General features: G+C 50.7%; 23 protein-coding genes across 41 annotated transcripts; 9 read left to right on the forward strand and 14 right to left on the reverse strand.

The window, feature by feature from the left end:
* Nucleotides 1–17,795: 17,795 nt before the first annotated feature.
* On the reverse strand, nt 17,796–19,538 carry Pold4 (DNA polymerase delta 4, accessory subunit). Its single transcript, XM_032891242.1, has 4 exons — nt 19,260–19,538; nt 18,882–18,990; nt 18,577–18,688; nt 17,796–18,216 (listed from the first exon to the last, which is right to left on the reverse strand). Exons 1-4 carry the CDS (start codon nt 19,335–19,337, stop codon nt 18,192–18,194), a joined length of 324 nt encoding a protein of 107 aa, XP_032747133.1. The 5' UTR covers nt 19,338–19,538; the 3' UTR covers nt 17,796–18,191.
* Nucleotides 19,539–28,195: 8,657 nt separating this feature from the next.
* Clcf1 (cardiotrophin like cytokine factor 1) lies at nt 28,196–37,701 on the reverse strand. The gene is made up of 3 exons (XM_032891243.1): nt 37,592–37,701; nt 31,343–31,509; nt 28,196–29,630 (listed from the first exon to the last, which is right to left on the reverse strand). The coding sequence occupies exons 1-3, from the start codon at nt 37,605–37,607 to the stop codon at nt 29,136–29,138; spliced, it is 678 nt and encodes a 225-aa protein (XP_032747134.1). The 5' UTR covers nt 37,608–37,701; the 3' UTR covers nt 28,196–29,135.
* A 12,610-nt stretch (nt 37,702–50,311) lies between these two features.
* Nucleotides 50,312–57,476, forward strand: Rad9a (RAD9 checkpoint clamp component A). 2 transcript variants are annotated; one of them, XM_032891244.1, is made up of 11 exons: nt 50,312–50,505; nt 50,588–50,658; nt 51,092–51,220; nt 51,478–51,684; nt 51,798–51,865; nt 54,932–55,041; nt 55,125–55,234; nt 55,309–55,373; nt 55,460–55,597; nt 56,323–56,539; nt 56,626–57,476. In XM_032891244.1, exons 1-11 carry the CDS (start codon nt 50,472–50,474, stop codon nt 56,719–56,721), a joined length of 1,245 nt encoding a protein of 414 aa, XP_032747135.1. In that variant the 5' UTR covers nt 50,312–50,471; the 3' UTR covers nt 56,722–57,476. The 2 variants fall into 2 exon arrangements, with proteins under 2 accessions (XP_032747135.1, XP_032747136.1); XM_032891245.1 differs by having other exon boundaries at nt 50,315–50,505; nt 51,570–51,684; nt 51,766–51,865.
* On the reverse strand, nt 57,253–60,722 carry Ppp1ca (protein phosphatase 1 catalytic subunit alpha). Its single transcript, XM_032891246.1, has 7 exons — nt 60,536–60,722; nt 59,946–60,077; nt 59,583–59,813; nt 58,982–59,086; nt 58,010–58,233; nt 57,794–57,928; nt 57,253–57,694 (listed from the first exon to the last, which is right to left on the reverse strand). The coding sequence occupies exons 1-7, from the start codon at nt 60,588–60,590 to the stop codon at nt 57,584–57,586; spliced, it is 993 nt and encodes a 330-aa protein (XP_032747137.1). The 5' UTR covers nt 60,591–60,722; the 3' UTR covers nt 57,253–57,583.
* A 1,063-nt stretch (nt 60,723–61,785) lies between these two features.
* On the forward strand, nt 61,786–68,715 carry Tbc1d10c (TBC1 domain family member 10C). Of its 2 annotated transcripts, none has more exons than XM_032891248.1 (10): nt 61,786–61,852; nt 62,013–62,190; nt 62,890–62,989; nt 63,345–63,452; nt 63,539–63,645; nt 63,807–63,921; nt 64,576–64,641; nt 64,756–64,945; nt 67,607–67,761; nt 68,036–68,715. In XM_032891248.1, the coding sequence occupies exons 2-10, from the start codon at nt 62,039–62,041 to the stop codon at nt 68,381–68,383; spliced, it is 1,341 nt and encodes a 446-aa protein (XP_032747139.1). In that variant the 5' UTR covers nt 61,786–61,852; nt 62,013–62,038; the 3' UTR covers nt 68,384–68,715. The 2 variants fall into 2 exon arrangements, with proteins under 2 accessions (XP_032747139.1, XP_032747140.1); XM_032891249.1 differs by having other exon boundaries at nt 61,811–61,834; nt 68,036–68,709.
* Nucleotides 68,716–76,730: 8,015 nt separating this feature from the next.
* On the forward strand, nt 76,731–86,415 carry Carns1 (carnosine synthase 1). 2 transcript variants are annotated; one of them, XM_032891251.1, is made up of 9 exons: nt 76,731–76,910; nt 78,505–78,778; nt 79,500–79,589; nt 79,844–80,331; nt 80,576–80,750; nt 80,835–80,920; nt 81,612–81,843; nt 81,938–82,218; nt 84,172–86,415. In XM_032891251.1, exons 4-9 carry the CDS (start codon nt 79,849–79,851, stop codon nt 85,396–85,398), a joined length of 2,484 nt encoding a protein of 827 aa, XP_032747142.1. In that variant the 5' UTR covers nt 76,731–76,910; nt 78,505–78,778; nt 79,500–79,589; nt 79,844–79,848; the 3' UTR covers nt 85,399–86,415. The 2 variants fall into 2 exon arrangements, with proteins under 2 accessions (XP_032747142.1, XP_032747141.1); XM_032891250.1 differs by having other exon boundaries at nt 76,854–76,910; nt 78,505–79,111.
* Nucleotides 86,416–87,397: 982 nt separating this feature from the next.
* Nucleotides 87,398–94,328, forward strand: Rps6kb2 (ribosomal protein S6 kinase B2). Its single transcript, XM_032891252.1, has 15 exons — nt 87,398–87,571; nt 87,900–87,940; nt 88,031–88,151; nt 88,435–88,503; nt 90,070–90,217; nt 91,554–91,611; nt 91,688–91,788; nt 91,920–92,010; nt 92,096–92,186; nt 92,298–92,405; nt 92,876–92,938; nt 93,049–93,126; nt 93,218–93,325; nt 93,414–93,526; nt 93,814–94,328. The coding sequence occupies exons 1-15, from the start codon at nt 87,494–87,496 to the stop codon at nt 94,001–94,003; spliced, it is 1,458 nt and encodes a 485-aa protein (XP_032747143.1). The 5' UTR covers nt 87,398–87,493; the 3' UTR covers nt 94,004–94,328.
* On the reverse strand, nt 94,299–96,482 carry Ptprcap (protein tyrosine phosphatase receptor type C associated protein). The gene is made up of 2 exons (XM_032891253.1): nt 96,353–96,482; nt 94,299–95,092 (listed from the first exon to the last, which is right to left on the reverse strand). The coding sequence occupies exons 1-2, from the start codon at nt 96,353–96,355 to the stop codon at nt 94,502–94,504; spliced, it is 594 nt and encodes a 197-aa protein (XP_032747144.1). The 5' UTR covers nt 96,356–96,482; the 3' UTR covers nt 94,299–94,501.
* A 634-nt stretch (nt 96,483–97,116) lies between these two features.
* On the reverse strand, nt 97,117–102,649 carry Coro1b (coronin 1B). 3 transcript variants are annotated; one of them, XM_032891254.1, is made up of 11 exons: nt 102,525–102,649; nt 101,668–101,870; nt 101,227–101,349; nt 100,993–101,122; nt 100,596–100,777; nt 100,391–100,510; nt 99,741–99,845; nt 99,515–99,660; nt 98,571–98,628; nt 97,668–97,931; nt 97,117–97,561 (listed from the first exon to the last, which is right to left on the reverse strand). In XM_032891254.1, exons 2-11 carry the CDS (start codon nt 101,866–101,868, stop codon nt 97,436–97,438), a joined length of 1,455 nt encoding a protein of 484 aa, XP_032747145.1. In that variant the 5' UTR covers nt 101,869–101,870; nt 102,525–102,649; the 3' UTR covers nt 97,117–97,435. The 3 variants fall into 3 exon arrangements, with proteins under 3 accessions (XP_032747145.1, XP_032747146.1, XP_032747147.1); XM_032891255.1 differs by having other exon boundaries at nt 102,532–102,641; XM_032891256.1 differs by having other exon boundaries at nt 102,539–102,636.
* A 4,856-nt stretch (nt 102,650–107,505) lies between these two features.
* Gpr152 (G protein-coupled receptor 152) lies at nt 107,506–109,065 on the reverse strand. The gene has a single exon (XM_032895301.1). The coding sequence runs from the start codon at nt 109,063–109,065 to the stop codon at nt 107,506–107,508; it is 1,560 nt and encodes a 519-aa protein (XP_032751192.1).
* Nucleotides 109,066–111,306: 2,241 nt separating this feature from the next.
* On the forward strand, nt 111,307–115,923 carry Cabp4 (calcium binding protein 4). Its single transcript, XM_032891257.1, has 6 exons — nt 111,307–112,286; nt 112,690–112,720; nt 112,802–112,945; nt 114,301–114,410; nt 115,068–115,215; nt 115,320–115,923. Exons 1-6 carry the CDS (start codon nt 111,933–111,935, stop codon nt 115,346–115,348), a joined length of 816 nt encoding a protein of 271 aa, XP_032747148.1. The 5' UTR covers nt 111,307–111,932; the 3' UTR covers nt 115,349–115,923.
* A 3,717-nt stretch (nt 115,924–119,640) lies between these two features.
* On the reverse strand, nt 119,641–125,112 carry Tmem134 (transmembrane protein 134). The gene is made up of 7 exons (XM_032891264.1): nt 124,840–125,112; nt 123,910–123,974; nt 123,416–123,505; nt 123,237–123,313; nt 120,281–120,325; nt 120,079–120,132; nt 119,641–120,004 (listed from the first exon to the last, which is right to left on the reverse strand). The coding sequence occupies exons 1-7, from the start codon at nt 125,011–125,013 to the stop codon at nt 119,922–119,924; spliced, it is 588 nt and encodes a 195-aa protein (XP_032747155.1). The 5' UTR covers nt 125,014–125,112; the 3' UTR covers nt 119,641–119,921.
* A 61-nt stretch (nt 125,113–125,173) lies between these two features.
* On the forward strand, nt 125,174–136,232 carry Aip (aryl hydrocarbon receptor interacting protein). Of its 2 annotated transcripts, none has more exons than XM_032891263.1 (7): nt 125,174–125,264; nt 129,551–129,760; nt 132,679–132,858; nt 134,522–134,710; nt 135,196–135,372; nt 135,474–135,615; nt 135,918–136,232. In XM_032891263.1, exons 2-7 carry the CDS (start codon nt 129,662–129,664, stop codon nt 136,121–136,123), a joined length of 993 nt encoding a protein of 330 aa, XP_032747154.1. In that variant the 5' UTR covers nt 125,174–125,264; nt 129,551–129,661; the 3' UTR covers nt 136,124–136,232. The 2 variants fall into 2 exon arrangements, with proteins under 2 accessions (XP_032747154.1, XP_032747153.1); XM_032891262.1 differs by having other exon boundaries at nt 125,190–125,312.
* Nucleotides 136,233–136,714: 482 nt separating this feature from the next.
* On the reverse strand, nt 136,715–150,348 carry Pitpnm1 (phosphatidylinositol transfer protein membrane associated 1). Of its 3 annotated transcripts, none has more exons than XM_032891260.1 (25): nt 150,153–150,348; nt 149,111–149,229; nt 147,486–147,700; nt 147,276–147,397; nt 146,892–147,116; nt 146,100–146,162; nt 145,232–145,558; nt 145,050–145,145; nt 144,853–144,957; nt 144,018–144,079; nt 143,677–143,927; nt 142,449–142,638; nt 142,237–142,344; nt 141,850–142,007; nt 141,566–141,765; nt 140,680–140,850; nt 140,010–140,174; nt 139,697–139,845; nt 139,502–139,608; nt 138,999–139,116; nt 138,683–138,831; nt 138,440–138,589; nt 138,183–138,366; nt 137,810–137,938; nt 136,715–137,221 (listed from the first exon to the last, which is right to left on the reverse strand). In XM_032891260.1, exons 2-25 carry the CDS (start codon nt 149,186–149,188, stop codon nt 136,958–136,960), a joined length of 3,786 nt encoding a protein of 1,261 aa, XP_032747151.1. In that variant the 5' UTR covers nt 149,189–149,229; nt 150,153–150,348; the 3' UTR covers nt 136,715–136,957. The 3 variants fall into 3 exon arrangements, with proteins under 3 accessions (XP_032747151.1, XP_032747150.1, XP_032747152.1); XM_032891259.1 differs by having other exon boundaries at nt 144,853–144,960; XM_032891261.1 differs by lacking the exon at nt 146,100–146,162 and having other exon boundaries at nt 144,853–144,960.
* A 929-nt stretch (nt 150,349–151,277) lies between these two features.
* On the reverse strand, nt 151,278–153,328 carry Cdk2ap2 (cyclin dependent kinase 2 associated protein 2). 3 transcript variants are annotated; one of them, XM_032891266.1, is made up of 4 exons: nt 152,790–153,328; nt 152,381–152,481; nt 152,161–152,293; nt 151,278–151,530 (listed from the first exon to the last, which is right to left on the reverse strand). In XM_032891266.1, the coding sequence occupies exons 1-4, from the start codon at nt 152,869–152,871 to the stop codon at nt 151,496–151,498; spliced, it is 351 nt and encodes a 116-aa protein (XP_032747157.1). In that variant the 5' UTR covers nt 152,872–153,328; the 3' UTR covers nt 151,278–151,495. The 3 variants fall into 3 exon arrangements, with proteins under 3 accessions (XP_032747157.1, XP_032747156.1, XP_032747158.1); XM_032891265.1 differs by having other exon boundaries at nt 151,278–151,791; XM_032891267.1 differs by lacking the exon at nt 152,790–153,328 and adding an exon at nt 152,564–152,623 and having other exon boundaries at nt 151,278–151,791.
* A 10,633-nt stretch (nt 153,329–163,961) lies between these two features.
* On the reverse strand, nt 163,962–169,713 carry Cabp2 (calcium binding protein 2). 4 transcript variants are annotated; one of them, XM_032895305.1, is made up of 7 exons: nt 169,608–169,713; nt 168,362–168,569; nt 166,280–166,310; nt 165,496–165,630; nt 164,806–164,915; nt 164,542–164,689; nt 163,962–164,008 (listed from the first exon to the last, which is right to left on the reverse strand). In XM_032895305.1, exons 2-7 carry the CDS (start codon nt 168,521–168,523, stop codon nt 163,983–163,985), a joined length of 612 nt encoding a protein of 203 aa, XP_032751196.1. In that variant the 5' UTR covers nt 168,524–168,569; nt 169,608–169,713; the 3' UTR covers nt 163,962–163,982. The 4 variants fall into 4 exon arrangements, with proteins under 4 accessions (XP_032751196.1, XP_032751195.1, XP_032751194.1 ...); XM_032895304.1 differs by having other exon boundaries at nt 169,593–169,713; XM_032895303.1 differs by lacking the exon at nt 169,608–169,713 and adding an exon at nt 169,470–169,511.
* Nucleotides 169,714–185,666: 15,953 nt separating this feature from the next.
* On the forward strand, nt 185,667–188,222 carry LOC116893601 (glutathione S-transferase P 2-like). Of its 3 annotated transcripts, XM_032895306.1 has the most exons (7): nt 185,779–185,813; nt 185,959–185,994; nt 186,403–186,509; nt 186,627–186,714; nt 187,491–187,594; nt 187,698–187,805; nt 187,977–188,222. In XM_032895306.1, coding segments are annotated over exons 1-7 (633 nt in total). In that variant the 5' UTR covers nt 185,779–185,812; the 3' UTR covers nt 188,166–188,222. The 3 variants fall into 3 exon arrangements, with proteins under 3 accessions (XP_032751198.1, XP_032751197.1, XP_032751200.1); XM_032895307.1 differs by lacking the exon at nt 187,698–187,805 and having other exon boundaries at nt 185,667–185,813; XM_032895309.1 differs by lacking the exon at nt 185,779–185,813 and having other exon boundaries at nt 185,964–185,994; nt 187,701–187,805.
* Nucleotides 188,223–203,401: 15,179 nt separating this feature from the next.
* Nucleotides 203,402–205,895, forward strand: LOC116890793 (glutathione S-transferase P). Its single transcript, XM_032891268.1, has 7 exons — nt 203,402–203,501; nt 203,714–203,749; nt 203,941–204,047; nt 204,146–204,233; nt 204,562–204,665; nt 205,380–205,487; nt 205,644–205,895. Coding segments are annotated over exons 1-7 (633 nt in total). The 5' UTR covers nt 203,402–203,500; the 3' UTR covers nt 205,833–205,895.
* Nucleotides 205,896–233,711: 27,816 nt separating this feature from the next.
* Nucleotides 233,712–238,942, forward strand: Ndufv1 (NADH:ubiquinone oxidoreductase core subunit V1). Its single transcript, XM_032891269.1, has 10 exons — nt 233,712–234,012; nt 235,091–235,173; nt 235,283–235,453; nt 236,510–236,693; nt 236,970–237,159; nt 237,659–237,871; nt 237,958–238,124; nt 238,333–238,414; nt 238,547–238,692; nt 238,777–238,942. The coding sequence occupies exons 1-10, from the start codon at nt 233,941–233,943 to the stop codon at nt 238,861–238,863; spliced, it is 1,395 nt and encodes a 464-aa protein (XP_032747160.1). The 5' UTR covers nt 233,712–233,940; the 3' UTR covers nt 238,864–238,942.
* Nucleotides 238,943–239,443: 501 nt separating this feature from the next.
* Nucleotides 239,444–243,947, reverse strand: LOC116890795 (double C2-like domain-containing protein gamma). 2 transcript variants are annotated; one of them, XM_032891272.1, is made up of 11 exons: nt 242,867–243,947; nt 242,446–242,749; nt 242,218–242,297; nt 242,075–242,146; nt 241,808–241,917; nt 241,598–241,733; nt 241,427–241,480; nt 240,190–240,347; nt 240,020–240,101; nt 239,804–239,900; nt 239,444–239,733 (listed from the first exon to the last, which is right to left on the reverse strand). In XM_032891272.1, the coding sequence occupies exons 2-11, from the start codon at nt 242,687–242,689 to the stop codon at nt 239,603–239,605; spliced, it is 1,164 nt and encodes a 387-aa protein (XP_032747163.1). In that variant the 5' UTR covers nt 242,690–242,749; nt 242,867–243,947; the 3' UTR covers nt 239,444–239,602. The 2 variants fall into 2 exon arrangements, with proteins under 2 accessions (XP_032747163.1, XP_032747161.1); XM_032891270.1 differs by having other exon boundaries at nt 242,446–243,947.
* A 105-nt stretch (nt 243,948–244,052) lies between these two features.
* Nucleotides 244,053–245,784, reverse strand: Nudt8 (nudix hydrolase 8). Of its 2 annotated transcripts, none has more exons than XM_032891274.1 (4): nt 245,296–245,784; nt 244,821–244,953; nt 244,452–244,529; nt 244,053–244,361 (listed from the first exon to the last, which is right to left on the reverse strand). In XM_032891274.1, exons 1-4 carry the CDS (start codon nt 245,487–245,489, stop codon nt 244,134–244,136), a joined length of 633 nt encoding a protein of 210 aa, XP_032747165.1. In that variant the 5' UTR covers nt 245,490–245,784; the 3' UTR covers nt 244,053–244,133. The 2 variants fall into 2 exon arrangements, with proteins under 2 accessions (XP_032747165.1, XP_032747164.1); XM_032891273.1 differs by having other exon boundaries at nt 244,776–244,953.
* Nucleotides 245,785–246,639: 855 nt separating this feature from the next.
* Tbx10 (T-box transcription factor 10) lies at nt 246,640–250,706 on the reverse strand. The gene is made up of 7 exons (XM_032891275.1): nt 249,607–250,706; nt 249,428–249,529; nt 248,972–249,143; nt 248,198–248,353; nt 247,900–247,967; nt 247,588–247,682; nt 246,640–247,229 (listed from the first exon to the last, which is right to left on the reverse strand). The coding sequence occupies exons 1-7, from the start codon at nt 249,906–249,908 to the stop codon at nt 246,940–246,942; spliced, it is 1,185 nt and encodes a 394-aa protein (XP_032747166.1). The 5' UTR covers nt 249,909–250,706; the 3' UTR covers nt 246,640–246,939.
* A 5,299-nt stretch (nt 250,707–256,005) lies between these two features.
* On the reverse strand, nt 256,006–259,226 carry Acy3 (aminoacylase 3). 2 transcript variants are annotated; one of them, XM_032891277.1, is made up of 6 exons: nt 258,511–259,226; nt 257,862–258,057; nt 257,505–257,598; nt 257,293–257,400; nt 257,084–257,193; nt 256,006–256,370 (listed from the first exon to the last, which is right to left on the reverse strand). In XM_032891277.1, the coding sequence occupies exons 1-6, from the start codon at nt 258,744–258,746 to the stop codon at nt 256,155–256,157; spliced, it is 960 nt and encodes a 319-aa protein (XP_032747168.1). In that variant the 5' UTR covers nt 258,747–259,226; the 3' UTR covers nt 256,006–256,154. The 2 variants fall into 2 exon arrangements, with proteins under 2 accessions (XP_032747168.1, XP_032747167.1); XM_032891276.1 differs by having other exon boundaries at nt 257,535–257,598; nt 258,511–259,225.
* Nucleotides 259,227–271,702: the final 12,476 nt, after the last annotated feature.

A 271,702-nucleotide genomic window follows, 5' to 3' on the forward strand; every position in this document is an offset into this window, starting at 1 on the left:
AAAAAAAAAAAAGAATAGGAATCTGTCCCCCCACCTGCATGGGGAAGGAAGCTGTAAAGTTTGCCTGGCGAGGCTAGCCTGGGTAGGAATTCCTACCCCACCCGGCTGGTCCTCCAGACTCAGGGAGCTGGAGAGGTACAGTGACAGGTGAGAATGACAAGGAAGGGTACAAAGACAGGAAGGCCACGTCAAAGCAGAGACAGCTGTCAGGTGAGATAGGTCTGGGTAGGAGGCTCATTGACAAGAGGGAACAGACTATGTGTGTCCTACATGACTTGTTCTCATGTGTCCTGAGGAGGTTTAGAGATAGGGGGTTTACCCAGGACAGCAGTAGCCTATCTTCCCAAGCAGCCATCCTGGTTTGGCTAACTGATTCCCAGCCTAAGAAGCCCTCAGGACCATACCACCCGCTCACTGATGGTTCAACTACATACCTCCTCCTTCTCTGTCCACATTCTGAAGACTTCATTGTCCTGAATGCTCCTGTGTTGGGATGACTTCTGTGTCTTCAGAAGGTCTTGCTGCTGCCATCCCGCAGGACCAGCTGAAGCACAGGAGCACATGCCACTTGCTGGGCCTCTGCATCTTGTCCTAGGTGTGTCCCTGTTGTACTGAACTTCCAGGAAGATATCTCTGATTCCTATTCTCTGACAAAGGTGGAAGGACCCAGATAAGAGAGGAGGGCAGGGCAGCAATGCCAGGAACTTGGAGCCTAGGTGAGAAGGGACTCCATTAAAAGGAGGACATCATGGAACTGAAGGCCAGGGAACTAAGGTAGCTTGGGCGTCAAGGTTTCTGGCAGTGGGTTGTGGGGCAGGCAAAGGCTGGTTTGAGCAAGGAACTGCCCTTGGAAGGATTCTTTTTCTTGTTGGAACTATGGTGGATTGGAGTACGAGGGTTTGTGTGACAGAGCAGCTGGGACAAAGTCCATTCTCTTTCCTTGCAGCTCATCTCTGAGTCTGGGAGCTCCGACCAACCTCTTGTTGCCTCCTCCATTCTACTTCCATACCCCTCACACCCAGATGTAAGCCTCTGGGTGACAATCCACTTTCCACACGTAACGACCAGACTCTGATGGTCTTTCTTCAGACATCTCCCTTTTGCTCCCATGTCCTTGACCTTGTCCCCGTCCCTGTCACCATGCCTTCATGGTTCCTAGGCTTTCATTGCTGTTTCTAGGCTAAGGACAGGCTGTGTCATTCCATCAGCGCAAAGACTCGGGCCATCTTTTGGAGCCTCACATCACTTTCACGTTACTCCATGTCCAGTGCCTTCAGTGGTGCTTTCCTTCATGACTCAGGGCCATTCCACATGGCACCGCCCTGCCTTTCTAGCTTTATCTTCCAGGATCCAAGCCTGTGTCTCCCTCCCTCCCTCCCTCCTTTTTCTTCCTTCCTTCCTTCCTTTCTTTCTTTCTTTCTTTCTTTCTTTCTTTCTTTCTTTCTTTCTTTCTTTCCTCTTTTGTTTAGGTTTGTTTGCTTGTTTGTTTGTTTTAAAACAGGGTTTCTCTGTTGTAGAATCACTCTGTAGACCAGACTGGTCTCCAACTCAGATCTGCCTACCTCTGCTCATGAGTGCTGGGATTAGAGGTGTGGGCCATCACAATAACTGTTCCTTTGAGACACTTCAGTTCTCTGCCGAGAAGTTGCCTGCTCTGCCTAGAAGGCCCCTCTAACCTGTTTACAGGAGTGGGGAGAAGGCTGAGTGTAGAAGATGCTTGCCGTGTAACCCCAAAGACCCAGATCCCTAGAACCCGTGTAAACTCAGGCACAATAACATAGGCACCTGTAACCCCAGTGCTGCTATGGGGAGAGAAGACAAGGGAACCTATAGAAGTCTGGCGCATGCTCAGTAAAGAAGAGATATCCTGTCTGAAGAAGGTAGAAGGCAAGGACCAACACCCAAGATTGTCTTCCAGCCACTACCTGCATGCTGTGGCATGTATGGATCCACACTAGCACACAGGCATATCACACATGTCCACAAAACAAAATACTAGCACACCAGGTACATGGGCAAGACATTTCATATAAATAAAATGAAAAATAAAACAACTTTTACAAACTTAAAAATAGGGCTAGGCAAGGTAGGCACCAGATGTGCATGTAGTGCACAAACATACATGCAGGCAAAACATCCATATACATAAAAATACATAAATAAAGATTTGAAGTATAAGCCAGGTATTGGTGGTTCACGCCTTTAATTCCAGCACTCGGGAGGCAGAGGCAGGAGGATCTCTGAGTTTAAGGCCAGCCTGGTCTACAAAGTGAGGTCCAGGACAGCCAGGGCTACACAGGGAAATCCTGTCTCCACAACATACCCAAAATTTTTAATTAATATAATTTAAATTTTTACAAGTATAAATTGTAGCGTCAACTATATGTACAGGCTGCAGCTATGGCTCAGAGGCAGAGCACTTCCTGTCATGTATTAGTGAGATGCTAGATTCAGTCCCCAGCATTGCACCACAGAGTACATTTGTAATATACAGCCTCAGCACTATCCATGTCTAGAAACGTTTCCTCATCACAAACAGAAACTCGCCTGTGGTACAGTGTGCTTTCTGTGCATCTGCCTCCTTCAGTACTGCTGGGAATGGAATCTTACCTCATTTGGGCCTTTGCATGTGGTTTAATTCACTTAGCATAATGTGTTCAGGTTTTAGCCAAGTCGTTCCATAACCCAGAATGTCATTTCTTGTTAAGGTAGAGATAGTCCTTTTACGTATACATGCAGTTTACCTATCCATTTTCACGTTTTTAAGCATTTGGAGTCTAAGCCTTTGTCTGCTGTGAGAAATGCTGCAGCGGGCATTGTCTTGTGTCTGCCTGAGTCCCAGCTTTCACTTAGTCTGGGTACACACCTGAGAGTGGGGTTGCTGGATCATTCTGGGCAACTTTATGAGAAACTGCCAAAGTGTTTTCCATCCATACCAACCAAGAAATAATGAGGAAAATCTAGACTCTAGACCATAATCACAACAAACAAACCTAGCAAACACACACTCTCGTACTATCTGAACTGTCTCTTTTTTTTTTTTTTTTTCTGGAGCTGAGTACCGAACCCAGGGCCTTGCACTTGCTAGGCAAGCGCTCTACCACTGAGCTAAATCCCCAACCCCCTGAACTTTCTCTTCTATCAAAGACTCATCCCTTCCATTGTTTTTTTACAAAGTGATAAGTTGAAACTATGTGGTTATTATGTTCCCCAATAATCTACCAACCATTGGTTTTATTTTTATTTACTTTTTGTGTGTCTAGGGGATCATTAAAGGCCTTGTGTAGGAGTTGGGGATTTAGCTCAGTGGTAGAGCGCTTGCCTAGCAAGCACAAGGCCCTGGGTTCAGTCCCCAGCTCCAAAAAAAAGAAAAAAGAAAAAGAAAAAAAAAAAAAGGCTAGGCAAGTTCTCTGTTATTAAGTTGCACCCCTAAACCCTCAAATACTAGTTTTAACATCAGGTAATAGTCTTGCCTAAATTATTTATTTCATTGTATTTTAAAAATTGTGTAATTTCTCTATATTATACATTTGATTGATTTAGTAAGCTATTATTTTTCAGTAAAAAGATTTTTTTCTTGTCACATTTACCCCTGCAGATTCAATGTATTACATCATTGCGATTAGTATTGTTTTTGAGGACTTATTTAATGTGTATGTGTATGTCCCTGAGTGTGTTTATATGCAGTGGGTACTCACTGAGCCAAAAGAGGGTGTTGGATCCCCTGGAGCTGGAGTTGCAGGAAGTTATGAGCTTTGGGGAATGTAGGTGCTGGGAACTAAACTTGGATCTTCTGTGAGAGCAGTATCAGTGGAGCCACTCTCCAGCCCCACAGTGATCTTTCTGGTACTCAAGTTTGGGCAGTAGGAGCCCCTACAGCTGACCCTAGGTCTCTGAGCACCTTGTTGCTCCTGTCACAGGACACTGTTGCAGGTTCACCTTGATCTACCCTGATGAAAATTACCATTCATCCAGAGATCTCAGGTTCTTTAAGTGGGAAAACTGTTTTCAGAAACTAAAAGCAACTCCAGATATGCTCTTTGCTGCACGCATTGCTTCTAGGCTTTTAGGATGGATGGTAAATGGGAGGTTTAGGACTTGAGTTTTAGGACTGCTGACTCAGACCAGGGCAGAGCCTGCCACTGTAAATGGCTCTAAAATTTGGACATGGCCTGTTATTGGCTTTTAGAGATAATTAGAAATGATCCTGAGAGAAGGAAAGATTTGAGGTAAACCCCAGACAACTGGCTCCTCCCCTTGCCTGACACAGCACAGAGCTGGCACTCAAGCAGAACACAGGAGTTCTGCTGCACTGGAAGGCAGAGTGCATGGTTGAGGGCCACTAAAGCAGGTGGAAATTCAAAGGCAAGCTGCAGGGAAGATAGTGGAGACTGCCAGTCTGCGTGTGGCTTCTCTGTGAACCCTTAGCTGAGGCTAGGTACACATGTGCAGGGTGACTGTGAGAGCTGACAGAGATTTACTGTTGCTGTGAGGCTGAGAGGGAAGGCGAGATTCTAAAGATCCCACGGTCCTATGAGAATTTGGATTATGGGTTAATCAGAATGAAAATACTTCATTAATATTCTGGCTGACATGAGACCTCAGTGAACTTATGCTGTAGGAATAGGGACCATGACCTAGAAGCTGGAAAGACAAACTAGAGACCCCCAAATCTGGCCCACCACAGGTCCACTACAACCTGTGTGTTTGCTTGCCTTCTCTACCTGGCTAATCTATACTACAGTGGCAGAGATGGTATGGGCTGGAACAGCTGAACTCAATGTCTTGCTCTTTTTAGAGGTCATTTCTAAACCCTTCTGTAGAACAAAGCTATGCCAAGCCTGTCTAATACATCCTAAATTCAAGTTGCAAAACGATCAAGGAGAGGAAGCTGGAGAGATAGCTCTGCTGTTTAAGAGCACTAATTGCTCTCTCAGAGGACCAGAGTTTGGATCAGTACCATGCTGGGTGGCTCACAACCAGCTCCAGGGCATCCAGCACCCTCTGTTGGTTTCTGTAGGCACTTACACAGGCACACACACACACAGACACACAGGTGCATGCATACACACACATGTTCAGGTAAAACATTCAAGCACAAAAAATTAAAATACAGTGTTTCTTAAAAATTTTAAAACTATGGGCTGGAGAGACAGCTCAGCGGTTAAGAGCACTATCCTGAGTTCAATTCCTAGCAACCACATGGCAGCTTACAACTGTTTCACACTCCAAGATCTGACACCCTTACACTGACACACATGTAGGCAAAAAGCCAATACACATAAAATAAAAATAAATTAATTTTTTAAAAACTGTTTTATGGGGTTGGGGATTTAGCTCAGTGGTAGAGTGCTTGCTTAGCAAGCGCAAGGCCCTGGGTTCGGTCCCCAGCTCTGAAAAAAAGAAAAGAAGAAAAAAACTGTTTTATGTTTGTGGATGTTTTGCCTGCATGTATATTTGTACCACATGCATGCTGTGTCCTCAGAGACAGAAGAGAGTGCCTGGTCCTTTGGGACTACACTTAGAGAAGGTTGCGAGCTACCATGTATGGGCTGCAACTTGAACCCTGTCCTCTGGAAGAGCAGTCAATGCTCCCAACCACTGAGCCAACCACTTAGCACTCCATAAATAATTAAGTGATTTTGTTTGTTTCATTTTCGAGACAGGGTCTTTTTTATTATTTATTTTATTTTATTTTATTTATATGAGTACACTGTAGCTGTCTTTAGACACACCAGAAGAGGGCATTGGATCTCATTACAGATGGTTGTGAGCCACCATGTGGTTGCTGGGAATTGAACTCAGGATCTCTGGAAGAGCAGGTGGTGTTCTTAACCTCTGAGTCATCTCTCCAGCCCATTTGTTTCATTTTAAAGACAGGGTTTCTCTGTGTAGCTCTCACTGTCCTGGAACTCATTCTGTAGACTAGGCTGGCCTCGAACTCACAGAGATACACTCAGGAGGAAGAGGCAGTCAAATCTCTGAGTTCAAGGTCAGCCTGGTCCACAGAGTAAGCTCCAGGACAGCAAGGGCTACACAGAGAAACCTGTCTCGAAAAAACCAAAAACAAAAACATGTCCCCCACAACCCCCACAAAAGCACACGAACAGGCCCAGCTCGGGTGCCCGTGCCTTTAAAAAGAAAGGACACATTCCATAATTTATTTATTTATCTTCACATCACGTTTATTCAATGTCTGTGAGTATTTGGCCGCAGGTATCTGTGCAGTACCTGCCTGCAGTGCACACAAAAGCCATAAGAGGACCACACCCCTGGAACTGGAGTTACAGATGGTTTGAGCTGCCACATGGGTGCTGGAACTGAACCCTATCCTCTGCAAGAGCAGCATGGACTCTTAACTACTGAGCCATCTCTCCCGTCCTGCATGATTCTATCCGTGTGAAGTGTTCAGAATAGGGAACTCCATAGAGACTGAAAATATGTTGGCTGTTGCCAAGGGGACTTGGAACTGTCGGTAGCTGCAGAGTTTCTCTATGGAGTGATTGGAATGTTGTTGAACCAAGTAATCATGTTAGAGATATGGTCCCCTGATTAAGAGCATGTACTGCTTTTCCATAGGCCCAAGTTGAATTCCCAACACTCACGTCAGATGGCTTACGACCACCTGTAACTCCGACACCAGAGGAATTTGTCTTTGCAGACACACATACAATACACACAGTGCAACAACCCTTGGCACACACAAATAATGAAAATATTTAAAAAAAAAAGATTTATTGGGGTTGGGGATTTAGCTCAGTGGTAGAGCGCTTGCCTAGCAAGCACAAGGCCCTGGGTTCGGTCCCCAGCTCCGAAAAAAAAGAAAAAAGAAAAAAAAAAGATTTATTTATTTATTATGTATACATATTCTGCCTGCATGTTTGCCTGCAGGCCAGAAGAGGGCACCAGATCCCATTACAGATGGTTGTGAGCCACCATGCGGTTGCTGGGATTTGAACTCAGGACCTCTGGAAGAGCAGGTGGTGCTCTTAACCTCTGAGCCACCTCTCCAGCCCCATCATACTTAAAATCTTTTAAAAATTCCTTTACATGCATTGGTGTTTTGCCTGCATGTATATCTGTGTGAAGTTAGTGCTCCAAACCACTGAACCATTTCTCCACATGGACTGCTGAGATGGCTCAGAGGGAACAAACCCTTGCTGCCAAGTCTGGCAACCTTAGTTCAATCCCCAGAACCCATGTAAAGGCAGAAGGAGAATCAGTTTCACAAAGTTGTCCTCTGACTGCATATCTGCACACACGCACATCACCCTGCCTGCTAACAGGACAGTAAGCTTTCTTAACTGCTGAGCTATCTGCCCAGCACAGACATTTTACAGAATGATTGAAACTCCAAAGGCTGGCACCACTAGTTGTTGGTGTGGATATAAGGCTCTTAAACCATCTCCACTCTTCAATTCTGGGGATGGAGCTCAGGACTTCACACACTCGAGGTACCAATGCTAGCAGCATTTGGGGCACATCCCCTAAAACTGTTCTACATATTGATGGAAATGTAAAATGGTAGACTCATTTTGGGAGATGAATTTATTATTTATTCTAAAATTTAATATCCATGGGATGGAGAGATGGCTCAGTGGTTAGGAACACTGGCTGCTCTTCTAGACCTGGGTTGGGTTCCCAGCACCCACATGATAGCTCATAGTCCTCCATAACTCCAGTTCCAGAGATCTGATGCCCTCTCTGCTTCCATGGGCACCAGGCATGCACATAGTGCACAGACATACATGTAGGCAAAACATTTGTACACATGAAATAAAATAACTCGGGGGCTGGAGAGATGGCTCAGAGGTTAAGAGCACTGACTGCTCTTCCAGAGGTCCTGAGTTCAATTCCTAGCAACCACATGGTGCCTCACAACCATCTGTAATGGGATCTGATGCCCTCTTCTGGTGTGTCTGAGGACAACTACAGTGTACTCATATAAAGAAAAGAAAAGAAAAAAAATAAGTCTTTAAAAATAAATAAATTGAATACACATATCACATACAATCCAGTAATCTGAATTTTTGGCATTTACCCAAGAGAAAGTAGAAAACATTATACAGAGACTTGTACATGCCTGTTTATAACAGCTTTATTCAGCAGGATTCAAAACTAGAAGTAATTGAAATATCCACCAGCTGACACCTGGCTAATGCATCTGGGCTTATTCACACGATGGAATATTACTTACTCAGTCATAAAGATGAATAAGTTCAGTTGACTCATCTGTGACCTGCTTCTGCCCCAGGCCTGTGCCTGTGGCCATGGAGACAAAGTCTTCAGGTACTCCTTCATCCCTGGCCTGGCCTGGGCAACAGAGACCTCAGTCTTCTCGAGCTAACTGGCCATTTATCTCCAGATCTCACTCCTGAGCCCACCGCCCTGTTACTCACACTGCTCCCTGGCTGTTATCAGGGAAGGGCAGTGTGGTCCGAACCTCCCTCCCCATCTCCTTCACCGTAACCCTGCTCTGCTCTCACTGGTCCTCACCTCACACAGTGAACAAAGTGCCTGATGAACAGCAGTGTGGCTGGACCTTGTGGGGATTACTAATTTTAATCTTTAAAAAAGTTTTATTTGGAGGTGGGGTAGAGTGACAATTCTGGAGTTTTGGTTTCTTTGAAATCATAGACTATTATATGTTGTCATTTTAATCCCAGGTGTGGACGTGAGGCTGCTTCAGATTGTCTGCCACACCCGAGTATGGCCTGCCCCGAGCTCTAGCAGCTGCCCTGACAGCTGCAGACAGTTTCTGTGATAGTGTGACTGGGATTCCGGAGACGTCAGAGGGTGCATAGATGCTCGGCCCCACGAGGGCGACTGTTGGTTGTTGTTGTTGTTGTGTTGTTCGTTAAGTGGTTGTGTGCAGAGAAGAAACAAGAAGAAATTACCTATCCTGACTGTGAAGATCAAAACTTGCCCCAAAGAACAAAGAACCGACACCCCCAATCAGCAGGAAGTAGCCTAACAATAACTTTGCCTCCTTTCCTTTCTACCCTTTTTTCTCTCCTACCTTGTGGTATGGGGTTGAAAGGGGGAGGGCAGGTGGAGAAGGGTAGAAAAAGGCCCACAAAATAGCAAAAGTCAGGCTAAAGGGGTGGGATAGCCTTGTGTAGGTCAGAGCACAGCCTGGTGGAGTCAGTCCTCACCGACATCTGTGTGGGTCGCAGGAATCGATTCACCTTACCTGGCCTGCACCTTGGTCTGCTCAGCCATCTCATGAGCTCTCTCTTTTTTTTTTTTTTTTTTTTGGTTCTTTTTTTGGAGCTGGGGACCCGAACCCAGGGCCTTGCGCTTCCAAGGTGGCGCTCTACCACTGAGCTAAATCCCCAGCCCCTCATGAGCTCTCTTACACATACGATAAAGTGGACGGAAGCTGGCAGGCCCATGCTGGTGTTTGTGAGAGATTTTTAGGAAAGACAAGATATGTCTCTGGTTACAGAAACCAAATTGTATGTGATGAGGGAATACATACAAAGAAGAGTAAGAAGCCTCCTGGGCTGATGGAATGTTGTAGATTATCGTGGCATAGGTGGTTAAGGTAGTTTGCACATTTTCAGAGATGTGCACTTAAAATCCAATTTTGGAGGCTGGGTGTGTATCTGATCCCAGTTGCCCAGCTTGCACAAGACCCTGGGCTTGATCACAATACTGCCAAAAACAAGACAAAACAAACAAAACCCTGTAATGTTGTTGCAGGTAAATTATAGCTCAGTAAAGATGGTTTTTTAAAAATGCACATTACTAATATATCTAATTCCAAATCCCACTCCGGAAAGTTTTGTCTCATAATTTTTCTCCATTTTTTCCCCACAGTATGTGGCCTTTTTGGGGGAGGCTTGCTCTGTGTAATCCTGGCAGTCCTGGAATTCAGGGTTCCTAAGTTAAATATAAATATGAAGATGTCCTAGAACGTCTTTAACATAGTTCTATAGTTCAAGAACCAAACTGTACGACACATCCTCAGAGAGGCTTGGCTTGGCGCCCTCCCTCCACTCTTAGCTAGCCCGACACTTCTTTTTCAAAAATTTTTATTAATTTTTATTTGTATGAGTACACTGCTGCTGTCCTCAGACACACCAGAAGATGGCACCAGATCCCATTACAGATGGTTGTGAGCCACCATGTGGTTGCTGGGAATTGAACTCAGGACCTCTGGAAGAGCAGTCAATGCTTAACCACTGAGCCATCTCTCCACCCCCCCCACTTCTTTCTTTCTTTTTTTTCTTTCTTTTTCTTTTTTAAGATTTATTTATTTATTGTTTGTATGTGAGTACATTGTCGCTATCTTCAGACACACCAGAGATCTCATTACAGATGGTTGAGAGCCACCCTGTGGTTGCTGGGAATTGAACTCAGGACCTCTGGAAGAGCAGTCGGTGCTCTTAACCACTGAGCCATCTCTCCAGCCCTTCTCCTTTTTTGACAGGGTCTCATGTTTTAGCCCTAGCTGGCCTGAGTTCACTGAGTAGATCAGGCTGGTTTTAAACTCACAGAGCCACATGCCTCTACCTCCTGACTGCTGGGATTAAAAGTGTGTGCACACTGTACCCAGATTTACTCCCATCTTCTAAGGCACAAATTAACTTCCTGTCAAAGGCAACAAATATTATCAACTTCTTATTTCAGTTACATTTATTTATTTTTAGTGGTAGTGGGGGCACATGCGATGGTGCATGTGTGGAGGTCAGAAGACAGTTCGCGAGAGTTGGTTTTCTCCTTTGGTTGTAGATGAGGATCCAACTCATGAGGCCCAAACTCAGGCTTGGTGGCGACTGTCTTGTCTTCCAGCCCTAATGGCATAAAATTCTTGGGTGCCTTTTTAGAAGTACTATATGCATAAAGCGTGTGTGTGTGTGTGTGTGTGTGTGTGTTGCTGTAATCAAACCCAGGGTCTTACGCATTCAGCATTATATGTATGTACTTTTTGCTCAAATAGATGCTTCTCTGCAAATCTTCTCCTCACTGCTCTATATGCCTTAGAGTTAGGTCAAAGAAGCCAATTCATGAACCAGTCTGTGGAACTTCTGCAGCTCTCTACCCATTAGGTCCCTAAACTTCACTCTTGGCGCTTTTACACACTTATATTCTGCTCTTACAGAAAGGGTTAGTCAGGTGTTTTCCACAAATAGGGAACCTGCCAGATAGGTTTCTCGATAGATGCTGAAAGGGCTATATCTACACTCATGATTTCCATGAATGATGCCAAACTAATATCCTTGGAATTGGATAGTCTGCACTTCAGCAGTGAGGGGCTGTAACGGTAGCAGTGACCTAGGAGATGATTGTCTCTACTGTGTCCCTCAGTGCATCTGAATAGGCTGGCCACTGGAGGCCTAGGCTTGCAAACAGGAAAGGGTCTGCTTCTGAACTTGACAGAAGAGTGATTTAGGTCGAGCCTTAGTTTCACTAAAGCTTAGGAGCAGCCTTCACACTGTAAATTATTTCACAGGCTGGAGAAATAAACCAAAAACAGATGTGAACATGACTTGGGAAGGTTGTCAGCCATAGAACTGACCCTGCTGGGGGAGGGGAGCAAAGATCAAATCCTCTCTAGCAGTGAGGTCAATGGTGTGGATTGTTGTCCTAACATGATATGCCATAACAAATACAAACAGGCCACCACAGGGAGCAGGGAGAGAGAAAACCAGGGTGCAGGAAAAGCTAGAGCCAGCAAGAGTAGAACCATTAGCACCTTACAGTGTGGCGTCAGAGATAACCTCAAAGTTAGAGCAGGATGCCTTATCCTTCAAGTTACAAAGAGCCAAACATGGGCCCAAGAAAGACTTGGACCTACATTACCTATAATCACTTGAGCCCTGCTGTGGGCTCATCTGCCTCGTCCTTAGGCAGCTTCTGTGGGCCCTCCCATCTGGCTGGCCCTGCCTGGGAACATGGTCTAAGGGAGGATGAATGCCGCCACCCCTGAATCAGTGCAAATGAGTCAGTGTGCTTCCCCAGGGTTACTGGGGTCTCCATCATTACCAAGGCATGGAGAAAGACCAAATAGATGTGCAAAGCAAGAACAGAGGTGGGGGGAATGTGGGTTCGTCTCCTCTGTTCTTCCTAACAGTGCTGTCCAGAGAGCTCTGCAGCCAACCTCCTTGTCAGCCTCGTGATGCTGCCCCTCAGTCTTCCTGCCACGCTAAGACCTTCCTCTTTGGTTGGCTGGATCTTCTTTCAACGTCTAAACAGAATTTTCCTAAGTGCTGTCTTTGGGGTTGGTGGTCACTTCTGTGCATGAGTCTCTTCTGTCTCTGGATGTCATCCCTCCCCTGTCTTCACTTCTGGACTTAACTCTGTTTACATTGCCAACCAAGTTTTCCCTCTGGATATCTGTCATCACCTCAAAGCAACCATGTGTAAAACTGAGCTGTTTCCCTCCCATCTCTACTTCTCTGCTCGAAAATCAGTGTTCCTTCAATCACACAAACTCATTGTCAGATCTGATGCCTCCTCCTGTTCCCACCTTCCTTCATAACAGTCTTTGTCCTTCCCTTTGTCCCTGTTAATCCAAGGTCTTAGCACTCCACATCTTTAATATTCATTAGCTTCCTATTTGGTTTTTCTCCCTGTAGTACTGCTCCCCTGCTCTAAGACACACTCTTTCTCTCTCTCTCTCTCTCTCTCTCTCTCTCTCTCTCTCTCTCTCTCTCTCTCTCCCTTTTATATTTTTATTTCAGATTTATTTACTTACTATATATGAGTACACTGTAGTTGTCTTCAGACACACCAGAAGAGGCATCAGATCCCATTACTGATGGTTGTGAGCCACCACGTGGTTGCTGGGATTTGAACTCAGAACCTCTGGAAGAGGAGTTAGTGCTCCTAACCGCTGAGCCATCTCTCTAGCCCTCTGTCTCTCTCTCTTGAGACAGGGTCTCTCTATGTAGCCATGGCTATCCTGTAGCTTGCTGTGTAGACCAAGCCAGCCGTGAACTCAGAGATCTGTCTGCCTTTGCCTCTAGAATGCTAAAGGTGTATGCCACCATTCTGGATTATAATCTTTCTGTCGTTCTTCCATACCTGGCCTGACAGACTGTTTAGGATGGCTCTTTTGGTTTTGTCTCTTCTACCCAGAAACCTTCAGGCACTCCCACTACCATAGCTCAAAACCCCTTTCTCAGCCCAGCCTGCCTAACTGGCTTTATCACACAAGATAAAGAGTACAGGCTTGGAGCTGGACTCTAGGAGCAAAGCTCACATGCCAATCGCCCAGAGCAAACATTTCACTTTCTCTGCTGGACAACGTTTTCAAAATTGCTGTGTAAGAAGTATTATAGTCTCCTCTAGAGTAGCTGTGAGGATAAAAAGCACACAGTGCTGGACACATAAGTATGTCTTTTGGTGTTTTTCCAATGTTATGTCTCTGTGTGTGCATGTGTAGCACTGGTGTTCCTGGTGCCAGCAGAGGCAAGAAAAGGGTGTTAGAGCCCCTGGCACTAGGATTACAAGTGCTTGTGAGATGCCATGTGGTTGCTGGGGACCAAAGCCAGCTCCTCTGCAAGAGCAACAACTACTCTTAACCTGTGCAGCCACCTCTCCAACCCCCTAGATAGCTTTTAGTTGTACTATCACAACATGTATGGCATACCCTGCATACATCATGCGTGCCTGACCATACATGACCCCTGTCTTAGTTTGATTTATACTGCTATGATAAAAACCATGACCAAAAGGAACTACAGGAGGAAAGGGTTTATTTCATCTTATACTTTCAGTCTACCACGAGGGAAGTCAGGACAAGGACTCAAGTAAGGTAGGAGTCTGGAGGCAGGAGCTCAGGCAGATGCTATAGAGGAATGCTCCTTACTGGCTTGGTCCTCCTGGCTTGCTCTCATACACCTTAGGACCACTTATCCATGGATGGCATCACCCACCATGGGCTGAGCTCATCCACATCAATCATTAGCCAAGAAAAGCCTCTACAGGCCAATCTGATGGGAATGTTTCCCCAGCTGAGGTTCCTTCTCAGATGATTCCATCCTGGGTCAAGTTGACAAAAACCACCAAACACCCCCGTCCCCGGCACACACACGCACACTTCTATTTGCTCAGGCCAGAGTTCCAGTCTCTGCCTGCAGGCTCTAGCTTACCCTTCAAGGACTGGAGACCTTCCATTTCCTCTGGCCTAGTCCCTATTTACTGCTGCACAGTGCTGCTTAGACTGAGCTGAGCTGCGATGGGTGTCAGGGGCTTATGAGGCCGGCCTTAGGATGCACAAACACATCTCCCTGACGGGGTTTATTTTTATTTTTTGAAACAGCTACTTCCGACACATCGCTAGAGTCTAGACTCAAATGTAAAATTGGCAGATTTTTAAAAGACCAAACACAAAACTACCGAGAATACTTAGAGACTGCATTAATTCCATAGTGGAAGGTCTAAGAAGAAGGAACACTGTGAACCCAAAGGCTTGGTGCAATGAGGGTGAGCAGGGTGACTTCAGTGCAGCAGGGGGAGCCATGTGCACTGGAGGCGTCTGCAGAATGGTTGCTGCACACCCCTACCCCAGATGCTCTCTGCTTCCTGAGAACCAGGCACCTCTGTGTCTCTAGATTTCTAGGTTGCCTGGGGGCAGCATTTGTATTACATGAGGGTTTTTTTTTTTTTTTAACTTTCCCCATATGTAGACCTTATCTCATCAAGTCCATCCTAACATCTGGAGTGCAGGTGTTTGGCTAGCCTGGTGGGGCAGCTGTGAAGGCTGGCTTTGCTGTTTTCTAGCTGTGCAGAGCATTTTCCCTCTCGGCCTCAGTTTCTTTATCTGTAAAGCAGAGACAATAATTATTACTCTCAGGCTTTAACTAATAATATGCAGTATTCAGCACAGCAGGTGGCAGGATAAGCATTTAGCAAACATGCCACGCTACCCAGCATTGTCAGGCTCTCAGCGAGCATCTGCTCCTCCAATATCCCCAGTGCTCAAGACATCCCTTCCCTGTACCTCTCTTGCACGCTCTCAGTCATTTACCTAGGTTCCCAGGCCTCCCGACTGCCCTTAGCAGTGACCCCCTGGCAGTGCATCACATCCTGTCCTAGGCACCACTCTTGATTGTGCACACTGTGTAATTAAGCTGCTCTGCCGCTCCATCTAAGACAAAAGACCAAACAAACCCTTCCTTTGATCTCATTCCCTTTCCATCTACAGTCTCCGCGCCCTTACAGTAAAACGTTCCTCAAGGAACCGGCATGTGCTCAGCCCGGCAGCACATACGCTGAAGTTGGAAAGATGGAATGGCATAGAATTCGTGAAGCACTCCAGATCTTTCTTCCTCACAGTCCAGTGTTAGAGTCAGAGACACTCCGGCCATTATCCCTTCCCTAGCGTGATAATACTGCCTTTACCCAGGAGCCAAAATAATCAAACCAAAACAGACAAGCTCCCTGTTCCCAGTTCTCCAGGCAGGCTCTTACCTCACACCACAAAGCTGTTTTTACCTCTGTGGCTGAACCCTCCTGTATTTTACCAGTTTCTTGGGAACACCTAAGGGTTGAAACTCTCCGCATGATTCCCCAGGCTCTCCGTTACCCCACTCTTCTGCTCTTCCTTTGGCTCTGCAGGCTACCCTTACCTGTCTCTTTTGCTCCATTCTTCCACTTCCCTGGCCTAGGAGTAGGGCTGGGTTGTCATTGGATCCCTCTTCTGTCAGTACTCTTAATATACTGATTGATGGATTTGGATTTTTAAGGCAGGGTCTCTATATAGCTCTAATAGTCCTGTGACTCTCTACATATATCAGGCTAGACTTGAACTCAGAGATCTTCCTGTCTCTGTCTTCTGAGTGCTGAGAACATTTTGGAGACAAGATGTTGCTATGTTGCCAGACTGTCTTTGAAACTTCAGTCCTGAATTGGGTTCCAGAGCGTTGGGATTACAAGTGATCAAGCACCACTGTGCTCAGCTCATTCTTGTGACCTTAAATGCCATTTAAAAGTTCCCCAAAGTTTTACCTCAAATCTAGACCTCTCCAGAATTCCGGATTTACCATATCTTCTGCCTACATCCCATCTTTACTGGGATACAGTGCAAACACTTCAAAAGTAACATATTGACTGGGGGTGTAGCTCAGTAATAGAGCACTTGCTTGTTATAGGCAAGACCTCAGGCTCCACCCACAGCCCCTCCCCAAAGCCAAGCACCTAAAGCTCTTTGCTCCCTTCCTCCTCTCAGCACAGTGCTCCCTATCTACTAGGGATCTGACCTTCCAGTCACTCAAGCCCAAATCCTTGGGGTTATCCTTGCCCCCTGCCCCTTAAATCCCTTAAATCCCAGTCAACAGCAGCAGCCCCTGATGGTCAGTTGTCCCCTCAAAAAGATGTGGCCACTTCTCACCAGTCCCATCTCCCCACCTGCCTCAAATCACATCTCTGTCACCTCTCCTCAGACAGGTTTCGTTACCCTTGCTGAGCAGAGCAGTTTCACCACCTTCCTGCTTTCCCAACTCCTCAGACCGTTTCCACCCACAGCTGCATTTGTATTTTCAAAACATAAGTTCAATGATGTCATTCCGTAAAGCCGTCCATATCTCTTTTCACTCACTGTAAAATCCAGATTTCTTACCACGGTCTGCAATGCCCAATGGGACTGGTCTGCTACCTGTTTGGCCTCATTCCCTTCTGTCTCCCCCTTGTCCCCTGTGTTCTGACCTTCACATTCTTGTGTGAACAGTCTGGAAATGTTCCTGCCATTGAGCCTTTTTCGTCATTCTTTCTGTCTGAGACATTTACTCAGGTAGAAGCCTTCTCTTCATTACTTCCTCTGTGTCTCTTCTCAAATGCTCCCTTACTATGGAGCCTTCCTGTCCAACTTCTCCAAAATATCTCGTTGACATTCTCTAACCCCCCACAAACCTCTCACCCTAATTTTACTTAATGCTGACCACCACACGACATAACTAATTTCCATGATTGTTTTGCTTTTATTTTCAGTAATAGTAACACCCCATGGGGACCTATGGTAGCAGGAACTTAATAGCTAGCTGCTCATAAGCTGGGCATATTAAACAGGTTTTTTGCTGGCTTGTCAGGGAAGGGGACTTAGAGTAGGTTTCTTTCTTTTTTTTTTTTTTAAGATTTGTTTATTTATTTTATGTATACGAGTACACTGTCACTGTGTTCAGACACACCAGAAGAGGGCATCAGATCCCATTACAGATGGTTGTGAGCCACCATGTGGTTGCTGGGAGTTGAACTCAGGACCTCTGGAAGAGCATTCGGTGCTCTTAACCACTGAGCCATCTCTTCAGCCCCTAGAGTGGGTTTCTAAATATTACCAGAGGACACCAGAGGTCACTCAGCTTTTGAAAAGACTGCCTTAGAAAAATAGATACAGAAGCCTGGTGGGGTAGAAAGAAACATGAGCCTTTAATCCCAGCACTTGGGTGACAAAGATAGGTAGATTTCTGTGAGTTAAGAGACCAACCTGGTCTATAGAGTGAGTTCTAGGACAGACAGGACCATATTATGAGACCTTTTTCCCCATTAATTAATTTATTCACTTTACATTCTGATCATAGTGCCTCCCCCCCATATTGAAACCCTTTAATCTCAAAATTCAGGAAGCAAGGCAGGAAGATCTCTGAGTTTGTGGCCAACCTAGTCTACAGAGTAAGTTCCAGAACCAGAATAACACAGAGAAACTGTTTCAAAACAACCAACCAACCAAAAAATAAAATAAAATAAAAATAAAATAAAATAAAATAAAAAGCTGTTGCTGGCTCTCCAGACTACTTACATTTTGGGAACTGCCAGCTAGAGTAGGGCATATTAAGAGACTAAAGTCAGGATTTCAGGCTTAATATACTTTATTGTAAGCATTAGTGAGCTCTTTGATTTAAGAACTCAGCCAGTTGTGTTCTCAGCAAGATGCCCTAGGTGGGCCCTGCCTACATCTGGCTTTATGCCAGACTGTGCTGGATTTGCCACACCATAGGTCAGAGAGGGTGTGGCAGACATCTGGTGCTCATGATTAGAGCTTGGAGGTGCTCTGCTCGGCTTCTCAGGTCCCCAGGAGCTTCAGCAGCCTGTTGTGTAGACAGATAAGAAGCTGGACCAGGAAGACCTCCAAAGTCAGCCTGCTAACTTGTTATCCAAAAATGGAATGGTGATCAGAGAAAGCCATGATGTCTGTCCTGAAGTTCTTGGTGGCTAGGAGATGCCAAGGGGACAACCTAGGTGGTACCTCAGAGTGGGTAGAGGTGCCAGAGGCTGTGGAAGACAGGGTGGGAGAAGGAATGCATAACCAAGTTGGCTCTGTTCCCTGATGGACTATCTCTAGTTCGTAACTATTGCCTATGGTTCTGTGGCTCTGGTGAACACCCCAGTATGCATGGATAGCCCCATGGGCCCTAGATATACTCTTCCCCCACCATTAGCTCATAGAGGTAAGGTCATTGTAGAGAACTGTCTCAAGCCAGGCACCTAGAAGACCCTTCTTGCTTGTCAGGAAGGACCCTCTAAATCTGTACCCATTTCTCCAAGTCAAGGCAGCCCCTACATAGACCAAGAGGGTGGCAACCCTTGGAGAAGTGCCTGGTTTCCCTGAAGGCTGTCCCAGCCTGTCCTGACCTGCATTGGAAGCGAGAGTCTTCAGGATGTGTCTTCAACACTTGGTACACCTCTACGGGGGGCTTCAAGCCCATCTGCTCTGCCCGATGCCAGCGCTGCAGCCTTGTGATACCTGCCACCGGGGAAAGAAGTCAGGCTGGGCAGGGGAGTCTGGGCTAGAGAATACAGAGGGCAGTTTCTTGAGCCTCCATACGTCAGTCTCAGGAAACAGGTGTCCAAGAGTTAGGCAGGCACTTGGACTACTTCTGAGACACATTGATGACAGAACTGTGCCTAATGGGAGGGGCCGGAAATGGGGTTCTCACCTGTGCAAGGCCCATACTGCCAGGCCAGGTCAAACTGCCTCAGCAACTCCAGCTCTGTTTCCTCCTGGCTGAGGGACTGGGTGTCTTCCCCTGCAATAACATGTGGCTCCTCAGGCTCATCCAGGCCTTTGCCCTGGATCAAAGCTGTGCCTCTATTTCTTGGCTATCTCCCCACTCGTTTGCCTTTGCCATCGGGCAGACAGACAGCTCATCGGAAGTACGAGACATGCTAGCTTCTCCTTTTAGCCAACACACACACACACACACACACACACACACACACACACACACACACACACACACAGCCCTTTCTGGTCACTTCATGTCCATTTCTCCCTGCCACCCCCACATTTCAGAGACCCTAGCTCGGGTGCCAGCTCCCCTTGCTGTGCCCAGGGGCCCCTCCCTCTTCTTCACAACAGGGTAGGAGTCTGTGATGAACCGCTTCCGACCCATGGCGGCCACCCAGGCAGGCGGAGCAGGAGGCAAAGAAAAGGCAGGGCAGCAGGCCTGTGAGAGACAGCTGCTGAGAGTGAGAGAGGGGGCCAGAGAAAGATAGGCCAGCAATGGACAGACAAGTTGACCCAGACAAGCATAGAGAGGAAGTCCTTAAGTTCCAGGGAATGACGCCTGTCTTCCGCCCCCACAAGCATGCAAACATCAGAGACCTAAGCAAATGGCAAACGGCCTTTGTGGGGCGGGGCCTTAATTCTAGCCAATGGCAATCGGCAGAAGCAGGGGGCGGGGTAGCTGCTGCTGCGTTCCGATTGAGGAGGGGTTAGGCGGAACCAAGAACCTGTCAAGATGCCCCAGACTTCACCACCTCCTCGGGTTTCTCATTGGTCTACTTGGGTCCCCAGGGACGTATAGAGAGTTATCCTCGGCCTCTCACTTCCCGTTTTTCCTTCCTAGGCAAATGTTCTTTTCAGCCTCACTAATCCCCGTGGCCAGTTTGTAAGTCCCCTGAGAACCTTTTACTCTTGCCGGTTGGCCCTAGAGCGCTGTGGGATCAGATCTGTAGGTCCAAAGAGAGTTTGGACTTGACCAGGTCCTTCCCTGCTCCTACTGGCCCCAGGAGACCTTGCTGAAGAAACCCATGCGCTCAGAAGGCTCCTTTCTCACAGTCTGCTGGCAGAGACACTGTTCACCCAACCCAGGCATGCGGTTGCTGTGTCTGCTGTCAAGTCCCACAGCCTGCCTCTGTCCCCTTTGCTAGTCAGGAAGATTCCATTCCAAGGAAGACGCCAGAAATATAGTCCCCACTCTCCATGGGTTCATATTCCCAGTTCTTAATGGACAGATCTGCTCTGTTTTTTCTTGTTTTTGTTTTTGTTTTCTGAATGTGTATCACGAACAGAAAATAATTTCAATAAACCTAACCTTCATATTGGATTTACCATGTGCCAAGTTCTAAGCATCTCCCACATGCTAATTCAAAATAGATATCAAAAGAGGTTTTTGCAAGTGGGAAGTGTAGGCAAATTGTGATCAGTACTCTTAGTAACAGATACTGTGTAACTAACTAGCCTTCCTTGTGCTCTAGAAGCTCCCAAGCTTACAAGGTATAGGGTCAAACACAGTTGTCAGGCCTGGACAGAAGAGCAGGAGTAAGAACTCCTCAGAGCTAGAGGAGGATGGTAGGCACTGGGAGAAGACCTCCAGAAGGTAATTGCTGTAAACAGTGTCTCTCAATTTTCTACCCATGACCTTTGTTTTGGGGCTCCTGTCATCGCTGACTCACCCGTACTACCACCTCCCCCTCACCAACTTCCTGGCAGCGGGTGAAAGTGCTGGCCTGTGGGAGTCTGGGAACCAGCACTGGGACTGACCCAGCACTAATCACCCTCTGGAGCGCCCATCCGGTTCTTCCTTCCAGGGGTGCAAGGTCTATGGATTAGAGGCCTTTGCCCTCCTTTTCAGAAGTTCTGAGATCTAGCTTAGGAAGCACTCAACTGGCCTCCCGTGAGTGTGGAGGCAGAGAGGAGGGTCACTCCAGAGAGGAGCCTAGCAGTGGTGGGCAGATGGTTGTGGCTCCAGGGCCTCCTCTTGCCTAGCCTTCCCCCATTAGCTTTTGGAAGAAGAGGGAGATGTGGGCACAACTGCAAAGACCTGGAATACCTTTCTCTGACCCACTGTCTGGGGTGTCCCAAGTCTGATCCCTCCATCTGTCTCCTGGACAATGGAGCCCACATCTAGGAGAAGAGACCCCACAGAGTTGAGAAGGGGGACAGAGAGGATTCTCTATTCAAAAGGGAAAGGTATTAAGTCTACTCAGGCCGAGTGCTCTATAGTGGGGTAGCTCCTAGGCTTTATGGGACCTACCACTCCTCCTAAAAGGCCTCAGATACTCTAAGGCTGTTCCCAAAGGTATGTGGCACCCACTTCCTGAGTCCACAAAGCTCTGAGGGAGCAGGGAAGCCTGGGTGGGGCAGACCCCTCCTCATTCCTGGTCCCTCCCACCTCTGAAAGCTGATAGCCGTGGGGCCTGCCACCGCCCAGGGAGCATGAAATGGGGTGTGCCGCTGGGCGGCCACAGCAGCTCCCACCACTGCCTGGGCCTATTCCCCTCTCTCCTTTGGCAGCTCCTGATACCCTGACCTGCTCTGGGGATCTTGGCTGGGCCATCCCTACCTGCTCCCCCTCACACCCCCACCCCAGATCTCCTGGCTCAGGTCCAGGTGGCTTCTCCTACACTGTCTGGAAAGATACCTCCCAGGGGCTTTAGGTTCCCTCAGCCCCTAAGGGATCTGGAATGTTCTGCCTCAGTGCAGGAACCCTAGCACTGGCCTTCTGGTGTGGGGAAGGAGGGGATCGGAGGTGGAGTTCTCCCTAGGGAAGCGTGCTGTCTTCTCCAGGTGAGAACTGGGGTCATCCTGGCCTGCTCAGCATCCAGTGGTTCTCTAAGGTATTTAAGGCACGGACTTGGTCTCCTATCTTTGGGCATTTTCCTTCCTGCCTAGAACACTTTGCTTGATGCAGGCAGCTTCTTGGGCCCTACCAAACTGCTCTTCAGTTCTTAGAGTGGAGACCAAACTGCTGGTCTAAGTTAGGGGCTCAATTCTGTCTTGTATGGGAAGTGTCTTTGGTCAGCACTGATTCCAGAAGTTGGTGATAGAAGTAGCCAGAGTTAACTTACACCTTGGAAATATCCAAAGGTTCAAGGTCAAAGTCCTGGAGACCACGAGAACAAACAACCTGAACAGAAGCCCAGAACTGGGAGTCCCTGGGGCCGAGCCTCACTGTGCATGGCTCAAGTGGAAAGCAGATTGAGCTTGGCTTTACTCAGTGTGACCGTTCAGGGTGGGGTCAGCACTACACACAAATACTCATCCTGAAATCCTTCTCCTTCAGTTTGAGAGGGGTCATATGGACGGGGCTAGAGAGAACTGAGGAGATGGGGCAGGAGAGGAGAGGGATGTGAGGTCTTTCCCATTTCTTTCTCTCTCCTTAGCAACTCCCCCATCAGGCCCAGCTATTCATTCTGATTAGGGGATTTTGTGCATCCAGGTGAACACCCCAAACATCTTACCCATCCAAGCCTTCATTCCTTTCCTCAGGTGCTGTATTCCTTCAGGAGCTCCTCCTAGTTCCTCTCTACCCTCTCAGCCCCAACACCTTAGCCTGGTAGGCTCTGAGTTTCCTGTATTTGAAGGGTGAGAAAATAGGACAGTTTCTCTGGGCCCCTAGTGTCTACCCTGCCCTGCTCAGGAGCCTTCCACACCAGCCCCACTGGTCAGCTCACCTTTCACCAGGACCAACAGTTGAGAAGAAATTCTGGGGATTTGAAAAGCTCCCTTCAGAGCTGGAGAGGTGGCTCAGCAGTTAAGAGCACTGGCTGCTCTTCCAGAGGTCCTGAGTTCAATTCCCAGCAACCACATAGTGGCTCACAACCATCTGTAATGGAATCTGATGCCCTCTTCTGGTGTGCATGAAGACAGCTACAGTGCACACATAAATAAATAAACCTTTAAAAAAAAAGAAAAGAAAAGCTCCCTTCTGGTCATTCCTCACTGTGGCCACCAGGTGGCAGACTTTGTCCAGCAGGAAAGAGGTCCTAGTCCTAAGAGCCATATCCTGGAGGTCTGACAAGTTGGGGAGGTATCTCAAGTTATCTGTGAACTAGCCAGGTTAGGGACCAGACCTGAAGGGTAAAACAGAAGGGACTGGGGCTCAGAGCCACAGCTCTCTCACAGTCACTTCCTCTGGGTCGTTGGTACTAGTCTGCTGGCAAGGGTTTTATCCCTTCTAGGAAATTTGGATACCAGACTGAGTGAGCGAGCTCAAGAATTGAGAGGACAAAGGCAGGGACAATTATGGCTCCCTAGAATTGCTAACCTTTGTGCTCTAGGCTAAGGAAAGCAAAGGCCTGCCCTCTGCCTTCCCATTTTGAGTGACTGTGGCTGTGGTAACTGGTCAATGTATTGTGTAAGATGAGTGTTTGGATGAGTTCTCTTGCTGCCAAGGGGGTCCCTGAGTCCTGGCCGTTGCATCATTCTCTGGTGAGGGAGGCATGGTGACTTGCCTCTACCTAGGCCTCCTCAGTATTGGCTCTCAGCCTCCAGAAAGCCACCTTATCTCCTAGGTGCCGGTTTCCAATACACATGGGCTCCCTGGGGAGGTCAGGGAGACTTCAACTCTGCTCATTTTCACTCTCTTCCCCACGACACAGGACTTCTGGGGACCTAGGCAAGAAAGAGATCGAGGCCAAGTGAAGAGAGGGCATTTCCAATGCTGAGTAATGATTAGCAAGACAAACATGGTAACCCTAGGCACTAGAGTGGCATTGTTGAGCAGTTGTGAGCCATTGTGCCACACTACAAACAGAATAGACACTAGAAAGAACAAAGGCAGGAGTGGACGGAAGAGAAGCTTCATGTGTGGAGCACTGAATTCACACAGAAGGTGAGGGTGGGACCTTCCAGGGCAGCCACAGCCACAGGTGAGAACAAGCTCAGAGAGCACACTTCAGAGCTCTAGGGTTTTTCTTTTTCTTTTTCTTTCTTTTTTTCTGGTTTGTTTTTTGGAACAGTTTCTTGACTATCTCAAGACTTTGAATTTACTACGTAAGCCAAGACTGGCCTTGAACTCCTAATCTTCTTGCCTTCGTCTCCCAAGTATTGGGATTACAGATGTGCACACCACTTGAGTTTTTGACATACCCATTAGTAATTCCCAATCACAGTGACAGGGTTTTTGGCACTGTATCCTACTGAGCATCTTGTGGGAGTGTCTGTTACTGGGCTGGTAGCTCTGGTAAAAGAGAAGGTTGGTTAATGTACATTTTTGTTATGAGTTGTCTTTGGCCATCTAGGTTACAACTTTTCTTGTTTTTATTTTTTCAGACAAGATTTCTGTGTGTAGCGCTGGCTATTCTGGAATTCTGGAACTCGATACATAGACCAGGCTGGCCTTGAACTCACAGAGATCTGCTTATCTCTGTCTCCTGAGTGGTGGGATTAAAGGCATACACCTGTAGTATGGCAAAAGGCCTAGCAAAAGTCAGATTGTTTTTTGAGATGTTATTTGTTTGGGTTTTTTTGGGAGGGGGCATCGTTGAGGTACCTGGAGATGTTATTTGGTTTTTGGGGTTTTGGGGAAGGTGTACTTGGATTTGAACTCGGAGCCTTATGCTTGCTAGGCATGTGCTCTACCACTAGTTATATACTCAGTCAAGGGGCACTGGCATATGGGTGCAGATTCTCACAGATCACAGAGTCCAAAGGAGTCAGATTCCCCCTGGAGCTGGAGTTACAGGCCATTGTGAACCACTGTGTGTGGGTGCTGGGAACCAAACTTGCGTCTTCTGCAAGAGCTGCACTCTTTTTCTTTTAAGATTTATTTAATCTTATTTATATACTGTAAATATACAGTATACTGTAGCTGTCTTCAGACACATCTGAAGAGGGTATTAGATCCCATTACAGATGGTCCCACCATGTGGTTGCTGTGATTTGAACTCAGAAACTTTGGAAACGTAGTCAGTGCTCTTAACCACTAAGCCATCTCTCCAGCCCAAGTTACAACTCTTAAGTAAGGTCTTTGAGTCAGAAGCCCAGGTATTGAGAAATTAACATACAAATCAATTTCTGCAGTGCCATAGAGGCAGAGCACTGTGCCCAGAAGTCCTGTGTCCTAGGGAGGAGAGAGCAAATGAGTGGGGTTGATGTCCCCCTGACCTCCCCAGGGAGCCCATGTGTCACACTGGAAACCGGCACCTTGGAGAGAAGGCAGCTTCCTGGAGGCTGAGAGTAGGTCCTGAGGAGGCCTAGGTAGAGGCAAGCAGATTCCGGGTTGCTGAGAAATACCACAGATGGGACCCACGAGAAAGACGTGTCTACAGTCACCTGGTTCTTCCCTGCGTCTGCCCAGCAAGCTTTTGGATTCTCTTTTTCTTATCTCTTCCATACCCCAAACCCTCCGTTCTTCAGCCACCACCCCCACACTTGGCAATAACATGTTTAGATTTCTTCTATTTAAAACAGACAAATGACAAGCCTTCCTTGATCCTGCCTTTACCACAGGATGTATTCATTTCTACTCCCCTCACACTGTATCTTTCTTGGACTCACAATTGGGTGTCTGCCTCTCACCTGCTATTTTAATGGCTCTATGGGGTGTGCATGGTGGTACATGCCTATAATGCCAGCACTTAGGACACTAAAGCAGGAGGATCACTGTGAGTTTTAAGTGAGCCTGGTCTACATAGCTCCCTATTATCCAAAAACAAACAAGTTGCCTGTGTTTCCTAACTGCTCAAACTGGTGGGTTTCGTCTATTTTCTCCTCTCAGTTCCTCTAGAGCATGAGACTGCCGATTAGCGTTCGGCTTCTAAACCCTTCAAAACTCTTGTTTTGGACACTCTTTACATCAGTTTAAATCAAATTACCAAGGATTTCACTATGTTGGGCATTATGCTAAACATTATCTGGATGCATGGCTGACCAATCCTGAGGACTACCTCCAAACTATCTGTGTTCTAACCCATCTCTGCCTATCCAAAGTCTTCCTGTCCTCTGACAGGAACTAAATTTCACCCTGTGCCTTTACACAAAAGGTGCGCCAACCACTTGCTGTGTGCCAGCACTGCACATATCAGTAGGAGACACACTGCTTCCTCCTATGTGCTCTCAGCCTAAGCCCCTCACCCGTTAGGTGCTGCCCTCTGTCCTACACTTTCATTTGATGGGTCTGCTTGCTTGATTCCCTATCTTTCCTAATATTTATTGGTTCTCTTCTTCTACCATGTAGAGATCAAACTCAGGTTAGGCTTGGCAGCAAACACCTTTACCCACTGAGCCATCTCACTGGCCCATTGCCTAGGTCTTTCTACCTTTAAATAGATCTGCTTCTCATATCCTAACATACTTTATTTATTTATTTATTTATTTATTTATTTATTTATTTATTTATTTATTTATTTATGTGAGTACACTGTTGCTGTCTGCAGATACACCAGAAGAGAGCATCTGATCCCATTACAGTTGATTGTAAGCCACCATGTGGGTGCTGGGAATTGAACTCAGGACCTCTGGAAGAGCAGTCAGTGTTCTTAACCACTGAGCCATCTCCCCAGCCCCATATTCTAACATTTATGAGCACCTTTTTCTAGATTGCTTTGTCCACACTTACAGAACACATTAATGAAACACCTTTAGGTTGGCCCTGAACTGGGCAGAGCGGAAAAGGAAAGAGCAGATGATGTGGTGTATGCTTTCTAAACCAGCACTGCAGAGGTGGGGGCAGGAGAATTGCAAGTTCAAAGGCAACCTAGGCTACAGAGTGAGAGAGAAAAAAAGTTGGGGTGGGGGAAGGAGAACAAAGAGGAGGGAAAGAGGAGAGGAAAAAAGAGGAGGAAGGAAAGGAGGAGAGGGGAGAGAAGGAAGAAGGAACAAAGGGAGAAATGGGGGAAATACTACAGAGGAAGATTGGTGTTGGCCTCTGAGAAACTCACCAGCTAATACTGCGAGGTAAAAACAGGACCCTTGCTTTCCCCTCTGCTGTCCTCATATATCCTTGCTTAATGTTTTGCATATCACAAGCCAAGATACATTTTGCCTGTGTGTAGAGAAAGCCTGACCCCCTTTCTAGTGTGTCTCATTAGGCAAAGGGGCAGAGTTGTGTTGAGTGACTGGACAGGTTATCTCAGCCCACAGAATCAGGACATGTTCCACTTGGGACAGGAGACCTAGGGCATGCTGCTGAGGTTGGCTAGCCCATACATTGGCAATCAGAAACTCCTCACCCTGCACCTTCATCTCAGCGTTTTCTAGGGCTCATGCACTGGTCTTGTCCACTGAATCATGTGATGGGATCCTGTGCTTTATTATCTCAGGGAAGTCAAGCTTCCTTCCCACGTAGATTTAAGTTCCACAAGAGTAGGAGTCAAGTTAGGCTTGAGTCTTCTCTTGGTTTCAATATACCCAGAGAGCGTAGTGAAGGGAAGGTAATTAAGTCTTTAAAGAAGCTGTCCACTGAGTGACACTACCACCATTTGTTACTTCCTTAATGCGTAAGGCCTTGTGTTTTGGAAACTCTCATAAAACATCCATGTGTTTCCTGGGAGCAATTAACCCATTAATTTGCCCAGTAGCTCATAACTAGAGTGTCATGACACAGTGGTGTGTCCCAACTAATCTGTAATTATTCCAATGGTTGTTGCTATAGCCAGATACCTTTAATATTTCTATCACCCTCTCCAAATTGCATAAAGATATTTAATTATCCCCACTTTACAGATAGGGAAAACAAAGACCAGAAAACTTTGAAAAGGCTATCCAAGTAACAGGCTATAAAATAAGATTGGAGCTTAGATTATCCCTCCCATCTATCCCAGTCTTTTCCTCCAAATAGGCTGTTAGACTGGAGGGAAAGGCGCAGATCCATAGGAAGGAACTTGGATGTGGCCACTGTCCATCAGCCTTCCTAGGAGAAGAGTAAGGTGAGGGCCCCTTATGGAACTAATGGAAGCCCGGGGAAGTTTGGAACTGAATGTCAGGGGTTAGCGATCAGCCAGTCAGAGAGGAGCATGACAGTTTTTTCCACCAGGTGCAGCTGAGCTAGAGTGGGGAGATTCAAGGCCAGACAGACCTGGGAGGCCAGACAAACAGTCCAGAGGCGAGGAAGATCGGCAGACAACATGAAACACACACAACTATCTGGGAGGACCAAGTCATTGTGGGTGTGGTCAAGTGGACAGGTTGCTCCAAGGCCTGGTGTACCTCTATGTTATAAAGAAACAGTGAGAATCATGCAGGCAGGGCTAGGGTCACCAGCAATGGCCCCCAGGAAGATTACCAAGCTAGACAGAGTCCAAGTTCTGGGGCAAGCATTTTATTTGTTAATACAAGAATAGAAATTCTGCAATAAATATCATCTAATAAATAACATCTCCAAATAAATAAATATTAATACAACAAACTTAGAGTCATGAGTGGGTGGGGCTGGGGATAGAGCCTGGGGAGCCATCCCCCTTACCCCACAATGCTACTGCAATGTAAACTTTCAGGAAACCCTGTGGCTATGGCTATGGCTGCCCTCCCCAGCCCAGGCAACCACAGATACCTTGGGAAAGGGGGCAGAGAGGAGGTACCAAGATGCTGGCAAGAAAATTCAAGGCAAGGTCTTAATGCTCAACATGGCTTTTGTTTTCCGCCCTGTGCCACCACTGTCTTGGTGACTGCTGGGTCTGGTCTGTCCCTGCCCTTCTCTTTTAGAATTACATCTTCTGGTTTCTAGGCCACCTCCAGCACAGACCCTACCCCTCCACTTACTATCACACTCTTCTTTAGACTGGTCACTTTGTTTCCTGAACTGGATATGTAGTTTTTGGGGTAGGGAAGCAACACCCATCCAAGGAGAGGGAGGGAAGCCAAGGGGCCTTATCCCAGAAAGGCACATGCTACAGTGGCCCCCACCCATGCCCTCCAGGTATGTTTCTGCAAGTGCCACATGAGGAACTGAGTGGATACTGGCAAGTGGCAAGCAGAAAGCAGGAGGCAGAGAGAGCCTTTCTACCCACTGAGCCATTCAACTCCCTCAGGCATTCCCTCTTGGTGCCCACTGTACCTTTTCCCCAGACCCTAGGACTCTAGGAGCTAGAGGGCTTATTGAGTTACACCCCCATCCAAGGCTGAGGAGGGTAGAGCTACCATGGTCTGGCTCCTGGCTCAACAAATGTTGGTATAGAGGATTTTTCACCCCACAATGGAAGCACAGTTGACTGGGGCTGAAGGTGTGGGGGTGAAGGGTCGGAGATCAGAAACCATGGGCCTCCAAGTGCAGGGTGACTGAAGCTGCTGGAGGTTGCATCTTCTTCTTAAGCCGGTTGAAGTCTTTGGCTGAACGCCATAGCCAGGTCTGCAGCTCCTTCAGCAGCCAGAAGTCATCCATCTTCTGGAGGAAGTCGCTGTGGGCAGGGCCAGGGGCCCAGGCTGGCTCAGTCCCTGGCAGAGGCTGGGGTAATGGGTAGCCAAGAGTTGCCATGACACCTGCAATGCTTCCCAGCAGGCCCTGGAGACTGGTACAGAAATGGGCCAGACTACGTCGTAGTTCAGCTGTGGCAGCTTGACGGTTGAGGCCACGCAAGTAACACAGGAGGTGACTGTAGGCCTCATAGTTCTGGGTCAGCCGTAGCCTGTCATTGAGGCTTCGCCACACTTCCAAGTTGACCGTGGCCCTAGGCAGAGTTTCTGCCCCCAGCCGAGGAGGATTGAAGTCAGGCTCGTTGAAAGGGGGCCCCAGGTAGTTCAGCTGTGAAAAGGAGAGGGCAATGGGGAAGGAGCAGAGCAGAGCTGCCAGCTTGTCACCAAAGAGATACCTCCTCCCAAAGCTTCTATTGCTCTTGACCCCTGACATGGGAGGCCTCTGGTCACAGACCTCCCGAGTTTTTCCAGCAAGTGTCATTTGCATGGAGAAGACAGGTGAAGCAGTGGGGTGATGAGTTCTCCTATGGAGAGGTGTAGAAAGAGAAAACCACGAAGGAGCCACTCAGGAGGGACGTGCTGATTGTCTGGGTGAAGAATGCCCACCATAGGGCAGGGCAGAGAAGAAGAGGAGCCGGAGGAGCCAGGAGACCAGACTGGAGAGGTAGAAGGTGGCCTCTGAGAGTGCAGGCCAGGGGAGAGCTCAGGGAGGCAGCAGAGCTCCGCAGGGCAGTTGCAGAACATGAGAGTGAGCCGCAGAAAATGCTGTCGGGTTTGGTGAGGAGGAGGTGCCTGATGACCTGGGAGACATGGTTGCCGTGGCCTGGAAGCCAGATTGCAGGGGGTTAACGAGTGAGGGGGTGGAGAGGAAGTGGAGGCAGAGGGTGTAGACGACTCCTTTAAGAAATTTGGCAGAGGAAGTTAGGAGAGAGAGGGTTCGGAATTAGAGAGGGTAGCAGACTTAAGCAGAGGTTTTCTGCGCAGGGAAACGGGTCAGAGGAGAATCCTTATCAAAGGCAAAGGACCTGGAGGCACCAAAACTTCAGCAGGCCCAGTACTTTAAGCCAAAGGGACAAGAGGTTGCAGTGTACTCACCAGCACCCCAAAGGAGAGGACTCAGTTGCTAGCAGCAGAGCTGTAAAAGGAAGAAACTGAGGACATCTGAAGAGAGGACAGGAGGAAGGGCATGGGAGACAGACTAGCATAGGAAGAGGGCAAAGGCCTTGCCAATGTCTCAGGGGAACGGCCTGAGGCCCAGGGAAGGGGATGTGGGAGATGTGCAACTGGGAGGGAAAGAGAAGAGGGGCGAGGCCTGGGATAGGCAGGGCCCAGGGGGAGGTTCACACGCTGACAAGCACAGAGACAAACTAATTTCCTCGGTGTATCCTGGGGCCGGAGCCAGCTCCCCCGCCACCTCCTCCCTCTTCTTCCCTGGCTCAGGAGTAGGGTCTGGGATGTGGAAGAGGAACACGGGAAGAGGGCCTGCTCCCCATGGTCCTCAGTGCCTCCGAGCCTCTCTCCTCCACCCTCCATACCCTGAACCCCTTGCCATGACTGCTTTAGATTCTTTATAGACCTCTCCTTCGACCTCCTAAGAGGTCTGTGAAGGGTGGGAGAGGCAGACAGAGGGAGGACCATGGGTCCAGAACAACAGGGCCCCAGGTCTGGGGGTAGAGGCGAGCTGGAACACAAGCATAGAAGGTGGGGCCCCTCCATCCCCACCCAGCCCCACCCTTGCAAGAGACACCACAACACGGTGTAAACAGAGGAGACTTCCCCAGCCCCCAGGGGGAGGCAGGCAGCTGGGCTGGCAGCCAATGGGGCAATGGGCCAAGGCGGGTTCGAGGCCTGCCCACATGCCTACTCCTGAGGCCAGGATTGGGGGGGGGCACCTGAGAGGGAAGGGCAGAAGATAGGCCAGATGGAGAAACTGTGTGGACCCAAAAGACCTCTCATCACCCCATCATTTACTAGGACCCCTGCCCCATGCTCTCTTTTCCCAAAAACCTCTGCTTTTTTTTTGCCAAAGGGGATACTCACGTAGGTCCCAGCTAAGCTGCGGAGTTGATGCTCCAGGTAGCGGGTGAGGTCATAGGTTTTCTGGATGGAGGGGCCAGGGCCTGGATCTCCTGTTCGATTAAGAGCTGGCACTGCAGGGAGGTGCCACAGCACCGTGCAGAGGCAAGCTAACATCCCCCACGAGTCCCCTGTGGATAGGATGGGCAAGAAGTATGAGGGTGGGCCCAGGCCCACGTGGGGAAACAGCTGGCAGCCCCTCAGGTGTCTGTCCCCACCTTGGGCTAGGAAGGGGGGTGAGAAAGAGAGACCAGATGGAAGGTGGAGGGGATGGAGGAGGGAAAGACTTGTGGTCCAAGAGTGTATGTGGAGGTATGTTTGTGAGAACAGTCCTGGCATGTGTGTCTGTCAGTAGACTCTCGACTGCTATCAGCTGAGTCCTTGGCATGTCTTCCCTATATGTGCCAAATACGTGTGCATGTGTCTACTCAGAGGGCCAGGCCTGGCTTTAGAGACTTTTGTGTCAATATGCTGGCGTTCCAGTTGTGTCCAGCCTCTTCTCCAAGTCTTCCAGTTCCATTGCAGCAGGAACTAAAGGGTGGGAATATGACATATGTTAGCTCTGGCAAGCTGTGAGCAGTGAACCCTGTGGAAGAGTGAGAGGAGAGGCAGCGGCTCTGGGAGATAGGAGTAGTGTTCCACAGCTGAGGTCAGGCCAAGGGTCCAAGATAACCGGTTTGTGGAGTGACAAGTGGAGGGTATATACTAGGCTATAGTTCCTGGGTGTTGTGAGGGCAGGATAGGGTTAACTGAAGGAGATATAGCATTCCTCTTATAGCAGTGTAGAAGTTTGATTCCCCTCCTTTCTTTTCCTGTAGTGCTAGGATTAAACACAGGGCCTGTGCATGCAGGCATGTGCTCTACCACTGAATGCCCCAGCATTCTCTATTTTCGATGCAGGGTCTCCCTCCCTAAGTTGCCCAAGCTACTTGTAAACTTACAATCTTTCTGCCTCAGCCTCCAGAGTAGCTGGAATTACAGGCTTGTCCCTGCAGGCCCTGACTGCCAATGTCTCCCCCATCTTTATCTAGGGTGGTGTAGGGGGAGCATGAAGGGGAAAGATGTGAGTTTAAAGAGGGAGGCTGATCACAAAGGCAACAGAGGGTTTGATTATTCCAGAAGTCAGGAGTTGATGCTGGGAGAAGGGCCAGAATCAGGTGGGAAACGTGCTTTCCTAAAGAGACTTTTAGATGAGGTCCAAAATTAAAATAGGGGCTAGGATAGGGTAGGAATATAATAGGCAGTGGGCTAGGTTAGACTTGAAGACTAGGTTGGCCTGAACATTTCAGTTGAATTTAGACTGGGATTTGGTTGAGTGAGTGTGGTTGAGAGTTGAGTCCAGGAGGAGGATGTGGTTAGGTCTGGGCAGGCAGAAGGTTAGCTGGGACCAAGACCTGCGGATTTGCTGCTTTATCCATCAAAGAGAATGGTGTTTGGCACGTCACAAAACACAGGGCTAGTTTGGGCTTTAAGCTTGGATAGGTATGAGATCAAGTGGTTTCTTTCCTTTAGTTTACATTTTATACTTCAGATTTTTCTATAATGACATGTTTCTTAGAAACAAGTGGATAGGCTTAACCATTTGGCTGTATTCAGACTCCAGGTAGGGTTTGGAGTTAAGGAGGCACGGAGACTAGGGTTAGAGTCTGTTGTAATGCTGTCTTTAGGGCTTTGGGGGTTACTCTTCAAGATTGTCTGTCACATTTAGACTACAGAAGGCAGCTGAGGGCTTTTGCTATGGTGCACACACAGTACAGGTGCTTGATGAGCTAGCTTTTCAGGTGGAGCATGGCAGAGTGGGTGGCAGAGTGGGTAGCTCGTGTGTGTGTGTGTGTGTGTGTGTGTGTGTGTGTGCGCGCGCGCGCGCGCATGCGTGCAAGTTCACATCTATTTTCAGACAGCAGGGTTTGCAATAGTGCTCTGTCTTGATGTATTTTCTTATATTTTCTTTTTTTTTTTTTTTTTTTTTTTTTTCCCCCCCCCCCCCCGGAGCTGGGGACCGAACCCAGGGCCTTGCGCTTCCTAGGCAAGCACTGTACCACTGAGCTAAATCCCCAACCCCCAGACAGCAGGGTTTAACTGTTTCCTGGACAAACAGGCTTCACTTTTCTTTCTTTCTTTTTTTTTATTTTTTGGAAGATTTATTTATTTATATGAGTATACTATAGCTGTCTTCAGACACATCAGACATCAGAAGAGGACATCAGATCCCATTACAGATGGTTGTGAGCCACCGTGTGGTTGCTGGGAATTGAACTCAGGACCTCTGAAAGAGCAGTCAGTGCTCTTAACCACTGAGCCATCTCTCCAGCCCCTGGGCTCCACTTTTCTCTCTCTCATCTGCAGCCTGTGTTCCTTCCTTGGTTGTTTCCCCTAGTTCTTACCTGCCTCTGTTTTTGTTTCTATTCCTTGATCATTGTATCTCCAAATACATCCAAGTCCTCCTCCTCTGTACCGCACCCTGAGCATCTGGCTAAGTCCCTTGTAGGATCCTGTGGGTATCATGTAGGGTTACTTTTGGAGACCAGGGCCCTGATGAGTTGAACAGTGGCTCTTCCAATCGCGAGACAGCTTTTAGGATGGAGTATGACTTTGCTGGAAGTTAGTGGCATTGCCAAAGTCCTGCCAAAGCAGAAACTGGAGGCTTGGCTGGCCTCTTTACCTGACTCTCCGGAGGCAGCCCTGTCATCCAGAGTCCTGACCGAGGCTGTCTGTCTTATAACAGGAGATACAGTCAGGAGCCTAGCATGAAGCCTGTTCCTCACTCCCTTCCTGGGTCCTGTGGGACATCTCTGGGGAGAACAGCTCCTTACACTGGGACAACAGGAGAGAAAAAGCCTTTGGATAAACAAAAGCTAAGTCATCTGGGCAGAAAAACGGCTCATGAAATTAACCAGACGAGGCCGGTGTTTCCAGGAATATTTCAGTTCTGAGGTAACTATGTCACTGCAAGCTGGGGGGTGGGGGCACACGGGAGAATAGAAGGGGAGCCTACTGGCCAGTCCTAGAGAGAAGCAGAAGGAAGCATGGGAGTCAGTTGTAGGAATCAAGAGTGGAGGCCAGTAGAGGTGAAAGGGGAGTTGAACTATAGAGAACTCTGCTCTGTCCTATGATAACTCTGATCTTGGACAAGATGTGCCCATATCTCAGGCAGCCAAGCTGGAAGGCCTGAACAGAAAACACCTGACCTCAGGATGAGCACTAAGCCAGGGACTCCCAATGCCCACGGATAGGTTTGGCTCCCTGTTTTTCTCTCTAGCTCATGATGTATGCAGGTGGACCCCACCATAAGGCTGCATCCCATCCCCTCCCCCAGCCCTGGTCCCCAGCCCCAGCCCTGCCTCTGGCTGCTGCCCACTGATTGTTTACATCCCCTTCTCCTTGTGTTTATAAATCCGCTGAGCACGTGAGGAGCTAATGAGTGCAGCTCACGTTTCCTGCTGCAGCACCCTCCACTCCCTATCCTGGCCCCTGCCAGGGCCAGCCCTAATTCTATCCAGATCCCAGGGCCCTGGGAAACCAGGCCCCCCTCACGAACACACACACACACACACACACACACACACACACACACACACACACACACACACACACAGAGCCTTATCCCTGGCAAGCCCAAAGGCCACCCCCATATGCTACACAGCAGGCCTTCAGCAGCCTCCCCTCAGCTCCTGGCCTAACCCACAGGCTGACCACCCTCAGTGAGGGTGGGGGGCTCAGCAGTGCAGATGTCCAGGGTAGATGGGGAGACTGCACCTGGGACTAGGGGCTAACAGCTGTAAGTCCTAGAAGCTGGGTCCAGAAGTTCTACAGTCTAGTCTAAATATGGGAGCCAGCAGGAGAGGTCATGCCTGGTCCATATTGAGCCAGCAACTGGGTGACTTGCAGTCCACTTAGGGGAACTGGAGGGAGCAACCTAAAACATAGTGTGAGATCCAGGGGTCCTACCCAGAGAAAAGCCCACAGGAACCTGATTTTTCCATCCTCAAGAATGGCTGCCCCTTCTGTTTTTTCCTTCCTTCACTTCTGCAGTCTTAGGTTCCCTTCCCCCATGGCTGGTGAGGAATGGAGGTAGGCTTGGAAGTGAGGAGACTGAGCTCTACTATGAACCCATCTGGTGGCAGTGGCTCCCATAAAGAGACTGCAGTGTGCTAAGGTTCCTCCCAGATGGATCCTATGGAGCCCCATGTCTGTGTCCTTTCCAACAGTTCGTTTCCCTTCTCTTCCTTTCTAGTCCAAAAGATAGGCTAGTGTCAGGGGGGAGAAAAGCACAAGGCAAGGCAAGTCCTTTCCTTGTGAAGTCAATCCAGGAGTTGCGCTTAGGCTAAGGAAAAAGCTGCTCCAATATGCCACAAGAGGGCCCTTGGTTTCTCAGGGAGATGAGAGTAAAGCCACAGCTTTAGAGTTGAGCAGCCCGCTGAGGCCGCCAAAAAAGAAATGAAGGAAATAGCCCAGAGCAAGTGTGTGGGTGAACTGGAAAGGGTGTTGTGGTCAAGAGCTTACAGGAGGGTGTGGGAGGGGCTGCAGAGTGTGCAGGAGCCAGGGTGTGAACAGGCAGGTGGGATTATGGGGAGGAATGTCAAGTGTCAGGAATCAGTAGCTAGGCTTGTAGAAGTGTGAATGGGACACTTCAGTGTGCAGCCTGGGGAGCCCATTACTCCAGTCAGCAGACTCTTCTGAGGTTGCCCAGGGACAGTGGCTTCCATTTCTAGTTGTTCTTTCTCTTCCTTGATGTGTGGCTACCAGACACTAGAGCTAGAAGGGTGCATCTTGTCTTTTAGAGAACTTATGTCCGGTGCTGAGGTGGGCAAACCGGATGGCAGTGTGTAATAGACTGAGACTGATGCCTGTCAGGGACAATGAAAGCCAGAGATTTCCCTGCTCAGATTCTGAGAGGTGGGCAGGATGTTTCTCTAAGATTTGGACTGCCGCTGCCATCCATCCACTGTCTGCCCTCCTTCTTTTGGCAGGTTCTTCCTGCTCCTAGGCTCTGGAGAACACAGAACTGGGGGGTCTCCTAAAGGGAAGCCTTCTGCACCCCAATGCAGTAGAAAGGTAGGTGAGAACATGAGTTTGGGGACTTTGAAGAAGCTACGGGGACTTTGCTTGAGGGGACCAGCCCCAAGAACTGGGATGGTGGGAGTTGGCAGTTCGCTGGCCCTACCTTCTTGACCATGACCTCTCGATCCCGGACCCCTCCTGGTGGCAGTGGCGCCTTCCCCTTGTGTGGCCCCGGCGCCCCCAGCCCCGCCCCCCCGCCCGCTCCCTTCCCGACGGCGGCGGGGGCGGAGGCGGGGTCCGGGCGCCGGGCTTCGGGGCTCGAATGAGCCGCTGCCCGCTCCGTCGCGTCCACTCCCTGCCCGGCCCGCCCTCCTGCCACGGGCCGCCTAGTCAGGCAGCCGCTCGAGGGGCTGCCGGCAGTCTCGGCGCTCCCGGGCCGCTGACGGACTTTTTCCTGCTGGGTCCGGCCAGGCAGCGTCTCCCCCACAAATCCCTCCTGCAGTAATCACTCCCAGGCCACTGCGGTCCGCGGGCCCCGTCCACCCCGCCGCGCCTACCTGCCTCTGGCTCCCAGGCGGTGGGCTGCATGGAAGGGCTCCGGCCACGCCGCGCGCAGCGTAGTAGCCGGAGTCCCGCGGCCCGGCCCGGCCCAGCTAGGTTTGCTCTGCCCTCCGCCCTCCTCTCGCGCGCCCTCCTCCCCTCCCCGCGGGCCGAGGAAAGAGTTCAGCGCGGCCCGAGGTGTCGGCCTCCCCCTCGCCTCCCGCTGCTCGGCCGCGGGCTCCCCCTCTGCTTCTCTCCCTCCCTCTTCCTCTCCTGGCCCCCTCCTCCCTCGCGCCGCGTCCCCCCTTCCCCGCACCCTCGCTGCCCGCCTCGGACTCGCTCGCCCCGACTCTGGCGCGGGGCTCTGTGTCCGCGGGTTCCCTGGGACCCCGCCTCGCGGTGGCTCCAGGTGGCCGCCCGTCCAGGTCTGAGGGTTGTCCAGGCTCCCCGCCGCGTTCTCAGCCACCTCCTGGCTCCTCCAAGCGGACTCCAGGAATGCCGCGTCCCCACCCGGCCCCTCTCGAGGGCGCCCGGCCGTACCTCCCCAGCCCGAGCTCTGCTCCCCGGCCCGGCCCTGGCTTGGGGCTCCGAGGGTGGGGAGGAGGACGGGAACCGGATCTCACTGGTGCTGGGCGGGGGCGGAGGCCTCGGCCTCGGACGCCTGGCTCCTACCTGCTCGGAGGTCCATGGGGCTGGGGGCCGGGCCGGCCGGGCGCGGCTCCTCTCCCAGAGGCTGGCGGAGTGGGAGGGCGAGCCGCGGCTCCGGCGAAGCTTTAATAATCCCATCCGCCAGGCCCACTCGCAGGTTTTTTTCTCTCGGTTTCGCATTTTTTTTTTCGGTGTGGGACATTCTGCAAACTTTTTTTTTTCTGACGTGTAAAGCTGTAACCACAAATTGTAGCAGCCCTCCCCGGGTGGGGGGAAGAGGGGGGAGGAGGGAAGGGAGGGCTTCTGGGGCTCCTCTCCCTCCCACAACATTGAGGGGGGGTGGTGAGGTGAGGCAAGGCTGCGACGGTACCACCCTAGGCCTCCTGGGGGAGGGGGCAGGGAGGGCATCGTCCCTCTGCAAACTCTTGGGAGCTTGGAAAGGGAGCTGGCCTTGGTGTGGGCTTCTTCCTTGGTGTCCGCCAGGGCATGCTGGCCTCCTTCCCTCCGCTCCTTGCCGGGTTTAGGGTCCCTATACCCACCCTACCTCTGTCTCTTCATTTCTAACCTTCCCTCCCCCTCCCACTTGAGTAAATGCAATGACACATTCTCTCAAATGCCAGCAAGCTGGCCTCCGAGCAAGTGATGGTGTTTTTCCTGCTGCCCTTTGTCTGGGCTGACCGCCCCCCTTGCCTATTGTCCCGCCACTTGTCCCACTTCCAAAAGCTAGAGCTAAGTGAGGCGCCAGGGGCTGGGGCAGGTGACTAACCAGCTCACAATGCCCCCTGAGGAGGGGAGAGGGCACCAGGGCCCAGCTTCTCAGTCAAGTTCACAAGGGTTTTCATTCTTCCCAGTGACCAGGGAGAGTGCACATGGGTGGGGGATTTGTAATTCATTAATCAGCACAAGGCACCGGACCAGTTTCAACACCAGAGGCTTCACGGGTGACTCAGCGGGAACTCGAAGATTCAAGGCCATGGATAGACCTAGCATCCCGTTTGTGAAATGCTTCCCCATCGAGACATTTGGCATCCTCTTCCCTTTGGGGTTTTGGGTTGTTGGTTTTTCCGGTGGTGAGGTAGGGGTGGTTTGGCAACGAGCACTCTCCCTCCTTCCCCTCAGGCCTGGGTTGGGACTTTCTGAGTGGGAGACCTAGGGGACCCATAAGCCTAGACCCTCCCAGGAGGGTCTCCTTTCCTCCTCCTTCCTCCCTCTCCAAAGGGCTGCCAGGGAGAGCGAGTGAGCAAGAGAGCTAGTGCAGAGGAAACAGCTGTCATCTGGGGCTTGGAGACAGCCCCATTTTGTGATTTTTCTTGGGGGACAGTCATTTGGTCCCCAATCTTGGGTTCTTGTAGAAGCATACCATCAATTAGGTCATCTGATAAGTTGCTAATATAGTTGTTTGTCTGTAGTCTCAACAGGGGCAGATACGGGTGGCAGCCAGACCTGGAAGGTGATGTCTGTCTCTGGAATGGCATGAGATATCCACCCCCCCACTTCTGCTGGTACCCCTGGGGAAGGAGGGCACTCTGCCAGTCTAGCACAGCCCCTCCAGCCTGTGGGTCAGAGTAGGCATCAGTCATGGCTAGTGCTGGTTTCCCAGGGCAGCACTTCCCTTTTCTGCACTGGAGAACTGGGGTGGGGGGGTGGGGGGGTGGGGAAGAAGTTTGTTTTCAATTACCTCACTGGAGTGGGACAGACTTTGTTGTTGGTTATTTCTTTCTATTTTTTCCCTCTCTCCCTTCCTTTCTCTCTCCCTCGCCCCCCTTCCTTTCTCTCTCCCTCACCCCCCCCCTTCTGAACAAGAAGAAAAAGCTGAGAACGGAGAGCTGGTCTGGGTGGGGGCAGGGGCTCCTAGAGCATCAGTCGCTGCTCTGATGAAAAGGGCCTTGGAGGGGCCCTGTGAAAAGTGCTTAGACCTTCCTCCCCCACCTCCCCAGCCCCCACCAGCCAGGGCTCTGGAGTTTCAATGACATTCTCGGCCAATGAGCCTAACCATCTCTTGATGCGCTTGCCAAGGTCAAGAAGGCAGATGCCCACAAGTGACTGGCCCAGAGTGGACCAGGAGGTCCCTCTGGTGTCTACGACCCCTTCTGAAGGAAGCAAGAAGGGAAGGAGCAGCTTGAAAGCCCAGCTTGGGCTGTGCAGTTGCACAGCTCGCCCCTGGTGGAAAGGCTTTGCAGACAATGTGGTTTGGATTTGGCTGAGCCCCTCAGCACCTTATAAAGCACCTTGCTGAGTCAGGGGGAACAGCCTCGATGAAGAGAGAAGTAAGGAGGGCTGAGGGGGAGAGGAAAGAAAGGAGAAAGGTGAAGGATCTGGGAAGAGACACAGAGAGACAAATAGAATGAGGAAAGCTGTAGTTACTGAAGGGAAGGACTATGGGGTTACTCTACCCAGCTGTGTCTCGAAAGACATTGACTCGCAGAAACTGTGGGCACTTGTTCCCAGCAGATCCAGCCCAGGTCGGGAGGGAGCAGGACAACTGGCTTTACACATGGTTCCTGGGGCTCCCTGTTTGCCTTTTGATTCTTAATGTAGTGACCCCACATTCTAGGAAAGTCAAATTCTCCCTTAGCCCCATGTCTGGACTTGCCTCTCTGCCCTCTCCCCTCACACAGTGGGGGCCACCCCCCAACTCCTACAGTGCCAAAGGGAAAATCAACTCCATCTCCAAGCTGCCAGTGCCCCTCTGCCATGTCTGGGCAAAGGCAGCAAGCTAGAAGCTGCCAGTTGGGGTGGGGTGGGGGCCAGAGTAAAGACTGCCTCCTGCCAAATCCCCAATAGGGGTGGGCTGCTGGAATTTGGGGGAGAAGGAAGAAAGGAAAGTGAATCAGGAGAGCCCCCCAGGGTTTCTGTGGAGCAGGGTGGGGCAGGGCAGGTGCTGTCTTCTGGTTTCCAGCTGAGGAGCTGATGAAGCTCCTGTTCTCCCTTCCTTACCCTTGCTGGCTCTCAAAACCTGGTCAGGGCCCTTCCAACTCCCAAGCGTCTGGGAGTGGGGGTAGGGGAGAGGCTGCAGGAGAAACTAGATACCACCCCCAGCTCCAGATAAGCATCCTCAGGAAGAGAGAGAGAATCATCCTCTTTGTCCTGTGAGATCCTGTTAGGCTGCTTTCTCAGCTTCTGTTGGGATACTCTGTCTTGTAATAAACAGAAGAGGAAATCCCAATATTGCCTTCAAGAAGTTGGGTTTGGGGACACTTATTAAATGCCATCACTAGCCACAGTAGGAGAGTCCACTGGGCACCAGCCACACAGTTCCCAGAAGCAGCTGCAGGCAGGGTGGGAGTGAGACTGCAACTCAGGGTACCTGGGGTTTGACCTCATCTACCCTCCTTCTCCAGGAATTCAGTGAGTCAATGCTGCTACCTCCTTTGACCTTCCAGGTAGCAGGCTACCGATGGATGGCAAGTAGACCCAAGAAATGTGATGGGTTGAGGGGCAGCACTGGCAACCAAACTGCCCTCCAAGGAAGAACTAAAAGTAACTGGATATTAGCTTAGGCACTGGCTATAATCCCGCCCCTTTCTTCTTTCCCTCTGTCTCCCTTTCCTCTTTTATCTTAGAACTGTCACAGGAGGGAGCTCTCTAGGTACCCCAAAAATACTGTATTTGATACAGCTTTTGGCACTGACGAGGTCCTGGCCTAAGGAGGTCCCAATTCTTGAACTCTAATCTTGTCTCCTCTTGACAGGTGATCAGGAAGGGCTTGGACAAGCCTACAGAGGGTGTAGGGACATTTTTTAATTCATTGGTCACTAGACATTCTCTTAAGGGCCTCCTCCATGCCGGCTACCTAAGGAAAAATAGAGGAGCCTTAAGGGGCTGTGGGTGGAATGACAGAGGCTGGCCCAGGTATACATAGGGAAGGCAGGAATGACTCCTCAGCCTAGTCAAGCTTTATTTGTTGTGTTCTGTTTTTGTTTTTTGAGACAGGGTTTCTCTGTATAACCCTGGCTGTCCTGGAACTCACTCTGTAGACCAGGCTGTCTTCAAACTCAGAGATTCAGATCCACCTTCCTCTGCCTCCTGAGTGCTAAGTCTTCTCTTCTTGATGGTTATTTGGCTTAAAGATTACAATAGCCCTTTAAAACACTGAGCACCCTTTCCTCAGAGGCAGTAGTCCTCTTCAGGCCATCTCTGTCCTTTGATCTTATCTTTGCAGAAACCCTGTGATATAGATCCTGTCCTTAAATAAGAAGGAAGCAGGTGAAGTCACTCCACTATACTACACCAGACTGCATGGTAGAACAGGGATGAGGACCCAGCATTGTGTGACCTCAGGGACTATGTCCATTTAACTATACTATGCAGGTACCAACCTGGGGACTGCCTTGAGATGATTCCACAGAGAAGAGGCTGAGGGCACATTTTGTGTTGTAAAACTTTATTGAGTCCCCTGGCTATGAGGTCTGTGGCTGTGGGCACAGGGGGTCCTTCAAGATACCAAGGTGTTCCTTGAGACATGTACAGATTATTCTAGTACTTGGAGCAGTAGAATTTTGGCCCCTCTGCCACATGTAGCACTGTAAGCTGTGCCAGGTGCCTTAGCATCGCCCTCCTGTGTCCAAGAGAGGCAGATCCTAAGAACACTGAAAACCTCGGGTAGATTCTGGATTCCATTAGGAGGGAGCTTGAAGCCACACAGTGAGCATTAAAGTCATCTACTAAAGCAGCAAGACAGGGGCTTCCTTCTATACTGGTCCACAAAGAGATTCCCTGGATAGCTTCAGGGGTTCAATCCAAATATCCTTGGGAGTGTTCTGCACAGTGTACCAAAAATTCCTGCAGTGGTGTGAGGAGGGCAGGAGGAGGCTGAGGATAGGAGAGCTGTCTGGTGCTTTCCCTTTTCCTCTAACACACTCCAGCCCAGAGGGCCCTGCCTCACCCTGAGCTGGCCCTGATGTCAGCGGAAACCCCAGGGGCAGAGGGCTCCTCTCACCTCAGCAACTTCCCTGCCCTGCCCTGGCTCCCCCACCCATACCTGGCCCAGCTCAAGCTTCCCCAAAGGACACCCCACCCCACTTCCCCCTTGGAGCTGGGAGGAAGCTGAGACTCACTTGCACTGTACAGCTATGTGGTTCCTTGGCTGTCTCCCCTCTGCCTCACCATGGCTTTATCTGTCTTCCATGGGGTGTCTGGGTGATGGGTGTGGGCAGACGGGCAGAAGGGATACCCCCAGGTGCTTGACTTCCTTTGCCTGCCAAGAGCTGTCCTTGCCATTCTCCCACTTCTCCCACGATGTTCCATTGCCCTGGCCAACCCATGCTGCAGGCTCTGTGACTCTGTCTCCCCTGGCAGAGGAGTGGGGTTACCTCTCCCTGGGCTGGGAGATCCTTATCCTGCCCTGCTGAGTCACTGCTGGCTCCTCCCGCCTTCACCCTTCCCTTCTCCCCACTATCCTCTCTTCAGGTCTCTCCAGGCTGTCCAGGCCAAGAGTCAGAGATAGCCACTTTCCCTGAGACCATCAACAATGAACTGATGAAGAGGCTTAGTGACAGAGGAGAGAATATGTTCCTCTTTTACTTACGTGACCTTGGGGAAGCCACTATCCCCTTTACTCCTCCATGTCCTCAGGTCCTTGTGGTCCCTAAGAGAGTATCTGCATAAGTACAATAGGATCGGGAGCTGGTGTTGGAGCTCAGTAGCAGAGTGCTTCCCTACCATACATGAGGCCCAGAGTCTGGTCCCCAGCTCTGCAGACAGACAAATAGCATCTACACAAAATGGTAATGATGGGCATGTCGTGGGCACATCGTGTGAGCCAGGGCTACGAGGTCCTGTCCCGGAACAAAACAATGATGATGAGATAGGGGCTGAGAGGTAGGGAAGGCTGTGGAGCTTGGAAGACCTCTCTGATTGGTCAGAGAAAGTTGCATGGCCAACAGAAGAGTATAGGCCTGGGAAGGAACTAGTACCCATGTCTGTGCCATCCTGTTACCTCCCAAAGGCTTCCCAAAGCAGCTGCTGTGTATATCTCACTGCCCAATGTGGACCAGACACAGCCTGCCTTCCAGGGCCACATGGAAAGGTGACTTTAATACTGACTAGACACGTGGGCAGCTTGCTATGAGGCTACAGTGCAGACTAGGGTGCCCGGGGCCAGCCTTTCCTCAACCTCCGACTCGTGAGGACTCTGGACAGATCCGTCAGGTTTTGTTTGTTTGTTTGTTTGTTTGTTTGTTTTTAAGATTTGTTTATTTTATGTATATGAGTACACTGTAGCTGTCTTCAGACACACCAGAAGAGGGCATCGGATCCCATTACAGATGGTTGTGAGCCACCATGTGGTTGCTGGGATTTGAACTCAGAACCTCTGGAAGAGCAGTCAGTGCTCTTAACCACTGAGCCATCTCTCCAGCCCCCATCAGGTTTTTTTTGTTATCAGAAATTTCAGACTGGGATTTTCAGTGACTGAGCATGCACAAGCAGGGTTCTGAGTTCGATCCCCTGCACTGGGTAGAGTGGAGGCCCAGATCCACCAGCTTGAAGCACAAATTGTACAACTTGCTTAAGGTCATAGAGGCAGGCAACTCAGCTCTAAAGCAGCCCTGCCTTTAGTCAGAGGCCCCTTAGCCGTTCTGTCCCTATATCCCTGACAGCCTCTTTCCACCTTCATGCCCACAAGCAAACCCTAGGATGACACCGTTTTTGCTGTTTCCCCTATGGGACCTAGAATAAGGCAGGGCTCATAGACTGGTACCCACAGATGCATGCTTGACCCAGGGTCAGGCCAGCCACCCTGGATTTGCCCTGGGCTCTGGGACTGGATGTGGTGTCTGTCTCCCTCTGCTGGTCCCATAGGGGGACAGCCTGGCCGAACTGCTTTCCCTAGAGCTGGTTGAGGTCCATGTCTCCCCAGCAGCGGCTGGTAAAATGTTGGGGACATTCAGGAGACAGGGGACTCAGGCCACACCCTGGTCCACAGAAACGCCAAAGTTGCCTTCTGGAATCCCTGTGGCCATAGTACTGTCTTTAACAGGACCCCAAGGGGTGGTCTTTAGGGAGGTCAGGTTGCCTCCCTGATGCCTGCCCAGGGGGCCCCCAAACAGCCTCTTTCCCTTTCTAACTCATGAATGGAGCTGTCATCCACGGATTTATCTAAACCTTTTGTGAAGCTATTTATATTTCCAACCGGGACCACATCTTGGGGTAATGAGTTCCATCGGTGTCCTCCCCTGCTGGGTGAAGCACGCTGCCTTTGATTTGTCCTAAACTTACCTCACTTGCACTCCAAGGGGGCCCTGTAACTCCAGCATGCCAGGTTTTGGTGAACAAGCTGAGCTTCCCCCTTTCCATCCCTCTGTGGGTTTGAAAAATTCCATTCCATCTTCCCTCTACCTCCAGTCCTGCAGACTGAAAAGACCTGATCTCTCATGTGTGCATCGTGTCTGTGTGTCTGGTGTGTGGCCACATCCATCTCATGGGAACCTCCAGGAGACTTTGACAGACATAAGCACTACCATTCTCCCAACTCTGGAGGCTAAGGACCAGTGAAAGTCCAGAATGGAAGGACCACATGGTGGCTCAAAGCAGCAGCAGCCCGCCTTCTTAGCTGCCCTCAAAGTCTGATTCTTCCTTTTGTCCCAGACACAGTCATAGAAGGTTCTCCAGCCTGTGGGCTCCATGCCTTTATCTATACCTTTATACTGGGGAGACTTTCCTCCAGGATCCCTTCTTCCTGAACTAATCTGATGGTCTGCTCTGTTGCCCCCTCTGGCGCTTAGGCTACAGTAAGGATGGGCTACACAGATAAAGGAGGCAGGACACCAGCATCATTGAAGCAGCAGATTGGAAGAGCTTTGCACACATGATCTAAATACATGTGCACAGTAGCTTCTCAAAGAAGTGACCCTGAGTACTTCCAGTCTATACATTAGAAAGTTCAGACTTTAAGAACACCAGTCTATGGGGCTGGAGAGATGGTTAAGGGCACTGACTGCTCTTCCAGAGGTACTGAGTTCAATTCTCAGCAACCACACAGTGGCTCACAACCATCTGTAATGGGATCTGATGTCCTCTTCTGGTGTGTCTGAAGACAGTGACAGGGTACTCACATACAAACAATAAATAAATCTTAAAAAAAAAAAAAAAGAGCGGGTTGGGGATTTAGCTCAGTGGTAGAGCGCTTGCCTAGCAAGCGCAAGGCCCTGGGTTTGGTCCCCAGCTCCGGAAAAAAAAAAAAAGAAAAAAAAAGAAAAAAAAAGAGCATCAGCCTAATGCCCATTTTCACACAACTCATGACAGAGCCAGGATTCAGACCCAGGCAGACCTGGCACCTAGACCTCACTGTGTCTCAGCAAACAACCTCGGTTCAAATCCTGCCAAGGTTTTGAATCTGTACTCTTCAGGTATTCAGCATAGATGCATGAAACTAATGCGATGTGCCAGACATTGTTATGATTGATGGGACAGATGCCAGGGAACAAGAAACCTGGGCAGGGCTTGGCAGCGGGGGCTGGTAGCACCTGGTGTGCTAAACATGCATCACAGGCAGTCCAAATGGTGTTGTCCCTTCCCAGTGCCCCAACAGCTCAGAGCTGTCGTGTCTACATGGTTATCCCAGAATACGCACACAAATGCCATAGCTACAGCCTAAATCAAGACAAACCCAAGTGAACCCCGACTCCACAAACCCTTCTGCACTTCCGTTCTTTACCTCTGCCACCTATAAGTAAGACTGCATAGGACACACCACAAAGTGACAAAGCCCTCCTGATAAGCCTTTGTGACAGCATATTCCCAGAGTCACAGATTCCTGACTTTCTCCAAGGTGCAGCTTCACACTGACTGGTGAGCCCTTGTTCTTTGTCAGCTGTCTCCAGTCACAGTCCCTGTGGGACCCTCCCACCCCAGCCACAGAGCTTTGACCCTCACTTTGCAGGACCCTCCCTCAGGTCTTCAGGCAAATGCCTAACCTGGACATGCTGTTCTAGAGGAGGCTCTCCTCCCCCAGCATTCCTCTCCTCTCCCAGCATCCTTCTGTCCTTCTCCCTTGTAGCACCTACACACTGTACTTGGAGATTGGGGGGCTTTATCTTGTCTTTGTCCCAAACTTGGAAAATTGCACTCACTGTGCAGTTTCCTGTGATTCAGCCCTAACCAGCTGGGGAGAAGTGGCACTTGAGAGGAAGGGATCCCTGACAGAGAAAGATTCTGAGGATTTGAAGTGGCAAGCAGTCTTCATCGCCATCCCAGATACACTTGCATTTACATAGATGAACGTCTGTGGGAAGCTGCCTCCAACATGGGGTGAGGCGAACACCGTAAGTGGGGGTTGAATCCTGAGGGGTCATCTCACCATCTCTTCCAGCTGCATGTGAGCGAGAAATGAAGATGCAGAGGGGCCTGACTTGTCCCAGGCCATCTACACGGGGGGCTGGAGTCACACTTTGCTCTGCTTTTCAGGATGGACCCAAGTCCACCTCTCACCCAACATAGCATCCGTGGGTTCCAGCTCTTTCTCTCTTACTGTGCTTCTCGGGCACGACTGGGTCTGAAACTGCAAGACTGAAAAGCTCCCTACTAGACTTACAACCCAGGAATAGGATGGGGAAACAACCTAGGAGAGTTTTCCCCCCAGGATTACACCACAGAGGAGCCCCTCAGGATCTAAGTGTCAGGTTGGAGGGGGTCTGGGTGAGCATCCTGTTCCCTGTCCTTCCCCATTCCGTGTACTACAGACGGTTCTGGCATTGAGCAAGGAAGCAGGAGGGTGACCACTCCAGAGTATCTCCTTTTCCTAGTATGTACGACCTCGGACCTCAGGTGGAGCGTCTTACACTCAGCGCGTCAGGGACAGAGACAGGCTAATCCAGCAGCCTCTCTTTGATTCCAGGGAGCCTTGCCTTCTGTCTCCTGTTGAGACTGGCTGCTCAGGCAGGAGGCAGGGGAGGAAGTAGGGGGTGTTTGAATATCTCACCCAGTCCTGGGTAGGGTGGGAGGATATCTTTAGAGGAAGAAACAAGAAGCTCAAGGAATGACCCAGGGCTAGGGATTGACCCAGCACATGTGTTTGCTTGCTTGTTTTTGAGGCAGTGTTTCTCTGTGTAGCTCTGGCTGCCCAGGAACTCACTGTACAGCCCTCTGCCTCTGCTGGAATTAAATGAGTGCCCATCAGGTGTAGTTTAACTCAGGGCTTTTGAATGTCAGGCAAGTGCTGTACTTAGAGCTACATTCTAGCCCTTTATTTTTTCTTTCATCTATTGTTAGTGTGTTTGAGATTGCCAGCACTTGGGGAAGTCAGAGGACAGCTTTCAGGAGTCTTCCTCTGCCGTGGCTGATGGCTGTAGAGCTCACGTCCTCCGGACTGCAAGCATCTTATGCCCCACCCCCACCAGCCCTGGCTCACCTTGAACTTTCTCTAATCTCAACAGGCCTTGAATTGTCTTTTTTTTCTTAGAATTGTTTATTATTTTATGTCTATGAGTACACTGTAGCTGTCTTCAGACACACCAGAAGAGGGCATCCGATTCCATTATAGATGGTTGTGAGCCACCATGTGGTTGCTGGGAATTGAACTCAGGATTTCTGGAAGAGCAGTCAGTGCTCTTAATCTCTGAGCCAAATTCAAATCCCTTGAATTTTATTTTTTTTAACCCTCCTCCTCTTGAATTTTCAATCTTTCTACCTCAGCCTCCCAAGACCCTGAGATTACAAACCTATGCGACCATGCCTATAGTTACATTTTGGGAGGCTAAGTATGGGAAGAGTAGAATTATCAGGAATGGGGGCACTGTGGGCACAGGGTGGAGGGTGGCTTGAAGCAGTCTGGCTTAACTGTGCCACATATTCAACTTCGTTCTTTTCTTTTCAAGATGTACTTATTGTACGTGCTCTATCTGTACACCTGCATGCCAGAAGAGGGCATCAGATCACCATGTGGTTGCTGGGAACTGAACTCAGGTCCCCTGGAAGAGCAGCTGAGCCATCTCTTTAGGCCCTCCTTCTTTTCTCTCTCTTTCTTTCTTTCTTTCTCTCTTTCTTTCTTTCTTTCTTTTTTTTTGAGACAGGGTCTTGCTATGTGGCCCAGGCTGGCATCTCAAATTCTCAGAGTCCTTAGTGGTAGGATCATAGGCATGAGCCACCATACCTGGATAACACCTATTTATTGATCCTAGGCTGTGTGTGAAGCACACAAGACAGAGCGACAGACAAAGCAGACGCAGCCCTGCCCACGTGAGGTGGGCACAGCAGCAGGGAGCACACATATCAAACCCAGGGAAACAGCAGCAGGGAGCACACATATCAAACCCAGGGAAACAGCAGCAGGGAGCACACATATCAAACCCAGGGAAACAGCAGCAGGGAGCACACATATCAAACCCAGGGAAACAGCAGCAGGGAGCACACATATCAAACCCAGGGAAACAGCAGCAGGGAGCACACATATCAAACCCAGGGAAGCAGCAGCAGGGAGCACACATATCAAACCCAGGGAAACTGGTGGGCACCATGGAGTGTTCTGTGCCGAGGGAATCTTTGCTGTTGAGCCTAGGAAGAGAAGCCAGCATGGGAAAAGCAGGCCACAGCCTTGGAAGCAGCCAGAGTGGCAGCCAAGGGCCTGACAGGACTTTGGAGATAGGTGATCAGAGGTAGGATACAGTGGAGACATGTGGGACCTGGATCCTGAAAGTTCCAGATTAAGAGACCGGACTTTGGAGAGTCAAGCTGGTGGAGGCAGATCGCTGAGACAGTGGAGACAAGAAGGAGGGCCACTTTGCCGTCTGTTTGGGAACAAAGTAATCAGAATCCACTGAAGAACTGAGCAGATGAGGAGGAGAGGATGCTAACAGCTAACCCCAGTCTAACAGCGAACTGGACGCCTCTATGTTGCTCACACTGGTTGCCTTGGATGTGGAATGCCCGGAGGCTTTAAGAAAGGAGAAGCTAGAGAGGGAGAGGAGCCTAGAAAAAGAGGGGCTAGATAACTAATACAGACTTCCCGTTACCCACAGGACACAGCGGGGAAATGCAAGTGTTGCTCTAGGCTGTTCTTTTCACACTTGAAGTAACTAAAACCCAGAGAAAGGTGAATGCATCTCAGCTGATAGCCCTCATCCTTCACACTGTCTGGGTAATTGGTAACGTGTACACAAACTACGTGTAGTGCTTAAGCCTTTCCACGACTTCCCAGTTCATCCCTTCAGCCCTGACCCCCCTCAAGGCTCGGGACACTCCACCCAGCCATATGGTCCTACCCCATTGTGCCTCTGCTTCTGACAGACCCATCCTTCTACCCTTTTCTGTCCCAGAACCTTCTGATCTTTCCGTGTATTTATGAAGGTCAGTGAAGGATCCTGAAATCAGAATGAACAGCCTCTTCTCATGGTTCTTGAAGCAAGTTACGTTAATTTTTTTTTTTTTTTTTTTTTTTTGAGGGGAGCTGGTGGTTGCTGCCACAACAGAATCCCTGGCCCTGATTGAGCGCGAACTTTCCTTGACCCTGTAACCCCACACACTAAAGTTAGTGACTCCAGAGGGTCTACTCTTCCCAATGTTCGGACTCTGGTCCAGAACTCGATCCTTGGTGCAGGCACCTTGCTCCTCGGAACTGCATCTAATGTGCCATTCACCCAGGGGAGCCCGGTGGAGCGGCAGAGCTCTGCAGGGTGGGAAAGCCAGACTCGATGAAGGACGCAGGAGCGCTCCCTCCGTAGGCACGTGACCCAGGCCACACCCAAGGAAACGACTGAATCACGTGGCGCCGAGCTTAGGAACGTTTTTCTCACGTGACGGAGGAACCCCGGGTGGACCAATAAGGAAGCGGAGGCCAGGCTGGCGGCGGGTGGGGACGGTGCGCGGGAAGAGAACTTTAGGCATTCCTAGTAGCTGCTGGGACTCGTTGTGGGTTGTATCCCGTCCCGGTCTGGTTGTAAAACAAGCTCGGCCTCCGTGTTTATGTACCATGAAGTGCCTGATCACTGGGGGCAACGTGAAGGGTAAGTTTAGACCTGCTTTGCAGCAGACCATGTGAGCAAGCCCCTGGAGTCCCCCTAACCACTTTCTGCTCTCCTTCCGCAGTGCTGGGAAAGGCTGTCCATTCGCTATCCCGAATCGGGGACGAGCTCTATCTGGAACCCTTGAAAGACGGGGTAAGAGACTGGGACGCAGGGATGGGGGCCGATTCAATGGCGAGTGGGGAGCCTAGGCTTGGCGTTCACTCGGCCTTACAGGGTGATGGTGGACAGGTATTTCGGCTCAGTTTATTTCCTCTTGAGTTGTTGGGACATCAGCTTGGGCCCTGTCTTCTGAAGCTGCATGTGTATACAGAGGGCACTTACTCTTCCTAGAGCGTCTTGTGGCAGGCAAGGTGGGGCTAAAGTAACTTAAGGGAAAAGCAAGCATGGCAGACCCTGAGCCGCGGAAGACTGGGAGATCTACATGCAAGAAGGTCTTGCCACACCGAAAGGGAAGGGGAGTTTCAGTAGGAAGCGATGGAAGAGAACTGCCGCTGGATGAAATGCAGGGCATTTAGTGAGCCTGACGTGGCCCCTGACTATGTCTTCCCTGCTTTTTGTGCCTCAGCTCTCCTTACGGACTGTGAACTCTTCCCGTTCTGCCTATGCCTGCTTCCTCTTTGCCCCACTCTTCTTCCAGCAGTACCAGGAGGCTTCCCCTGGTCAGGACCTGCTGCGCTGTAAGATCCTGATGAAGGTAAGGACCACCTGAAGCATCCACAGCTGTGCCTGTGTCAGGTACTCAGTAAATGACGACTAGGGAGTTAGTCTCATATGGGAGCTAGTCCATGCAAAATGCAGTGAGGTAGAGATGTTTAGACTCTAGAGGGTTATAAGAGCACTGGAGAGGGTTGGTCAAGAAAAGTTTAGCAGTCTTTCCCAGCAAAGAGAACAGCATGGACAAGCCTTGTAATGTGCAGACATCCTGCATGCAGTGGGAGCCCCCTTTCACAGCTTTGTTGGGCCAGTGATGGACCAGGGCCTACATGGGATGTAGAGCTGGTCCATGGAAGCAGAGTGCCAGGCCGATGTCCTACCTTGCCCAGTCCTTCCTGTCGGTCTTCCGCTCTCTGGCAACGGTGGAGAAGACTGTGGAGAAGTGCTGCATCTCCCTCAGTGGCAGCAACAGCCACCTGGTGGTCCAGCTTCACTGCAAATATGGTGAGCAGGCAGCTGGCCAGCCAAGAGTGGGGGAGTGGAGTGAAGGCTGTCAAGCCCACTGAGACCATTTCCCCTATCCAGGGGTCAAGAAGACACACAACCTCTCCTTCCAGGACTGTGAATCCCTGCAGGCTGTCTTCGACCCAGCCTCATGCCCCCACTTACTCCGCACCCCAGCACGGTGAGCATGCCTGCTTCGGACTTCACCTGAGTCTCTCCCACCTTTGGGGCCTTAAGTGTTATTCTAGGAATACCTCATTCTCAGCAGGCCTGGTTAGCCTATGTCATTCTAGCAGTTCCTAGATGGAGATGGGAAGGTCAGAAGTTTCAAGGCCAGTGAGTTTCTAGGCTAGCCTAGGTATTATGAGACAGTCTCAAAAAAGGGTGCATATGCTGGGGAGATAACTCAGTAAATGTGTGATGTACAAGCATGGGTGCCTGTTCCGAGTCCGCGCTTAGATAAGAATGTGTAATGTCAGTTGGCTGGCGGTGCACGCCTTTAATCCAAGCACTTAGCAAGGCAGTGGTTTTCTGTGAGGCCAGCCTGGTCTACAAAGCAAGTTGCAGGCAGAGCTACAGAGAGAAACCCTGTCTTTAAAAAAAGGAACCAAACCAAACACCAAGATGGGCGGGCAGCACCTGAGAAGCAGCAGCACTGAGCATGTCTTCTGCCCTCTGCCCATGCATGTCCACACAACACAAAAGCACCTTTGCCTTTAAGGGGGAAACTCGGGGTTTCTGTATCAAGGCCACACAGCGCTTACCTTGCTCTTCAAGAACAGAAGCTGCTGTCTCTCCCCATTCCCACTGACTGTGGGTCCTGCCTTGTGTATCCAAGAGGCCTGCTCTGCTTGTCTAGAGAGAACCTATGACCTGCCTGCAGATCTCTTTTTTTTTTTTTTAAACAATTATGTATACATCACACAGCTTTCTGCCTGCATGTATGCCTGCCGGCCAGAAGAGGGCACCAGACCTGATTGTAGATGGTTGTGAGCCACCATGTGGTTGCTGGGAATTGAGCTCAGGACCTCCGGAAGAGCAGACAGTGCTATTAACCTCTGAGCCATCTCTCCAGCCCCCTGCAGATCTCTTGTATGACCTGAATAACCCTGATAGCCTGTCCTTGACCCTGTGTCACAGTTTCAAAGCCCTCTGACCTCTCACTCTTCTGGTAGTGTCCCTCTTTTTTTTTTTTTTTTTTTTTTTTTAAAGATTTATTTAATGTATGAGTACACTGTCCCTATCTTCAGACACATTAGAAGAGGGCATCAGATCCCATTACAGATGGTTGTGAGCCACCTTGTGGTTGCTGGGAAGAGCAGTTGGTGTTCTTAACCACTGAGCCATCTCTCCAGCCGGGTACTGTTATATTCCTCTTATAGTGGCTTCTTCCTAACTGCCAGGGCTCTAGACTCTGGGCCAAAGGAAGGACCTGGGCAAAGAAGCTGGAGTCTAGGAGGGCTGCTGCACAGCCCAACAGCCCACGTCAAGACAAGGCATGGCAAGGAGAGTGTTCCAGCCGACATTAAGGTCACTGAAGATAAGCCCAGAATGCAGTGGGTTCTCCCAGCATCCCCTGCCTGTGCTGGACACTGCATGCAAGTAGCCTAAGGTCCCACTCATTTCTCAGACTGAAGTCCCTTCAGGTCCCAGTGTCATCTTCCCCAGGGTCTGTTAATAGTGATAAGAGTTCCTTTTTGGAGGGGCTATTTCCCCCCTAAATACTGGCAACAGAACCCAGGACCTTGTGTTTGCTGGGTACTCTGTACCACTGAGCTAAATTAAATTCCCAGCCCTAACTGCTTCTCTTCCTCATATAGTTTCACTATAGAAGTCAGTATGGTGGCTCAGCAGTTAAGCCTGTTTCTCTTAGCCTGACTGGTTGAGTTGTCAGGTTTTAAATCCCCAGAACCTACATGGTGGAAGGATGGACTCCCATGGGTTTCTCCACATGGCACCAGAGCGTCGGAGCTGTTCTTCTCTCCACAGCACACACAGTCACAAAATAAGTTTTAAAAATTCAAATATAGGGGGTTGGGGATTTAGCTCAGTGGTAGAGCGCTTGCCTAGGAAGCGCAAGGCCCTGGGTTCGGTCCCCAGCTCCAAAAAAAAAGAACCAAAAAAAAAAAAAAAAAATTCAAATATAGATGCCAGATACCCCACCTCCATCTCATGCTAGGGACAGAACCCAAAGACTATAGTCTTGAGGCAAATCTAGGAGTTACTTTTCTATAAACGTTCAGCATTATATATCCTTAGAAGATGGGGGCCAAGGCCTGGCTTGGTGTTCAACACCTTTAATCCCTGATCTTGGGAAGAAGAGGTAGGTAGATCTCTGTGAGTTCAAGACCAGCTCAAGCTATATAGTAAGACCTATCCCTGTTCCACTTCTGTGTGTGGGTGCAAGGTGTTGTTGAGCCCCTGGGTTCAGTAGCTGGGTTGGGTATGATAGTGCACACCTGTAATCCCAGCTCTCTCTCTTTTTTTTTTTCGGAGCTGGGGACCAAACCAGGGGCCTTGCGCTTTAGGCAAGTGCTCTCACCCTGAGCTAAATCCCAATCCCATCCCAGCTCTTTTTAAGAGGTAGAGTTGGGGTTGGGGATTTAGCTCAGCTGTAGAGCACTTGCCCTGCCTAGCATGTTTAAGGCTCTGGGTTCGGTCCCCAGCTCGAATAAAAAAAAAAAAAAAAAAAAAAAAAGGAGGTAGAGTTGGGCTGGAGAGATGGCTCAGGAGTTAAGAGCACTGACTGCTCTTCCAGAGGTCCTGAGTTCAAATCTCAGCAACTGCATGGTGGCTCACAATCATCTATAATGAGATCTGATGCCCTCTTCTGGTGTGTCTGAAGACAGCTACAGTATATCCATATAAATAAAAGAAATCTTAAAAAGTGGGGGGGGGTAGGGTCAAAAGGCCAGAAGGATTGCTAAGTTTGAGGTCAGCCAGGGCTAAATGTAAAGAACCTGTTTTAAAACAACCCCCACCCATCCCCAAAAAAGTAGCTGGGACTAACAGCAACGTTGTCCTGTACCCAGCTTTGCTTTCCCCCACTTGCGCGCTCTCGTTCCTGGGTCCCTGAGCAAACAGCTCCTTGCTCCCACAGCACCCTGCCTTGCCTGCCCCTCTGCTGTGTATAGGCTTTGGTTTTACTTAGTCTGCGCTTCCACTGCCTTAAGAGCTTCTCACCAGGCGAGTAACGTAAGAGTGGGCAAAGCATCTCATGCACATCCGATGTTTGTCCTTGTCGCAGGATTCTGGCAGAGGCGGTTCTGTCCTTTCCCCTTGCGTTGACTGAGGTGACCCTGGGCATTGGCCGTGGCCGACGCGTCATCCTGCGCAGCTACCAGGAAGAGGAGGCAGGTGAGGGAGTTAGACCTGTCCCAGGAGGGCACAAGAGCTAGGAGTGACTCAAGGATGTTAACTCCTCTGTGCCTGCCACATAGATAGCACCAGCAAGGCCATGGTGACTGAGACGAGCATTGGGGAGGAGGACTTCCAGCAGCTGCATGCCCCAGAAGGGAGAGCTGTCACCTTCTGTCTCAAGGAATTTCGGGTGAGTTTACTATGGCTGTCACCTGGTCTTTTCAGCCAAACACAGGCTCTCACTACCTGCTTCTTCCTTCCCAGGGGCTCCTGAGCTTTGCAGAGTCTGCAAATTTGCCTCTTACTATCCACTTTGATGTTCCAGGCAGGTAACTCCAGGCTTTTAGGCTGGGTAGGAAGTCGGGCTCTAGGATGCCCAGAGCAGGATAACCCAGTTAGCCTTTCTGTCACTCAGGCCAGTCATCTTTACCGTTGAGGACTCTTTGCTAGATGCCCACTTTGTCTTGGCCACACTTTTAGAGCAAGACTCATGTTCCCAGGACCTGTGTTCCCCAAAGCCCCACCAGCCAGTGCCTCAGAAGCAGCCACACAGGTAAGGGTGCTAACTACCTCACTTTCCCTCCATTTCTGCACACTAAGGTTGAGCCTGCTACTTCTCACTTCTGCACCTCCCCCATGCATACTTCCTGTCAGGCCCAGCCTCTACAGGGCTTCCAGCCTTAATGGTCAGCTGTACTGAGACCCCTCCCATCCATAGAGGCATCCCCAAGGTCCTGCTGGCTTCCTTCTCTGGCTGAGGCCTCCCCTCTGAGCCTCTTTCCAGACTAGGGAAGAAAACTGCTGGGAGGCAGGGAGCCGCCTGGTGTAGAGAAGCAGGTGGCTGGAAGGGCAGGTGGGTTGGGAGGCTGGGCTCAGTAGAGTAGAAGCAGAGGAAGTTTGGTCTGGCTCTCAGCCCAGCACATCCCTGGGCTCCTGAGCTCTCCAGCTCCTATCCCTTGGGAAGGTGAGAGATTGGGCCCCACGTGGCCCTGTTCACAGGACTTGTTGCTTTCCTCCCCCAGCTGAGCTAAATTGGCCCCAGGATCCTCCCTCAGGCCCCTACCTGAACTCTGATCAAAGGGGTTCCAGTTCCACCCCCTCCAGGAAGCTCCCACTTAACCCCTGCATCCTATCCTCCCAGCCAAATCAGGAAGTAATAAAATTGAAAGCTCACCAGCAGTCTTGAGGCCTCAAGCCCTCCTCTGAGCCCTCCAAAGTGGGGCCTGCCTCTGTATCCCTTTTTTCTCTGTACCTTGTTGATATTATTTCTGCCTACAGCACACCCCACTCAGATGACTTTACCAATGATGACATCGACTGTTACATGATTGCCATGGAAACCACCGTGGGCAACGAGAGCTCCCGGGCACAGCCTTCCACTTCCCTCCCACCTGTCCCCCAGGCCTCCCATGACCTTGCCCCTCCCTCAGAGGAGGAGGAGGAAGAGGAGGAGGCTGAGCCTAGTACAGTGCCTGGGACTCCCCCACCCAAGAAGGTAAAAGCTGAAGGTTGGGATAGGAACTGAGGGAAGGAAGGAAGCAGCTTCCAGAACTAACTAGGCTTTCTCTATTCTCTTTCCAGTTTCGTTCACTTTTCTTTGGCTCCATCCTGGCCCCTATACATTCCCCCCAGGGTCCCAACCCTGTGCTGGCTGAAGACAGTGATGGTGAAGGCTGAACTTGAGAAACTGAAGTCTGTGTCCAAAGGCTCACGGACCAGAAGCAGGCCCAGCCACAGGCAGAGTTGGGCATTAGTCTCTGGACATGAGAAAAGGTCTGTGCCTTGGGTAGGCCCCACTTTGGCTGTCTGCTTCAGAGCTACCTAGGCAACCATGTTTGGTCTGTGTTCTCTATTTACTCAGCCTATACCAATCATGTCTCTTTCTGGTGCCCGGCTGTCACCTGACAGATTCTTCACCTCTTACTTTGAGGCTCTGTAGTATCTGTTCAGAGCCAGAAACTTAAGCTTCCTTAGGCTCACCTGCCTCTAAAAAAGATCAGTGTTGAACACACTCTCTGCCAATCATGAACTCCCATCAGACCCTTCTGTGGTCCTAACACTTGGGCCTTGGCTTAGAATCCCAATTGCCTCTAGACCTGACTAGCCCTGGCTGGGCCCATGTCCAGCCACTGTCTGCCCTCCCGAGTGGCTTTGTACCAAAGGGCTGCTGGCCCACTATCTGGGATGAGGGAGACAAGAGGCCATGGCGAGAATCCAGCTTTGACATTTATTCAAGAGACCAGATGGGTTGCCCCAGGATCTGGCTGCCAGCCATGCAAGGCTGGAGACCCACAGTCTGGTCTGCCATTGCCCTGAGCTGCAGCCTTGGCCCCAGGATTCCACTTGCAGCCACCACAGGTGCTGGTAGGAGGGAGACCTGGGGGATTAGATGCTGCTATTGATTCTTTAAAAAATAAAGGAAAGACACTTAACGCTGTGTTCCCCATGACGGGTGGGCCTGAGAGGCCAGTGTGACCCATGGCAGCATGATTTCTGTACAAATAATCCGTCATCTGGGGCAGAGGGCAGCACATGGAGGCTATTTCTTGGCTTTGGCAGAATTGCGGGGTGGAGTGATGGGACGGCCTCCGGGGTTCAGGCCACTGAACTGCCCATACTTCCCCTTATTCTTATCAGCGGGCTTGAGGATCTGAAAGAGAGAACCCTGATCAGGTCCTGGCACTGAGCCAGGCAGCCTCTTCCCACACCCACCTGGGAGAAGCACATAAGGGTCTCTTCCCACACCCACCTGGAAGGAACACATGAGTGTCTCGTCCACACTCATCATGGCGCCAGCGTTGTCAAACTCGCCACAGTAGTTGGGAGCTGAGAAGAGTGTCACCAGCTGCCTCTTGGCAAAGAACTCATAGCCATCTTCTACAACCTGGGCAAGGACAGGAACCATTTGGTCTCTTAAGTTAAGCAGCTAGCCATCCCCACAGCCTGCCTCAGGCCACTAGCCCACCTGATGTGCTCTGCAGATGAGGTCCAAATCATGCTTGTGCAGGAACTTGGCTACAACCTCAGCCCCAAAGGTAAAGGAGACTCCACGGTCATTCTCGCCCCAGCCTTGAACATCCTTGTCAGGGTCAGACCACAGCAGATCACACAACAGGCCCTGGTCAGGCACGTCCGTGGGCCGCATAATACGTCTAATCTGCTCCATGGATTGCAAGTCTGGAGACAGGCCTGGGGTGGTAGAGTGAGAATAGTGTTCCTTACACCGAAAAGCAGGTACTATCCCATGCCCAGAAAGCTCTCGGGGGTCAGCTCCACTTTCCCCACCAACACTGGGTTCATCTTTTGGGCTCCTTAAGTTTAGGGAGACAGAGTTCATTATATTCCTGCTGGCCCCATTTCTCTATGTGGCCTTGGCTGTCTGGGAATTCCCTTTTTCTTTCTTTTTTTTTTTTTTAGGAATATCAGTTATTTTATTTTTTTTATTGGATATTTTATGTATTAACATTTTTTTCCCCGGAGCTGGGGACCGAACCCAGGGTCTTGCGCTTGCTAGGCAAGCACTCTACCACTGAGCTAAATCCCCAACCCAGGAACTTCCTTTGTATGCCACCGCCACCTGGCCATCCCTCAGCTTTTAGAAGTACAAAGAGTAGACCTCCGTGGGGGAAGGAGATGAATGAGTTGCCTATAGGATGCTAAATACCACAACAGGAAAGCAGAGTCGAACTGGGGTGTGCAGCCAGGTGAGGTGGTGCAGGCCTTTAGTCCCATCACTTGGAAGGCAGAGATAACCAGAACTCTTGTGAGTTCCAGAACACAGAAAAACCCTGTCTCAAAAACAAACTGGGCTGTGGGTGACCTGTAATAAGTGACAGCCAAATTCAAGGAGAGCTACTCCAGGAAACAGGAGAGTTCTGTTAACTTTCCAAGGCCCCTAAGGATATAGCCCAAGCACAGACCCCACAACCGTCCTGACCTCCGTGGCAGCAGAAGATCTTCTCATCTACAATGGCTGCGATGGGCAGGCAGTTGAAGCAGTCGGTGAAAGTCTTCCACAGTTTGATGTTGTATCGTCTCTTGCCTGCACAGAAGAAAATGGCTCGTAGGGAAGACCACCCACCACACAAAACCCAGTCTATAGTTTTCTGTGCACTCCTCCAGGGTACTTTGTGGGTTACTCTGACAAAGTGCAAAGACTGGAAGGCAAAGAAAGCTTATTACAGTTTTCTTGCTCTGCCCTCATCTACCTTCCAACACCTGGGTCCACAAGAACCTGAACTCCGGTCTGGCCTAACCTCAGTGTCTGGTTTATTCATAACATGCACCCTAAATGCTTAGTAAGGGATGCAATAGAGGGAAGTGTCATCGGGCAGGGCTGTGGAGGAAGCTTTAGCAAACGGGCAGCCCTGCATGTACATCCATTCACCAGGCCCTTCCTTGGTGCCATGGATAACAGACAGCTTGGTTGGGGCTTTGCAGGACCCATCATCAGGGTTCTCAGCACTAGAACAATTTAGGGGGCCCATGAAGTGCAGGGAATGTAGTTCTGGGCAACCAGCAAAATTCAAAGCACTCACATTCATCATAGAAGCCATAGATGCGGTTGATGCTGGCACACTCATGGTTCCCACGTAGTAGAAAGAAATTCTCCGGGTATTTGATCTTATAGGCCAGCAACAAGCAGATGGTCTCCAAAGACTGCTTTCCCCGATCCACATAGTCCCCCAAGAAGAGGTAGTTGCTCTCTGGAGGGAAGCCACCATACTCGAACAGCCGTAGAAGGTCATAGTACTGGCCATGGATGTCACCTGGGAACCAGAGAAGACTAGGTAGGTCCAAGATGTAAACTTGAACCCAGGGCCAGCAACGGAAACACAGGTACTGGAGCAGGAGTAAGGGGCTATTTTGAGGAAGCTAAGGGGTTCTGAGCAAGGGCTTACCACAGATCTTGAGAGGCGCCTCAAGCTCCAGAAGAATAGGCTGGCTCAGGAAAATCTCCCGGGATTTGAGGCAAAGACCACGGATCTCGTTCTCTGTCAGCTGCACATTCTTTCCAGGCCGTGAGCCCTGCACTGGATACAGAATAGGGTCTTGGAACCCTGACCTCGCAGACCCAATGTCATGCGCCCCTCCCCAACACCAGCAACTGTTGCAAGGGAGCCCCCGCTGAAACCTTTGCATCAGGCCTTCAAAGGCAAGATACGACCCCTTAGCCACCCGGAGGCCCTCCAGAGACACGCCTGTGCTCAGCAGCCTGTCAACCGAAGCTTCCTCGCCTCAGAACCCCTTCCCAGCTAGCTTCGCAGGAGTCTCACCCTGAGTCCCGGCCACTCATGCGTCCCCGGCCTCGGAGCGCGCTCCAAAGCCTAGGCGCAGGGAGTAGGGAGGGCTGCCGTGGCCATAGAACCTCACGGCCTGTCCCCGCCCAAGCGACGCTAGCCCCCGAGAGCGGCGGGCCCGCCCGCGCGCTACTTCCGGACGGCGATGGGCCCAGACTCGGCGCGCGCGCACCTTCCCTACCCCTACCCACCTTCCAGCAGGCGCCCGATGATGGAATCCAGGTTGAGCTTCTCGCTGTCGGACATGGCGGCGCCGCCGCTCCGGCCCACCAGCTCCGGGCCCTCTCCTGCCTCCCGCCCTCTTGCAGCCTCCTTCCGGCCTGGCTCTCCTTCCGCCCTCCCCAGCCCGCCCCCGGCCCGCCGCCCCGCCTCTTCGGCCGGCCGCCCCGCCCTGCCGCGTCCGTAGTTCCCCGCTCTCTAGCGCCTCCCCTGGACCGGAAGCACTGCAGCCGGGGAGGGCCTCGGGCGGCCGGGCGAGGCCTGGCAGGGGTGGAGGGCGGGGTTTGTAGGGCGGAGTTGGGTCGGCTCCACCCAGGAGGAATCGCCCTGCTGCGTTCTGATGAGTTAGAACCGGAAGTACTGTAGAAATTGTTTTTCTCTTTCCAAGTCTCTTCCCGCCCCAGCCCTGCGTGGGATTGTGGTGTGAGCATGTTAGTCGCTGACTTCTCAAACACTGTAAAGTAATTCCTCGAAGTGCAGAAAAAGGAACTAAGGCTCAATGACACTGAGAGTGAGCTCCAAACCTCCAGAGCCTCACATTCACCTCGGTCTTTATAGCCAGACCCATGAACACCTGCTACTGAACTCGAAGCAATGTTTTGGTCCAGGTTGCCTTGGTGCCTGCTACGTCAGGTTTTTTTTTTTCGTTAAGTGATGTAATACTATTTTATCTCCTTCCTGTTGTAAGTCCTTTGTAGAATGCTTGGACTTGTCTAGCATGTGCAAGGCCTGAGGTTTTATCTCCGGCTCTGGAAGGAAAGTAAAGAAAGAAAAGGGGGGAAAGGTATTATTTTTAAACAGTAACACATTAAAGAACCCAATGTATCATAAACCTGTGCCTGAAATTCCAGCACTCAGGAGTCTGGACACAGGAGGATCAGAAGTTCAGGGTCATGCTCAACTACATAGTGAGTTCATCTCCTGCCTGGGCTACGTTGAGACCCTTGTTCCCAGACTGTACCCTTTCACTCTCAAAAAAGAAAACCCGGGACAGTGGGTTGGAGTGGTGGGACGACATTAAAGCATAATTATTACTGGAACCATGAGTTGGTTTTACACGCAAGTAACCTCAAAACTGATAGTGGCCTGTCATCTTCAACTTGGGCAAGTCAGGGACTCTTCACACCTCCCATCGTGATGGGAGGAGTCCGTGGCTCAGGCACTAAGGCAAGCAGGAAGAACCTCATAGAGGAAGGGGGGAGTCCCCCCACCAGGGAGGGGCCCCCAATAGGCTGCTGAAACTGAGACTGAGGAGGAAGTGAGAGGAGGAGGTGAGGTGCAGCAAGGAGGTGAGCTGGGCTAGGGGCCAGGCCTGGGGTGGGTCTCTAAACAGAGACTTGGTCTTTGTGGTACCTCAGGGACTACCTGACTCCCCCGTGACTGAGGACTGGTACCTGGAACCCCAGCCTCAGTCTGGCTGTTCACACTGGCTCTCTATATGTCTTGCAGCCCGTGACACTGGGGTCTAGGGCAGAATGGCCCAGGCCCTGGGAGAGGACTTGTTGCTACCGTCAGAACTACAGGATGATTCTAGCTCTCTGGGGTCCGACTCAGAGATCAGTGGGTCCAGCCCATATCGTCAGGCTGACCGATATGGCTTCATTGGGGGCAACTCAGCTGAGCTGGGGTAAGTGAGGCGTGGGTGGGGGAGATGGTAGGGGACAGAGGCTGAGGACTGAGTTCTGGAATCAGGCCTGGCCTCTAGGGTCTCGCTGTAGACAGCAGCCCAGAACTCAACTGTGTCATTCCAGTGTCACTCCTCAGGTTCCATGTGGGATTAAGGTAGGAAGGGTGGTGGAGGGAAGGTCTTTTACATCTCTTTTATCCCCCGAGGGTTCTGCACTTTCTCTTCAAACTGAACATCTTTTCCCTTTTCATCTCTGGCCCAAGAACTCCAGATGGGAATTCGGATGTCTTTCATTCTCTTCTCCAGGTTTACCTAATACAGTTAATCAGATCCAGACAGAAACTTGACACATCACACAGCAGATCAGAAACAGAAGCAGATTCAAACTCAGGGCTTCTGCCTTCCAGTGCAGGGCACTGTCCTGCCCACCCAGCTTCCCTGTGACCCATCTGTCTCTGTTTTAGACCTTCTCTAAATACACGTTTCCTCATTCCGTTGGCCTTGCCAGCTTCCATCCCTACTGAGGCCCAAATCCCTTCCTTTACCTGTACAGCCATTGGCAGCTTCTGGGCCACAGATCACTTCCCAGGACTCTTCAGAGATCCCCAGACCAGGAGCTGCGGTTTCTCTGATAGACTGGAATGGGAAGGTATATGTTCCAAGGAATACTTTGGTACTGTGTCTGCTCTATACCTCCAGGCTTGGTCAACCCCCTGCAGACCTTATCCGCCAGCGGGAGATGAAATGGGTGGAAATGACCTTACACTGGGAGAAGACCATGTCTCGACGATATAAGAAGGTAAGGAAAGAGAGGTCTATGTACACTGGTTCCCAAAGCTCTTATCCCCCTGCTTCTGCTGCCCAAGTGGACTCTTGACCAATGAAAAGCTGTCCTTAGAGCTGACCAGTAGTGGTGCGTGCCTTTAATCCCAGCACTCAGAAGACAGAGGGAGGCAGGTCTCTATGAGTTGGAGGCCAGCCTGGTCTACAGAGTGAGTTCCAGGACAACCAGTGCTACACAAAGAAACCCTGTTTCAAAACAAAAACAAAAACAAAAAACAAAAAGAAAGGAAGGAAGGAAATTGTGCTTCTGTGCTTGGGACCTGCAAGAGAGCAAGACAAGTTAACCTAACACACCTTGACCTCACCCACAGGTAAAGATACAGTGCCGAAAGGGCATCCCCTCAGCCCTACGTGCCCGGTGTTGGCCCCTACTGTGTGGGGCCCATATGTGTCAGAAGAACAACCCTGGCACCTATCAGGTGAGAAAGTTGGCAGAATCTTTATTACCCATTCTCAGAGCTCCCTGTCATCTGACCCCTCACATGTACCTTCCCACCACCCACAGGAGCTGGCAGTGGCCCCAGGGGACCCGCAGTGGATGGAGACCATTGGCAGGGACTTGCACCGGCAGTTCCCTCTGCACGAGATGTTTGTGTCACCCCAGGGACATGGGTACGAGGCAAGGGATACCCAGTGACACCAGGTCCTCGTGCTAGATCCATTAGTCATTCTTTTACATCCTTGGATGAGGGAGACCATAGCCTGGGCAGAGGCCACAGAGGGCAGGGCAGGGATGCCTGGGAGGCTAGCCTTAATGAAATCTTCTGGCACAGGCAGCAGGGGCTGCTGCAGGTTCTCAAGGCCTACACCCTGTACCGGCCAGAACAGGGATATTGCCAGGCTCAGGGACCTGTAGCTGCTGTGCTGCTCATGCATCTGCCCCCAGAGGTGAGTGACCTTGACCCTGCTCTGAGACCCTCAATCCCTAGTGATCTGTGCCCCCATGATTCTGAGACACCCCAACCCCAACCCCAGGTACTCAGACCTCAGGAATCTGTGTTCCTTTACTTCAAGCCCTTTTCTTGCGACCAAAGCCTCATGTCCACCCATCTCACTAGCCTTTAAGTTTATTATCCCTGACTTCTGAACCTGGGACCTTTGATCCTGACCTTTACTCCAGTGATCTAGGAGTCTGAAAAAATTTTCACTTTAACATTCTGAATATTGATTCTGAAATCTGTACCATGCCAAGGCTTACCAGGAACATTCCCTCACATTGACTTTCCCTGTCTTATAATTTGTGGCACTGAGGATCTGGAGCACTGTGGCCTTGGCCCTGGGTTGGGGTGGGAGGCGCCCAAATGACCTTAGGATTCTGGGATATAAGCTCTGAGAGTCTCCCAACTTTTGCTACAACCATATGGCCCTCAAATATAGAACCCCAGGCCCTGTGAATTCCGACTCCTCCCCTCCTGGACAGGGTGGGCTCTGAGCAGGGTGGAAGTGGCAGGAATCCAGGCCCCTGTGCATGTGCCCCACCCCTCCTTCCCCTCTATGGACAATTCCTTCCTGAGTACTCACAGGCCTGTGCCCCGCCCTCAGGAAGCCTTCTGGTGCTTGGTGCAGATCTGTGAGGTCTACCTCCCTGGCTACTATGGGCCCCACATGGTAAGAGGCTGGGTAGGGAGGTGGAAGATGGAAGGTGATGGATGTGAAGCTGGGGCTTTGGGAGTGGAGGTGTGCAGCACGGGCTCGCCAGACTGATAAGGAGCCCGGCTGTAGGAAGCAGTGCAGCTGGATGCCGAAGTGTTCATGGCTCTTCTGCGGCGGTTGCTCCCACGTGTGTACAAGCACCTGCAGCAGGTAGGCGTTGGCCCCCTGCTCTACCTGCCTGAGTGGTTCCTGTGCCTCTTCACTCGATCGCTGCCCTTCCCCATCGTGCTTCGCATCTGGGATGCCTTCCTCAGTGAGGGTGAGTTAGGGATGGGGGTGCGGGGGGATAGCTCACGGTTCTGAATTTGTGGTGCTTGTTGTCCCTGCTCTCAGCCCTTTTGGAGCCTTCTGTGAGGTGGACCTGAGTATGTCTGTGGAGAAAACAGGTCTCACAGACACAATCCCAGAGTGATGAATGAGGGCCTCTACTTTGTCACAAACACCACTGTGGGAGGCTGAGAACATGGATAGGAAAGTCTCTGATGGGGTTGGAGTCGGTGTACGGGAACTGGGTTGGTCAAAGCACCTGCTGTGGAACGTGAGTGGCTCAGGGCGTGCAAGGTTTAGTCATGGTCCACAGCCAGAGGAGCTTCTCTTTCTCGGGGCCTTGTAACCCATTGGCTCTTCCTAAGCAGCCCGGCGAAGCTGCCTCTGACAGCTAGCTTGTGAAACTTTCATTGGTGGGGGTAGGGCTAGGAGGTGACAGTACCTAAATTAAGAAGTTATTTATAGAATGTCATAAGTGCCACGAAGAAAATAAATCCAGGGATGTGACAGAGTGTCAGGAGAGCAGTGGGAGGTGGCTGCTGTTTTTAAAGACAGTTCTGGCTGCTCTATGGCGGAGGTAAACTAGAAGGCGAGCAGGTGGAGGTTAGAGGCCAGAAGACCAAGCAGGAAGACCAGGCCACTCAGGTGACTACTGGGAGGAAGAACGTGGAAAGGTAAAGACAGAAAAGGCGGTGCTGGGAGGGTTGGGGTGGGACTGAGAGTGGAAAGGACGTCAGAATAGAGCCCAGTTGGACTCCGGCTCTTTAGGGCTTTATGCTGCCGTAGGCCTAGGGATTGTTCCTACAGTCAGGTTCCAGTTTGGGCTGGTACTGTACTAGCTTCGTTGGCAGAGTGCTCACAGTAAGCACACAATAAGCCCTGGGTCCAGTCTCCAGCATTACATAAAATTGATCATGGAGGCACATGCCTGTAATCACAGCCCTTGGGAGACAGTAGCAAGAGAATCAGAAGTTCACGATCCTCCTTGGCCACACAGTGAATTTGAGGCCAACCTCAACTACATGAGATTCTACTCCAAACAAACGAGAAAGTCATGTCACAGGTATCCAAAGCACATGCATCACCTCCCCTCTAACCCCAGTCCTCAAGAGGCAGGGCTGATCATGGTGGTCCATCTGATCCCTGTCCCCTGTACCTGAGAACAAGCACCGCACAGGCTCCCTTTAGTAACAATGATGACATTGTCGGTGGCGATTGGTACTTTATAAGTCACAGCTGTCACTAGCTCTCCCTGAAATGCTAACTGCTCTCATCGGTTCAGAGGATGCCAGAAAGGGATTGTGAGGTCCTAGGACTGGCAAGGTGTGTGTGTGTGTGTGTGTGTGTGTGTGTGTGTGTGTGTGTCCGTGTGTCTGTACGTGAGTGCTATTTTTGCTGTAAGAAGAAAAGTTCTGCACAGAACCGTTCTAGAATCAGAGGTAGCAGATTCAAGATGAAAAGTACTTAATATGCACCGACCCGAGTACTCCTCAAAGAAACAGGATGCTGAGGTCGGAGACTGCTTAGCAGTTAGCAGCCCCTGGCTCCTGGCTGGCTGTCCTTCTCAGAAGTGTCGGCGTCCTGAGACCGGCTTGACTTTGTCAGTGTCCTGTGCCCTCAAATTGTAATATTCCTTCTGAGCATCATAATTCATACTTAAAATTCCAGTGCAAAGGCTGAGACAGGAGGATTGCTGTGAGTTTAAGGCAAGGCTGGGTCACATAGTTCTAGGCCCTTGTGGCCTGCAGAGTGAGCCACTATCTCAAAAAAACTAAAAGCCAGGTGTGTGAGGCGGTGAGGTGGGTAAGGGTGCCTGCCACCAAGCCTGATGACTCGAGTTTGATCTCCAGGTCTCACACAGTAGAGGAAAAGCATTGACTCCTACAAGAGGTTCTGTGACCTTTGCACGTGTAATGTGGCGGGCACACAGTACACGCACACTGAGTAAATAGCCAGGTGTGGTGGCACACATCTGTAATTCCAGTATTCAGGAGGCAGAGGCAGGAGAATTCTTGCAAGTTCAAGGCAAATCTTTGCTACATAATGAATTCCAAGGCAGCCTGAGCTACGCAACCTGTCTCAACCAAACGAAACACACTGGACATGGTAGCACATAGCCTTAATCTGAGCATTTGGCAAGTAGAGGCTATCCATTGTGAACTGGAAGCCCATCCTGGCTTCATAGTAAGTTCCAGCCAGCCACATCTACAAAGTAAGACTGCCTCAAAAGAAAGGAAAGGAAGGGGTTGGGGGATTTAGCTCAGTGGTGAGCGCTTGCCTAGGGAAGCGCAAGGCCCTGGGTTAGGTCCCCACTCGAAAAAAAAAAAAAGAAAAAAAAAAAAAAAAAAAGAAAGGAAGGAAGAAGCAAGCCAGCCACTTGTGGTGCCACATGCCCGCTATCCAGCTCTCTAGAGGAAGAGACCTGAGGCGCAGCAGGTCAAGTTATGCAGGCAGATGGAGGTCTGTTTACATGAGACCCAGTTTCAAAAAGTAAACAAATAAATTTTAGTTGTTGGCATTTCTCCATGCCTGAGTGGGGTGGTGAGCTGCAGTGAGGTAGAAGGAGCCTGTCCGAGGGCTGATTCAGCTGAAGAACTGAGGGGGTGGCGGGGCAGGCTAGTTTCCTGTGAGCGAGCTACTCCCCTCTCTGCAGGTGCCAAGGTACTGTTCCGTGTAGGGCTGACACTGATGCGCCTAGCACTGGGCACTGTGGAACAGCGCACAGCATGCCCAGGGCTCCTGGAGACACTTGGGGCCTTACGAACCATTCCCCCTACCCAGCTGCAGGAAGAGGTCTTCATGTCCCAGGTGGGTATCTCTGCTAGCAGTCCTCCAGGCCTTGCCATGCTGCATAGCTCGAAAAACTAAGCCTGGGTGAGAGTAAGACACAGTTCCTGTGCTCTGAGCTGCAGAAAATGTGAGAACCCCAGGCCTCAACTGTCTTCCTTTAGGTCTCAGCAGAGCTGTGTCTCAGCCCTCAGCCACTTCCTGGGGTTGTGTACCGCCTGCCCCATGGGGACCTCAGCTTCCTGCTCCCTGACACCCCACTCCAGGCAAAGTTAGCATCAACTGTTCCCCACAGGTACACAATGTAGCCCTGTCTGAGCGAGACCTGCAACGGGAAATCAGGATCCAGCTGGCCCAGCTGCCCAAGTCATCACCTGGGCCAGTCCCTCTGCCACAGGCCCGCCTTCCTGGGGCTCAAGCCATCTTTGAGTCCCAGCAGCTGGCTGGGATGCGAGGAGGCGCCAAACCTGAGATACCTCGAATTGTGGTGCAGCCTCCAGAGGAGCCCAATCCACCACGTCGCAAGCCGCAGACCCGTGGCAAGACTTTCCATGGGCTCCTGATAAGGGCCAGGGGACCCCCTATTGAGGGTCCCTCCAGGTCCCACAGAGGCTCTGCCTCTTTCCTGGACACCAGATTCTAAGTGTACCATGCACTTAGTGCCACCACATCTCAGTCATCTGAACAGTGACGCCAGCCCCAGCAATGAGGACTGCGCTTTCCTGCTGGGCTGTATGACTCAGCAGGGACCACCTTGAGGACTGTGTCGGGCGCAAAGATCAAGGAACAATACCGAGTGGAGCTTGTGGGGAGCTGTTTGGTGCCTGCCATTGCCAGCATCAAAGCCAGCACCAAAGGATTGTGGGAATAAAGCTTCTGGCTAAGGTATGGCACCTCATGGGCTTCTTGCAAGGAAATGCTCAAATAAAGCCTGACTGAGAGATACTGGATAAAGTTGGATCAAATATTCCTCCACTCTCCACCCTGGACTTATTGCTGTGTTCTCTCCTGCCTTCATGCACCCTTTCTGTCCCAGTCCCACATGGGAAACACCAAGGCTGCCATTGGCTGCTGGGTAAGGTGTTTACAGGGAAAGGGAGCTTGTAGTAAGCCAGCCTCTAGGGTACAGGTCAGACTTCTCTTCCTGCCAGAGGAAAGCTCCCCACGGACAGCTAGGCTCCAGAGGGGCATTCTAGCCTCCATTGCCTCCCCTAGGTGGCTCAGGGCTCCCTTGGGTGGGGGACTCTAAACCATGTTGTCCTCCCTAACCATGCTTCTGGTCCCATCTGTAAAGAGAGCCAGAGTAGAACAAAGGCCTAGTGTGCTCAGGACAAAGGAGAAAGGTCCTGCTGGCCCTTGTTCTTCCCTAAGCCCTGATGTGTTCCTTTGGAACCGCCACCATAGAAACCCTCTCCCACACTCACTAATTGCCCCTGTGGGTGCGCAGGGTGCCTGGGACATGAGCCGTTGTCAAGACAACAGGGCTGGGTGTGGTGCTGGCTTGTCTCCAGAGAGTTGAGTCCTAGTTGCCCTGGCTCTCTGACTCCCTCAGAGGCTTCCCAGCACCTGAAGATGGGAACAGGCAGGAGTTGGGAAGGAGAACTTGGAGGCTCTCTTCCCTGGAGAACCATGCGGTGGCTGTGATGGAGGCAACAGAAGTGAGACTGCGCAGAGGAAAGGGGAATGTTGCACTAGAGGAGAAAGGGACAGTGTTGAGTCAGAGAGAAACCAGCAATTCCACTCCTGTCCCAAACAAGGGAAGGGGCAAATGTTAGGATGTTCTGAGACAATGGGCTAAGACCTGCTGTTCTTCATGGCTCACGAGAGTGTCTTTTTATTTTTTTAAATAAGATTTTTCCCTGTGTAAGATTTGGATCAGAGGTCATTGTATCCTTGGAGGTATGATAACACTACCCTGCTCAGGACAAGTCCCTGGTATCAGTTCCTACAGTGTTGGAGAAAGAGCCAGTGTGCAAAGGGGAAGCCAGCTGCCAGCAAACACACTTAGCCATAATAGATGTCTCCTTGGTAGGAGAGTCCTATCAGTTGTGCTGGGACTTGGCATGGTCCCCTATCCAGATCCCTAATCTGGATCTGGAATGTTCTAGTCACAGGGCTACAGAAATGGATTCTGTGAGCAGAGTCAGAGGATACACATCTGTAATCCAAGCATCCAGGAAGTAGGGGTAGGAGAATTAGGAGTTTGTCAAAGCCAGCTTGGGCTACCTAGTGATACCCTCTTTCAACCCTCCTTCCCTGTCCCCTGCCAAGAAGAAAGAAAGAAAGAAAGAAAGAAAGAAAGAAAGAAAGAAAGAAAGAAAGAAAGAAAGAAAGAAAGGAAGGAAGGAAGAAAGGAAGAAAGGAAGAAAGGAAGAAAGGAAGAAAGGAAGAAAGGAAGAAAGGAAGAAAGAAAGAAAGAAAGAAAGAAAGAAAGAAAGAAGGAAAAGTACACCGTCTATGCTTTTGTGGCACCTATCAAGTCTAGGCAGACCTGTCCCCTCACATGGAGCTTGCTTTGGAGGAAAAGCTTATAGGAGACCAGACCAGTATCTGTACTTTCCCTAGGAAAACGGAGGCTGGGAAGTAGAAAGAACTTAGCCAAATCCTTACTACCATGGCAGACCAAAGGTTTACCCTGACCTCACTCTTGGTATCCTATGAACCTAGCACCAACCCAGACCCCCACATCCTTGGACCTCCACTTTGGCCTACTCTCCTGGAAGACTCCTATGTTAAATACTTTGTAAAGTCAGGCCTGGTGCTGCAGGCCTTTATTCCCAGTTACACCCAACATTGAGCCAGGAGAGTCACAAGTTCAAGATTTACAAAGCCCACTAAGTTCAAGGCCAGCCTGAGTAACTTAGGGATACTGTGTCTCAAAGCAAGAAAGGAAGCAGGGCTGGGCAATGTACTTTAGTGGAGGGGTGCTTGTCTAGCTTGTGTGAAGCCTTGGAGTCCATCCCCACTACATAAGGGAAAGAAAAAGGCACACAGGGCTCCTCATCGTCTTCACTCACTGGGGTACCTGCAGCTTATTAATCTTTTCACTTTGGGTTCGTAAGGCTGTTCCTCAGATCCCCTGCCCATGTCTCTGCTCAGGTCCTGACAGCCTTACTAGAGGAAAGTTGCCTGGGAGGCTGAGCAGGCAGCCCAGGGCCACAGTGGGAGGCAGAGGCAGATAGATCTCTGCACGTTCCAGGGAAGCTAGGCCCTCGCAGAGAAATCCTGTCTCAGACAAACAGAAAGAGTGGGGCTCTCAGGCATGCCCTAGGTAGGGGAGGCCACCCACGTGCTGCTTTCCCTCTACAGAGAGCCCATAGGGATGGGACAACCTTTGCCTGGCCACCAGCTCAGACAGCCTCTGTAGCAGTGGCTCACTAGCCCTGGGTGCTTTCCAGCAGGACCCTGGCTGGTGCACAGTCACTGCTATTCCTCCTCTGGGAAGCATTCTCTGGGTAGCGCTTGAGCAGGTCCTGTTGCCAGCCATCTCCATGGCAACGCTGAGAAGTCAGAGAAGAGAAATAGGTTCCTCCTTCTCCTTGTGCAAGCACAGTTGTTTTGTTTTGTGATAGCTTCTGTCTATATAGCCCAGGCTGGCCTAGAATTCACTATGTAAACCAGGCTACACTCAAACTGGTAGTAATCTACCTTCCAAGTACAAGGATTAAAAGTATTCCTGGTTTATGTGTATAGCTGGTTTTGTTTGTTTTTCTGTCTGTTTTTGTTTTGAGACAGGGTATCACTATGTAGACCAGGCTAGCCTCAAACTGACAGGGATCCAAATGTCTCTGCTTCTGCTGGGATTAAAGGCATGTGCCTCCTTGCCCAGCTTTAATGTGAACACTTGTACTCACTTGTACTCTGATGGGCCCTCCTCCACAAAGTGGTGTCAGTCCTTCTAACACTTTTGTACTACCCAGGACAGCTACTCCAGGCAACACGGACCCATGCATTCCTCTTGGGATATATGGTGTGACACAGTGTGACTCCTCAGTGCCTTTATGCCATAAGCAACTGAGAACCATTTCCTATGAGCCTAGCAGCTCCTTCGAAAACTGCTTAGGAAAGGGCTCAGAGTCAGGAAGCATATCGAGGGCGTTCAACCAGTGGAGACAAAAGCTGGGATGGTGCCCAGAGGTGTCTGCCAATCTGTATTGTCCCAAATGATTTGAGCTGAGACAGGAGCAGAGCTCACACTGGTAGTGAAAGTCCACATGAATCCTACCCTAGAACGAGGGAAAGGGACTTTTTTTTCTTGTCTTTTCAAAACAAGAGTTTCTCTGTGTAGCCCTGGAACTTGCTCTGTAGATCAGGCTAGCCTCAAGAGACTCACCTGCCTCTGTCTCCCACCACACCCAGCTGGAAAGAGAACTCTTGATCTCCATCTTGTACTGTCATCCACTACAAAAGTTTCCCCAAAGCCTCCCAGGTTTAGAGTCAAGATGTACCACCTCCTGCCAAGTTCTTGAATTGGAAAGACTTTCAAGATCTTTCAGACCCTCAGTTTTCCCCTACAGATAATGGGCAGATTACCACTTGGTTTTCCGGCCCATCTCACTCTCACAATGACATCTGGGCAGAATCACCTTATCTCACTCTATCCTAGCTTGATCCAGCTCAGCCTTGGGTGACATTACCTCTTTCCTGAAAAGACACTGAAACAGTTCTGCCTACCCTGTATCTCAGTGCCCTGAGCACAAACTAAGTTACCCAACTTGGATTGGTCACCCCTTTCACAACTCTTGAGACAGAAATTTTCATGAACTAATATGGCTTATTGAACCATCACTATGACAGTGGCCAGAACACTGGACCAGTTCTGGCACCGCCCAGCAGCAAGGCTGAACACCTGGAAAAATGGCTCTAGAACTACAAAGCCAGAAAACTGGGGTGAAAAGAAGTATAAATGACTTAATTGAGTATGGCTAAAAAGGACTAGGCTATACATATGGGGCAAAGTTTCGAGTATGGGAGGTCAAATGCCAAGAGATATAGGCTCATGTTTTCTGTGTTGTTTGTGTGCATGTGTCTATCTGTGTGAGTGTAGCACGTGCAGAGGTCACAGGACAACCTGCAGAGGTTGGCTCTATGGCTGCCAGGAATTGAACTCAGGTTCTCAGGTTTGATCTCAGCCTTGGTGGCAAGTGTGTTTGCCGACTGAACCATCCTATCAGCCATTTTTGTTTGTTTATAAGTAAGTGTTTTTGCTTGTTTGTAAACATGTGCGCCACGTGTTTGCCTGATGTTCAAGGCTGTTTGAAGAGGGCATCAAATATCTTGGAACTGGGATTGCAGAGAGTTAAGACCTAGTGCACAGGTGCCGAGGCTCGAACCCTGGTCCTCTGGAAGAACAGTGGACGCTCCTAATCATTAAGCCAGCTCTTCATGCATTCCACCTGTTTTGTTTTTTGAAACACATTCTCAAATAGCTCAGGCTAACCTTGAACTTACTATGCAGCCAAGGCTGGCCTAGAACTTCTAATTCCTGTCCTGCCTCCATCTTTCCTGTGGTAGGATTACACGTGTATGCACTATACTTGGCCCTTTTTTCCTCTCTCTCGCTTTTCTAGAAAGGATCCTGATAGGTAGCCTAATCTGGGCTGAAACTTGCTATGTAGAAAAACCTAGCCACAAATATGGTGATCTTATTGCCTCAGCCTCCCGAGTGCTAGGGTTACAAGTGAATGCCACCATGACTAGCTGGTTTTATTTTATTGAGACAAAGCCTTGTCTGCTTGTGTTTTCAAACAAAATCTCTCATGTTGCCCAGGCTGGCTTCAAACTCCTTACATAGCCTAAAAGGAACTCCTCCCAATCCTCCTCTCTCGGCCTCTGGAGTGTTTGGATTACAGGTGTGGGTCACCATACCTAACTCAAGCCAGTCCTCAACTCACCATCTTCCAGCCTCTGCCTACTGATTGCTGAGATTGCCTGAGTGTGTTCCATGCCCAGCTAGTGTCTTTGTCTTGTTGGGTGTTGTTGTTGTTTGCTTGTTTTCTGAGACAGGGTTTCTCTGTGTAACCCTGGCTGTCCCAGAACTCACTGTGTAGACCCAGTTGGTCTCAAACTCAGAAATCTACCTGCCTCTGCCACTCAAGTTCCACCACTGCTATGCTATATTGCTTTGTTTAAGGTACTGGAATTGAACTCAGACCCTCACTTGTGCCAGGCATGCTCTATAGCTGATTTAACCCCAAGCCTTCTCCTTCTGACTTTTCGTTTTGAGAAAAGGTCTTATGAAGCTACCCATGCTGGCTCAGGTATGACCTTGTCATCCTCCTGTTCCAAACAGTCAAGTATCTGGGATAGCAGGCTGAGCTGGAATTTGCAGCAATTTTTCCTTCTGCCCAGGGCTGGGATTTCAAGGCTGCACCACCAAGCCTGACAATATTGCTCCTTAACGAGCTAGCCAGTAAAAACAACAGCACCCTCATGGTTAAACTCCTCAGATGTGGCCCAACCTTTCAGCATAGGCTTAGAAAGCTGATGACTGGTTCCCTTCTCTATTTTCCCTCCCCTCCACCACTTGTAAATAAAACATCTCAGAGTTTTTCTTTTTTCACCTACCAGACAAACACAAGTAGCCTAACCCCCAGGCAGGCTTATCTGGGGGCGGGACAGCACTATGCTATTCCCTGAGTCCCGTGCACATGCTGGAGTACAGGAAAGATCCCGGCTAGCTGGCTTCTTACCAGGTGTGTGACCTGGGGTGGATCATACACCTCTCTGAGCCTTACTTCCCAATGCATAAAGGCAGTCATGACAGCTGTCACAGGGTTAAGAACTGAGATACTGCTTGCTCTCTTCTAGCAGTGCCTATTACAGGAAGAAACATGGACAGGCCAGGTGTGGTGGCACATGACTTTAATGCCAGCACTCAGGAGGCAGAGGCAGGCAGACCTGTGAATGCGAGTGTGGTGGCACATGACTTTAATGCCAGCACTCAGGAGGCAGAGGCAGGCAGACCTGTGAATGCGAGGTCAGCCTAATTAGTCTACGTACAGAGCAAGTTCCCAGGTCAGCCAGGGCTACAGAGAGACTCTGTCTCAAAAAAAAAAAAAAAAAAAAAAAAAAAAAAAAAAATAAGCCCTTGCTGAAAATCATAAGCCACCTAGTATCCAGAGCCCACTACTAAGTCCTACCTGTTAAGAATGCACAAGAATCCCCATTTGAACATGAGAAGCTGAGTCTTCAGAAGTTGCATAAGCTATCTGTACTCCACCTTGTCCCACAGTAGGACCCTTCTGTAGTTTAGGACACACATGTATAGCAAGGAAGTGGGGCTCCTGAGTTGGCTGCCCTTCATGGTAGGAATCAGTTAGAGTAGGGACTGTCACCTGAGGCACGTGTGCAACTGGGGAGGAGGGGTCCTCGTGGCTGTGGAAAATCCAGTGGGAGTGGGGGCACATGGGTGACTAGGGAGCCCTGGATAAGTCACCTTCCCTTTGAGTGGCAGACAGAAGTGTTCCTCCTAGACTTCTATACATGTGATTTCGGGGAAACTAGGAAAGCTGCTACCTCTGTTCCCAAGGAGTGCTGCTGGCTCCTTTTTTTTTTTTTTTTTTTTTGGGGTTCTTTTTTTTGGAGCTGGGAACCGAACCCAGGGCTTTGCGCTTCCTAGGCAAGCGCTCTACCACTGAGCTAAATCCCCAACCCGCTGCTGGCTCCTTAATACTGTCCTTCCCTAGATGTTCTTGACAACAGTGGAGGTCCTGGGGAGCGAGCAGGGGGAAGGAGGATCAGGGTGTTTCATACACATGGGGCTAGGCACTATGAGGGCAGAAGCTTCAAGACTAAAACCTTAACTCTCCAGATCCTGCAGCCCAGAGCCAAGATTGGGACCTACTAGTGTGATGTGCATTGGCAGACGGCATGAGCCTCCAGGGATGATTGTGTGGTTCTCAGGGCGATTGTGGGTGTAATTGCACTTACACAAATCAGATATGTGGGCTCCTGGAAGCCCGGCTACTGCATGTGGGCCCTGCCAGGGCAAGGAAGTATAGACTGCCGGCTTCATTCACCACCAGCCTTTTCCTTGGCTGTCCTCATGCTACCTAACTGGCAGAGATCCTGGCTCAGGAAGGACACTGAGAGACTGCTGTGCCAGGCAGCCAGTGGCTCCTGACTAGGACTGACAGCTGCCTGGCTGGGAGCATTGCTCCCTGTAAGGGCAGGGTGGAGCCAGTGCCCCAGGCAGGCAGTAACCAGCCGAGCGCGCTCCCCCGACTATACCATTCCTCCCAGTCCATAGCTTTTCCTCTATTTTCCCCCTGTGGGTCTCGCTGTAGACCTGTGTCTGGGGAGCCCTAGGCTCTGGCTCAGGGCTGTTTTCTGTTCTGTGGGTTGTCTCTGGGTCGGTCATCAGATCCAACACCCTCCCGGTCTCTTGTCCGAAGCCTGGGTTGCGCGGAGGAGGGAGCCGCTACAGAAAGGGGGAGGCGGGGCCCTCGCGTGAGTCTAAGCAGCCCCGCCCCGGGCATGGCCAGGCTCACTATATAAGGACAAGCCACTGGCCACAGTGCTGTGCCTCCACCGCTGCAGAACTCCCTTGTTCTTTGCTCACCTGCCCGCCTGCCTAGCCTGCTCCAGTTGCTGTTACCAGCAGGTACCCCGGTTCCTGCCCTACCCCATGGGAGTGGGGATGAGTGGGGATTTGGGTTGGGGACCCTGAGAGCTTGCAGAGTTTAGTATTAATCTTACACATTCATGGAAACCCTGGTCATCCCACCATTGCAGGGGCTGAGCCAACACCCCAGTTCCCAGCATAGCTGGTGTAACCAGGGATTGGAGGACTCAGAGATGCTGGGCTCTTGGGGTCCATGGAATAGAAATTCCTTTTTCCCTGAGGGTGGGGGTGAGGTGGGGATAGGACAGAGGGTGTATGGGCTCCTTGAATCTTAAGGGTCGAAAGGCCAGATAGGGACCAGAATGCCCTGATCCCTGTTTTGTCTCTCTGTCCCCTAGCCTCTCTGCTTCTCTACCTCCAAGATGGTGAGTCTCTTGTGGTCCCTTCTCACAAAAGGGTCAAGTCCCTGGATAGAGGGAGGGCAAGGACTGGCACCCAGAAACTTAGCCCTGCGGACTGTCAGCTTACACCCCATAACCAACTCCAGCACTGGATCCCTACCCAGTGTACCAGGCACTCACCTGTGCCACATTATCCCCAGGAGGTAGGTGCTGTCAGCCCAGTAACGGCTCCTCATCCCAGCAGCACCTGTGGAGTGCCACCTGCCTGCCCAGCACCTGTCTGGGTTTAGGGACACAAAGATGAGCCACGGGTCCATGACATCAGAGTGCTTTCCTAGGAAGGGACACAAAGGATTCAGCCCTGGTGTCCTAAGATGCAAGGAAAGGTCTGAGGCCCAGCCCTTGGATGTCCGAGCCATAGCTTAGTTTCTGAGCCAACAGATGATTTCCCCAGGCAAGACAGCACCCGTGGGGTGGGAATAAGACAGGCACCAGGTTGCCACCAAGCCAGAGAGAGCTAACAACCTGTTCAAAGTGGATGCTTCAGTGTATCTCCTGAAAGACAGGCCCAGTTACCAGACTTGTGTAGGCCAAGGCACTGCAAGGAGTAATGGTCCCATTTCTGTCATCCTCAGAGAGGGGACAGGGGTGTCCTCTTCCTGCAGACTTCCTGCAAAGAAAATAGTGCCAGAACTCCATACACTTGTAGACATGTTGAATCAGGTGTGGTGACACGGGCTTTTAATGCAGGCATTCAGGAGTCTGAAGGAAAAGGATTGCCAGTTCAAGGCCACTCTGAGCCACATAGCAAACCAATCAACTGACCAGCCAGACAAACTGGTCTGTTTCGAGGATGCTTGCCTAGCATGTAGTGGGCCCTGGGTTCAATTCCCGGCTCCGTATGAAATTCGATATAGTGGTGCACACCTGTCATCTCACTGCCTGGGAGGCAGAGTGCCTGGAGTTTGAGGTCAGCCTGATCTAAAAAGCAAATGCCTGTCTCAAAAGAAAAGGAAAAATGAAGGAGAAAAAGGAACAGAAGGAAGGACTGAAGTTGGGAGGCAGTTGGTAGAGTGCTGGCTCAGTCTGCACGAGGCGGAGTTCTATCCACGGCACCATGTAAACCTGCCGTGGTGGAACATGCCTATAGTCCCAGCACTCAGGAGGCAGAGATAGGTGGGTCAGAAGTTCAAGGTCATTCTTTCTCCACTACACGCAAGTTTGAGGCCAGCCTCAACTACATAAAACCCTGTCTCAAAACAAAACAAACGCCAATAATGAAAAGGATGCCAGCCCTCACCAAGCGTGTTCCATCGGGATGCTGTGGAGGAAATAAATTCTCCTGATAGGCAACAGCAAACTCCATGATGGTAGATGAGTCATTGAGTCTCAACGAGAACTATCGAGGGCTAAACAATGGTTGCAGTATTTCAGGTCGGAGACATCTGTGAACCAGTTACTGTGTGTCAGCACTGTGTAGAGCTGGGATTGCAGTGACAAGAGAACAAACCCCAGGACCCTAGCGTGGGACAGACCCTAGGTGTGATAGGGGTCAGCAGTCCAATGGGGAGTACGTCCCTTCCCATTCGCTGGCCCAAGACACTGTATCTATCAGTGTGCGGTGCCTAGCCACAGTTCCCACTCGGCAAGCCTTCCGTCCCCCCAACTCCTTCCTCTTCTGGTCCTTTGAACTTGACCCAGGTGGGTGGACTGGGAGGCTGGCTTATACCATTGAGTGACTTAAGATGCTCCTCTGCCAATCCTGCCCAAGACATACTGTTTCTGTCCCCTGCTCAGCTCTGCCTGGATCCACTGGGTACAGAGTGGGACCATCCCCTGGGCTCCAAGGATCTGGATGGAAAGGAAGAACCATGGAAAGGAGGCGCTGGTCTGCCACCCACAGGCTGCTTCCCTGGGCCCTGGCGCCAGGATGTTAGCCTGGATTGCAAGGGCTCCCCGGAAGAGGCTGAGGCTCGGGCCTGGACTGTGTACTACTACGGTCTCCTTCAGAGCTGTCTGCAGCAAGCTGGCCTTCCTGAGACCCAGGATCGCAGCCAGGCACCTCGTACAGGTGCCTCAGGGCTCCGCAAATGGGTCTCCCAGAGACAGGGAGGGACCTTCGGTTCAGCTGCTTCCCCTTGTCTGTCCGGGCTGGCTCCTCCCCCAGGCTCTGGTTCCATCTAAAGGCAAAACCAGAGGGCCTAGGGCAGGCAGGTCATGTCTCCCAGGACATCAGGTCAGGGCTCCCCACCATGTCCCACCCTACCCATCCTGCCCCCTGGAAATCCACAATATCATTTGCATATTCCGTGGAGCTGAAACTTCTAGAGCGATGTCTTAGGAGATGCTATGGATGCAGCTGAGCAGTTGCGATCCCAAGATGCCTCCTTGTTTCATAGATCAGGTGGGTCATGGATAATTTTGTGTGGACCAAATGATCTTCAGCTAGAATACATAAGAATCACAGACTCGTTCCCATCACACAGACTGGAAAACTGAGGCTTAGAGAAACAGTGGCCTTTCTGAGGTCATGTGCAAAATCCAAACTCAGGTTAGATTCATCCTCCAGTGCCTTCTGGATCAGATGCAGATAAAACAGAGCCAGTCTCAAGGCAGGATGTCGGGTTTCTCCGCTTTCATATTCAGCTCCCTCTGTCGTCTTCTTATTTGACCCCTAAGAAGGGCCTGGGAGGCCTAAGAGTGAGGGTGGGAATGTGGAGGTAGGGGAAAGTGGGCAGAAGGGCAGCAAGAGGAGGATCTTTGGTGAACGTAGCAATGTTCTCTTCCCCCAGGCTGCCCTGGGGCAGAGGTGACCTTGTGCATTCTGGGTTCCCCCAGCACCTTCCTGTCTCTGTTGCTGGAGGGCGGGGTCCAGAGCCCTGGTGAGTGTGTGCCCAAGTTCCCCACCCTCTCCTACAGAAAGGGCAGCCCTGTCCTAGCCCAGCCACATCCCAAAATACCCACCAACCTTGGCAACTGCCTGCATTCCACAAGGCCAGCTGCCATGCTCTGAGTAGGGGTGGGTTCTGGGAATCACTGACCCCCCCATGACACAGAAGCCCGGGCTGGGGTGGAGGTGTCGGCGGCACAACTAAGCATTCCCGGCCAGCAGCTGCCTTCCTCCCTCTGCCCGCAGGAAACATGCTCCTTTGCCTGTCCCCTGCCTGGCTGATGAAGGTGGCTTCTGCAGGCCAAGAGGGTGAGGCAGACCTGTTGGTCTCCAAGGCTGTGAGCTTCTATCCAGGAGGCCTGACATTCCTGGATGATTTTGCTCCCCCTCGCCATGCCACCTACTTCCTGGCAGGCCTAGGGCCAGAATCTGGCCACGGCAAGGAGGCGGCAGAACTGGCCAGGCATCTCACTTGCCCCACTGGAGGCTCGTCGGAGCTGGCACGGCTGCTGGAGGACCGGCTGCTGATGAGGTGGTTGCTGTCCCAGCAGAGTGGTGTAGCTGTGCCAGCTACCCTGGCTTTCACTTATAGGCCTCCAGGGCTGCTTCGGGGAGGGGATACCGGCCCTGGACTACGGCTGGTGGAGCTCAGTGGGAAGGAGGGCCAGGAAACACTGGTGAAAGAGGAAGTAGAGGCCTTTGTGCACTCCAAGGCCTTGGGTGATGCTTCACAGGTAACAACAGGTCCCTCTCAGCACTGAGGTCTGTGTGGGCACCTACAGGAGGGACCCCATAGTTGTGATGACCAAATCCTGCTGGGAAATAATCCCAAACTCTGCCACTATCCCATGTCTCTGTAGCAGTGCCCCGTGCCTTCCTACCTCTGTTTACTTATTGGCGCCTGTGGCATGAGCATCCTACCTTCCAGGCACATGACCTAGTGGTGGTGAGGATGGTCCTTTTCCTTTTCTGCTCTAGGTGGCTGTGAGGCTCAGTGGCTGGCGCTGGCGGGGACAGCAGGTATTGCCTCTGCACCTGCGGGAAGAGCCATCCACAGTGGTGAACACAGTGCTGGGATTGCTGGAGAAGCTGGAGGAGGAGGAGAGTGTCCTTGTGGAGGTCATGTGCCCACCTGTCCGGCTGCCCTTACCAGGTTCTCTCCTGAGCCAGCCAGAAATTGGGAGCAGAGACTGACCTCTAGACCTCTTCTGGGCTTAGACTTCTCATGTTCCTCCAGGGAGTCCTGCACCTGGCCCTGAGCTGGCTGTGCGTATCTGTGCAGTGGTGTGTCGGATTCAGGGTGATAGGCCCCTACTGAGTAAGGTGAGAATGGCTCAGGTCTAGGACATAGTCCTGTCAACCCCAGCTCTGCCTAACCCCACTGATCTGATGAGAGCCTGCCTGGTACAGAGAGGATATGATTTGGGGGAAGGGGTGGTTACTTTCAAGGGGACTCCCAGGTTGACACTTTTTTCTTCCTCTTCAACCTTCCTTAACCCTTCTATATCAGGAGCCCAAGCTCTTGTGCTTAATCTCTATTCCTTGTCCTGGGGGCCTGATTCCTTTTCCAGAATGCTTCTCCTTACAGCAGAAACTAATTCAGGGTCAGTCCCATAGGAAGGTACCAAGCTGAGGAACTCGGCAAGGCTAGGGAACCTCCTGGGTACTCAGCAGAACTCTAGAGAGATGATGAGGGTTTTCCAAGAGACCATGCTAGGGCTAGGAAAAAAACAGGGTAGCTACAGCAGGTTGGAGCAAGCATCCTTGGAATCTTCGAGCTGGGCCTAGAAGCCAGCATAACCCTGAGAGATCTAGGCACCAGATGGTCAGTAAAGCCGAGAGTGATTTGCAAAGATTAGGTCTCCATGGAAGAAGTGGGTTCTTGAAGTGCAGGGAAGGTAGGTCCTGGACCTTGGTGTAGGGAAGGTACGCAGGCATCAAAAGGGTACTTAGAACGGTGAGCTTTGGCCGGGCTTCTCCCAGTCCAGCCCCTTCTGAACTGCACTGTGGTCAGGTGGTGTGTGGCGTGGGCCGAGGGGATCAACCTGTGCGGCACCACTATACCCTGCCGAGGTCACTGGGGGTGGCGCTGGCCCAGTGTGGCCTGGAAGAAGAGGCGCAGGTGGCGCTACTGGAGCAGGGCATCAAAGAAGCAGCTGAGGCCGCGTTGGCCGCAGTGCTGGCCCTGGAGGCCGGACTGAGTGTGGAGCAGCGTGGTGGACGCCAAGTGCACACTGACTTCCTCGGTGAGCACGGGAGGAGCGGCTCGGGCTGGAAGGCTTGGGCGGCGTGGGGACCGGGTTGATGTTAGCTCAGTCCGCGCATTCTCGCCCGGCCCAGGCGTGGACTTCGTTCTCACAGTGGTCGGACGCACGCTGACTCCCGTGGTCCTTAAGCTGAATAGTGGCCTGTGCCTAGAGGCATGCGGCGCGCTCGAGGGACTGTGGGCCATGCCACGCCTGAGACGCTCAGTTGAGGAGGCAGCAGCCGCACCGCTGGTGGAGACAATGCTGCGGCGCTCAGGGCGCCACCTCATGGACGGAAAGCAGCTGCTGGTGATCGGCGCCGGCGGCGTCAGCAAGAAGTTCGTGTGGGAGGCGGCGCAGGACTACGGACTGAAGGTGGGCGGGACGCGGCCCAAATCGTGTTCTGATTGGTGAAGGCGGGCTATGAATGGGCGGGACTAGTTCTTCAGACAAGAGCGGCCGCTTTCCCGGGGCGGGCCTTCCTGGCGAGGGGCGGGCCCTGCTGCTGTGAGAGGGGCCCCTCAGAAAAAAACAAAGGAAGAGGTGGAATGAATAGGCAGGAGTGGGCAGGAGACAGGCGGTATTACAGGTCAACAGAGGAGCTCACGTCTCTATTTTATTTATTTTTGAGAGTCTCACTATACAGTCCTGATTGACTGGAATTCGTAATGTAAATCGGGCTAGCCTCAAATTCCCAGAGACCTTCCTGCCTCTTCCGTCCTAATCTAGATTTAAAGTGCAACACCACGCTTAGATTTTTTTTTTTTTTTTTTTTTGCTGTTTTAGGGATTGAATTAGGGCCTTGCATATACTATAGGAGCAAACTCTCTATCCCTGAGCTAGAGCCAGGGATTTCATTATTTTTATTTATTAATTTTTAGTTGTATGCGTATGGGTATTTTGCTTGCAAATATGTCTGTGCACCATGCATGTAGGTGCTTGGTGTTCACAGAGGCCAGAAGAGGGCATCAATCCCCTAGAACCGAAATTACTACTCCACCTCCAGATTCTGGGATTTTAGGAGTGCTACTTTATATTTATATTTTGTTTATTTTCATGGTTATTTATTTATTTTGTGGCTAAGGCTGGCATAAAACTTTCTGAGATCTTCCTATCTCTGTCTCCCACTCTCTTGAGCTCCCCCACCCCCTGGCAGATTTTTACCATGTAGCCCAGACTTGGCACACATAACACACAGTCCTCCTGCTTCAGCCTCCCAAATGTTAGAATTGCAAGAATTTGTATCACCAAATCTTGTAGCTACTAGGTCTTGAACAGCTGGGTAGGAAGAAGTTTAGCTCTGCCTGGGGAGAAAGATCTTTGAAGCTGAGTTCCTGCAGCTTGGCACATAGGATGCTCCAGGAGTAATATGAACACTTTATTGATTTCAAGTTAAGTTTATTGTTGGAAGAAGGCAGGCAGGGACTTACATTGTAGGAACTGGAGTTAGCCAGGCAACAGACATCATCATTCCTACTGAAACAGATAAGAAAGCTGAGTCTTGGGCTGGAAAGATGGCTCAGGGGTTAAGAGTACTGACTGCTCTTCCAGAGGTCCTGAGTTCAATTCCCAACAACCACATGGTGGCTCACAACCATCTGTAATGGAATCTGATGCTCTTTTCTGATGTGTCTGAAGACAGCTACAGTATACTTATAAATTAAATAAATAAATACATCTTTAAAAAAAAGAAAAGAAAGCTGATTCTTTCTCAGGCTGGCCCTAGTTCACCACAGTGGCCTCCTTGCCCATTTCCTACCATGCACAGTCCCTGAGGAATTCTCCACAGCCTTGGCATCACAATTCCTTCCTGATAGTGTATATTATATGCCAGTTGAAGGACTGACAGACTCCTGATGCCAAGTTACCTTATGCACAGCCACTCCTCCCTCATCAGTGGCTGCTTGCGCCTTGAATAGCAGCTGCCTTGTGTCACTGTTCACCAAGCAAAATACAAGCTTTGGGGACACGGGGCTCCTCAGGAATCCTGCACATCACATTACATGCGGAAGGAATGATAAACAAGCCACTGGTCTCCAGCCCCCAACCCTGACGGCTGGTCTCCAAGCCCTGCAGGGAAGCTGCCTGTGATGAGTCTCCTCAATGTACTCTTCTCGAACCCTGCTCCTCTCACTCAGCCTGCCATTTCCTCCTGAAGATTTTGTCTTCAGTCTTCTCCCCCATCCAGGCTGACATAGGTGTTTGCATGTTTATTCAAGTTGTCAGTAAACATATATTGAACACCTGGTGTCTACCCTGTAGAACACCATCCTGTATCTTCCCTGGCCCAGCATCTGCTCACACGAATGTCCCTCCGGTTTGTTTCAGCTGCACCTGGTGGAATCAGACCCCAACCACTTTGCATCCCAGCTGGTCCAGACCTTCATCCACTTTGATGTGACTGAGCACCGGAGGGATGAGGAGAATGCTCGGCTGCTGGCTGAGCTGGTACGGGCACGGAACCTGAAGCTAGATGGCTGTTTCTCCTTCTGGGATGACTGCTTGGTGCTTACTGCTCTCCTCTGTCGTGAGCTGGGTCTGCCCTGCAGCCCCCCAGCTGCCATGTGCTTGGCAAAGCAGAAGAGCCGCACCCAACTGCATCTGTTGCGATGCCAGGGCCCACCCTGGCCTTCGACTTCCCTCCATGCCGTGGCCTGCTGCCCACTGGAGAGCGAGGCTGACGTGGAGAGAGCCATTTACCAGGTACCTCTCCCTGGTGTGATGAAACTGGAATTTGGGTCAGGAGCCGTAGGCGTGCAGCTGGTGAAGGATGGGCCGCAGTGCCATGAGCACTTTTCCCGGATCCTCCATGACTTGCAGGGTGAGGCTGACCACCCAGGCATTGGACTGGGCTGGGGCAATGCTATGTTACTGATGGAGTTTGTGGAGGGCACAGAGCATGATGTGGACCTGGTGGTGTTTGGTGGACGGCTGCTGGCTGCTTTTGTCTCTGATAATGGCCCCACAAGGCTGCCTGGCTTCACAGAGACTGCAGCCTGCATGCCCACTGGGCTAGCACCAGAGCAGGAGGCCCAGATGGTGCAGGCAGCTTTTCGCTGCTGCCTGGGCTGTGGGCTGCTGGATGGGGTTTTCAATGTGGAGCTCAAGATGACTGGGGCCGGGCCGAGGCTCATTGAGATCAACCCTCGAATGGGAGGTTTCTACCTTCGAGACTGGATCCTGGAACTCTATGGTGTGGATTTGCTTTTGGCTTCTGCAATGGTGGCCTGTGGCCTGCAACCTGCCTTGCCTGCCCACCCTCGTGCCCGTGGCTACCTAGTGGGCATCATGTGCCTGGTGTCCCAGCACCTACAGCTGCTGAGTTCTCCTGGCAGTCGAGAGATTCTACAAGCTCTCCATGACCAGGGTCAATTACGACTCAACCTGCTGGAGGAGGCCCTGATACCTGGCCAGTATGAGGAGCCCTATTGCAATGTGGCTTGTGCTGGAGCCAGCCCTGCTGAGGCCCGTCACCGCCTGCTAGGCATCTGTCAGGGCTTGGGCATTGACAGGCCCAACTACCCAGTTGCCCATTTCCTGTCTCATTTCAAATAGCACTGGGGTCCAGGAGCAACAGGCATGGAGTGCTAGGAGGAAGGACTGTGGTGGTCTGTTTCCCTGTTCCTCTCTGTCACTCTGCCCCAAACCTGGTTCAGCACACTCCCATGCCTCAGGTCTATTCCAGAACAGTAGAGCCATTTTGACATCAAAGTCTTCTGGATTCAAGGACCATAAAACAAGGATTTGGAATTTGCTGGGTCCTCTTGCCTTCCAGAAAGCCTCCATCTAGTCCCAGCTATCCCCAGGACTCTAGCCTTAAAGAACTAACAAATATCAGCACCACACTGTCAGTGCCCAGCCCAGGTGGGAGTGGTAGAACCCTGGCTCCTCCTCTTTCACTCCTCCAACCTTCCAGGTCTGTCTCTTCCTGTCACCTATGCAAGGAGAGAACCTCCGCTGACCCCTAGCCTTGGACAAAGGCCATGAAATCTGAGATTAGAACCCCAGACTTTAGCAAAGTCCAGGACAGTTGTAGAGCCTGCTGAAAATGTCTGGCAGTGCTTCCCTGTGCCTGTTGGCCTGAGCAGTAAAAGCAAATGTCTGTGATCAGCAATAGGCGTAACCATTTCCCCTCACACGTTCAGGCAGACCCTAGTGCCCCCATGCTACAGATGAGGAAGCAGGCACAGAGAGGAAAAAACCGACTGCCTCCAAGGTCCTAGCTCAGTGGATGTCGACAGGATGCAGAGGCACCTTCTCTGTTTACTGTGTTACGTGCTCTGTCAGCCTCCAGGTCCTCTCCGCTTTCTATCTTCATTCATAAGCAGCTTCAGACTCCTGAACACCTCCCTTCCATAACACCTCCCTCCCATATACCCTGCATGTTCCCCTCCAGCTTGTTGCTTTGGCCTCTGGCATACATCCCTAGTCTGGCCCTGGGACTTCTGTGTACAAACCTTTCCTCATTGTGGGAAGCTAGCTACTTTGAAAACTCCTGTTTCTGCCCAGCACGGGAGCCATGGACAGCTCCCAAAACATGCCTACCCAAATAAAGACTTGTGAACTAGTGAAGTATCTGGAATCCAGTTTGTTTTAGATAGTGCCCCCATCTGGGTTCAGTAGGTGGGGAGCTGGGAAGTGGGAGGGAGAAGTGGAAAAACATCCTATTGGCTGGGCCCCAGGGTTGACCTTTGCCAGGAGCTTACCTTACACCTACCTACATGTAGGCCTAAATTTGAGGATGTCTTTTTCTTGAATTATAATCCTAGGTCACATTTAGGCAGTCATCCCTCTGCTGACCTGGATACGCCTAAATTTTGCTCATCTGAGTTCACACCCTGTATCCCAGTGGGTGTCTCCTGTGTAATGGAGAGGCTATCCAGACTCTCTCCAATCAAAATGCACAGGCTTGGTTTGGGATTGAACCCAAGCAGTCAGGTTTGTGTGGCAAGTGATTTTATCCTTTGAGCCATCTCTCCAGTTCTCATCCATCCTTTCAACCATATTCTATTAAAGTATCTATTCTGAGCTAGGCAGCAGGAATACTTGGTATGCTTAAATTAGCAAAAGGCCATATTTAGGTGTGTTGAGCCCTTCAGAACGGGAGGCTTGTAACAAAGCCCAGAAAGTGTCAGACCTGCAGGGTCTGTTAGCTTCAGCAAGGTTGTAAGGAGTATCCCTAATACAGCCTGCTGCTCCTTAATACAATCGAACAGACACAACTTTTCTTTCAGGGCAGCTCACAGCTCTAAGAAGAGCTGAGGAGTTGCCATTTAAACCCAAACCTTCATGCACCTGTAATTCCGCCCTTTAAATCTTTAACTTGCCCCAGAGTCAAAATGGGAGCCTCTGTGCGTGCGGTTCGGGTCGACAGCTGGCCCGGTAGAAACCGCCGACTAGGAAGATGGTCTAGTAAAGCCTATTCATAAGGCTGCAGGATGGGCGGTTCAGATCTCTGGAACTACGACTCCCGAGAGGCATTCCGACAGGCGCCATTTTTTCTTCCCCTTGAGAGTGGGTAGTGAGGCTAGCTTGCGTCAACAGAGCGCGCGGCAGCTATCGCGGAGAGATGACGTAGAGCACAAGCCTAGGGCTGTCAGTCAGAGCTCTGCCTGGTCCGGGCCAAGGGTCCCGCGGGACCGGCGGGACCATGGCGGCCGTGTTTGATTTAGACTTGGAGACCGAGGAAGGAAGTGAGGGCGAGGGCGAGCCGGAGTTCAACCCTGCGGTGAGTGTTTCCCTCCGGGCGGGACTGGACCCAGGAACCCAGCTGGTTAACCAAAGCCCTGGCGCTCCCTACAGAGTGGTTTGTGACACCTACAAACCCCGATCCTTCCCAGCACCAGCCTCAGCCCCAGCACTAGCCCCTACCCTGGACCGATCTTCCCTTTTTTTTTTTTTTTTTTTTTTCTATCCTTGGTCTGTCCTTCCCAACCTTTCTCCATCCCTGCTGCTGTCTTCCTATCCTTGGTCCTCTCCCCTGGTTCAAGCAGTTCGGCCCAAGTTGGGAGATGTTCTGGCACTTTTCATAGCTCTTATCACTTGGTTTCTCACAGGACGTGTGTCCCCTTGGCGAGTTAAGAGCTGCTGGCCTGGAGTGAGTGAGGGTCTTGCTTGGGGGATGGAGTAGGGGACGGGACTTGGCGTATACTAGAGCCTTGCCTTCATTAACTCATTATATCTTTAGGACAGTGGGACACTATGAGGAGGTGGAACTGACAGAGAGCAGCGTCAACCTGGGTCCTGAGCGCATCGGACCCCACTGCTTTGAGCTACTGAGTGTGCTGGGCAAGGGGGGTTATGGCAAGGTACTAGCATCCCTTCCCCTCATGGTGACCAGCTCTAGCCTGAGACAGCATACCAACTTTAACACCCAATAGGCTTGTAAATCTACTGAGTCTCTGATGGGATTCAGAACTGAAAACCTGAGGGAGGGAAGGGCAGATCCTTTCAAAATCTGATGGAGATCTTTACTGTCCCACCCTTAAGCTGACCTTAAACCTTTTGGTCCCAATCCTAGAGCTTTAGGGTGGGGCTCCTTGAAAATGGGATGTGGTCAGGGAAATTAATCCTGTCTCCCTTGCCCTACAGGTGTTCCAGGTGAGAAAAGTGCAAGGCACCAACTTGGGCAAAATATATGCCATGAAAGTCTTGAGAAAGGTGAGTCATTTGCTCAGACAGCAAAGACAGAGTAGCTGCCACCCCCAGCAACCTGTGCCAGGTCTTGGAAAGCCAGCCGGAAACATGATAAAGTCAGTCCTTATCTTGGCCCTTGCTGACTTAGTTTCTGTCGTCATATATACTATTTTGGAGTAATTCTTAAATGGAAGCAACTTGCCTGCTAGAGCACGTATGACAAGTTTTGATTCTCAGGACTCCCGAGGGCAGGCGGTACTGTTGGCATTCAGTGAATAGAAGCCCAGGATGCAGTTCAGCAGGAACCCACAACAAAGAATTGTCTGGCTCAGTGTCAGTAGTGTCCAGGTTAGCTGGACTTGGTAGGTTACACCCTTAGTCTCAGGACCTGACGGGATAAAGCTGGAGGATCTGAGTGAGCCCTAGGCCACCCTGGGCTACATAATGATACCTTGTCTCAAAACAAACAAACAGAAAAGTATCAAGGGTGAGGAAATGAGAGGATAAACCAGTTCCAGAAAAGTAAAGTTTACTGCTCACAGCAGCAGAATTACAGAAGAGATTCAAGTGACCAAAGATGGCAGAAGGGTAATGGCCGAGAAGCAAGAGAGAAAGACAGGAGTGTTTGTGTGTGTGTCTGGCGGGGAGGTGGCGGGTGTGTGTGTGTGTGTATCTAACTGTAACTGACTAATGATCACTCAGAAGTTCTAATCATTTTAATTGTGTGAGTGTGTGTGTGTGTGTGTGTGTGTGTGTGTGTGAGAGAGAGAGAGAGAGAGAGAGAGAGAGAGAGAGAGAGAGAGAGAGAGAAACAGAAACAGAGATATGCCAGGTGATTTACCCATGTATAGAGGCAGGGAGAGCATAGGATACCCTACTTATTATCACTTACGCTGATGAGACAAGGTCTCACTGAATATGGTGCTTAGCCAGCCCCAGTGATCCTTCTGTGTCCACCTCCCACAGACCCAGGTACAGGCACACAACAGCCATCCTTGGCTTTTTATATTGGTACTGGAGATTTGAACTCAGATCTTCGTGCTTTCATAGCATGCGCTTTTAACTTCCGAGTCTTGTGCCCAGTCCTCCCATTATCTCTTTTTTCACCTCCCATTGTCTTTGTCATGATCAGATCTTATGGAGGGCAGACTGGAGAAGCTTCTAGAAAAAAGGGGCTCATTGTGATACTGTTTAACCCTTGGTACCCTGACTCTATGGGTTGGTTACTACTGGTGGGATGACGATGATGTCACTGAACTGCCATGGTCTATGCAGACTTAGAGTCTAGACACTTATTTTTTTTTTTTTTTCTTTTTTTCAGGGCTGGGGATTGAACCCAGGGCCTTGCGCTTCCTAGGCAAGCGCTCTACCACTGAGCTAAATCCCCAACCCCTGAGTCTAGACACTTATATACCCAGGTTGTGTTTCAGTGTTTACTTGAATCAAGAGTCATGACTTCCTTTGTACTGGAGCACTAGCTCCTCCTTTGTATAGTTCAATACTGAGGTTGAGTATTCTGCGACAATAAATCAGCAGGGCAAAAAGGAAAGTGCTGTGGGTGCCTCACCTAACTTACTCCTGCATCTCTAGGCCAAGATTGTATGCAGTGCCAAGGACACAGCACATACCCGGGCTGAGCGGAACATTCTAGAATCGGTGAAGCACCCCTTCATTGTAGAACTGGCCTATGCTTTCCAGACAGGTGGCAAACTCTACCTCATCCTGGAGTGCCTCAGTGGTAAGTGTGTGGGTCAGGCTTAGTTAGGTGTGTGTAGCCCGGGAACAGTGGGTGGGGACTTCCCTGAGAGGTATGATTGTGGAGGATGGCTAAGAGGCTCACACAACCATGCCTGGCCATGTGTCCATCTGTGTGTCTCTCCATCTGTTCATTCATTCAGCAAACATCCATCCAGTGCCTAGTGTTTGTGGGGTGGGTGGGGCTGGTGGGAGTTTGTAATACCTGTGATGTTTAGAGAGAATTTCATCCACTTTTTGCTACCTCTCCTGCCTGTCCCCTGTGTGCCAGGCACCCAGTCAGGCCTCATCTAGCTGCATCCTTCTTGGAAGTCTCATGGGTGGTTACTGTTTCTATAAGGTTTATTTCTTGTTGTTATTAGTTTGTTTTTTTGTTTTTGTTTTGTTGAGACAGGATCTGCTTATATAGCCCTGGCCTGCCTGGAACGTAACTGTATAGACCAGACTGTCCTTGAACTCAGGAGGTCTACCCTGAATTCAGATCCTCAAACTCAGGAGATCTGCCTGTCTTTTGCATACTGAGTACTGGTGTTCAAGGCGTGTGCTACACACCTTCTTGTTTTGTCTTTTTGAGACAGGATCTCACTATATAGCATTGGCTGGCCTGGAACTCACTACATAGAATTCAAAGACATTCCGTGCCCCTGTCTGGGATTAAAAGCATGTGCCACTACACCCGGCAGGTCCGTTTCTAAACTAGCTTTGAGGGTCTAGCTTACGTGGGTTCTTGTGTCACCTCCACTAATTAGGTCATCTTCCTAGAGCATGCATCTCTAAACACCCAAACAGAGCCTTGGTCTTTTCGGTCATGCCCATTGCTCACCAAGAGTGACTGAGAGCCATTCCTTCTACCTGTCTCCCCAATACCAGCTGAGCCCTACAAGCTTCTTCCTGCATGCTTGGCCTCCCTTTCCACTCTGTCAAGACACAGAGCCACACCTCCACTACAGTCTTCCATCGTTGTATCCAGATTAGCGTCCTCTGCCTTCTATCATGAGGTTCTAGGAAGTTCCCAGAGCTATTGCCTGTGCCTGGCATCCTAGAGCAGTGTCCACATGTCTGTCTTCCCATTAGACTGAGCATCCTGAGGGCAATGGCTGGGTCTCCTCAACTCTGCCCCAGCTTCACGCAGCACAGGGCCAGGCACCGAGTGAGTAGGCGACGGTAGATGTTTGCTGATTGAATTGAGTCCCCACGGCAGCTCTGGGAGGCAGGTAGGGTGGGATCTACAAGTCCCATTTTTCTCTAGAAGAAACTGATGCTCAGACAGTAATGGGGCTGGGCCCGAGTGCACAACTGCTCATGTGCTTGTGTCACAGGTGGTGAGCTCTTCACACATCTTGAGCGAGAAGGCATCTTCCTGGAAGACACAGCCTGGTGGGTCTCTGGGGGTGCCTTGTCCTTGCCTTTGCCCCAACCTTTGCCCTGCCTTTACCTTATTCTGTCTTTGCAGCTTCTACCTGGCAGAGATCACACTAGCCCTGGGCCATCTCCATTCCCAAGGCATCATCTACCGGGATCTCAAGCCCGAGAACATCATGCTCAACAGCCAGGGTGAGCATGTTGCATGCGTGCACAGGCATTACCCCTTGTCTTGCCAGGGTCTGCAGGACAGGGCTGAGGAGCCCACAAGCAGGCCTGGCCATCTGTCATCCCATGGCATCTCTTTCAACATTCTTCCTCAGGCCACATCAAACTGACAGACTTTGGACTCTGCAAAGAGTCCATTCATGAGGGTGCTATCACTCACACCTTCTGTGGCACCATTGAGTACATGTAAGTAGTAGCACATGGCTGGCCAGGGTGTGGGAGAATAACCAGAGAGGACCTGCCCTTACTGACAATTCCACCTGCCTCCCAGGGCCCCAGAGATCCTAGTGCGCATTGGTCACAACCGGGCAGTGGACTGGTGGAGCCTGGGAGCCCTGATGTACGACATGCTCACTGGATCGGCAAGTCCCGCTTCCTTGGGAGCAGGGTGGGTGCTGGGGAGATCCCTTCCAGGTTGGGGCAGGACTGGGTGGGAGGACCCCTAGGCTGCCCTCACCTTCTGCCTTCTCCAGCCGCCCTTCACCGCAGAGAACCGGAAGAAAACTATGGATAAAATCATTAAAGGGAAGCTGGTGCTGCCCCCCTACCTCACCCCGGATGCCCGGGACCTTGCCAAAAAGGTGGGGCTCTTTCTCACCTAGGGACATGTCTCTGTCTCTTCCCCTAAGCCCTGTCAGCAACTCTGCACATATGACTGTCCCTAGGCTCTGGGGAAGGCCACCCCCAGTCCCGCCTGCCTGTGCAGTTGGTCTCTGGGAATGACAGAAACATTGACTTTGAGATTCAAAACCCTGAGTTCAGGCCTGGGCTCTGAACCCTGAGTAGTACTGGGTCTGTGTCTGTATCAGCAGGGTGTTCTGTTGAGTTAGCCCTGCTCCTTCAGGCCGGTACCAGCCTGTTAAAGGAAGGGGAATGCCAAAAAAAACTTCCTGAAGAGGGCACTGTTGACCCAACTCTGAAAATATTGAGGGGTTCAATGGGCAGAGGCCATGTTCTAGATCTTTTACCCTATTTCTGCTTGCCTCCTCCCCATACTGGAGGCTGGGCTTCCCATCAGCTTCTCTCCACCCTTACCTCTTCCTTTGTGCAGTTTCTGAAGCGGAATCCCACTCATCGAATTGGGGGTGGCCCAGGAGATGCTGCTGATGTGCAGGTGAGTCTGGTTTTGTCACACGGAATTGGTGCCAAAGGATGAAGTAGATTATAGCAGTGGGTTAGGCAGGGTGAATAATTGACATATTCCCTGGCACCCTCTACCCTCAGAGGCACCCGTTTTTCCGGCACATCAATTGGGATGACCTCTTGGCCCATCGTGTAGACCCTCCCTTCAGACCGAGTCTGGTGAGTGTATGGGGAGTCTTTTTGGCCACATGGCATGTGGAGGTCCTGCACTTTGTATTCCTTTAACCCCCCCTCATGGATCTCCCTGAAGCAATCAGAAGAGGACGTGAGCCAGTTTGATGTGCGATTCACACGGCAGACGCCAGTAGATAGTCCAGATGACACAGCCCTCAGTGAGAGTGCCAACCAAGCCTTCCTGGTAAGAGCCTGGGAGTTATGGGCACCAGAACAAGGATCGCAGCTAGGGATTAAAAGTCAGCATCACCTGGCCTGGCCTCTCCCCACAGGGCTTCACGTATGTGGCACCTTCTGTACTGGACAGCATCAAAGAGGGCTTCTCCTTCCAGCCTAAGCTGCGCTCCCCCAGACGCCTTAACAGCAGTCCCCGCACCCCTATCAGGTACTCAGGGACAGGGCAGGCATGTGGCTGGGGCAGGGTTCCCTAGCATAGACAGGTACCTGTGGGCACTCTGGTCAAGCTTTTCTTTAGTTAGAGGCTAGCCTCGGGCTCCTGCTCATTGTGGGACCCCAGTCCCTATACATCTGTAATGGAGGCTGCTAAAGTGGTAGTTTGTGGACCTACAACTTGTGTGCCTTAGTAGATAGAGTGCCTAACCTCCCTCATCTGCTGCCACTATTCCTGACTAGGCCTAGGAGGCTCTCACTCTGCCTTGGTTTCTCTTGCAGCCCCCTCAAGTTCTCTCCCTTTGAGGGGTTCCGGCCCAGTCCTGGCCCACCAGAGCCCATGGAGCCATCTCTACCTCCACTCCTGCCACCACCATCATCACCACCACCCACAAGTACTGCCCCACTTCCCATCCGTCCCCCCTCAGGAACCAAGAAGTCCAAGAAGGGACGGGGCCGCCCTGGGCGCTAGTAGAATAGAAGAAGAGACAGCTGTGAGAACCTGACTGGCTCCGACCTGTGGATGAGATGAGAGTGTGTCTTGTGTGGGGGAGGGTGAGCCTTACAATCATGTACAGGAGGGCTGCAGGCTGCAGCCACTGGAGGTGTTCCCAACCCCCATCCCATCAGAAGGGACTTGGCCTGTCTTTGGACCTGTGCCCTCATAGGATTAAAAGACTGAATCATGGCAGAATGACTTTGGCTGGACTTCAGAACACAAGAGTGGCTTGTTTAGGGAGCCAAGGGGAGTCTAAAGGACCATGGACTTCATTGCTTACAAAGTTTTATTTTCGGTATATCACCTGTCCAGTGTCTATCTGGGGCGCACACACTTCGGGGAACTGGTGGGGCTGTCAGTTTAAGGAGCTCACGTGAGGGTTGATGATGAAGGTCCAAGGCAGTTTGTGTCTCACCATGACAACATGGGAAGAGAGTCAGGCTGGGGCAGGACCGGAGAACAAGCTGACTCCTACAGTGCGGTCACACGGAGGCCCTGGCCCCCGGCTCTCCCAGCACTGTCATCCCAGGCAGCACTGCCTGAAAAGGCATGCAGGTCACTCAGAAGGGCCTCAGCACTGCTGCCTGAGCCCACAGGACCCTGAGAGCTGAGGCCCAGGCCCCCCTCACTGTCTGTGTCATGTACATCTGGGGTCTGCTGTGCTTCACATCGCTGCTCCTCTTCCTTGGCATCAGCTCCCTCGGGGCCACCATCCATCATGAAATCTTCTGCATCCTGTTCATCCTCCTGCGGCTCTGGTTCTTCTGGGGATCCCAGCTCAGTGCGAGCTCGAAGCCAGCGGCCTGCAGGGCTGGCCCAGAGCAGGCGGCAGGTGCGGCCCCACAACATGGCACCCAGGCGAGCTGGGTGGTAGTACCCCCCTGAGGCATGGCTGAGGCGACGCCAAGCCAAGGCTAGGCCAGTGACCAGCAGCAGTAGGAGCAAGAGCAGCAGGACGATGGTGACCACATTGGAGCCCGCACCATCCTCTGGGCCTGACCCGGAGGCCAGTGCTCCTGGCAGGGCCAGCAGCACCCCAAATCCGAGGGTACCAGGCAGAGCCTGTGGGAGACAGTAGGGAGGAGTTGTCACTTGATGAGACCAACAGGATTCTGACAAAGACTTCAGCTGCCTCAGGCAAAATAGGGACAGTCAAGCAGAAAACCCTCAGCCCATATTTGGTCAGGGCCTTGCTCTAGTGTGCTTACCTTAAACTCAACCCTGTAATTCACTTCTCACTGCCTGAGGCCTGTGCCTGCCTGAGGCCTGTGCCTGCCTGAGGCCTGTGCACTGTCTTCCCTCTGTTTAGACACAACTTCCAAAGCCTCATGGCTACATTCTTGTCTAGGTAGGCCTGACTGATGAGGCCCTGCCCAGACTTTTTTTTTTTTTTTTTTTTTTTTTTTTTTTTTTTTTTTTAAATTTATTCACTTTACATTCTGTCACTACTCTTCTCCTGGGTCACCCCCTCCCAGACCTTCAAGACTTCTACAGCTAACTTGTCAGGTGGATCTCAGCCCACCCATTCACCAACCGCAGGTCCCCTTGATTACTCTTTTCCCCCCCAAACCCCACACTGGAGAATACTCTGTTGATCTATTCTGTTGCCTTGCCTTTCCCACCTGGAGTGGGAGGGAGAGGAGGGTAAGCATCTAAAACCATGTGTGGCACATAGATGCTCAGTGGATATTAGCTGGAAGATAAAGTGGCCTGCCCTGCAGTAGAGGGAGTTTAAGGGCCCTGAGAGGCTAGTGGCAGGTGGCTCTCTGGCGGCTGTGATGAAGATATCTAGACCAATTCAGAGGTTGATTGGCTCTAGAATGAGGGGTCTTTGTGGCCCCTCCTCTCAACTTTGCTGCCCCAGTTGCAGGGTTTCCGTTCAGCTCCCCACTCTACCCTGAAGGGCCTCAGGCATGCAGGGCCACCCAGCTTGGGGGCAGCATGTGTAGCTATCAGAGGAAGCCTGCGGTTGGAACAAAGCAGGTGGGGGTGTGTGGTAGCAGGGGGGGAAGGGTGCAGGTCACAAGGCTTCCCTTCAGCACACCAGGCTCCGGGGAAGGAGTTATACCCAAGCTCAGCTTATCAGGGGTCCAGATGGGAGGCTATCCCAAGGGTCTTGGAATAGGGCTGTGCCTAGAGGAACTGGAGGACCTATCTTTAATTCCAGAGAGCCCAGATCTGAGGTTGAGGGCCAAGTTCCAACCCATTCTAGTCCTGGGTCTTGCTAACCAAGGCTACGGAAGGAGACCCTTAACTCCTGGAACCCAACCCTCCATCCCCAACCCACTGCACCCCAAGAACCCAAAGGGTTCCACAGCTCACCATTGATCCGATGGCCTTTGCACGGGCACCCACCTCTGAGTCTGGCTGTGTTTAGTGAGAAGTGAACCCTGGGAGCTCAGTACAGTAGCTAGTAGGAGTTACTGACTTCCGTTTCCTGCCCCAAATGCCCCACCCACTCTGGCCTATTAGAGGACCCTCATTGGGGGTCTCAGCCTCTCAGGATTACCCAGACCCATACCAGGTCTTCCATGGACCTCTAGGTGAGGTTAGGGCCACAGGATCTGTGACCAGAACTCCAAAGAGAGGAGGTATGCATCTAAGGCAATATATATATTTATTAGCTTTATATATATTTATATTTATATATGTTAGCTTTAGCTAATATAAATATTTAGCTAATAAATATATATATTAGCTTTAGCTATATTATGTAGCTTTGGCGGGCCTGGAACTCAAAGATCCTATTTCTGCTTCTGGAGTGCTGGGACTAGAAGTGGGTATCTGGTTAACCTTAACAACAAAACTGTGCACATGACTGCATATGTGGGGACATATGGAGGTCAGATGCCTCTCTCCACTGTCGATTCTAGGGATTGAATTCAGGTCATCAGGCTTGCTCAGCAAGTGAATTTGCCCACTCACCCATCTCCCAACACTTCTCTAGCCTTTTTTACTTCAGTTTCTCTTTATGGTGGATTTCTGGTATACAGGGGTGGGGTTGGGGAGGAGCTACTTTCCATTTAAGGTTTACAGTTTCCCTTCTTAGCATCCACCCATAGCCCTCCACAACAGTAGGTCAAACCTGGCTTTAGAAAGAGCATTTTATTTGGAATGAAAATATAGAACCCATCTCTGCTGCTTTTTCTGGTGAGGGGGCAGTGGGTTGGGCAAGTCGAGGAGATGGTCCCTTAGAGTACTTGGGAATTTGCCTTGGTACAAAAATCTTCCAAAAGCCAGGTGGTGCTTCCAACCTGGGCCCCAGGCTGTGGAGAGGTACAAACTGGCCATGACCTGCCACAGAGGCACTGAGCAGCAAACTGCCTGGTGTGACCTGGCCACAGAAGCTAGGTGGGAAGGGTTGGAGGAGAAGGAGGCAGTATCGGGAGCAGGTCCCTGGTTGTCCTATGTATCCCCATTCTCCATGCGGCCCAGATGCTCCTCCAGGCGGCTGATACGCTCCCCTTGTTCCTTGACCAGCACCCGAAGCGCCCGAAGCTCCTGCATCACCTCTTCCAGCTTCCCAGCTTCCTACAAAGACATAAGGAAGTCAGAGGCCATCAGCCATAGCCCACCCCTAGGGAAGAGGCCCGAGACCCAGCCAATGGGACGGCACTCTCAAATGTAGGGCACGTACACCAGACCCAGCAAGGTTGCCACTGGGAATGTCAGTAATTGCAGTAGCTGTGGAGACTCCGGAGCGGCTGTAACTGGCAGGCTTGCTGTCCGATAGCACGTTGCGCCGGCTGACCTTCAGGTCCCGTTGTTTACTGGGCACATAGGCTTCCCGTAGTGAGATGAGGATTGGATCAGCATCTTGACCACTCACCCAATCCTCTGCCTCAAGAGCAGCCTCGGGTCCGGCTGTGTCAGGGTACAGATCATCCTGGAAGAGGTCAGACTGTGCACCGGGTAGGGGAGGTCAGAATCAGTTGGAGGTCCCTGTCAGGGGTCTCACATCTGGCCTGAGTGGCTGCATCCTCATCACCCTCCTGACTTGTATCCCTGCCAACCTATCCTCTAAGTGCCTGATGCTTCCTGGCACAGCCCTTGCTGGCACCATCTCCAGCAAACCACAAGGGCCAGCTATGTGGCTCTGTGGAGTCCTGTGAGCCATATCTATGGCCCACAGACTATGAGCTTTGCTGCAGGACATGCCTGGCAGACTGTACACAGCAGCTGGAGGACAGTGGGACTGTGTTCCAGGCTCCTCCCCGTGGATTTCATGACCAGAGCCGCTGTCCTTCTTCATGGCCGTCTTCCAGCCCCGCCTCCCACAGAACACCATCACAGCCCCACAGTTAGTACGGCCTCCTAGGGGAGGCCCTCTGTCCCCTCATCTTGCTCTTAAGTGCCTGGTCTGTCACTGCAGGACTTCAGCTCATCCTGTGCCATTCCTCCAACAACTCGCTAGAATTCAGGCCACCTTGGCATCGGTACAGCCCCTAGGCCACACCCACTCACCAGCCTCACCCACTGCCTTGGTGTGGCCCTTCTGCTAGGGAAGAGAGTAGGTGGACAGGGTTACCAGCAGTCTCACCTTTCTTGGCACAGTCATTACTATGGGCTCACACTTGCGTTCATGCAGTTTGTAGAACCTGGGAAAGGGAGGGGAGCCATGGTGGAACCTCCTACAGTTTTCCAGTTTCCCCACCTGGATGTCCCCACAGGTAGAGCTGAGTACCCACATACTGGCTGCCATTGAGGTGAACTCATGGCCTCCCTGTCTCAAGGGCCGCTAGAGCATGACCTATTCATGATCAACTTTATGATAGCGATCCTACTCCCCGCCCCCCTTTCTCTCTCTCTCTCTCTCTTTTGAGACAGGGTAGACCAGCCTTGTTTCAAACTCATGGAGATCATCCTGCCTCTGCCAGAAGCTGGGATTAAAGGAATGTGCTACTTCCTTTGTGTTTTGAAACATGGTTTCATATATTCCAGGCTGGCCATGAGCTTACTAACCTCACTACAGGGCTAAGGACGGCCTTGAACTTCTGTCCCTCCCAGGTCTACCTCCTGAGTGAATGACGGGCTGTATTACAGCCTTTGCTTTACAGGGCTGGGCATAATCTATGCTGGGCAGCACTGCAGCAGCTGAGCTGCATGTCTGCTCCTTTCCTTTGAGACAGGGTCTTGCTAGAGAGCTCAAACTGACCTTGAACTTACTATGTGCACGGTCTAGCTTGTAGTCCTCCCAAATGCTGGGGTAACAGGTGGGTGGCACCACGCCCAGTTTAGCCTCCACAATCTGAAAACTCTCACCTTGGATGCTGACAACCTGGCCCCTGCTCTGCCTGACTACCCGGCCAGGCAGGGTCCTTGAATAAAGTGTGCCTACAAATAGCTGCCTCAGAGGACCTTCAAATTCTTTTTTTTTTTTTTTTTTTTTTCTGGAGCTGGGGACCGAACCCAGGGCCTTGCGCTCGCTAGGCAAGTGCTCTACCGCTGAGCTAAATCCCCAACCCCCTCAGAGGACCTTCATACCTGGCAATTTCACACTTGCTGACCTCCAAGCCCCTCTTAGGCATGCTGCCCATACCCCTCTGGGGTTCTTTACTGGTAAAGGTATTCAGGAAGTGGATGTAGGGAGGTTCATCTGTGATCTCAAAGTACCGGATGCTGGAATCACCCTGTGGGAATAAAGAACTTCAGCACTTGGCCAGGTCCTTCCCTTATGCTCAGCCCAAGTTTGACTCTCACCTAAGCTCACCTTGCCACAGACGTAGACCACACTGGTGTCCGGGTCATAGAAAGGCAGTAGAGCCCCATTGCTTGAATCCAGCTCCTGCAGGGCCATGGGCTCCTCAAAGTTTTCCTAAGCACGAGGGACAATTGGGTCAAGTCAGCGTCTTCTTGTTCTAAGGCCTGCTGGACTGGCTTCCGTCAGTAGCACTTCTCAACATGCTGGTGGGTTCTCCATTTCTAGTTCTTGCTTTCCCACCCTTCTCCAGGCCTCAGGACTACTCTCAAACTAATGGACAAGTGTGGAAGACATCTGGCCACAAGAAGGGTGGGGTCCAGGTGGTACCAGCCCAGGCCTCAAAAGGGCCCTCGAACTGATTGTGCCAGTGTTCCTACTCTGGGACTGGAGGCTCTAAGGAGAGGGTTCCTTTACGGTTTGTGCAAGTAGAAATAAGGATGTGAGAGACACTGAGGGAGTGTTAGGGAGAGTCAGGGAGCTGGAAACAGGGAAGGAAGGGTCAACAAGGTCCCGGAAGTCTCAGGGGCCAGGCTGAGAATCTAAGTAATACAGACAGACTTCTCCTCCATGCTAATCTGTCTGCCTGGCCCAGGGAGGAATATGCTGGGGTGAGGCCCAGGTCTCAATCCTGCCCGCCTTAAGCTCGTTACATCACTCACTGGGTCCCAGAGTGCCAGTTGCCGTTCACTCATGCGGCTGAAACCAGTGGTGAACACCTTCCCATCAGCCAGAAAGATGGCCCGCATGGGCCGAGCCCCCTCGTGAGCCTTCTCCCGTTCCTGTAGGATGGACAGGTGGTCAGTACAGTGCAGATCAAGACCCTGAGCCTGGACATTGTCATCTTTGCTCTTTGGGGATACCTACTGCCACCAGGGTGCCCCGCCTGGGATCGATGATTCGGACACTCTTGTCCTTGCAAGCTGTGCAAAAGAGGCTGCCGTTGTGGTTCCAGCTCACGTTGTAGATGAGGTCAGGGTGCAAGCTGTCTAGGCGGTACAGCTCCTCTGCAGTGCCCACATTCCAGATAAGCACCACATTGTCACAACCTGGTGGGCAAGTGGTCATCAGCTCAGGCAGCCAGACATGCACTCGTAGGACCATCGGCCCACTAGGCCCACTCTGCCCCCTCCTCTTGTTCTGAACTGGTCACCACCTTTGTAGGCATCACTTCCCCTGTCAGATTGGCCTGTGAGAGGTTGCTGGACACTCCAGGATCATCCTGGAGAAGGGTAGAGAGGAAGGGGTGTGGAACGGTGCGAACCTGCACTGAGAAGCACATTTCGGGCTGTGGGGTGCCAGGTGATGATGCCCACACGCTTGGTATGCCCCTCAAGCACCACTACTGGCTCTGTCAGAGGGGAGGTCAGCCCATTCTCTGGAATCTGCCACACCTGTGGTAGGAAGAGGGAGGATGGGCTCAGACCTGTGCTTGCCCCTGCTGCCAGTCTCCTTCAGCCACACCCTGAGACCCTGACTCGAACAGTCCTTTGCTCACCATGACAGTGCAGTCCTCTGATCCACTGGCAATGACTTCGTCATTGTGGGGGCACCAGTCAATGTCCAGAACAGGTCCCGTGTGCCCACACACTGTTGGGTAGGCCTTGTCAATGCGGCCTGTCTGTAGGCATGAAGGGTAGTCAGAGAAGAACCAAAAGTCCTCATCTCCATTCCTCCCAGTATCTGTGGGCCCTCCAAGGTGCAAGAATGATGTGACTACCCTGGTTCCTGGTGGCCCAGATGTGACTCTGCTCCACCCAGCATATGAGGAAATGCCAGAAGCCTCTTATCCACACTTGGTGGCAATAAATACTTTTCCTACTTGCACCAACAATCCAGCAGCAGCCACAGGTCAAGAAGTGGCACAAACTACCCTGCCCACAGGTGTGGTCAGTGTGTCCTTGGTCCTCCTCTCCACCCTGACCCCGCTGAGGCCCACCTTGTTTAGAGGGAGCACCATAAAGGCACCCCCACCACTGGCTTCCACAATCACTGCCAGGAACTTGGGGTTGACTGCGCAGAAGGTACTGTCCCAGGTAACTCGGGACACTCGAATGTCCTCATAGCACTGGTCATTCTTGACTGGCTGACCAAATACATGCCGGAATTTGCTCTGCCGCACAACTTTTCGGAAGGACATGTCTGCAGGGCAGAGACACCTGGATCAGCTCTGCCCTCCAAAGAGACACACAAGCATGTCACCAGGGACGTGACATGATAACGCTGGGAGTCTCTATTTCTCCAGTTATAGAACGGATTCATAGATGTAGACCAACAGACTCTCCCCCCAAACCCTCCCTGGCTAGGCTCTGAGGGAGAGAGAGAGAGAGAGAGAGAGAGAGAGAGAGAGAGAGAGAGTGTGTGTGTATGCGCTGCTGAAAGGGAGACAGAGCTTAGATTTTCCCTGGGTCCCAGATGGTTCCAAGGAGCTTTCCACGCCCAGAATTTGAAGGCTGGGTGATGGGGAGAAGAGGCAGCAAAAGGGGTTTTTTGGTCTTCCTACTAGGCCGCAGCTGAGTCGCAGGGAATGTGCAAAGAGCTGCACTAAGTCCGGCCCAGGGACCCTGGCAGAACAGGGGTCGAGGATCCTGCCAGGTCCTCAAAGTAGCCTCAGAGCACAGTCCAAGATGAACCAGAACCCAACTTCCAAAGATCCCTGCCCAGGAAGGGAGAGATGGACGGCTGCGGGGGGAGGAGTTGGGAATGAGGGTGGGGCGCGGCGCTCATCGGGCTCGCGCCCCCCCCCCCGCCCCAGGCCCACGTCCGCAACCCCTAGTCCGTCCCTGCCGCTCTCACCGCTCACCGCTCACCGCTCTCCGCTCCCCAGGGGCGCCGGGGACTGCGGCGGCGACCTCGGGCGGCTCCGGATCCCAGCCTCTGGGAAGCAGGAAGCGGGAATCAGGAAGTGACAGACGAGTGGGGCGGGGGCGGGGCAAGGTCACGCGCAGAAGGCGGGGCTTTGGAATGCCCCGCCCACGGGGCAAGGCCTAGTCGCAAGGCTCAGGGCGGTTTGTTGAGAGGGGCGGGCCTGATTGGAGCCACAGGTACATACTGTGGGAGTCTCTTGGGGAGGGGTGAAGCCTGCCCTCTGTTTCCCTACCCAGTTCTACCCAAAAGGATTCTCTCGCTCCGCTTCCAACGTTTTCACGTGTTTTTTGTTTTGTGTTGGAGACAGGATCTTACTCTGCACACTTGCTGGCCTGGAACTGGCAAAGAACTCACAGATATCTCTCTCCCGAGTACTGTGATTAATGGCATGGGCCACCACACCTGGCTATAGGTACTGGTTTTAAAGCTGGGGATTCATATGTCAGTTAGATATAAACATTGAAGAAGTGAAAGGCAATGTCGTACATCTCGCTGGACTCCTGTGGCTCCTGCTTCGACTTAGAGAAAAATGGAAGTAGAGGATGACAGTGGATACCATATACCTGCCTTTCCTTCCTCCATCTCATCAGAGCCTAGATTTGCCTTCTAGGATTCGCCCTATCTCCTCTCATCCTGGAGGACTTAGGTGCCCGTTAGGACCCACAGTAGTAATAGAACACTTCCTCTGTGTCCATCTCCTGAGTAACCAGTGGTGATAGGAGGCCGGCACTCGATGAGGCAGAGCAGAGGTAAAAGGTGCTTTGTTTAGCCTTCATGAAGCCCCAACTGTGTGTGGGAGGGTAAGAGGGCTCATGTCCGCCGCAGTGGTCACTACACTCTGAAGAAGCAGGCCTAGAGGGGACAGGTGCTTGATTGAGACCTCCCAGCTGGGATTTCGTCCTAGTTTGTTATTTCCAAGGTCTTTAGATTTCTCACTGTTCATACACCCTGGAGCCAGGCAGGCAGAAGTGTGGCTTGATTTGGGTAGCAGATGTTTAAGGGGAAGCCCAGATGAGGCCAGGTGGCTACAATTCTATATACCACTCCCCACCCCTCACATTCCCACATCAGCCCACTTCAAATAAAATCCATAGTCCCATGTTCCTCTGCCAGAATTCCTGTCTGATCCCAGAACATCCACCACTGTCCCCTCTCAGCATGTGTCCCAGTGGCACCAAATTCCCATGTCAGGCTAGCACATCCCACTCCCTTCCTCCTTCTGGAAGCTCTTCCTAGCCTTGAGGAGACCTCATTCGTCAAGGACTCCAGGCCTCACGTGTCACTTCCCCTGTGGACCTTTCTGTGCTCCCCTCTCACCCAGTCCCTGTCTAGCTCTTCCTTGTTCCCATTAGTTGTTCTTAGTCCCAGACGCTACGCCATGTAATAATTTGGCATCCTGCTAAGATTCATGCCAGCAAACGAAAGACAGGGACTTTATCTTGCACACCACCACCCTGTCACCCCCATACTGCCTTCCAATGCCCAGAAGGAGACCCCACCCAGCACCCAGCGTGAAACCACTTCGTGCTGGGTGAATGAATGAGCAGCAGGCCTGAATATAGAATTGCAAAATATTCATATTCACAACTCTCAGAACCAGCACCTGGTTCCTTCAAAGAAACACAGGGATCTCATGTGGAGGGAGAAGGTGTCCCCTGCAGTTGCCTAGGCTGGGGACAGTTTTGAGACTGAGGTCTCCCTTTCTGGCTCCATCTTCTCTAACACAAATCTGTGAGCCACTAGGAAAACTCCTCCTTTTCTTGTAAAACCTTCCTTTTGAGTAGCAACTCTCCCTCATGGGTAAGACTCCCTTTGAGGACCGTGGAAGTGGGACTGGTTCACTCTCTGAGAGATGGGGTGGGCAGGGAAGTTTTATTCTCTGATCTGTCCGCCATGTTGAAAGGGTTTAGGGCCCCTGTTAGGAGAAGGTAGCAGAGTGTCCCAAGGGAGACAGACATTCAGGCTCTGCCCTTAGAGTCAGTGGGGTCCAGTGAAGGGCAGGGGGAGGTGAGCATTTCCTGTGGAAGAGGAGGCACATGGCAGTATAAAGGGGCAGATAATTGGTTCCCAGGCTACCTGCCAGGAGGAGGGCTCTGGCCTAGGCCTCATTTGGCCTCAGGGTGTCCGCTAGAGTATCAGATAATGGCTGTCAGTAACCGAAGACTTATCTACCAAAAGCCAATCATTATTATACCCACTTTACAAATGGGCAAAGCAAGTCCCCAGAAGAACTTTGTTGAAGGCCACACAGTGAATGGGTGGTGGAGACAAGGTCCAATAACCCTTAGAGATGCCCTGAACCCTACACATGTCTGTAAAGTGAAAGGCTGTCCAGAAAGCTCTTTGGTAAATTCTCACTAAATATTTGTTAGAGGAATTAACTCAACAGATACTTCAGAAAGATCTCTCCCACTGGCTTTAGTGCCTCTGGCGGTTTGAATAACAGTGGCCTCCTAGGCTTGTATGTATGAATGCCTGGTCACCAGGGAGTGGAACTCTGATAAAGATTAGAAGGATTAAGAGGTGTGGCTTTGTGGGAGGAACTAAGTCACTGGGGGTGGGCTTTGAGGTTTCAAAAGCCCATGCTAGGCCCACTTCATTCTCTCTGCCTGTGAACGTAGCTCTCAACAACTTCTCTAGCACTATGCCTGCCACCATGATCCCCTGACACGACGATCATGAATTAAGCCTCTGAAACTACAAGCAAGCTCCCAGTCAAATGCTTCCTTTTATGAGACTTGTCTTGGTCATGGTGTCTCTTCACAGCAATAGACTAGTGACTAAGACAGGGCCTATCATTCCTTCATGCTACCAGTGTGCTTTGAAACTGCCTTGGCCATTTTGTGGCCTTCTCGTGTGAACCCCACACTTGTTGCCACAAGGAAGAGAACACACCCTCCATTATTTTGTAGTGCTGGTGACTGAGCCCATGGCCTTGAGTGTTTCGGGCAAGCACCCTACTATCGAGCTGTATCACCAGCCTTTGCTTTTCTTTAGATTTATTTAATTTAATTTTTATGTATATCTGTCTGTACGTGTGTAGGTGCCCATGGAGATCAGAAGGAGGTGTTGGGGGTTGGGGATTTAGCTCAGTGGTAGAGCCCTTGCCTAGGAAGCACAAGGCCCTGGGTTCGGTCCCCAGCTCCGAAAAAAAGAACCAAAAAAAAAAAGAAGGAGGTGTTGGGTCCCCTGGAGCTGGAGTTTCATGAGTGTAAGTTGCCATATGTGTGTGCTGAGAACCAACGCTGGTCCTTTACGAGAATATTGTATTCTCTTAGTTGCTAAGCCAACGCTCCTATCCCACCAGCCTTTGCTCTTTTGATCCAGGGTCTCACTATGTAGTCCAGGCTGGCCTTGCATCCTGAGTCCTAGGATTACAGGAGCGAGCCATGCCCAGCACATTCCCCCCATCATACGGATCAGGAAATTGCCCTTAAGAAGGAGTTTGCAACACTGCAGATGTGCCCGTACCCCTCTACGCTGCCTGCACAGCCTGCCGTCTTGCCTTTTTAAGATGCAAGCTTCCTGGAAAAAGCTTCCTATAAACCATCACTGTTGTGGACGTCTGGGCTGAGGGCATTTTCTCAGCCACTCACTGACTAACAGGAGAGGACAGTGGGATAAGGGAGGGAGATCTGATCTGGGAACGCTAGAGGCTAGGAAGAGAAAATTGATTTGGGTAAAGAGGGGGTGACTGGAGAGAAGCATGTGGGAAATCATTCTCAGAACTTCCTGTTTTGTTTTGTTTTTCCCTTGCAGCATCTGCAGCTGGAGAGGAAGAGCAGTCTCAGCTCTGTGACTTCCGGAGCTTATGCCCTCCCTGGGACCACGGCGCCCAGGGCCCTGTGCCTTTAGGCAGCGTCTTGTCTGTATCCCAGGGTTCAAATTGTAGTGCACTCTGCACCTGCAGTTTTCCCAGATCCTATCCAGCCCTCCCTGAGGGCTAGTGACAGGTGACATTAGAACTGCTCTTGAATGGAGTTAGACCTTGAGGATTTCTTGAGTCTCTCACCCTCAAGGCACCCTCAGGGCACCCTGAGGTCTGCCACCCAAGCAGTCAGAGGATCTCAGGTACTTCAGTGAGATGGTGGTGCTGTCCTCCTGCCGTGCAGTCCCAGGCCCTGGGGGCCATTTTTCTGTCAGTGACATCTGCCCCAGAGCCTCACCGTGTGCCAGGCTCCAGCATGCGCCACACTCACTTTCTTAAGTAATCCTCAAAGGGCCCTCAGGAGCATGGCGGTTTCCCAAGCCAGGGCGTGACAGAGCTGGATTTGAATCCAGGCCTGGCTGCTCCTGACCCTTGCCTGGATGCCTCATTCTTGGTTGTACCTTGACACAAATCCTGTCCAAGGCTTTGTGTGCTGGGGGTAGTCGAGCATCGGAGACAGCTTGGCTGTGCCAGGCCGATTGGCTCCTGCCAGAGTCTGTGGGCGCCTGGAAGTCTCCCTTCTCTACAGGAAATTTTTTGTTGGGTGCCCAAGCCAGAAAACCAGACAGGAATGGGGAAAGTTAGGGAAAGATTAGAAAGAGATCAGTTCAAGCCCAGAGAAAATGTCTCACACTATCTTCCTCCAGGCAGATAGAGGCAATAAGGGGAAGGAATCATGGACCGTGGGGGACTGGAGGATAGAACCCAGCAGGACCCTCCTCACTGGCTCAAGGATGTTGGGTGTCTGTATGCGATGGGGGTAGTAATGCAAAAAAGCCTGGTGAGAACAGGGTGGAGACATTCACAGCACCCTGCCTGGGACTTTTGGCTGACTGGTTTCACTTCCCCTCAGCCCTCCCAGCAAGCTCAAGGGACTCAGTGGGGTTTTTCACTGCTGGGTTTCTTCATGTTCCCACCTCTGCCCAGCTGCTTTCTCTCTGATTTCTTCTACTGCCCTGGTGGGCCTGGGCCTCCTGTCACTCAAGTAGGTCCTGCACTGGGGGCTTCTTTTGGGGGAACATTGTTAGGACTTTCTTCCTGGGGAACAGCTGGTCTGTCTACATTCTCAGGGACCCCAGGAGTGGGATCTGGGGATGGACTAGGGGAATTTTCCTCACCAGGGTTAGAGGCTGACTCAGCCCCACAGGCAGGAGCCTGGGCCTCTATGCTTGACTGTGACTGGGCCACAGGATCCAGTTGTGACTGGGTCAGAGAGTCCACTTGCGGTTGGATCACATAATTTGATTGTGGTTGGGCTGAAGGGTTTACTTGAGGTTGAGCTGTGGGATCCAACTGTGGCTGGGTCAAAGGGTTCACCTCAAGTTGAACCACAGTGTCCATTGGTGGCTGGATCAGGGAGTCCACCTCAGGCTGGACCACAGAATCTGACTGTGGCTGGACTGAGGAGCTCACCTCAGACTGGACCACAGAATCTGACTGTTGCTGGACAGAGGGATTCCCCTGAGGCTGGACCACAGGATCCAACCTTGACAGGCCTTCAACTGTTGGTCCTGGCAGAGTCAAGCCCTCAGAGGTCACCTGGGTCTGTGACTCTACAGGTGTGAAGTTTCCAGGTCGTTCCTCACAGACAGCAGCTGCAAAGGAGGAGAACACAGTGCGTAGCAGGGCCCGGAGGTCAGCACTGGCCGCCAGGCATAGGAAGGGGCTCAGGCAGCTGTTAAGCAGGATCAGGTAGTCAGAATAGACCAGGGCTTCCCAGAGCAGGTAGCCAGGGTAGACATCCCATAAGAAAGCCAGATAGAACAACTGTGCCAGCTGGTAGGGTAGCCTCAGGACCACATAGGCTGACAAAATGGTCTTGGCCACACGGGCAAAGCCCTGGCAGGCCATGCGCCTAGGTTGGTGCCCACAACAGGTCTTGCAAGCAGTGGCTTGGGTGAGAACATGGCAGACCAGCAGCAAGAGGAAGGGCAGAAAGCCCCCCAAGATCTCAAGCATCCGCAGAGGCAGCTCCTCAGTGTCCCAGAAGTCCAGGCAGATGACTAGGTCATACCACCAGACAGCAGCCTCAGGGAAGACCAACCAGGGCACACTGAAGAGTGTAGCCAGCACCCACACCCCAGCGCACACCCAGAGGGGCAGGCGGGCTGGACGATGCCCCGGGTACCATCGTGGGCACAGCGCCAGCAAGCAGCGGTCCAGGCTGAGGGCTGTCAATAGGAAGAGGCCGGAGGAATAGGACACACCCCACAGGAAGTAGTAGAAGCGGCAGGCGGCAGTGCCCAGCGGCCAGTGCCCTCCATGCTGGATTTCCAGGATTTGAAAAGTCGCTGCTGCCAGGAATAAGAAGTCAGAGAGGGCCAGGCTGAGCAGGAGCAAGGCCAATCTGGTGCCAGCCCCGTGCCGGGCCTGTGAGCCAGCCAGCCATGCCATCAGCCCATTGGCTGGCAGTCCCAGGAGCAGCAAGGCCACCAGAAAGACTGTGTCCCAGCTGCCCTGAGGGTAGTAGTCCTCATCACTGAGCTCTGTGCGGGGACCGTGGCCAGCAGCACCCAGGTTGGCTTCCATAGCAGTGTCCATTCTGGGTCCTCAGCGTAGTGCAGGACATGGACTGCCAGTCTGCTGAATCAACAAATGCGTGATGGCTTGGTATGAGAGAGATGATGCTGTGCACTTTCAGGACAGTCACTGGCCCTCTCTGGGCCAGCCAGTATTATTACTTTTTGAGTAATTAGCCTGTGCAGGGCACTTAAATAGATAACCTCAGATGGTCCCCCTATAATCAATTTTACCAGTGAGGAAATGGTTGTCCACTAACTCTGATTTGGTGAAGGTTACAGATATGTCAGCAATGCAGACTAAACTTAATACCATTTTGTTACATGGAAGCCACGTGCTCAAGTGCATTTCTTAGGGAGACTATTAAATGTTGTCTTCAGACAGGGTTTTGCTGTGGGACCCTGGCTGGCCTGGAACTTGCTGTATAGACCAGAATGGTCTCAAACTTGAAGTAATCCTTTTTTTTTTTTTTTCCGGAGCTGGGGACCGAACCCAGGGCCTTGCGCTCGCTAGGCAAGCGCTCTACCGCTGAGCTAAATCCCCAACCCCTGAAGTAATCCTTTTGTGTTAGTCTTTTAAATGCTGGGATTACCAGCCTGTGCTGCCAGCTTTGTTTTTTGTTTGTTTGTTTGTTTGTTTTAAGATTTATTTATCTGAGGCCAGGCATGGTGTCAAATGCCTTTAATTCTAGCACTTAGAAGGCACAGAAACAGGTGAATCTATGAGTACGAGGCCAGCCTAGCCTACATAGAAATTTCCAGGCCAGCTAAGAGTGTGTTCTGGTGTCCAGAAAGGAGGTTGGATCTCCTAGAACTAGAGTTACATGGGAGTTTAGAGCTACCACATCAGATTGAGAACTGAACTTTGCTCCTCTATGAGAGCAACAAATGTCTTTAACAGCCAAACCATCTTTTCTCTCCAATCCTGACTTAAAGTTTTTGAAACAAGATCTCATGTAGCCAAAACTGACCTCAGTCTCATTATGCGGTATTGAGGATTGAACCCAAGGCCTCTTGCGTGCCTGGCAAGCATTCTACCAACCTCACATCTCCTGATCCCTGCCCCTGGTTTCTTTCAGACAGGATGTCACTATGTAGACCAGGCAAGCCTTAACATTTAAATGATCCTCCTGCCTCTGCTTCCACAGTGCTGGGATTATGAGGAGTACACTGCCGTGCCCAGCTTCAGCTGTAAGTCCTGGAACATCTGTGTCAGTGGAGAGATGGCGCTCCGAATTAAAGCTGTGGGAGCAACCCCCTAGTGTTCCACAAGACACTTTAAAATCACTTAAAGGTAGTGAGGTTGGTAATATCAGTACTTGGGAAGCAGAAGCAGGGGAATTGCTATGAGTTCAAGGCCAGCCTACACTACAGAGGTTTAAAAGCTTCTCTCAAAATGACCACAGCTGGCACACACCTGCAATGTCACATTGGAGAAATGGGTAAGAGAGTCAGGAGTTCAAGGCTGGACTTCTTTTCTTGAGAGTTTGAAGTCAGCCTGGGATACATAAGCCATTATCCCAAAAGAGAAAGAAAAAGTACAGAATCATCCCTTCACAAAATCCTGATCCAAATGTTTAAAATCCCAGGAATGGGAGTGCCATTAGTGACACCTCGGCATGTCAGGTGAGGGCTGAGCCTCCAGGCTGGCAGGCTGTGGCTAGGAGGGTCCTGTGAGCAGCTTGTGACTCCAGTGCCTTGCAGTACCACCTGCGTTTCTTCCCTGCACCTCAGAGTTCAGCACAGGTGGCCCTGTTTGTCACTGGAGGCTCTGTATAGGGGAGACAGTGGCTCTGCAGGATGATGGCAATGAGGTGGCCAGGGGGAACCCAGTGCCTTCTGCTGTCACTCTACCTCTCACAACTGGTGGAGGGAAGAAAGCATCCCTCTGAGGGTGAGAGAGGGACTGGCTACTGGAACATATCTAGATCATGCCCGGAACCCATGGTTGCAGCCACTATGCCCATGGCTCCCCACCTCAGCCTCCTCTATGAATTCCAGCCCCTCTGGCCTCAGAGCCTGGATGCCCTTCTCTCAAGGCCTGGCTTACCTGGGAGGCACAAGCCAGGTAGAGAGAGCAGGGTGATGCCTGCTTGCCCAAGGTCCAGCCACCAACCGGTCCCACGGTGGAGCTTGCCGCATGGCACCCAGTGTCGATATGGAGGCAGACAGGCAGGAAACCCAAGCTGAGGGAGCATTAATCATTCATGGGTCTGCTCTCCTGGAAACCCTAACCGTGGCCCCACAGGGCTCAGTTGCCAGCCAGGGTCCCCCATTCCAAGAAGGTCAGACAATGGAGAGACCCTTTGATAGGAATTCCTCCAGCCCAGAGCAGGCTGTGTCACCTTCATTTTCCCATCAGCATCCAAGGCCTCTGGCCTGGCCTCTTTTTCAAAGTTTCATATGTCCTATACCCCATTCGGGATATTACTCCATAAGAGACTCAAGGTGACAATTCTCAGCCTTTTCTAGTATGCCTCCTCCTGCCTTCGGGGCCTTCACTGATCTGCTTGGCCACACGAAGTTCAGCTACGGAACACTCTGGGATAAACGTGCCAGTGTGTCTCCATTTCACAGATGGGGAAACTGAGGCTTGGAATGATGAATTGGCAAGAGTAGCTGAGCTTAAGTGTGAGTTCCCTGAAGCTGCCGCACCCTGGCCTCTTCACTCTTGAGAACAGTTTTCAAGACTCATCTGGTGCTGCCAGGCCATCCTGGGGCAGAGGGCAGGGATTAGGCTGGCTGCCTGACTCATTTACCCTAATCTCCTTCACTGTGGATCCCAGGTGATCAACTCTAGCCTGGGGGGGCCATAAGCAGCTTTCTGGGCCTGAGAAGCAAGGGCAGGCACTCTAGGGAGCTACATCGCTGAGTCTTGCCATCTTCTACATGGCAACAGAGCACAGTGCACAGCTGGCTCCTGCCCCCCAGAAGATCCCTAAAGGAGCTGTTCTTCCCAGGAGTGCTGCTGAAGACCCTGCCTCGACCAGGAGAAGAAGCAAGAAGGAGAATTGGCACCCAGGGGCCCAGAAAGCCAGTTCTGGGGAACAGTCCTCTAGCCAGAGCTCTGAGGCCTCAGGAAGCAGCAAGAACTCCTCAAGGACCAAAGTGGGGCAGGAGGAACCATCCTCAGCACCTACCCGGCAAGCCTCTCACCGACAGTCCCACCGACACCGTTCTGACCCTCAACAGGATGCTGCTCAAAGGACTTATGGGCCCCTGCTCAACCGCATGTTTGGAAAGGTCAGGGGGTCTAGGAGGGGCGGTTGAGGGTAATTCTTCTCATCTTTATCCCTTCCTGCTCCTATATGCCAAGGCCTCCTGCTTCTTGTGCCTCAGATTGAGAAATACAAGAGAGGGTAGAGTTGTGACCTTTTGTGCCCTAGATCAGGAAAGCCAGTGAGGGAAAAGGTTGGCCTCAGGCCAGCTGGTATAGTAAGCAGAGGCAACACCACACCTCATGCCTGATATCTTGGAAACACATTTGAAGTTACAAAAGCATGGGGAGAAGGATACTCTCTGCTTGTGGAATCTCTAGGATTTCAACTCTCTTCAGCTGCTGTGGTGGGGCCAGCCCTGCCCAGTGCACTTGCAGAGGCTGGGAGAGCTGTGGCAAACTGGGACATGCTGGCTTATTCCTGTACAGGATCGTGAGCTGGGCCCTGAAGAGTTGGAAGGTGAGTGTCCCTTGCTGTTGCTGGGAGGTGGAAGGTGACCTGAGTCTGGCCTCCTGGCCTGACTTCTGCTAATCCCTTCAGAGCTCCAGGCTGCCTTTGAGGAGTTTGACACTGACCAGGATGGCTACATCGGCTACCGGGAACTAGGTGACTGCATGCGGACTCTGGGCTACATGCCCACGGAGATGGAGCTGCTCGAAGTGTCCCAGCACGTGAAGATGCGCAGTGAGTGATGGGGCCCTGCTGGGTGATTGGGTTGGGAGCCAGCCTGGTTACCCAGAGGGTGGGTGGGCCATGGTTTCTTACCTTTATTTTTAGGTATTATTAGTGGGGGATGGGATGTGTGTGCCCTAGTGTGCATTTGGAGGTCAGAATTCAGCTAGCTGTTGGTGGAAGAGAATGCTTCTATCGTGTGAGTTCCAGGGATCCACTGAGACTCAGGTCATTAGGCGTGGTGGTAAGCACCTTTGTCCACGGAGCCCTCTGCTGCTATGGCTTCTTTCTTTAGTTTTACAATTTCCAAGAGGAGCATGGGATTTGCCCTTCATTTGCATGTCCTGGTTTGCTTTCTATTGCTGTGATAAATACCATGACCAAAAGCAACTTGGAGAGAAAATGATTTATTTTGTATTATATTTTACAATTCAATCATTGAGGAAGTCAGGGCAGAAACTCAAGGCAGGAACCTGGATGTAGGAACTGAATGGAAACTAGAAAAATGCTGCTTCCAAGCTTGCTCTTCCAGGAACACCTTCCCAGGAGTTGTACCACTCACAAGGGAATGGGCTTTCCTACATCAACCACTAATCAAGAAAATGCCCCACAGACTGGTCTATGGGCCAGTCTGAGGGAGGCAATGCTCAACTGAAGTTCTCTCCTCCTAGATGACCCTAGCTTATGTCAAGTTGACAAAAACGAAATAAAACAACAACAAAAACCAACAAAACAAAATGAAACAAAAAAGCCCCCAAAACAGAGCAGCGGCACACTCCTTTAATACTAGCTCTAGGGAGGCAGAGGCAGGAGGGTGTCTATGAGTTCAAGGCCAGCCTAGTCTACTTAGTGAGCTCTAGGCCAGTGAGGACTGAATAGAGAAACCCTGCCTCAAGCACAAAGAGCATCTGGGGTCATTCATCTCGGTCCCCCAGAGTTGTTAGTTGCCTATTGGTGACTTAGTTGCCTATTGGCGTCTTGGGTTTGGATGGTGTGGCAGTGCTTTGGAAAGGTGCTTAGTGCTTTCTACTTAGCTCCTATAGCCCTGTTTTTTTAGCAGCCATAGCCCTGTTCCATGGAGTAGCTTCTTCCAGGCCCATCCCAGGATGAGAGCAGGACGGTTAGTAAGCCACCCAAGGTCTCAGACGGCAACAGGATTTGAACTTGGGCTGCCTGCTCTGAAGCCAGGTCATTTTCGGGCCCACTGGTGCTTCATGGAGATCAGGAGCATCCCTGACCCCCAGTATGCAAGAAACCCCTTTTTGAGCAAGGACCTAGGTGTGCCTTTGTGGATTCAGAACCCTAGTGGGAAGACAGAGTGTGGCATCGCCGACAAGCAGATTGTGATGCTCTGCCTGGGTCCACAGTGGGGGGCTTTGTGGATTTTGAAGAGTTTGTGGAACTGATAAGCCCCAAACTGAGGGAGGAGACAGCTCACATGCTGGGTGTGCGGGAGCTGCGGATCGCCTTCCGAGAGGTAAGAAGTACAAGGGTGTGGCAAATGGGTGGCAAGCATGGACTACATCCTTACTAGGAAACCTCAGCCTTCAGGAGGCCCAGAGAGGCAAGACTAGGGTCCAGGGACAGGTAGTGATGGCCTGGCTGACTCCTAGTTCAGGTCTTCAAATCAGGGGAACTTCCCACCATAGGAGACAATGTTGGTTATTGAAGTTGGGGAGGGTTAGACAGCTGGTGAGTAGCATCATTGCCTGGCATCAGGTAGTTCAGTTGATAAATTGTATAGCTAGTATGCACAAAGCCCTGGGTTCAATTCCTAGCACCAAAGAAAATCAGGCTTGGTAGTATATACATGTATGTAATCCAGGACTTGGGCGGTAGAGAAGGCAGGAGGATAAGGAGTTCAAGGCTGTGCTGAGTTTGAGGACAGCCTGGCCTGCAGGAGACACTGTCTCAACCATACAAACCCATCAACTAAAGCCGAAGATGGGAGCATAGTGGTCCACGCTTTTAATCCCAATACTTGGGAGGCAGAGGCAAGAGACTGAGTGTGAGGCCAGTCTGGGCAGGAGGACATAGTAAGGCTCTGCTTTAAATAAAAAAGGAAACGAGGCCGGTAGAGCCAAGTATGGAGGCAACATGGCGTAGGAGCCCTGCTTGGACTCTACTTTGACAGTTTGACAAGGACAGAGATGGACGGATCACAGTGGCGGAGCTGCGGCAGGCAGCACCCGCTCTGCTGGGGGAACCACTAGAGGGCACTGAACTGGATGAGATGTTGAGAGACATGGACCTCAATGGCGATGGCACTATAGACTTTGACGGTGAGTCACCCCTACAGACAGACACCTCTCCCATGCCTCTAGCACCTTGAACCTCCTTCAGTCCCTGACCTGGATTGACCTTTCCTTTCCCTTCTCTCCTGCAGAGTTTGTACTGATGCTATCTACAGGCTGAGGCACCTTCAGGGACAACATACTGCCCCTGGGGGCCAAGACAGCAGCAGGAACCAGGCTACGCAAGAGAGAGATACCCCTCCCCCAACCCCTAGGCTACTTCACCTCTGACCACACCCGACTCCAGTGTCTGCCTGTGCTGTCTTCTCCTCCCACCCCCAAACTGTGGAGGGGGAAAAAATTGAAGCTGGTTGCAGCTCTCACTGGAGAACAAGATTTGAATTTCTTTAGATCCTGGAGAGGTAGGGGGCTCCCCTGCACCAGCTGCATTCAAACAAATGAGGCACAGTGCCCTGGGGGGGGGGGATTCCTAGGATGCAGTGAATGGAGAGGGGGACTTGATCGCTTCCCCCTACTTGTGTGTACAAAGTGTTGTTTTTGAAAAATGAACTTGGGCCTGGTAATGGCTTAGCAGGTAAAATTTTTGGTTCCCAAGCCTGAACTGGATCCCTGCAGCTTGTGAGGTGGGAGAGAGCCAACTTCACAAAGTTGCTCTCTGGTATGCTAATGTTCTATCCCCCCACCCCCACCCCACTCCTACCATGAATAAATAAATAAATGAAAATTGAATCTGAATCTGTGTGTGGTAGCTCACACTCGTAATCTCTGTATAGGAGGCCTAGGCAAAAGGGGCAGAAGTTCCAACACCGAAAGAACCTGAGAGGAAGGGCTGGCCCCGAGCTCAGTGTTGGGCCTCAGGAGTGAGCAGGCGTCCGGGAATTCAGTTCCAGACTGAGTTTTGGGCGCCTAGATTATAACACTCACCAGGGACAGAGATCCCGGGGGAAGGCATGAGTCACCTACTTACATTCCAAAGTCTGAAAAGGAACCGAGAAGAAGACTCAGGCATGAAAGAGTGGCAGGGCTGAGGGTGACCGGTCAGGGCCTTGAGTGGAAAAAGTTTCTGCAGAGACAAAGGTGATGAAGGGAATCGAGGAAGGGTCAGGCCTTTCTGCACTTGTCCCTGTGACTTCATTGAAGGTTAGCCTGGAAGAGAACAGATACACAGTATACCACTCAATTACCCAGCGGAGGGGCAAGAAGGAAGCGAAGAATTCTGAACAACCTATGTAGGCCAGGCTGTCCTGGAACTCACAGAGACCCTCCTTCTTCTGTTCCTCCCCTCAAATGCTGGGATTGAAGGCAAGTACCACCTACTATAGCCACTAAGGAAATCTTTAAGCCTATCAGTGTGTCTCAAGATAAAGAGATACTGCTTATAGTGTCCACTTAAGAGTTTTTGTTTCCACCAGTGTTTGACAAGTGTGACCAATGTCATCTGGATTTGGTCAGTTATCCAGCAAGAGGCAAGCTCTGGGTTGGAGTGTGACTTAGTGATACAGTGCCTGCCTGGTACTGGCAGGGTCCTGGGCTCAAATGCAAAAAAAAAAAAAAAAAAAAAAAAAGGAAAGAAAGAGAAAAGCCAGAAAGATGACCCTGCAGGTAAAGGTGCCAGTGCCTGGGATTCACATGTGGAAGGAGAGAACTGATTCCCACAGTTGTCCTGACATGCCACATAGGATGTTGCATGTATGACCCTCCATTCTCAAATAAATCATGTGATTTTAACAACAGAAAAAAAAAACCTCATTGGTTACAATTTTAAGTGATTTATACTGGGTCAAAGAATGGAATTTGACTCGTGTCTGCTCACTTAAAAGTTCTTTTTAGTCATGGTGGCCCACATTTTAATGCTAGCCCCATGGAGACACAGGAAGGCAGATCTGAGGTTGAGGGCAGCAACCTCAGATCTACATAGCAAGTTCCAGGCCAATCAGTCAGGGCTACGCACACAGTGAAGCTGTTTGCTTTTGCTTTTGCTTTGGCTTCTTTTGTTTTGTTTTTTGAGACAGGGTATCTGTGTGTAGCCCAGGCAATCCTGGAACTCATTACATAGACCAAGCTGGCCTTGAACCCAGAGATTTGCCTGCCTCTGCCTCCTGAGTGCTGGGATTAAAGGTGTCTGAACCTACCTCCCAGTATGAAACTCTGTCTTAAAAAAAACAAAAGCAATAATAAAAACAAAAAAACAAAACAAAAAAAACAAAAGCAAAATTATTGTGAGTGCGGGTGCCTGCTGTGGCACACATGTGGAGGGCAGAAGATGGCTTGGGGGACTTCCCATCCCCTTTACACAGTAGCACTTGGGGTTCAAATCCAAGCTGTGAGGTAAGTTTAATAACTGCTTTCATCCAGTTTTTGCCAGCTTTCTTTTTAAGCAGTTTTGTAATTTTCCTTTTTCATTCTATGTTCTCATTATTATTTATCCTGCTATAACTGTGTGAACACACCACCAATATAAACTATGGGCTCGGGTTTTGTCTTTGTCACTTTTTGGAGACGTGGCCCAATGGTTCTTACAAAGGACCACATGGAGGCTCACCACCTCCTTGGCGCGAGTTTGCCATAGCACACATGTAAGGTCAGAAGACGTCTCAGCTGCTCTAACATGTTTGCTTTGAGACAGGCAGTGGCTCCTGCTATCTTAGCACTTCTGACACTGGGCCTGTAAGTTTCTGAGGATTCTCCTGTCTCCATCTCTCATCTCTGTAGGAGTTGGAATGGCAAACATCCAGTACTGTATCTAGCTTTATGTGTGGTCAGGAAATTCTGACTCGGATCCTCAGTCACAGGGCGAGCTGCTTTGTCCACTGCTCACCTCCAGCTCCCCCAGTTGTCCATTGGACACTTTTCCTTCTTTTATTTATTTATTTATTTATTTATTTATTTATTTATTTATTAATTATATATGATGAGCACACTGTAGCTGTCTTCAGACACACCAGAAGAGGGCATTGGATCCCACTACAGATGGTTGTGAGCCACCATGTGGTTGCTGGGAATTGAACTCAGGACCTCTGGAAGAGCAGCCAGTGCTCTTAACCACCGAGCCACCTCTCCAGCCCTCACTTTTCCTTTTTCAAGGCAGGGTTTCCCCGTGTGATTCTGACTGTCCTAGAACTCCCTTGGTAGTCTAGGCTGGCCTTGAACTCAGATCGCCTGCTTTTGCCTCCCAAGTGCTGGGATTAAAGGCATGTGCCACCACTGCCTGGCTGTTTTTAAAAATCATATTTATGTATTTGTGCTCAAGTGTCCTATGGAGCATGTGTGGAGAGCCTGTGGGAGTCTTCCCTTTCCTTCGTGTGGGTTTCCGGGATTGAACTCAGGCTGTCAGTCTTCACAGCAAGAGCCTTAATGCTTGGAGCCATCTCACAAGACTCTGGTACAGCTATATAGTCCTGGCCTCGGCTACTTGCAGAGCGTCAGGTTACTCAAGGTGCTCTGACTGCAGGTCTGAGGTTGGAAGGGCTGGTGGGCCAGGAGAGGAGTGGGTCAAAGACTGAGCACAGGACTCTAAGGTGTCCAGCATCCTGCTGTTTCTCTGTGGACACACATGCTTTGGTCTGAAAGAAGGACACCCACTTAGCTGGTCTTCTGGTGGTCTGCAGAGGACATCAGCCTGGTTTCCCTCTTTTCTCCTCTCCCTGAGTTTTAGAAGGGGCTTGGGTTGTGTTTTTGTCCTTGGTGAGTTGGTCCCTACCTATAAACTGGGGCCTTGATCTTCTCATCTGTGAAATGGAGTTGAGCCCATGAGGATTCTAAGACTTGGCTTGAGGGAAGTTCTCCACACAGCGTGTTGCACATGCACTACTGTGAGCTCAGATTTCCATAGATTCTAGTTTTTGCTTGTTTAAGTTTCAGACATTATTAGAAGTCCTGGTTTTCTAAACATTTGAGATGTGTCAAATATTTGGTGATTCTAAGTATCTCTTTGTCACTGTGCTGCTCTGCTGAGAAGCTATGATCCCACACCCTCTGCTCCCTGGTTCTCCCAACCTCTGGGTCTGGAAATAGGGCAGTGGGTTGGTAGAGGGGCACTGCTGCCTGTACATGACCCACATTTAGAGACAGCTATGACAGCCTAGTGCTACAGGGCCAGGCGGGTACCAGGGTACCAGCCTCTAGGCCCCTGCGTGTATCACCTCTCAGTGCCCTTGGCTAGTGCTACCAGAGCCACTGTCATAGGTGTGTGTGTTTGGGGTGTGTGTGTGTGGTGTTGAATCTCCTCAGGGCTGAAGGCAGAGAGGCTGGGATTACTTCTTCATCCAGTTCTGTCCTAGACGTATGGTGACCTTGGGCACACTTGAGATCATCCAGGTTGTCCTTGCTGCCATGGGAGGTTGGTGGTCCTCTACAGCCCCAGGTGAGTCCTTTACTAAACCTTTGTAGAAGGAAGCTATGGTTATTAGTGTGCTGGGCCAGGCCTGGTGGGGCAGAAAAGTGCAACTGTCCTTGCTGGAAGTAATTACCCTTTTATTAGCACAAAATTAAACCAACCCAGGAGTCCAGGGCCCAGGGATAAGTTAAGGCACACATCAGGTAAGGGCAATATCCCCAGGCTGGCATGTCCCAAACTTCCTGAGCAAATCCAAAGAGGCCTGGTGGTGGTGAGGGTCTCAGAGCGCCTCTGTCTTCCAGGTGAAAGGAACAGAACCGGGTGTAGGTTGGAGGAATACCCTGTGGACACGTGGAGGTGACCTGAGGCCTTGGATCATTGGGAAGCCACTGGCAGCTCACTTCTCAAAGTAGGGCAGGTAGAAGAACTGGAAGCCCCGGCGGCCCTTGACAGCACAGTAGATGAAGATCACATGGTAGACTGTGGGGGTGGTGTCTGTCAGTGAAGGTACCTGGCCCTGTCCCACCCATGCCCCACTCTCACAGCACTCTTACCTCCTGGAACTAGCAGTAGGATGCCTGGCACAAAGAAGATGGCGCTGGAAACACCTATGGTAGAAAGAAACCGACAGCTCAGGACCAGGGGCCCCTGGGACGATGGCTGCCTGGGAAGACCTCCCTCTCTCCAGGAGGGTGGCTAATTTGTGCTGGGAGTTGGGAGGGTTTGCCAAAAGACCCAGGCAGGAACGAAACTCACCTGGTGAGGGGGCCACCTCCAGTCCCACGCCGACCAGGATAAGCACTGCACACATATGGGGTTGTGGAGGGGAAGGACAGGAGGGTGAGGGCAGGTTTCGGCCTGATAGATCTCCCACCTAAACTGATACTCCCTGGGCAGAATACCTCCCAGGATGCTCACCAAGCTGTTTTCAGGGTAGGGTAGTGGGCAGGCCCTGGGAAACAGCTATGAAATAGGAGTTTTTACAGTATACTCTCCGAATGGCTGGTACTAAGAATTCCGCCACAAAAAGCAGGTAGGGCTGGTGCAAAAAGCATCTGGCATGGTGGCAAGCACCTTTAGTCCCAGCACTCAGGAGGCAGAGGCAGGCAGATTTCTGTGAGATTGAGGCCAGCCTGGTCTACATAGCGAGTTCCAGGACAACCAGGGCTATATAAAGAGACCCTGTATCCCTCCCACCCCCTGCAAAAGGCAGATGGGGGGGCAGCAAGATGGCTCAGTGGGTAAAGAAGTTTGCCACAAAGCCCAACTACTTGAGTTCAATTCCTTAGACCCAAATGGTGGAAGCAGAGAACTGACTCTTGCAAGTTTCCCTCTGCTGAGCTGTGACACACATTTGCCCTCCTCCTATGCCCACATACACACAAATCAAAGAATGTGACAGAAGGGTGGATAAGTCCTTGTTCCATGGCCTTTTTAGTGGACGGATCCACAAGATCCTGAAAGCTATGATCTATGTGAGGAAAGAGGTCTGTGTGGGAGCTTGAAACAACTGCCTCAACTCAGCCCAGGGAGACAGTGACCTCTAAGCATGGCGGGAGGGCAGGAATGATTGGACCGCCAGGCCCTGTGCGAAGCATTACGTGCAATGACTTGATAAACTAAACCATGGCCTGGTGGGACACAGGAGAAGCCACAGATGAGAATCCAGGCAGAGAGAATTCAGCAGAGGGAACAGCACAGCCAAGTCTCAGAGTCTGGAGGGGACCTGAAGCTTTCTAAGAGCTTCCAGCACTTGATGACTGAACAAGAAAAACCTGGGAGAGGATTCTGGGACAGCACGTTATCTGAGGCATGGCTATGGCCTTTGCTGGAGAGGTCATAGCTGGACTCACTGCTGGGGGTGGGTACAGCCAGGGGGCCACCATGAACTTTTGTATATTTCATGTTCTACAAAAAGCACCCCAAAAACAGGGTTCACACTCATTCCCTGACCCTGGTTTCCGGCTGCAGGTTAGAGTAAACATCCTTTCTTAGAGCAACATTCCTAGAGCCCTTGGTGGCTTTCTGGTGATCCCAAAGCTTGGCAGTCATGGGGCAGGTCTCAACCCCGGGCCATCTGCCTTCCAGCTGCAACCCAAGGAAGCCCACTCTCCTGCCTGAGCTCGGGTCCTTACTTCCCACACCAGGATGTTATCAACACTTGCTTTCCTGGGTTGAGGAGAAGCCAGCAGTAGGTGTCACCAATGCCCAGCCTGAAGTGGTGCTAGCAAGTCACAGCTCTGCCTCCTACACTCAAAAACCAAGAGGTGGAGACTAGATTCTGGCTGGGAGACCTAGATGGCTGGGAGCTTTGACCTTCCTGGAGAAGAAAGGGAAGGGGACCTAGGGAGGCAGCCACAGTTGGTCCTTCTTTATGGCCCTGTGTTGATCCCAACCCTGGATGCCTTGGAACTTTGCATCTCAGTTCCATAAAGAAGACAGAAATATGTGGATGTGAAATCTGCCTATGCTGGACCCCAGTTTCCCTCACTGAACAATGTGGGATGGAGAAAGGTCCTGGTCAGATCACAGACCACAGGAGAAGCAGGCCTGATGCCTGGCCTCAGGGACACTAGTATCCCGAGCACTTGGACTGGATTCTGGACCCTGCTTCTCACTTGCCACTTCTGTAAGGTGAAAAAATGGACCTGCCAACAGGCAACACAGAATAAATGGGAACTGGTACCTCTCTGCCCTCTGGCAGACTAAACAGGTTGAATTAAAACAAACAAACAAACAAACAAACAAACACCCAAACAATGGGGGGGGCACAGGCATCATATGTCTTTAACCCTAGCTTTTTTAAGGCAGAAGCAGGACCTCTGAGTTTGAGGTGATCGTAATATACATAGCAAGCTCTAGGAAAGCCAGGGCTACACAGAGAAACCCTGCCTTGAAAAATCAACCAACCAACCAACCAATCAACAGGAAAGTGAGTTGGGCATAGTGCATATAACTGTAATCCCAGAATACAGAAGGCAGGGGCACAATGATCAAGTGTTCGAGATCATACCTCACTGTCTGGGCTATATGAAATGCTGTCTTTCAAAAAGCGGGTAAGGAACTGAAGAGACAGCTCGGGGGTTAGGAGCATATATTACTCTTGCAGAGGACCCAGGGTTGGATCCCAGCACCCACACAGTGGTTCCTAACCCTCCATAACTCCAGCTCCTGGGGATCCAATCCCTTTTTCTGACTTCCCTGGAGATTGCTCACACATGGTAACATCTGCATACACATAAAACAAAAATATAAAAAATAATTAAAAAAAAAACTTAAAAAAAAAAAAAAGGCTGGGTGGTGGTGGTGGTGGTGGTGGTGGTGTGGTGGTGGTGGTGGTGGTGGTGGTGTGGTGGTGGTGGTGGTGGTGTGGTGGTGGTGGAGGACACCTTTAATCCTAGTATTAGGGAAGCAGGGGCAGGTAGAATTCCAGACCAGGTCTATAGAGTGAGTTCCAGGATAGCCAGGGCTACACAGAGAAACTCCTGTCTCAAACAAGAACAAGAACAACAAAACAAGACAAAAATACTGAACGGGTACTTAGGTTCCATTTTTTCCCCTCCCTTTGTGCCTCTCTGGCCAGATGAGCAGGGCTGTGGGGGTAATCCTCTCATAGCCCCACTTGCTCAGTTCTAACAGGGAGGCCTAGAGTGCTAAGGGGCTTCAGAACCTGCTCACAGGAGGGAGGAAGTTAGACCCGTAGGACACTCACCTAGGCCCAGCAGCAGAAGCAGGAAGGAGGCCAGCACCACCCGGCGGTTTTTCTGGATCAAAGGATGTTGGGTCCAGCTGGGTGGCAGGAGAGCAAGACAGAGGTCAAGGAGGTGGAGCAGGCGGGGAGCCAGGGCTGAAGGTGCTTGGAAGCTGAACCCTAAGTGAGGAGGCTCTTACCTGCAGCAAGCATTGTAGGAGCGCTGGGTGCTACTGCTGATGGTGCTGAAGGACCACTGGGAGCTACGGATAGACATGTGCCCAGAACCCCTGAAGGACAGAAGGATGGTGTGGGGAGGGGAAGATAAAGTCCAGAGATAAACTCAGGGTATATATAGGGACTGAGGTTAACCCCTGCAGGACAGAGAGGTCAAGGGTAGGGGGTGAGAGTGAACTATAGAATGGGGTGTGTGTTAAGAGGAATGAAAAGGGAAGGGTGGGGACCGGGTTAAACAGAGGACTCCTCAAATATAGAAAGCCCGGCAGTGATGAGGGGGTGGCACGGGGCACTGGGGTAAGGTGACCCAGCTGGACAGGAGATCCCACGAGGGAAATAGGGCTGGGGTCCCTACACGACAGATACGTGCATCTGGCTGGGGACTGGGCAGGTTCTTGCAAACAGGAGCCTGAGACACGGGCCTAGGATGCAGAGTGGGTCCCCACCTGGCTCTGACCTGGTGCTGACTCCCCCATCAGGCTCCGGAGAGGCCTGGGCTCCATCCTCATCATTTTCCAGATTCTGTTCCAGAACATAAGGTCCAGAGAGGTTTCAGGGTCTGGGCCTTTTCACTCCCCTCTGGGGTGAGGAGAAAAGCAACCAGACAGCGTCTGCCTGGCAGGTCTGGCAGCTAGCTGCTCCCCTGGCTCTCCCTGCCCTCCCAGCAAAACTGGTTTGATGATTCAGAAACCAAAACCTGGGTAGGAAGTAGGTGGTTGTTGGGGCCTTCAGCACAGAAGCCAGCAGGAGTGGGTGGAGGGCTGCCAGCGTGGTTCCCAGGGGCAGGTGACCACTCAAATAGGGCCCTTAGGATTTTTCAGGGACCCAACATAGAGACTCTGATTTGGTGTAGCGTAGCACAGGCTTCTGGTTCCTATGTCCCAAAGAACGATAGGGTTGGGGGAAGCTACCTGAGACAATGATTTATGGTGTGGTTGAAATTAAGAGATGAGCAAACACATCATGTGTGGGGACCTCCACTTTTAGGATGATTTTCAAAACAGAGGGGATGCAGATTCTCCAGAGGTCATGTGGCCTGGGGCCCAAGGGATGCTGTAAGAACCGACAAGGTCTGGTTCAGATTGGAAGTACTCCCCAAACTCCAAGGAGTGATATTGGGGTGTCACTCTACAGGACAGGTGGGTTCTCCACTGTTACTTAGGCCTGAGTTCCTAGTCTGGGTTTGCAGCTCTCCAAAGCTGCATTGGGACCGAACTAGGAGCTCAGAGGGCAAGGACATAACTCTGGACGAGCAGACACATCTAGGGGATAGTTTTCCACTCCGCTGGCATCTCTAGGAAGAGGCTCCGGAGTTAGACTTCTCCGGGGCCGGACCTGGGGCCCCGCCCTATCCCGGACAAGAAGGTGAGACAGCAGGGCCATTCACCTGGTAGCGTAGCCGGGACTGCTTTTCTTCATCAGTCACCTCGAATCGGGCCCGGCGATCGAAGTGCAGCGGCCCGAAGCGGGCGACCCCGCTCGACTCAGGCCCAGGCCCCGCGTCCTCCAGGGTCAGCTCGAAGGCGTCATCGATGCTGAACTGGGGCCGGGCGGCGCTCATGGCCCCCGCCGGCCTAGGCGCCTAGCGCCGCCGCCGCCATTTGGGCCCGCCACGGCCCCGCCCACCAAACAGGTCCCGCCCCTGCAGGGCCCGCCCTGTAGCCCTAGGAGCGAAGATTTGCCCTCTACAACGGCCCCGCCCTGCCCGCTCCTCCTCCACAGGCCTGAGCTGCAGAATGCCGAGTTGATTCGGGAATCACGTCAGAGTCTCGCGGGTAGCGGGACTCGCGGCGCCACCCAGAGGCTACCTTGGTGAGCGACAGCCCGGGCTGTGACCAGGAACTATCTAGGCTTGCTCTTGTAAGAGTGGAGTGGGTGTGGGGAAGGTTGGGGAGGTAGGGGAGGTGGAGTGTTGGGTTGGTGGGTGTGGGTGGATGTGGGGCAGCTTTCTATGCCCAGCTGCTCAAACCTCATGAGGTGGCCTGGGTTCTAGCTCGCACTCTTGTGCTATCGAAACTCTTGGACCTGTTCCTCCATCCTACTCACCACAGCTTCCAGTGAAGCTTTCTCTTTGTTCACTGCTTTCTCTTCCGTGCTCGAGTGTTTGGAACTGAATAGATACTCAATAAATATTTGTGACAGGACCGAGTAGGCAGTTTGCCAAAGTGGTACATCTGGGATTTGAACCTACATCTTCCTAGCTCACAAAGTGTTTGTTCTCCTCCATGTCCAACCACCCTCTCATTTTATGATCTCCCATAAAGGACTGAGTCAACCCAATTTCTCAGTTTATGGTGAAAGAGGCTCCTTTCTGCTTGTTGTAATTCATTTTTCCTTCCCCTTTTCCCATCTTCCCTCCCTCCCTTTTCCCTCCCCTTCCTTCCCATCTTTCCCTTTTTCTCCCAAGACCTAGCCTCACTGTGCTTCAACAGACCCTGCCTGTCCCGTCCCACACATGGCATTGTCTTCTGTGTGGGTGTGTTTGCAATTTACAAACATGGTGTCCCGGATCAAGTGCATTCTGTTGTTTGCATTTTTCCATTTTTCCACATGCATCTTGTTTGCTGTTTCTATTGACTATAGTTGAGGTACCAGTTGGGCTTCCAGCACTCATCCCCACAGCAATCAGGCTGAGGTCGCTTCATGCACAGATCACTGCTGTCTCCTATGGATGGTAGGAGGCCTCCTTTTCCAGCAGGTGGTTGTCTAGGTCATAGGGGGTTTACCTTAACACCTACCCCAAGGCCTTTCTCTCAGGCCATGGTGGCATCCAGTTTCCTAAGAGCTGGTAGTTCTGATGGACCCAAAGAGATGCTTCTCTCCTTCCCTGGCCTTTTTGGTTGATTGGTGAGGTATTTTCAACACTGGCATCTTCCTATGTGGCTCTCACCAGGCTGAAAATTGCTATGTAGACAATGCATAGGTCTCCTGGCTCAGCCTAATGATGGCATTACAGGCTGACCATTACACATGGTTTCTTTCTTCCTTCTTGCCTCCCCTTTCCCTTCCTTCCTTCCTCTGTCACTCTTCCTTCCTCTTCCTTTTTTCTCCTCCCTCCTGCCTTAACATATTTATTTATTGTCTTTGCACACAAATCTGTGTGTGCATGCCTATGTTACGGCACACATGTAGGTCAGAGAACTTACTGGGAGTAGGCATGTTTTTGTCCACTATGTGGGTTCAGGGGCATCTAACTCAGATTGTCAGCCTGTGGCAGATGCCTTTACCAGACTCTCTCTTCTCTGTACCTTCTTTATTTTTTAGATTTATTTATTTATTTCATGTATGTGAATACACTGTCACTGTCTTCAGACACACCAGAAGAGGGAATCGGATCCCATTACAGATGGTTGTGAGCCACCATGTGGTTGCTGGGAATTGAACTCAGGACCTCTGGAAGAGCAGTCAATGCTCTTAACCACTGAGCCATCTCTCCAGCCCTGACATTCTTTTTAAAATTTATATTTATGTGTATGAGTGTTTTGCCTGCATGCATGCCAGTGTATCACATGGTGTGCCTGGGACCTGTAGAGGTCAGAAGATCCCCTCAAACTGGAGTTACAGATAGTTGTGAGTGGCCATGTGGGTGCTAGGAACCAAACCCTGGTTGTCTGGAAGAGCAACAAGCACTCTACACCACAGAGCCATCCTACCACTCTGTCTCAAGTACTTTTCCCATTAAGTTGTCTGTGTAATAAATCTATCTCACATTATGCCAGTCTTACATCATTGGGAGAAATACTACTTGCTCTTTAGTCTGTCTCATCTTGCATTTTTGTGTGTGTGTGTGTGTGTGTGTGTGTGTGTGTGTGTGTGTGTGTGTGTTTGAGACAAAATTTGTTCTCGGGGTACAATACACATAACATTAACTTGCCACCCTTGCAGTTTCAAACTGCCCAGTTCAGTTATGTATTCACAGTATTGTATGGCCAGTCAGTCTGTAGAGCTTTGTAAAACAGAAACTCGGTCCTTATTTACTTAAAAAACAACTTCCCCATTCCCACTGCACCATTCTACTTTCTGTCTCTATGAGCTGCCTGTGCAGACACTTCAGTAAGTGGGATCATACAGCATTTTTAAATGCGTATGTACATTATACCTGTGCCTGGTGCCCACAGAGGCCACAAAAGCACGTTTAGTGTGCTGGAACAGGAGGTTATGAAGGCCTATGTGGGTGTGGAGAATGGAACTCACATCCCCTGAAGTAGCCAGTGCCCTTAACCGCTGGCCATCACTCCAGCCCATACAGTATTTTTTTCATGACCGATAGTTCACTGAGAATATTGGTAGGATTATGTAGTGTATTCAATTAGCTTAATTTGTGGGTGTGTATGCTAGAGAAAGAACCCCAGGCCTCTCGAATGCCAGGCAAATGCTCCAACAGTGAGCTACACCCTCAGTCCCTAGATTAACATTATTATTATTATTGTTGTTGTTGTTGTTGTTATTGTTATTTTTTTTTCCTGGTTCTTTTTTTTTTTTTTTTCGGAGCTGGGGACCGAACCCAGGGCCTTGCCCTTCCTAGGTAAGCGCTCTACCCCTGAGCTAAATCCCCAGCCCCTGTTATTGTTATTATTGGTTTTTCAAAACAGGGTTTCTCTGTATAGCTATTGCTCTCCTGGAACTCTCTCTATAGACCAGTCTGACCTTGAACTCAGAGATCTGCCTGCTTTTGCCCCCCAAGTGCTGGGATTAAAGGTGTGCACCATAGCCACCTGGATAATATATTATTTTTTTTAAATTGCTTTTTTTTTAAAGATTTTATTTATTCATTTTATATATGATGAGTACACTGTCACTGTCTTCAGACACACCAGAAGAGGGCATCAGATCTTGTTACAGATGGTTGTGAGCCACCATGTGGTGGCTGGGATTTGAACTCATGACCTCTGGAAGAGCAGTCAGTGCTCTTAACTGCTGAGCCATCTCTCCAGCCCAATATATTATTTTTATCTGTTCATATCTTCCATGCAGTGGTGTATACTTATCAGCCATATCAGTCAGCCTTCCTTCTGTTGTACTTTCTGGAACACGAGCAGAGCAGACTATGTTTTACTAACATTCGGTATAGCTTGCCTGTAAGCTCTCTGTTGATGGAAAACAAAACCAAGTGTGTTTCCTCTTCCCTTCAGAAGCCCTGCCCTTCTCGGAGGACTTCTTGCTGGAAAGTGAAGCAGTCAAGTGTGTGAAGCACTTAGCACCTGGGGCTCAGGGGAAACACACTAATCCTCCTGGTTATGATGAGGGATGAAGACACTGCAGAGGTCCCAAGACTCCCCTACCTTGTGAGAGCAGGAACGTCTCACAGCTGCTGTTTACAGCTAGATTCCAGGAGGAGAGACAGACCATTTCTCCCCTAAAGTAGCTCTTTCCTACCATCCATTTTTTTCTCTAATATGTAGGGGCACTTATTATGCACTACCCAGATTCATCCAAACCCAACGCGTTGGGGTTCCCATGGGGATACTGACCCTAAACTCTTAAGGGGTAGGCGTGGGGAGGGGATAGTTAAACAATTCCAAGTAGTAATCTACCACTGAGCTACATCCCAACCCAGTCCCTTTATTATTATTTTTAAGACAAACCATTTAACCAACTGAGGGGTTAACGTACCCCATGTTGGCCTATGTATAACCAAGGATGACCTTGAACTCCTGATCCTTCTGCTTACCACCTTCTGAGTACTGGTATTTTAAGTGTGTGTCACCACACCAGGCTTCCTTCCCTTTTTTTCTGAAGACATGTGAATCTAGACTCCAGAATCTAGATGTCATAATTTATGCTAAGCATGCAAAATAAAAAGGGCCAAAGGGAATACACAGGTGGAGCTGTTTTTTTCGTTTTTTATTTTCTAACTGGAATGCCGTTAAATAGGGCATCTATAACTTAAATGGAGTGGCACACAGCTACTAGAGCTGCAGTCCCAATAAAGCCAACTGAGCACAACTGGCAGGGGAGGCCACAGTCGCGTCCCATTGGTTAGGCTCCGCCCCTAAGCAGGTTCAGGGCCCGCCCCCAGCTCCGCGGTAAAGCCGCAGCATTAAGAGCCAATCACGGCTCTTTCCTTCATTCCCTCCCTTTTTGGCTTCTGCCCTCAGTCAAAATGGCGCTTGCTCAGAAGCTGCCCAGGCTCTAGGAGTTGCCGAAACAGGTCCGGAAGCTACCGAGCGAGTCCGGAAGTTGCCGAAAGGGAGCAGCGGGGAAGGAGGATGGCGGATCTCATCGCAAGACTTCGAGAGGACGGGATCCAAAAGCGTGTGATACAGGAGGGCCGAGGAGAGTTGCCGGAATTTCAGGATGGCACTAAGGTTTGTGTCCATCCTCTCCCCCCTTTCCCAGCCTCTCTTCTGAAGCGCGGTGCGCATGCGAGGCGGGAGGAGGCCGTAGGTGAGAGGTTGCGCATGCCCAAAGCGCAGCTGCCAGTCACCCTACCTCTTGCATGCGGAGCTCGACGCTGATTGGTTTGGATTTAAGTGGGAGTAAATTCAGATATGTCTACTCCGCCCCTTGGCTTTGCTTTAGGACTACATTGGACGGGTGTGTGTGTGTGTGTGTGTGTGTGTGTGTGTGTGTGTGTGTGTGTGTGTGTGTGTGTGTGTGTGTGTGATCCCAAAATGGGTTTTGGTGTGGGTGTGACCTCAGTGCTGATACCTGTACTTGAAGGCTCAAAGCTCATGCAGTTAGGGCAACTCTCATTGTTTGCATAGGGAAACTGAGGTCCTGGAACTAAAAAGCACAGAGTCCCAGAGATCTAGTTTTCCAGACCAAACTCCTACATCAGCTTTCTGATAGCTGGTAGCACTGCTTTCATATCTGGGCACCGAGCTCAGGTACCCCTTCACTGAGACACTCCGTATCTCTAGGTTTCCCTGCTCTGTTGCTGTAGATCTCTAATAACCGTGTGAGCTGATACCAGTGAAGTCGAAAGGAAGAATTCTGTGAATGAAAGTGTGCCTGCTGGCCCGTGGTGTTAAGCCAGCAGGCAGAGAGCCTGATGTGAGGGTAAATGCTGAGAGAGACAGAGAGCAGGCCTGTGGTGGCAGTGATCAGCCGTGCTTGAAAAAGGTATCTCCAAGCTGGGCCTAGTGGCATAGGCTTACAATCTCAGCCACTGGTGAAGCTGAGGCAGCAGAATTGAAAGTTAAAGAGCAGCCTGGGCTACATCATGAGTTCAAGGCCAACCAGGGACACTTAATGAGACACAGCTTTAAAAATTAGAGTGATGGAGGTAGAGAGCAGGTTTTGGAGGAAGCCCGGTAAGAGGGATTCCAGATGGAACAGACTAGGATATAATACAAGGACAGAGGAGTTGTGGGCAGGGGCACCCAGCAAATAGGAGCAGGCAGGATTAAACAATCACCGGTGGGTTAGCAGCACAGACAGTCTTCCAGTGGTGAGGTGGCTCAGTGAATAGAGGTGCTTGCTGCCAAGACTGATGACCTGAGTCAGATCCACAGGACCTCGATGGCAGAAGGAGAAAGTGACTTCTGCAAGTTGTTCTCTGATCTCATACAAGTACTGTGTCACATGTGAGCCCCCAAATAGATATAAATGTAATATAAAAATATCACCAGGGTTAGGGATGGGGCTTAGTGGTAGAGTCTAGGATGTAGAGGCCTTGGATTTTATCCCAAGAAGAAAAGTAAAAGAGAAGGCCCAGCCCAGTGAACCCGGAGGTTCATGTTCATGGTTCATCTCCCACAGTGCTAGACAGGTATGGGTGATTCTGTTTTACTGATGTGGAAACTGACTTCAGAGAGTCAGCACAGCCACATACCAGTTAAGAGTGTGGGCTCAGCTAACCATATCCTGTTGAGATTTCCGTCTCAAGCTTTCCTCTGGCTGCCCTCACTCTAACATGATCTTATCTAGAGTCAACTTTTTGAAATGACTCCATGCCCAGATTACTCCCAAATGTGGGTGTCTACCTCCTCTCACCCTTCTGCCCTTGATGCTGGAATGGCACCACAGTATTCTTGTTTGTTTGTTTGTTTGTACGGTTGGTTGGTTTTTTTTGAGACAGGGTTTCTGTGTAGCCCTGGCTGTCATAGAACTTATTCTGTGGACCAGGCTGGCCTTGAACTCAAAAGATACAGCTGTCTCTGCCTCATGAGTGCTGGGCTTAAAGATGGGAGCCACCATGCCCAGCTATGACCACACTTTTTTTTTTTTTTTTTTTTTTTTTTTTTTTTTTTTTTGGAGCTGGGGACCAACCCAGGGCCTTGTGCTTGCTAGGCAAGTGCTCTACCACTGAGCTAAATCCCCAACCCGACCACACAGTCTTAATCTGTTCAATGTGCTAACTCTAGTCCAGGCAGAGTTGCCAGGGTCATACAGAAACTGTCCATCTTTGCCCCCTCCGACTATCCTCATCCCTTTAAAAGTGACCACATCACAGCAACAAGAACCTAAATTGGATTATATCCCACTTCTGCTAGGAGCCAACCAGTGGCTCTCATTTCAGAGTAAAAACTCGCTTCCTCAACATGGTCTATGTGCCTGTGGACCTCAACCCTACTCATTGCTAGGACTCTGTGGAGTCTGCACTCCTTGTTCACACTGTGGCACTGGCCTTGCTGATTTGAACACTCCACACTTTGATCCATTGTGTGCTTTTGTACCTGTTGTTCCTTTGGCCTAGAAACTTACTACCTGAGTCCCCTGCCTGACGCACTCTTTTCTTTATTTCTTATTTCCTATTTCCTATTCCTCTGCTTAAAATTTGCCTCCTTGGAGAAACCCCTGCCTCACTTCTGTAAATTTTTTTTCTTAAAATGCTAAAAAAAAAAAAAAGCAAATTCACTTTCCACTAACATAGCATATGGTTTCGTCTGGCTCTCCCTCCTTTATTCTAGAAAGACCGTGGGAGCTCCTCGGTGGCTCTGTGGCGTCTTATGTTTCTTTGTGTGTCTTACACAGAGTGTAGGCATATAGTAGGAGCTCAGTAGGCCTATGTTGAAAGCATGATTGAAAATGAGCTGTCTCAGCCCTGTCCCCCAGTATCCACGGGCTCTCGTCCTCTTGCTTCCCTGTCCTTACGTGGCTCTCACTGAGACGTGGCTCTCACTGAGACGTGGCTCTCACTGAGATGATGGGATAGAGCCAGGTGTAGCGCTAGCTGGCGGTCCGAGGAGAGCATCATCCCTTGTGTTTACAAGCACTGTATTTGAGCTGGGACTTTAGTGGGGCTCTGTTCCTTCACCTGATGTCCCATGTGGTCTCGCAGGCCACCTTCCACTTCCGGACGCTGCATAGTGACCCGGAGGGCTCTGTCATAGATGACAGCCGAGCACGCGGCAAGCCCATGGAGCTCATCATCGGCAAGAAGTTCAAGCTTCCTGTGTGGGAGACCATCGTGCGTACCATGCGTGAGGGGGAGACGGCCCAGTTCCTCTGCGATGTCAAGGTAACAGTTCTGGGCTCTGCGGCATTTGTCTAGCCATGCTCTATGTCCGATCCTCAGGGCCCCTGCCCTGGCTTGGCCACTAACTGCCTAAATAAAGATGGGAGGTGGTGATGCATGCCTTTAATCTTAGCATTCTCTCAAACCACCACCAGGCTTGCATCCTGGTCTCTATTCTCTTCCTGGTCCATAAACCAGACTTCAGCCAGGGACTCATTTTTAATTGCAATTGGCCATAGGACCCATTACCTCACATTCTATGGCTCTTGGTCACTATTAGGGTAGGTTATATGTGGCTGCTCACATGTCTGCTCCTAGACAACGAACTCCTTGCTCTTCCTTCTCATTCATTTCCTATCACTTGCCCTCTCCTCAGGCTTCAAAGCCAATTCATGGTTATCACCACTGGGAAGTCCCCCTGACTGCTAAGGGTTTTCTTGAACCCCTCTTCTGGGTTCTTCTACCCTCATGTCCTGTGTGATAGTCAGGATCTGGCCTCTGTCTAGTTGTACCCACACATGATGGGAACTGGGAACCTCTTGCTTCCAACTGGAGTCAATGCAGAGCCCTTTGTCCAAAACCATCTGTGTGTGGATATCTGCTGGTAACCTACCGTGTGCAGAGAGCAGGGGACAGTGAGGAGTCCATTATATGAGTTCCACCATCCCTACATCTTTCTAAGGGTTCTAGGTTAAGTCTTCTGTTTCCGTCTTTCCAGTGTTTTGTCTGTCCTGGTACTGAGGGCTGAACCAGGGCATTGCACATGCTGGGCTGTTAACTACCTCTGAGCTACATACTCAGTCCTACTCCTTAGATAGAAACAGGTATGGTTTCTTTAGTAATAATGGTTGCACCAATGCACCAGGCAGCTCCCATGGGGATTCTTTATGTTGTTGTTGCTGCTGTTGTTTTTGTTGTTGTTTGGTTGTGTTGATTTTAGAGACAGGGTCTCTTTGTAATCCTGGATGTTTTGGAACTTACCATGTAGACCAGAATGGCCTCAGACTCAGGGCTCAGGGATCCATCTGCCAAGGTGTACACCACCACGCCCAGTTCCCCTGGAGATCTGAAGCTGCTGCCCTGTGCTTGACTCTGAGGTGGGCCTTTGCACAAATAGAAGTGGGCAGCAGAAGGAAGAGGTGGTGCTGGGAACGGGATGTGGTAAGGAGCTTGGCTTGTGGGACTGAAGGGGAGAAAGAGGAGAGCCTAATACTGGATCAAGACCAATAGGACACAGAAGGGAATTGTTGGTCTGTTTGTGAATTAGGCAGGTGCTGGATTTGGTGGCCAGAGATCATGGCAAAGTTCCACTGTGAGGGTGGAAGCCAGGCACCGGTGATGCACACCTTGAATCCCAGTATTCAGGAGGCATAGGCAGGGGGATCTCTGAGTTTGAGGCCAGCCTGGTCTAAAGAGTGAGTTCCAGGATAGTCAGGGATACATGAAGAAACTCTGTCTTGAACCCCACTCTCCTCCCCCAAAGAAAGAAAAACAAAATAAACAAAATTAAGAAAGAAAGAAGGGAGAAAGGAAAGGAAGGAAGGAAGAAACCAAGCAGAGGGAGAACAGCCTCCTGGTTTTCCCTGTGTGGGTGGTGATGTTGAGACTCTCTTGTGCCCAGTGAGCACCTGCGCACACTGACGGTGCCTCTGCCTCCCCCCTGCAGCACACAGTCCTGTATCCTCTGGTGGCCAAGAGCCTCCGCAACATCGCTGAGGGCAAGGACCCCTTGGAGGGCCAGCGGCATTGCTGTGGAATTGCTCAGATGCATGAGCATAGCTCCCTGGGTCATGCGGACCTGGACGCCCTGCAGCAGAACCCTCAACCCCTCATCTTCCACATCGAGATGCTGAAGGTGAGACCCTCCCCTTTGTCTCAAAGGTGACACCAGCCCCCTTTACCTCCCGTATCCCCGCTGCCCAGGGTTGGTCTGTGGATATGGGCAAGGATAGGAAAACTGGATGCTCCTAGGGCCCCATGCCTCTCAGGCCTCACTGATCACCACCTTGACTCTTGTGCTTTGTCCTTGAGCCCATCTTTTCCTCCACAGCTGGCTGTGCTTTGAAGGTGAGGGGTTAGGTAGCTCCTCTTGTCTACATAGGCTACTTCCCATGGAACATGCTCTGCCAGGGCGTGGGTGTCTGCCATCATCCTCACTGTTACGTGAAGTACTTGGTACTCCGTATGCCCGGGCATGCAGGAGCTGATGAGTGCGTGCTGAGAGACAAGTGGTCAGGGGTCATGGTTTCCAGCACCTAATGTCAGAGGCCTGATCAGGTGCTGCAGAGGACTCCAAGGTGCCCCATGGGCTCTGCTTTGAATTGGTTCCTGCCTTGGCAGGTGGAGAGCCCTGGCACCTACCAGCAGGACCCATGGGCAATGACAGATGAGGAGAAAGCAAAGGCAGTACCACTCATCCACCAAGAGGGCAACCGCTTATACCGTGAGGGGCAGGTGAAGGAGGCTGCTGCCAAGTACTACGATGCCATTGCTTGCCTCAAGAACCTGCAGATGAAGGTATCCTCAGAGGGACATGTGTGGGGAGGGACACATGGAGGAAGCAGAGGCTAGGGCCAGGGCTCATCGTCTCCGCTGTCCTTGCCCCCCCCACACCCCAGGAGCAGCCTGGATCACCCGACTGGATCCAGTTGGACTTGCAGATCACACCACTGCTACTCAACTATTGCCAGTGCAAGCTGGTGGCTCAGGAGTATTATGAAGTGCTGGATCACTGCTCCTCCATCCTCAACAAGTATGATGGTGAGCACCAGGCCCTCTGCACTTCAGACTGGCCTCTTCCCACCCAGCGCTGTGGGCACTTGGTCCTTCCCTCAGCTCTAACATCTCCCTCATTTGAGCTCCCCAGAAGAGCCTGACCAGAGCTTCCTTGCCAGCAGGGAGGGGTTGTGTCCAGGGAGTATGAGTGGTTCAGTGTGACGGGTGGCATGGGTTTGCTGTTCAGAGCAGACCAGCTCTCCCCATGGTGGGCTAGGGCCAGAAGACAGGCCGGCCAGGCTCCTCTCATGCCGCTTGCTGCCTTCTGCTTTCTGGTGTCCCCGCAGACAATGTCAAGGCTTACTTCAAGCGGGGTAAGGCCCATGCTGCTGTGTGGAATGCCCAGGAGGCCCAGGCTGACTTTGCCAAGGTGTTGGAGCTCGACCCTGCCCTGGCGCCTGTGGTTAGCAGAGAGCTGCGGGCCCTGGAGGCACGGATCCGGCAGAAGGATGAGGAGGACAAAGCCCGCTTCCGGGGCATCTTTTCCCACTAACAGGGCCTCAGTCTGCCCTGCCCTGCCAAGCCCACTGCTGCCACCACCTGTCAATCCCCCACTGCCACCTTGTGCTTCTGTGTATATAAAGGCCTTATTTATCTCTCTGGCTTTGCAGAGCTAATCCGTCCTGAAGGCTGGTCCTCACTGGCCAGGTGCTTGGTAGTCAGTGGGAGGGAAGAATTCAGGGTCTTACCTAGGTCCCTACTGGTTTGTGCTAAAGTCTCTGGGAGTTTCTTTCTGGCAAGTACCAGCTTCCTCCAGTATTAAGTTGTAGAGAAAGCAGGCATGGTTCACACAGGCCACAGTTCCAGCCTTAGGTCCCTCAGTCCTTGGCTTTTGGTTTTGGAGACAGAAGTTTCCTTAGGGGCACAGGTGAGGAGAGCTGCAGAGTTAGACTCCACATGACTCAAGCAATGTCTGAGGTTGAGGGCAGGAGAAGGGATAGGCAGACTATCTAGGAAATGCCCTAGGAAAGTGCAGCCAGGGCCCTTGGGGAAAGTGAAAGTGAAGGGGCTCCAGTTGCCCTACTCTATGACCCTGAGCAGGTCCTGGCCCCTTTTAGCACCTCAGAGTCCCAGACAGGAAGGACCTTGGTAGAGTGCAGTTTATTTTTATAGGTTCACACGTTGGAAAAGCTGCTGGACCCTAGCCCACTCCCTCCTTCCTCCCCTCGGGGGTAGGAAGTAATCCCCCACTAAGGGAAGTAGTACTGAGGAGTAGTTATACAGGGTGTGGGGCCGGGGCTGGGGCCAAAGGTCTAGGCCCCAGCCTCCCACAGTCACTCAAGCCCCTTGAGTATCAATAAATAACCCAGGTCCAGCCACGGTTTGCTCACTCTTCACTGTCTAGCTTGAGGCTGATGCTTCGAGTCTTGCCCCTAGCCAGGGTGGTGGGAGGTGTTCCTGGGCCCTCGCGGTCCACCTGGCTGGGGCCTCTGGATCGAAGCAGCTGGCTCTGCTTACGGAGGAAGTCCACAGGGGCAGCCACAGCATAGCTGCTCTTGGCCAGAGCAGCTCTTGGAGGTCCTGAGGGGGCATGGGAGTGGGAGCCTGCCTCCAGCTGGCCCAAATGGGCCACATAGCCATCTGACAGGAACTGTGGGCAGAAGAAAGCAGGGATGAGGGAACTACCAGCCTCCCCCAAGGCTCATGCACAGGGTAGATAGACTGGGTGACGCTGGCAGTGGCAGCCTGGCTCAGCCTGATCAGGAAGCTTTCTCTCACTACGTAGTACCCCTGACTGAGCCAGGCACCTTGGCTCTACTCCCAATTTGCCTCTCTCTAGAACTGACTCACCCTCAAGCTGGCATCTTGGGGAAATAACAGCATTTAGCATTGAGGAAGCTCAGGCCTAGCCCTGAGCCTTTGGCCTGCAGTGATGATGAGACCTTTGTTATAAGCTAATGAGTACAGATAATGCTAGCACCATTCACTCCCCACAGAACAAGCTCAGAAAGGTCACAGAACCTGCCCAAGGCCATGGTAAGATGATCTGTATCCGAGACCTTGAACAGTCACAGCCCGTGATCACTTCTGGTCTGTACACAGCAAGTATAGCCTATCGCTCCTGTCCCAGGAAGAAGAAGTAGTTCCTGGGGCCACAAATGCCTTACATCTGCCCTCTCTTGGGTGGTCCTTAGCCTTGGCTCTGAAATTCTGTTCCCATCCTGCCCTTGGGTCCTACCTGACACTGTGCCTGCAGTTTACGCACTGCACGACCAACAATGTAGGTCTGGCTTGGAGAGAGTCCCAGGGCCGCATACACTGCAACGTCTTTCGGTGACCCATACCCAGCCACGATGTTCAGTTCTACCTGTGTAGAAAAGCTGGTCATCAGCCCTGCCTGGGAAGCCATAGGGCCAGTGGAATGGCATGCACCCCCTCCCCCGAATTGCTGTTTCAGGGGCACTGTTATTTGTGAAGAGATGGAGGCAAGGTCCTAGTCAACATAGCTAATCTCCCCTGTTGGCCCTAAGGACAAGGGCCCTGAGGAGAGCGGGACCACTGTCATGAGGAATGGGGTGAGGGCAGGTTAGGGCCATTCTCAGCCACAATACCTCTTGCACCAGGCTCTGCAGAAACATAGCTTTCTGTCGCAGTGGGTCATGGGTGAGGCCATCACAGAAGGAGACAACACCATGGGGGAAGTTGTGTTGCGACAGCCAGGCCACTACACGGTGCTTCTGCATGTCAGGCCGGCCAGTTACATACACGATCAAGTAGCCTGAGTCCTGCCAGTGCCTGTGAGATGGAGTCTTGTCAGCTCCAGTCCAGAGTGATGACCAGTCACTGTGGGTGGGGCCCAGGGTCCTACCTGACCACGTCCACTGCGCCAGCGCGCACCTTGGGGTCGCTGCCCATGATAGAGACACTGGCAGTGAACGAGCCGTCGATGCTGAAGACCACAGCTTCTGTGCCTCGGGACACCACAGTCAGACAGCACTCAGCATAGGTATGGTCTCCCCTGTGGTCCACGGAAGCATGGCGTGAGTGGAATAGGTGAGGCGGGCAGTGCCTGGCTCCCTCCACAGGAGGAGCCCGAGTACCCGCTGCTTACCTGACCACCATGCGCACAGGGTAGACACCAATGCCCAGTGCACGTTCTGAGGGCACAGGGAAGGTGAGACGGCCTGAGCTGTTGGTGACCTCTGTGCCAAAGTGGATCCACTTGCCCGACAGGGGCTGTGTCATGACATAGACATCCACCTGGCAGGGGTGGGAAGGGCTATGGAGACCACCCCTATGTACTATTTTAGAGGCAGGTGAGAGCAGAGGCTGGCCAGGCAGGCAGGAAGTTCAAGCTGTTGATCTACAGATCAACAGCTGTTAGGGCAGGGTAGGAAACACCAGGAGCATGGGCATCGGGTCCTGACCTTCTCGCCAGTGAGCGTGACCACGTCCAGTGGTCCGTACATGAAGCGCCCATTCAGCACCTGGGGACGGCCCTCGCATACCACGGTGTCACTTGCCCGATGGTTGGAAGTGACGTTCTGGTGGGAAAGAGAGGGTGAGCTGGGACAGGAGAGGACGGATGTATATGTCGGGAGAAAGAGTTGGATTCAGGACCACTCTGAGGGTGGAGCACGAAGGAGACAGGGCTGCCATGGGAGACCACAGAGGCTGAGCATGCGAGCATCTGTGGACCCACAGGAGTATGCAGCTGGGAAGCTTTCTGCAGTCAGAGCTAGACAGGATGTAGAGGATGGCAGGTGAGGGTGAACGAGGATCCAGCCTGACTAACAACCAGGGCTCAGGAGAAGTGGGCAGAGGAACCTGAGGTTTCCAGGGGCAGAGCCAAGGCAAGGAGGATACGAGGCCAGGACCCTAAGGATGCTGGGGACATGCTTGAGCTGGCTCCTGGCAGCCAGGCACATACCGGATCTTGACCTGTGTGTTTTGCTGCCACTTCTCCCTGGGGAAGGCAGGGCTGTAGATGGATGGCTCCTCACATTCTGTCAACTGTGGCCGCTCCTTCTCAATGACCTGCTCAGGACACCAGGCAGGAAACAATGGCCCTCTTCTGTAGTCTTGGGCTTCCCAGTTTCCGGCCCACATCCCTGACTCCACTCACCTGGCGCAGAATGAAGGCCACTACGTCTGCCGACTCCCAGTAGCTGGCGTGGAAGAGGTGGGGCAGCGTGACGGTGGGAAAGGCGGTGAGTGCCTCAGGGCAGTACAGTGAATAGTCGATGCGCTTGTTTCCCCACCAGCGGTCCAGGACTACACAGCCATGGTGGGCAGTGAGTCAGGGTGGCCTGCTGTCACTGTCCATCACCTGGGCTATGATGGGGGACCTTCCCTCCCTCCTTCCCGTCCACCTAGGACAATGTACTTTCTGAAGTGATACTCCTCCAGGCAGGGCAGGCGAGCGCTGGCTCACTTACTCTTAACCACCTCACTGGTGGTGCTGGGGGCTGCTGGCTGGGCTGCCGGCTCATTGCCTAATTCATTGCCCTTCCAGAAGGCACCACTGGCCGAGGTGGGCGTGGAGGGCACCATCATCTCCAGCTCTTCCAGGAAGAGGCTCGAATGGGTCTGCAAAGTGTCAGCTGGGGGAAGAGAACCAACCTAAGCACAAGGCTGCCCCTGTGTCTCTTCTTCTTGAGGTCCCAGCATAACTTAGCTCCTGGGCCTCTACTTTCTGCCCTTTTAGCCTCTCTGGTTGGCTGAAGCTGAAGATTTTCAGGGGAGAGACAGTGTTGTCTCTAGTTGTATGCGGTAGTCAATAACATCCCTACCAGAATGCTTGCTACCCCAAAACACAAAAACACATACATGCTCCCCGCTAGTACATGCAACCAAGTGCACATGGAGGTACAGTCTTACACGTGCACACTAACATGCCAGTGCCCCTCAGTCCCCTCTCTAGTTAGTCACTGGTTCCTACTTGGCACAGGTCAAAAGGTTCCTAGGGACCCTAACTGTCTATGGGAGGAGTGACCCTTGTACCTGAGAGGGGTGACATGAGAGGTTATCTATGATGTGGGAGTTACTTCCTGTCTTTTACTGTGTCCTTCTCTCCCATTAATTTTGGCTGGGGCAGGGGAGTTGTACCCAGCAGCAGGGATGAGCCATCTCCTAGGGGAAACTTCTGGTAACGAGGTACAGCCAGGGGGGCGATGGCCTGGAACTTGGGGGCCAGCAGGGGTTCCAGGCGGGAGGCACAGGGGTCAGCGGCATGGAAGAGATTGTAGATCTGCTCGCAGGCTGGACGCATCTGAGCCACTGCGGACCCAGTAGAAAGAAGGGAGAAGTTTCGTTTGTTTGTTGTAGAGAGGGTCTCTGCACAGCCCTGGCTGTCCTAGAACATACTATATAGACCAGACTGGCCTTGAACTCACAGAGATTAGCCTGCCTCTGCCTCCCAAGTATTGAGATTAAAGGTGTGTACCATTCTTCCAGCCTAGGGGGGGAGAGGCAGGCACTGCAGGGGTCTCCTGGCCAAGCGGCAGTGGAAGCCTTCACTGGCTGCTGTATTATGGGATGGAGCACTTCCTGCATGTGGCCTTTTATGTGTATGAGTGTTTGCCTGCATGTATGTATGTGTTCCATGTGTGTGCCTGATGCCCATGAAGGTCATAAAAGGGTGTCAGATGCTCAGATGGTTGTGGGATGCCATGTGGGTGCTGGGAATTGAACTCAGGTCCTCTGCAAGAGCAACAAGTGCTTCTAATCACTGAGCCAACTTTCCAGCCTTGGGAGCCCCTTCTTATACAGAATACCTTTTCCCACAAGAAGTTCCTCCTGATCCACTTTAGAACCTAGCCTTGGCATATCCTTTCTGGGCCTTCCGTTTCCCCCTCTAACCAGGCCACTACTCCACACTGAGGAAGAACAGTAGGAATTCCCTTGTCTCCAGTGAGCCAGCAAGGCTAGCAGAGATAGGGAAGGGAACAAACAGAAGCAGATGAAGAGCAACCCTTCTACGCCCAGGGCTCACCCTCCAAGGCAGGCATGACGGTTTTGCGTAGAGCCAGCACCAAGCCCAGTGGGGAGCCAAAGAGGAAGAAGCCTGAGACCTTGAAGTCCAGTCGAGCAGCATTAGTGGGGCCGTCAGGAGCCTCAGAACTGGCAGGTGGACAGGAGGCTGTGCTTGCACGACGGGGCTCCCCAGAGGTAACTGTGGGGGCTACCTGTAGGCTGTAAGGGAAGGAGAAACTCAGTGCTGTTGCCTCCGAGGTCCAGCCTGTGCTTAGGGCAGGGGTCACTGGGCAGAGATAGCACCTGTTCTGAGAGCCATCAGGATCCGGGTTAGCCATGTCGCTGGAGGTGCGCTGAGCAGGTAGGGCTGAGGGTTCTGGGCTAGCACGACCCAGTACCTCCACTCCATCTGCCAGCGGGTCCCGTACTGGACCAACTTCTGGGGAGAGCATCTCATTGTTCTAGAAGGAACGAAGGATAGAAGCATCCTTAAGCCTGAGACCTTCTGATTCTTACTTAACTTGGAAGTGAGGACACAGGCTTGGGGTTGGACCAGGCAGAGTCCCATAGGAGACTCAACTTTGCAACTGGGGCCCTGCCCACATGCAGAGAGGCCATATTCCAGGGGGGCAGAGACCTAGAGATGGAGACAACCACCCTCCTGAGGAGGCTGGGTTTGGCCACACTGACCATGCTCCCACGGCGGCTGCTGCCTCGACTCCCTGTGCCTGCACTGGCACTGTGGCAGAGCGCATCAAAGCCCAGGATGCCACCAACACCATCTCCGATCAGCACCACCTGAGTGAGAAGGTGGCACAACTGAGAGGCCATGTCACCAACCTAGATGGGGCCACAGCTGCATGGGTACTGGATGCTTCCTGGTAGCATGTCTAACCCCTGACCTGCCCGCAGAAACCTGTGCCCTCCGATGAGCGCAGGAAGGCTGCATAGGCCTGGTTGGTGCGAGCGATGACAGTGGCCACGGCACCCTGGTAGCGGGAGGATGAGGTGGCCAGCAGCGGCAGAGCAGCCAGTGGAATGTGGTCCTGGGAGCGGGACAGGCTGTCCCCATCATGGCTGTAGGGGCTCAGGCTGCAGGAAGAGAAAGTGGGGGGGGGGTTCAGTTTAACCACTGCCACCAACTCCCCTGGGCCTGCTAGCAAGTGTCCTTTGTGGGGTGTCAGACCTGAGGGATATCTGAGGTGGAGCCCTTAACTGGGTCTATTCAGATCCAGGCATGAGGATGCACCCAGTGATCCTAGCACTAGGAGCAGAGGCTCTCGACCTTCCCAATACTGCGATCCCTTAATACAGTTCCTCATGTCGTGGTGACCCCCAACCATAGTTACTGCCTCTAGGAGTCCTTGATCACAAGCACCATCATGGCAGCTCACAACTGAAACTCCAGTTCCCAAGTTATCAGGTATCATCTTGTAGCCTCTGAGCACTAAGCACATGTGAGGTGCACAGAAAGACATGTAGGCAAAACAACCATACACATAAAATAGCAGTAAGAACAAAATCAAACCAACCAATATAGAACTGGTTCATTCGTGACCAGGACTGTAACAGGATGTAAATATCAATGTTTCCTGACGGTCTTTGGGGAATCCAGGCCCACAGATTGAAAACCAGTTGCTCTGGAGGTTGAGCTAGGAGGATCTCCACAAGGTGAGGCCAACCTCAGCTATGAGTTCTAAGCCAACCTGGGCTAAAGTGAGACCATGTCTCCAAAAAAGCAAAGTCCGAGGCTAGAGCAGTGGCTCAGCAGTTAAGAACACTGGTTGCTCTTCCAGAGAGCCCGGGTTTGATCACAAGCACCATCATGGCAGCTCACAACTGAAACTCCAGTTCCCAAGTTATCAGGTATCATCTTGTAGCCTCTGAGCACTAAGCACATGTGAGGTGCACAGAAAGACATGTAGGCAAAACAACCATACACATAAAATAGCAGTAAGAACAAAATCAAACCAACCAATATAGAACTGGTTCATTCGTGACCAGGACTGATTCGGGTGCGTGATTCCTCTCTCTACCCTCAGAACTGCCCTGATCTTGGGAGCACCCCAAATAGATGACTGCCTCTTGGGGACCCTGTGTGTGCTCCACCCTTCCACCCCTGGCCAGTACTTGGAGACAAGAGCATAGGCAGCCGCGCAGATGGGTGGACAGGGCACCAGCCGCAGTGCCACGTGACCCAGGGCCTCGGGGAAATGGACTCGGGTGACGGCCTCAAAGGCTGTGCTCAGTGTTTGCACATCGGCCTGCTTGGAGTTGGTGTCTCCAGGGCCAGAGTCCAGGATGCTGCCGCTGTGTAGGATGAGGAAGAGGGCATGCACAGAGCATGCCTCAACCCCTAGATCCCCGGTTCCATCCAGGCCCTGAGGGACACAGTGAGGTATGGAGGGTCAGATCAGCGGCCAGCCAGCAAATGAGCAGAACACGGACATAGAGTAGTTGAACATACTTGCCTCTGAGTCCCTGGGAGCTCGGGCCTCATCTTCAATGCCTTTGGTAGCCATGATTGCAGGATCTAAGACAATGGAGAACCAGTGAGGGGAATCAAAGATCACCGGAACCCTTGCATTGGCCCTTCAGGTGACTGCCTGATGTCCCCTAATTTATTCCCACCCAAACCTCCAGACCATTTTACATTCTAGGCTTTTCCTCATGCTGGCCCTGTGATGTTACCACAAAGTGGGAAATTTCTCACTCTGACCCATCTGATGCAGTGAACCAGGGATCCAGAGGATACAGGGGATACAGAAAGGGTTACTTAGTAAAAGAGAGAAAAAGAAAAGAAAAAAGAAAAGAAAAATCCTAAAAGATAAACAACAGTGTCAGCAACCACCTCAGGGGAATACCATGGTAGCCAGAGCCACAAGCCACACGTGGTTATTTATATTAAAATGAAATAAAATGCAAAATAAGAAAAGTAAGCCCCATATCTTATTAAGTGGCTGCTAGTCACATGGTGCTGGTTGTTACCACACAGGTATCCACTGTCTTAAAACAGCTCTGTTGGACAGCATTGGTTCAATCCTCAAAACCCCAGTGTAGACATCAGTACTAACAGGAAGCCTTCCTGGATACCCAGGCAGTCCCTCCCTGGTGCCACCTGGACCTGTTTGAACTTGTCTCTTCCATCATTCCACCCTTTATCCATCAGTTTGCCAACTGGGTATTGATGGGAACTCTCTCCAGACTGAAACTCCTCTCAGGTCCTGCTCACTTAGAGCTGAGCTGTTCTAAGTCCCTGTGGTACACAGAGTGCTGGTGTCTGGTATCCTGGGCTGAGATCCTTACCTGGCACCCCCTCTACCTCAGTCGGGGAGGCAAAGGCATCAATAAAATCATTGGAGTTCCACTTGGTCATCTCCTTGGGGAAGACCTCATCACTGTCTGAGAAACCTTCTGAGGAGACAGGGCGCTGTGTCATGGCTAGGGTGACTTAGGAACTCTCCAGTACCCCCATCCTCCACAAATGTGGCTTCTGTACTGACCATGGGCATCAAAGAATTCTTCCTCGGAGCTGTTCTCAGAGTCCCGGGCAATGTTCTGCATGCGCCACTCAGACAAGCTCTGTGGAGACACACCACCTGCAGGGCCACCTGGGTTTCAGCTTGGGAGCCCAGGTGGGGTATGTGGCTCCCTCCCATTCCTGGCTCCTGTATCCCAGTCTCACCTCCATGTTGGGATGAGTAGGAGGAACGGGAAGATGAGGACCACTGCTTCCCAAAGCTGGCATCTGGTGAGGCGTCGGGGCCAGGAGGGGCCTCAGGCCCATCAGGGGTGCCAGCCGTTCTGGTCCCAGGCTGGGTCTCAGTGCTGGGTTTCCCAGGGGTCTGGGCCTCCGGTCCCTCACTGCCAGTGTTGCACTTAGCCATACGCTGGGCCAGCATACGTGCTGTCTCCTCCTCCAGTGCCCGGATGTCAGCCATGCTCAGTTCAATCCACTCATCCTGCCAACACCAGGCCTGGCGATGGGCCCGAAGCATTACCCTGCGCAGACCTGCAGAAGCCCCAGACGTCAAAACCATGCCTCCCACCCCCATTTCCCTGCCAGTGCAGCTGTATACCCAGGCGTCAAGGTTAAGTAATGGCTCCCTTAGGCATACCACCCACAAGTACAGCAGGGCCTGTGTTGTCTAGAGGACAGGCCAGGAGACGGACATTGGTCCCCCTGTCCTTTCTGGTCTATTTCTCTGACCCCTCTGAGCACTGATGCAGTCGCTCTAGCAGACATGACCAAGGCTTGTGGCTTGCTTTCAGCTGGCTTCCTGCTGAGGAGCTAACAGTTAATTAAGGTACTAACAGTTAATGAAATGTCACGGTTAATGAAGGTGTTAATAGTTAATGGAAATTCTGGCAATCCTCAAGAGGGTGGAGAGAAAGACGATACCCATTCTCATATCGTCTTAAGGAGAGAAAGAAAGTTAAGAGACCCCAAAGAATCTAGGAAGTAAAGTAATAACAGTTGGATTGCAAACCTCGGACGGAAATGCCTTAGCATCCTAACAGAGGTTATATGTTGGTGATTTCCATTTTCCTACTTGTGCTTTTCCCAAAAGCGTTACAGGGGAGTCTGCACCGCTCTCTAAACTCAGTGTCCTTATCTGCAAAATGGGAAGGGCGGTAGCCCTTATCTTAGAGTGCTGTCATGGGTGCAAAGGGAGATCCTGCTGTAAGTGACTCTCAAGGATCTGGTCCATGTCAGTCACTCAGGCACTGGCTGTCACTATTGTCCCCTCCTTTTCTCATGTCAGAAAGGAATATTAGGGTGCTGAGATGCCTTCCAGCTTGCTGGAACCGCTGCAGGGGGTCAGTAGTGGAGGAAGTAGAGCCCAGGCTACAGGACTCTACCACCTTGGGGATGGTCCTTTTATGTGTCTGCAGGTGGCCCAGCTCAGACCTGACAAGGAAGCAGGGCTCAGTTCAGAAGAGGCTTAAACTGGGTCTTCAATATCAGGGCCACAGTGCTGGAGAAAGGAGGGCACCCTGAGGAAAGCAGTAATGGAATCAAAGCACTCCTAGGCCTGCAATCCTCAGCAAATCTGTGAGGTGACCATCCTCACCTGGTGACCCTCCCGAGAGGCTCTCAGTATTGCCAAACTCACAGAGGCTTCACTAAAGCAGCACCGTCTTTGAGTATCAGATAGCATGGGCCTCAGACACCATGCTGCCAGCTCCTTGCCCTCCTAATTCTTTGAGGTACCCTAACGCAGGCTCCCTTGATTCCTAGTCAGGCTCTACTGTTCCCCTCTCCCCTCTCCTGTGACTGGGAGCATTCCTGGTTCCAAACACAGGCCTAGTGCATGCTGGGTACTCCTCATCCGGATGCTCACCTACATCATGGATGAACTGCTCAATCTTGGCCTGCATGCCCCAGTAGCGGAACTCAACCTTGCACAGCTTATAGGCACACATGAGAGGTCCTGTCTGGGCTGCTGTCCGTGCCCAGTCGTCAGCCAGTGGCCCTCGGCCTGTCTTGACTGAGCGGTACAGCCGAGGGTCCTCTTCTGCTTTGTACTCTCCTGGGGCCACTGCATCCCGCACGATGTCGATGGTATCTGAAGGGGTTTCCGTGAGCACTAAGCAAACCTTTTCTAATATCCACCGACCACCCCAAGGATTAGGAGGAAAAGCCTTTCACAGACAGGAAGATGAGACTAGGGGCTCGTTGGAGACTGCCCACCAAGGCAACGGCAAGGGACCCAAGAAGGCCTCACCCAGGATTCTCTGTCTTCTCTCGGCTCCGCTCAAGTTGAAGACGTTAGGCTGCTGCCCCCCATCAGGCAAGTAATAGGTCTCTATCTCAATGGAGAATTTCTCCACAAAGGGGCAGGTGTACCTGGCAGAGGGCAGTAGGAGAGTCATGCTGTGTGCACAACACTTGTTTTCTTCCCAGTCCTGAGCCTGTGCCTGGCTCACACACTTACCGTGTCCGGGTGTACGGGTAAGCATTCCAAGATTCCTCTTCTACCTGCAGAGCAGCCTTGGGCAACAGTGCCCGGAACCAGCCTGGGATGTGGGAGCCCACGTGGTACACCTTGTGTGTGTACTGCCCATTGCCTCCGGGCCCATCTGTGTAGGGCCGGTTGGCCAGGATCTCCACACCGCTGCCCTCACCACTAGATTCCTCCCGGCTCTTTTTCTGCAGCCCAGGACAGAAAATAGGGAGCTCAGCCCCGAGCTTAAATTCTGGGGTCCCCGGGTTGGTTTTGATTCTTTGTATCACCTTTTTAAAAAAGGCTTATTTAAGTGTTTGAGTGTTTGACTGCATATGTGTGTACACCACCTGCGTGTCTGCTACCTGAAGAGGACATTGGATCTCCAGATACTGGAATAGCTGTTGATTGTGAACTGCCATGTGGGTGCTGGGAACAATATCCAGGTCCCCCACGAGAGCAGCAATCGCTCTTAACAGCCAAGCCATCTCTGCAGCTTGCATAGCCTTTTCAAGTCCCTGTAAAGTTCTGGGAGTTGGTATCATGGATTCTGCCCAGTTCCCACGGGGTTCTGCAACCTAGCAGTTGATCCTGCCATTAATTGGGGGTGAGTGATGTAGAACTGGGGTTTGCTGACAGACAGCACCTACTCCTGGCACAACTTAGGCTGCAGCAGAGGGAAACAGAAAACAGGAAGGCAGTAAGTGCCACAAGGAAAAGGAGGTGCAGCAAGGATGAAGACCTGGAAACTGAATGCTGTAAGAGGGTCACAGATCTGAGGGAGGGGCCATAGCCATGGCTTGAATATATGGGGGCTCAAAGGAGAGAAGTTTGCGCAAGCTTGGTAAGAGCATGTTGAGTATGTTCACGGGATAGCAACAAGACCGCCTCTCAACAGACTTGACTTGCCCTTTCCCTCTGGAACCTCATCCCCAGCTCTTGTGACATCCTTCAGTGTGTGAGAGCCTCCAGGTATCCTTTCATAGCTCTGAAGCCCAGATGTGGCCCACTCAACCCCCACAAGGTGAGATATGGCCCTCTCTCTTCCTAGATGCAGATTCTATAGGTCTGAAGAACATATAGCTCAGACCACCTAAAGCCCTGCTGGCTTGCCTCCATCCAGCATTTTTCTCACAGCCAAGGCCTTCCTCAACATTTAGTTCTGCCTGCCCTGTGCCTAGCACAGTCTGAGGTCTTGATCCACATATCTCTTTTCTGATCTCTTGGGAATGCCCGGATTCTACACCTTTCCCCAGAAACCCCTGCTTAAGCTACCTACCACCTAGTGTTCCTGGCTCCCCACTCTCCCCATAGACTGCAAGACTGCATTCCCTTCCCCCACAGGATTACAGATTCTTAGGATTAAAGGAGACCATATGTAGGCTGGGTATTTAATGGATGGAAAGCACCCGTTGGCCTTTCTTGCCCTTCTGTCCCACCCTTCTGCTTGAATATCCAAAGAGGATGATGTCTCTCTCTCCTCTTATGGGCTACAGAACCCACTAAAGGAACTGGTTGTCGGGGATCCAGCGGGACTATCCCCCTGAGGCCTGCGAATTCCTTCTTCACTCCACCATGAAGCATGGCTCCAGTATAGCCCTCCCCACCATTCTCACCTGGATCATGTAGAGCTGGGCCACTTGGTACTCGTCCAGGCTCATGGGCAGCAAGATGTGGTACTCCTTGATAAGCATCCTGAAGCCGCTCCGCTGACCGTGTGCGGCCTCTGCTCCTCCTAGCGCAGGGTACCGCGCGGCAGTCAGTGCAGGGCGGTGGTGCGCGGTACCGAGCCCTGCACGCCTGCAGAGGGGCTCGGGCCGCGGAACCCCATGCTTGGGCCCGCCGCGGGGGAGGCAGAGGCGAACCCAGTGTCGCCTCCCGCGCTGCTGAGCCCAGAGCAGCAGAAAGGCTCAGAGCTGACCTCTTTTCCACGTAGCCCCCGCCCCCCGCCCGCCCGTCGTCATGGCAACCGCGCACTGACGCGGCCCCCCAGAGCGGCGGATGCGAGCCGACACACCGCAAGGCCATCCTCGCATCTTCACTGCGTCCGCGTCCAGCGCTTACCAAAACAGCATCCCTCCGGACCGCGCCTGGCTTCCAAGACCAGAACCTTAGGGACCCGCCCCCTTCATCACTTCATCCCCCGAAGTCGGTGGGGTTCCGTGTACTTCACTCCTAGACGTCCACCTAGACCCATGTCCACCAAGGTGTCTCTCTGGAAGCAGCCCTCATGAGCCTGTGCAACTCTACTAATGCTAACTTACCTTATGGCACCAGAAAAAAATCTCCGTGCGGGCCACCCCCTCCCACCTGCTTTCACCACTCTAGCCGGGACGCGGGTCCTGAACTGTATGTACCCTTGGTCTTCACCGACTTTCCATTCGTCCTTACAGCCACTCCATCATCTTCCCACGAAGTTGCCCATTCCAGGCTGGTGCAGGAGCGGTCCACTGGTATCCCTTCTGGCCTCCGCCCTGGGAGGCCCATTCTGCCCACCTGCGTCCCGGCCTGGCGCCACAGTTCCGCTGCAGACACCCCTTCCACCCCCACCTCGCACCCAGCAGGCAGGCGAGAGGCCCTGTCCTCACTTCCCTCTGCTCCGCGTCCCTGGAGCCAGGCGCGCTCTTGATCTGCCCGCTCACCAACGTCCCCGCTCACCTCTAGCTTTTGGTGGGCGCCCCTCACCCGACCCAGGCAGGGGCGGCCGGCCACAAGGTGGGAGTTCGTTGTACCCCCAGTCTCGGCCTCGGATTCCAGACGGAGCCCGACCCTCTGGAGGCGCGGAGCCGGCCCATAGCCCCGACCTTTTTCCCCCAGTCTGTCCGCCGGCGCCCCTGCTGTCCCTCCCCGCCGCGTCACTGCGGCCGCCCCGCCCCCTTCCTGGGCTAGTCCTCCCCACCCCGGCAGGGTCGGGGGCAGCCCCGCCCGCGGTGCAGCAGGGCTGGTCCCTGCCTTCCTTCTTCAAGGCAGACTGGGAAGTGGCCGGTCTCCAAATGCCAGTTCTTTATTTCTGTACTGTCTGTACACCCCAAAGACTCTCGGTTTCATTTCCCACCTGGGCCCAGCCAGGGCAGCCCTCCTGGCTGGATCCCAGGTTAGAGGAAATGCTGTACCCCAGTTAGACAGAAGTTGGAAGCTCTCACTTGCTTCTGCCTAGGGTTGGCATTACAGGGTTACTTAGCTACATAGAGGGGTGGAGGCCATCCCCTTAATGGAGCCCAAGTCCTTCTCTACTATGTCTGCTAGGTTCTCAAATTTGGCCACCCATCTAACTGCTCCGACTCTGTATAAGGCTGAGACACCCATAGCTGGCTCACGGAGCCACACCCAGCCTGGTGGAAGTTGTCGGGACAGTGGATTGCAGGTGCTGGGGGGAAGGGAGCCTCTAACTGCCTCCCTAAGGAGTCAGAGACCTGGCGAATCCGGAGCCTTCCAAAGATAGTTTCAAGTGGAGGGTAGTGTAGGGGCATTAGGGCATTCAAAGGTGAGACTTCGGTGAACTGGTATCTCCACCCTGCCAGGCATGCCTGCCAATCCAGAGCAAGGGCCCTTCAGGCTCAGCTGCCCAACAGTACCTCCAGCTGTGAAGGCAGCCAAGGCCCTACACTGCCCTCTGGTGGCACCTCCCTATGCAGACTTCCCCACCACTGGTGCTCGGGCCTTTCAGCTACTCCCCCAGCAGGAAGGCACAGAGCTGGAGGTGGCAAAGGACAGGGTGGGAAGGCATAGGTTCAAGCAGGCTTCCCCCAGAGGAATCACACACAGAAAGGCTCAGAGCCGAGAGAATGGCTCCAAATCATCTTTTATTTATATAAAAAGGGCATATTTAGTAAAAGACACACCAAAAAAAGAGTCGGCTGTGGCCCCAGAGATGAGGCAGGGAGGCCTTCTGCACCCCTGTTGGAGAGGGAGGAGGCGGCCTGGACTAAGAGTTAAGGAGTAAGTGCCATGTGGTGGGACCACAGAGAGGAAGCTCCAGTTAGATCAGCACTGTGAGCAGGTCACAGACGGGACTCACGGTGGCCTCTCAGCACTCCTGCAGAGGGAGAGACCAGTCTGTACAGCCAACTGGATGAAGAAGATCTGCTACCTGGTTCCTGAAAGGCGCCCACCAAGGGACACAGGACAGGAAGCCCAGGATAGGAAGCAACTTGGGGCAAAGGCCAGGGAGAAGCAGGTGCTCTGCAGTGGCCGGAAAGGTCCCAACGGAGAGGTCAAGGTGCTTCCTGTTACGTGCGGGCATTGCGTTCTGTCTCTGCCAAGCACTCTCTGACTAGTGCCCGAGCATGGATGATACCTGGGGTGGGGCGGGGTGAGGATGGGGACGTAAGAAGCAGGGCCTCAGAAACCTCCCACAGTCACCCTGCAGAGCAGACACTCCCCCACCCTTCATGGTTCAGCAAGATCACCCCTAATCTAGTGTGGCTGGATGAGATTAAGGGTTTGGCTAATTCTCACATTCACCCTGAGTTCCCGAGCACCTTCTTGGACACTGACTCAAGTTCATTTCAAACACCTTCCTGGACAGGTTCTGTTCTAATCTAGGCTGGCCCAAATGTCCTGTACTGACTCTAGATATCCTCCATCCTTACTGAAATGTCTTAATATTCATAATTCTTAATGTCTGTGTCCTGGGCAGAACAAGGGTGGGCTTTGGCTTCACTACCTCTCTTCAGGCGCTCCATGGCACTCTTGCTACCAGCATAGGTGGGTCGGATCTCTTTGCCCATCTCCTCTATGACAGACAGCAGGTCCGTGTAGGTGCTCTGAGAGCCCTGGGAACCCGGTGGCTTCATTGCCTGTGTCAAAAGAAAATACAGATGTGACCTCAGACCCCGAGGGCATCTCCTATCCTTATCCATAAGGAAGCTCTTAGCCACACTCACCTGTACATACCCCATGGAGGGCGGTCCAAAGTCGTTAAACAGTGGTCTGAAAGGAGCTGCAGCTCCTGGCACTGAGCCCGATGGCGATGGGACACTTCCGGCTGCAACGACACGAGTAAGAGATTAGAGTGTGACAAGGACCTCCTTACAGATTTCTAAGCCCAGGACCGTTTTCCTGACTACCTCCAAAGGCATGCTTCTTCATTCCACTCTGAACAACTTCAGAGACACACTCCTCCCCCTTGCGCTCCACCTACAATCTCTACGTGACCACGCCCACTTCTCAGGCTAGCAAACTGAGGCTGAGCCAGGCTCGCCTAGCAGGCCCTGTATTGCAAAACTCGAGCCGTTTCTGTACAAGACCTCGACTGCCCGAATAAGACGAGCAACGGTGGAGTTGGCGCCTCACCTGTAGGGACCGGGGTGCCTGGCCCGGGGGTGCTGGAGCCGGGGGTACTGCTGGGGGCGGGCGCGATAGGTTTGTAGGACATCCCAACTCCTTAGTGCGGCGGCCGCCAGCCGGCCGCTCCTCTGGGGTTGGCTGTCCGGCAGCTCAGCCGCACTCTGATTGGCAAGCGATCTGCACGCCCCTGGTAAATAGAGCTCCGGCCGGAAGGGCGGGCGGGCACGACCGTTCCTCACTCTCGATTGGTGTGCTCAGCTGTCACTCGAGCCTCCTCATTGGCTGAATCTTGCCCCTGCAGGCCGCAACCGCTTCCGATTGGCCTCCACCTTCCGGACCTCGCACCTGTCTGCCCCGGATTGGGCGGTGACCGCCGTCCTCCTCAATTGGCGAGTTCGGGGCCCGGGGCCGGCGCGCTTTCAATCCGATTAGTCCCGAGGTCCGAGAGGCGGGGCCTCGACAGCGGGCCAGTCTGGTCCCCGCGGTTTGCTCCGGTAGTGTGTGGCCGGCCGCCGAACACACTTAGTTCTCACCGCCTCGTGACTTCCCTCCGCTGTGGACTCCCAAGGCCACGGCTCCCCCAGTATGAACCCTCCGCCCTACCCCGAGCGTTTTACGTCACCTTTAACCGGTTCAGTGCCCCCCCTTCGCCTCTGCGCACGCGCGCGCCTCAGGCCTGTATTTGTTCCCATGGCAACGGTTCCTTCACCAAAGGCTTTACCAAGCTCTTTCTCTAGGTTGGTTTACACCTTATGTCTAGTAGGCAGGTGGGTACAAGGCAGCTGACGACACTGCTCGAGACCTGAACCCTAAGTCTCCCACCTTCTCCACTGAAGGACTGCGTTAGGTCAAGTCAGGACCCGGGTCAAGATCTTGGCTAAAGTCTCAGCACCTCATTGATGGTTTCCTCCTGGGTTCTCCTTTTAGCGGGTTGGATGGGATTGAGACAAGGTCTCAAGTAGCCCTGTCAGAACGCGAACTCCCTGTGTAGTCAAGGATGACCTTGAATTCCTGATGCTCTGTCTCCCAAATGCTGAGGATTACAAGCACTCGCCACAGATTCTTGTCTTAATATGCTTCAGTTTCCTCGTATGGAACATGAGGATAATAATACCTGGACGATAAACTAGGAAGTGGGCAGAGAAATAGAGAAGAGAGTCGGCCCTAAATGGGTGGAAGCACAGTTGATTATTGTTCTGACTTCAATAATGAAACTCCCACCTGGGTCTGGCCATCTCGTTCCTATTTCCTTGAAATCAATTCACTTTAAAATAAAATTAAAAAAAAGATCTATTGGGGTTGGGGATTTAGCTCAGTGGTAGAGCGCTTGCTTAGCAAGTGCAAGGCCCTGGGTTCGGTCCCCAGCTCCGAAAAAAAGAACCAAAAAAAAAAAAAAAAGATCTATTTTGTGTATATTCCTGCATCTATGTCTTCAGAATTGCTGAGCCATGCCTTTAGCTCCAACTCTCTTTTTAAAAAAAGAAGAAAAAAGCGGCTGCAGAGATGGCTTAGCAGGAAAGAAGGCAGGCTGCTCTTCTAGAGGACCCAGGTTAGAATTTGCAGCATTTACACAGTGCCTCAGAACCATTTGTAACTGCATTTCCAGTGGGCCCAATGTCCTTTTCTGTTCTTAGTGGACACTAAGCAAACATGTGGTACACAAACATACAGTCAGGGAAAACACCCTAGACATATATATATTTTTTTTTTTTCTGAGAGAGGGTCTCACTATCTAGCTCTGGTTAACCTGAAACTCAATATATAGACCAGGCTGGCCTTAAACTCACCGAGATCCTCTTCTGCTTCCTAAGTGCTTTGATTAAAGGCATGTACCACCACTCTCAACTAAATAAATCTCCCTTTTTAAGACTAAAGGCCAAAAAGATGCCTCAGCGGTTACGAGTGCTGACTGTTAAAAGTTTTGAGTTCAATTCCCAGCAACCACATTGTGGCTCACAACCATCTTTAATGGGATCCAATGCCCTCTTCTGGTGTATCTGAAGACAGCAACAGTGTACTCAAATACATAAAATAAATCTTTAAACACCAAAACCAAACAATAAAAAACTCCTTAAATTAAAAACAAAACCCTGGCTTTTAGTCATGCCTCTTTAGAATTCTGTAGTGAGTAATTAAAATATCGACTGGGGATGGTGGTGAGAGTTTGTAACATCAACTGAGGCTGGAGATCATGAAGTCAGTGCCGGTTTCTTCCCCTCAAAAATAAAAGTTCTGGTCAGGTCACCCAAGATAACCCCCAAGTGTGCCAATGAGACTGCACTGAGGGAAAGGCTCCAGTGGGTGGGTAGGAGTGTGTGAAGAGGAGCTTCTGTAAAACACTCCTTTTAGGAATGCCCCAGTTCCCCTTCATTCAGCCTTAAGCCTTCCTGCTTTCTCCGTTGCTCCATATGTTCACCGCGTGGGGCTGAGTAATATCCAAACGAAACAAAATACCACAGCCTGCGTCGTTTAAATCGAGAAGATTATTTTTGCACAGCTCAGGGGCTAAAAGTCTGAGGTCAGAGCACCAGCCTCCTGGATTCCCGGTGTGGGCTTTCTTCCTGACCTCACACAGGGTTTCTAGGTAAGAGTCCTGCCCTTTGACCTTTATTTTTCACTTCTTCCTTAGAGACCTTCCTCCAGATTCAGCCTCAGTGAGAACTAGGGGTGCACATGTGCGTTTAAGGGAACGCACAAGCGTTCAGCTCTAAGCATCTGGGGGAAGTGAGAGTGGGCTGAACACTGTACTGAAGTGATTTTGGATGGTCCTCCTCCTTAGAGAGTGGATCCTCCCTGAGAAACAGGGTGTGTCCCGAAGGTTAGAGCTGACAGCTGCAGCCTACCCAAAGACCAGACTCTGCTCACTAGGGGGAAACTGGCAAAGGCCTCTTGCCCTGTTTACCAGGGGGAGCCTTCCCCAGCCTGTAATTGTGTGTGTGTGTGTGTGTGTGTGTGTGTGTGTGTGTGTGTGTGATACATAGATGGGAGTGGGTGGGTGCTAAAGTCCATGTGTATAATTGAGGAGGTCAGAGAAGAATATCCGGTGTTTTCATCTACTGCTGTTTGCCTCACTGCCTTGAAACAGGGTGTGTCATTGAACCAGAAGTTCACATTTCCACTGGCCAGGGACCTCTCCAGTTCTACCCCAGGCCCTAAATTTTGGGGTCAGAGGAACATTCAACCATGCCTGGCTTTATTACCTCAATGTTCAACTACGGATTCAAACTCAGATCCTCCTGCTTGCAGAATAAACATCCTTATCCCAGTCCTTGGGGTTTGTGTGTGTTTGTTTTTGAGACAAGATTTTTGCTAAATAGCTCAAGCTAGACCTGAACTCATAGCAGTGCCTCTGCCTCTTAAGCTTGGCTTACAGTGTGAGTCACCCAGCCTACCTGCATTTTGGGAACCTTCCAGAATGGCATCGTCCAGATCAGAGGTGAAGTGAGACCCACAGACTCAGTTTACCTCACAGGCTGACACATTCAACAACCATCTGTAACTTTATTTGAATAGCTAACATTGTTCTTCCTTTACTTAAAAAAGAAGTCAGGCTGGATAGATGGCTCAGCGGTTAAGAGCACTGACTGCTCTTCCAGAGGTCCTGAGTTCAAATCCCAGCAACCACATGGTGGCTCACAACCATCTGTAATGGGATCTGATGCCCTCTTCTGGTGTGTCTGAAGACAGCTGCAGTGTTCATTAAATAAATAGTACTTTAAAAATGTATTCTATTTTTAATTATGTATATGTCTGTGTGCCTGTGTGGCTATGTGCAGGGCAGGGCAGGGCAAGGCAGGGCAAGGCAGGGCAGGAGCCTATGGAGTCCCTAAGAGGCTGACAGATTTCCTGGAACTGGAGTTCCAGGCAGTTGTGAGCCACCCAACATGGGTGCTGGAGATTGAACTCAGGGCCTCTGGAGTAGTAGGCATTCTTGACCACTGAACCATCTCTCCAGTCTCTTGCAAATTCAAAACAAAACAAAAGCAAAAAATCTTTTTTTTTGTTTTTTTGTTCTTTGTTGGTTGTTTTGTTTTTTTATCCTGTGTGTCGTGGGGCTGTATGTGTGGGGCTGCATGTGCCATGGTGTAGTGACTGAAAGACAACATACAGGACTCAGGTGGTCGATTCCTCTGCCATGTGGGTCCCAGAGAACAAACTCAGGTCGTCAAACTTGGCAGCAAGCACCATTACCACTGAGCCATTTTGCTGCCTCCAGATTGTATTTCTGTATATTTCTCCCCACTTTATGTCTGTAAAGTTTTAGGGCTGAAGAGACAGCTCGGCTGTTAAAGGCTAGACTCACAACCGGCTTTATGTTTGTAAAGTTTCATACTAGAATGTTCACAAATGAATGGATTCACAAGCAGAGAGATACCTCTACACCTCGCCAGGATAACTGATCCTCGCCAATGGCTGACGAGGACATCGGCAGCCTGAGTTCTTCTCCATTGGTGGGAACACCTGGCACAGCCACCGCAGAAGACAGTCCAGTAGCTTCTCCCAAAATTATAGTCTTACCACAATGACCCAGAGAATGGGTGATGACCAACTGATTTGAGGATGTCTGTCCCTGCGGAGTGAGCACGTGTGGCTGCTTATGTCAGTTTTATGACCTGCAACAGGGCGGATGTTCCACTCCTGTGACAGGACACCTCGGACAGTTGCCCAGAGGAAGGCTTAGGGCGTTTCATGGCTTCAGGTTTCAGTTCGCTGTTGTTCCACTCTGGTTGGAACCTCTGTCAGAGGGAACCTGTCCAATTCATGGCTGTGAAACTTTCATGAAACGTGAAAAAAGATGAAGATCCAGGATCTGAATGTCCAGGAACTGTCCCCTGCAAGAAGAGTGACCTCACCTTAGAAGGCCCCACATCCGAGAGCTTCCATTCTTCCTAGTAAGTAGTGGCGTGAACTGGGGGAACCAAACCTTCAACACGTGACTCTTTGGGGAGAGAGTCAGGATTCAAGCATAGTACACTCCTGGAATCCCAGAGCTCAGTCAGAGACTGAGGACCATAGCCATGAGTTTGAGGTCAGGCTGGATAACAGAGCCAGACTTCGTCTCAAATGTAATTTACAAACTATCATGCCCTTCGATGGGTGAATAGGAACAGGTGGGTGTCATGGTTCCTGCAGTTAATCCCAGCACTTGGGAGGTGAGGCAGGCAGAACTCAGAATTTAAGACCATCTAGTCTACACAGAAAATTTGAGGACAGTCAGAGCTACATAGAAAGACTCTATTTCAAAAAGAAAAAAAAAAAGGTGTCTGGATGAATTAATTGTGGTGTATCCAAACAATGGAATTTTACTCGGCAACATAGAAATCATATGTCTAGCATAAAGTATCACAGGTAAAATATTTTTTATTTTAATTATTATTGTATACATATTGATGTTTTGCCTCCATGTATGTCTATGCACCACATGCGTGCCTAATGCCCTTGGTGGCCAGAGAGAGTGAGCCTCCATAATGGTGGTGGGGAGAGAGCCTCTAGAAGAGCTCTCTAACTGCCGAGCCATTTCTCCATACAACGATGACATAGATGAATTTTTTTTCTTACTTTGTATTAATTATTTGTGAATTTCACATCAGGCACCTCAATCCTATTCATCTCCCCGTTCTTCTGCCCTCTGCCCTTGCACCCTCTCCATGAAAAGAAAATAAAAAATAAAAAACATCTCATTCTGGGAGCTGTAGTGTGTCGCAGTGTGTCCCACAGTATGCCCTTTTGTCTATACATCTTTACTTGCAAATGTTCATTGCAATGAGTCATTGGTCTGGATCAAGACTTCTCTCTGCCTACACTGTCAACACTGGATCCTCGGTGGCACTCCTCTTGGATATCTTGTCGTTGCTCTGTGTCATGGAGATCCTGCAATTTTGGATCTGCAGGACCAGCTCCTTCACATGCAGTTCACAGATGGGGTAGATGTCGGGATGAGCCAACTCATAACCCTGGCTCTGGGCCTGGGTGGCAACTGTGTTAGCCTGCCAGCTCTCCTGTACCCACAGCACCAGGGCAAACTCTCCAGCACTGCCCGAGCTAACTCACACAAAACTGCCGCTGGCAGGGGGCAGGGCCAGCTCTCCTGCTCCCATGCCACTGAGGCCAGCTCTGCACAGCTCTTGGACATCAACATGCTCCCAAGGGGCAGCCTAGACCAGGGACACCCACATGGCTTTTGGTGGTAGCATGAGCCACAGACATAGACACAGACACCTCCTGTTGCACGGTCACAGACCCAGACATGGCCCTCAGCAGCAGCATGGGCAGGGACTTCATCATAGCCTCACGTGGCAGGGCAGGCAGCTCACATCAGGCTCCTCTCCACCCTCACATCTCCAGCTCTGCCTCTCTTCGTAGTGCTCGAACCATTCCACTTCTCCTGTGTCCCATCTCTTCACCACGTACTTGCACATCAGAGTGGGGCCCGGTGTGAGTGGACCTCTCAGCATAAATAAATCTGAAGTGTGTGATGCTAAGTGAAGAAAAGCTACAGTGTGTATGATCCCCACAGCGCAGCTTGCTGGAAAAGGGAAATTTCCAGAAGACTGGCAGGTGGCGAGGGGTCAGGAGATTGCTTAGGGGTCTGGGGTGGAGCAGGGTTATTCAAGTCTAGGCAGTGTTTTTAGGAGGCTGAGACTGTTTCCTATGATTCTATGAGGGTGAGCGGAAGACATTGACTATTCACCAGTGAGCAAACTTTAATGTGTGTAATTTTTAAAAATTAATCTAGACGGTAGGATGCCGTGATGGAGCATGGAGAACAAGCAAAGAATCAACTTGGTTCAAAGATACGGAAAGAGTGCCACTCTGGGAGTGAGCCACTGCTGACTTAGAACTGAGTTGATCCTGGAAGCCCAAAGGCCACAGGGCACTTGAGCTCGGGAGCCGGGCAGTGAGCCTGTTCCTGGGCAAGCACAGATCAGCAGCTGGGAAACCCAGGATCTCCGCAGTCTGCTCGTGGGCAGCTTCCCTTCTAGCCCCGACCTATTCCAATTGGGATCTTTCCGAACATATGCACTAGAGGCTCTTTTTCGAGAGCATGGGGCACACGCTCTCAGTGTCAGCAGACACATTGTCACTAAGACCTCCTCTGGTGACCTTCACCATCCATATGCAGAGGCTTGAGTGGGTGTGGGGAGCAGTGAGCATCTGACCCCGCCTGCTTTCCCATCAATTTTGGGGTTGCCACTCCCAGCTCCCCGCAGAGACATCTTCTCGTGGATGGTACCTCTGTGTCAGCTTCTGGAAAAGTCACGGGGCTCAGGCAACTCAAGGCTGGAGGCTTGGCAGTAGGGATCACTTAATTGAGGATTAAGGATTAATTGGGATCTGCAGGATGTGTGGTGCTGAGGCTGCTGAAGCCAGCAGTGGCACCTCAGAGTCCAGATGCCGCTCAGGAAGCTGGGGCTGCCTCTTTGCTCTACCTGAGACCATCCCGTGAGGATCAGTGTGCCCCCAACTCCTATTCATTAGTGTGTGTGAGTCAGAAATTGGCAGCTGACGTCGTCTTCCCCACTGTCTTCCTCCTCTTCATTATTTGAGACTTTGTAATCTTGCCCCATGTCTTAGGGTTTTACTGCTGTGCACAGACACCATGACCAAGGCAAGTCTTATAAGGTCAACATTTAATTGGGGCTGGCTTACAGGGTCAGAGGTTCAGTTCAGCATCATGAAGGCAGGAGCATGGCAGCATCCAGGCAGGCAAGGTGCAGGAGGAGCTGACAGTTCTACATCTTCATCTGAAGCTGGACGAGGACAGCAAGATAGGAAACCAGCTGGACAAAGTCCAAAGTCTGCATCTCCATGTCTGATGTCAAAGCAGTCTCCAGATCTCCAACTCCTTTGTCATCTTTGTTGACTGCAACAAACCTCTTTCTCCTGGGCTGGTTCCACTCCCTGTTAGCAACTTTCCTCAGCAGTGGGCCCACGGCTCTGGCATCTTGGGGTCTCCAAGGCAATTTCAATGTTACAGCTTCTTGTTTCAATGTCTGGGATTCACACTTGATCTTCTAGGCTCCTCCAAAGGGCTGGTGTCACTTCTCCAGCTCTGCCCTCTGCAGCACTCTAAGCTCAGGTTGATCCACTCCACTGCCACTGCTGTTCTTGGTGATCATCCCATGGTACTGGCATCTCTAATGCACTGGGGTCTTCCACTGCAACTAGGCTTCACCAATAGCCTCTCATAGGCTCTCTTCATGGTGCCAAGCCTCAACTCCTTTTCGTGACTCCTGCAATCCTGGGCCATCAACTGCAACTGGGGCTGCACCTTCACCAATGTCCTTCCATGGCCTCTCACAGTGCCCAGCCTCAGCTGTTCTTCATGATGCCTTCAGGTCTTCAAAATCAGTATCACCTGGGTGACTCTCACACATTCCCAAGTACAGCTGCAGCATGAGGTACAACCTTGGCTATTTCTGGAACACTGCTTCTTTGTGTTCTTAGAAAAAACACTTCCCAGAAGATTTCACCTCAGTGATGCTGGTCTTTTTTTAACCATCACTAATTTCTTAGCTCCAGCTAACCAGCATCAATTTTCCCAGTGGTCCCTTTTATTCTGGATTCTAAAGCCAGAGCCACATGGCCAAAGCTGCCAGGTTCTGCTGCTTGCTGGGGCTGGAACGTGGCCCCCTTATTCCATTACATTATCACCATCTTCCTCTTTTCCAACTCCTTCACTGCGTAAGTTTGGCTGTCCTGGAACTTGCTCTATAGATTGATCATGAACTCAGAGATCTGCACGCCTGTCTTCTGGGATTAAAGGTGTATTCTTCACCTAGAACTTGCTCTATTCCAGGCTGGCCTTGAACCCAGAGCTCTGCTTGTCTTTGCCTCCTGGGGTTAAAGGTTTGTACTATGGTGCCTGGACCTAAACTTAGCTGGCTGGGATTTTTGCCCCAAATTCACTACTCCCTTAATTCAATTTAATATCCTTGAATACATGATTCAGTTCCATTTCGCTTCCTGGTATCCTTTTAATATTTGAGCCATATATTTTATATTTTCCCTTTCTCAGCTTGCTCCTTTTTATTAAAATGCTCTTCTTAAAAGTGAACTTTAGTAACCGCACAACAGAATTAACACCAGGCTGTTTTGAGACTTCCATTTTCGAAGCAATTAATCTAAATCTCTTCACCTTAGTCTCAGGCAGAATCTTTGGACAATGGAAAAAAGCAGCCACATATTCCCCCAAAGTACTACAATCTCTAGGCCACACATTGAAATTCTCCACTGAAAACCTCTCAGGCCAGGTCCACACAGTTCAAATCACCCTCAGCAGCAAAGTCTTCCATATTCCTACTAGGATAGCCCATTAAGCCCCGTTTAAAGCATCCCACTGCTGTCCAAATCCAAAGTCCCAAAATCCATTCTTCCAAACAAAAGCATGGTCAGGCCTATCACAGCAATAACCCCACCCCTGGTACCAATTTCTGTCTTAGTGTTTTACTGCTGTGAGCAGACACCATGACCAAGGCAAGCCTCATAAGGAAACTGGCGCTGGCTTACATCTTCAGAAGTTCAGTTCATTATCCTCAAGGCAGGAAGCATGGCAGCATCTAGGCAGGCATTGGTGCAGCTAGTGGAAGACTGGGTTTGAGGCAGCTAGGGTGAGGGAGTTGAGCCCATGCCCACAGTGACAATACTATTCCAACAAGGCCACACCTTCTTATCCTGCCACTCCCTGGGCCAAGCATATGCAAACCACACACCCTAAAACTTGCTATGTAGACCAGGCTGGCCTCAAACACAGATTTTTCTGCCTCTGTCTCCTGAGTGCTGAGATTAAAGGCATGCACTACCGTAGCCAGCTCCCTCTTATTTCTCAAGACATGGTCTCTCTGTGTATTGGCAAGACTGGCTGGTATCAATATTGTGAACCACCACACCATCTGCCCTTTCTTCCCATTTTGAGTCAGGATCTCACTATGTGGCTGAGGCTAGCCTCAAACTCTTGATCTGTGCCTTAGTGTTCTGAGACTGGGGTTACGAGGACGTGTCACTGCCTACTGTCTCTGCCTGCGTCTTGTCTTGGCCTTCCTAGCTTCTAGACATGAGAGTGTTAAATTAGAATGTTTCTACTTTACTTAGTCTGAGGCACTTTGTTACAAAAGTGGGAGTGGGTAGAGGCCCGTGTAGAACCAGGGCTGTAAAGGCTCTGTGTGTGGAGATGTGAGTCTCTAGTAGAGTGGAGGTGTAGGTTAGGTTAGGGATACTTGTAAAGAAAAAGGACAGCAGCTGGTTAGGGAAGGAGTCCCTGATTCCTGCTAGGCGGGTCCTACCCTCTATGCTAAAAGGCTCACCAGCATAGACTGTCCATTAGAGGGGCCTTGAAATGGGCAGGGCTGGCCAATCCTGTTCCCTCTCACTGTGCTCAGGAATTACTGGGGGCTCCCAGAGGAAAGAAGTCCTAGCTCTAAGACTGATGTGCTTCCTGGGGAGCCCTTCTGCCAGCTAGCGCCTTCCTGGATGCTGAAGGCTGAGCTCTGAGCAGTGCCCCTCCCAGGCTGGAGCAGGAGTACATGTGACAGAGCAGAGAGAAGGACTCTGTCCTGGAAATAAATTTCAAAGACCAGGAGGAGCCCTGGTGTGTGTGTGTGTGTGTGTGTGTGTGTGTGTGTGTGTGTGTGTGTGTGTGTGTGTGTGTAGCAGTTCAAAGATGTCTTTTTTGTTGTTCGTGTTTTCTTTTTGGGGAGGGGAGGAGGGGGTCAGAGACAGGTTTCACCATGTAGCCCTGGCTGTCCTAGAGCTTGTTCTGTAGATAAAGCCATCCTTGAACTCACAGAGCTCCAACTGTCTCTACCTCCAGAGTGCTGGGATAAAAGGCAAGCACCATCATGCCCAGCTCAGAGATATCTTTTGGCACTTGCTTTGGGTTGGATCCAGAGAGGAAGAAGAGGGAATCTCCACCCTCTGGCGCTCACAGTTGAGGTGACTTGTAGTTAGCCCAGTTCCAGGACTAACTTTTGGGGTCAGAGACCACCCTTTCAGGATGAGTGGAATATACAAGCTGGGAGCTGCTTTATTGCTACAGAACCAGGACGAGATATGGGGTGATGACAGGCGAGGACACTGTGCCCAGGCAGGGATGGGGAGGAGATGCACAGTCCTGAGCACAGTGACCTTCAAGAACATATAGGGTCCTCTGCAGTTCGGAGGCTGGGATCCTCCGGGCGTGTCCACTGCTGCTACACAGGCTCACCGAGACATCATCCGAACAAATTCTGCTGGGACAAACCAAGGTTTTAGGTCGACCCTCCTGATCCCATTAGAGATGAGGCAGCTCTGCCTGCCCCAGGGTGGGCTAAAGGATGCTTGAGGAGACCTTCAAAGGCATCCGTGTATCAGGCAGGAGGGGCCTCAGTTGCCCAGATTACAGTCTTGGTTCTCCCTGTTTCCTTTCCCCAAGTAAGCACTTTTGCTTTCCTGAGAACTGACTTGAATTTCTTCCCTCACCAGTAGGGAGTATGACATCCCTCCCTCCTTGACCCTCCATGATAACTGGGAACTGCTTAGAAACAGTGGTCCTCAACCTACCTAATGCTGCAACCCTTTAATATAGTCCCTGATGTTGTGGTGACCCCAACCACCAAATTATTTCGTTGTTACCTTGTAACTATAACTTTTGCTATTGTTATGAACCGTCATGGGAATATTTGATATGCAGGGTAGCTGATATTCAGTCACAACCCACAGGTTGAGGACCACTGGTTTAGAATCCTGGAGGGCACGTGTGGCTAAGCAGAGGAAGTGTTACCTTCAAAGTCAACCAGGCCATCTCCATTGAGGTCAATGTCTTGGAGTATCTCATCTACTTCCCGTTGGCTGAGGCGTTCCCCCAACAGAGCCTTGAGGGCTGCCCGGAGCTCCCCTACGCTGATGCAGCCATCCCCATTGGTGTCAAACTGTGGCAGCATTGATGGTGGCATGGGATCAAAGACTGAGCCCTGAACCCACTCAGCCTTCAGTCCCTGCCCCATAGTCTCACCCACCCTCTCCTCCCCCTCCACCCCAGGTGCACCTCCCGGAAAGCGTCTCGAAGCTCCCTCACGCCAATCATGTCTGCCGTCTCTGCCAGCAGCTTGGGACCCATCAGCTCCACAAAATCTTCAAAATCCACCTTCCCACCACCTGAGGGTACATCCATCCATTAGAGACCCCAGCCTAGCACCTGACCTATGTTCCCCAACCCACTGCCTTCCTTTGACCCCTGGCCCCTTCCTTCATGGCATTAGCTGGTCTGTCCTTCCTCGGTGCCAACAACTGCATCGTCGTCAGCAGCTCCTGTGGGAATTGTCCTCAGCTAGGCTCTGTTCGTAGTTTGTGTGTTTTCTCTGTGGAGCCCTGACTGTCCTGGGACATGCTCTGTAGACCAGGATGGCTTCAGAATCAGAGATCTGCCTGCCTCCCAAGTGCTGGGACTAAAGGCATGTGTCACCAGTCAGCTGGGCTCTTAAGACACAGGTTCTTGGTTTCCCTGAGCCCCTGCTGTGTGACTCTAGACAAGTACTTCACCTCTCTGAGCTTTAGTCTCTTTATTGGTGAATGGGGATCATGTCATCCTCCCTGCTCTCCCAGCAGGTTCGCAGGCTCTCCCTTTAATGTCAACTATATCCTGGGCTCTTGGAACAGACCACGCAGCTACCTCAGGGCTGGGCCAGGGCTGGGCCAGGGCTGGGGCCTCAGGCTCGGGTGGGTCTGAAGCACGTACTGATTTGCTGTGATATCTCAATGAGTTCCATCTCCGTGGGCATGTAGCCCAGAGTCCGCATGCAGGCACCCAGCTCCCGGTAGCCAATGTAGCCATCCCGGTCTCGGTCAAACTCCTGGAAGGCGACCTGCAGTTCTGCCAGACAGAGTGAGGTTAGTCCCTTCCTAAGTCCGCCCTCCTGGCTGCCAGCTGGGGCCAGCCCATCTTTCCCTTTGGCTCTAATTCCCTCTTGTGGCTAAACCTCAGTTCCTATTTGTTACCCCAGGGCCTTTGCACGTGTGGTATTAAAATTCTGTTCTCTCATCAAAACGTAAGAAGCATCTAGTTGTGTTAATCTCTCTTCTAGGAGATTAAAAAGGTAGGAGAAGGCGGGAGGGGAGAAGGGACAGAAAAGCTACTAGGAAGAGCTCCCTGCCCATTTCTTCCTGGCCAGCTCATTCTTAGGTTTTCCTAAGAGTGCTCTACCCAGCAGTGGCTGTAGCTGTCTCCAGAAGGTGGGGGCCTATCTACCTGGTTAGCAGGATTTCAGCAAGGGACAAGGCTCACATGGGCATCCAGGAAGTGTCAGCCAGATGAACAAATATGAAAGCAGCCCTTGACCAGTGTGGTCACTGAGACCAACGGGGTTGGCAAAGAAGGGAGGATTTGCCACCTCTCCCTGCCCAGTCTCATCTCCATGGCCTTCTCGCTCCTCCTGGACCTTGCAGAGGCCCTAGCCCCAAGCCTCTTCTTGTAATCCCCATCCCACACCCCACCTCAGCTGCCCCCTCCCTGACCCCTTTACCTTCGATCTCTTCTGGTCTCAGCTCTCGGTTCTGCAGAGTACACAGATGGTTAGGAGTTTCTTGGCCCACATGTCTCCGGGTTTCTCATCCAGCCTGCCCCACAGTGTACCCAAGGCCTGTGCCTTATTCTACCCAGTCCTGTTCAGCTGTCTGGGTGTCTTAGGGATCCCTTTTCCCTGCAACCTGCCAGAGGACCCCTGTCCCCACAGTCTGCTGAGGTATAGAGCTCCTCTTAACAGAGGTAGATCCCAGGGTCAGACAGAACCTCATATTCTACCCAGCTGGCCTCAACGTCACTGCAGGTCTGCCTTGCCCCTGACCCTCTCCTGAGGACTGTCCCACCTCTCTAGTCAGAAATAGAAAACACTTCCTTTCTATTTCTGTAGTACTGGAGACGGAACCCTGAGCTTGTTACAAGCAAGCACTCCACCACCGGGCTGCACCCCCAACTCTTAGGTGGCTGTTTCTTGGGTTTCTACCCAACCCCATGCCTGGCCTAGGGGTTCCCCGAGCTCTGCCCCACCCCTAGGGTTGCACGTCTTTCCTCTGACATCCTCTCTAGCCTTCACGCCTGCTTGGGAGTGATGAGGCTAAGGGACCAGAGCAGCAGGCAGGCAGAAGAGTGACCGTACATACGAGCTGGGTAGCGGCGATGCTGGGTCGGAGGAAGATGCATGCTGGCCCCACCAGGCTGCCGAGCACTGAGTAGCCCTGTGTCCCCTCCTGCTCCTCAGCTCTGGGGCCAGGGCTGGGGCGGGAGCCCCCTAGGGGGGATCCAGGCCACTGCCAGCGTTCCTGTGGCAAAGTCAGCCATGAGCTGGAGCAATGCCCTCGTAGCCAGGTCTCCTGTAGCCCCTCTCCAGCCCTCACCAGCTGCTCCTCGCTCTGGAGCCCAGCACCTGACAGAGGGGGAGGGGCCTCTAGGTACACAAGACCCAGCTCCAGGCTGGAAGAGTTCACTCCTAACTGCCCAGTTGAGTAAACTAAAGCACAGAAGAGGTGATGGCCTTGGCCAGCTCACTGTGGTAGAACAAGACCTGGCCTCTAGCTCTGGTCACTCTGGTCAAGGCTGAGAGAGTCAAGCCTGCACAGAATGGGTAGCTGGCCTAGCGACTTAGCAGGGGAGACCTAGGCAAGCCTGGGGAAGTCCAGGAAAACATCTCCTTCAAAGAAGGCATACCGATCTCCCCTCCATCTCCTCTGGAGCCAATCTTTAACCCAGCCCAATACCACCACATCTCTGGGTACTATCTGCCCAAGGCATGGGGTCACCCAGGTTTCTGGCCTTATGTCTCCCCTTCACCTTCCTACCTTAGACCCCCGGTGCCAGGGCCGCTTGGCACAGTTCCCCATGGGTCTCTGAACCATGCCAGGTCCTGAGTCCTGGGAGGATGCTGTGGATTCTGCCAGCCCCCTGCTGTTTCCAGAGACAGCCTGGGAGCACTGGAGAGGATTTTCCTGGGGTTTTGTGGGCAAGATCAGGAGCGGGTGGGCAGGCGGGGAGCCCTGGGCCTGGGGCTTGGGCCCTAATCCAATCCGGGATTATCTCTGAGTATCTCTGTGAGTGTGTGTGTGGGTTTACTCAGAGGAAAGGCCCCCTGGAAGGCACAGTCTCCCAGATCTTCCTCAGGAACAGTCTTCTGAACAGTGTACCCCCCTCCAACCAACCCGTCTCTCAGCCTTGCACTAATCTCCCCCAGTCAGCACCTTCAGAAGCATGCTTGGATCCCTCCAGAAGAAGCACCCGGTGCTTGTGCCAGCTGGATTCTCAACTCCTAGTGTGGCAACTGGGGACTGGAGGATGAAGTCCTCGGAGAGAGAGAGAACCTACCTGCTTTTATTTCCGCCCAGTCTGAAGTTCCCGTGCACGCCTGTCTAACCCTGTATCCATTCAGAGCTGGACATAGTGCATGGAGGGCCAACTCTGGGTACCAATCCCTCAGTGTCAACAGAGGTGGCATATGGGTTCTCTAACTTCTCCTGACCACTCTGGTCACCTATATGTGGGTTTGGTTCTGGGTGTGTTTTATAGCCAGCTGAGTCTTGGGGTCCCTTGGTAAAGAACAGTCTGTGTCCCTTACCTGTCCGTAGGCAGCCTGCACCTGGGCTTCCAGCTCACGGAGGAGGGCCCGTCTGCGGGCAGTAGGGCTGGCTATGTCTTGGCTGGGTCCTGCGGTGCCTGTGGATGGACTGGAGTCCCCTTCAGGGAGGCTGCCATCTGCTGGGCCCTCGGGTAGGGCCATGGGTATAGGCGTGGTACCTTTTCTGTCCCAGCTGGGTCTCCTCAACCTGTAGGTAAGTGGCCCAGTGCGAGCTGTGGCTATGTTTCGTTTCTGGCTCTGGGCTTAGGAGAGCCCAGCTTCTCTAAGGTCACTACTGTCTTCCATTGGTGCTCCCTCAGTCCGTCTTTGAACTCTTCACCTTCCTCCTAGAGCACTCCCAACCTTCACAGGAGCACAGACTACACCCTGGGCTCCTCACTGACTCAGGTGGCCAGGCTCCCAAGCTGGCTGGTCTCCTTCGGCCCCATGTCCTGCCTGCACCTCTCTGGCTGGTGTCCCAGTGTGTTCTTCTTGCTCCATGTCCTGCTCGCTCTCCATCTGCTTTGGCCTTTGCTCCCATCTCTGTCTTGGTAGAGCAGTGTTCTCACGACCCTCAGGCCCTCTCGGTCTCTCTGTTCTCCTCAGTTTCCCTCTGTGCCTTAACCTCTCTCTGTCCCCCTCAGCCCCTCTCTGTCTCTGTCTCTGTCTCTCTGTCCCTGTCTCTCTGTCTGCATCTGTCTGTCCGTCTGTCTGTCTGTTTCTCTGTGTGTATATGTGTATGTGTCTGTTTCTCTGTGTGTATATGTGTATGTCTCTGTCTGTCTGTCTGTCTCTTTCTCTCTGTGTGTATATATGTCTGCCTCTCTCTCTCTCTCTCTCTCTCTCTCTCTCTCTCTCTCTCTCTCTCTCTCTCTCCCCTCTCTCCCTCCTCCCTCCTCTCTCCTCTCTCCTCTCTCTCTCTCTCTCTCTCTCTCTCTCTCTCTCTCTCTCTCTCTGCCCTTTCACTGTTTCCCAGGGGCTCTTTCTCAGTTCACTCTGTCTGTTTGCCCTTCCTCCTCCTCCACCATTCACTTTCCCAGGACAGCTCCAAGATTCTGGGGAAGTATGCCACCCGCGCCTCTCTTTCCCACCTGAAGCCCCGGGATACCTTTGTTTCCACCTCTGCTTCCCCACCTCCCGAGTGAACCACCCTGACCTGTAAGCTTTTCTCAAGGAACAAGGGTAACGGTGCCCCTTGCCCCTTGCCCCTTGCCACACCCCAGCCACTCACCACGCAGCTGCTTACTCTCACTTCCAGAATGAGGTCAGCTATGGCCTGCTGGCCTGCTGTGGGCCCCTCATGATTTATTCACATGCCCTCTGCACCAGCCTTTGTCTCAGGGAACAAGATCCCGTGCATGCCATGCCTGCCATCTGAGCTAGTGACTACCGTCGACTCAGTGACCAGCGTGCAAACCTCAAGGCTGGGAGGGAGAGTGGGGCGAAGGCGGGGCCTCCATCTCCCTTGGAGAGTGCTTGCCTAGCATACAGAAAGGCCCTGGGCTTTAATAAACTGGACGTAGTGTTGTGGACCTGTAAAATACCCAGAGGTAGAAGAATCAAAAGTTCAAGGTCATCCTTAGCTACATAGTGAGTTCCAGACCAGTCTGGGTTATAAAAGAAACCCTAGGGTGGATTTTAGTCCCAGGCCAGCAGCAGGGACCACGCAACAGACCCCACCTTCTCTGAAGACTTCAGCCTCAAGTGCATCTAACCAGGCAAGGGCCACCAAGCAGTCTGTCTGTACTTGGGAACACCCACCCAGGCAGGTGGGAGGAAGGCTCTGCTCGTTCTGCTGATGTTAAGTAGCCCTGTATGAGGCTGACAGTCATCAACAGTGATCTGGTAGAGCCCTGGAACCCTCAAGTAACACCGGGCAGAGCCCTTGGGAGGTAGGGGAGAGCATCAGTGGCCTCTATAGAAAGTATGGACAAGAAGATGGGGCACCAGAAGAGGGTGGAGTTGGCTGAGTGCCAGTTCTGAACCCTCTGCCTGGGAGCAGACGACCAGCCTCACGTCTAAACCTTTTGACGTGGTAGGGCATCACCTTCGGCAGTGTAGGATTACAGTCAGTGAGAAAATACGGGACGGTCCCACAGGTTGTCTGTCAGCAGGAGGACTTGCTGTGCTTGGGGATGAGATAAGGTGACTGTGGAGTGGGTGGCATTCACGAGGAGGGGACAGGCTGAACACACCTGAAGAAAGCTCCGAGATCTGGGACAGGCAAGACTGAAAGCTGTGTGAACCCTGGGCAGGCGGTCGGGGGCGGGAAGGGTTCTTGGTTATTGTTCACAGGACTTAGCATGTGGCCTTCTTCAGCCGCTCTGCACCAGGCAGGGACATCCTCAAACACAGTCCCCTGAAAGCATATTCTCTTATGTTCTGCGAGGTCTTAGAGGGGACCGACAGGGCTGGGTCCCCTGGGAAAGTACTTTACCTTCTGACCTTCTTTTCATTTTTTCCCTGGTACTGGGGATTGATCCCTGGGCCTCATACATGCTAGGTAAACACTCCACTCGTGCGCTACATCTCCACCCCTTTCTCTTTTCTCTCTCTTTTTCTTTTCTTTTTTCCTTTCCTCTTGTCAAGTAGCCAAGTAGCTGGGAACATAGGCATGAACAGTCATGAGTTCATCGATCTGTCTGAAAAAAAAACAAACGAAAACGGAGGTTAACCTTGTATTTCTCTCTAGGAAGGTAGGAAGTAATGAGAAATGCCTGTCTCAAAGTATAGTCCAAGGTGGTTAGAGAAATAATTAGTCAAAAGTTAGTAGGCAAAGGTTTCCCATGAGGACAAAGGCATCGTCTCCTGGCTGGAAGCCCCTCCTGGCTTGCATCTCAGTGTCCTGGAAAGCTCATCTTGGTGTTTTCAATTAACTCATAATGACTTAGCCAAACAGGTTCAAGCCCTGGTGTCCAGGGTTGAGAATCAATAGATCAGGGAACACTGGGCAGATGCCCTCAGGAGACAAGAGGTGGTGGCCTCTACAGAGGGGGTTGGTGACAAGAGGGTGGGGTTGGCAAGAGTGTCAACTCCAAGGTCTCCAGGTCTGAGTGCAGGAGATTAGCCTTCTGGAACCTTCTGTCTGTCAGGATCAGAAGCTTTGGCAGTGGTAGAAGGACGGCTGGCTGGACAACAGGATAGGCTGGATGAGTAGCTAGCTGAAAGGGTAGATAATGAGATAAGTGGATAGAAGAAGGGGTGGATGGATGGACAAGAGGTTAATGGATGGATGGTTGGGTTGGTGGAGGGGAAATTGAATAGCATGGATAGATGAATGGGTAAGTAGACTATCTGGTCTAGCCAAATGTTGGTAAGTGGATAGATGGATTGCTTAGAGAGATATTGGAAGGGTTAATGAAAAGATGGATGACTAAGCTGGTGAAGGTTAATTGGGTGGGTAGATTAGTATGTGGGCGCTTTGGTGGACTGATGTGTAGTGGGTGCACATAATGCTTGCATTCTAATGTTAGTATGGGTCCCCCAAAACTGTTTGCCCCAAAGACAAAAGAGTCTGCAAGTAAGACAGTGAGCGACCCTGCCCCCAGTTAGTGCTGATTGGTAAATAAAATGCCGGCAGCCAATAGTTGGAAAGAAAAGACATAAATGGGATTTAGGTTTCCTGGGCTTGGGACCATGAGGAAGGAGCAAGGGGGAGAGAGCCACCACGCCTTAGAAAAGTGTGTAGGAGAGAGACAAGAGCTGCCATGGGTAGAGAAGCAAGGAGAGCACCCTGGGCTCTGTGCCAAGAGAACGTGGTCCAGGGGGCTGACCAATTGGAGTTAAGAGCAGCCAAGATGGGATATAGACATTAGTAAGTAGTAACTCGGAGTTATTGATAGGAGGTAGATTCTAACAGCATGGAGGGCAGGCAATTACCCAGCTCAGTCTAGAAAGGGTGTGCGTGTGTGTGTGTGTGTGTGTGTGTGTGTGTGTGTGTGTGTGTGTATGTGTGTCTCATTCAGAAACATAGCCATTGAGGTGGCTTGTGCCAGGTTTTATTAAAATATTCCAACTGCACTAATGGTTGAGTATTTGTTGGATGGATAAATGACTGAATAGAAGGAAAGACAAATGGATGGAGGTAGGGAGAGGGCAGGTGCAGGAATATTTTAAAAATATTTATTTTATTTTATTTTGTGTATAGGTATTTTGCCTGCATGCATATTACATTTTTGGTTGTGAGCCTAGCCTTTAACGGCTGAGCCATCTCTCCAGCCCATGCATGAATATTACAGACAATTGTGAGCTGCCATAAGGATGTTAGGAATTGAACCCGAGTCCTCTAGAGGCGTGGCCGGTGCCCTTGCCTGCTGAGCCATCTCTTCAGTCACAGGTGCAGAATCTTATACCCCCACCCCCTTTTTGGATATGGTCGCACTCTGTAGCCTAAGCTGGCCTAGAACTCACTGTGTAACCCAGATTGGTCAGTAAAGATGCCTCAAATTCATGGCAACCCTCTTGCTTTGGCCTTTTCAGTGCTGAACGTGCAGGCATGAGCCCCAATGCCTGAGTTATAGTCTCCGTTGTAATAAATAAAACTACTTAATTGGGGTTTCTATCCCACCTTAGATCATTCAGTTCCCAGATAAAAGACACAAAACTTTTATATTTATAATAAGTTTAGACAGCACTAGAACTGGGCAGATATTAACCCTCTACGCTATTTTGTCTACTTCCCTGTTAAATAACCCCAAGATATCACTTGTCACCTGGGCTGCTCTCACTCTGACAGGCCCTCGTGATCTGTTTGTTCTCCTGATCCCTTAACTCCATGGCACCTTTCTCTCTCTCCCTTGTGGTCTCTGCTTCACATCCCACTCCTGGGAACCAAAGCCCACCTACTTACCTCTCTTCTGCCCAGCTACAGGCTGGGGCATCTTCACTGACCAATCAGGGATAGCTTGGGGGACAAGGTTACATACCATCACTTGGTATATGAGTATCTCCTTGTCTCTGGGGGCAACCAGACCTTGGGAGCCCATACCTAGTATTACAATATGACACCGAGCAGAAGGCCATTTCAGGAAGGTCACCCGCTAGCCTTAGCCTCTCCAGGTGACATCAGCCCACCCCATTGAGCAGATTCTCTGCAGATCAACAACATGGCTTTTGTGTGTGCATGTGTGTGTGATGTTTATATAAATGTCTTTTGTTGAGACAGGATAACTCACTGGTCTGCAACTCACCAAGAATAGCTAACACACCCCAAGGGACCCGATGTCTCTGCCTTGCGCTGGGATTAAGGTTACATGCCAACATGACCAGCATCTTTTACCTCAGTTCTGGAGGTCAAACTCTGGTCCTCGTCCTTACACCACAAGCACTTTACCAATTTTGCCATCTTTCTAGTCAGGGTTATATTGTTTATAAAGCATGACTTAGGGTGGAAACCATAGCTACAAAGGTATTCCCTAATCATTTATTGACACTAATCAACACATGACTAAAGATATGTCTGTCATTCCCTGACTTTCAAATGCAACACCTCTGATGACAAAGATAATGTCATCTCTGTCAGAAGTCTTCAAGGAGAGGCTAAGGTTAGTGGATGACTTTCCTGAAGTGGTTACCTGTTGTTTGTTTTTGTTTTATTTTATTTTTGGCACGGTCTGAGATGGATGAACTCTTGGAGGTAAGACCCGAGAGACTTCGTCTCAGGATTGATTTTTGCTAGTGATATGCCTTTTCTGCCATTATTAAACTCACAAAACAATTCCTGGGCATTAGTCCACCCCTCAGGCAGATTTTCTGCAGATCAACAAAGATGTACTACTGTCTTGTGGTGATGCTATGCAGACAAATAGATGGCTTCTTAATTCCTAATAGTGATCCTATAGAATTCCTAGAATTATACAGATAATTTTGGGCCCTCTGTAATATGAAAACTGCAATTGGGACTCTGCAAGCCTTCATATGTCATAATTTAATTGCACGAAGATAGAAAGTAGGCGTGTAACAGATTTAGGATTAAGGATAACGATCTTTAGGCTGTAAACTATTATCCGATAACTGAAGGCCATAAACTGAGAATGAATCATTTACTGTAGGTGCAAGGACAGAAGATAAAATATTGACTGGATTTATCTATACAAAACTTCAGTACTAATGAGACACGAGGCAGATGATAAGCCTCTTGACAGAAACGTGCTAACTTAGATTGATAGTCTTAGATTCTCAATGAACCTGTGGGGCTAGAGACAGATATGAATGTTTACTTAGATAGCCAGCCTTAATGGAAACGCATGTGACACCGCTGCTGTAACTCCCTATTCATTTATAATTTGAATTTATGCTTGCATTTTTGTGAACTTCTGAAAACAGAGACTCGGAATACCATGCGATCTATTCTCCTAAAAACATTAAGTAGGCAGGAGGAGAACAGACGAGAAGCAGAGTAGAAGGGAAATAGAAACAGAAGAGATAGCAAAATAGAGCTGGGGAGAAAGAGAAGAGAGACAGCGGAGTACAACAGAGCTGGGTTGCTGAGGAGAGAGGCAAAGTCAGGTGGAGCACAGAACAGGGCAGGAGCACACAGCAGCAGCAGGCTTCTTACCAGGACAGGATAGAACAGGCTTCTTACCCACAAGGACCAAGGACGGGGCTCTTTTCTAACAGACTCGGCTTCTTTCTTTCATTTAGCAATAGGAAGATAGGAGCTTTTTCTTTCTCTATGCAATGAAGGTCGGAGCTTATTTTTCATCCAGAATGAGTGAGTTCTTTCTACACTGGTGCTTGGGCTTTTGTTCTGACGTGTGTGTGTGTGTGTGTGTGTGTGTGTGTGTGTGTGTGTGTGTGTATACTTACTTACATATATATACTTGACGGTAAGTGTAGATGTGTATGTGTAAGTATTTAAGTTGATGGGACAGATTGTTGGGCCCAACAAAAAGGTGCACATATGTATGGATGTCTGTATGAATGTAAGAATGTTTCTATGCATATTTGCTTGTGTGAAAGTTTTTCTTTCTGTGGGAGTGACTTTCTTCTCCTGGTTCAATAAAAGTTAATTGCTCCAAGCCTCCCTCCTCCTGGCCAGTGAGAGGCAAGGCTTCCAAGTGAGAAAGGAGCCCTAGCAACTAATCCTTTACTTAACCCCTACTCTTTAACAATCGGACTTTAAATCACCTGAGGCCTGTGGCTCCTGACCTCAGAGTCACCTACAGTCAAGACAGGTAAAATGTTATTATAGAAGCAACTTTTATTCTCTCAAAACCAAGTTTTGGCCCCACCCCCACGCTCCTAGAGTCTTCACATTGTCCCCCATGGGCTGAGCCTGACCTGAGAAGCACCACACACAGGCCAAAGTGAGCGAGGCCTGGGGAAGTGGGAGTGCTCTAGCTTGATGGTGCAGTTCTCAATGGCGTGACCACTGTCCAAGTGAGTCCAGTGTCCTTTAGAACAAGTGGTCACATGACCCCGAAAGCCCAAAGTTGAAATCTAGATCTGTACTCAAGAAAAAAGAGTGCCAGGTGGTGTCACAGGCCTTTAACCCCAGCATTTAAGAGGCAGAGGCAGGCAGATCCCTGTGAGTTGGAGGCCAGCCTGGTCTAGAGTGAGTTACAGGACAACCAGGGCTACACAGAGAAACCCTGTCTCAAAACCAACCAACCAACAACAAACCCCCATAATTTCCCATAAACCTAGAGTCATTATTTGTAGCAGCTAGGGTTAAACAACCCAAAGATTCATCAGCGGACAGCGAGCAAGTCCAGAATCTAGGCTGGCACGGTGGCGCACAACTGTGATTCCAGCACTGGTGAGGAGGGCGGGCTTCAGTTACAAAAGGAGACCCTACCTCAAAAAAAAAAAAAAAGGAAGAAAGTCATGCCCAATGGCAAAAACCACACGTGGCTTCTTTATTGAAGCAGAGTTTCGTGTGGTCCAGGTGCCTTTGAATTCTCTACGTGGTTGAGGATGACCTTGAACTTCTGAACCTCCTATCCAACTGCCGCATGCTAGGATTACAGGCAGGAGCCATCATGGCTGGTTTATAAGGTGCTGGGCACTGAATACAGGCCAGCTTTGTGTGCGGTAGGAAAACACTACCAACTGATCTACCTCTCCAGCGCCATACAATGGAGTATTTTTCAGCCATAAAAAAGTTATAAAGTAGGGGACTGGAGAGATGGATCAGTGGTTAAGAGCACTGACTGCTCTTCCAGAGGTCCTGGTGGCACCCACATGGCGGCTCCCAACTGTCTGTAACTCCAAGATCTGACACCCTCAAACAGACATACATTCAGGCAAAAAGACAATGTACATAAAATTAAAATCAATAAATAATTAAAAAAGCTGTAAAATAGCCAGGTGGTGGCGGCTCATGCCTTTAATGCCTTTAAGCAGAAACTGGGTAATCTCTATGAGTTCAGGGCCAGCCTGGTCTACCAAGTAAGTTCCAGGACAGCCAAGGCTACATAGGGAAACCCTGTCTCAAAAAACAAAACAGAGTTATAAAGTATTAAGACATGCCCCAACACGGATGAATTTTGGAAAAGATCATGCTAAGTGAAAGGAGCCAGAAAAACAAATACTGTGTGAGTCTATTCATATGACTCGGCAGAGACGAAAATCCTTGGTGCCCTGGTGTTGTGGTTTGAATGGAATGGTCCCCATAGACTCCTGTGTTTGAACGCTTGGCCCATAGGTACTGGCACTATTAGAAAGTGTGGCCTTGTTGGGGGAAACGTGTCACTGTCATGGCTGCTTTTAAAGTCTCCCCTTGTCAAGCTAGTGTGACACACAGTCTTGTTCTGCTGTTTGTGGATAAAGATGTAGAGCTCTCGGCTCCTTCTCCAGCACCATTCCTGCCTGTATGGTGCACCCTGCCATGATGGTAATGGACTAGACCTCTGAACTGTATCTCCCCCAGTTAAATGTTTTCTTTTATAAGAGTAGCCTTGGTCATGGTGTCTCTGTTGGCTTACAGACAATTCTGCTAGACTCCTCCCAGTGACCTAGTAACAGTGTATCAGGCGGTGTATAAGAAGACTGCTTGCTATCTCAACCCTTCTTCTTCTTCTTCTTCTTCTTCTTCTTCTTCTTCTTCTTCTTCTTCTTCTTCTTCTTCTTCTTCTTCTTCTTCTTCTTCTTCTTCTTCTTTTCTTCTTCTTCTTCTTCTTCTTCTTCTTCTTCTTCTTCTTTTCCTCCTCCTCCTCCTCCCCCTCCTCCTTCTTTTTCCTCTCCTCCTCTTCTTCTTCCTCTTCTTCCTCCTCCTCTTCCTCCCTCCCTTCTTCTCTTCCTTCTTCCCTCCCTGGCCAGCCTCTTCTGCTCTTTCTCTTTTTCTGCCCTCCTCTGTCTCCCTTTCTACCACTTCACCAAGTCCTCCTCCCCCTTTTCCTACACTAAACAATGAAATTCCCCTTTAGCAGATTTGTCATGTGGTGTGATTTCTCAGGGGGATATATTGGCACAAGCCTGCCAGGTGCTTCCTCACACCTCCCCCCCCTCCCCCTCCCCCCACCACATCTTATTTCGTAACACTGGCACCAAAAGACTCCGGAGGCTCTTCCTGTGTTTGCTTCTCGTGGGTCTATGTCACACTCCAGGACCCTATATCCAACCTGCCACCACCTGCAGCGACTATACTCACCTATCCCTCATCACCGCATCCACCAATGACACTTACGTAAGTTTCCCTGTTGGTCTTTTTAACTTCTCCCAGAGCCTGAGGAACTCACAGACTGTCCTGTCCTCGGAGCTGCAACCCTGCCGTTTCCGCAGGCCTAACCGGGCTATTGTGCCCTCCTCTGTTCTTCCTCAAACCATTTTGTGGATGAGACCCTCTACAAGAGCTCGGTTCTCCTTCTCACCTTCTGGCTTCCTCAAAACCCCTGGTACCAGGCAATGAGTCTCTCCTCTGGTTTAGCCGGGCTAAGCCACTGACCCCCATTGAGTTGTGGTGACGACCCTCCGAATGGTCTGGTCTTCGTTCTTCCTCTCTGAGTCTGAGGATGCCCACGACTACAGGCTGCAGTGATATTCCACTTCCCTTTCTCATCCACAGGAATGATCCTCTCATTCCCTCTTGGGATGCCTCTTAGAAAACCTCCAGCCTCTACACTGGTCCTAAATGTCTTTCCAATCATATTTCTACAAATACTACGAGTGACTGGGGAAATGGGAAGGGGTTCTCTATTTCTCTTTTCTCTAAACCCCATTTCTTCATGCCTGGTCTCAGTTAAAGGACTCCCGAGAGTTATCATTTGCCTGTAAATTTTATTCCAAATTCCAGGTAAAATCCTCTCCCTCTACATGGCCCAGCCCTCGGCCTGCCCATGTGGACCTGCACACGCCTCCCCACTCCTGCAGCTGGTCTGCACTAGGAAGGCTGTCTCTCTTCGTGGCCTTGCGCTTCCTAGGCAAGCGCTCTACCACTGAGCTAAATCCCCAACCCCGTAGACTCAGGTTTTATTACTATTTCCAGATTCTCACTGACACAGACAAGTGATCTCAAATATCTTATACGCATTTGCTCTGTCCTACATTAAAATTCTACTTTCCCAATCTTGAAAAGATTTTATCTCTGATTTCTTTACATTTTGCTCTCAAATTTTTTTATCTTAAGGTTATGCTGTAAACTGTCATCTAAGGATTTATAAGTTGCTCATTGACTATGGATTAAAATCTATATAACCTACAGTAATATTTGGCTTTATTCAGCTCTTGTTTAGGACATATATATTTGTATGTAACTCAAATTCAACCCTATGTGTATGTAACTTGGATTTAACTCTATGTATATATCCATATAATTTGGATGCAACTCTCATTTAAGGAAAAAAAATTACAAAAATTGATACCTACGAGGAAAAATGTTTTAGATATTAGTAATCATGTGACTTTACCATCTTAAGAAGACCACATTGCATGAAGCAACAATTCTAAAACTGATCAGCCGTAATGAACAGTTTATTATTTTGTCATCTTTTAGACTAAGAAAGCAACAAGTCTCATATTTTAAATTGGTGTGGATTTTTATGTGATGATAAAAATCAAAGTTATATTTTTACAACACACTGTGTATGTGATTCAACCCTGATTTAAAATGTTTCTTATATGATGATGAAATTTCAAGATCATAAAGGTAATTCTGATTAACAAGGGCTAGTTTTCCGGAGCTGGGGACCGAACCCAGGGCCTTGCGCTTCCTAGGTAAGCGCTCTACTGCTGAGCTAAATCCCCAGCCCAACAAGGGCTAGTTTAGAATGTGTGTCTAACCACTTGTGTCTTTGCTGGTATTTGGCCACTGCGTGCTTGCGTGAACGGATTCTGTTTCTTTCTCCTGCCACCAGCCACCTTGGTTAAATCCACCTCTTGGTTTTCTTTCCACTAGATCTAATGTAGTAGGGATTTGGATGTTGTTTAAGTATGGATAATTTTGAAATAATTTCATCTGTTCCACTGCTATTTTATGCTGTTTTGCCTTCCTGCGAGCTCTGAAAATGTGTCTTAAGTCAGGGTGAAATCATCTCTCCCATGTTCCCCCTCCACAGAAAAAAGCCTCATCTGCTGGGCTTAATGGTCAGACTTCCGCTGCCTGCAAGGCCGCAGAGACCACACGAACCTGGGCGCACTATCTAGGCAGCGGACTATGGACTAATCTCTGCTGTTTTAATCAATACATGGCCTCTACATTAAAAGTTATCCTTTCAGATCTCTGATTACATTGTTGACTAAGCTGACTGTAGCTTGATAACTTGAGAACAGGCAATGGCTTCTCAGCCCATGGTGATCCACCACGGTGGTAGCTCATTAGTTAATTCACTAGCTAGTCAAGGTGCCAGACCTCTTGTTTAAAAAGTGATAGGTTTGCCTTGCTCACAGGTAACAGGTAAAAGGTAAACAGGTTTCAGCTGTAATTTAAACTTTAAAAGTTCAGAGTTCTAACATCGATCAATGGAGTTCTGGTCAATTATTACCCTAGTTCTGGTAAAACATTCCACTATACAACCAATTATCATAGTCACAAGTTTAAGATTTTGTTTCCTTTATCTTTTAACTAGAGACTTAACATGTTTATTGTTATGCTAAATTTATGTGCATCTAGTCTTCCAGATAGAAGGAAAAGCCCCACTTGCCCCTTCTGCTCTACAGAAGGTTTCTCTTCCCTGAGGTCACCTTAAGGAGTCTCATAGTTTTAACAAAAAATTGTTACCAAGCCTCTACTATGACACAAAGATGATATCTACTACCTTTTTCTACAATATGGATTTTAATACAAACAATTTAATGAGCCAAAATTTTATCTCCTTTTGAAAACCTAAATAGAGTGTAGTAAATTTCAGGAAACCCACTTGGATCCACCTCTCATGGGTCAAATGGACTCCATCTGGATAAGTACCCCTGACAGTCAACAGCCCCAGTTTCCCACCTGTTGCCTATTCCAGAAGCCGGGCTTCCTCCCCCAGTTCCACAGTTTGGGGACTCCCCTCCCCCAACTACCAAGTCCATGGGCCTAAAGGTTTCAAATATACACTCAAGAAAAAGGTTTTTTCCTAACCTATTTAACTTTATTTTCTGCCTCATATGTGTGTGTGTGTATATGTGTATGTGTATGTATGTGTGTGTATGTCTATGTGTGTGTGTGTGTGTGTGTGTGTGTGTGTGTGTGTGTGTCTATCACCTGCCACCATTACTACCTGTGCTGCCACCAGTTGTGGGTGGCCTGGCAGCGTTAAGAAGACTGCTTGGGGTTGGGGATTTAGCTCAGTGGTAGAGCGCTTGCCCTAGCAAAGCGCAAGGCCTAGGTTGGTCCCCAGCTCTGAAAAAAGAAAAAAAAAAAAAAAAAAGAAGTCCGCTTGCTCCCTCAGCTCTTCTTCTTTTCCTTCCTCTTCCTCCTCTTCTTTCCTTCTCCTTCTCCTCCTTCTTCCTCTTCCTCCCTTCCTCTCTCTCTCCCTCTCCCTCCCCCTCTTCCCACATGTTCCTGGCCAGCCTTTCTTCCTCTCTTCCTCTCTTTCTGTCCTTCTCTGTTCTCTTTCTACTCCTTCTCCAAGTCTTCACTCCCCTTCCCCTGCAATAAACTTCCCTTACATCAGGTCTGTCACATGGTGTGGTTTCTCAGGGGGACACCTTGGCAGGGCCTGCCAGGTACTCTCTTACCCCACCACTACTTTATTTCACAACAGTCTCTTCCCAGCAACGGAAACCCTAAGACCCCATGATGAGGAGTCACTGCTGACGGGCTCAGGGCTTCTTTGGGGGCTTAATGACAGTGTTCTGGACTTGGACAGCGGTGACAGTTGCTCAGTGCTGAATATATTAAAACCCACAGAACAAGGCTGGAGAAATGGCTCAGTGGTTAAGAGCTCTGGATGCTCTTCTATAGGACCCTGGTTTGATTCCCAGCACCCACATGACAGCTTGCAACTGTCTGTAACTCCAGTTTCAGGGGGTCTGATGTCTTTCTGGATTCTGCAGGCAGTGTATGCCCATGCTGTACTTGCAGACCAACCACCTACACAGTTAAAAAAAGAAAAGAAAGGAAGAAAAGCCGAGGGAATATCCATTGTACTAGGGTGAACCTTACACAAACCAAGGCACTTTATATCTTTAAATTGCCCTAAAAATAGGTGTGGATAGACAGACAGTCTCAAGGTGGGCGTAAACAGAGGAAGCTGCTTGGCCCATTGAACTGTCAAGGATCTGCTTCTGGGGTGTTAGAACTGAAGAACTTCATCTTCAGGCAGCCACCGGGAGCTCTGTGAAGAGGGATAGCCCACATGGCCACAGAAAGATCTCCTATGGGCTATGGGCTGGAGAGATGGCTCAGCGGTTAAGAGCACTGACTGCTCTTCCAGAGGTCCTGGGTTCAAATCCCAGCAACCACATGGTGGCTCACAACCATCTGTGATGAGATCTGATGCCTTCTTCTGGTGTGTCTGAAGACAGCTACAGTGTACTTATATATAATAAATAAATAAATCTTTTTTTAAAAAAGAGAAAGATCTATGTCAGGTAGTCTTTCTTTCATCAATCAATCAATCTTCAATTAACTTACCGGTAGTTGTTCTTGACCATAATTTCTGAAGTCAGCAGTGTAGGAAGTGAAGGGTTTGCTTTGGCTCAGAGCTCAGAGGCTCAGACTGTGGTCTTGGTGTCCTGTGCTGAAGGAGCCCGTCGTGGTGGGAGCATTTGTAGACAAAACTGTTCACTTCCCAGACAGAAAGAGAGGGGCTGACTTTCTCTACATTCTCTTCAGAGCATGCAACCGGCAACCTAACTTCCTCTACTGGGGAAATGGCTTAGTTGGTGAAGTCCTACCACACAGGCACAAGAACCTAAATTCAGATTCCCATCACCCACATAAAAGCTGGGCACAGCAGCAAGTCTTGTTACCAGAGTGCTGGGGGGAAAGAAGGGTAGGGGTGGAGAATTCCTGGGCTCATTGGCCGGCCCACAGAGCCGAACTGAGAGCCCCTCGAGAGATCATGTCTCAAAAAAGTAAGGTGCAGGGTGATAGACAAAGGCACCCTTTGACCTTGACTTCTGATGTGCAAACGCGCGCACACACACACACACACACACACACGCACACGCACACACACGCACACACAAGTTCCACCTTCTCCTAACACAGTCATTGGTTCTCAACCTTCCTAATCCTCTGACCTCTAATACAGTTCCTCATGCTGCAGTGACACCCAACTATAAAATTATTTTCATGCTACGTCATAACTGTAACTTTACTACGGCTATGAATTGAATGTAAATATCCGATATGCAGGATATCTGATGTGCAACCCCTGTGAAATGGTTGTTCGATCCCCCTGTCTCCCAAAGGGTTGTGACCCACAGGTAGCAAACCACTGTGCTAACAGTTCCACAGTCCGATAACCAAGTCTTTAATACATAGACCTTTGGGGGTCACCTATTCAAAGTATAGCGTCTGCTTTCCCAAGTCTGCGATGCTTCTACCTAAGGAGGGAATGTCTGAGATACCGTGTCCCATCAGCATAATGGCAACACACCTCTCCCTTCCTCTATGACTTCTTCCCAGGGATGCTTGGGGGATGAAATGAGATCGTTTCTATGAAAGCTTAGTAAGCGGCTCTGTGCTGGGCAGATGTTCCCCCAGCTGTGAGCCAGGGATGAGAGCCCAACTCTGGCGCCACCTCCTCCACTCCTCCCAGCCCCACAGAGCTGCAGGCTCAAGGGAGGGGAAGTGCTTCCCTGCCATGAGCCTTGCTTATTAGGGTTCTCCTGATTGGGGTAATCTTGGTGCCCCCAAGTTCAGGTGGATGGTTCTGCATCTCCACTTTCTTTGTAGCTCTGACCCACAGAGAGCTCTGCTCCATCGAGGGACCCTAGTGGGGACTGGCTGGAGTCCTGGGTGTGCCAGGAGGATTGGCCTCCCAGGCTTGGGAGATGGCTCAGACTGTGAGCTGCTTGCCTTGCAAACACAAAGACCTGACTTGAACTCCCATGACCCACATTAAAACAAACAACACAAAAGGCTGAACATGTAATGGAGAAAAGATGGCCAGTCTTTGGGGCTCACTGGCCCCCCCAGCCTTCCCTGCTAGATGAGTTCCAGCCCAGTGTGGGACCTGTTGTCCTGTTCAGAAAGGTGGATGGCAGTGAGAAACAACACTCACAGTCAGACACAACACACACACACACACACATACACACACACACACACACACCACATACACATACACCCATCACACACACACATATACACCAATCTCACACACACACACACACACACCACGTACACATACACCCATCACACACACACATATACACCAATCTCACACACACACACACACACACACACACACACACACACACACACACATTTTAAGCAGAAAAGGAGAGATGGAGGGAGGGATATGAAGAAATTCTTATCACCACCTTCACTTATTAACACCTTAGCTGTTCTCAACTGCCTCAGTTTTGCGGTAATTTTATTTATTTTTTATTTTATTACTATCGTGTGTGCGTGCGTGCGTGCCACAGTGGTTGGAGGGATCAGAGGAGCACCCTTGGGAGTCTGCTTTCTCCTTTCACTGTGGGTTTCAGGAATTGAGCTCATGTCATCAGGCTTGGTGGGAATTCCCTGAGCTTTCTCACTGGGTCTGATTTATTTCATTGTCTGCTAACATTTATTTTCTTTTTACTTATGTGTGGAGGGGATGTGCCTGTAAGTGCAGGTGCCCTCGGAAGCCAGAGGACTTGGACTCCCTGGAGCTGGCACTGTGTGCTGCCTGGTGTGGCTGCTGGGATCTGAATGCAGATCCTCTGCGAGAGCAGTGCATGCTCTTAGCCACTGAGCGCCTCTGCAGTCCCTCAGCACCTTCCTCCTTGGAGCTCACAGCACCAAGAGTCCAGGTCTGCACTGCCACCCTGTGCTCCAGTGGGGCAGTTTATGTTACAGAAGTATATTGTGAGGTGACATATTCTGTTTCTCTTCAACAAGAAGGTATGGGGGGGGGTTTAAAAAGTGAGGTTCCCAGCCTGGCAGTGGTGGCACACTCCTTAAATCCCAGCACTCAGGAGACAGAGACAGGTGGATTTCTGTGAGTTTTGAGACTGGCCTGGTCTATAGAGCAATTTCCAGGTCAGCCATGGCTACACAGAGGTCAGAGAAACAGTCTCGATAGATAGATAGATAGATAGATAGATAGATAGATAGATAGATAGATAGATAGACAGACCGACCGATAAAGTGAGTTTCCCAGGGAACTGACCCGATCAAGCCAGTTTAAATCCTGTTTACTAGCTGTGTGGCCTTGGGCATGTCACTTCATTTCTATGTTTCAGTTTCTGTTTCTATGAGACAGGAACAGTGCTAGTCTTGAGGATTGATACATGTAAGCCTTAACTCTTCCCTAAGAGTTTCCTGTTACAGTGTCACCAAGACAGGAGGGAATGGTTCATTAGTTAAAATCCCTTTATTCTTTTCTTGAAAAGACAGGTACTTGCTATATAGCTCTGGCTGGCTTGGTGATCTTGGTGTAGACCAGACTGGCCTTGAATTTGAATGGGCTGCCTCTCTTTGTATTTTGAGTGCTGGCTGTCCCTGGAACTCTCAGACTAGACTGGGCTGAACTCAGAGATCCTCTTGCTTCTGCCTCTAACCACCGACTCTCTGTATTGCCTTATTTTTACAAGGAGCATTTATTATTATACCATGTGCTGTTGGCTGGAGAACTTCATGCTTGTAAGCCACTGTCCAAACCCCTGAGGACACAAGAAACCACATGGTTTGGGCGTGTTAAGGTGTGAGGCTTACCATGTGTGCTCTTGCAAAGCTCCAGCAGGGTACAGCACCGCAGACATGAAGGTGAATCTACCCTGCCTGCCAGGAACCTGGTACATTGAACTCGAAAACGTGATTCTGGGGCAGTGTGGGATATCTGAGGGGTGGAGCCTCGTTGTAAATATAAGGCCCCCGGTCACTTCCTTTGTTTCTGCTGAGCTTGCACCACACTGCATCTGCCCAACAGTGAGTAGGAACCCGGAGGTGAGGGCGGGGGGAGGGGCAGAGTAACACCCCCACTCCCACCTCCTGTCCCCACTTCTACCTTCCCCTGGGCCCTGCAGCCTGGGCAAGGTCCTCCCTAATCCTGCCTTTTGTCTCTCTGTCCTAGTGCCACCTTACACCATCATCTATTTCCCCTCCCGAGGTGCGGCCTCAGCGTTTTCAAGATGAAGGGCACAAGCCATAGTCACTCCTGGGGAACCCCTCAACACTGGCGCTGGAGGGGCGTGGCCAAGACCACGTTGGGGGCAAGACCGAGACTTGGGGCGGGACTACAATTGTGGTTGGTGGGGCCAGGACTGACCTCTTAGCCTCCATAGGCAGCTGCACTGTCTGTCACTTTTCCTCCTTCCCTGTGCCGATGGGGCTGGGTCTTGACTTGCCAAGATAATGTTAGGACGTGGTCTCTACCATTACATTTCTTTCCTCCCTTCGAGGCTCCCAAGCTAGTTTAGCCCTCTTGTCAGCTTTCCAGTCTCCCAAACTCTCCCAGTATGCTCTGAGGGTGGGTCTCTTCGCTGTCGCCTCATCCCCATCCTGCACCCCAATACAGGGCGCTGTGAGGTTATGCGCATGCTGCTAGCCGACCAGGGCCAGAGTTGGAAGGAGGAGGTGGTGACCTTGGATGTTTGGGAGCAAGGCACATTCAAGGCTTCCTGTGTGAGTGTCTCCCCCTGCCCCGTGGGTCTGAGATTGGGACGAACACAGCCTTAGGGTGCTGTGTCTAGGGTTGGGGCAGCCAGGTTCAGCACCCCTTACAGAGAGGTCTTCTCCCAGCTGTTTGGGCAGATCCCCAAGTTCCAGGATGGAAAGCTCACTCTGTACCAATCGAATGCCATCCTACGGCACCTGGGCCGCTCCTTCGGTGAGTCCTGAAGCCCAGCCCTGAAAGACACCGGGCAGATGCTCCTCAAAATGTCCTGGGGCTTTGAATGGCCTCACCTGCAGCCATCAATGTCCCACCTGGCTGGAGGGCAAGTGGGTTACTCTAGAGGATGGTGCAGGGCCCAGGTTCCAGAAGGCTACTGGTGTGTCTGCTGGGCTGTCTGTTGTTCGTACAGCCAGGGGCTGTGAGTTTCCAAGTGGTATCATTTTCCTAATGACATCCCATAAGAGGCTATGACTTCCTATGTGAGACAGTGAGCTGGGGCTAGATGCTTCCCATTAGACCTTCCTGTCCTTTGTCTTTCTAACTTGGCCATACATGAGTCTGGGAAACCCACAGTCACAGTGAGGAGGTCTCAGCCTGTTTGAAGAATGTCAGGACCGTGGCAGAGGCAGGCTGTTCTCTCTCTGGGTCTGGTTAGGAGAGGGATGACTGGAGTTCCACAATGCTGTGATAACCTGGAGGTAGACGGGTAGACAGATTGTTTTAGGGGGAGTACGAGCCCGAGTCTTTGTCTTTCCTTAATATAGCAGATCCAGATGGCAGGTGTGGCCCCCAAAACAGGTCTGGGCTTCAGTTGGTTGTGGCCCTGGGGGTTGGTACCCTCCCTGTGAAGGTAAGGCATGGCTGAGGTAGGCAGGGAAGACCCCCAAAGCAAGGTTAGAGAGTAGGGCCCTACAGGCCCAGGCTGAGGTCTGAGTGGGCATGTAGGGAAGATTACAGAACCTGAGCTGGCTGCCTGCCTGCTGACCCAGGGCTCTACGGCAAAGACCAGCAAGAGGCAGCACTGGTGGACATGGTGAACGACGGACTGGAAGACGTGTTCAGGCGCATTGCACGGCACTATCTCCATATCTGTGTATGTAGGGGCCATAGGCTAGTGCCACGGGGTGGTCAGGAAAGGGAAATCACTTTGGTCCATCTGGCTGCACATCCCCCAACGGGGTCATTTCTGACCGCAGAAGGAGGACAAGGGCCAGTATTGGAAGGAGCTTCCAGGACACCTGAAACCATTTGAAACTCTTCTGGCCCAGAACAAGGGTGGCCAATCCTTCATTGTTGGTGACCAGGTAAGCACTGGGTCAGGCCTTTCCCAACCTACTCATGTCAGGTCCTTTCTCAGAAAGGTAAACTGAGGCCAAGTTCCCTAATGAGGTAGAAGCAGGAAGCATCCAGTGTCTTGCTCCATGGATTTTCAACCCATCCTGCCTCTGAAGCCCTATCACACCCTTGTCCCTTAGATCTCCTTCGCCGACTACCGCCTGCTGGATTTGCTTCTGAACCTAGAGCTCCTGTTCCCTGGTTACTTGAAAGACTTCCCCCTGCTCTCTGCCTATGTAGCGCGTCTCAAAGCCCGACCCAAGCTCAAGGCCTTCCTGGAATCTCCTGAGCATGTGAACCGTCTCCTTGCTGCTTGCATAAAGATGTGAGCCCACCTGCCTCCCCCAGCCCACAGCCCAGACCAATAAAAAAGATGGCAGGAGCCAGTGCCTAGCACACCTTTAATCTCAGCACTTGGGAGGCAGAGGCAGGTAGATCTCTGTGGTTCAAGGCCAGCCTGGTCCACAAAGTGAGTTCCAAAACAGTCAGGGCCTGTCTCAAAAAACAAAAACAAAAACAGAACAACCAATGGCAGGAAGCCACACTGTGGGCTTAAGGGGCAAAGGTGAAGATACAGTGGACACTCTATAGGATTGACACCTAGGGCCACCGCTGCTAAAATATCAGGCCCAGAGCTGCCAGGAAAGAGGGTCTTTGGTGCTCTAAACCTCCAGGACCCACTAGAGGACTTCCTGCTGGGAGTTGACTGATCTTTAATCCTACAGGGTTCCTTTGGGCATCAGCTAGCTTCTGCCTCAATCCGTGAACTCATTCTGAGCAGACACTTGCCCTCAGGAGTGACACATGTACTTGAGTTTGTCCCATGTGCAGGCATGTGACCTCATGTGCTGTTATCTGAGGCCATGGACAGTTGGAGTCTCCTATCCCGTGTGCAGGCAATCAGCAAGTGCCTAGTGCAAGGGTCCCAAGGCAGGCCTGCAGCTCAGGGGCTCCCTACTGTTTTCAAACTGGGAGCGTTTGGAAACTGGTGTCTGGATCTGCTCTCCAGCTGGGGAGGTGGAACAGCCTTTTGTACCCAGGTTAAAGTGCTGGCCAGCTGCTTCTAGGGATAGAACTGAAAGTAGATTCAAGGGAACTGTCCTCATTCTCCCAAAAGGTGTCCCTTTTATAGCCCTCCTAGGATTGAGAGGGCTGAGAAATGAGAAGGGATCAGGGCTCAGCCTGAGGATCAGGACTCCAACCTGAGATCAGGGATCATCAGCTCAGGGAATAGGTTTAACCCAGGGGTCAGAGCTCACCATGAAGAGCCGGTCTTAGGACTGAAATCAGGATTCAGCTCAGGGATGAGGACTTAGTCCGAGGATTAGAGTTCAGACCTGGGATCAGAGCTTAGCCCTTGAGCTGCACTCCTCAGCTATGTCCTACAGGCAGGACGTTTATGGGAACCTCCACCACCTCCTAGTGTTGCTCTAGAGCAACTGCTATTTGCTGCCACCTTCCCAGAGAGTGTCCTGAGGCTCTTCATACCCTGAGGGGACTCAGCCGTGCCATCAGGACTCTCTAAGCTGCTCTTACCTGTATGTGGGTCCCATAGAAACATAGCTGACCCTCTGTGGGCCTGTTCTCCCTCGCACTGAGGCCAGAGCTGGATTTTGCACTCAGGCAGGTGGATACTAAACCTTCGTTCTTTCCCAAACATCCCCAGAAACCTCTTCTGCATGTTCTCTGGGCAAGAGCTATTTAACACAGGCGTGGTAGTAACATATTAAATACTCAGGCTGAAGTCAAATGGGAGAAATCCGGGGTCATGTCCAAACTCCAGCAGTCTGGGTATTTGTGTCTGGGTTAGGAAGGCTGTGCATCAGCTCTGTACGCCTGGGGCACGAAGCTGGGGTGAACTCCAGACAGGAGTCTCTTCTCACTCTATCCACGGATATTCCAGTCCCCCAAACTCTCCTGTCCCAGTGCTTCCCTGTTTGGCTACAAACCCTGAGCTCTGAACATTCCTCTGCCAACTTTAGCCAGAGGCTGGAGGGAGGAGCCTTGTTTGCACGCGTGCCTGAATGGTTATTTTCTGCCAGAAGGCAGAGATGCTGCCCCTGCCCACCAGAAAATGACAGGAAGACTTTTGCCCCTGGGGCTGCTTTTGTCTTAAAAATATGACCACCAGACCACGTGAGGCAGTAACCTCTCCTACGAAGTTCAGGTGCAGGAAGCTTGAGGCCTTCCCGATCTGCCTGGGCTGTTTTTGTGGAAAGTTACCATTTTGCAAGTCTGAGGCAGATGCTTTTTCCTGCTGTTCCAAAAATAGGGCGCTGTGACCTTTGGCTAGTAAATTCAGCCAAGGCAAAGTTACATACACATTGGGATGGCTGCCCAGTTCCAACCTACCGACCGACCGCCTGGGCATCTCTTCCTTCCACTTTGTGTTAGTCCCCAGCATCCTCCTCCTGTGCCAGGTCTTGTCCCTTAGATGCAGGACTAACATGTGACCCAAGGCTAGCCAGTCGTGGGAAGACAGGCACGTGGACTATTGTACCATTGGCTTTGTCAGCCCTAGAATTTGCCTCCTCAGAATGAAGACACCTCTTCCCATCCTAGGGGTTGGAGTTTGCAGGTAACCATTGTTGTGATGTGGACCACAGACCTGGGTTTGTAACACCACGAGGTGAATGCTAGCCCACTCAGGTGACCCTACACTTGTGATCGGGTGAGGAAAGTGTTTAAGCTGCTTGGCCACCGAATCTGGATTTATCTGGTCATACAGAACCCGGTGTGTGAACAAGAAGAGGAAAGGGCTTTGGACCTAAGTCAGTCAGTAAAGTATTTGCTACACTTGGGACCTCAGTCCAAATCCCCAGAATCCATGTGAAAGCCAGACGTGGTAGCACATGCCTCTCGAGTGGTGCTGAGAGGCCAGGAACAGAAGGATCCTCAGAGCTCACTGGCCAGTGTGTGTTCACAATCAGTAACCTCTGGGTTACTGCCTCAGAAAATAAGGGGAGGGGGCTCAGTGGTTAAGAGCACTGACTGCTCTTCCAGAGATCCTGAGTTCAAGTCCCAGCAACCACATGGTGGCTCACAGCCATCTGTAATGGGATCTGATGCCCTCTTCTGGTATCTGAAGAATTGTACTCACACACATAAGGTAAATAAATAAATAAATCTTTTTTAAAAAATAAGGTGGAGAGCAACAAAGGAAGCACACTGCATCAACCCCCTGCCTCCACACACAAGCATACGAAGCCTTGTGCACACATATAGAATGCACATATGTTTAACACACACCACACACAGACACACACAGACACACACACACACACACACACACACACACACACGCAACAGAGAAGTAGGAAATCTTAGGTGTTTTCTCAGCCTCTGAAGAGGAAACTTTTCATAGACTTCCTTGCTTTGTTTTTTTGAAATTTTACTTCTTAAAAATAGTAAAAGGGCTGTGAAGCCCGGCCCAGTGGCGTTTGATTGTAATCATAACACTAGGCAGGTTGATCCAGGAGGACCATGAGTTTGAGGCCAGCTTGGGGTATATACAGAGTTCAAGGTCAACTTGAATTACAGGAGAGCTCCAGGAAAAGAAGGAAAGGAAGAAAGAAAGAAAGGAAGGAAGGAAGAAAGAAAGAAAGAAAGAAGGAAAGAAAGACAGTGAGAAGGAAGAAAAAAAGAAAGAGAAAAAAGAAAAGTCACGAAAACCAAACAAATAAAATCCCAGGTGAATACCGGTAAAGCTATGCATGCTGGGAAATGGCCTAGTGACCAATGCTTTGCTCTCAAAGGGCCGGTACAGCACAGAAGCTGACGGCTCAGGCCAGACCTCTGAGTCAGAGAATTTGCTTTCAGTCGTTTACTGATGGTGCATGATGTGTCCAGGCACTGCGTTGTGTATTTTAGATATGGTGTCTCCTGTAGGCATGTAGTTCAAGGTCTCAGGCTGTAACAAGCCCGGTGCCTGCTCTCTCACCTACTGTGTTCTTCACCTTAACCTCCCTTCCCTTCCCTTCCCTTCACTCTCTCCCTCCTCCCAGCCTTCTAATGCAACACTAGAGTTGGAGGCCTGGACCTCATGCACACTGTGCAAATACTCCCTGCTGCTCTGCACTTCCCGCCCTCTTGTTTTGCTAACAAGAGTGACCTACAGTGGGAAAACTCCTGGCAGGAATGCACTTTGCTGCTCTGCCAGCTGCACTGGCTTTATTGCTGGGTCCCCAGGACAATCTAAGGAAAAACTGTATGAAGGCGGCACCTTTATCCCCACACCAAGACACCCCTTGCCCAGCAACCCATAGGATACTATAGGCCTCAGTGGAGAACCAGACTGGAATCAGCTCACACAATTGCATGCCTGCCTTCTTAGTGAGCCTTGCAAGGCTTTGGGAGAGCCTGTGTGACTCCATTCTTGGGCAGACTGTTCCTCCAGCATGGGAAATATGGATACGTCACTAAGAGGTTTTCTTAGATCTAGTGGTGCCAGCCCAGAGCCATTGCTTTCTGGCAGGGCAGTGTGTGTTCTGGGGCTGCCTCACTGTCAGGGCTCCACGGATCAGGTTCATCCTTGAGGGACCACTATGGCTAGGAAGATGTGGCTCATGATTGGCTGGCTCAGGTCACATGCCCATGGTGGTCAGTTTTGTTTAACTCATGAAGATTTGGTTCCTGTTGAGAAAGAAGGGCTTTACCAGCAGAGCAGAGGGGAGAAGGAATGATGAGTCTCTGTGCTGTCTTTATCATGCCAGCATGGTACCTCCCATGCCCATTTAATCAGCACTTGGAAGTCAGAGGCAAATGGATCTCTGAGTTCGAAGCTAGCCTGGTCTACAGAGTGAGTCCCAGGACAGCCACAGATACACAGGGAAACCCTTTCTGGAAAAGCAAAAACAAAACCATTCCTAAGAGGCACATGGATGAGGGCAGGTAGGAGCTTTGATCAGAGAGGGACATGTGTATGCCCAGGGCCTGGATGTCATCGACAGCACTTCCTGTGGTCAAGCAGGCAGGAATAGATGGTATTAGTGGGAGGAGAGGGAGCCTGGGCTCTGCCCCAGACAGCTCCATTTTGGCCTAGCTAGATCTTCAGTAGCAGGCTGGTGTAGCAGTGCCTGGGACAAACAGTGAACTTTCTACTAGTCGTCCAAACAGGGATGGTCCAGCAGGCAGAGGCGGATGTCTGCACCAGACCTGAGGGATCTCACTGTGTTTTCCATACCTACTACCAGATGCCCAACACTATCTCTACACTCATTGTTCAACTCCATTCTCACACTAAGCTGCCCCAAGTCAGCACAGAACCCCAAGGGAAGGACTTAGTCGCATCAGTCTCAGTCATAAGCTTCCTGTCTTTTCTTTCTTTCTTTCTTTCTTTTTTTTTAAGATTTATTTATTGGGGTTGGGGATTTAGCTCAGTGGTAGAGCGCTTGCCTAGCAAGCGCAAGGCCCTGGGTTCGGTCCTCAGCTCCAAAAAAAAAAAAAAAAAAAGATTTATTTATTTATTTATTTATTTATTTATTTATTTATTTATTTATTTAATGTATGAGTGCATTGTAGCTGTCTTCAGACACCAGAAGAGGGCATCAGATCTCATTACAGATGGTTGTGAGCCACCATGTGGTTGCTGGGATTTGAACTCAGGACCTCTGGAAGAGCAGTCGGTGCTCTTAACCTCTGAGCCATCTCTCCAGCCCTTCTTTCTTTCTTTTTCTTTTTCTTTTTTTTCTTCCTTTTTTTTTGGACAGAGTCTTACATCGTGGCCCTGGCTAGCCTGGAACTCACTATGTAGATCAAATTCGCCTCAATTCAACAGAGACCCACCGGCCTCCATCTCCCCAGTGGTGGGATTAAAGCATACTTAAACCTCCTGTACCCCGACAAATTTGCTACCAAACTGGGGGTTCCAGTGGTTCATTGACTTGCCGAAGGGCTCACAGAACTTTAGCAAAATTTCAGACGCATTGATGTAGTTGCCAAAAAAGGCACGACTCTGAAAAGGTAGATTGAAGCGCGGCAAGGGGCATGGCGTGGGAGGGACAGAGTAAAAAGGAATGTTCCTGCCTGTTCTGAAACAAACACAGGAAAAGCACTTTGGGGACCTAGGTTTTGGTTTGTCACCAGCAACTGTGGCCATGAGAGCCTGCAAGATGCAAAACTCAAACAATAGAAACATGCTGGCAGAATATTAGCTAGCATTCTTCAAAAAACATTAAAATGCTCAGGAGGGTTGGTGAATGGGAGCGACCCTCTGCCTCAGCCTCTGCACGCGTGCGCCCCCTGGTGGTCAACACTTTAACTCTTAGAGCTGGTTTCCAGTGTTTTCTCTGGTTGGCCTGTTTGGTTGGTTGGTTGGTTGGTTGGTTGGTTGGTTGGGGTTGGGTGGGTGGGTGTGTGGGTGGGTTGGTTTGGTTTGGTCGGTCGGTCGGTTGGTTGGTTGGTTGGTTGGTTGGTTGGTTGGTTGGATTTTGAGGCAGTGGTTTATTACTGCTGTTTTGTAACCTGTCTGCTAGGAGCAGTCTGAGTTGATCTGCTTCCTGAGCAGCGCCCCCGTTTGCCAACCCCACTCAGAAAGTACTGCACTATTTTAGGCTTCTCATTTTGGAAATGAGATTACAGTAACCACATTGCCCTCTTTATAGAGTCTTGCTTTCTAAATAAATAAATAAATAAATAAATAAATAAATAAAATAGTAATAATTCTCCAGGACAGCCAGGGCTACAAAAAGAAACCCTGTTTTGAAAATGTATCCAAATGTATCCAAAACTAACAATCATATCATCGGTTGTAGTTCAGTAGTAGGGTAATAACTTAGCATGTCCAAGGTCCTGAGACTGATCTCAGGCACACATCAAAAACACAAGCATGGCTGGCAAGGTGGTTTTGTTGATAAGGGTGTTTGTGGAGCAAGCCTGGAATCCTGAGTTCGTCAGAGCTCACACTGAAGGTGGAAGAGAAAACTGACTCCACAAAGTTGTCTTCTGATCCTCACAAGCGCCACCCACAGACACACATCATGCATATACAGACATACAGGTTCAGGATAAAAAATTTAAATTTAACAAACAAAACTAAAACTATGAGGCAAGAGAGATGGTGGAACAGTTAGGGCCACATAATGCTGTGCCAGAAGATGGGAGTTTGGAACTCTGAACTCCCATGGAGCAGCTCACAGCCACTTACAATCAACTCTAAGGATCTGCTGCCCTCTTCTGGCCTCTCTGGGCACTGCACTCACATGCACATACCTATGTGGGCACACACACACACACACACACACACACACACACACACACACACATAAAAGATACATTTTTATTTATATATTTTCTATTTATATAGACACACTCTAATCCCAGCTGTCAGGAAGCACAGATCCCTGTGAGTCTGGTTGACACAGTGAGGACCTATCTTAAAAGCGAGGACTTCATTTCTTGTTTTTTTTTTTTTTTGGAGCTGGGGACTGAACCCAGGGCCTTGCGCTTCCTAGGTAAGCGCTTTACCACTGAGCTAAATCCCCGACCCTGGAGGACTTCATTTCTAGTATTGTAAACTACAGACATTAACTTATAATTGGCTACTTTGTGAAGGCCTCAGTGACAGCACCTCCCTTTTCAGCTTCCCTTCCCTAATCTTTGTCATTGATGCCTTTACAAAGTCAAGGCGATCATCTAGCCGTCCACTCGGGACTCTAGGCTACATACAGTGAACCTCACATAGTGCCAGCCACTATAGTGCCAGCCACTGCAGACACCAAGGCAGTGTTTGCTGCCTTCACTTCCCAGCTTTGCATCCCCTCCTCCTCCTCACCTCTAAAACAAGCCCTTGGAGGTGGCGACTGACAGAGGCTAGAGGGACGTCTCCCTAGCTAGACGTCCACACCAAAGCCAAATTTGCACAGGGTCAGAATGGAGAACCTTGGTTTATCAAGATGGCTGATGAGTGAAGGGACCTGCTACCAAACTGGATGGCGTGGATTCTACTTCTGGATCTCATGTGATAGAGTGAGAAAGCCAACTCCAGCAGAGTGTCTTCTTGCCTCCACAGCACCACTTGTGTGAGCATGAGCGTACACACAAGCACACACACACACACTCACACACACACACACACGAGCATGTACATGTACACTCATGCACTCACACCAAAATGTAACAGAAAGGTATATAAAAAGTGCTGACGATTCCCCTCGTGCTCTCTGCTTCCTGGGAGGCCTTCGTGACTTTGGCACATTGCCGAGCAGTGGATCTGTCATTCTATGGAGAGAAGCACTCACTCTGAGGGGCCGTGGTCTGTCTGTGAAAAGGCGTTGAGCCAGCTCAGTAGCGTTTTCTCTGTTGCCCCCGAGCTGTGAGGCAGTATCCGAAGCTGCTTGACCACCCTCTGAGCCTACTGCAGGAATATGTCTGGAGCTCCCACGGCCTGGACCCTGATGTCAGTACAGGGATGTCGGCAGGTGCTGGACATCGCCCTGGGGCACTCCACACCAACCACCCTGGTGAAGCAAATGATACTGAAAGATGCTCACGACTGTGTCTGGGGGACACGGTACAAGGGGTCAGCAGTTTCTACACTGGATGGAGAGCACGTGTTTAATTTCTGTGACAGTACAGTAGCTGTGGGGTTCATCTTCCCTACCACTGCCGTTGCACAAAAGCAAACAGACAACCATGTAGAAGACAGGCGTGGCCGGGTAGTTCTGGAGCACACCTTAAGTCCCAGCACTCAAGAGGCAGACACAGGCTGGAGAGATGGCTCAGTGGTTAAGAGTCTTCCAGAGGCCCCGAGTTCAATTCCCAACAACCACATGGTGGCTAATGAGGTCTGGTGCCCTCTTCTGGTGTGTCTGAAGAAAGTGTACTCATATAAATAAATACATCTTTAAAAAAAGGGGGGGTTGGGGATTTAGCTCAGTGGTAGAGCGCTTGCCTAGCAAGCACAAGGCCCTGGGTTCGGTCCCCAGCTCCAAAAAAATAAAAGAAAGAAAGAAAGAAAAAGGAGAAAAAAAAAAGAGGCAGACACAGGCAGACCTCTGTGAGTTGGAGGCCAGCCTGATCTACCAAGTGAGTTCCAGGACATCCAGGGCTGCACAGAGAAACCCTGTCTTGAAACAAATATACAAGATCAGTCCAACAAAATTTTATCTACAGAGGCAGGTGATAGCCAAGATCCTCCATGTGTGAGCCCTTTTCTGTGGAGACCTAGACACACTAACCTCAACTCCAGTAGCAAACTGCAGAGAAGTGGTTTCAGGGAAAAAAATTTGAGAAAAAAAAAAAAAAAAGCTGGACTGCTCAGTGGTTAGAAGTCCTGGCTGCTCTTTCAGAAGACCTGGGTGCAGTGTCCAGCATGCTCACACAGTGGTTCACAAGCATTCACATCTCCAGTTCTGGGGGGGATCTGACACTCTGTTCTTACCGTCGTGCACATGATGTACATACGCACATGCAGGGGAAGCACTCATGCATATAAAATAAAATCAATGTTAAAAAAAAAAAACCCAAGAAGTTGGGGGTTGTTGAGCAGACATACTTCTTAGAGACGGAGGGTGCCTGAGGGTATTGGCAAAGAGAGGCCGAGGGACCATTGTTACCCGGTCCTCATCACTGCCATGGTTGGGGAAGGACTGTCCTTGCTGTCACACTGCCACTTACTGACCTAATGCAGCCGCAGGCATTCCCAGTCAGATGGCTGCAGACTCTGCTGGGGAGAGGCACTCGGGCGAAGATGGAATTTCTCCCATCCGTGCTTTCTCCTCAAATGCCCTCGGACTGACATATTAGAATCTGGAAGCCTCCTCCCAGCCCCAAGGGTCTTGAGAAGAACCTCTCGTCTCAGGCTCTGCTTGTGGGTGACAAGAGATTGGCTGTCACCTTATTTCCCTGGGACTCAGCTTCTTTCTCTCGAAGCCACAGGCTAGCCTGTTTGGCAACTAAAACCAGAGTTTTAATAGGCCATAGTTTGGCTAAGTAAAACAATAGACTAACCACCAGGGGGCGCAGGCTCACACGTTCCAGATGCCTCAACTACAACAGCCGTCTGCAGAACCATGTACACACAGAGAGTGCACATTCTAGAAATATAGAGCACAAAAAGGACAGTTATGGATGTAAAATAGAATAAATAGTGGACAAAAAAGAAAAAGTTGAAGGGCCAGAAAGACAGCTTAGCAGACAAGGACATCTGCCACCAGGCAGGATGTGACACTCCCTTGCACAACACAGTAAGTAAATGATTTTCTCAACGTTAAAACAGTAAATAACAGATTTATATACCCTATAAAACGGAAAGATGAGAATATAAAAAGCTGGTTGCAGTAAGCGACACTTACAGTTCTAACTACATGGGAAACTGAGGCAGGAAGACGGCTATAGCTCAGGAGCCCCAGGCCAACCTCCCCAACATCCCCAGACCTTATCTTAGATACAAATAAATCGGGCTGGGCTTGTAGCTCAGTTTGCAGAATGTATGTTTACCAGGCACAAAGTCCTGAGTTCCACCCCCAGCGCCATAGAAACTGGGTGTGGTGGTACACACCTGCATTCCCAGCACTAAAGAGGCAGAAGTAGGAGGACCAGAAGTTCAGGATCATTCTCCAGAACATGGAGGGTTTGAGGTCAGCCTGTGCTAGAGTCCACATGGCTAATGAATAAGCAAATGTATGTACATATGTACGTATGTGTGTACGTTTGTATGTATGGACGTACGTATGTACATATGTACGTACGTATGTATGTATGTAAAACAGCTTAAAGTGTAGAATAAAATGATGAGTGATACATGTATGTGTTGGAGACGTCAGAAAAGATAATCTAGAAAAATGTTATATATTTTATGTGTTAGCAAAGCACCAGACAGAAAACGTCATTTTCTCAGCCTCTGGTACATAACAGGTGTGCCCTACCATGCCTGGCTCAGAAATCTCCTTTCTGCTTACATTAGTCAGGCTTCTCAAATTTGATAAACCTTCATGGTGGTCGTGGATGATGGCTGATGCTATAATAATCCCGGCACATGAGAGTCCGAGACAGGAGTATTAGTGAAAGTTCCAGACAAGCCTACCCTATATTGTAAGACTTTGTCTCAAATATGTGTATGTGTATATGTATGTGTATGTGTATATGTATATGTATGTGTATGTGTATATGTATGTGTATGTGTATATGTATATGTATGTGTATGTGTATATGTATGTGTGTATGTGTATATGTATGTGTGTATGTGTATGTGTATATGTATATGTATGTGTATGTGTATATGTATGTGTGTATGTATATATGTATATGTATGTGTATGTGTGTATATGTATATGTGTATGTGTGTGTATGTATGTGTATGTGTATATGTATGTGTATGTATATATGTGTATGTGTATATACATATATATGTATATATCAGAAACAAAGCAATAGTAACAAAGTGCCCATAGTGATATTTTAAATGTTTGTCTTTATTAATTATATCTAGTAATGTGGGGGTCCTTACCTGATCTGGATGCCGAGTCTATTCTTCCATGGAGAGGCTCAGCCCTGGCTCTTATGGTTCCTTTAAGCCATTGGAAGGGAACCTTGGATTCATCCTGGGGCATGTCCTTCCCAGTTCCAGAGCCTCAAAGATGGAGATGTCTGAGAGCTACAGCCTTTCTGATAAAGATCTAAATGGGGGCAGGGGAGGGCAACCCAGAATTGCGGAGCTGTTTCTGAAGTAAGCACTCCAACACTAGAGAGAACAGAAGAGAGGGAGGAAGCCAGGTCAGCTCACGAAAGGCTGCTGGGTCCAGTTTGTATTTTTATTTTATACTTTAAAACCACACGGTGGTGGGGCAGGTGGTGGGGCAAGCAAGCAAGATTCTATAGACTGGCCAGCAGGTTGTCAGGTTGTTAAGGGCAGTGTCTCACTGTCCCAGCTACTTCTGCAAGTCAGTCTGTATCGAGGGAAGTAGGCTTAGCAAACAGGCAGTAAAATCAGCGCTTCGAAGTCGGTCACCAAAGAAATCAATAAATCAGCATTTGATAATTGGTCTTTTTTTTTTCTTTTCTCTTTTATAATTGGCCTTTTCTACCTTATTCTACGCCACGATCAACAGCCCAAGCTCCACAGTATGGGGCGGGACACGCAGAACCCCATCCTCATCTATGCTAGAATGCTGGCAGGTAATGATTAGTGAGTTCTGGAGTGTGGTAGCCAGGAGACAGCATTTCACAGCTCTCCTCCCCATCCTCTGCTCCTTCCTGCCCCCCTCTTTTGAGATGTTCACTTAGTCTTGGTAGGGGGATTGTGGTATATCTCATATGTCAATGGCATCACCTATATAAATACATTTTAGAAGAGAATAGTTAGGGGGGAAATCCTATTAAAATATGCAGAAGATTGATTTTTCAGTCATTTATTTATTGATACAGGGTCTCACGAAGTAGCTTTGATGGGCATGGATCAAACTGGCTTTAAATTTACAGAGGTCTACTAATTTGTTTTCTGTCTGCTGAAATTAAAGGCAGGGCACAGCACAGCCAGCTATGCAGACAAGTCCAGGAAAAGAAACTCAACACAAGAAATTAAGTTAACACAACCCACTGTCCAGCTGGAATTCAAACCTCAGTGCTCAGAAAAAAAAGAAAAAAAAAAAGCAAGGGTGTGAGGGAGCAAGTCCTCTACCACGGCCATGCATCACAGCTATGAGAATGGCAAGAAGAAAGCTGCAGCTGCTGCATCCTGCTGGGGAGGATGGAAGGATTCTTCCACAGCGCTGGGAGAAGAGGAAAATATTCCAGCTACCAAGGCAGCACCTTAGCAAGTTACACGTGTTCTTCTGGCCTGACTCTGCCATCTTTCTACTGCACACTATCACACAGTTCGTGAGCCCCACTGTTTACCTAACCAGTGTGCAACCATGTAGGGCCCCTGAATCCATCCGTCCCAGGAGCTCAGCTGCGCCTCAGCTGGTAAATGGATAAACTGTAGCAAAAGTAGTCAAGTCACTATGATTCAGCAACAAAACTCTCACATCCACACATATCCCATCGGTTTGTCCAGAGAAGCTGCCCCTCCTCCACCCCCCCCCCCGCCTCCCCCCTCCTTCCCCCCTCCCCTTTTCTTCTTCCCCCTGGGAGTTTCCTGTTTATCTGAGTGTCACAGGCATGAGAACACACAGTGTGTGGAACTGGAGTTCACCTCCCCCTGGGATTGGATTCCTTCCTGATAAGAAGATGCAAGGAATCCTTCCACGCCCTTGGTGAGAAGACAAAATTCTCCAGCCTTCTTCACGACACTTTAGGAAGTAATTTCAGACAGGGCCTCGGTCTACAGATCAGGTTTCCTTTGCAGTCACTATCCTCCTGCCTCAGTCTCCCGAGTGCTGGGATTCTAGTCACACATCATCGTACTCAGCTTGGCTCAGTTCTCTTTTTGCATGTGCATGTGGTATTTCTGTGGGTTTTTGCATGTGTATGAATGCATGTTCACATGTGTGCAACTGTGTGTAGAGGTCTGAAACTGACACCAGGCTTTGTCTTTGATTGCTCTCTGCTTTTGTGTTGTTTTTCTTTTTTTTTTAATTGAAGCAGAATCCCTTGATAAATTAATTCAAGGTCACTAATCCCAGCTCGCCTGACTAGCTAGTCAGGAATCTTTTCTCTGTCTCTCAGGTGATAGGATTACAGGTCAAAAATCTACACGTGTTACTACATAAAGTCCTCTAGCCCTCAGGCTAGATGCTCTGAATGAGGCAGTAACCCAAAGTATGGGTTGGGGGGGGCAGAGATTCCCCTCTTTCCATTCATATCTACCCAGCCCTCTGAGACCAGAGTAGAAGGTTCAGTGATATACCTGTAATTCCAGCAACGAGGCTGAGGCAGAGGAGTTGCTACAAGTTCAAGTCCAGCTCATGCAATCTAAACAGCCCATGATTAGGAGCCGGCAATTCCACCAGGCAAGAGAAAAGATCCAAGAACTCGAGGAGGGCCCAGACCCTCATTGATGAGAACTGGGGCCAGAGGGAGCTGACAGTGGGTGAGAATGTGAGGTAGGAGTGCGTGCGGCTGCTCCTGAGGGCCACTGTTCTATGTGTGCCCATCAAGGATCCACATACCGGGGACCAGCACTTCCGCCCTGGGTGCAAGTGGAGGAACTGAGAGTGAAGTAGATGAACACATATAAGAAAGGACAGGCTCAGGCTGGGGTCCAACATGGACTAGGAATCTAGTAGCCCCTTAACACCCCCATACACATGTCTGTGCTCTATTGAAGGGCCAGAAAGGCCTGGACTGTGCTGGGGGAAGGGGAATGGCTGGGGGGTGGGGGGAGTGAGACACAGACATAGCTACTCACAACTGCTTGAATAGTCCAAATCCCCATTACCCAGGGAGATAGGACATGGAGGAGAGAGAAGCCAGAGAGGAAGGGGAGCCTGGAGAAAGAAGCAGCCCTTAGCCAGACTGAGGGAAGACAGTAGTGTGGCTGTCAATTCAACTTTAACTCTCTCTCTCTCTCTCTCTCTCTCTCTCTCTCTCTCTCTCTCTCTGCATCCTTCCTCTCCTTCTCCCCCCCTCCCTCTCTCTCTCTCCCTCTCTCTCTCCCCCCCCTCTCCCCCCCCCCCCCTCCCCCTCTCCCCTCTCTCTCTCTCTCTCTCTCTCTCTCTCTCTCTCTCTCATTCTCTCTCTCTCTGTAACCTCCCTCTTCCTTCCCCTCCCCTCCCCCTCTCCTCTCCCCTACCCCCCTTTCCTTTAGGTTGTGGAATAACACACTTGGGTGTGTGTAACAGTGAGGTTGTGTGTGGTAGCCTTTAGGAACAGATGTTTATTTCGTTAATTTTTATTTTTAAAAAGTATGGCCGGGGTTGGGGATTTAGCTCAGTGGTAGAGCACTTGCCTAGCAAGCGCAAGGCCCTGGGTTCGGTCCCCAGCCCCCCCCCAAAAAAAAAAGTATGTCTCTCTGTGTTTGTGCACATGGAACCTCAAGGAAATCAGAACTGTCAGATCTGGCCCTAGAGTTCCAGCCAGTTGTGAGCCACCTGGCTGCGTTCTGGGAACTGAACTTGGGTCCTCTGCAAGAGCTGGGAGTGTTCTTAACCATGAGCCATCTCTTCAGCTGTTATTTTTTTGAAGGGCTGAAGAACTAGCGTCCACGCCAGAAAGGCGAGGAAGCACCAACTGTGAAGTTCTGACGTGTAACGGCAACTTTGTCTCCTTGCTTCATTTTTCTTCCCTTTTTGAAGCACCTCTGATCTCTGGCATGGAGGATCCAGGATCTCAGTTTTCTGGCTGCTCCTGGCGAAGGTCAAATGATCAAATGAAGCTCTTGGGGCAGGAGAAAGAAGTTGGTGAGTTAGGATGGCCACTGGTGGAATCTGCCGGAGAGGTTGGTAAATAGGGATGGGCAGAAGGCAGACAGAATTGCACACGCTCCAGAAAGCTGTCTCCTTCCAAAACAAAGTGGAAAGGGAGCTGAACACACCCTTCTTGGAGCAGGACCCAAAAATGAACCCAGCATTGCTGCAGACTCCGGTCCAGCTGCTGAGTGTCCCGGCAGGAGCCGGGAGTTGCCGAGCTCCGCTACCCGATTCCCTCCACTGTGTTGACTCAGCATCCGGGGCGGGGCGCAATGCCCCTTATAAGGCTGGCGGCTCTAGGGCCTTTATCCGTCTGCGTCTGAGATACTTCACCGTCCACGCAGCTTTGAGTCCACACCTCTGTCTACGCAGCAGCTAGTAAGTCCGCGCCGCCCAGCTTCCCCGGACTACCAGCTTGCAGCTTCTGGGGCCTGGGCTCTCTGCACCGGGCAGCTTGCACCAAGAGCTGGGGAGGGAGTTCTGGGGGACAAAACAGAGAAGGGACCCGGGAGATAGGGCAGGAGGGTGCACAACTCTGAACCCTAGTCATCCCCTTCTTCTACCTAACATTCTTTTTCTGTCTACTCTAGTGCCGCCGTACACCATTGTGTACTTCCCAGTTCGAGGTAGGAGCTAATGACTGCATGAAGGGGAGGTCTCGGGTAGGGGCTGCAGCCTCTGTGGGGAACCTCCAGACCCTACCCCCTTTCTGGTTGCGAGGCTCTGCCTCCCTCACCATGGCCAGTACCCTGACCTGAGGTTGCTTTGAGGCTGGGCCTATATGCTGTCCCCAAATCCTTACCCTGACTCTATACAGGGCGCTGTGAGGCCACGCGCATGCTGCTGGCTGACCAGGGCCAGAGCTGGAAGGAGGAGGTGGTTACCATAGATGTCTGGCTTCAAGGCTCGCTCAAGTCCACTTGTGTGAGTGACACACCTAGTGGAGGGGGGCAGAGGTAGGGCCTTAAGAGGGCTGTAACTGGGAGACGGCAGCCTCACCAAGCTTTGTTTATCCCCTCCAGCTGTATGGGCAGCTCCCCAAGTTTGAAGATGGAGACCTCACCCTTTACCAATCTAATGCCATCTTGAGGCACCTGGGCCGCTCTTTAGGTAAGTCCTGAACTCAGATAGTCCAGCTGGTGGGCGGGGTGGTGGTGCATCAGTCTTTGTTTCAGGGTATCTGCCCTCCTGGCCACTCCCCTTTTGGTCCAGTGTGGACAGAGCAAAGCAGGGCGCACAGAGATAGTCCTTGTTCAGGCTGCAGCTGCGGTCTGCCTGCTATGACTTCCTGTTGCCTCTCAGGAGCTTAGGACTCACGTGACTGCCCATATCCCCTCCCCCAAGACTGGGACCTGCCAACAGCCACATACCTGCGGGCAGGGGGTTGAGGTTGAGGCGAGGAAATTAGGTGTCAGTCACGCTCTCCCTCCACTTGCAGGGCTTTATGGGAAAGACCAGAAGGAGGCTGCCTTGGTGGATATGGTGAATGATGGGGTGGAGGACCTTCGATGCAAATATGGTACCCTCATCTACACTAACTATGTAAGCCTGGATTCCCCGGGGGGGGGGGGAAGCTTAGCAAAGGAACTTTGTGCACTTCTGCCTCCCTAGTTTCCTTTCCTGTGTCAGAGCCCGAGGCAGGCTGGGGCGGGCTGGGGTAGTGTAAAGAGACCAATAGACAGCTTCGGGACGGGGTGGGGCCGGCAGTTACAGATAGGAAGAGTGTGTGCGCCCACACGTGTGTAGGTGTGTACATAGGAACAGAACATGAAGAGACAGAGCTGAGGGGCAAGCAAGGCAGATCCTAGAGGTCTTGGACTCTGTGTGGGGCTATTGAAGAGTCTCTCTTGATGGCTGGATTTAAATGTGATGATCCTCAGAGGTGCCAGCTCTGAGAGCTTTCCAGGAACAATGGCCAGAGAACTTAACACTGATGGTAACACACGCCTGCAATCGTGGTAGTTGGGAAGCCTGAGCTACTGTGAGCTGTCCAGGGCAGCCTAGAGTAGAGAAGGAGATCATGGCAGGGATGGACTGGTAGGATGGCGTAGGAAAGAATGAGCAGCTGAAGTGAATGAGACCTGGTCAAAGCCTGGGTGTTGGCCACAGGCACAGTGGTAGCCCGGGAGGTAGGTAATGGTAGGTCATGGCCCTGGGGATGGGGTATCTAGAATTCATTATAGGGCAGCTGGATTCCAGTGCCCACTGCCCTGTGAGGGTGGGAGGATGGTACATCTTTGGGTGTCTTCCTGGCAGGAGAATGGTAAGGATGACTATGTGAAGGCCCTGCCTGGGCATCTGAAGCCTTTTGAGACCCTGCTGTCCCAGAACCAGGGAGGCAAAGCTTTCATCGTGGGTAACCAGGTGAGCATCTCTTGCGTTCCCTTTTCCTTATGGATAAAACCAAGGAGCAGTCATTTGTAAAATGGAGCAGAGATATGGGGTGGGGGTGGGGGTCTCTTAGCTCTCTGCCCCCCAGCCTTTTCCAGCTATTGATCCCCACACCTCCTGCCCCTGCAGATTTCCTTTGCGGATTACAACTTGCTGGACCTGCTGCTGGTCCACCAAGTCCTGGCCCCTGGCTGCCTGGACAACTTCCCCCTGCTCTCTGCCTATGTGGCTCGCCTCAGTGCCCGCCCCAAGATCAAGGCCTTTCTGTCCTCCCCCGACCATTTGAACCGTCCCATCAACGGCAATGGTAAACAGTAGTGGACGAAGGGACAGGAGCTTCTTGTCCCCCTTTTCCCAGACTAATAAAGTTTATAAGGCAAAGGTGTCTTGGCTGCTGTTTCCTAGTGAAAGGGGCTCTGGGAACCTCAGGCTGGGAAAGGGTAGAAGACCAGAAAGCATACACACAAGGGTAGGACCAGGACATCTTCCTGCTTAGTATATGCTGACCTTTTGAAACAGAAAGGTGTGTGTGTGTGGTGGATAGGAAGTAAAAGAAACCAGCATCTAATGAAGAGGGTTTCATGTTGATTTGCCAGTCAGTCCCAGGAACACTCAGCACCTGGGTGCAGGCCTGGTAGAGGATTATAAACTATTCAGAGGGCCTCTGCTTGGCTGGCGATGCGTGAGTGTCTATCTCCCAAATGCTGTGATCACAGCCGAGGAATGTCATGCTCAGGTTGTTTCTGCAGGTTTCTCTTAGCCTCCGTATTCTGCACTTGAAGATAAGGACAGTTTTCTTCTCTTTAGCCTGGATTTTGTTGCTGTAACAGAACACCTGAGGCTGTGGAGATTGTCACTGTCCTCTAACTGCTCTGAGTCCCCACCATGCCCTAACTTGTATGAGACAGTGGCTTTCTGGTCGAGAGTTTCCTTGGCATATAAATGCAGACACAGGATGACTGCCTCTCCTTTGTGCCTGTAATCACCACTATCCAACCGGCACCACCCACAAGTCACCGACCGACACCATCTATAAGCTAATCAATTTAGATTGGAACCCATGGGCACATGTGTATATTAAAATCGTGAGAAAAAAAAATGAACCCAAGAACTGACCAAACACTCCAGGCCAAGGAAAAGTGCAGCATCTCCACCAGATCCCATAGAAAGCAGCACACTGTCCTTACCAGTCTGTCCTTACCATTCAGACACAGCACAGACATCAAGGGACCAATTGGCAGCGCAGAGAATCTCCTGGGCTCCAGCTTTGCATGGCCCTATCCCCACTGCTTGGTGAGGCCCACTCAAATATCCACCCATCCATCATCCATCCATCCATTCATCCATCCTCCTGACTCCTGGCTCGCACCTTGAGTAAGGATCCTGTACTCGGGTAGCTGAGCTCTGCATTCCCTCCAATTAGCTTCCTTAATAATGTATGCCCCTGCCTGCCACTCTGCCTCGGCATCGGCTCTCTGCCTTGTCCTTCAGTAATTCCTCTTTGAAGCCTTCAGCCTCTTTCCTTCTGCCCTGGGAAGGGTAAGGAGAAATCCGAGGGTTAATGTAAGTTAGGATCAGTAGAAAGATGTTCCCAGCATTCATGCTGTCATGGGAAACCAGAATTACTTGATAAATTACAGCTCTCAGGGGTGTAGGAGCCCATTGTTACTTGATACATTGTAACACCTTGAAAAGACACACTGTCTACAGGGAAGAGGCTACAAAGTTCTGGAGTTGAAAAAACATTGTATCTGAATCCACACAGCTTCTGGCAAGGAATTGTAACACAGCTTCTGGCAAGGAATTGTAACACAGCTTCTGGCAAGGAAATGTAACTCATCTTCGGGAATAAAGCATTCCTGGGGGGGGGGGTGCCAGCACCTGATACCTCTTTCTCTCTCTTCTTTCTTTCTCCCTCTCCCTCTCTTTTCTGCATGCCTGTGTGTATGTCTGTATCTGTGTTTTTGCTTTTTGAGACAGGCTTTCTCTGTGAAGCCCTGGCTGTTTGGAACTCATTCTGTGGACCAGGCTGGCCTTGAACTCAGAGATTTTTGCCACCACTGGCCGGCTTTTTTTTTTTTTTTTTTTTTTAAATATGAGTACACTATAGTTGTCTTCAGACACACCAGAATAGGGCATCAGATCCTATTACCGATGGCTGTGAACCACCATGTGGTTGCTGGGAAGTGAACTCAGGACCTCTGGCAGTCAGTGCTCTTAACCTCTGAGCCATCTCTCCAGCCCTTCTGCTACCTGGCTATTAATACTGCCATGTTGACAGTTAAATGTGATTGTGAGTTTTGGTAGGAGAAGTTATATTAAGCCACAGTGCCTTTCCCAGGGGGATTTCCCGAGCTGCTGCTCATGTATTTATGTATTTATGTATTTATTTATTTTAGATTTACTTATTTTTATTTTGAATAGAGAAGTATTTTCCCAAGTGCTGTGCTAGTGTTCAAAGGGGCTAGAAGAGAGTGACGGCACTCCTGGAAATGGAGTTACAGGCAGTTAGAGGTGCGGTGTGGTGCTAGGAACCAAACCTGGGTCCTCTGGAGAAACAACCAGTGCTCTTGAGCACCAAGCCACCTCTTCAGATCCTTAAAATATTTTTTTTTCTTTTTCTTTTTTTCAGAGCTGGGGACCGAACCCAGGGCCTTGCGTTTGCTAGGCAAGCGCTCTACCACTGAGCTAAATCCCCAACCCCTTTAAAATATTTTTAACACGAAATAGTTGACAGAGTTGGGTTTGGAGTGGCACATGCATAGCTGCTTTATCTGCTGTGCAAAATTTCTCCAGAATTTTTCTTAAAAACTGAGTTGTGCTGAGGGGAGAGAAGAGTCAGGTGAGATGCTGGAGACTGGCAAACAAAGACCAAGGAGAGACAAGGACGAGAGCAGACTGGAGCTCGCTGGGAGGTTAAGTTCATCTGTCACCCCTGGGAGCTGGTTGGTCCTTAAGCTTCTTAGCTGGCGTGTTTCCCTTGTCCTTCCAATCATGCAGATCAGAGGCTGGAGACAGTTATGGCTTGACAGTTATGAGCCCTTTGCTTCATGGCCATGAGGACCAGAATTTGGATCCCAGCAGTTAGGTAACAAGCCAGGGGTGGGCCTGTGCACACTTGTAACCCTAGCTTACAGGGGGACCTGAAGTCAGGAGACTGCTGTGGTTGCTGGCTTTCAGCCTAGTCGAAGAAGCTTGAACTCCAGATTCAGGGAGAGATCCTGCCTCAGAGGAATACATAGGTGATAGGAGAAGAAGCAAGATGTTCCTTTTCTGGCCTATTTGTGAACACCAGCACACAGCCTCAGATACATTCATGTACACATGCACGCATGCGCACACACACAGACACACATGCACACACACTGCTTTTTAAAAAATTATTATTTTATGTGCATTGGTGTGTTCACCTGCATGTATATCTATGCGAAGTGTGTCTGTGTGATTGTGTGATGATGTTGGATCCCCTGGAACTGCAGTTACCCACAGTTGTGATCTCCCATGTGGGTGCTGGGATTTGAGCCTGGTTTCCTAGAAGAGCAGCCAGTGCTCCTAACCACTGAGTCATCTCTCCAGCTCTATTTATTTTCTGTGACTGGGTGTTTAGCCTGTCTGTATGTCTGTGCACCACATTACATACAATGTCTGTGGGAGCCCGAAGAGGTCATTGGATCTCTGGTCCTAGAGTTCTGATGGTTGTGAGTAGCCATGTGGATGTCAAGAACTGAGTCCAAGTCTCAACCTCTAGCTCTTACATACAACTAAAATAAACAAAACTTTTTAAAAAATCCAGATTGCTTCAAATAGAAGTACTAGACTACACTAGACCGGCCTTTTCTTTCTTTCTTCCTTCCTTTCTTCCTTCCTTTCTTTTTAAATTACATTTCATTTGGGACTGAAGAAATGGCTCAGTAGTTAAGAGCACAGGCTGCTTTCCCAAAGGACCTGTGTTCAGTTCCCACCATCCATATGGTGGCTCACAACTATAACTGCGGTACCAGGGGATCTGACACCCTCTTCTGGCCTTCATGGGCACCAGGCACACACATAGTGCACAGACACAGAGGTGCACAAAACACTTGCACGCATAAAATAAAACATTTTAATTACCTCTATTATTTACTTAGTGTGTTTTAATGCATGTGTACTTGCAGACATATGGCTGAATGTGGAGGTTGAGCATGCCCATGAGTGCAGACATCTGTCCCTAAGGCCAGAAGAGAGTTTCAGGCCCTCTGAGTCAGCCTATGTGCAGAGAGAATCTCTCTCTCTTTTTTTTTTTTTTTTTTTTGGTTTTTTTTTTTGAGCTGGGGACCAAACCCAGGGCCTTGGCGCTGCCTAGGCAAGCGCTCTACCACTGAGCTAAATCCTCAACCCTGAGAGAATCTCTTATAAGCATCATCTGTCAATAAAAAAGCCTATGGCCAATGAGCTGAGACAGGAAATAGCAGGTGGGACACTGGCCAGAAGAGAAAGGAGATTCCAGCACGATGCTGGAGGAGATGCTGAGGAAGAAGCAGGGGGACTGAAGGAGAGGTACTAACCTTGTGCAAAACGAAGAATAGTTTGAAGGGATTAAGTAAGCTATGAGTTAGCTGGGGAATGAGTCAAGCTTGTGGGCAAGGCTTTTAGTTATTTTTTTTAAAAAACATTTATTTTATGAATGTGAGTGCACTGTCTCTGTCTTCAGACGCACCAGAAGAGTGCATCAGATCCCATTACAGATGATTGAGAGCCTCCATGTGGTTGCTGGGAATTGAACTCAGGACCTCTGGAAGAGCAGTCAGTGCTCTTAACCTCTGAGCCATCTCTCCAGCCGGGGAAAGATATTTATTAATACATTGTTTCAGAGTTGTTATTGATGGGATCTAAATGGCCTGAAGGAAAAGCAGACTTTTTTGGTTGTTGTTTACACTGATAAGATCATGGAACATCTTGAACTTTGGTCCTCAGGAAGAGTAGCAAGCACGTTTAACCACTGAGCCATTGCTCCAGCCCTGTCTGAATTTTTATGAGCCTGGAGGGTGATGCTGCCAGTAGCTTGAATCCAGCTCTCAGCAGTATTTTCAAGTGCTCTGTTGTTGTTTGGGACAGGATTTCTCTGTGAAGCCCTGGCTGTCCTAAAACTCACTTTTGTAGACCACCCTGACCTCAAAGTCATAGAGGTCCACTTGCCTCTGCCTCCCAAGTGCTAGTATTAAAGACGTGTGCTACTACACCTGGCTTGAGTGCTTTGAATCTGACTTTATGTTGCCCTGAGGATGGGGGGGTACCATGGGGTGAATGTTAACAAGAACCCCAGAGTCTTTGCCTCAGGGGATTCCAGGTACCAAGTGAGCTCCTTGTGTGAGTGGATCCACAGAAGAATGTGGCCTGAGGCATAGCATCAGTGCTTTTGTTGTTACTGTTTCATTTTTTATGTTACTTGCTTTTCTCCTGTCTGGGACAAGATACCTTGCAGAAACGATGTGAATGGAGGTTATTATAGCCCAGGGCTACAGTCTGCCAGAGTGCAGAGGCCTAGAGGGAGTCCTGGCAGCAGGAGCATCAGCCATGACTTGCTCACTTCTTAGTGGATCAGGAGAGAGAACTCAATCCAACCTTCAATGTCCACCCCAGTGGCCTACATCAGGCAGCAGCCAGGCCTATGTTCAGAAAATTCCACAGACTCCCAAAACAGTGCCACCAGCTGGGGACCAGGTGTTCAAACACACGAGCCCGTGGAGGACATTTCACCTTCAAACCAAAATAACTTGAGTTTTGGTAGTTTGAGATAGTTGTGGTGGTTTGAATGAAAATGGCCCCCCATAGGGAATGGCACTATTAGGAGCTATGGTCTTATTGGAGTAAGTGTGGCCTTGTTGGAGGAAGTGCTTCACTGAGGGAACAAAGGGGTGGGGGTGGGGGGCTTTGAGTTTTCAGAAGCTAAAGCCAGGCCCAGGGTTTTAGTGTTGTGAAAAGACACCATGACCACAGCAACTCTTAGAAAGGAAAACATTGAATTGGGGCTGGTTTGCAGTTCAGAGGTTTAGTCCATTGTCATCATGGCGGGAAGCGTGGTGGCGTTTCAGGTAGACATGGTGCTGGAGAAGGAGCTGAGAGTTTTACTTCTGTATCCCCAGAAAGCAGGAAGAGAGAGTGACACTGGGCCTGGCTACACAAGGTCTGGTTGAGCTAACTGAGAGCCTGCCTCAAACCGTTATCTCCATCACTATCCTCAGCATCACCTGAGGGCATGCATCTCTGCAACATCTGGCAGGGAAGCAACTGCCAAAGAAACGAGGCAAGAGTCTGATAGCCGGGGGGTTTATCCCAATTTATTTAAGCTCAGCATAGTTTGGAAAAAAAAAGTTTCCTGGTGTAATACAATCCTCCATGCACAAAGACACATAATTACATTGAAATTCAACTCGGGATACATGTCATTTCTTCTGAGAAGATGGGTTTTTAAAGATAGGGCACCTGTATAACCTAAGGGCCTGAGGGAAGGCTGGACTGGGCTCCGTCATACAGGTAGAGTAGAGGTCATTTGGGCAGTTAGCCACCTCTGGTCCTGGTTGTGGGAGCTTGATATGGCTTGGCCCAACAGATAGCACCAGGCCCAGTGGATGTCACTTACAACTCCCAGCTTTCTGGATGGAAGAAGAGGTTTTCATTTTTCCCACTGCAAAGACAATCAAATCAATCATTTGTGCTTAACATTCCTGGTTTCTCTGGAGATCTGTGGGTACCAGGACCTTTGTGCTGTGCTCCCAACCCCCACACCCCCATCATCATCTAACTTGGAGGTCATTAAATGAATGTGCGGGCATCTTATGATCCTAACTCGTACATGAGTAGACTCCTACCAAACCGAGAATAATCAGTCCCGTGTGAGATAGGGGAGAGAGAGAGGCACACCCTGATTCATTTGATTGGTGGCCCACAGAAAAGCTTATCCACACGAATATAGGCCAGGCAAGGAGCCCAGGCTTTTAGTCTACAGGTGGGCTGGAGTCACAAGCTCATGGGGTCACTCCTGGTTCTACCATGTGACTCCCTTCCACTTGGCCAGTGACACAAAAGGCAGAGAACAATGATAACATCTGTCTGTATGAAAAGGAGGACAGGCACAAAAGTCCTCATGACAGAATCTGTCCCCAAAGACATAGTTCACCCAGATTCCCCTGCAAATCTAAATTTAGAACAAAAGACAAAGGGAGGATTGTCGGTGTGTGTGTGTGTGTGTGTGTGTGTGTGTGTGTGTGTGTGCGCGCGCGCGCGTGTGTGATTGTGTATAATCAGAGATTAGCAGCTGGCATCTTTCTCAATTACTTTCCACGGTTTTGTCTGTTTGGTACAGAGTCTCCCCCTATAGCTCTAGATGGCCTGGAACTCAAGAGATCGCCTCTATCTATCCCCTCAATACTGGGATTAGAGTTTGCGTCACCACACTCTGCCACCCCCTTCCTTTTGAGACAGGGTCTCTCACTGTATCTAGAGTTCTCTGCGGGAGTCAGCTAGACTAGCTGCCAGGGTGCTCCTATCTGAGGCAGGCTGCACTGGGCTTACAGGAGTGTTTGGCCACACCTGGCTTCGACCCAGACATGAGGGATCGAACTCAGGTCCACATGCTCACAGAGCCAGCACTTTACTGACTGCTGTCCCTGCCCCTAAGAGAGGTCCTTACATTCTTCCGCTGCACCCCAGAGCTTTCTGGGGTTGAGCTGGGTCTGACGCATGACATGCTGAGAAGCCCTGAGTGGATATTGCAGGATCACTTGAGCACAGCACCACCAAAACAAGAAAAGTCCCCACCAGGGAATCTCCCTGTTTTGAGAAACTCGGGAAAACAAAATTTACTTCTAGATCTGGTGAGCAGAGGTGCCTTGTCAGGTAAAGGAGCCTGTGCAGCATGCCCTGCTGAGCCCACGGAGAGAACCTGAGTCCAATCCCCTGGACTCATGTAGTGAGGAGACAACCGATCCAGTTGCCCTCTGACCTCCACATGTGCTCCATGGTATGCATGTGCCCACACATAAAGTGGTTTCTCTCTGTAGGTTTGACTGTCCTGGATATCTCTCTGTAAGACAGGCTGGCCTCAAACTCACAGAGATCCACCTGCCTCTGCTTCCCAAATGCTGGGATTAAATGTACCTGCTGGTTTAAAGTGTTTTAAAATGTTTTGGGGTGGGGGGTGAGGATGTACGTCAGCCATAGAGCACTCGCCTATCTTGTCTGAGGCCCTCAGTTAAACCCCTAATACCATAAAAATAAAGTTTAAAATGTAAAATAAATAAATAAATAAATAAATAAATTCCTTGTGAAAAAAGTTACAGGGGTCTGGAGAGATGGCTCAGTAGTCAAGAGCAGTGGCTGTTCTGCCAAAGGTCCTGAGTTCAATTCCCAGCACTCACGTGGTGGCTCACAACCATCTATAAGTGTAGTCCTATGGTATCCAATGCCCTCTCCTGGTGTGCAAATGTACGTGCAGGCAAAACACCCATACACATATAAATAAACACATCTTTTAAGGTTTATTTATTTTATGAATACACCATAGCTGTCTTCAGACACACCAGAAGAGGGCATCGGATCCCATTACAGATGGTTGTGAGCCACCATGTGGTTGCTGGGATTTGAACTCAGGACCTCTGGAAGAGCAGTCAGTGCTCTTAACCACTGAGCCATCTCTCCAGCCCCTAAATACATCTTTTTTAAGGATTACAGATGTCTCAGTAGTTAGGTGGATGTGCTACTCTTGCGAGGACCAGCTCAATTCCAAGCACCTACATGGCGGCTCACGACTGCCTGTAACTCCATGCTTAGAGGATCCAACCTTGGCTGGCTCCTGCCTACCCATGGTACACTACTCCCATATACATACATACTAAATAAACAGATATTTTAAAAATATCTCTATTACGCAGGAGATTTGGACCTAGCCCTGGGAAATAAATCAACGTGACACAAAAAGAGAGAAGCGTTTACATTTTTTAAGGCAAGTTTCCCATGGCACGGGAGCCTTCACTAGGAAATGAAGCTCCCAGGAAACAACTGGTATTGAATAGTCATGTGGTGATCAATTTGCCAAAACAGGACAAAGCCAAGGAACTTGGGGAGGGCGGTTAATAGGGTGGAGCAGTGACTAGAAGATGGGGGCTGGTTTAGTGAGCCATTTATGTAGATTTCCCTCAGTCTCAGTGTTCTCTCTTCTTACTTAACCTTAGCCCAAGCTTAGGTTAAGAGCAATGGCTTCCAGAGACCACACCCACCTCCATGCCTGACAGAATTCACTACAGTTAGGTTAGGTTCAGACCTTGCAAGCAGAGGGACAAGAAAGAGTGTCCTGGCTGAAATGGTATCTCAAGGGTGGTGGAGTTGATGTGGATGGCAAGGGCTGATCCCATGGGTTGAGGTCGATGTTTGGAACCATCCATGGTCTCAAAGCAAACCGGATGATGCTTTGTGAGTGTCGGGTCACAGAGCAGCTGGGGCAGTGCGAGGCATCATTCAGAAGGCCAGCATGCCTTCTGTCCTTGAAGATGAGTCTGCTCTGCTGAAGGGAAGGCACTGTCCTGGTGGGAGTTTCAGTGAGTAGAGCCAGGCCAGCGTGGTCTTTCTTGCACCTGCTCTTTTTCAAATGTCTTTAACTCAAAATCGTCAACATGCCAGAGGGGCGTGGTTGGGAATGGCATCTTATTCTTTTCACGTGTACATACATGTGTGCATGCACATAGATATTTATTATAGTGTTCTGGGTCGCAGGGAGCCTTACAACATATCATGGCTAAGCTGGAGGCCCTGCAAGCTGGAAGGCAGAGTAATTCCAAGCCCTAGAGCACTGATCGAGTGGATTCCACGTCTTGGCTACACAGGAGCTACAGTGTCAGGCAGTCAAGCCAACACCTCCACCTTTGTGTCCTGTTCATGCTCACCAGTGGATGAGGGCCACCACACTGGCCCAGTGGATGAGGGCCACCACACTGGCCCAGTGGATGAGGGCCACCCACTGAACCAGTGGATGAGGGCCACCCACTGGACCAGTGAATGAGGGCCACCATACTGGGCCAGTGGATGAGGGCCACCACACTGGGCCAGTGGATGAGGGCCACCACAATGGACCAGTGGATGAGGGCCACCCACAATGGACTAGTGGATGAGGGCCACCTGTAAGACTTAAAGTGAGTCTTAACTACCGGGAGACCTCCCCAAGTGAGACACAAGAACAGAGTTCAGTGCAAACACGAGAGGTTTATTTTCCGGTGGTCAGGGTCGACCCTCAATCAGCCCCTCATGGCAAGTGACTAGAAGGCGACCCCGAATGGCTATAACATGCAATTTTTATACTTTTTAGGGGTACAGGTTGCATCAGCAGGGTTACAGTTTAAACTTATTGGCTAAGCATATTGACCTTTGAATCTATTAGCTACCACGTATATGACATGCATTTGAACTCTATCTGGGACCAGAGGATTAGGGGACTGATAGTAAGTACCTTCTGTGGTTTTTCAAGAATGTTCCTGCTCCTCCTGAGAACTGTGGGTAGAGAATAAAACCTGGCCTAGCCTTGACCCAAGGCGGGTGGGTGTAAGGCTGGTGAAAGCCCCTAGAGTCCTTGTACAAGGTCCAATCTTGGAGCTACACTCGGGTCTCTGGTGACTAATCATATTCTTCAGGTCCTGTCCTCAGGGTCTCATATTGTTGGCACAGGACCATCAGCTGTACTGCACCTATTCTCTCTTTTATGAAGGCTATAAGCTTGCTCAATAGGCAGAGTCCAAAGGTCAACAATAGCAGGAGAACAATTAGGGGTCTTAACAAAGTGGATATGAGGGTGGTTAGCCAAGGGGAGGAGTTAAACCAAGGCTCAAACCAGCCCTGACCTCTTTCTCTCTTCCCTTTGGCTAGCCCTTCTCTCACCTTGGCCATCATACCCCAATTTGTACAACCTGAGTCCCCACGTTTTTCTCTTTAGCCATCCCGTTGCTTCTTCGCCTTTCTGAGTGAATCTGACTATTATTGGGTTACAGGTGGCGTTTGCTCCTAATACCCTTGGTCCCCCAGGAAAGGCCACCCAGTCGTGTAATTTCTTTTTACCATGATCAAGTCCCAAGAGGAGGGGTTCTGTAGGTGTCTCCTATAGTCTTGCATCCCCAGTGGCTCAGTAAAACTGGTCTGGACCCCCACATCCGTGAACTTCAGCCTGGCTTCTTCCATCTCGGGGGCAAACATAAATGGGGGTCTCCTGCAAGTGACAGCTCCATGTAGGGAATGCACATCCTACCCCACCCCCCACCTAGAGCCTCTCTTCTCCCATATGAGCAGTTTGCTCCCATCATGTGGAGAGGTCCCACAAGTCAAGTCAAAAATGAGGTCGGGCCACCAGATGGTGAAGGGTTTGGAGGCTGTCAGGGAGGCGACCTCATCTCCAGTTCCAGTGGAAACCACAGTCCAGGTTTGATAGACGGGCACATGGGGGCAGCAGGAGTCCCTGGGGAGTGGGGCATCTGCAGGTTTCACATGGGACATGAGCACCCAGACAGCAATGCTGTCCACTGTGGGAGTGGTTAACAGCACCAGGAAGGGTACCAAGTGGGATCTCAAAAGGGGTCAAATTAAAATGGTAGCGGGTGTTCCAGGCTCAGAACAGGGCCAGAGGAAGGAGCACTACCCAGTCAGCAATAGTCTCTGAGGTCAATTTAATTAAGGTCTATTTTAGGTTTCTGTTCATTCTCTCTACCTGCCCTGAGCTCTGGGGACAGTACGCACAATGAAGCTTCCAATTAGTCCCTAATATCTTTGCCAATCCCTGACTTACCTTAGAAACAAAAGCGGGACCATTGTCCAATTACCTTGGGCACTCTGAGCCTCAGGAAAATTTCTTCTAATATCTTCTTGGCTACCACAGTAGCTGTTTCCTGATTGGTGGGGAAAGCTTCAACCCATCTAGAGAAAGTAAACACTAGGAGGTATTTGTAACCATATTTTCCTGACTTAACCTCTGTGAAATCGACCTCTCAATATACCCCAGGTCATGCTCTCCTAAGTCTCTTGCCCTGTTTGCTCTTGGCTGCTAAGCATTTACTTGCTGACATACCTTACGCTGCTCTACTGTCTCTCTGGCTAAAAACCTAAGTCCATTACATATATCTTGACTGCTTGGATGAGCTTCTTATCCCCTAAATAAGTCCATCTGTGCATTTGGCCAAGCGAGTCTTTTGTTTGTTCTCTGGGGAGTATAGGTTTCCCCTTTGAGTGTGTCATTGTCCTTCCTCCTCTAAGTAACAGTTGGTGGGGTGGCTAGCGGTTTGGGCCTTTTTCTGCTACATATTCTTTTTTTTTAAAAAAAGATTTATTTATTTATTATATAAGTACACTATAGCTGTCTTCAGACACCAGAAGAGAATATCAGATCCCATTACAGATGGTTCTGAGTCACCATGTAGTTGCTGGGAATTGAACTCAGAACCTCTGAAAGAGCAGTCAGTGCTCTTAACCACCGAGCCATCTCTCCAGCCACCCTCTGCCATATATTCTATGTGAAGTCATCCCTTAGTCCAATCCCAGTTCCCAGTGGGTGTCTCTGCAGGCCATAACCAGAACAGGCTCCTGCATAGCCACGCCTTGAGCCTGGTTATTGCCCCCGGGCCACTGAGTCTCTTCCCTTCTGATGTCTGGGCAATGAATAATACAGCTGCTGGCCTCATCAGGGCATCCAAGAGATCCAAGATTTCCTGTTTTGTATTTCTTTTCCCTCTGATGTGAGCAGTCCTCTCTCTTGGCATATAGCTCCATGAACGTGGGCTGTGGCAAATGCACACCTGCTATCCCTGTAGATGTTAATTTTCTTGCTGGCCCCAAGTTCCAAGGCTTTGGTGAGGGCAATTAGCTCTTCTTTCTGCACTGACATGAGGGGGGAGAGGGGAAGGTAGAGGTTCAGCCCAGATGACATTTGTGCTGCATCTCTGACCTTCATGGAGAAAACTGCTCCTGCCTGTAAACCAGGTAGCCTCAGCTCCCGGCGGGGGTTGGTCGGAGAGGTCTTTCCTCACCCATGGGCTTCGGCCAGTATTTGACACTCATGCTGTGGTGGCTCGAGGTTAGGATTGGGCAGCAAGGTGGCCGGATTGAGTCCAATGGGTAGAGAATCTAGTCCATGTCAGCTGACTGGTGGTCCCATCCTCTGGGTCTTTCCATTCAAAGCGAAGTATTGACTTTGGGGTGCCAAAGTCAGGCAGAAGAAATCATCTTTCAAGTCTAAGACTATGTACCAAATTCTGGAAGGTGGTGAAGGTGGTGAACCCAGTGTGTAAGGGTTACGCACAGTGGTAACTCGACCACGATTTACCTCTCCTAAGTCCTGGACTGGGCAGCGATCATTAGTGCCCAGTTTCTTAACTGGCAGGAGTGGTGGGTTCCAGGCCAAACGGCACTAAGCCACACCCTAAGCTGGAGGAGTGGGGAGACGTATGGCTTGATTCCTTCTCATGCCTCCCTTGACATCGGGTACTGTGCACCGAGGCAGGATCAGCCGGGTCTTAAGCTCCACACACACAGGGGCCCACACTCATGACCTAGCCTGGCTGTTTCAGGCCAAGCAAGAGGAAACTTTTCCAGCCACCAAGCAACATCCTCTGTCTTTTGGGTGTTGGGCTCAGACAATTGTTATTTGTCCAGTGATAGTAAGGACCTGGACAGGTTCTCCAGCAGACCCCCTCAATTGACGGTCCTCAGGAAGGAAGTGGATCTGAGCCCCCATCTTGGAGAGCAAATCTCTCCTGAACAAGGGATGGGGCAGTCAGGGATGACCATGAACGAGTGGGATACCCAGCCCGCGCCCAGGTCCACAGTTCTTTGGGTAGTCCGTGAATATTGTTTAGTCCCAGTGGCCCCATGGACCCACATTTTTTTGCTGGAGACTGGCCCATCAGCTTGGAGGAGGACCGAGTGTTGGGTCCCGGTAACCACCAAGAATTGGGTGGATTCCCCTTCCACTTTCAAGGTTACCCTGGGCTTGGGGAGGGGGTCCAAACCCAGTCCTCCCTAGTCGCTGTCTCCCCCCGGGCTAACACCTTCACCATTTGGGGGCGCTTTTCCCAAGGCCTGGGATTTCCTACCTCCAGCTTTCATTTGTTAGGGCACTCTCAGGCCCAGTGGCCCCTCTTCTTGCAATATACTCACTGGTCCTTTTCAAGGGGTTTTCTGTCTCTCTTTGGTTGGGGTCTCTCTTCTCTGCTTTCCCTAACTACTGTAGCCAAGCTTCCCTGTAAATTCCTTTCCTGTCACTTTTGTATCTCCCTTTCATCTTCCCTTTCTCTTTCCCTGCTCCTTCTCCTCCTCTGTCTCCCTGTTATGGTAGACTTTCTCAGTAACCTGCACTAACCCTCAACAACTTACCCTGTACCCCCCTTAGCCTCTGAACCTTTTTCCTGATAGCTCTACTAGCCTGGGTAAAAGCCATGGTCATCTCTACTAGCCTGTGTAAAAGCCATGGTCATCTCTACTAGCCTGGATAAAAGCCGTGGCCACAGTAGCTTTGTGTTCCTCGATGCTGGGGTCATAGTGTGAATATACACTAGGTGGAATGCCTCCATGAGCCACTCCAGGAAGGCTGAGGGTGACTCGTCTGGTCCCTGCTTAACCTCACATACCTTGGTCAAATTGGTGGGTCATCCTGCAGCCCCCTTGAGACCTGCCAACAGAGTCTGGTGGTAGACCTTCTTGTGATCCTTACCTTCTGCCATATTAAAGTCCCAGCCAGGTCTAGTCAGGGGAATAGGTTTTTTTTTTTGTTTTTTTTTCCGGAGCTGAGGACCGAACCCAGGGCCTTGCGGTTGCTAGGCAAGTGTTCTACCACTGAGCTAAATCCCCGACCCCTTAAGACTTATTTTTATTTATTTTATGTGAGTACACTGTCACTGTCTTCAGACACACCAGAAGAGGGCATCAGATCTCATTACAGATGGTTGTGAGCCACCGTATGGTTGCTGGGAATTGAACCTAGGACCTGTGGAAGAGCAGTCAGTGCTCTTAACCACTGAGCCATTTCTCCAGCCCCATTTTTAAAGTGTGTTTCCGCCCGGTTACGCTAATCAGGGGAAATCTGTCAATGACAGCCTGATCAATCGATGGTGGCCCCGTGTCTGAGGGGACATTCTTTCTGGCTTCCTCATTATCCTCTCGCTCTATGGTCATGAAGAGCGCTCTCATGAGTTTTGGATATCATCCAGGTGGGCTGATGAATAAATAAAACAGTCTGAGATTGATCAGTCCCTTGGGGTTATCTCAAAAGGGGGGTGTTGGGCCTTCCAGTTGTACAAGTCGGCCGAAGAAAAGGGCCAGTATTGCATGGCCTGATTGCCATCCTCATCTAGGGGCCTGCAGGGCCACTGTTGTATTGGTGAAGTGGCCTTTTTGCTCTGGGTCCTCACGGCTAGTCCTGGTTCCAAGGGTCCCTCCCCACCCTCTCCCCTTGCTGGGGCCAGAGGAAGGGGGACTGGATGAGGGCTCAAGGGAGATCCTTAAGGAGGGGCTGTGGGAGCCGGAGCCGTGGTAGGGTGGTAGGGAGTGGAGGATCCATCAGTATCAGATCCGCTGAGGAAGGTCCTGGAGGATGGTGTTCTTTACAGACAACTACTCTGAAGGTGGGCCACTCGGAAGAGCAGAGAGTAACTAACCCGCCCTTCTTTACTACTGCTGACAAGTTTTCTCCTCTTTCCCCAGCTTCCCTCCAGTGGTTAACTAGGATGTTTAACAGGGTAGATTCAGTCTGTCCTATGTCCAAAAATACCGTCAGTCCAAGTGGAAGTCCAGGAACACAGAGACAGACAATCAACATACAGACAGTTCACCCCACCATGGGCATAGAAATCAGGCAACTCAGCCAGCCCCTGCTGGTATTGAGTCTCACAGGTTCCAAAAAGAGCAGAGTCATCCTGGCTCCCTCTGGGGGCCTGAAGTGTCCTCCTGATTCCCTGCGCTAACAACATTAAGGCACTCTGCCGGCCGCAATTTACCGAACCAGACCAGAGGCTCTCTAAGCCTAACAGATGTTCGTGAGCAAGCCGAAAGCAAGACAGACAACAGCAAGACAGACAAAGCGATACAGACAACAGCGATACAGACAACCGGGGTACCTGACATCAAGCTTGAGCTGTTCCTCCAACCATCGTTCCTCGCGACCATAGGGGGTCTGGTTTCCTGGCCAATGCACCAAATGTAAGGCTCAAAGTGAGTCTTAATTGTTGGAAAGCAGCCCCCTTCCCCAAGTGAGACACGAGAATGGAGGTCAATGAAAACACAAGAGGTTTATTTTCCAGTGCCTCAGGGTTGACCCTCAATCAGCTCCTCCTGGCAAGTGACTAGAAGGGACCCCGAATGGCTATGACAAGCAGTTTTTATACTTTTTAGGGATACAGGTTACATCAGCAAGGTTTAAACTTATTGGCTAAGCATATTGACCTTTGACTCTATTGCCTAGTAAGTATAGGAAGATTAAGATATGCATTCAAACTCTATCTGGGACCAGAGGATCAGGTGACTAATAGTAAGTACATTCTGTGGTTTTTCAAGAATGTTGCTGCTCCTCCCAAGAACTGTGGGTGGAGAATGAAACCTGGCCTAGCCTTGACCCATGGCGGGGGGGTGTAAGGCTGGTGAAAGCCCCTAGGGTCCTTCACACCTACACTGGACCAGTGGATGAGACCCCCACACTGGACAGCAGGGTAGCTTTTTCATATTCAAATGCTAGTCTCTTACGTGTGGGAATAATGTCCATCTGTCTATCTAGGCATCCCATGGCTTAGCCAAACTGACAGGTACAACATCGTATCTGGGCAATCCCAAATCTCCACTGCCCCCTCTGCTGGCCCGTTTTGTTGGAGGATGAAGGAGGGAAAGAGATAAAGGTGACTGGAGGTGTGGTAACCAGCACAGAGGGAGGTTGGGTCAGACAGAGGCCCTGGGTGTGAGCAGATCAGGGCTGCAGGGAATGTAGAGTGGGTCTCTTATTCCTCCTGGGGATAGCTGGAGACGAAAAGGGCCTCCTTGGAGTAACCTGAAGGGGAAAAGGAAATTTCTGGAGAGTTTTACCTAAGGCCAGAAGTCACATACTAAAGTCCATCCAGATACCAAATTCCCTCCTCTGCTTACAAAGCAAAACAAAACCTCATTGCAATAAAATGAAGCCTTCCAGGACTTGCCACTGGGGAGCCAAGAAAGGGCATTGGTGTCCTGACTGAGAAGGTCTGCCCAGGTGCCATGGGGTGGTGGGGCTGATTACATGGATAGAGGCTGTTCAGGGTATCAGAGTAATCCTGGATAGTGTATCAAGATGGGGTGCCTGGACAACTTGGTAAATCCCAGGTATGGCTGGAGGTCACACCAGGCACTGCCCAAGAGACTGAAGAAATGGGCCAGTGGCTGCAGCCTATATTGCCATAGGGAGGCCTTTGGATTCAGACAGGGTGGGTCGAAACTGAAATGATGTCAGGAGAAGAGGTGGCTCAGCAATTAAGAGCAGTGGCTGAGCCCGGACAGTGGGGGCACAGGCCTTTAATCCCAGTCTCGGAAGGGAGAGGCTGGCAGATCTCTGTGAATGTGAGGCCGGCCTGGTCTACAGAGAATGTTCTAGGACAGCCTGAGCAACCCTGCTGCCCTGTCTTGATAAGTCAAAAAAAGCAAAGCACTTGCTGATCTTCCTGAGGACCTGGGCTAAATTCTTAGCACCCGTATAGTGGTTCACAATTTGTAGCTCCAGTTCCAGAGGATCTGACGCCCTCTTCTGGCCTTCACAGGCGCCCAATACACAAGTGGTGCACAGACAGACAGACATGCACACAGAACACTCATACAAATAAAATTAAAATTAAAAAAAGAAAGAACTTGGTTTTCTATGTGGGCTCAAGGTGAGAAAAAGCAAGGGACACGAGAGTGATCTAATGTGGGGGAGGGGAACATGCAGCCACAGAAACAGCGACAGTGGGAACAAACCTCCAAGCCAACAGTAATTACTCTTCTCAGGGAAACGATTAAAAGATGCTACCGCATCTAGGATGTAAATAAGAGAAAAAGAAAGAGTTTGGGGTCTATCACAGGGTAGCACGCATGAGAAATCTTGGGGTGAAGAGTTGAGAGTGCTGTAAAATGGAGCAGACGAAGCTGTGATGACTCAGAACGGGGGAGTGTTGTTTGATGATGTCCACAGAGAAGAGCAGGCAGGACCCTAATGGCAGGTAGCAAGCGGTCACTGAACACTGGTGGCTTCCCACGGCTAAAGAACAGAGGACACAGAGCACCCAGAGAATAGAGCAATTGAAGGACCTGAGGGGCTTCCACCAGCCTTACACCCACTTGCCTCGGGGCATGGCTCGGCCAAGTTCCATTCTTTACCTGTGGGAACATTCTGGAGTAGAAAATTCTCAGAATGTACTGACTGATGCTTGCTAGCCAGTAGATTTAAAGGTCAATATGCTTAGCCAATAAGTTTAAACTGCAACCTTGCTGATGTACCCTGTACCCCTAAAAAGCATAGAAACTGCTTGTAATAGTCATCCAGGGTCACCTTCTAGTCACTCACCTCAAGGGACTGATTGAGGGTCGACCCAGATGCGCCAGAAAAGAAACCTCTTGCTTTTGCATCCATCTCCGCCTCGGTATCTCACTTGTGGGTGTCTCCAAGTAAGTACCACTGACCGAGGTTTGGGATCTTACACAAGGAAGACCCAGAAGGACCATCTCATGGAATCCAAAACTCCCAGAAGTGAAGAGACCCCGTGTCTTAGTCTTTTCCTGTTGCTGTGACAACAGTGACTTAAGGGAGAAGGTTTTGTTTCCCTCACAGTTCCAGGGTGCAGACCATCATGGCAGGAAGCCGCAGCAGCAGGACCGGAAGCTGTTGGTCACATCATAGCCACAGCCAGGAGGAGGGGGATGTGCATTTCTGCTGAACTCGGCTCCCTCTATCCACTTACAGGATGCAGGATCTCCTGTGGGATGCGGCCATGTCCACAGCTAGGCCTGGTCTTTCCACCTTTACTAACCTAGTAAGGAAAGTCCACAGGCATGCCCAGAGACCACCTCCCAGGTCACTCTAGATTCCCCGAGGTTAAAATGAACACTAACCATCACACACACTTGTAAGTCACAAGAATGCAAAACAGAAGGCAACAGGGAATTACACTAGATTTTGGGGGTAGGTGTTTTGTTTTGTTTTGTTTTGCCTTGGCTATTCTGGAATGTTGTAAGCCAGGCTGGCCTCAAACTCACAAGGATCTGCTAGCCTCTGCCTCTGCCTCTGCCTCTGCCTCTGCCTCTGCCTCTGCCTCTGCCTCTGCCTCTGCCTCTGCCCCTGCCTCTGCCCCTGCCTCCGCCCTGCCTCTGCCCCTCTGCCTCTGCCCCCTGCCCCTGCCTCCTGCCTCTTTCTCTGCCCCCACCTCTGCCTCTGCCTCTGCCTCCTGCCTCTGCCTCTGCCTCTGCCTCTGCCTCTGCCTCTGCCTCCTGCCTCTGCCTCTGCCTCAAGTGCGTAGATTAAAGGCATGTGCCACCCACACTGGGCCTGGGTGGTTTTCAAAAAAGTTATTTGAAATATTTTGACTTGTAGCTTCTCAGTGAAATGTTTCACTGTCTGAGGAGGATGTGGCTGAAGGAGTAACCCTGACTGGCTTCCAGGGCTAGAAGACATCACTTCACGTGTTAGTTCATTTTTCTGTGATAAAAGGCACTGGCAAAGCTCCTTCAGGAAGGGTTTGTTCTGGCTTACAGTTCTAGGGTGCAGTCTGTTACGATTGGAAGTCACAGTGGCAGGAGCAAGAGGCAGCTGCTCAGATTGTCTCTGGAGTCACCTGTAATCCCAACAGCAGTGAGGCAGAAGCAGGAGGATTCCAAGGTCAAGGCTGGCCAGAGCTAGATAGTGGGACCCTGTCTCAAAACGAATAAATAAACAGTAACAGTGAAAGACTATCCTTGTGACCTCAGGCCTAGAATATGTTTCTTAAGTAAGGCCCTGTTATAGTTGAGGATTTCCTCTGCACAGCGCTCATTGTCATATCACATTATCAGAGGAAATGACTGCAATCCCCTGCACAGGAGGCAGGACTTGTGTTCATCAGGGGAGCTGAAGTTCCTGGCCTCTGAGAATCCTCCCAAACGATGAAGACCACAAAAACAAAAATAAAAGTCCAGTCCTGAGCTCCTAGCCTCGGACTGCATGCCTGGAACTCGTAAACCAGAGGCTCAAGGGAAGCTCAGTGCTAGGGAACACCTTGGAACCTGGTTCGCAGCAGGCTGACTATGGAAGAGGGTGAGTTGGAGGCCAGCCTGGGCTACGTAGAATGGCCCAGCCTCAAACAGATGAAAACAAGCAGGGCCAGGGAGACGACTCATCTGATAAAGGTGCTGGTTGACAAATCTGAGACCAGAGTTCAAACCTTAGGACTCACTCGGTAAGAGAGGACTGACTCCTGTAAACTATCCTCTGACCGCCACACATATGCCACTGTATGTACATTCCCACACACAGACAGACAGATGGACAGATACACAGATACACACATACACATAATATAAACAAACAAAAAGTCAATGAAAAAACTTTGGCGTTTAAACACAGGCTTCAAAATACAATGGGAAAACTGTCATCTGTTCAACTGCTCAAAAAAAAAAAAAAAAAAAAAAGCACAATTTTACAATAATCATCTCTCCTGCCTCCAGGAGAGCTGTAGAATATTTCAGACAGCAAAAGAGAATATGTAGGCTAATTATAAAATCATAAAACTAAAAATAACAAGGTCAGGCAACAAGTCACTTTAGCACCTTCTCCTTTATAAAATGACTTTTAAGAATGACACGGGGGGTGGTGGAGCAATTGCTTAGCAGTTAAGAGAACTGACTGTTTCTTTTTTTTTAAAGAATTATTTATTTATTATATATAAGTACACTGTAGACACACTAGAAGAGGACATTAGAACTCAATACAGATGGTTGTGAGCCACCATGTGGTTGCTGGGATTTGAACTCAGGACCTCTGGAAGAGCAGTCAGTGCTTTTTTTTTTTTTGTTCTTTTTTTTCGGAGGTGGGGACCAAACCCAGGGCCTTGCGCTTCCTAGGCAAGCGCTCTACCACTGAGCTAAATCCAGCCCCTGGTGTCATTTTTTTTAAAGATTAACTTATGGGCTGGAGAGATGGCTCAGTAGTTAAGAGCACTGGCTATTCTTCCAGAGGACCCAGGTTCAATTTCCTGCACCCACATAGCAGCTCACAACTGTCTGTAACTCCAGTTCCAGGAGTTCTGACACCCTTAAACAGACACACATGCAGACAAAACACTAATACACATATAATAAAAAATATATATAAATCATTTAAAAAGAAAATAAAAGAGCTAAGTGTGGTGCCACAACCATCTGTAGTGGGATCCGATGCCCTCTTCTGGTGTGTGTGAAGACAGCAATGGTGTACTCACATACATGAAATAAACGAATACTTCAAAAAAGAGCCGTAAATAAGCAAACAGGCTGGGCTACATGAAAAGGATATCCCCTTCGACTAAGTGGGTTTTAGGGACTGGAGTCAGGTCTCGGGCTTGCCAGTGGGTGCCTTTACCCAGTGAGTGATCTCATCTGCCCTGTTTTGATTTTATGTTTGACGTGGTGTTATTCTATGTACCTCAGGCTGGGGAGACTCCTCAGACAGAAGGCAAGGCTGAAGCCACAGACATTTTGAAAATTACAATAAATAAAAATCAGGGTTTCAGAGGCTGGAGGGCTGGCACAGCAGTTAAGAGCACAGTCTGCTCTTGAGAACTGGAGTTCAATTCCCAGTACCCACATAGTGGCTGGGACCATCTGTAACTTCAGTCCCAAGGGGTCTGAAGTCCTCTTCTGGCCGCTTCAGGTACCAGGCATGTGTGTGGTAGACAGACATACATACAGGCTAAACACTCACACACATAAAAAAAAACCCACAATAAAATGAACCCCCATCTGTCAGGATCACCGCCCCTCTCTCTCCACTGCCCTAGCTGCCTGATTCTGTGGCTCTCTGAAAGGCAGGTTCCCCATATTTCCATTTTCTTATTCTAGTTCAGTCTGGCTATCACAGGAGGCTTGGTGGTAGAGCTACACATAGGAGCCACCATGGAAGGACTAGGGGCATAGATCAGTGGTAGAAGACTTGTACAGCTTGCACCAGGCCCTGGGCTCCACCTTCGGCATTGGAAGAGAAACATCTTGGCCATTCTTGGCTCTTCTTTGTTCCAGACACATTTTACTATCAAATTCTCAGTTCTATGAGAAGCCGTGTGAGCCCTGGGCAGAGTCTGCACTGAGTTTGGAAAGTAAAATTCCTGAGCATCTGAAATTCTGGCTGACTCTAGGGCTCATAGACTAAATCATGCAAGGAAAACCGCTTTAAGTACTAGCCTGGGCCTCATGAATTGCCTTTGGGAGGTAAACAGTGACCTCTGGAGGCGAAGGCGCAGCAGAGCTCACCCTGTGTCTGCCCACAGAGACCCTGGCGGGCTGTTTTCCTTTTCAGTGGTTTTCAACCTTCAACCTGAGGCTCTTTAATACACTTCCTCATGCTGTGGTGACCCCACCATAGAGTTATTTCATTGCTACTTTGGAACTGTAATTTTGCTACTATTATGAATTGTAACCTAAGTACCTGACTCCAGGATATCTGATATCCGACCACTGTGAAACGGTTGTTCAACCTCCTAAGGGAGTCGTGACTCACAGGCTGAGAACCACTGATTTACAAACCAAGGCTGTTCTAAAAACTGGATTCTTTGGAGTAGGGTGATTCAGTTCACATTTGTAACAGTTTCCAAAGGGCGTACTGACACCTCCTGTATCTGCCATCCCACACAGCCATCAAGGACACACTGGACACAAATATACTGGCTGCTCTTCCAGAGGAAGAAAATATTACAGCTTAGTGTTTGAGGACAAAGAGAGAAAGCAGAGTGCCCGGGACAACTCGGGATTGGCAGAGGGGACAGGCCAGATAGTCAGCCCTGACCTGCTGGGTGTCTAAGCTCAGGCAGGCAGCTGGAGTGCTCTGTCCCTGTAATTCATGGCCTGTCTTAGTTACGACCTCAGTGGCTCCCCTGAGGAAACTGCAGAGGATGTCTACTGTGACCATCAGGACAGAAGACAGAGAGGAACAGGGACAGTGGCAGGATGCCCAGGCAGGTGGGGCTGACATCTGGGACCCGCTGGGAAGCCAGGTGAGCACACAGGGCTTAGGCTGGCTGACCAAGGGGCCTGGTGCTGGTTCTCTGCCCACTTCCCTCCCAAGAGAGAGGCTTGTCTCGGCTGTACGCTGGGCTCCTGCAGCTGCATTCCATCTGTGTTCTGATTCATATCATCTAGGCTGGAAATGAAATTTAGCTATGACTTAGCCAGACCTGAGTGTGATCCCAGCACTCAGGAGGCAGAAGCAGGTGGATCTCTGTGAGTTTGAGGCTAGCCTGATCTACAGAGTGAGTTCTAGGACATAGTGAGACCCTGTCACAAAACAAACAAACAAACAAACAAACAAACAGACCTGCTAGGTGTGGGGAGGCACTCCTGTAATCCCAGCATTCAGAAGGCAGGAATTCAGGAGTTCAGGGTCATCCTGGGCTACATATCAAGTTTGAGGCCAGTCTGGGTCCCAAGAAACCCTGTCATAAAACAACAACAAAGCAAGAAAAATTTTTAAAAAATGAATGTAGCAGACAAGTCTGTACAAACACTGCATGCCATTCCTGTTCTAATTATGGACGAAAACAATGAATGAATGCAACTGCACCTGGGGCACAGAGAGGTCAAGGAACTAGATCAAAGCCACAGAGCATGTCAACAGAAAGGCAGAGGAGTAAACCAGACTGAATTCAGATCCTACTCTCAGCAGGTATCCCAATTAAGGCAACAACAGTCTATTTGATGGGAAAGCACAAATTAAGAAGGGAAGTTACTCCATCATCCCAGATGCCAGCCGCCAAACAGCCTTCAGGATAAAGCCGTGCTCCTGGGACCATCTCAAACACCATCAAGACCTCTCTCCCAAGGGGCAGACAGAGCTTAGTTGTTGGGGTTACGGTGGGGAGGGGGAGGCTGCCTAGCATGCATGAAGCCCTGGGTTCAACCCCAGCCCTACATAAAATCAGGTGCTGGGGTGCACGCCTGGAACCCCAATGGCCAGGAGGTAAAGACAGGAGAGAGAAGCCAAAGCCTCTAGGGAGGCCAGGCTGGGCAGCACTGACTGTCTCAAAACCGAAAGCTTTAGCAAGCTTCTTAGTTACCGGTGGTCATATGTAGTTACCCTAGTGGCCATAAGAATTTCAGATTTAAAAGCATCTGGCTCCAGGATGGTGGGCAAGGAGTTTAGTTTCTTCTGTCAAATTGTAAATGTTTTGGGTCATTGAACTCATGTGCTATTGTAAAGTGTTTTTTTTTTTTTCTTTGAGTCAGAGTCTCGTACAGCGTAGATCGGCTTCAAACTACCTTGCTATGTCAGCAAGGGTGATCCTGAACTCATATAATTAGACCTTGTTTATACAACATTGGAACACAACCCCTCTAGTCTCTGTATTTTGTATACTTACAATGAAAGGAAAGCTCTATTTTTAAATTTTTGAAATATAAAACCGGTTATGGTATTAAATAAGCATTTCCTAAAGAGAAGGTCAACTCAGGCAGGCTTTCGCCTGCTTGGCCAGGATACCAGTAACTCTGTACAGTTGGTCCTGGTGGACGAAGAGAGTTTCCTGGGGATGGTGACATCCACAGGGCTCCTCAAAAGGAGGAATAGGGAGAAAGGGCTGAAGGGACTGGCAGACCCTGGGGCGTGCCAGCTGTGCAGACAGGGCAGCTGGAGCCTTGAATACTGGACCTAGGAACCTTAAGCACAGTTCCGAGTCAGCGAGGAATTGTGAAGAACTTCTGGTAGAGGGAAGAGGCAAACACCTCTGCTGCTTCCACATTTGTAGAGGATGAATTAGAGTAGCAAATGGGGGTCTTGGGTGACTTGGAAGTTTCCGGGTGGCAGGTAAAGAGCCATGGCTATGTGGAAGGACATGGGAGCAGGAGTGTCTGTTGGAAGGGACAGTGGGTATGAAGCATGTGAGATGTTTCTCGGTGTCCAGACAGAAGCCAGACACGGCAGGGAACAGGCTGAGAAAGAAGGGAGCACCAGGCCTTGGACTCTTCAGAGGAAACTGCTTAGGAAATGACACCAGAGTGGACATTTAAAAATATTTTCTTTCTAGCCTAACTTAGCTTCAAACTCATGGCAATCCTCCTGCTTTAGTCTGCCAAGTGTTGGAATGACAAGTGTGAGCCCGTACAACCACGTCTCCTTGTTCTCTCTCTGCCTCGCTCTGACTTTCTGTGTGACACACACCTCGTTATTGGGGTCAAAGAGAGGGCCTCGAGCATGCAAGGCAAGCTAAGGGACATCTCCAGCTGCCTCCTTTAAAAAATGTTTCTTCGTTGTTGAGAAAGGGTCTCTATATGTGTTACTACATATGCAAGGATGGTTTTGAATTTGTAGCAACCCTCCTGCCTCCACCTCAGACTCCCTTCTTTACTTGAGGAACCTTGCAAACAAGTGCCCTGGCAGCTGTACCCAGCTGGGTGGACCACTTAGCATCATAGCTACACTGTCTGCTTCTGCAAATGGGGTTCATTATTCCTATTTGATGTACGTAGAAGGATTAAGAGGATACAACATGGTAAGCCCTTGGTGCTGTGCCTGACACTAGATGAATGTAGGTCCTGTCCTCCACTCTCCATTTCTGTCGCTTCCATGACCTGCATCGTCTCCCTGTGATCTAAGTACTTATGAAGAGAGGAGGGGTCCGGGAATACCCTGGCTCCACACCGCCCCCCCTCCTTCTGCCCTAAAATGATCCACAGACTTAGGTCTGAGCCCTGGATTAGCTGTGTAATCTCTAGCTCTACCCAGGAGAGGGGGGCCTGGGACTGCCCTGCCAGGCTGTGGATGCTCTTGGTGCCTCTTTGGGGAGCACTGATGGACACAGTGACTGTCGCAGGCTTGTAGTGCTGTGGGCCCTGCTGAGTGACAAGCATGACGGGAAGGAAAATACAGATTTGGGTGCAGTTCTACCAGTCAGGAAGAAATCCTTCAGAGCCTCATTTTCACCCCCATGGAATTAATGCCATGCAGGGTTACTGTCCCAGTTTGCTGTCTATTTCAGTGGTAAGTGCCATGACCAAAAAAACCAAACCAAACCAAACCAAAACAACAACAATTCGGGGAGGAAAGGCTTGAATTTCCATGTCACAGCCCATCATCGTGGGGCGTTATGTTGAGGACTCATGGTTCCTATGGGCAGAAATGATACGAAGGCCAGGAGGAACACTACTTACTGGTTTGCTATCCATGGGTTGCTCAGATCTTTAAAAAAAAAAAAAAAAACAATACAGGACCATCTGCCCAGGGACGACCCCACCCACAGTGAGCTTGGCCTTCACACATCAATCCTTAATCCAGAAAATGCTTGCACAGACTTGCCTACAGGCAACTTAATGGACGTAATCCCTTAGTCAAGAGTCCCCCTTTTCATATGTCAAGTTGAAACAAAACAAAAACAACAACAAAAAAAATCCCCCAAACAACAAAAACTTCTAACCAGCACACGCTGTGGGCAGTGTGTGGGTAAACAGGCCCTCATTCCTCTCTTAACATACTACATTTCTAAGCAGACATTGGAGTGACAATTTTGGAGTTTTGGTTTCTTTGAAAAACACAGGAATATTATGGGAATGTGTTTTTGTTTTGATCCCAAGCGTGAAGATACGGGGCTGCTTCAGATTGTCCACAGCAGCTGACTATGATTTACCTCATGCTCTAGCTAGGGCGTGATTTTGCCAGCTACAGAGAGTTTCTGTGACGATGTGACATTTGGAACTCTGTGGAGTTTTCAGAGGGAATATAAATGCTAGGGCCCCAAGAGGTTGTTAAGTAATTGTGCACAAAGAAGAAACAAGAAGAGGAGGAAGAAGAGGAGGAAGAGAAAGTAGAAATAATTAGATATCTTAATAGCAAAGGTCAGACTTGCCCCAAGGAACCCATGCCCCTAATCAACAGGAAGTAGTCTAATGATAACGTTGCCCCCTATCTGACCCCTGACTTTATTCAGGTGTAAGGGTCCATGATTCACCAAAGAATGATACCCTGGACTCAAACAGTATGTAAACACAAAGAGTGTTTAATTCTCAGAAGTCCAGCATGCTGGGCTCTTCCATTACTAAGACACCCGAGTGTATTCGTAGGCTTGGTTTAAAGCATATTAAGGGACTATTAAGACCCTGTCTGACAAAAGCAGAAGGAAAGAAAGAAGGAGGGAAGGAAAGAAGGAAGGGAGGGAGGGAGGGAGGGAGGAAGGAAGGAAGGAAGGAAGGAAGGAAGGAAGGAAGGAAGGAAGACGGGTATGCAAGCAGAAAGAAAGAAAACTCTTATATCTGGGGCTGGTTTGTGAATCCAGCATTAGAAAGTCAGAGGATCACAGCAAGTTCAAAGTCAGCCTATGCTTATAGTGATTTCCAGGTTTGCCAGGGCTTAATGAAACCCTATCTTAAAAGAAAAACAAGCAAAACATTTTTGTTTTGCTCTTTAAACATCACACCAGAACCAGATCAAGGTCCTTAAATATCAACCTAGAGCTGGACAGCTTCTGAAGACAGGAGGAGTCAGGCTGCAGTGTGTAACCAGAGCGCCAAGGGCTGAATCCCTGACAAGGGGAGGGGAAGCCTTGTAGCATCGACCGGAGCCTGGACACCCACTGACCATCCCTGGTCTCTGCATTACTCTAAAGGACTTACAGACACACTGCTCTAAGAAGAACTATGCAAAGATGCTGGGTCAGCTTTGTGGAAGGTGTGTGTGGGGATGGAGTGGGGGAGGCAGCAATGGTTCTGTTGTTAATAAATACTTCCCCAGGGCACACGGATGCTCAAGAGGTAGTTCAGCAGGGCTTGGCTAGGTCAGCGTAATTACACCAGATCAGGACGATCCCGCTGTAGCCCAACTAATTCTCTCCCCAGCATCTATTTGTACCTGGTGCCCACTAAACACAGAGCCTGTAGGAAGTGAAAAACTTACCAGCAGAGGGCGACATGTGAGCCTTGTTTTCTAGAGAAAGGAAACTGGTCTCCAAGAAAGGAGAGTCTGGCTCAGCGGGACTACATCTCCCAGAAGAACCAGTACCAGAATAAATTTCCGGTCTCTGTGCCCTCGCACCCCTTAGTGAGCCGGGGGGGGGGGGCGGGGGCGGAGCGTGGAGCGCGAAGGCGCGGAGGCATCTGGACACGCCTCTGGCTGCGGGACGTGTGACGCACTTCCTGTGCGCCCCCCACCCGTGTGTTTCTGTCGCGCCGGTCCCTCGGTTTGGAGTTGTGAAGGTGACAGCCGGAGGTGACCGGTCCGGCTTCCGCGATGCTAGCAGCACGGCATTTTCTCGGCGGGTCGGTTCCCGTGCGGGTATCTGTGCGTTTCAGCAGCGGCACGGTGAGGCCCACCCTGATTCTGGCCTGGGGTGTATGCGTGGCGAGCGGGGTTTGGTCCCCCGGTAGAAGCCTCTCCTCTCCGGGCTACTACCCGGCCTGGATTAAAAATGAGCGGTTCCAACTCGGGACTGATGCTCTCCGGCCAGCCTCTCTTGTTTTAGCAACCTCGTCCTAGGGTAAGGTTTGCAGGTTTTGAGGCATCTTAGCTAGTCTGTTGTTTCTTCTTCGCAGCCTTGCCGAGTATCGGGGTCTTTGCCCCACTTGAAAGTTCAGAAAACAACTTTGGAAAAGATGTGTATCCCCTCAACCCCCCGACAGTGTTCTGGTTCCTGTAGTGGCCAGAAAGCGCTTTTGTGATTTTTTTTCCCCCTTTATTATGAGATAGGGGCTCACTATATAGTTCTAGGCTGTATTCAAACTAGTGGCGACCCTCTTACCTTAGTCTCTCTGAGTGCTCCTGGGACCACAGACCTCCGTCACTACACCTGAGGAGAAGTGCTTTTAGGGAGGTAGGAGTGGATATCAAGCCACTTTCTACTAAGTCATGAACCATTCCAGCGCACACCTCTCCATTAGCTCAGATAGACCCCAAACACCTTTTGTTTCCCAGCCCCAATCGGACATTTCTCTTCCGTCAGTGACCACATACTACCTCTTTAACAGAGTTAGTAAAATTAAGCCCCTCCTTCTAACCAGGTTTTATTCTAGTGGGAGAGCCAGACAAATCTATGCTGGGCTTGGGGAAGCAATGTTGGTGCTGTCACTGAAGTGGGTTTACTAGGTCCCATCTGCTTTTAGCTTTGTGAACTTCCCTCAGTTTCTTTTGTTTAGGGCGTCAGTTTCCCTCCTTTGGGGATGTTACCAGGATGAATTATGGAATGTTTAGCTTGGTAACTTCTAAAGAGGAAGCACTGATATAAGTGGTAGTCGGAAGCTGTGATGCTTCAAAGACTTTGAAGCCTCTGCCCCTCTGTAGCCCAGCCCCTCCTATGTAGAAAGACCCAAGAAAATGAAAATTCTGCCCCAACCCCTCATGGTCCCTGAGCTCTGCTGGACCTCCTGACCTTCTGTCTCCCCAGACAGCACCCAAGAAAACCTCATTTGGCTCGCTGAAGGATGAAGACCGGATCTTCACCAACCTGTATGGGCGCCATGACTGGAGGTGAGGCAGTGCCCTTAGCCTGCTGGGCCCATAGAGCAGGACGTCTCCTCCCATCATTCTCATTCTGTCCAGGCTGAAGGCTCCTTCCCGTCATTCCCATTCTGTGCAGGCTGAAGGGTGCCCAGAGGCGGGGTGATTGGTACAAGACAAAGGAGATCCTGCTGAAGGGGCCTGACTGGATCTTGGGTGAAATGAAGACATCGGGTTTACGGGGCCGTGGTGGTGCTGGCTTCCCCACTGGCCTCAAATGGAGCTTTATGAATAAGCCCTCGGATGGCAGGTTTGTGGGGGAGTATCCTGAGCTCTGGTTGCAGGGCACTAGGGGGCTGCTGAGTCACTGGACTTTGGGGCTGATGCTGGGAAACTTAGCAGGCTATAAGAGGATAGATAGAACTTATGAGGTGTCTCTCCTCAGCAGAGACTTAAGATTTACAATCCATCCAAGATCTTGATTTAGGCAGACCTTATTCACACTCCAACTTTGTTCACCTTTTAGTAATTAGCAAGCTTTGGAGAATCTGGTCCTTTTGAATTTTCTTTCTTCTTTTTCTTTTATTTTTTCATGTACGAGGCGGGGGGGGGGAGACCGAGACGACAGACAGACAGACAGACAGACCGAGTCTGAGGATGATATGCAGTTGACACCTAGAATGTAAATTATAAGGTTAACCCCTGGGTTGGCACAATGGCTCCGCAGGTACTGCCTCCAAGCCTGGTTACCTGAGGTCATCTCTAGAACCCACGTGGAAGAGAGAGAGAGCTGGCTCCCAGAAGTTGTTCCCTGAGCTTCATATGTCTTATGGCACATGCTGCCTCCACTAGTAAATAAATGTAATAGACAAAAAAAAATTGTTTTCAAGACACCATTTCTCTGTGTAGCTCTGGCTGTCTTGGAACTCACTCTGTTGACCAGGATGGCTTTGAACTCAGAGATCTGCCTGCCCCTGCCTCCTGAGTGTGCTCGGGTTAAAGGTGTGCACCACCACTACCTGACTTTTTTTTTAAGTCATCCACTCATTCTCCCTCCTGTTGGCCTCTGGGCTGTGGTGGAGGTTGAAGAACAGTTCTTATGACCAAGAACTGAGTTGACTCTCAAGGGAAGCACAGGGAGAGATGTTGGATTTGTTCTCTAAGGAGAACATCGATTATCTTGTGGCATACCTGGTCACAGACAGAATAGGCAGCGGGAGTCCTGTCACAGGTAGAACAAAGAGAACCTTGGGTAGGACAGAGAGGATTGGCCTCCTTGAGGCGGCTGAGTGCGGAAGGAGTGGAGTTTGGTTGAGCACTGGGTCCTGGTGGGTCTGTAGCCTGACTGATGTCCAGGACCCCACAGGCCCAAGTACCTGGTGGTGAATGCTGACGAGGGCGAGCCCGGCACCTGTAAGGACCGAGAGATCATGCGCCATGACCCTCACAAGCTGGTGGAAGGCTGCCTGGTGGGAGGCCGGGCCATGGGCGCCCGGGCTGCCTATATCTACATCCGAGGGGAATTCTACAATGAGGCCTCCAATTTGCAGGTGAGCACATGGGTGTTGGCTGACAGTACACACACACTTCATATGCTGTCTTTCCTGGCACAACCATTCTTAATACCAGTTTCTGGGCCAGCAAGAATGGGGTGGGGAAAGGGGGAGTCTATTCCTGAATCTATCAACAATGTGACCTGGCCTCAGAGTTCTTCCTTTGCGCTCCAAAGTTCAACTTAGGAGGTCTTCAAGGGTTCCATGGGCTCTGGATTGGGGGCTGATTCTTGGGGTGTGGTGGGGCTGGGAAACTTACACCTTGTCCCACAGGTAGCTATCCGAGAGGCCTATGAAGCAGGTCTGATTGGCAAAAATGCCTGTGACTCTGATTATGATTTTGATGTGTTTGTGGTGCGTGGGGCTGGGGCCTACATCTGTGGAGAAGAGACTGCGCTTATTGAGTCCATTGAAGGCAAGCAGGGAAAGCCACGCCTGAAGCCGCCCTTTCCAGCAGATGTGGGTAAGACTCTGCCCCGCCCAGAGTGAGGCTCTGCCTTAGCTCTGCTCTGCGGGATCCTGGGTCTGACCAGGTACCTTCTGGGTATGGGGAAGGTGTTAATAACACAGGCTCTGCCAGAGCCACCCACAGCCTTCAGTTGACGTCAGATATCCATGTCCTCTCTGGACAGTGTACTTTTCTTCCTGTCCCAGGAGCTAGGGTTGTGGTGGGGAACAGAAAATAAGCTTCCCTGGAGTCAGGTGCGGTGCGGACCAGGAGTGATGTGGAGACAAGAGTAGGAACTGCCACAGAGGCGGACATCCCACTAACGAGTCATGTTCCCAGAGGAGTAATGGTGCACTTGAGAGGCAGAGGTGGGTGAATCTCTTGAGTTCAAGGCCAGCCTAGTCCACAGAGTAAATTCCAGGATAGTCAGGGCTATGCAGAGAAACCCAGTCTCAAAAAACAAAACATGTTCCCTTTCCTGGGAAGCCACTGGTCTCTTTTCATTTCCTTGAAGGAGTATTTGGATGCCCCACAACTGTGGCCAATGTGGAGACGGTGGCTGTGTCCCCCACCATCTGCCGTCGTGGCGGCACCTGGTTTGCTAGCTTTGGCCGAGAACGCAACTCAGGTACCAAACTGTTCAACATCTCTGGCCATGTCAACCACCCCTGCACTGTGGAGGAAGAGATGTCTGTGCCACTCAAAGAACTGATTGAGAAACATGCTGGTAAGTGGCCCGGGCCACTGGGGGGGCCAGAGCTGTGAGAGGGCACAGTGGCATAGCCATGACAATCCTTTTGGAAATTGTCACAGGTGGTGTCTTAGGTGGCTGGGACAACCTCCTTGCTGTGATTCCTGGTGGCTCATCCACTCCACTGATCCCCAAATCTGTGTGTGAGACAGTGCTGATGGACTTTGACGCCCTGGTGCAGGCTCAGACGGGCCTGGGCACGGCTGCGGTTATTGTTATGAATAGCTCGGTAATGGCCCTCATGCCCCACAAACCTCCTGCCAGCCTGGGTGTGTGCCCTCCCTGGGCCTCTGAGAGTTCCCTTGACTAACTCTTGGCTCCCCATTCCTACAGCTGAAAGCCCTGTATAGTGGGAGAGTGTGGGCCAAAACTCTGGAGCCCAGGTCAGGGGTGTTGTGGGAGGCTAAGGTGCCAGCGCACTGTTCCTTGTCTCCTAGACAGACATTGTGAAAGCCATCGCTCGTCTCATTGAGTTCTACAAGCATGAGAGCTGTGGCCAGTGCACCCCCTGCCGGGAGGGTGAGCTTCCGGGGAAGGTTGGGATGTGGTTGCTGAGCTGGTCTTAACCCTCCCCCATGAGGCCTGCATCCTTTCAGGGTTGTCCCGTTCATGGTGGCAGACCCTCAGGCCCCTTGTGCTGCTCTGCTACAGGCGTTGATTGGATGAACAAGGTGATGGCCCGATTTGTGAAGGGGGATGCCCGGCCAGCTGAGATCGACTCCCTGTGGGAGATCAGCAAGCAGATAGAAGGCCACACCATTTGTGCTCTGGGTGATGGGGCCGCCTGGCCAGTACAGGTACACACTGCCCTGCTGTTTGACAGCCCGGAGCTTTGGGAATTTGGAACTCTGGTTCATTCAATGCCTCCCTCACCTTCCCAGGGTCTGATCCGACATTTCCGGCCCGAACTTGAGGATCGGATGCAACGATTTGCCCAGCAGCACCAGGCCAGGCAGGCGGCCTCCTGAGCCCGCATCCTAGCCTGCCAATTTTACATCCCTTTGGGAAGCTGGACAATAAACAAGTGCTGCCCACTCTCCAATCACAGCTTGTCTGGGACTTCCCTTTTCTCCCCTCTATCCCCCACCCATGAGTGCAGATTTGTTCCTTCACTGGGCAAGGGAAGCAGAGTAGGACCAGGCAGTGAAGGGTGGACTTGGCCCACTTCTCTTTTTATGGCACTAGGGGACCAATCCCAGGGCTTTGGACGTGCTAGGTAGATGTGCTGCCACTGAGCCGCACCCCGTCTATCATAGCCTCTAAGGCAACGGTTCTCAACCTGTGGGTCATGACCCCTTTGGGAGTCTCATCGTATTTGTATTAGGGTTTATAACAGTAGCAAAATTACAGTTATGAAGTAGAAATTAAATAATTTTATGGTTGGGCGTCACCACAACATGAGAAACTGTATTAAAGGCTTTGCAGTATTAGGAAGGTTGAGAACCACTGCTCTAAGGGGTGAGAGACAGGAGAATAGGGGCTGGTCTGCCCTGTGAGGTGAGGGCATGGAAGAGGCAGACATCCCTAGAGAAAGGACAGGCTCCTGGCTGGCAGAAGCAGGTGTTTATTTTGCTTGTGTTTGGGGTTGCATGAGTGGAAGGAGACAAGAATGTGCGTAGCATAGCAGATGGGACCAACCCAGAGCTCTTTGTAGATGCAGCAGACATCTTGGCCCCTGAACAAGTTGCAAGCAGGGCCCTGTGCTGACTAGTCACCAAGTTGGGGGGGCACACTGTCCAGCAGGTGCCACAGTTCTAGCCGGCGGTCACAGTGGCTTAGGCACTCACACCAGTGGCGTAGGCGGTCCCCACTGGCTCTGCCACTCAGCTGCACCCCACCTGCCAAGGGAGGGGTTAGTAGCCCTCAGAGGCCGTGAGGCTCCCTCCTGCACCCCGTGTTTCTGCTCACCAATGAAATCATCAGCTGTGCCCAGGTCATAGTCCCACACAGACACCAACAGTGCCTTCTGGGCCAGCTCCTCTCGAAGACCTGCATAAAAGAATTCCTGTAGGGAAAGGGACAGGAAAGATATGAGTTCTTTGCAGCTTAAGAAACAGGGTCCAGTAGGGCTGAATTTGCTAAATCAAGACCACACTTGACTGGAGTCTCCCAACTGTGGCCCACCTCGTTGAACTCAGGGTTCAGGGTCTTCCTCCGAACACTGGTCTTATATTTGGATTTCTTCCCAGAACTTGGGTGCAGGAAACTGGAGGGAGAGATGGGCTGGTTAGTCATGGCCCTGCAGAGCCAAGGAGCCTCTCACCCTTCATGCCCACCTGCCTGTTTCTACTCACAGGCGGACAAAGGGGTCTGAGTAGCCATTGGCATCCATGGGAGCAAGGTGGGCACAGCGCAGCACACCCACTAGCAGGCCACCACGCTCGGAGCTGTAGCACAGGGACAGTAGGATGCGCCCACGCTCCTCCCTAAACACCTCTGCCTCCACTTCCTCCTGCAGGTGCAAGCTGTGTCAGACCCCATGCAGTCAACCCCACCCCACCCCACTCCCGGCAAAGACCAGGTCCCAGCGGGCAGAGACCAGGTCCCAGCGTGAGAACAAATGGCTGTAGAGAAACCAGGCTGTCAAGTTTATTTCCCTAGGTAGCCGTTTTCCCAGTACCCAGTGAAGAGACCTTACAGTAGATATGTAGCCTCCAAAGCTCAAAAGAGGTAAGGGTTTGCTGATCATGTCAGCGCAGGGGACAGTAAGGGGACTGATGGTGAGTGTCACAGCCATGCCAGGGGCTTTCTAAGTGGTTTTCCCTTGCATTGGAAGTAGCTCTGAGAGGCTGTCATCAGGGAGAGACCAGTCTTAGCCCACCTTCACTTCCACTGCCTGGCAGACCATCTTATGAATGTTCTTTGCATATTCTTAGCCACTAGAGCTCCCCAGCGTGCTCTGCCGGCAGTGTGTGCAGAGACATGATTAGTGTACATGAGCTCTGGGATTGGTGGGGGCTATCAGGGTTCTCGGTGATGTCCATGATTTCTGTGGGGCTCACATGCTTGAGCTTAGCCAGTTAGACACCACAGAAACTTGGGGCTCCACTAAAGGGCAGAGCACCTACACTATTGACAGGAGCAGGAGGAGGGCCTGCCTCCCAGCCTTGTCCTTCCTGCTGGGGTTTCTGGGCAGATCTCAGACGGGGTTGAGTAAGCACTGAAGTCATCTTTATCGCCTCCTGAGAGGCAGCCCCAGAGGTATCCATTTTACTGACACTAGTAGCAGATAAGCATCCTTCTACTCTGCCCATTCCTCCCACCTCTGACCACAAGCACCACCTTTCAGGTCCTCCTACCTACAGTCTGAGACCTTTGCAGACTCTGCCTAGTGTTCCTCATCTCCAGGCTGCCCTAGCAAAAGAGTTACTATCACCTTGCCCAGCCCCTGAGACCCTGGCAGTTCTTGAACTTATGAGAGAGATGGACTCAAATTTCTCTAAGCCCTTAAAGGCCTGCACCCCTGTCCATCTCACCCCTGAGACAGGCCTGCCTGTCTCCATGACTGCTCAGTCAAGCTTTGCTACCTACCTCCTCATACAGAGACATGCCACGGGCTGTGTCCAAGCTCTTGGGCCTCTTGGTCTAAAAAAATCAGAGCACTTGGTCACTTTAGGAGATGTTGTCTAGGACCCCTCCCCCACTCTCCTAATCACATGGCTCCTGGTCCTGTAGACCCAACTTGAGCTTCAGCCCACTCACCAGCCTCCGCTTCTCCAGACAGATGTCAAAGCTCCTGGCTCGGTTTGGCACCAGCTTCCTCAGGGGCACTCGTAGCTCCCCCAAGGGGGGTGCTCGCCGCCGGCGCCGCAGTCGTGAGTCCTCACACACACATAGCCTGGTGGCCGTCCAGGTCAGTCCTGGTCGTACAAGCCCCACCCCCTACCTCCCAAATGGTGGCTGTGTCCTCACCTCAGGGTCTTCCGTCCAGCATCCTGGCAAGTAAAGCCATGATAGGTGAGTGTCTCCTCCCAGACAGGTTCCCTGGTGCCTCGTACAGTGCGTGTCCGAAGCTGGCTGGCCTGGGGTCAGGAAGGCAAGTCAGGCACGCTCCTGGCTTCCTGCTCTTACTCTGGGTCCTAGCAACTGAGATTTAAAGTTCTTGGAGTAGAGTGAGGTAGGATCACAATGGGTCCCTAAGCTGGCCCTGCTCTCTAAGGGCCTGGATCTTACCCTCACCTTGCTGGCCCCTGGCAGCAAGTTGGCTTTGACATAGGTGTCCACAGAGCCTGTGGCTGGTGGCTTGAGGCCCTGGAAACAGAAAATGGATGTAGAGAGACCTGTGGCTTGTCCCATCCCAGGAACTCTGCCTCCATCCTCACCTTTGCACGATGGGCTGTGCAGTGCAGGGCGCTGTTGTCCACATCAAAGAGAAGTGTGAACTCCAGGGTGCCTAGGGCAGCTAAGGTAGTAGGCAGTAAGTATGGTCACCCCACTCCTACACCCACTTGTCCCACATGGCACAGTGCCACTTGCCTGGCCTCTGTCATGGGTGCTAGAGACACCCCTGACCCCATCCTAGGGAGCATCCCATTGTCTCCCCTACTCACTGCTGTCATCCGAGTCTCCTTCAGCCTCAGGGTTGGGCTGCAGCTGGGGTGCAGAGTGGATGGCCGGGGCCAGCATTGCCTGTCGATCTGGGACACGCAACACCGGCTCCAGGAAGGGGTAGAAGTGTGGGAAGTAGTCGGAAATGAGGCGGATGGGCTGTATGGGGCCAGGGCTCACATCGATGGCCATGTGTTCCTGCATGCTCACCCGCTGCCGCCCGCTGGCTGGCCCTGCACATGCCATGGTGGTCCAGACATAGAGACTCAGAGAAGCTCCCACCTACTGGGAACACTGGGCACGCACCTGGCCACCAACATGGAATAAAGAGACATCACCAAGGCCCTGGGACAGACCAAGGTGTCCTAAGACTCTTGCCCCACCTGAGGGTCAAGGCTGGAGTCAGCCTTCTGGGATCCTTACCTCTTAAGAGCTGTGTCACACTGCTTTGCTGCTGCCGGCTCTAGGTGTATGTTTGGCGTGACAGAGCCTGAGACTGAGGTGACCCATCTGAGCAAGTGTGTGATGAGCAGGGAGAGGATCAGGAGCCCGCACCTCCCAAGGGCCCTTCCCTGGCACTGGGGGCCCAGCCTTGCCTCCTGCCTCTGCCCTCTCCATTCACACTCTGTTGAAAGGAGCTATTTTTACCACATCATGTGGTCCTGCTGCTGGGTAAAGAGGCTGCAGGGCCAGAGGTGACAAAAGGAGTGTGAGGGGGGTAGTCAGGAGAGAATAGGTGAGAAGGGCAGAAATGAGGGGGGATGAAGAGGGAAGAGAGAGGGATAGGAGACTGTGGAGGTATGGAGGGATGGGGTCCTCCTGTAGAAGTGTCTGGGAGGGCCCTACATGCTAGTCCTTGAAGGAAACTATTGGGATCACCACACTCCTGCTCTGTCCCCTGGCTGTGAATACAATCAAAGCAGTGATGTTCCTCTGTCTCCCTCCCCTTGGCCTTATGGTGGTCTCTGTATGTTGGAACGGCCTCTCACTCCATCTCCTTATAGATCCTTTCTTCCACTTACCAGGCAGTGTCTTTGACTTGACTGTCCTTCATCCTGGCCATTGGTCATGTTGTTTGAGGTGTTCTGAGGGGGGCTCACTGACAGGAGCTGCCCAGCACCCCTTCCCTTCTGCTCCACGTCAGCTTGTTGGTTTCTGAGACAAAGTCTCACGATTTCACCCAAGTAAAAGGGGGCCTTGGATTCTCCATCCTCTGGAGTGCGGGGACTAGAGGGGTATGTCACATGCTTGGCTTCGCCACTTCTTAAACACGTATGTATGTATGTATGTATGTATGTATGTATGTATGTATGTATGTATGTATGTACATGAGCATGCGTGTCATGGCCAGAGGACAGCTTACAGGAGTTGGTTCTCTCCTCCCACCATGTGGGTCTTAAAGATTAAGCTCTGTGACAGGTGCCTTCATTCACCAAGTCTCTATCATGGTTTTGAAACAGGGTCTTTCATTGGGCTGTGTTTCACCTAGCAGCCCATACTGGCTGGCCAGCAGCCCCAAGAGATCCATTTGTCTGTTTCCCCAATGCTGGAATTACAAGGGTGTGCTACCATGCCCCATGTTTCACTTTCCACATGGAAGATGCCAGAGCAGAGTTGTCAAACACTCTTTAATCAGTTCTGGAGTAGCCTGGCCAAATCAAGGCAGAGGCACTGAAAGGCCGGGCAGGCCTCAACCTCTAGGCAACTCGGGGACAGCTAGGGAGGGCTGGTAGATGCCAGGGGCCAGCAGTTTCAGGGTGAGCTCAGTGATAACAGCTGTGATGCCCCAGACACGGTGTGGTCCATGCAAGAAGACAGGCAGTGTGTAGCGGAAGTGGCCACCCTGGCAGAAGTGGGTATACCCCTGGTTCTGTGTCTGCAGCAAGTGGGCCAGAGACAGCGCAAATACTTCATCCACCTGTGGACAGGAGACAGAGAGAGGCTGGACAGAGGCCTGCCTGTGAATCCCCTGGTAGGTTAGCCCCGCTCCCCAGTAGCCCCCATTCACCTCCTCAGGGTTGGGCCTGAGGCTCTGCAGATCCAGTGGGCCCACATTGGCAAGCACCGGGACTATGGTTGCCTTTCTCTGGGGTAGGAAGAGAAAGAGCAGTCAGGAGGAGCAAACCTATGAAGCAGACCCGACTCTGCCATCCAGAGGCCTTGGATAGTCATGGCCAAACCCTCCAGTCCTTGGTTTCTTGCCATGCTGCTTCGCAGGTTTCCCTTACCTGTACTACTCAAAATCTCCCAGTTATCATCCGAGCCTAGATCAATGCAGCCTACCCTGCAAGCCTTCCTGGACCCTGTCCTGAACTGAGCAGGGCTGGCTTACCCGGTCACCTGGGGTACTGGGTGTGACAGGATGAGGGTGGCTCACCCGGTCATACACTGGCTGCAGGACACCCCACACGTGCTCCTTGGACACCTCTAGGCCCAGCTCCTCCTGAGTCTCCCGAAGGGCCGTATGTATTACATCTTGGTCGTCAGGATCACACTTACCACCTGGGAAACTAAACGAGCAGAGGGAGTCTTGGGACCACAGGCCATCAGGAGGCATTTACCTCCCTGTGCCATTAAAGGGGACAGGCACTGGAGATACAGATTACAGCATGACGGTCTGGCAGCTGGCTAAGACTATGCTGGGGGTCAGACACCCCATGTCTGCCTATGGTGTCCGAGTGGTGCGATATCGACCCCGGTGTCCTCAATTTTTTGCTGAGGGCGAAGCCAAAGAAGGGAAGCGCCGGATCGTCTCTCTCCAGTTTACAATAAGGGGTAGAGTCCTATTTATGAAGGGGGAAAATTCAGAGGGATATGCGGGCCACAGGTAGTGCGCCGGCAAGCCGGCGTACCTGACTTCCCCTTTGTGCCTCCCAACCAGGCGATTAGAGCGCAGCGTGTAGAGCAGCGCCGGGACCCCGCGCACCAGGCACATCGGCACAAGCACTGCGGCCGCCGCGGGCCGCGAGCGTAACCCGGCAGTGGTCCGTGCTAGCAGCTGCCGGCAGCGCTGCTCGTCCTCTGCGGACAGGCAGTCAGGCAGCATGTCCCAGACGTCCGGGACACAGGTGACACCAGTCCGCAAGTGAGGGGACGCGGCAGCACGCAAGCTCCGGCGCTGGGCGGGGACCTAAGTGGGAGCCGGAAGGAGGCGTGCCCTCGGAGGGATGTGGCTTCTCGGAGCCCGGTATGGGAGGCGGGTAGGCTTGGGACTGCCCTTGCAAAGCCTTAGAGGCCGGCGGTACAGTCCCTGCAGAGGTGGAGCCTCCGAGATGGACGAGACAGTGCCTGCTGGAGTGGAATCTCGGGGGAGTTCCAGACCAGGCCTGCTTAGGCATAGCCTGGGAGACCGTCGAGGGTGTGACTTAGAGCAGGTTTTGCTGCTATTGGGCGACAGAGGCGATTTGGTTGGGGCATCTAGGGCGTAGCTTGCTAGGCCAGGGCAGTAGTGGTTTTGCGTACAGGGACCAGAGCTCCACCTAAAGGAAAGACCTGGCCTAGAGCTGGTGGAAGGCATGTCCGGAAAAGCTGGCCCACTTCGCTTGAGTTTCTTTTCAGGGGCATAACTTCCCTATCAGTGTAGTTTGAACTCTTGTTTCCGAATCACTTGGGTAACTTGAATTGAATGGGTCCTGACTTCGGGTTCGGGAGTGGGGATGTCTGGCTGTTGAAGATCTTCTGGGCTCCTTGTCTCTCGTTTCGTGGGTGTTCGTGCTTTCCAGAACGTCTCACAGGAAGAGCTCTGAGTCGGAGCTGAGTTGGAGTCCTCCGGTGCTCCTAGGTACCCATGGAGAACGGAGAACACCAGCCTTCCTCAGCCTTATCCCACCAGTCTCTACCGAGAGGACTTCAACCCCTATCTATCTGGACTTTTACCTCTGGCCTTGATCGGCTCTCCAAGTCTACAACCATCCTCTACCTTGGTCTATGTGATCCCTATCTATATATTAGGCACACTTTGATGGCCTCCCTCTGGTCCTCAGGACGAGCCTTAGAGCATTGCATTTAAATGGAGTGATGAGTGTCAGCTGTACTTTGCTGTGTGACTGTGAGCGGAAACCTCTTTGAACCGCTTTCGTCCTTATATGGGTGCACAAAATAGGGGACACACCAGCCTTGCTGGTGTCGTCAGTTACCATCAACCTGTGCTCTGGGCCCACCTTTTGGATATCTATAAAGTGGATGGGACTGTCTGGTCTGGGAGTTCTTGTGGACAGAAGTGCTGTGACTGCTGGTGCCAAGCAGTTTAATGTGGGGGAAGGACAATCGAAGCAGGATTTAGAGGAATCATCCTTGAGGCTGGGGGGGGCAGGATTCGGGGCTTTTGAGTAGGAAGTAGGCTTGATTCCGAGGCTGGCAGGCCCCAGACTGGCTTTTAGGCAGAAACCACTGCTGCCCAGGCTTCCAGTTGTGCTGCTCTCCTTAGGAGACGTCTCTACAGAGGAGGGTAGGAGAGGGGGGGCACAGGGTAGAGGGGCTTCCACAGCACTTGGCCATCACTGCGAGTCTTGGTTAGGCACCAAGCACAGGGCAGAGGTGGGCAGGAGCCCCAGCCCAGCTGCGAAGGTTGGGTCTTCCTGATTTCCAGCAGTGCTAATGTTGGGGAGAGGGTAAGGTGCCAGCCGGGCTCTTGAGGTCCCAGCGTGGCTTGGGGATCCTGGGTACAGGTTCTGGTAAGGGAGGGGTCTGTAGGTGGCAGGGGCCAGCAGGACATCAGGGGCAGGTAGCAGCTGATGGTGTGTCTGAGTAGGGGTCCTGGGGCTGGAAGCTGAAGTTCCACTGGTATCTGAGGGAGAAAATGGTGTGAGTGGACCGCAGCAGATTTCCCCTCACATCCCCAGTCCTGATATTGAGGCTATGTAGTATTTGTCCCTGTTCTTTGCCTGAGCTTTCTTCCTTACCTTCTCTATTCGACTGTCTCCCAGTCCCAAGCTGAGCTTCCAGTCTCAATGCCCAACTCAGGATCCACCCCCTCCAGGAAGCCCAGCAGGCACCCCTCCTTAGCTCTAAACCCTGTCCCTGCCCCACTCTCTCCTGTGCCTTCCTGCCCAGGTAGGGGTGGGGGATGAGGATGTTGCCGGTCATGGTGTAGCTCCTTCCTGGAGGCCTTTGTGCTTGTCAGTGTGTTTGGGCTGGGTCCTCACCTTTCTCTCGTTCTGCAGAGCCCTTAAGCAGGCAGGGACCAAGGCTGCTACGACTCCGGGCAGGGATGCTGAGCAGTGGCCGGGGTGTCACAGGCCTGAGGATAGGGAAGGCAGGAATGGGGCAGGAAACCAAAGGAGATGTTTTGGTCACCCCACTCCAGATGTTACAGTCAGAGTCAGATAGGGGATCCCAGGGCAAACTAGAGGACATGACCATGGAGCAGGTCAGGAGTGAAGGCCTTAGGAGCTGCTTGGGGTGGAGGGGCGGGGCAGAGCTGTGCTTAGAGCTAGAAGGCAGGAGTGAGACAATACCATGAGTCTGGGTCAGCCTCTCTGAAGCCTTTGGCAAAAGGGTTGCTGGCAATTTTCAGCTGTGTGATCTGCAGAGAGAAAGTATAGTTGTGGACTGGCCTCCAGCCATTGAGCCCTGGAAGCCCACACTTAGCCACTCTGTCCCCTGGGAGCTTCTAGTCAGCAGGACCCAGACCCCCTTGGCCCAGAATCTCTAGTGCCAGCAGGAGGGCAGATGTCCAAGGACAGAGGCACCTCCAGCCTCAGTCTCTACCCCCTCAGAGCTGGTCTGGTCTTCGGGAGCTGTGGGACGACCCACCCGATGGTTCTGATAGGCTGTCACAGCTGTGAACTGGGTCTCCGTGAAGACAAAGGACTTGAAGTTTTCCTGGGCATAGCGAGCGCTGTCCTTGCGCGGGTCCACGAAGACCACATGGAAACGAGGCTGATAGCGGTGCATGGAGTTGAGAATGATCTGCGGGAGGGGGGAGCCGAGTGTAGGGGTAGAGCTGGTGCAGCCACACTCCCTGGGCCCAAGACTCTTTTACCCTCTCCTTGCCTACTGTCCACCTGCAGCTTTATCTTCAGAACTGTAGAACCTGACCAGTGTTTCCACCCACCACTTTGTAGCAGCACTGGTCGTCTCTCACCCAATCTCCTCAGCTGCCTCCTGGCTGGCCTCCCTGCCTCCACACCTCTTCCTTATGCCCACCCGTTCTCCACACAGCAGCCGGGCAGGACACATACACCTGCTCTGACCGCCATAACCTGGGCTCTCACCCAGGGCACTTGACCCTGTGGGACAGCCTACCTACCGCTTCCTTGTCTCCACTCTAGCCCCACTGGGAGTCTCCTTGTGGTCGGTCTCTCAACTCACTCCATGTTTTCTGGCCTCGGGACCTTTGCTTAGTTGGTCCCCTAAGCTTCAAACTGCTTCCCCTCTCACCTCCTCTTCCTCCCTTCGTTTAGATTTCCATGCAAACACCACACCAGCCCCTCGAGCTCTAGCTCCAGGCTTTATCACAATCACAGTCCCACCCTGCTACAACTGGCTCAGTTCCTCCCCATGACCGCCCAGTGGCTTGTGCCTCACGTGGCCATTGTCATCCATCAGGTTGTTGGTCAGCTTGAGTTTGTCAAAGGACACGATCTGCCGCATCCACTGGGCACCCTTGGCTGGCGAGTCAGGGTGGAAGTGTACTCGGCCGGGCGTGGCAGGGTCAGCCTTGCCCGCCACCAGCCAAGCGGAACTGTGGAAGGCGTACCTGGGTGGGTGGGTGGGGGAGTAGAGTGAGAATTCAGGGGCTGTCCTTGCCCTACTCAGTGCCATGTCTAACCAAGGTGACGGTGAAGATACTGATCCCCACCCTGTCATGCTCAGTTTGCTTTTTAATGCCTCAGGCTAGCCCATTTCCTCTGTCTTCTGCCTAAGACCTGTTGCTCTAGGCTGGGCCCCGCTGGCATGGACTCAGAAGGGCTCCACTTCACCCTCTCTGCCCTCAGGGTCAAGTTCCTGTTCTCAGCCCCCTTGCTTCCTTGCCAGGTCTACCTGTATCTCTTGTCATCCAGCGGGATGAAGTCCATTAGCAGCGCGTAGTCAGCCAGCGTGTCCATGCCCACGATCTTCACCTGGAAGGTTGGGAACATCCTCCTGTGGGAAGGAGGTGCTCAGCCTGGCTGTGCCCCTCCCCCCAGCCCCGGCCCAGCCCCCACTGTCCATGCCCACACCTGCCCGCTTTGGTGACAATCATCTCTGTGCCCAGCTGGTTGAATTCTTCCCACAGTGGCTTCATCTCCAGCTGCACCATCACGCTGGACACACGTGGGTTCTTGGGGCCCTGCCCAGTGGGCTCTGCCATGGCGTAGGCTTCTGTGGACATGGTGCAGGAGCCTGAGGGGAATGGTGTCCCCAGCTGGGATTCCCAGCTGGCACTGTTCACAGGAGGCGGATAGGTCTCTGGAGGAGCGAGTACCCCAAGGCCAGCAGACAGGAAGACTGTGGAGAGAGCACGAATCCCCGACCTTATCATCCTGACTCACTGTCTGTTCAGCCTCATCTTTCAGGCTTTGTCTGAGACCTCTTCCGCTGGAAGGCCCCTGCTGCCAGGCTTCTGTCCCCAGTGATGTCAGCCAACATCACTGTGCAGTTCCTTACTGTGAACTTCTCTTCTTTAGTTTTTCCGTGAGACATGGTCTCAGGTAGCCCAGGCTGGCCTCAAACTCACTATGTAGCCCCAGATATCCTTGAACTCCTGATCCTCTTGCCTTCACTTCCCAGGAGCTAGGGACAGGCATGCGTCACCACAACTCTTTGGTAGCCAGGGCTGGCTACAAGCTAGAGGGAATCCTCCTGCCTTAGCTTTTCAAATGCTAGGATTACGGCCACCGTGTTTAATTTAAAATCCTTCCGCCAGCAAGTTCCTGGGGGGGGGGGTATAGACAAACAGCCACACGGCCTTGGGCAAGTTGTTTGGATCCCCAGTTTCCCCATCTCAGAGGGCAGACACACATGGATGAGAGCAGAATGTGACACACAGGAGGCTCTAAGGTGGCAGGTTTATCGATGGTGTACACCTGAGGGGGCAGGAAGTGTGTGTGACAGGAGCTCACGAAGCTCCGTGGAGCCCCAGCAGCCTGGTGCTCTTTGATGAGAAGGACGCCGACGGGAGCTCTCAGATCATACAAATTATCTTCCCTAGACACCGAAACCTGAGCTATAGCCCCAGCAAAGCCTTCAAACTGTGGCTAGAGTATACACAGTGTAAAACTGACCATGTTAGCCATGTTTAAGCATACAGCTCATGGCATTAGGACATTTGTGGCTGTGTATACACCCCCCCCTTCCCGTTCTGGACAGTCTCAGTCATAATCTTGGCCAAAAGCTTCCAAATGCCCCCTTTTTTTTTTTTTTTTTTTTTTTTTTTTTCTTTTTTTCGGAGCTGGGGACCGAACCCAGGGCCTTGCGCTTGCTAGGCAAGCGCTCTACCACTGAGCTAAATCCCCAACCCCCCATCTCTTATTTAAAGTAACAATACTTGGGCTATGAGATAGAAGCTTGCTGCCAAGCTGAATACCTGAGTTCAATTCCTAGGACCTGTGTTGTGGAAGGAACCAACCTTGCTTATCCTCTGACTTCCGTGTGCACACACACTGGACTAGTGTACTTTCTATTGTTCTGATAAACATGACTGAAAGCATGTTGGGGAACAAGGGTTCGTTTGGCTTATAGCTCTCAGTCCATCATTGAGAGAGGTCTGGCAGGAACTCGAGCAGGAGTGTGGAGACAGGAGCTGAGGCAGAGGCCATGGAAGACGCCTGCTTACTGGCTTTCTCCTCATGGCTTGTTCTGCTTGCTTTGTTATACGATCGGGGACCACCTGCCCAGTGATGGCACCGCACACCAGTGGGCCGCATCCTCATCAATCACTAATGAATAAAGTGCCCTGAGGACATGCTCACAGGCCAAATCCGATGCAAGCAATCCCTTGGGTGAGGGTCCCACGTCCAAAATGACTGGTTGGTATAAAGTGGACACCTAACCAGCACACATAAAATAAATATTAACAAAATAATGACCCCCAGCTGGGGACACTTGCCTACTGTGCACAAAATGCTAGACTCAATTCCCATCATAACGTTAAAAATATATACCACATGGTGGTACATTCTGTAATGCCAGCACGTGAGAGGTATAGGCAGGAAGATCAGAAGTTCAAGGCTTTTCTCAGCTACATAGTGAGTTGAGGCTGGTCTGGGCTACATGAGACCTTGTCTCCCTGTCCCTGTCTCCAAAAAAATAAATAAATAAAAACAAAAGGGAAGGAAAGGGAATTTAACAAGTAAACAGAATAGGCAAGACTCTGATTCAAAAACTACAAACAAAACCAAGGTACTAGTTTCAGTAAGATGTTGGCCAGCCGTCAAGGTATCTGTGAGGACAATAAAAAAAAAAACTAGAACTTAACAGGCGTGAGCAAAATTATGGAGAAATTGGAACCAGAGGTTTCTTATGAAACTAAACACAGAATTGTCACACACGGTGTCTGCATACCCACCTCAGGGCAGCACTGCATCAGTAGCCAAAAGGCAGAAGCAATCGAGTGTCCACTGACAGATAAATAGATAAAGAAAATGTATCCCACAATGGAATATTATTCACTCTTCATAAGAAAAGACTTTCCGATGCAGTGGGGAGAGACTGTGAGAGCATTCTGCTACGTTAGATAGGCCAGAAGCACAGAGCCGGTCCGTAGAGTTCTATTAACAGAAGGCGAAAGAAGTGGTGGTTGCCAGGGCAGCAGGAGGAGAAATGTTCAGTGGGGATGAGAGTTTCAGCTTTATAAGATGAAAAAAAAAAAAACAAAAAAAAAACCCTAAGCAGACTGTGGCAAGGAGTCCACAGCCGTGACTGTCCTAAGGCCATGAGCTATGCGCTCAAACGTAGTGAACACTTATGTATACGCCCCACAGTTTAAAGGTGCGGGTGGACACAGCTCAGCAATAGACCACCTGCCTAGCATGCGCGGGGATTTGGTTTCAATGCCCAGCACTGGATTTTTTTTTCTTTTCTTTTTTTCAGAGCTAGGGACCGAACCCAGGGCCTTGTGCTTGCTAGGCAAGAGCTCTACCACTGAGCTAAATCCCCAAGCCCCCAGCATTGGATTTTAAAGAAGGTTATTTTGGGTCAGATGTGGTGCACGTCTGTACTCCCAATGCTTGGAAACTGAAGTCATCCTTAGTGACATATTGATTTAAGTAAGCCTCAACTGCACGAGACCCCTGTTAAGAATAAAAAAAAACCCAAAAAACAAACAAAAAAAAACTTTATGGTGAGCATTCCAGTAAGGGGCTGCACATGGGAGGATCCACGGAATTTGTTGTGGCCAAGAGACAGGAGGCAAGGTCTCTATTGCCAGCAGTGCCCCCTGGTAAGCAGGAGCAAAGGACACCGTTGGACAGGTAGAGGCAGAGACGGGTGGGAGGGCTGGAGGAGCCTCTCGGCAGGCTAAATGGAGGTGGTGAAAGCCAGACAACCGGAGTTTCATTTCCATAGCCAGTGCGATGGCAGAAGAATGCCAGCTTCACAAACGTTGTCCTCTGACCCCTGCAAACATTCCACGGCTATCCCACCTCCACCATGCACACCCACATGCATGTGTGTCTAGGAATATGCACATGCAGAAATTATAAGTAATAAAAGAGATAGATGGCTGGAGGGTGTCTCATGTCTAACATGACACCAGGTAGGCAGTGCCACTGGACTGCTTACAGAGCCTGTGCGGACAGGGTTTGTGTCATGCCTTCTGCAGCCCTGACCCACAGAGAGTGAGCTGAGGCAGGCATGAGACCTTTAGGAAAGATCAGCAAGAGCTGAGCCCATAGTTCAGGGAGCCTCTTACGTGGAAGCCTATCCACTTACGGGGCCACCTCTACAGCCTGAACCTATACCTACCTGCCATGCAGACAGCCGGGTCTCAGTTCAGGCTGCAGCCTCACCCAGGGAGGGGTAGCCAGTGAGTGACACTGGGTTGGTTCCTGTGCTCAGCTCAGCAACACACCTCACTCTTAAGCATGCACCCGTGCCCAGTCCTCAGTACTTCCCTCCTTGATCGCCTTCTGTCTTCTCTCCGAATCCCTGGCTGAGGCTTTTCCTCCTGAGCTGGACTCTTGGTCTGGATGTTCGTAAAGCCCACTGGAGGATGCTCTGGGGGTGTCTCCAAACCACCTCTGATTGCAGTGTCTGGAGCTGGGCCACTGGCTGGGTTTGGCTCTAAAGGCAGGCTCACGTGGAAGGGGGCAGGTGAGAAGGTTGTGACGTCGCAAAACTCCCCCTCTCCTCTTCTGGTTCTCTCTCCCTTCTCCAGCTAAGAGGCCCCCAGCTATTCCTGATCAATGGGCCCCTTGCAGGTGGGGGGCGGGGTGCTGTCTTGAGGACAGCCTGGTGTCCACAGGGGCCAATGTCTGCCTAGATGGAAGGGCTGAAGGGGAGGCAACAGATTCGGGCAAAGTGCAGAGGTGATGCCCTCTCTCCTAGCCTAAGACCCCAGCCTACTGGTATCGCCTACAGCTTGTCCCTGTAATGGACAGGTAGGAGACACGAGGGAGGCAGGGAGCTCTAGATTGGGTGGAAGATATTTAGATTCTCCTGCCAGTCCAATGTCTCAGTGTCGCTGACTTCCGTGAACAATCTGATGATCCAGCCTTAGCTGAAGAGTAGCATAGCAGGGGTCATCCTTCACATGACAGTCACCTGCCGTCTCCAGGAAGTACACCGAGGCAGGCTGAGCATCCGCTGTGCACACTGGTCCTCTCCGGCCTTGCAAGGCACCTCCTCCAAGCTTCCCCATCTGTTCTGAGGGAAATGTAGTCACTGCCCAGGGGTTGGGCTTCCTGTAAGCCCATGCTTCCTTCATTGAGAACATCCCTTGCCTGTACTTAACAGCCCAGCAGGCCAGGCTACCTCAGCCCACCCTGGGAGGGAGTATCCAGACCTCTACAGAGTCTGGTGCTAGAAGGCTGTGTTCATAGAGGCCATGGTCTTTACGGGGGCAAACGGACAGGACACAAGCCATGGCTGGAGGGGTGTTTTTGTCTGAGTGTGACAGATAGCCCTGCCTCTCCCTGCCATCCATTCAATGCCCCTCAGATTCCAGTCTGAAGCTGGAAACATGTCACACACACACACACACACACACACACACACACACTCACACACACACACACACACACGCAGTTGGGAGGATCCCACCTTGCACAGATCCGTACTCCACTGGACACTAACACTGCCTTTGGCGCTCTCAGTCAGGCAAGAAAGGGTGCTGTCTGCAAGTCAAAAGGTGCCAGCATCTCCCAGGGTCCTCCAATGACGTGTACCCCAGACCTCCTGCCCCAGAATTCAGTGTGGTGAGTGGGAAGCAGGAGAGAAAAGGGAGAGGTTTGGGATCCTGTCCCAGTCTTAGCAGCTCCTCCTCAGCCCAGATTCTCAGAAGTGAGCCAGCCTGGATTCTGCTGGGCCTTGAGTGTGTGTGTGTGTGTGTGTGTGTGTGTGTGTGTGTGTGTGTGTGTGTGCCGCTTCCTACATGTACATTCATGAACTCAAAGGCTTATCCACGACAGGACAGTGGGTGGGGCTTCTGTATGTATAGTCTCACAGATAGGACCCACAGCCCAGTACATGAACATATGCACACTGTACAAGGCAAGCCATCCTGCAGTCCTCCCTCCTGCCCCAGGCTCCTGTTGCCCCCCACTGCCCTCTCATCCATCTTGCCTGCCAGCTGCTCCCTGGCGCACCCATATCCTTCACACCTTCTCATCTCACAGCTCAATACCAGGAGGCAGCGTGGCAGCCATGGCCGCGGGGAGATGAATGAGCCAGCCAGACTGCAGAGGCCCAGAGAGTTCAGCTGTGGGAGGGCAGAGCTCTGGGCCCTAGATCCTGACCTTTCCTGAGTAGTTTTTAATGCTGTGCCTACCTAGCAGGGCACCTGGTTAAGGACTAAGGGACACCACTGGGACCTTTCACTGGTCCCTTCTTGCCGGTGTGAGGGGTGGTTGAGAAGGTGGTGTGATTGTGGTGAAGGGACCTTGACTTCTGCCCCAACCCTGGCCATCTCCTCCCAGTGCCCTTGCAGCTGGGCAGTTGTCCTGGGTGCACCCCACCTGCATCCTGACTCCCCTGAGCCACCCGGGCCATGTACCTAGCTATGCATGGGATCACCTCAAAAGAACACTGCAGGCCCAGGATTCCTGGGACCACACACATACTCGAAGAACACAGGTAGGCACAAACATGGACAAGCACTGCTGTGTACGTTTACATGGGCACATGCCAGTAGGGGGGCTGGGGATTCCCCTACCCCTAGATCCTGGAAGTCCATCTCCAGATCTCCCTCACATATTGGATCTTTCTTTATCCCCAGGATGTGTGACTAAACACAGACACAGAGAAGGCTATCACTGGCCCCAGACCCAAGGTTACATTAGCTGGCTTTCTCCCAGTTTCCCTTTCAGTATGCCCACATATGAAGGTCCATGCACGATCCTGTGGGCACCCCTCCCCTCTTCCACCCACCTTCCTAGTCAAAATCCATGCTGGGCAAAGAACAACAACCGTGACTTTTGGGGGGGGCACAGTCTATTTTATATCATGAGATCAGTTGTCTGGAAAAGGACATGGTGTCCAGAGTGAGACAGGAGACCCCGGGCTTGGAACTGTGTCTTGAGACCCATTGCTCAGATAGGGAGACTGAGGTTAGGTAGGCGTATGACTTGGATTAGGGAGTCTGGGTGGAGCTGGGGGTCAGCCCTGGCAGGGCAGGCACCGAGATCCGGATCTTCTCAGACTTCAGAAAAGCCACGTGCTTCTCGTAGTAGGCGGCCTCATTAACAAACACAGGGTACACAACGGAGTCCCCCTCATACAGTACGTCCTCTCCACTGAACAGCTTAAAGATAGGTTCACCAGGCCTCAGCGGCTCAAAGTCGTGGTCCTGGGAGGAGAGCCGAGGCCAAGGTTGCTGAGGCTGTGACCTCTGCCCCCACGCTCCCCCAGGAGGGTAACCCTACTCTTGCCAAGGAGCACTGCTTAGAGACAAGATTAGTTCTGAGAAATGTGTCACGAGGGCGATTTTGCTGTTTCAAGAACATCATGGTGCATACTGTGCAAATTAAAATGGCTATGATGCCATCAAGAAATACTCTCACCAGAATCATTCTTGTATACTTACAGTCTCTTCTCAGACAAAATAGAGAGCGTGTTTATATTTTTTAAAGTAGATTCTCCAATATAGCTGATGTTATGCAGCATTTGCATGTGGGCAGGGCTGGCTTAGGATGCTCTCCCAGATGTCAAGAACAAGGTTAAAACTACTAAGACTGCTGTAGAAAAAGGCTACCAGACTGCACAAGACCCTGTTTAACAGCGACCCCATGCGGACAGTCAGCTCACAGGCATGGAAAAAGAACGTTTGCACGTCGAAGCAGGCGACTTGGGTCTTGTCTCCTCCCTTCTGCTTCTCCAGTTAAAGGAGGACAGTATCCACCAGCCTCCCTCTCCCCACAGTGAAGATTTAAGCTTCTCCAAATGCCAGACCCAGGGCGAGGCTCTAGGTGCAAGTGTGGATTGGGCCAGCTTACTGTCCAGCTCAAGGGGCTCAGTCTGGTGTTCAGGGTACCCTTACCCCCCAACCCTTGCCACACTGACCTGCAGCTTAGAGTGCACAGTGCCAGTCAGGTGACCATCTGTGGTGCGTGGGAAGTCCACCCTGCCCAAGTTCTTGTAGACCTCCATCTCAAAGGCGGGGAATTCCAGGCCTGTGGGGAGGCTGTGTGTGACCACTTGTTCCTCTGGTTTCCAGAAGACAGCCCTTTCCTCAGACCTCGGTTTCCCTAAAAGCTACTGGGCAGTCTCACCTTGGTTGAAGAGTTCGATGAAGTCCAGAATGGAGGCCACCATCGCTCTCATCTGGGAGAACAGTTCAGCCCGCAGCACGCCCTGAGGCTGGGGGCCCAGCTCCAGACCTGGGGATCAGGAAAGAAGATGTCAGGCAGACACCCCAGGCCCAGGGGTCTTTTCTACCCTTTCTAGCTCCACCCCCTGCTCTCCTCCCCACCCCTCAGCTCACAGATGCCATTCTTCGCCACAGAATCCATACTGTAGGACTCTGACCCAGGTGGCTCAAACTGGAAAAGGCGGCAGGGCAGCCCCGGGTTCTGCAGCTGTGGGGTGAGAGGGACCAGTCAGGACCCAGGCCTTCTTGAGAGGGGAAACTGAGGCACTGACGCTGGGAAAAGCAGTGTACAGGAAGCACAGGGTCACCTGCCCCGACCCACCTCTTTTCCTTGGTTGGAAGGTTACAGCGAGTCTGAAGTACCTCAGGTGGCAGGCCCCGGGGAAGAGAGGTGGCACTGATCTCTCTGTCCCCTCCCTGCCCTCCTCCCTGCCCTCCTCCCTGCCCTCCTCCCTGCCCTCTATGGACCACCTGTAGGTAGTGGCACAGGTGCAAGTTGAAGGGGTTCTGGGAGACTTCGGAAATGAGGCAGGCCCCAGTGTTCGCTGTGGTGTTGTGCAGGTCTAGTATAAAGTCGAAAGCCTGGCATGTGCCTTTGGGACCCAGTAGCTGGTTCAACTCTTGGGCTCTTTTCACTTCATATGGGTCATCGGGGGTAGCGGTGGAACTGTGGGGAAGGAATGGGGGACATCAGTCCACATCTTCGCAGTCTTCCTTTCCTTGGCTAACTTCTCACTTTTGGGCAGGGGAGAGGGGTGTAGCTAGATGCCACTTCCTACAAGAAGCCTTCCCTGATTGCTCTTGGCCAGGCCAGATGCTTCATGTAGTCCCACCTCCACCCCAGTCTTTTGCTGTGTCTCCAGTAACCTGAGGCTCACATGTTAGTCCTATTCTCCATGTGTTTCTCACTCCAGCTGGTAAGAGTCTGGCCTAAGGTTCAGTGATAGAGCCAGCCTACAGTCAGGGTAGATTTCCTGAAAGAGGCGACATAGGTCTGGGCCTCTCTAAATCATTTGGTCATTAAGAAAAGGCAGAGGTGCCTTGCTAGCCACAGAGGCCAGTCTGTAGGAATGCTAGTACTTGGCTGTGTGGACCAGCCAACCTGGCCAAGGGTACTCACCCAAGGAAGGTGAGTGTGAAGGTGCGGTTGAGATCACGGTCTATGTAACGGCGACAGGCAGCTGTGGCTGCTGGGTTGGCCAGAACTGGCATGGCTGAGAAGCTGGGTCTCTGCAGCTCCCCTGGGTTCTGTAACCAGTACCGGGCCAGGTAGACGCCACACATCTCATTCCCATGGGTGCCCCCAGTCACAGCCACACGGCGCAGGGGCTTCCGGGACCCAGGCAGGGAGCACATCTCAGTGTGGGAAGGAGTCCACAAGAGACGTGGAGCCTAGTATCCAGAAGCTTGGACAGTAGGTGAGCTTCTCAGGCCCTGAAGAGTCTGAGACAGGAGGCTGCTCGTGAAGGTAGCTGGTTAGTGATGTCAGTTATGACCCACCTGTACCCAGAAGCCAAGTTTAAGACGCCAGTCGCCAAATTTTTGTCCCCCTTGCAACCTCAGTCCCTCTTCAGGAACGTTCTTTGAGGATGGGTGTTGATCTCCCCACTTTTCTTTCCCAGGACCGAAGCTGAGAAGGGGACTCAGACATTCAGAAGGTAGACTGTTCCCACCCACGCCATCACCACAGAACTATTTTATAGATGGTAGCGTCTGGGTTCCAGGCCACCTCTACACCCTCCTCTGAACAGGCCCGGAGCCTCTTCGAGGCCTCTTACCTGCCGGTTTGAGCCTGGGCTGCCCTAGGCCACAGGCCCAATGCATCCACTGTATTTATTGGCCGCAGGCCCCCGGAAGGAAATGTTTGTGCCAAGTTGGCGGAGAACTGGAGGCGGTGGCTGGGCAGAGAGCCAGGCAGTCAAAGTACGCAGGGACCCGCCCCTACTCCCTAAGCTCCGCCTCCACTCCCCCTCAGCCTAATGGGTCCAAGTCTCTGGGGCTGGTTCCTAACCTTGCCCTCTCCTTGTCCTCCGGGAATAGGGAAAGTTCTACTTGCAAGGGTCTCTGGGGACTCCTGCTGGAAGTCGCACTTGCCCAGGGATTCCTGATCAGGAACCATGTCTCCCTCTTCTCAGAAAGGACTTGGCTTTGCTGACTAATAAATACGGTGGTTCAGTGCCTGGTCCCACATGGGTAGACAAGGTCTGCGTGGTGTCCTTTTAGGATCCTCGCAGAGAGGCGCTTTCCCTGAGGCTACTGAAGGCAGACGGCAGTGGGCAGTGGCTTGGTTTTGGCCACAGCAGCCCTGTACTTTGGGGGCCACCGGGAAAGGAGCCTCCTTTCCTGCCACTGTCTTTGCAGTACATGGCCCACCTCCTACCTCTTTAAAGCTGTGACCTATGGAGTTCAAATCTTATAGCTCACTGATGCTTCAAACAAAACTGCAAAATGTTTTGTCCACTCTTTGTGATGGCCTTCAAGGACACTGTAACTGAAACAGCTTTGTTAGCTCTGCTTTGGGAAATAACCCTCAGGCCCAGTTTACAGACATGGAAACTGAGGCTCGGCAGAGTAGCTAAGGGTATACTGAACACAGGGGACAGTTGGACCTGGAAGACAGAGTGTGTTTCTTTCCTCTCCCTGATGCCTCTGTGGGGTCCTGGGGAAGTCCTGGTCCCCTGACCCACAGCTGCCCCTCCTACTGAGCTCAGCTATCCATTGGCAGAAGCCAAGCACTATTCAGTGGTCAGTGAAGAAAAAGGCAGTGAACCATGCAACCCACTTACCCATCCAGTTAAACCACTGACTGTTTGCATGTGGGCTCTGAGGTCATGCCCTGTGTCCCAGCATGTCCTGACATCGTGGAGGAACCAGATTGTTCCTGCTGTAGGTCCAAGCTTACCAAGCTTACAGTTTGGGGTTTCTGGGTGGCTGGGGCCCTCTAGGTAACCTTGTCAAAGCTGCTTAGATCACACTGTAGCCTGAGTCTGCTCTCTTACCCTCCCCCACCCCATGGCACTGTCAGTGTGGGGACAGTGGAGCCCCGTGATTCACCTTTGTTCTCATGAGGCCTGGCAGCTGGCCTTCCAGAGAACTGGAAGTGGTGCAGTGTGGCCCTGGGCACCCTTTCTTTAATATAGGGGCCTCAGCTGAGAGAGGACAAAGACCTTCATAAGGTCACCTAACCTTTTGTCAACAGTTCTCAGGGGTTGTTCACCAAGCCCTTCCCCGCTGGTGGCAGGGCCTTGGAGTAGGTGAGTGCCCTATCTCCTTCCTGGGCCCTGCTCTGCTCCAGTCAAAGCCCCGGTGTCCAGTCTGAAGGCCCCCCCAGCTGCTGGGGTGCTGCTGACTCTCCAGGGCCTTGAAAATAGGAACTGCTTAACAACTTGTCTGTTTATGTGGGGTGGGAGGGGGAGGGTTCAGGGCCCTTCCTTCCAGGAGGTTCAACTATGGGGAAGCTGCAGTGGGAAATGCCTTATTTGCTCAGCTGGGTCTAGCTTTTCCTTTTTCTATGGGTTTGTAGAATGGAAGTGGGACTAGAAGCCTACATAGAAACACAGAGTCCTAGCACCCTTCCTCTCCTTCTCCCTCCCCCTCTGTGTGTGTGTCTGTCTGTCTGTCTGTCTGTGTGTCTGTGTGTCTGTCTGCAGACACAGTTGTGAAGAGAAGCTAGGCGTGTCCTGATGAGTTATACCCCTGAGTCCCAGGAAGGAGCTGGCTCCTGACAAGCTGTGAGACCCAAAGAGAGGCAGCACGTTCCATGGCCTTAGATCGTGTATGGGAAATGAGGGTGAGCCAGCCCTGAGCTCAAGATAGCGGTGGGGCATAAGTGAGATCAAGAACCCCTCACAGCGAGTGAGGGCTGGAGCCCAACATCTCTCTAGTTAGGGAAACTGAGGTCCAGAAAGCATCAGAACTAAACGACGGCCATCCAACCTCTAAGTCATAAACCTTGATCCAAGAAGGTCTCTGGCCTGAAATCCATGCCTGAAAATCACGAACCCAGTGGTTTTGAAGCCCCAGGCCTGGTTTTCCCCTCTCCTAATGAGGATATGGCTCCCTTTGTCTGCTCAGCTCCTCTGGCCTGCCTGTCATAGCTTGATTAAAGTCTGACAGCCTTGTTCCCTATACCTGGTCTGCTGAGCCCTCAGGAAGTGACACTGGTCACTGTCTTACCAGCGTTTCTCCAGACTCCCAACTCTGTATATCCTTCACAAATGTCCTGCCGTCTCCCTGCCAGTGACTCCCTAGATGACGTTGGAGGCATGAGTGTGTGTCATGTAGCTGAGCCTCCAGCTTTCTTCTGAGATACTCCCTCTCAGGGCTTACAGCATCTGCCCGGTGTTTGCCCTGAAGGGCTGGGAGTGACAGTCGGCTAAGCCCTCCCTGGGGAACAAGCCAGGAAAGGAAAGACCTGTGAGGCTGTGCCAGGGACCAGCCAAAAGACCATATGGCCTCCATCTGGAGAAGGGGGGAAGAAATGTATAGAAAAAGACCTGGGAATGTGGGAGAGGTGTGGAGGGGAGTGTAGCCAGCACCACACAAGAGGAGGGTGAGGGCCCAGCTGGCCTAAAAGGTTCAGTGAATGAGAAGTTTACATTTTGAACGTAGTTGAAGTGAAGACCTCGAAAGGCAGCCACGTGTAGACTGACAAGGAGCCTTGTGGTCAGGTCACAGTCACTAGTTCTCCAGGCCAGGACCTGGGTTTGAGGATGCCCAGATGGAGACACTTGGCCCCTTCCTGAGGGATGCATGGGTAGGTGGGAGGAAGGAGAGAGAGGAGGCAGCTGAGGGGTGACTTTGTTCTCTGCCCCTCAGCCCTCCCACATCTGCCTTATTAATTTGATTCAGGTACCAGGCAGGGACAGCTCTGACTGGCTACTGGGGACATGGCAGGCAGACAGAGCTGGCTTCTGTCCTCTTGTTTCTGCTTTCTAGAGAACAGATGTTTGGACAGGAATAAACTTCAGTAGCCACGCCGGGGGAAGATGAGTATGGGACATCCTTTTGTCGTCCCCCGGAGGGCACTGAGAACCTTCTGTGGTCCACAGCCACAGCCTCAGGGAACAGTTCTGTTCTTTGCCTCTGCACCACATTAGGTAAGACTTGGAACTTGGTGCTGCCTATCAGGAGCTGAAGCTGTAACAGTGCCCTGCTTTCTGAGGCTGTGATAAAGACTCTGTGACCGGAGCTACTTGGAAGGAAAATGTTAACAGGTCTACACAAATCCATCATTGAAGAAAGTCAGGACAGGAACTCAAGACAGGAACCTGATAGCAGGAACATGAAGCCGGGGTAATGACGGAACACTGCTCACTGGCTTGCTCCCCATGGCTCGCATAGCCCACATCCTTATGAAAGAAAAATTATATAGATTTAAGGTCTGCTGTGCTGTAATCTCACCCTAGCCAAACCCCCTAGCCTTCCCTATATAAACCCCTGACTTTTGAGTTTCGGGGTCAACTCCTCTGTCTTCTGCGTGGGATACATGTCGACCCGGAGATCTCTGTAATAGGTCTCCGTAATAAACCTCGCCTTTGCTTATTACATCCAAAATGGTCTCTCTGTGTCTGGGGTCCGCGATTTCCCGAGACATGAGTAACGGTCTCTTTCTGACTGGGATCTTTCGTTTGGGGGCTCGTCCGAGATCGGTGTTTCCTGGGGTGCGCCATCTTGAGACTCGTGCTAGGTTCTTTCATTTGGGGGCTCATCCTGGATCTTCACGACCACCCCAGACTCCAAAGACCCCTTGGAGGTGAGTTGGATGTTTGTCTGAGTGTTTCTGTGTGAGCGGCACCGCATTGGTCAGTCATGTCTGTCTCTGTTTTGGTTCCGCCATGTGTATGTGTGCGCATGTGCATGTTGGTACCGGTCTGGAATCTCACTCTGAACGGCGCTTAGAGAGTAGAAGTGGAATCTCACTCTGGTCAGTGCTTGAGAGTGGAAGTGGAATCCCACTTTGTGCAGCTACCTTTGTGATCTGTAAGGATCCTCTGGCTGCGGAAGCAGGGGACGCCCCTGGACCCGCAAGCTGCGGCCCCTGGAAGACGTTCCACGGGTGGAGAACAGTCGAGAGAGCCCAGCTGTGGGCAGTCAGGAGGACCTGACTGTGGTTTTCTGGAACAAAGGAGACAGAGTGCTCCTTTTACCTAGGCGGGAGCGGACGAGGAATCCCACTCCGTTGGAGGTCGCGTTCGGCTGCCTATTTAAGTATAGGCGCGGACGAGTGTGCTTAGACGTGTTAGTGTCTGCTGTCTGTGTTCTGTTTCTGTGTTTGGTGTTCTTTTTCTTTGCCATGGGGCAGACTGTGATAACCCCTTTGTCTTTGATGGTGGACCATTGGACGGATGTTAGGGCAAGAGGACACTCTGGAATTCTGTTGGGAGGTGGAATCAGATGGTCCGTCTCATCCCAGAAGCAGCTAAGGTTAAGCTGCAGTTTGGGCAAGGTACTAAAGGTACCAGACATCTGTGAAAATTGGTTATAGGATGCTTTGTCTTGGTCTTGTTTGTCTGGTTTGTTTTCTGTGATATTGTCGAGTGTCTTTTTGGCTTTTGTTTCGTTTTGGACTTTGGACAGACGACTGTGTTTGAAATCATGGACTGACGACTGTGTTTAAAATATTGGACTGAGTACTGCGTTTGAAATCATGAAACTGTTTGCCTTGTTCGTCAAAGAGTTTTACTTGGTCCTCTTGGTGCTTAAGTTAAAAGTTAAAAATAATTTGCTTGAGAAAAATTGTTTTCTGTCAGGAGTTTTATCTTTCTCTCTTGAGCCTCCTCCCCAAGGATAGATGCCCCTCCCTTTACTCCCCTTGTCCAGTCTATCTGCTATTAACAGTTGTGTATAAAGAACTCCAGGTTAGTGAGTGACCCTGTCTGAAACAGACATTAACAAGAACCTTGAGGAAAAAACTGCTCTTAAATAAAAGTTTCCCCAGATAAGGCCTCCGGTATAAAACAAGTGTAGTAAAAGGAAATTTAATTTTTCTTTTTTCTTTTTTTTTTTCGGAGCTGGGGACCGAACCCAGGGCCTTGCGCTTGCTAGGCAAGTGCTCTACCGCTGAGCTAAATCCCCAACCCAGGAAATTTAATTTTGTGGACCCCGCTCTAGTGGTGTGTTGGTTGATAGCCAACATAATTTTTTAAAGCATAGTGTTTTATCTATGCTTGTGCTCACAGCCCACACAGTGGGGGGAGTGAAACTAGCCGCAGAGTCGTTATAGCAAGCATGGAGACTTCTCAGTTTCACCCAATTTTTCTGGCTCTTCAAGAGCTGTTTGAAAAAAAAAGACTTAAGATAAAAAGAAACACTATAGAGAGATTTCTTAGTGAATTGCTACACCTTGGTTCGCTATCTCTGGGAATCTCAAGGTAGACAGCTGTGATAAGCCGGGAAAGATTTAAATTTTGCTTCGAAGCAAGAAACCTTAAAGGGACAGGCTACATTAGAAAAACTACAGGAGGAATGATCTAAAAAGGCTGAGAGTGAGGCGGGGTGGGGGGAGACTCTAAAGAAAACAAGAACAAGAAAGGAATTTCTGCCTTTAGTGGCCTGACCTTCAACATTTGCTCACAGAAAGAGAGAGCTCATTAAGAAAAGTTCTTTAAGGAAGCCTGCCTTATCTGCTGGCCTTATTCCAAGAGAGGAGTCAGTCTCCAGCATTAAATTACTTTTCTTGTTGGTCATCATTAATATGGAGAGTGCCTTTTATCCTATTCCCACAGCAGCCAGTTCCTGCCCCTGTGGTTGAAATGCCCCAGGTTGGGGGACAAAAAAGCCCCTAAAATAGTTTCAAAAAGAATCTACAACAAACTTTAAAGAACTTTGTTTTGTTTTGCCAGTCAAAATTTAGAATTCAGGCTTTGGCTGTGGCCAAGGTCAGGATTAATGTTTTCTTTTCCATGGGCCTTTAACCCAGTGAGACAGTTTGGTAAAGGGCTGCTACTGAGGTCCTGATAGCCCCAGGTAAACCGGTTACAATTCTTATGCCAGTCACTTGGCATCTAGCACCCAGGTTCTAACCGTCTCTCCATCCTTTTGTTATTGGTTCTTACTGGAAGCCTAGTGCCATTAAGAGAATGGGTCTCTTGAGCGATAAAGCCACGGAGCTGACACTGTAGGGTGGTACTCCTTGAGGGAAAATCTAAGTCCAGAAAGACAGCCGGTAACAGATAGGCTGCCCCTCTGCTCACTTTTCTGTTTCACAGACACAAGGCCTTTTAGTCCCAAGAAAGCCTCCTGGCTTAGCTGTGTGACTAAATGCTATTTGCCCTCTTCAGTGGACCTCTATTCTCAAGATTCTCTTGTTTTCTCACCATCCCATTTGAGATGCTTGTTAGTAACTGTTACAGGTCTTCTTTACCACCGAGGAAAGACAGAATCCTACTAGAGACCAGAGAAAAATGTTCCAGACATGGATGGAAGGCCCTCACTTCTGCCCGCTCTCTTCAGACGCCTGAAGGTAGGGAGTGCTCCAGGTCTGCCGCCAGACTCCAAGGGTGGGTCTCCGAGGGGCTAAAAAAAATGCCCCACCAATCTGGCTAAGGTAAAAAAAAAAAAGATATAAAAAAGGTTACAGAAACTTGAAGGGTTAAGCTAAGTCACTGAGAGAGTTATTGTAAGTTGCTGAGAGTTAATATAAGTTACAGAAAAAGTAAGGTTAAACAGAGAGACTAAAAAAGAAAAAAAGAAAAAAAGAAGAAGAAGCTAGAGAGCTAAAGAGAGATAAAAGACAAGAGAGGAACATATACTGGCCACAGTAGTTAGGGAACCTAGGAAGACAGTACCTGGCAACAGAAGAGAATTCCTGGCTAAAGATCAGTGTGCCTGATACAAAGAAAAAGGACACTGGGTCAGGGACTGCCCCAGAAAGAACAAGAGGGGCCACTGGAGAGCCTCTCGGTCCTGGAGTGCTGACTATGCACAGAGATAGAAGGGAAGCCCGCCCAGTTGTTTTATGGATACAGAGACCCAACGCTCTGTGCTCTTATGCCCCAGTGGGCCAGTATCCAAAGACCTTGGGTACAGGGGGCTACTGACAACAAACAATACTTATGGACTACCCGAAGAACAGTGGACCTTGGCGTGGGCCGGGTAACCCACTAGTTCATGGTCATCCCTGACTGCCCCATCCCTTGCTCATGAGAAATTTGCTCTCCAAAATGATTTGCGTGGGCTGAAATGGCTGGGTGAGGCCATTTATATACATATCTACAGACTGTGTATGTGGAGCTTAAGACCTGTCTCAGTACACCAGTACCTGATGCTGGGAGATGTGTGGCTTAGTGCTGTTCTGCCTGGAACACATCACTCCTGCCAACCGGGCAATAATAATTATCACCCAATCCAGGACATAAACTGTGATAGAGTAGCTGATGTTTTGCCTTTGAGTAAAATGTCCCAGAGGATGGGACCACTGGTCAGCTGCCATAGACTAGATTCTCCACCTGTTGGGGACAATCTGGTCACCTTGCTGCCCAATCTGGACCTGGAGCCACCACAGCACGAGTGTCAAACATTGACAGAAGCCCATGGGTGGAAGAAAGACCTCTGCGACTGGCTGATTGACCCCTTCTGAAAGCCGAGGACCTTGTCCACAGACGGGAACAGTTCTCTTCATGAAGGTCAGAGATAAGTGGGTGCTGCCGTGGTGGACAACACAATGTCATCTGGAATGGCTGAACCCCAACCCCCCAGCACATCAGTGCCACAGATGTCTTTACCATCTCTTGGATGCCCTGATGAAGCCAACAACTGTGAGTATTATTCATTGCCCAGGACATCAGAAAGGAAGAGATTCAGTGACATGGGGCAGTAACAAAGCAGATAAAGTGGCTCGGGAAATGGCTATACAAGAGCCTATCCTGGTTACAGGCCTACAAGAGACAGCCACTGAGAACTAGGATCGGACTAAGGGATGGCCTCACTTAGAAAAGGCCCAAATTGCTTAAAAGATAAAAGGACAATGATACACTTGAGGGGAAAGCTATAGTCCCCAGAGAACAAAGAAAGACTCACTTTGCCAAATACAAAAATGTACTCACTTAGATAAGAAGCTTGTCCAAGTAGTTAAGGTGTATATAATAGACTTTAAGATTCTAGCTAGAGAGACAATAAAAAATATAAGATATGTCAATAAGTAAATGCTTAACAAACAAACAGGACAAAGAGACCTAGAGAGTTTAGTGAGAAGTCGAAGTGAACTTCACTGAGATAAAACCAAAAAAATATGATCACGAGTATCTCCTAGTGCTTGTAGATACCTTTTCAGGAATAGACAGAAACTTTCCTCACCAAGCAAGAGACGGCCTCTACAATCATCAAGAAGATACTAGAAGAAATCTTCCCCTGATTTGGAATGCCCAAGGTAATCTGGTCGGCCCTACATTCGTTGCCAAGGCAAGCCAGGGTGTGGCCAAATATTTAGAGGTCGATTAATAATTATGTTGTATTTACAGACCTCAAAGTTCAGGACAGGTAGAGTACATAAATAAAACTCTAAAAGAGACCCTGACCAAATTGACCATGGAGACTGGCACAGACTGGGTGGCACTCCTTCCCTCCTGTCTCTTATACACATCTAGATGTGTATAAGAGACAGCTTCAGAGCTCTCTTCAGAAATATCCCTTCCAGATTCAGCCTTATCCCCTTTGAGATCTTATATGGGGCCTCAGCTCCTCTGACTGTGATAGATGATGTTATTAAACCAACATGTTATATAATAATGATTTATATGCCAGGCTAAAAGACCTACAGGTGATACAGAAAAAAATCTGCTCACAGCTGGCAGCAGCCTATGCCCTGAGGACCCCCGAGACATCTCATCAGTTCCAGGTCAGAGACTTGGCTACATACAATGGCACCGAACCCAGATACTCAAGCATCACTGGAAAGGACCATACCTGGTGCTGCTGACCACCCTGACAGCCGTCAATTCTCAGCCCTCACCAGCCGCGTACTAGCTGTTGGGGCTGAGAGCTGGGACCTAGAGGGACACTCAGCATGTTTGCCCTGGGTTCCATCGGGATAGGTGTAGGAATAGGCTTGATTTCTATTACAAATGATGTAACATTACATATGTTAGTACTCCTAACACTTCTTGGGACTGTGCCTCAGGGATCACAGTCTATATAAGTTTAGAAGTTCTAAAAGCTAGTCATGACCTTGGTGTGTAGGTTTAGATAGTGTCCAGATTGGAATCCTGATGCTAAAGACTTAATAAGACAAAAAAAGAGTTGAGAATTACTTAAGACTATCTAGGTGCTGCAAGGGCAGCACAAGGACATCTGCTGTTGCCCTACAATACAAGGCTTATAGAAAATTCAGAACTGCCATTGACTCAGATATAAAAAGAATAAAAGACTTTTTAGCTGACCTCCAAGAATACATAACCTCCCTCTCAGAGGTAGTCCTTTAAAATAGGAGAACATTAGACCTGATATTCCTTAAAGAAAGAGTCTGTGTGCTACACTAAAAGAAGAATGTTGCTTCTATACAGACCATTCAGGAATAATTAAAGACTCCATAAATAAACTTAAAAAAAGGTTAGACAAAAGACAGACAGAAAAACACATCAGGGATGGTTAGAGCTGGTTTAGTAGATCTCCTTGGATGACTACTCTGATATCTTCCTTATAGGACCCTTCTTAGTTTTGCTTCTGCTTCTGATTATAGGTCCATATTGTGTTAAAGAAACTAGTTAATAGGCTTGACTCCTACAAAAGATAGAGATGCTCAACAGGTTGGTTTGAGTCTTGGTTCCTCGGTCTCCTAGATGACTACCCTACTCTCTGCTATATAACTGAGCCATTACTAATAATTTTCTTGGTTTCAGTTTTTGGCCCCTAATTGACAAACACATTAATTGCTTTTGTTAAAATCAGTGGGTGCTGTCCGGTTGATGGTTCTGAGACAACAGTACCAGTCATTTTTAGGACAACTGGTGAGACCAAATGAGATTTGATATCAAAATTCTAAGATTAGAATTACTTAGTAGAAGAAGAGAGGAATGAAAAGAAAATTATACAGATTTAAGGTTTAAAATATAAAATTAAAAATAAGTTTTCAAAATCCAGACTCAGGACTGAAACACACTGTCCAGGCAGGCGGGGCCATACAGCCAGGAGTTGACAGGCCATAAAAGATACAGAAGGGCACCTCCCCAGCTTACTCAGAGTCACACCTTAACAGATGTCCTTCAAACCCTCAATCGCCCCTTCTTCTAAAATCCCAAACGGCCCAGTCAGCCACGTACTCTTCTGCTGTGCTGTAATCTCACCGCCATGTTTGAATGAGCCAATCACTTATAGCTTGGCGCCAGAAATTAGCCAATTGTGTGTAACGCGCCAAATCCCCTAGCCTTCCCTATATCGGACCCTGACTTTTGAGTTTCGGGGTTGACTCCTCCGTCTCCTGCGTGGGATACGTGTCGGCCCGGAGATCTCTGTAATAGGTCTCAGTAATACACCTCGCCTTTGCTTATTACATCCAAAATGGTCTCTCTGTGTCTGGGGTCCGCGATTTCCCGAGACTTGAGTAAGGGTTTCTCTCTGACTGGGATCTTTCATTTGGGGGCTCGTCCGGGATCGGTGTTTCCTGGGGCGCGCCATCTTGAGACTCGTGCTAGGTTCTTTCACTTACTCACCTCTGGATTAACTGCCCAGGATGGCACCACCCACAGTGAGCTGGGCCTTCCCCATGAGACTCATTCATCAAGAAAATGACCCACAGAATTGCCTGCGGGCCAATCTGATGGGACGATTTCTCTGTTGAGGTTTCCTCTTTCCAAATGACTCTAGTTTATGTCAAATTGTCAAAAAACAAAACAAAACAAAAGAAAAAAAACCTAACCAGCACAGCCCTCACAGGGCAGGAGACCTTTTGCCATGGTCTTACGCATATATATGCCTTTACCCAAATCCTTCCTACAATCTGACGTCCCTCCCACTCCAGACCTGGGGTCCTGCTGCACACCTGCCTTTCACCCACCTTCTCTGTTGTCAGCCCCTTCAGCTCCTGCTCCAGCACGTCCTCTCAGCTTTCTCTTGCTGATCGGATGTCTAGGTTTGGATGGGAAGGGCGATGCCTGCATTGTCTATTTCCTTATGACCTCTCTGGTGCCTAATGACCACTGGGGACCCAACCCCTACAGCTGACCACATGACCCCACTGGAACCCCAGAGTGGCTCCCAAACCTGCCACTCACCTGCCCCACGCACCAGCCTGCCAGTCTGGTCGGCCCTACATTCGTTGCCAAGGCAAGCCAGGGTGTGGCCAAATATTTAGAGGTCGATTAATAATTATGTTGTATTTACAGACCTCAAAGTTCAGGACAGGTAGAGTACATAAATAAAACTCTAAAAGAGACCCTGACCAAATTGACCATGGAGACTGGCACAGACTGGGTGGCACTCCTTCCCTCTTGCTCTCTTCAGAGCTCTCTTCAGAAATATCCCTTCCAGATTCAGCCTTATCCCCTTTGAGATCTTATATGGGGCCTCAGCTCCTCTGACTGTATTAGATGATGTTATTAAACCAACATGTTATAGTAATAATGATTTATATGCCAGGCTAAAAGACCTACAGGTGATACAGAAAAAAATCTGCTCACAGCTGGCAGCAGCCTATGCCCTGAGGACCCCCGAGACATCTCATCAGTTCCAGGTCAGAGACTTGGCTACATACAATGGCACCGAACCCAGATACTCAAGCATCACTGGAAAGGACCATACCAGATTGGAATCCTGATGCTAAAGACTTAATAAGACAAAAAAAGAGTTGAGAATTACTTAAGACTATCTAGGTGCTGCAAGGGCAGCACAAGGACATCTGCTGTTGCCCTACAATACAAGGCTTATAGAAAATTCAGAACTGCCATTGACTCAGATATAAAAAGAATAAAAGACTTTTTAGCTGACCTCCAAGAATACATAACCTCCCTCTCAGAGGTAGTCCTTTAAAATAGGAGAACATTAGACCTGATATTCCTTAAAGAAAGAGTCTGTGTGCTACACTAAAAGAAGAATGTTGCTTCTATACAGACCATTCAGGAATAATTAAAGACTCCATAAATAAACTTAAAAAAAGGTTAGACAAAAGACAGACAGAAAAACACATCAGGGATGGTTCGAGAGCTGGTTTAGTAGATCTCCTTGGATGACTACTCTGATATCTTCCCTTATGGGACCCTTCTTAGTTTTGCTTCTGCTTCTGATTATAGGTCCATGTGTGTTAAAGAAACTAGTTAATAGGCTTGACTCCTACAAAAAGATAGAGATGCTCAACAGGTTGGTTTGAGTCTTGGTTCACT

Source organism: Rattus rattus, chromosome 2, assembly GCF_011064425.1.
Source record: "Rattus rattus isolate New Zealand chromosome 2, Rrattus_CSIRO_v1, whole genome shotgun sequence".
NCBI lineage: Eukaryota > Metazoa > Chordata > Mammalia > Rodentia > Muridae > Rattus > Rattus rattus.

Excerpts from the sequence above, each read along its gene's own strand:
- Rad9a (XM_032891244.1), top strand. The coding sequence starts at position 50,472 with ATGAAGTGCCTGATCACTGGGGGCAACGTGAAGG. Across the intron at positions 51,685-51,797 it reads CCAGCTTCACTGCAAATATG|GACTGTGAATCCCTGCAGGC; the intron begins GTGAGCAGGCAG and ends CTCTCCTTCCAG. Across the intron at positions 55,042-55,124 it reads CTACCAGGAAGAGGAGGCAG|ATAGCACCAGCAAGGCCATG; the intron begins GTGAGGGAGTTA and ends CCTGCCACATAG.
- Clcf1 (XM_032891243.1), bottom strand. Across the intron at positions 29,631-31,342 it reads GCAGCTTAGCTGGGACCTAC|CTGAACTACCTGGGGCCCCC; the intron begins GTGAGTATCCCC and ends TCCTTTTCACAG.
- Gpr152 (XM_032895301.1), bottom strand. The coding sequence starts at position 109,065 with ATGGACACTGCTATGGAAGCCAACCTGGGTGCTGCTGGCCACGGTCCC.
- Tbc1d10c (XM_032891248.1), top strand. The coding sequence starts at position 62,039 with ATGGCCCAGGCCCTGGGAGAGGACTTGTTGCTACCGTCAGAACTACAG. Across the intron at positions 64,946-67,606 it reads GGATGCCTTCCTCAGTGAGG|GTGCCAAGGTACTGTTCCGT; the intron begins GTGAGTTAGGGA and ends CCCTCTCTGCAG. Across the intron at positions 67,762-68,035 it reads AAGAGGTCTTCATGTCCCAG|GTACACAATGTAGCCCTGTC; the intron begins GTGGGTATCTCT and ends TGTTCCCCACAG.
- LOC116890795 (XM_032891272.1), bottom strand. The coding sequence starts at position 242,689 with ATGGCATGTGCAGGGCCAGCCAGCGGGCGGCAGCGGGTGAGCATGCAG. Across the intron at positions 242,298-242,445 it reads AGGAGACTCGGATGACAGCA|CTGCCCTAGGCACCCTGGAG; the intron begins GTGAGTAGGGGA and ends CTACTACCTTAG. Across the intron at positions 240,348-241,426 it reads GCATGTCTCTGTATGAGGAG|GAGGAAGTGGAGGCAGAGGT; the intron begins GTAGGTAGCAAA and ends TTGCACCTGCAG.
- Cabp2 (XM_032895302.1), bottom strand. The coding sequence starts at position 167,648 with ATGGTTCAGAGACCCATGGGGAACTGTGCCAAGCGGCCCTGGCACCGG. Across the intron at positions 166,311-166,916 it reads GCATCGCCGCTACCCAGCTC|AACCGAGAGCTGAGACCAGA; the intron begins GTATGTACGGTC and ends TGTACTCTGCAG. Across the intron at positions 165,631-166,279 it reads GAGACCAGAAGAGATCGAAG|AACTGCAGGTCGCCTTCCAG; the intron begins GTAAAGGGGTCA and ends TCTGTCTGGCAG.
- Pold4 (XM_032891242.1), bottom strand. The coding sequence starts at position 19,337 with ATGGGTCGGAAGCGGTTCATCACAGACTCCTACCCTGTTGTGAAGAAG. Across the intron at positions 18,991-19,259 it reads CCCTGGGCACAGCAAGGGGA|GAGCCACATGTTATTGCAGG; the intron begins GCTGGCACCCGA and ends GATGAGCCTGAG. Across the intron at positions 18,689-18,881 it reads GCAGTATGGGCCTTGCACAG|GTATCACAAGGCTGCAGCGC; the intron begins GTGAGAACCCCA and ends CCCCGGTGGCAG.
- Cabp4 (XM_032891257.1), top strand. The coding sequence starts at position 111,933 with ATGGCAACAGAGCACAGTGCACAGCTGGCTCCTGCCCCCCAGAAGATC. Across the intron at positions 112,287-112,689 it reads TCAACCGCATGTTTGGAAAG|GATCGTGAGCTGGGCCCTGA; the intron begins GTCAGGGGGTCT and ends ATTCCTGTACAG. Across the intron at positions 112,946-114,300 it reads CCAGCACGTGAAGATGCGCA|TGGGGGGCTTTGTGGATTTT; the intron begins GTGAGTGATGGG and ends CTGGGTCCACAG.
- Ppp1ca (XM_032891246.1), bottom strand. The coding sequence starts at position 60,590 with ATGTCCGACAGCGAGAAGCTCAACCTGGATTCCATCATCGGGCGCCTG. Across the intron at positions 60,078-60,535 it reads CATCGGGCGCCTGCTGGAAG|TGCAGGGCTCACGGCCTGGA; the intron begins GTGGGTAGGGGT and ends TTCTGTATCCAG. Across the intron at positions 57,929-58,009 it reads TCATCTGCAGAGCACATCAG|GTTGTAGAAGATGGCTATGA; the intron begins GTGGGCTAGTGG and ends GTCCTTGCCCAG.
- Coro1b (XM_032891254.1), bottom strand. The coding sequence starts at position 101,868 with ATGTCCTTCCGAAAAGTTGTGCGGCAGAGCAAATTCCGGCATGTATTT. Across the intron at positions 99,846-100,390 it reads AACTGGCACTCTGGGACCCA|GAAAACTTTGAGGAGCCCAT; the intron begins GTGAGTGATGTA and ends CCTCGTGCTTAG. Across the intron at positions 99,661-99,740 it reads TGGTCTACGTCTGTGGCAAG|GGTGATTCCAGCATCCGGTA; the intron begins GTGAGCTTAGGT and ends TTATTCCCACAG.
- Carns1 (XM_032891250.1), top strand. The coding sequence starts at position 79,057 with ATGGATGCAGCTGAGCAGTTGCGATCCCAAGATGCCTCCTTGTTTCAT. Across the intron at positions 79,590-79,843 it reads GGGCGGGGTCCAGAGCCCTG|GAAACATGCTCCTTTGCCTG; the intron begins GTGAGTGTGTGC and ends CTCTGCCCGCAG. Across the intron at positions 80,332-80,575 it reads CCTTGGGTGATGCTTCACAG|GTGGCTGTGAGGCTCAGTGG; the intron begins GTAACAACAGGT and ends TTTCTGCTCTAG.
- Rps6kb2 (XM_032891252.1), top strand. The coding sequence starts at position 87,494 with ATGGCGGCCGTGTTTGATTTAGACTTGGAGACCGAGGAAGGAAGTGAG. Across the intron at positions 87,572-87,899 it reads AGCCGGAGTTCAACCCTGCG|GACGTGTGTCCCCTTGGCGA; the intron begins GTGAGTGTTTCC and ends GGTTTCTCACAG. Across the intron at positions 91,612-91,687 it reads TTCCTGGAAGACACAGCCTG|CTTCTACCTGGCAGAGATCA; the intron begins GTGGGTCTCTGG and ends CTGTCTTTGCAG.
- Tbx10 (XM_032891275.1), bottom strand. The coding sequence starts at position 249,908 with ATGATAAGGTCGGGGATTCGTGCTCTCTCCACAGTCTTCCTGTCTGCT. Across the intron at positions 249,144-249,427 it reads CTGGATGACAAGAGATACAG|GTACGCCTTCCACAGTTCCG; the intron begins GTAGACCTGGCA and ends CCACCCACCCAG. Across the intron at positions 247,230-247,587 it reads CTCTGCAGAACGAGAGAAAG|ATACCAGTGGAACTTCAGCT; the intron begins GTGAGGACCCAG and ends TTTCTCCCTCAG.
- Nudt8 (XM_032891273.1), bottom strand. The coding sequence starts at position 245,489 with ATGCTGCCTGACTGCCTGTCCGCAGAGGACGAGCAGCGCTGCCGGCAG. Across the intron at positions 244,954-245,295 it reads AGGCACAAAGGGGAAGTCAG|TTTCCCAGGTGGTAAGTGTG; the intron begins GTACGCCGGCTT and ends CTGCTCGTTTAG. Across the intron at positions 244,362-244,451 it reads TCAGGCCCAACCCTGAGGAG|GTGGATGAAGTATTTGCGCT; the intron begins GTGAATGGGGGC and ends TCCTGTCCACAG.
- Cdk2ap2 (XM_032891265.1), bottom strand. The coding sequence starts at position 152,871 with ATGTCCTACAAACCTATCGCGCCCGCCCCCAGCAGTACCCCCGGCTCC. Across the intron at positions 152,294-152,380 it reads CCTCCATGGGGTATGTACAG|GCAATGAAGCCACCGGGTTC; the intron begins GTGAGTGTGGCT and ends CTTTTGACACAG. Across the intron at positions 151,792-152,160 it reads CATGGAGCGCCTGAAGAGAG|GTATCATCCATGCTCGGGCA; the intron begins GTAGTGAAGCCA and ends GCCCCACCCCAG.
- LOC116893601 (XM_032895306.1), top strand. Across the intron at positions 185,995-186,402 it reads CATCTATTTCCCCTCCCGAG|GGCGCTGTGAGGTTATGCGC; the intron begins GTGCGGCCTCAG and ends ACCCCAATACAG. Across the intron at positions 187,595-187,697 it reads GGCACTATCTCCATATCTGT|AAGGAGGACAAGGGCCAGTA; the intron begins GTATGTAGGGGC and ends TTCTGACCGCAG.
- Ndufv1 (XM_032891269.1), top strand. The coding sequence starts at position 233,941 with ATGCTAGCAGCACGGCATTTTCTCGGCGGGTCGGTTCCCGTGCGGGTA. Across the intron at positions 234,013-235,090 it reads TGCGTTTCAGCAGCGGCACG|ACAGCACCCAAGAAAACCTC; the intron begins GTGAGGCCCACC and ends CTGTCTCCCCAG. Across the intron at positions 235,174-235,282 it reads TATGGGCGCCATGACTGGAG|GCTGAAGGGTGCCCAGAGGC; the intron begins GTGAGGCAGTGC and ends CATTCTGTGCAG.
- Acy3 (XM_032891277.1), bottom strand. The coding sequence starts at position 258,746 with ATGTGCTCCCTGCCTGGGTCCCGGAAGCCCCTGCGCCGTGTGGCTGTG. Across the intron at positions 257,401-257,504 it reads TGTGGCGAAGAATGGCATCT|GTCTGGAGCTGGGCCCCCAG; the intron begins GTGAGCTGAGGG and ends CCTGATCCCCAG. Across the intron at positions 257,194-257,292 it reads CATCGAACTCTTCAACCAAG|GCCTGGAATTCCCCGCCTTT; the intron begins GTGAGACTGCCC and ends GCCTCCCCACAG.
- Aip (XM_032891263.1), top strand. The coding sequence starts at position 129,662 with ATGGCGGATCTCATCGCAAGACTTCGAGAGGACGGGATCCAAAAGCGT. Across the intron at positions 129,761-132,678 it reads AATTTCAGGATGGCACTAAG|GCCACCTTCCACTTCCGGAC; the intron begins GTTTGTGTCCAT and ends GTGGTCTCGCAG. Across the intron at positions 132,859-134,521 it reads AGTTCCTCTGCGATGTCAAG|CACACAGTCCTGTATCCTCT; the intron begins GTAACAGTTCTG and ends TCCCCCCTGCAG.
- LOC116890793 (XM_032891268.1), top strand. Across the intron at positions 203,750-203,940 it reads TGTGTACTTCCCAGTTCGAG|GGCGCTGTGAGGCCACGCGC; the intron begins GTAGGAGCTAAT and ends GACTCTATACAG. Across the intron at positions 204,048-204,145 it reads GCTCGCTCAAGTCCACTTGT|CTGTATGGGCAGCTCCCCAA; the intron begins GTGAGTGACACA and ends TATCCCCTCCAG.
- Pitpnm1 (XM_032891259.1), bottom strand. The coding sequence starts at position 149,188 with ATGCTTATCAAGGAGTACCACATCTTGCTGCCCATGAGCCTGGACGAG. Across the intron at positions 145,559-146,099 it reads CGCTTTTGGGAAAAGCACAA|GTCTGCGCAGGGTAATGCTT; the intron begins GTAGGAAAATGG and ends GGGCTTCTGCAG. Across the intron at positions 144,080-144,852 it reads TGAGGTAGAGGGGGTGCCAG|ATCCTGCAATCATGGCTACC; the intron begins GTAAGGATCTCA and ends CCATTGTCTTAG.
- Tmem134 (XM_032891264.1), bottom strand. The coding sequence starts at position 125,013 with ATGAGCGCCGCCCGGCCCCAGTTCAGCATCGATGACGCCTTCGAGCTG. Across the intron at positions 123,506-123,909 it reads GATGGGGGAGTCAGCACCAG|GGGTTCTGGGCACATGTCTA; the intron begins GTCAGAGCCAGG and ends TCTGTCCTTCAG. Across the intron at positions 120,326-123,236 it reads GCTTCTGCTGCTGGGCCTAG|TGCTTATCCTGGTCGGCGTG; the intron begins GTGAGTGTCCTA and ends ATATGTGTGCAG.